Here is a 214,721-nt window from a genome sequence, read left to right on the forward strand (position 1 = left end):
AAATTTCATTTTGATTCATCTATTTTTACTACAAACAAATGAAAAGAAAATTACATCAAATTTTTAAAATGCATCTTAATAGGAGATTCCTCCCATCCATAACTTGTTCAATGCCAGACGATAATTGACAAATATATCATTGACCATTTACTCTTTAAAAATATCTTTCTTCACTAAGAGCATGTTTATGACACTGCCATCTTCAAGGTTTCTCAAAATGAAAAATATCTGAAATAAAAGAAGCAATTTAAAAGGACATATGGAGTGTCTCAAGCAGAGGAAGAAGAACCACATCTCCTATTTGGCAGATTATTACTGATTTTGAGTAGAACAGTTTGGGATGCTTCACTTGTATGTATCATTATAAACACTTGACAAAGAAAATATTTATACTTACCATAAATACTTTTTTCCCCTCCAGACTCGTTCTGCTAATAGACGGGATCAGCACAAAAGACAAGGCTGGTTTTTACTTATGTCTAAAGCACTAAGATAACAAGCAAAATAATACAGCAAATTTAGCAAAGTAGCAGAGAGAATTACTATATAAAGTTAGGGATAGTAGTTAAGAAAAATACATCACCCATTGCCTTACTTGTCATCACCGAAATCCGCAGACACAGGGGAGCCCCTGTTGCAGCAAGGATTTGGAGAACCTGTCCTGGCAATTGGAAAGTCCTATACTTTGGGTCCACTCATAGGTGAGATCTCCAAAGTTGCTGCAAGAGGGACCAGCTTTTGTATTATTGAATAAACAACGTTACAAAACTTCAGATGTGGGAATATCTGATTTCACTATCTGTTGAGATCCCACCCAAAGCCTGGCCAGGGCTCAGGGAGGAATCAAGGGATTTTCTTTTTTCGGCTTTGATCACGTACTTTCACACAAGGTCAGACACTTGGTTTCATGGCCTTAACAGCCTGCCTCTGAACGAGCAAAAGAATATGTTCTCACGGCATCTATCTTCACTAATAATTATATTCTGTCTAAGCTACATCTTTCACTAATAGTCATATATATTTCACTAATAATCAGACACTAATTTTCTATAATGTTTGGTTGGGAGGTTCATCTAGAGGTCAGCTTTAATTTGGGGCCTGTTGCTCAGGCCTCAACACTTCAAGACAATATAGGAAAAAGCTGAAAATCTTCAGTCCCTTACAGCATTTGTACTTTTGTATTTTGAATAAGAATCACACATTAAGTTTTCCAGCCACTACCAGAAGCAAAAATTATTTAAAGTAAAAAAACCCCAAACACTTTAAACTTTGGTCAAAGCTAAATATGTGTGTTAGAAAATGTGATTTGGTTTGGATTTGTCATTATTAACGTGTGCGTTTTAAAGATGTAAGTAAAATACTTACAGGTCAAGATATTTGTGCACAATGTTAAAAATAGTTTTTACATAAAAATACATGAAACTTAAAGGCTTAAGACCAGTAATAAATAAAAAAATCTCCTTTTAGCGTGCACTTGATTACATTTCTGAATAGCTTTCAACACTTGAAAATTGTTACAATAAGTGTCAGCCATTGTGTTTGATGACTTCCTTAGCTCTAATTCCACAATTAACAGAGATATTCCTGTGAATGAACAGAGATCTTTGCATATATTTGTATCCAAATATTGATAGTTTCCTTGTTATTTGTATAAATTCTGTCCTTTCTGTAGAGAGTTCATAATAACTGAAAACTTTAATTTTGCTCTGATGCATTTTAGTAAGAAATTCCTAAAAGTGACTGAGTTGTCTGATAACAGAACCAGGGAGTGATGTTGATAAATGCAGCTTAAACTACAATACTGAGGATAGCTGTTGACAAATAATTAGTAGAGATGATTTCCCTAGAGGGAAATACTAGCATTTACTTGTTTTCTGTATTTTTAATCCAGATCCTAAACCCTTACTCCTGATCTTGTTGAGCAAGCTGTTTGCTGAGTTCATTGGAAACGATATCCAAGTACATTCAGACTCATGGGAAATAATGACTACCTGATGTAAATTCCTTCCACTAATTGTATTTCTTCTGCTTGTTTCTGTTTGTGCTCTGGGATGTCTTTAAAAGTATCTCTTAGTAAAAAAAGCTTTGGATTTTCTTCAGTGCTTGGTTCTGCCATTCATTTTCTGCATGACCTCTATGAAAGTACTTAATCACTCTTAATAGCGTGAGTCGAACAAGAATGCATTCATTAATATTTGTGAGGGTGCCAGATAGTGTGCTGTTGCAAGCATTTACAGTACCTTAAAAAAATTATAATTGCACTATCCAGCTGGTTAATGTTTATCCAGTTGCTGAACAGCTAAACAAAAAGCAGAGAGGCAGGACTACTGTTTGCTCTCCATCGGTATTGAATTTGAAAGGAATTTTTTCATGTTCAAGCTGTAGAATTAGGAAATAGATGAAATACCATTAGCAGGCCTCTGTAGAGAATAATGAGCTGAAAGCATGCCCAGTGCTAGTCTGCAATTAGGGTGAAAAGTGAAATACAGCAAGAATCAGAAATCCATTTTGGAATCTCACTTTTCAGTGTAACCTTTTCATCCCCACCATGGGGGGTGTACTCGAGGATAATAATTAGTAGGCACAAATAGTGCATTTGAAGGGATAGTTTCTTTTGCCACTTTCTTGAAATAGAAAGAGACTTTGTGATCTCTGCAAGCAATTTTCCCCCTCAAGCTCCTTTTTGGTTCAATTATTGCATTTTGGCCAAAAAAAAGCAGAATGAGTGTTTTTCTATATCCTTTGAGAACAATTTGAATACTTCTTTTTTTAAACATTGATGTTAGGTACAAGATTTAGCTCAGAATGTGGTTCAAACAGGACACTAACAGCAAACTAAAGTCTCTTACATTGTGATGTCCACAGTTACGAACATTGCACATGCAGCTTAGTTATTCACATAGTCAAAGTGAGGTGTGGGTCTATAGCTGTTTGTCTTGAGTACAAGTGCCCAGATAGCCCCTACTGCTCTTGATGGGAACTCAGGCATAACTGATTATTCAGTGAGGGTGAGGGAGCACTGGAATGGGCTGCCCAGATGAGTTGTTGAGTCTCCTTCTCTGGTGATGTTCAAAGTCCACCTGGATGAGTTCCTGTGTGACCTACTCTAGGTGGTCCTGCTCTGGCAGGGGGATTGGAGTAGATGATCTTTCAAGGTCTCTTCCAACCCTTAAGATTCTCTGATTCTGTGGTTCTCAGCAAATTATTGTACTTCCCTTTTACTCTGCCTCTGGACTGCTCCTCTTCTCTGTCTATTTCACCACCAGTCAAACTTGAAATGCTGTTCAACTCTGCAGTCCTTAAAATCAAGCTCATAGAAAGGAGTCAGTCTATATTGTTGGATACAAGGAGACAGGCAGGCAGCAGGTGTTATGACTTGTTTGTAAGCAAATTTGCAGCTTTGGTATGTGGATATATTGCTGTAAATCCTTCAGATTTTCCTTGAAATACTAAATTGTCCTTTTGTATCTCAGGGAAGATAAAGCCTCGTTTGAAACCAAGGTTTAAACATGCCTATTCAGCTTTTCAGTGCTCAACAACAAAATCTGAAATACTTCTATGACCTGATGAATGAGAAAATTATTTACACACGTCCTGTTGGAACAAATGGACTCATACATATTCTTTACCTGTGGTGACATCAACATTTGAATAGATGTTTAAAGGCATTTTTCTCTTTGAAAAATAGTTAATATCTCTCCTAGCCCAGGAGAGCACTTAAGTTACTTTAGACTCACTGTAGGGATCTGAGGAAGGGAGTGCCCTCTGCTGTGCTGTATGTAGAGAGGAGCTTCAGTCAACCTGTTAGAGGGAAAAGATTACACTTGAAGGACTATGGGCACATTCACTGTCAGTTTTCTCAGCAGCAGTTACTGATGCTGTCTTGTTTATCCAAAATGACATTATTTTCAGTCATTCAACAAGATAAAATTCAATAATAATTTATTATCATGGACTGCTTCTAAGCGGAGAATTTTTTCTCAGTACATGTTAAGCAAAGGATACAGGTTATAGTGTGACATTCAGGTACTATTACTAGTCACAACAGGGCAGGGCTGAAAAACAGTCTGAAAAATGGGTAATTTGGGGAGAAATAGCTGCCAAGAGGAAAATAAGCGAGAATTATTGAGACTGGAACACACACCTTCTAAATGGAGAACTAGTAGTCACAAACCATGAGGAAGAGAACTTTATAGCTGGCACTGCCACAAAGCTATTGCCACAGGCCTGGGCAATGCCCCTGCTGAAGGGAGTGCATTGCAATGGTGAGGAGAGCTGGAGGAACAGCTCTCTTTTGCCCACTGAGCAACAGAGTGCAGAAATGCTGCTGGACCAGAATCTCAAAGGGGTAGGACATCTTTAGATATTCCTAGGAAGAATTTGAGTGGTTTCCCTTGTGTTTATGTGGTTACTGAAGGCATCAGGCAGGAGGCAGCTATCATGAAGAAGATTTTTGGGAAAGGGAGGCAATCAGATAAGCACATGGAGGAAAACAATAGCTTCTGTTTGTGATATTCCTGGCTTATTTTTTGTCTTCTGTTGTTGTATCCCTTTCAGACTGGACTTTCAAAGTACAGAGCTAGCAGAAAGCTAGAAATGAGGAAATAGAGCAAATATCTACAACCAAAAGTATTTCTCCTATACCAATCTTGAGCTAACTCACGCTGTAGAAGGCACAGGAAACAGAGAGATGAGGATAGAATAGTGTATTATTTTTTTTCCATAAAATCCTTTAAAAAATCTTCAGAAAAGGTGTTCAAGACCTCAAGTGTGTGACAGGAATAATGTTTTAATGAAATTCTTATCGCTAAATTATTGTGCAGAATAAAACTTGACAACATATTGTCACTAAGCACCAAAAGGAGAGGACTGGATTCTCTTCTTCATTCTATTTCTCCTGTGATTTTTTTTCTTTCCTTTCTCTTTTATATTTTTTTTTTCTATTTATGGCAAACTGACACGATGTTTTCTGGGAGTTGGTGGTGTTCCCATAGAAACAGCCTTGATTTGATGATATCACTGCAGGTTGCTGCTGTTATTCTGCTATGTTCTAATTAAAATAAAGTCTTCCTAGATACATTGCATTTAAATCTTCAGACATTTTTCTACGTAATTGGACTAGTATAATCTCCATTTTTCTTTGACCATGTCTGTGTGGGGGCCAAAAGACTTATGATGTTCAAGACGCCATTCTTTTCAAAGCAATCTTTTTGTCTCAGTTCTTCAGCGTTCATAAAACCCAAGTGGGCTTTTATAGCTAATAATAGTAGTTATAAGTGGTTTTAAGTGATTTATGGAGTTACATGCCACTGAAGAGCTGCTTCTTTTACTCAACGTTTAATACTTTGCAATAACAACTGGTTTTGTTTCAGAATCTCAATGAACTTTCCATTATTATGGCTTAAAGCAGTAACAAATTCTACATTAAAAGACAGATTTTTAAGTATCTGGCACAAAACTCTCCAGAGAAAGAGTTCAATTGCCTTGCAGTAACTGTCCTGGAAGCATTGTAAAAGACGTGGTGTGCCAAAACCACTCTTTTTTATCTTGTTTGCATCCACTTCCCTTATCGGGCACAGAAAAGGCTGAATTGCCAACTCATCTTTTCTAGACACTGAGATGAAAATAAAACTGGGGGGTTTGTCTAGTTGTGAAGTGAATGATGTTAAAGGATGGAAGGGCAAGAAGAATGTAGTTACTGAAGCAGCAGGATTGCTTTGAGCTTGTGTGAGTTTGAGACAGACCCACTACAGTTGTTATTGATGCAGGCAAAGATGCCTTATCTTCTTTGGCAAGTGAGAACTGCTGTGGTCAGATTTGCTACCATCCTGTTTGAGGAGACAAAACACAAAGAAAATAGCCCAGCTTTCATTCTCTGATTCTTCTACCTGCAGTCACCTAGCCCATATAACCACAAGCATTGGCTCTTCTCTGTAGAAGGAAACATGATTACCACTGCAGCTTTCATCTCTCCACGGGAGATTAATTAGGGAGATTAATCTCCCTAAGATTAACAATCTTATTTAGAATAGATAGTAATTTCTAAAAATGTAAAAGTCCCACAGCTGGAAAATCTATGAACAGAATTTAGGGCAAGATCATTTTTTTCCCTGCTTTCTCTATTGTGAACTTGCCATAGAATTCCCTTTCATTTAGTGCTATTATTGTGCCTTTTCATTTCTTTTGATCATATATTTATCAACTCACTATATTCGTCCTCAGATAAACTCTCATAAATAAAATTTATCAGAACATGAGGTAAAATGGGACAAAGCCGAACATATTTTTAGAAAATACTTGGAGGTGAAATGTATCAAGCCAGAGATCACCTTTTTATTCTGAGTCTGGAGTGTGCTGTTTATGGTAGGATCAGATGAGGCTGGCTGAGGATCCTAGATATTGCAACAGTAAAAAAATGTAAGACTACTTGTAAAAGAATATAAGAATATAAGAAAGTGTTGCAGTATCCAGAACTACCCAGTCAGCTCATCTCATAAGCATGGCATGCGCTTCAGCTCAAAAGCTAAATGAATAAGTAAACAGAACAAACTTAGATGAAACAATTTCAAATTGAGTTTCCAAGGTTAGCAAAGACACACCATGCATAGGAGCAGCTCAGCACTGTTCAGGCCAGTTATTCTGGTGTTGACCATGAGAGGGCTACAGAATGGCAGTCTTCCCCTGAAGCCACCCAGGTAGCCCATGGTTTCCCTTCCCACCTAGAAAACTCTGCAGCAGGACGGATGCCAAACTCCACCTCGTGCAGCACATTTCCCTACCTGAATTAGTCTGGATACAAAGGGCAGAATGACCCCGCAGCAAACAAGCTGCCGATGTGTTGCTAGCAATCAGCCAATACCTCTGGGTTGTACTGAGCTGCCAAACCTTCCCCAGCCAACTGGAAAGTAACTAATAAAACCTATTTTGAATGTTTCCAGGCAACGAGGTCACCATGTCTTCACTAGTTATGTCATTTACTTTTTACCCAGCAGGCATCTACTTTGTCTTACCAGCTAATTTCTGCCTTTCCTTTGCCTTCTTGTACTCTCCAGCATATCGCTCTCGTTTCCAGTTGGGACCAGTTTTGGAGTCCCCAGTAAAAAGAGGGATTCTAGTGTAGAATTTTCTGAAATTGGAGGTTTCATACCAAGTGGCTTCTACCACAGCTACTGCTTTTAATATAGTTAGTGATCTTTCACAGATCTGTTCCTCTACTGATCTTTGAGGTCGTTTATATTTCTTTCATTCTATTTATAACAGAGTGCCTTCACCTCTTTCTAAGATTTCCAAGGTTTTAGTTTGTTATTTGAACCAAAGACAGAAAAAAGTCTCTTTGGTTCAACCAGAAAACTTTAAATTTACAGTTAATAAATACCCTATGAATTAAACAAAGCCCTCTTCCTTTTTGGAGGATGCTACATTTCTTTGTGAGTTTTGATAAAAGTATACACAGTTTGGAATAAGACTAGATTTATTAGGCAAAAGCGTGCTTACACCAGATTCAGCATAAGGAATCTTAGCGGCATCAGCAAAAATGAGTTTTGCTGCCTGGAGAAGAGGTCTGGGTTCTTTCTACCCCAGGGAGGGAGGAAGGGAAAGGAGAGAGCTATGATGAAGAGAGGAGAGGACAATTTGGGAGAGGTAGACTTGCTGCTGCCAAAGGAATGGATGAGAACAACAACTGTTTATTCTTAAATGGCTCATTTCCTGTCCTAAGCAATGGCCCTGACTGTTTTCAGGTCCTGGCTTTGACAAAGTGGGAAGCAGGGCCATGGATATCTGCTGTCCATGTAGCTCTCCTTGTCTCTGTTGCTTATAGTTAACTTAGGTACATATTCAGCTTTCACTTAGGATACAGGAAGATGATGTTCAGATCCCTTCCTTGTGTGGTTTGGAGCAAGGAATTGTATTTAGGTCTGATATTGTAGGAGAGTACCTTGGTCATTGACTCATTGAGTGTTTGAACATCTGCTCTTGAAACTCCACTTTGTTTAACTCAGTCAGCAGAACTGGCCCTGGAAGACACACACAAGTGCTTTGAACAACACTGTCACTTGCGCTCTGACCCAAAGAACACTTGAAGTATATGAATGACTTCTGTGTGAAAGGCTGTGAGAAAACAGTCATGTTTCCATGGCTCTGGCACTAAACCTAGGTGTTGTTCCCAGTTCCCAAAGCATGGAATTATTCTTGATTCTCACCAAAACTTCCATTTCTTCATTCTGCTTTTCACCCACTTGAACACACAACTGAATTGTTGTTTAATTTTACATTAACTACAACATGCTTTCATATGCTCTCATCCTTATTGTGGAGGTCCCCTTCTTAGATGTCACACTACTCCAAGGTTAAAGGGTTGCAGAAATTTGAACTGAATCTCTGAAAGACATAATAAAGTGTTTTTCTCTCTGTTTCTGAAACAAATTCTGGGTTTTTTTAAAGTTCTACATGTTTTTATGAAACTCTGCCAATCTGATCTAGTGTATATTTCCTCAACCTTAAGGCTCAGACACGATTGAGGTATAAGTGCTTAAGAGGTTACTGGACATCAGCTAAGCCATGACAACTGTCCTGTGTTCAGGCTTAGCGCACAGCAAATGTGATGTAATGTAAGTTATCTTAAGCCTCTTTCATGATGGACTTATCTCTTCCCTGTACTTTCCTGGGAGGCTACTGTCTCATTATTCCAGCTTCACTGATTTGTCTATTTGTGCTCTCTATCTTCCTATCCTGTAAGTAATTAAATCACCTCCTGCTATATATTTAACCTTTAAAATCTTTCATTTTTCACTTCACTTTAGTTGGCTGTTGCTGCAGATACTTTATCATACTTGACTCTTACATGGAAGTCTGTACTACACATTGCAGGCTGGTTACAGAAAGGTTTTGATTACACAGGAAAGAGAGAACAGGAGTGGATGCAAACAAGTCTATGCTCCAAGGCAGTGAATCCCTTTCTAAATGAATGCTTGCTGTATAACAGACCTCTCATCTTACCTGACTGCTGGTACACGTGACTCCAAACGTCTGATCAAAAATGATGGATGAAGAAGAAAGTATAATGAGTGCACAGGGTTGCCTGACAGATGTGAGACTGGGGTGTGTGATACTGCTTGGGGGTGACCTTGGTATGGTCTTTTGTTGGTTCTGGGGCAACTCTTGGAGGCACTGCCAGGGCTACAAGCCATACGTCAGGTACATTTGTATTGCAAATGCTAGCAAGGCATAGGTTAATGCAATGCAAAAAGGGCGTGGAAAACAGCAAGTCTAATTATTACAGTTGTGCAACTGAAGAGGAGAGTGCGACTGCTAAGGTCTCAGATGCCAAACAAATGAACAGAATGTCTGCAGTCCATCCAGGGACTGAGAATGGTCTATGAAAGACACCTGTGCTATTGTAGACCAGGACAAGCCCAGCTTCAGCATTAAAAGAAACATGGCCTGACCTGAGTATCCATCATTGCTACGGCCTGGAGTTTGTGTGCCTCTTTAGGGGTTGAGTTAAATATGTAACCATTTAGAGAGGGCATGATAAAAGATAATATCCAACAATATGCTTCAAGGTATAAGGAACCAAATAAATGTATACAAAGGAGACTTGCAGCTTAAGGATTATGGGATTTAGGCTGCTGGACAACTGGCTGCTTGACAGCAAACTGATTGACAGTAAACGATTGCTATTCGTTATCTTGTCTTAATAAAGTAAGGCTACTGATAAATCTGGTGTCAAGTTGAGCTCTGTGGCTGAGTCAGGCTATGAGTGAATTTGGTTCCTGGAAAAAAAATAGAATTTGCAATCAATTTAGGACCAGCCAGTTGTGGCTTAACAGCTGCATGCTGGAGAGCCAGGAGCAGGAGTGGGATATACCTTGGGGGAGCAGCCAGTGAAGCAATGGGGGGCTGTGGGAAGAATTCACTTGAAAGTGCTTTATTCTCATGGCATGAAACACAAGAAGTCTGAAGCAAATGGACAGAACAGTTTTTGAACAAATATCTTCTTATCCACGTTTTCAGCTTTTGGGGCCTTGGCTTACACTGCTAACACACAGAGTTGGAACTAAAGCAATCCCAACATCCAAGCCTCACTAGAGTCCATGCTCAACCTTCTTTCCAAAAATGAGCTAAACACGGACTGAACGTGGATCAGATTTTTGCATCTCAGGGTCTTCCCTGCAGTTAATAACTCTAGGAATATTCTTCCCTCATCGTTTGTGTAATGAGATGCGGCAGTTATTTAGTAGCCTACTGTGAAATGAAGAACGAGACCACCTGTCAATGGCTGGTGGAGCTGGGTGCGGCAAAATCATCCTGCCAAGTCACCAGGAGGCTGCCACATGTTCAGAAGAGGTTAGTGCAATCATGGGACCCCTACAAAATCTGCCCAGAATGTCTGCAGTCAGGTAATTACTTTCTATAAGATTTTTCATCTCTTTTGACAGATTGTTCATTGCAGTGTTGGGTCTGTGAAGAGAAGACAGTTGGCCTACTTGTCTATTCCATTACTTTAAAATTAATGAAATTGTATAAACACATAATAATCAAGGGAGTTGCACAATCAAACATTGCCTTAGACCCATGAGCAGATCTTTATATTCTGAGATAGTTGCCAAAATTGTGGCTCTTCATCATACTCTCCTACACAGAGAAACAACCTGAGATAAACATATTATATTTTTATTAATGTGTATGAATACGTAAAAAGAAAAAGGGTTTGGTTTGACATAAATGTCAGTACTGTTGAGGAGTATACACACACTGAAATGCAGGAGGATGCTGGTAAAGAAAGCTGATCCTTGGTTTTGCTTCAGTCTCTCAACATGGCTTAAGCTGAAAAAAGAATTAATAACCTCATCACATCACAGAGGTTAGAAGTCACAAACCCACACTGCTCTTATTGCAACAATGGTAGAGATGAAAATAAAGGCAAAGAGACTAAGAGAATATGTTGATAGTGTTGATCATAGCTATTTATTCATTAAACTAGTAGAAGTTTAAATGCATAATTTCATTGTTCAGCCCCTCTGGCCAAATTTCATCTGCTTGAGACCAACTTGGTTGAACTGAAGTGCCAACTCCTTTTGGTATGTAAAACACATCCCATCTGTGCTGATTCACAGAGGTGTTTTACAGCTCACAGCTACAACACTGTTAACTCTTCAGCTCAAACTGCAGTAGCACATAGATCCTCGAAGTTTGTTTCCCCCAAGGCCTGTGGTTCATGTCTCAAAGTATCAGCCAAGGCAGCAGCCTGCACATGAGCTTCCATTGCAAGAAAGAAATTGCATATGAGATCCTGATATGATTGAAAAGATAGTATGGTAAATATGATTAGAAAATACATATCCTAGGCAGCCCACATCAGCAGCTTTTGATGTACAAGTTATCCAAGTAGTGAACTGAGGCATTAACTTTGAATGGTACCTTCACCAAGTAAAGCTTTACCCTTATCAAAGGAATTGCAATTGTGTGATCAATTTGGGGGCATAATTGTTACAAGGTACATAAATAAGGCAGTTTAGTCCAGCAATTGCTACATAAGGACAGATACACTGATATTCATCTTTATTCTCTACTGCTTCCCAGTTTACCTCTAGTTTTTTTACTGTTTAAGCTCTATCAGCTTAAAACCAATATAATCAACATACTAACCATCATCCTGACAAAATAAGGCTGATCTACACCCATGCATTCCTAATTTATTCCCAAAGAGTGTTCATTTCCACCAAAGCCAACGTCATAATCCTGTATAATCCTCACAAGTTTCTATGCACCCATGAGTGATGGAGCCTTACATCTCTCACACACTTTAGGACATCCTGCCCACCACACAACAATTTTCAACTGCACCCTATTCCTTTAAGCAGCAGGAAGCAGGAAAATACATGTCTGGCATTCCTCCCAGGTCTTAAACAAACACATACCTAGCTACATGGTTTTGTGAACCTGTTCAAATTATGAGTAACATTTGTATAACTTCATGCATGACAAAGCATTGCGTATTTCAGTTTTGTCACAATACCTTCAAGACATGAACTGCACATGCTGCAACAGTGTGGCTGTGACAGAGTAAAGCACGTCACGAGTGTAGTCGGCTCTGATACCCATGGAGGGACTGCAGCTGAAGCTTCCTTTCAGGTTTGATTTCCAATGCAACTGCGAGAAGTGTGCAGTCTGTCTTTAAGGATATTTTACAAAGCAGCAATCTTTCAGTAAAATTTCCTTTGAGTCTGCTTCACAGAGCCAGTTGGTCCTTGCTGCTCAACAGGAAGCTGTTTGGAGGATGTTCTTTGTTGAAATGCAAGCCAAGGTTCTCAAGCCAAGCTTGTCTGTGTTAAATCATTGGCTCAAAACAGTGTACAATATAGTTGCAGGAGGCTCTTTATTTCAGAACCTCTTCTCGTGTACGTGCACATTTTCCTGTCTTTGGAGCTGATTGCATTAGGTGATGTATGTGGTTGGTCACATCACAATGAATTACCAACATGAACATTTCATCATGACGATAAGGTTCATGGATCACTGGAGACATAAAAGACTTTCTTTGTTTAAGCAGCTGGAAAGAATTTGCTCTTTGGCATTTTGATTTTTTGTTGAATAAATTATGTGAAACTTGAGACTTGTCCCCCACCTCATGAGTGACATTTTAAAAAACTGGGATAAATAGGAGTGGATTAATGATTGTGTAAGCACTGCACTTCACAAAGGGCAGGATCCCAAATGCCCTTACTTTTGTTAGGTAGCAGATCACAGCCTGAAGAAGTTCTAAATGAAATTACTTCCCCTGAAGTCCAGGAACATGGGAAGGACACACCGTGGACCAGGAGCTAGCTACTTCTGGCGGTGAATTTTGTAGCTGCACCCAAACACTAATCTCTTGAAGGTTACATTTTCCATCTGTACAGTTGGCTTTTATGAACAGTAAAAAGAGTGTGACCAGAGAAGGCTTTATGATTGCAGAGCCCTCAAATGGCACCATGGAAGACAGAATCAAGTTGGTCTGAAAATACTGTTTAAAGATGACTTTGTTTAAAAAAAATTGCTCATTGTGATCCCAAGCATTTAGATAATCAAAAAGTGATGTAAAGACATGTTAGTTCTGTGGAAGATTCAATGATGCTAAATGTGTGTGTTTTTCTGACGACACAGAATACAGAAAATATTTTTGAAATGATGAGCAAATAAGAATGCATAAAGTAATTGCAAAGTCATATTCAGTAGACTAAAGACATGGACCGCTATGTAGGTGTAGCATAGGAAGGTCCTGTTCTCCCATCTTTTAGCACTTTCAGCTTGACACTTTCCTTTTGTGAATCAATAACTTATTTTCTAAGCAATAGCTCTTGGTAAGCTTGCTGTGGTAAGGGGAAACAAACCAGATGACTACTCTACTGCAGAATCCCAGAATGGTTGAGATTGGAAGGCACCATCTGGTACAACTCCCCTGCTCAATCAGGGCCATCTACAACCAGTTACCCGGGACCATGCTCAGACTGCTTTTTACTATTTCCAAGGAGGCACACTTCACAACCTCCCTGGGCACTCTGTACCAGTGCTCAGTCACCATCACAGTGATGGCTGGGCTGGATGATCTTTAAAGGTCGCTTCCAACACTAAACATTCTGTGATTCAATGAAAAGTGTTTCCCGGTGTTCAGATGGAGCCCCCTGTGTTTTGGTTTAAGCCCATTGTCCTATCACTGGAAATGACTGGAAAGAGCTGCTTCTTCTGTATACCCTCCATTCAGATATTTGTACACATTGATGAGAAATCTCCCTGAGCCTTCTCCAGGCTGAACAGTCCTAGCTCTCTCACTCTTTCCTTTATATAAGAGATGCTCTAGCCCAGGATATTATTGGACTCTTGCTGCAAAGGCACAATGCTGGCTCAGGTCCAACACATTGTCCAGGACCCCCTAAGACTAATCCCATTTCCATTGCAGTCATACAGCTTACAAGTAATATTTATTAGTCCAGAAAAATTGTAACTAAATAATAGCACGCTAATTTTTAAGAGATTTAGCTACTTGAAACCCAGCCAGCTAAAGAACTAGATGTGTTAATGCAATCATTGCTATTGAGTTTTATGAATGGTGATGTCAGATTTGTGCAGTTCAGGTGGTTCTTGTCTTCATAATAACCAATGTCAGTAGTTCAAATAACATTACCTATTTAGGGCCGTTTCTTTTACAGCAGAGCATGGTAGAGAAAGCTATGTCATCTACATTTCAAACGGTTTACCTCCTTGATTAATTCGCCCTAAAATCAAAAAAATAATTCTGTTGCATGATCCTTAGTATTTGCTTTGCATATGTTAATGCGGTGGCATTTCGCTCTGCACCGCCATTTCTAAGCATCGCTGCACACGCTGCTGCTGCCGACAGGAGCGGGCATAGTGGCATTAATTCCTTTTACCACTGGGTGGCAATCTCTTAAAAATTATGAAAGCCAAAAGTGTCTTGCTCGATTTTTTAAATTCCGGAATAGACCAAGGAAAACTCAGAAATAAGACTTTACTACTTCTGAATAGCGGTAGTAGAGAAAACAATATCCAGAAGTCTGCTTTCTAAGACATCCCAGCAGATCTGGCCACAATGAAAACAACCTTATCATTTTATAATGTCACTTGTGCCAAAGTATCCAAATGCTCCAGAGTTTATTACGGCTTCTTGGAAGAAGCAAAGGGCTTTCTACAGAGCCAGGGATAGAAATGGTTTAGGTGTAAATTCTCTCTGACCAATGTGTATTTTGAAATCAATTGTAGTTTGTTTTTAATCACTGGCTGGGATTTTGTTGATCTGGACACATTTATGCATACACAAAACTTTTCTGCCTGAATCCTGAAATGACTTTGCCATGTCAGCAGGTCCCAAATGTATAGGTATTTAGTATAAGAAGTAATAAAGATTTAGATAGACATAAATAAAATCAAGCTTTCTAGGAGTGCTCTGCCCCATTAGCTAATCTATCTTTTAATTTCTCTCTCTTTCTATAGAGTTTTACAAAATTTATAATACTGAGAGTGACTTTTCTCTCACAAAACAGTGTTGCTTCTGAAAGTCAAAGCCCTTCTGATTTTTACCGTACTTTCAGTACATGTAATGCTGCTGTGCTTATTACTTACCATCCTTCTCTACACTCAACAGTCAGAGTGGAGTAACTTCTTACAATACCTTGCTTCTCATCCTGTGATTCTTGTCCAGATTAGGAAGCAAGAGGAAGGCTTTACCTACAGCAAAGGCATACCAAGTGCAGTTCTGTAGACACACTCATTCTTTTATTGTGCTTTTAGATATGAGAGGTTTACAAGAGGGATACCTCATAGGAGCATGTGTTATTGTACTGCATGTATTTCAAAAGGTACTTGTAGTTTAAGGATCATTCTGATTAACGTTGAAATGTGACTGAAAAAGTATTTTTTATATATTTATTCTTCTGCCGAAGTTTTTAATGACTGTTTAAAAACTCCAGTGATAACAAGCTCCATGTTTGTCCTGCATGGCACTGCAGTCCTACAGAAAAAAAAAGTTAGTTTTAATATAAGGTGGCCCCTACCTTTTCCCAATCCAATCAGGGGCCACAAGGCATGCCCATTTCCTTTTGACAACAATGAAATATAGAGTTACGGTTTTCAGTGAATAAAATAAACAACTTGAGCCCAGACTCTGCCAACTGCAAACAAAAGCACATGAGCAAAGGTTGGCACCACACCTGGCTACCCTTAGCTCTTTTATTTTCATGTAGTCAGCTTAGTTACAGCTGAACAGCTTGTGATATGCTTTCTTGCAGTCACAGGATATGCAGGAGAGGCCAATAGGATCAAACGGACAAGGCTCTTCAGATCAAAACAATCTTTCACCTGTTGCTTATCCTAGTGAGATAAGACTTATCTCACTAGAATTTTTGGAGTTCATGAGACGGTGTTCAAAGTTTGAAACAATAAAAATGCAATATTATAGAAGGGAAGAAAAAGGCCTCAGCTTAGCTTCAAGACTGGAAGGGTGTGATGATTCTACTGTAGAACAGTTTCCAACATGTTTGTCCATATGTAACGTTATTATGTGTGACACTAGCCACTCTTGCCATGCATCTCACAGACTTAGGTCTTCCTTGCTGGCTTTTGCATTTCATGAGGAAATTTAACCCTCTGGATGCCACAGAAATGCGCAATCACCCTTCTGAGCAATCACTTGTCTTGTGGCCAAGGCATTCTTGCCTTCACTGAACGAAATGGAAAGGAATTATGACCACAGTAAATCATCCAGCTTACTAATTGCTGTTTAATCACTGTTCAGCCTTTCCAATGCATTAACTAGCAATGACAATGTTACATGAGCACTTGGAAGCACCCGTCAACTCTTTAGGATACAGGCAGAAGCATTCTATGTCTGAGTGTGCATGTGTGTGACTGTTCATGTGCATGTTTGGAAGTACTGGACATGAAAAGTCTTCCCTTCCCCACTCTGCACAACACATAGCCATGAAGCATATGGATATCTCCACTAAAGGAGTAGGTGCTGAGTCTAGGTGGTTCTTTCCTACAGACTTAACGTCCCCAGAGGATGTACATGCATTCCAATACGAGATGTGCAAGGACTCTCTGACAATGGGCCTCCATTTTTCAAGTGAAAAACCTGTTTTTTTGCTTTGTCCCCATCTCAACACCAGTGTTAAAATATTTTGCTTCATTAGAAATGCAGTCTGAAAGTGCAGAATGAAAAAATATAATGGAAATGAAGGCAGAGAAGAATAATTTTTTCTTCTGTAAATGGAGAGAAGAAAGAAAATGAGGAATTAATTCAGACCTAAAGAAATGAAATATTTTTAGGAATAGCTGTCAACAGAAATAATTTCCCTTCCACTCCTGAAGAATGCACAACTTGCCATGAAAAATCCTTCCCACCACTGTATTGCTCCACATGCCTGCCTTGATCAGGGCTGCTATGTGCTTGTCCATCCATATGCACAACCCAACCAGGAGCCGTTATAACTTCAGGATGGGTTAAAGACACTTACAATGGTCATGTCTTGGGAATGAAAGACATTTGCAAAGGCTGTGCCTTGGGAATGCATTGGATATGGGGGTTGGGGCCAGGCTGATTTGAGCCCTTGCTGTGTATCAAGCCCCTCTGCTCCCCTTGCATCATTGGCAATGCACAGGGGTGCAATGGCTTCCAACGAGCAAAGTGCCATTGTGGTTATAGTGAGCTGAGACATAGGCACTGGGCTGCATTTCAAATGCTTTCAGAGCAGCACAAATCCTGAGAAATTTCTCAGCTTTGTCCACATCAGGAGGGCAGACCTTCATTTCCCATGCGTCTTACTCTGTATTTCTGTATCTGGCATTGGCAGGTTAATGTCTAATTCACTTTACGTGACTCTTACTGTCCTCTGCAGGCTCAAAGAGAAAGAAGAAACGCTGATTCAGAAATCCCATCAGTACTGCCTCAACAGCAATGGTCAAGATGCCTTCCTTTTGAACTGTGTGCAAATGCTGGTATTCATCGTCTCTTTTCTTCTGAACCTTTCATCGCCACTCTGCAGCACAAGGTTTAAGCCACCAGCACATGGACACTGCAAAGATCTTAAGGACACTCACTCTGTGAGCACTTGACATCAGCAGATGTCTCAGTGAGATGTGGATGACGTTTTGGTTAAGATAACACTAAAGACTGTGGATTCAAACCAATTTTCTGCCACAAGCTTCCTGTCTGATTTTGGTCAAATTACTTAATCTGCAAAGTAAGGCATAAAATAATTTATTTTAGGACCCCTTTCTCTCTGAGATGTAGCTGTGTAGTATTGATTACAAAGAAATGCAGATTTTATTGGAATTCTCTTGACATGCTTGTAACATGTAATGAAATAAGAACGTAGTAGTTGTGGGAAATTTTCTTGGCTACCCATAGATTATCTGGCTTGAAGGATTACTTTGGTTATTAAACTTGACTTCATATATACCATGAATTAGAAGGTTTTCATGAACAATTTCTTGCTTGAACTAGAGTCTCTTTTCTATAAATTATTCTACTACTAACTTAACATTGCAACGATTTTATTTAAAAATTACATATTATTTATAATCTGGGTTTGCTGCCATCCTGTTCCAGATCTTGTTATATCTTCATCTGCTAGATCAAGGAGTCTGAGATCAAAGTTTTGTCATGCTGTGGCTCCTTTGTTAAGCTAAATAGATTGAACTCCCCTCATCTTACATTATGAGGTATATTTTCCAGTGCTTTAATCATTCTTATATGATCTTGTAGGATCAGTCTTCTCTCTAATCATTCCCAGATAAATGAACTAGATGTTCTTTTAGAAGTGGCTATGTCAGTGGAATGATGGAGGCAATATTATGCCTTCCCCACTCATTCACACTAGTTCCCTGCTCACATATCAAGGTTTATAGTAGATACTATGGGCACTGGAGACTTGTGAAGAAGGCTTGCCCTTAATGCTCTGGTTGCCCTGTGATCTCTGTAAGAACTAATTTTTGCTTGTACACATTGTTTGATGCTACCAGAAGACCCAGACTGGTCTTTATCCGTGACTTGTCTTCATGTTTCACCCACTAACTCCAGTCTTTGTTGAGTAATCATTAAGACTGGGAATTATTTTTTCTTCGTGTCACTGATAAAAAATGCTAAATAACATGAAAATAAGAGCCAATTCACGTGAGAATTTACTGGCAACACAACCATGCTAATTTCCCACTGACATTGAGATTTTGGACCTGTCAAGTTGTAATTATTAAAAATATGTAGAATATTATTTTGTATTCTTTTGACTCAATAAAAAGATAGTATATTTCCATGATTATTTCTGTGCATAAGGGTTTCTGTACCTTCTAGGCCATACTTTGTAGTCAAGGTAGTTAAGCTTTTTTTTTTTTTTTCTTTTTCTTCTGCAATTTCTCCAGCTAGTGTTTAAAACTGAAATCTAAATGCCTTTAGAGGGGGGAGCTTACTCCCAGTCTGCCATCTCCATTCTCCTGTAGAGAGGCAGGGAAGAGTGAGGCAGGGGTATGGCTCACTGAGTACCAGCACAGTGCTCAAATCCTTCTGTCTCGAAGAAAAGCTAAGCCAACAGCACATCAGCAGTAGCAAGAGCAGTTAGACAGGACACAGGTTTACTCAGACAATTTTTAACTTGCTGTCCTTTTCCCACAAAACAAGTGAGAAGCCTGTGAAACCTGTGTACAAGTAAGCAGTATGAGTCTCTCTGTATGTTGTAGTCAGGAGACCCAGATACATCAGGTGAAGAGATGAATCTCCTGTAGGGCAGAATGGATGGCCAGCAAATGCCAGTTCTTGCTCCGTGCTCTGTGACTTCTCAGCCAAAGACTTCAGCTCCTATTTAATCAGTGAATTTTTATTGCTATCTCTAATCTGCATTGGCAGATTTACTTCTCCAAGGCTCTGCTTGCTGCTAACAGATGCAAAAGTGAGTATTTGCCGTCTCCTTGGATTTGTGCAGCTCCAGGGTGGGTACCGTGTTGTCCACTGTGTAAAGGAAACATCCACAACTTTTGCAAAGGACTGAGCTGAGTATGTTGATTCATGGCTGTTTTAGGGCTCTCTAGCTGCAGACCAAACTATCCAAACGGCATTTTTGCTTGGTTGGGAAATTATTAGCTTCAGCTCAGGCTGGAAAAGTTAAATGTTTGTGGGCACACAGCAAGAAGTATTGGGAAAGTAAAGCACACATGCTAGCATGAAATTTTGAGTCCTCCCATGTTGATTTGCTCTGGACTCTGGGAACACCTGTGCTCACCAGTTCTTACGGAGTTTTTATCTACTGCTTGTTCATCAGAGCTGATTATTTCTTTTAACTTGGACTTTGTGAAGTAATTCATGGCTTCAGCTTCCCCAAGGTTAGACAGCTGCACCCAACTGAGTCATTCTGGAAAGGGCTAAGTTTTGGCATCTACAACTCCTTACAAATTTTCCTGCTGAGAAGATCCCACATCATCCCTAGTAAGAGGCTTTTTTTGGTATTACTCTACCTTCTTGTAGCACATGCCAAGTATTGTGAAGGTGGTTACAGTCTTTGCTGATGTCAAAATTATTCTAGGTTTATACAGGGATTGCAATCATGCAGTATGTTTCCTAGGACCAATCTAGTGTTTTCAGCAATATCAGCTTAGTATAAATTTCTTTCCTTGGTGGGCTGCTCCTCCCGTGTCCAGAAAACAGCCAGACATTATTTCTCCCTTTACAACCACGGCTTGAAAGGCTGGAAGGAATCCAAAGAGATCCATCTCCAGCTGCCTGCCCCAAGGCAGTGTCAGCTATATTTCAGGGAGGCCCTTATCTTAAAGCCATGTATAGTGAAAATGAGCCTTCCAAGCTTTGCTTTTTCAAATGTCAAATCTAAGCTCCCTTTCTGTAGTTGAGACCTATTACTCCTTGTGTTACCTAGCAAGGACACAGGAAGCAGCAGCTTTCTTGCAGCAATTTTATAGGTGTTTCGAGACTATGATATTTCTTGCTCTTTCTTTTCCTTTCTAGATTAAAATCCTCTAATTTCTTCAGTCTGTCCTCATATATCATGCTTTCTTGGCTTCTGCTCATGCATATTAAGTACCTCATGTAGACTCTCTTTACTTGCCCTCCCTCTTCCTTACTGCCTGAAGGATTTAAACCTGGATGCATGCTTCAATTGCAATATCATCAATGCAGAACAGACTTGAAATATTGCTTGCCAGGCCATGCTACTCTCAATCCAACATCTTTTCTGCAACAGTTTAATAGCATTGTTGGTGGGTAAAAAAATTAGAGACTATGTTTAAGGGACTTCCAAGTATTAACATGGCTTTCCCGGTCACAGGGGTCAGAATGCAACTTCAGGAAGAAGAAGATTCAGAGATCTGTACAAGTAACACATAATCCTTAATTTTCTACAAGTTTGTTGTTGTTTTGCCTTCAAAGAGACTTGCTGCTATTTCTGCAATAAACTGGAGAACAGTACATCAAATGCACTGTCAGTAAAATTATAGGGATCTTATACTCATTAAGGATATAGACACTTTGGTAAATTACTGTCATTCTTCACTTTCATTGAGTTACTCCTGTGATGCAGTTCATCAAGACTACAGCAATTCTTGCTGCTCCAGTTGTTCTGCTACTGCAGCCTGTCATTTGTATGCAGTCCTTGCATTACTTTCCTGGTAAGTTCCATGCTAAAGCAAAGTTCTTCCTAACAGGCATATTCCCATGGTTCTGAATGGTGATTTCCCTTTAAATGAATGACTATCCTTCTCTCTGTCTTCCTTCAGTTCCTTAAAATCAGCAGATTGCTTTGTCTGAGGTGAGCTGGAAGGGTTAGGAACCTAGAAAGGAAATTTCAAGGATGGCTGGAGGAATTTCACTCTCCTTTCCCCAGGCAGCAGAAGTTGTCTGTCTAAAAGCTACTATTTTTTTTTTTTAAATTCTGTAAGAATTCTATAAAACTCAATTACGAAGCACCCCTTGGCCTGGGGATTATTTTAAAGGTTTTAAGGTAATTGGTTTGTTGTTATTTACAAAAGATTCTTAATTCTACAGGATGTTGTTTGTAATTCCCTGAAAATACAGTGATTAATTTCTGAATGTTTTGCCTACTTGCATGAGTAATTCCACATTTCATCTTACAAAGAGCATGAAGCAGTCACACCATAAAAGGAAAAGGATTTTAAAGGAGACATACATTCACACTTTGTTCCATCTCACTCAGAGACAGCTTTTTTTTTTTTCCTGCACTTTTCTTCATTTAAATGTTTGTCATTTAAAACAGAAGATATTGAAACATATCTTGGTACTTTGTGGAAAATATTCCACAGAAAGCACCAAGGCATTTCAATAACTATATGAACACAAGTTGATCACTAGCTAATGCAAGAGGCAGAAATTGATGATTTTGGTACCCAACTTGAAAGTAATTTAAAGAGACTGAATTTTCAAGGAGGAGCTCAAATTGTTGTGAAATCCAAAACTGCCAACTGAGAGGCAGAATTTAGCTTTTTTTAGCCATCTCTGTGCCTGGCAATGTTAAGTTCTAGGATTGTTTTCACCTTTTAATTTTCCTTAGAAATATCCTATCCATTTATTAGGAAGCCATGTTTCCCATCCACTTTGCAAAACTCTGCACATCGCAAGTAAAGTTATATGGCTGACCAGGACTGGCCTGACCTCTGTGTTCTTCTCCAGCTTGCCCTCTTTGCCCATCCTTTACATTCACTGTTTATATTGAAAAGCCATTTCCTGGGGGCAGAGACCACTTCCACTGAAAGTTTGGTCATGGGGTTATTTTGTTTAGTTTTGTGGGTTTTTTTGTTTTGAGTGATTCATTGTCTCCAACCCCAAAGTCTGTTTGCTAAAACATCTCCGGTTACTGATCCTCTAACTGAACCACAACATTCATTTTCAGTAACTTATAGAAAGGGCAGCAGCAGACACCAGCTTTGCCAGCTTCCAGCTTCCCCTAGACACTGTACTCTCTCGCCCCTTTCAAAAAGAGAGTGTAAGTTGATCAGCAAAGCCATTGTTTTGCTATTGCAAGTATGTGAACTTAACCTATGGGGAATATTCCAGAGAAAGGAGTGATTTCTAAACCAGTGCTTATGATTTCAGAAGGTGTCTCTGCTGTGAGTCATGTGCTCATTGGGAATTCAATTGCAGAAGGGGAGGCTGCCAACACAACAGGACTGTAAGGAGTAAAGGTCGGTTGAACTCAACCACAGCTACAAAAATGTGTCTTTACTGACAAAATATGATATTCTACTGGATGATCAGGTATCCTTTTAGTATAAATTTGGCCATTTCTTAATTCAAAGTCCAATACATTAAAATAATGTGAAAATACAAGACAACAGAGACAGGGATATAAGAGAATGCCGTCTTCACAAAATTCACTTTTTGAGTGCTTCCTGTGAGAGGAAATTTCTTAAACCATGTGCATTTTCTGAGGGAAGTCTTGTTCTGAAAAAGAGGCCACTCTATTGTCTGCCTACTTCATAGCCCTTAGGTTATTCATGTTTGTTAAGCATTTTGAGTTCTCCAGATAATGAATGGTGCTACACGAATGAGAAACTGTGGTTGATCTGTTAAAGATAAACCACTGTTTAATCTGGATGTCTCTATAAGAATGAAAAGAAATCCTTTTCTCTGCCCTCTCTGGTGCAGGGGTTCAGAATATTACTTAATTCAGGTTTGCAATATTTTGTAAACTCTCAGTTCTTTGAAGTCACATTTTATTCTCAGAGGTTCATCAAAAACTGTGAATTCTTATGCATCTCAGACCCACAGTTTAGGCATATCCTAATTTTTAAGACGGTATGTTTCTTTGTTGTTAAGCCAGATCGATTGATAGCAAGACCTTGATCTCAAAGCAACCCTTTGACTTTAACAGAGAAATAGCCTTCTAAACTATCGTAAGTTCTGGCGCCGAGATTCTGCCATGCCCTGTGTTATGAAAATAACATAATCTGCTGCAATAGCACAGTACTGAGTTAGTGCCGATAGTCTGATGGAGCATAGATAACAAGCACATCATGACATTTTATAATCGCTCCCTGCAATATATTTGCAAGAGAATGATAGATTACTTGTACACTTTTTATGGGACTCATAAGATAGGACGTATCTTCCCACAGTATCTCATGTATAAACTTCATTTCACTGTATTTGCCTGTCAAACAGTCACATTTATGGTGCCAAGTGCAGTCACACTGGATGTGAGCAAAGGTTCATCCAGGCCAGTAGCGGCCTCTGCATCTGTCAGTAGCCGATGTTTAGGAAGACAGTGCAAGAATGAGTGCACAGTTATACTCCCTGTGGCCTCACAGACTCTGTCAGTCTAGCTGGGGACTACTGGAGGCAGAAATTCATTCCCTATCATTGTATTTAATAGGTTTTTATGGGGTTTTTTTCATCTGTAAATATATTCATAATACTTTTTTCAACCCGCATATACTTTTTGTCTCCACACACCCTATGGTATGGAGTTCCACAACTTAATTCATGGTCTGTGAAGAATACTTCCTCATTGCTTTAAACCAGCTTGAGAGCTTTTGTATAGAGGGAGAAAATAATGTTGTCTTGCTCAGCTTTCTTTGCTGTTCATGATTTTGTATAGCTGTGTTATATCTTTTCTCTGTCGCACTTTTTTTCCCAAGCAAATCTGTCTAATCTCATCTTGAACAAAATCCACTCCAGACCTATCTTTTCATCTTTCTTTGTACCTTTTCTAGTCCTACCATATTTTCCCTGGAATAAGTACGAGAACTGCCTTCAACAGTCAGAACATGGTCACATCATGAGCTTGCAGTTTTCAGGTTTGCTCCCTGTTCTTTTACTGATAATCTTAGCATTTTATTTCCCTTTCTGGACTGCCACAGGGTACTGAGCTGTCTTTCTTGCTGAAATAGCCAACATAACAGTTTCAAGCTCTCTTGACTGAACAGTAATAAATTCTGGAGAGTTAACCATTGCAAGGATTGTTTTCCCTGGATCCTTACCATAGTGACTTTGATTTTCATTGGACATTTTATTTGCCAAGTCTTGAGATCGCAGTTTAAACTCTGACTTTCCAGAACAAGCTACAGTCTTGCCACCTCACCCTCTGCTGCCTTTTTGCCAAGAACCACCTACTACCCTTGGAAAATTTACCATTTATTACCCACTGGATATTTTTTCTTTTAAACTATTACTGTTTCATAAGAGCACTATTTCTCTTATTCAATTTAATAATTTATTTCCCAAGTAACAAGGGATTAATTCCATTCAGATCTGGTTGCTGTAGAAGACATAATTTTTACTCCCATGCCTCTTATACATTTACAGCCCCTGTCTTCACACTCAGAATTTAAAGGAAATATCTTTATTTAAACATAACGGCTCTGGATCCTGCAACTAAATATTAATCATTTTAAAATACATACGGTAGTTGCTATATACTCAAAGCACTGGTTTGGCCATGTAGTCCTCCGGTCCAGTGATGCCATAGTCATCTTTGAAAAACACAGCAAAGCTTTCAGCATATATATCATTAATTGTTTGGTTTTCAGAAGTAGCAAGAAATATAGATTTTTCAGAACATAAAACTTGGAGAATAAAAGTAGAAAAATCTCAGAGTTGTTCTTTTGTGGCTGAGGTCAGTAGGAGCTGTTGGTATACTCCATTGAATACCAGATATCAATGGTGCAATAAGAAAGTTTTTCTGTCCTTAAGAGCTTTTCTCAGTTGGGAAACTAAATGTCCTCTCATCTACCAGCCACGGATCAGGATCAACTTCAGTACATTACTGCTTAAAATGCCAATATAGGATTTGTTAATAGGCATCGAGTCATGCTATAATGCAAATAATAAAAGACATAATGAGTGCCAACGCTGCCTCCAGTTCACTATTGGACTGTTTTCTCTGTCTGTACCAAATCAGAATGCTTGCCTATCAAAGACCATACAATGTGCATAAACATTTCCATCCATCTCTCTCACAACAGATGTCACTTCTGAGGACATACCGTTGTGCTTTGTTCTTTTGTGGCAGGTTACCCTGCTGCATCTATAACCAATACAGAGCACATTTTGTTCTCAGCTGCTGGTCTTCCTACTTCAACTTTTCAGCCCTGGCACAATTTACAGTTCAAACCCAACAGCATTTGCAGCATTCATGGCAAATGCACGAAGAACAAATTGTATTCATCCTGCTCTGGGTTGGGGAGAGAAGGACCTTTCCCTGCAGATTTCTGGTTCCCCTTTGCAAGTGCCTTTTTGGAAGATGGAGTGTATTGGTTTAATGAAGCAGGCCATTGCTTTCTATGGAGCTGGCAGTCTGTGTGAACACAGTGTGAGACACATCCATTGATCAGCTCTCCTAAGCCAGCAAATAGCAGAGCTACTTTGCATGCAAAAGATTAAATCTTCTCAAATATGAAGATGGGAAATCAAAAAGCCTTATGCAGAAAACTCAGAATTTGGAGAGAGTGAGAGCGAAGGACCTTTCACCTACAGCTTAGCAGCTACACATAGCTGAGCAGAGTACAGAAGCAACCACATGATGTGAACAAAGTTACTAGGGAAGGAGACAGGATAGAGATTAAAACTGTTTTGGTGCCCACTGAGATTGCTCCAGGCCCAAGACAAAACAAGGCTGATACATTGAACTGGGGCAAGGCCTTTGTTCTATTTATTAAAGCTCTTCTTCACTTCTTTTGGCAGAGTGAAACATTCGTCCTTTGTAATATCTCCAGCACCTAGACATACTTCTGCATGAGTGTTGAGAACATCAGATTAACTCTCCCTTCCCAAAGAATCTAATAAAATTATAGACCTGGCTTACTCCTTATTCAACTATACATGATACTGATAAATATAAGCCAAATTAAACGATTCCTATGTTGTATTATTAGTTGTAGGTAGGAGACAGTTTTAGAAAACCTGTGAAAGCTGTGTCCTTAGCTGAGTCATCAGTGTCAAGAGGAAAGCCTGCAAACACAAAAAATAGCATTTATATCTCTGTTCCTAATGAATAAAGCGTTAGGATATTTATACTTGCCATAATTAAAAGCCTGACTAAAACCTCTTGGAATTCCATGGTTGTGTTTGCCTTTGAAGTACCAGTGTGCAATTGCAGAATGCCTCTCAGGAGTAGGCAAAGGGAGGGCAAAGGGAGTGTTGAGACTGATGCATCAAAGAACAAAAACTTAAAATGTTATGGAAAGCTTAAATCCTCCAAACAGGATCACTCCTGACAAAGAATCAGAATACCAGCAGCTATTGTCAGCCTCAACAAATAAAACTTGCAAATTTCATGTTTTCAAATGGTAAGAGGGTGAGAAAAAACTTGTGTGAGCAGTAGGTTGAGCCTGGAATTCACAATTCATACAGGCTAAACTCTCAGTAGTTACTAAAAGTTGGTTGTCTGATCTCTTTGCCTGAAGCTGGCCATGCAGCTTACAATAGGCACTGCTCCAGAGGAGTCTTTAGTTCCCTTTAAAAAACCCCCAGACAGATCCTGAAGTACCTATGACAAAATAAGTATTTTTAGTGATTTTTTTTCCTGGGGTTTATTATGGTGGTGCAAAGAAACAGCCAGTGTCTATGAGACTAAGGTTGTGGCTGGAGAACATAAATTATAAGCAGCTATTATGTGCCAGCTCAGGAAATGATCAATGCTAAGCGATTTTATGTACACACAAAAGAATTTATGCAATGGTCTGCCTTACACAGATGGAGTTGTACAGGTAAAATTCTCACTCTTCTCACAGGTTAAACCTTTTCTAGATCATTTTAAAGTTCTGCCACAATGGATATAGACAATACTTCCACTGGCAGGTAAGTTTAAAATCTAGAGAGTCATTAGAAAAAGTATGAGAGTATAAAAGCTGTCATCTGCAAAAAGAAAGCTCCTGGAGTTGACAGTCTTGGGTGTCTCCTTTGGGAAGGAGGCTGAAGATGTTAGTTCCTCTTAAAGTATGTGGGTGAAAAGCTTTTCACATCAGCTCCTCCCTACAGCAGGAAGGACACTGTCTATTGCAGTGTAATTGTGAACAGTTTATTGTTTGAACATTGGACAGTTTAACTGCTATAAAACCCAGCATGTCATGTCACCTTGCATGTGGCTGGAGCTGGATTGTTTGGGGTTTTTTTTCAAATGTTGAATATGACAAGCCATTTTAAATACACTTCATGTTCTAGAACAGCCACTGGAAGCCGTGCAAGTACTCATTAACCCCCTAGAGCAGAAAGCCATCCCTTCTGCTCATGCAGCTCCCATGCACATGAATCCAAAAGCATCTACAAAATATTATCTGCCTAGAAATTAGTACATGATGTGCAAAAATATGCATTTAGATAAAATATAGCAAAGATATAGCTTGTCTTAGCAGTTGCAGAAGGTGTCTGCTAGGTCTGAACCATAGAGAAATCAGCACTGACTGAGACAGACCCTACTGTACTTGTTTGTAAAAGGTCCTTGCTCTGGCACAAATGAAATGCATGACTTCTGGCCTGCTAACAAAGCCTGGGTTCACTAAAGAGCTTTTGTTCTTGGATTCCAGTTCATGCTGGGACTCCTCAAAGCTCAGGTGCTGGGCTCAGGTGAAAGTCTTGGGGATGGGCAGGAGGTTTTTTGTGTCCTCTCTTTCTTCTGAGATGTGCCTTCATCAAGGCATGCTCCAGAGCCCAGGATCCTCTCTTGTGATCCAGTGCTAGCACCATTCCTTCCACAGAAGCACATAAGGCTTTCTTTTCTTTTTTCAAAACAACAGTGTCAGATTTTTACTGGGTTAGACTGATGTCCATCTAGTGCAGTACCTTCTGACAGTAATAACAGCAAATATTCCCTTTCCTCATCTCCTGAACAGTATGAACCGCAGATAAGTCCTCTGCTATGCTCTCCCACTTTTGACAAGAGATGGAGGCTTTTTGTTTGAGCAATTCCCATCAGGAGGTTACGACCTCATCTTTCTGTTAATAGCTGTCCACAGACTTTTCTCAATGGAATCTGACTAATAGTTTTTGAGCCCTATCAACAGCACTGAGATACCTAGCCTGACATTTAAAGCACTTACCAAGGAAGGTGGCTACCTCAATTTTGTTTCCCTCATGCCTGAGGGGACTCAAACCTACCTCTTTCAGGAGAGTTACCTGAGGCTGCAAACCTTCCCAGTCTGCTGGACTGGCAGGTTTTGCTAACTATCTGATAGAGCAAAGTATCTTCATCCTCAGGCACATTTTTAGTAGCCTTTGGGCAGATTCAGAGTGAAGATTAACAGCACAGAGTAACAGAGCAGCTGTCCAAAGCAGAGAGCAATTAACTTGCCTAATGAGCAAACACCACAAGCAAGACTCATCAAAATGGCACAGTGATGATATACTGTCATCAGTGCAAAAGCAAATTGTCAATGTGCCTTTCTTAAACTAATTATGTGAATGAAAAGTCTGCTCATTTCCCACACATTGGGATCTGATCCATTAGCAAGGATAATGAGTCTCAGGTTTAAGGCCCCTCAGAGCATGAACCACTCTTTACTGAAGTGGAGCTGCACCTAGATCAGCTGCATCCTCAGATAAGATCCTGGAACTTGTTCAAAAGGATTTCATGTGTGTTTTTATGAACAGATATGGACCTTATACAAAAGGATCCCTTCCCATAAATTTAGCTTTATTTTATCAGGTAAAAATAGCCTCTCTCCAAGTTTTTAATAAAGCCTTCAGTGAACCACATTCCTCCTCAGAACTGTCAAACATATACAAATGATATTACAGCACTATTTAAGGACAGATGGAAGCAGATGGAGAAGCTGTCACAGCAATAAGCAGCAGCAACTCCCATAAGCCAAAGCATAAGAAGTTTTGATTTGGCAAAGAAGAGTAATGAAGATGGGCTCCTCCAGGATCCCTGCGGCAGCAAATCCTCCAGTAGAAGCTTTTACTTTCTATTTTGCTGTTTGAGCAAGCCCTGTCTCCTCTCGAGAGACTCCAAGCTTTTACAGTGCCACCGAGGAGTCACATGGGGCGTGCAGGGACGCTCCAGCCCGTGCTACAATCCCCAGGAAAGACAGGAAGGGCAACATTTTCCAAATGCTTCCTGCATGTAATAGCCTATGTTGATTTGCACAGGTCCACGCCTAAATGCAAATCCTTCACACATATTGGCAGGTGGCATCTGATGTGCAGATACCAAAGGCTGGGCGTCACATACATCCTGAGAATACCCTATTTGCTAGTTAGTGCACACTGGCGTGTGTGGCGTGCATGTTACCAATCTCAAGCAGCCCAATTTGTACTGCCATTTTTGCCTCTCCTAAAAAATAGTAGACATTTCTAGAAACCATTACAGAGCATGTAAGTGTCATAAAAGACCAGTAGAGACTTGGCAAGTGATCTTTCTCCATCCTTGGGAACAAGCTGAGGGTCTTCACAGTGACGATTCAGGCCCGAAAGTGAGTTAAATTTGTATTGCTGGTGTGTGCTCTGGATCACAGGGTTTGGAAAGGTGTCATATGACTGCTATTTGACAGGGGCATTTGTTGAAGCAAACATTTTTAAAAAAGAGCTTTGAATAGCTCTTAATTAAATGGGTTTGTATTGTGCTGGATGAGGGTGTGCCCCATCCTGGTTGGCAGAGACAAAAAGGTAAAGGCCAAAGCAGTAACTAACACCGAAACACAGGGAGGGAAGGGGGCCTCTGCACACCTCAGGACTTAAAACTATCTTCAACCTTTGGTCTTGTTCTCAACACAGACAAAAAGCAGGAGAAAAGATTTAATTGAGGTTTATAAAGAAGCTGTTTAGCAGTAAAAGCTGATCTACAGGCAGAGGACAAAAGAACAATGGCTCTGACGAAATGCTACACGGGGCTGAGATGAAACCACCTCACTGAGAGGTTCTGTAAGGAATAATTTCAAGTGAAGACTGGAAAAGATCAAATAGCAGCTGGAAAGCAAGAACATACCAGGGAGGAGGGGAAAAAGGAGCTACACTCCCTCAGCACAGCTGAAAACACAGAATAAAACATGCATGTGTTATTAGGCTACTCTTTTGCATTGTTAACTCTATTTACCTTAATAAATAAACCAGAAATTTACCTTTCTGATTTAATCATCTGAGTACAATTTTCATAGTTTTGTGTAACTACTAAGAGGTTATACTGAAGCTTATATCCACAAAGGTACTGAGACACTATTGAAGCAAGTGGAATCAGACACCTCAATGCTTTTGTGCATGTGACCCTTTGACCACACTGGAAATCTGTAACTGAACAAGGGGAGACACATACTCAATAACTATACTGGTTTAAATAAAAATCTTAGGTTAAAACTACATTGTTTTTCCCATGTGTACAACTGGGATGTCAATGCCACATTACAACTACAATTTCACTTACGCCTGTCTCTGTGGCTCTCCTTTAAGGCCCAGCAACAGTTTGTAATGCCCAGCATTAGTAACTGTCCTGGAGGTATTTTGTGCAATGATTTGCAAGTTTAAGATATGTTAGTATTCCCACATATCCAGAGGCTTCCCTCAGTGATCTAAAGGTTTAGAAAGCCCATTTGAACTTCTTGACACCACTTCTTACAGGTTGGTTTTCTTATGCAGTTTCAGCATAGCCTGATTTCTGGTCTCAGACTGGATGCATCATTCCCTTCAGGTACTTACGAGCTTTACTTTAGTCCCGTATCTTGAATTTCTTTTATTTAAACTAGAGATGATAATTGCTTTTCTTTAATATGATGAAAAGATCAGTCTTCAGTGGTGAGATCACTTCTCCAGAGCTCTCCACAACTGCAAAGTATTGTTATTAGTTTGAGTTTAGGTTTAGGCTTAGGTCATTCGGAGCATCTTCAGATTTTGTGGAAACATTTTGCAGGGATCAAGCCCAGCCAAATTTCAGTTCCAGAACAAAATAGAAAAAAAACCCCCAAACTATAACACCCAACCAAAAAAACCTAGAGAGGTAATATATATTGAATAAGATTATTCATTAAAAAAGAATCTGTATGGTAAATTTTTCCAGCAGAAAAATAAAATCATATTAATTAAGGGAAAAAAGCTGTCTGTAATCAAAATAGATAATATTCTAAGTGCTTCGACTGATTATTCAAAATGAGGCCTCTGCTTTGCAAAGCTTAGGTGATTTTAGTCCTGGTCAGCAACATTGGCTGTTCTGTGATTCCTCTCTCACTGTTTCAGGTGCAATTCTGCACAGGTTCATTAACAGCTGCGATACCTAATGTTGTGGCATTCTCATAGCTACTAGTGGCATTCTCATAGCTACTGCTAGCCAGCTGAGAACTGAGCCAGGAACAAACCGTAGCTTCCCAGCCTTGCAGGAAGAATTAAAATACTTTGAAATTCCTAGTGTTACATCTAGTTGTTGGTTTGGCTCTGCCTCAAGAGACTGCCAGTGCAAAATGCTGTCCTGGTATATTCTGTATGTCTGCCTATTTAATAAATTCTACTTCTTGAGCTGCGTGGAGTCCAGCAAGAAGACTGCTCTACCTCTTGTATGCCAAGAAATGTACAAAAAAATAGAGAAGCCAGAAAATATACTTTTTCTCCTCCTCCTCCTCGCAGGATCTGAGCTACAGCATTGCTAGGAAATGCTGTTGGTATGATTTCTTGTGAAAGTCTACACCATGCTCCTGGTCCTGAACCCTGTGATGTTTAACAGGACAGGGAAAGTGACTCAGATTTTTCAAACTGTCACTGAAAATGCATGCCAAGATAAACACAACCAAGGATGTGCAGACTATGAGGCTTCTTTTTTGTCCCAGGTAGTTGTATTTCCAGAATCAAGAATAATGCTCAGTTCTGCTCCTGTTCATAAAATTGAGTGGGACTGTGTCTAGAAGCACATTCAGAATTGGATCTATTACAACTTTTCCTTTCCATTGGCCACTGAAGTGCTGCCCACTCTCCTGTCACCAGGCAGTTCCTGTGAGATCAGTGGACAGTTTATACACTCAGACTTCCACAGTCAGAGGACAAAACACAGACCTGGAAAAAAATGACCTTAAGTAGTCAGCAGTGAAAAAAACCACACAGGTGAGAGACCAAAGTTCAAGTGCACAGTACCTCTAATTTTTGATTTCAAACAAACATACATAGGTACGGTTCTTATTTTCAGTAACACAAAAAGGATCATGCTTTTACCGCAGTGTAAAAGGAACTACCATGATAAATGGTAACTTTGGATCAGAGAGAAACCTGAGAAGCATTGCAAACAGACAGGAGAAGATTCATGGCACGTAAAGGTTTGTGCCTGAGAACCAAGTCTGGTTCATACATCCCAAAACATTGGATAGCCTGGTAACTAATAATGCCCTGAAAAAAACCATTCTAACTCATTTTTACTCACATGAAACATGATGTCTAGATATGGTGAGGATAACTCACCAGGGTAAATTTTTCATTTAAAATCATGCCTTACAGCTATCACAGAAAGCTGTTTGCTATCCCCCAAACACGTATTATCTGCTGTTACATTGCTTTATCTAGATAAAATGGGCAGTAAATCAAATTCATAAGCTGCAGCTGCTATCAATATGCTTTAGTTGAAGACTACACCCAAATATTGTTTCTTAGAGCTATTTGTGAAGTTCAGATGTGTCATTAAGGATAAAACAGATAAACTACTTCACTATTTCCATTGTCTATAAAATTGAGCAACTTTTGTTTTATTCTGAAATGAAAAATCACAGCCAGCAGGCCTCACATCTTATTTACAATAAATTAGTGATGAAGAGGGAAGGTTTGTTTTTCAAAACAGTGTAATTATATGGTCTCAAATATCATTCTAGAACCAACCCTCTCTCACCCCAGCTTTTAAAACACATCTTAGAAAATGCCAGGTTTGGATTTCTTTCTTTTGCTCTACCAGAGAGGATCCTAAAAGGCAGCAAAATGAACTTCCAGTTTTTACTTGCACTTGAAACAGCTTTTCTTCCAATTAGATATTGGATGTTTGAATGAGCTAAATTAAACATGGGCTTTAATGTGAAGCATCCAGCTGCACTGGCCAGGATAAGGCTGGGAGTTATGCCCTTCAGATTTTAGCCCTCATATGAGCTTTTCTTGATAATGGACAAGAGACTTGATATTTGAAGTACAAAATTATCATTGCTTGCACTACAGTGAAAACAGAACTTAAAAAAACACCTCTCAAACCCCAAAAAACAATAAGGATCCCCCTCCTCCCCCAAGCGGTAAAGTCGTCTCTCCATTCTTTCACTTCAAGCCATATCCTGACATAATATGGTTAAAAGTCTTGAGGCTTTCAAAGCACTTATTCCAGTGTTTCCAGTTTAGGATCTTTTTCTGCAGGTGCTCCCTATAATCTTTGTTGAGGTCCAGTCTGACCAGCCTACAATAGCAGGGAATGATTCACCCGGCAGCTACTCAAGAGATTTATTTTTAGTTTTGGCAGAAGCAGGAATATGGAAGCATATACTTTGCAAGTTTATTTGAAAAGTTCACTCTGTTTCCTAAATATTTAATTTTTTGCCCCAAAACTGAAATTCATGGTAGTATCTAGAACAATATTAAGAAAATTGCACTGCAACTGACTTGGCTGTGGTTGACCCTCATCTGGTCATTTCCATTTATTTGGGTGACATGTTGCTTGCTTTAAAAAACAAACAGCAACTACTTTCTCACCCACTCTGTTTCCTAAACTTACTTTCTGATGCACAGTCTTTATAAAGGAGATGAGGAAGACACCAATATTAAGAATGCCAACAGCCTTTTAATAATTGAACGCACAGAAAGACACTATTTTTATAACTGAAGATGTATTTTTCCAGTACAAAAGTTGCAAAGCTTAAAAAAAAAATTGGATGCTCCATGTCTTTGTCTGTATCAGCTTAATTAATTTACAAGTGTATAGATTACTTAAAGCTTCATCTGATGCTCAGACTGAGAAACAAGACGGCTATTGCTGTACGAGTTGGTTACAGGCAACAAGGCTTCTCATTCCTTGCTGTGGAACACGGGTCAGCACTAAGCTGAAGACACTGCTGCATAGCCTTTGCACTGAGGGCGGGGAAAACGAGATGAGGCAGCCAGCCCGTTTTCTCATGGATCTAGTTTTTCAGTAGCTGCTATCAAATTCATTGAAGCAAGGATTTGACTGAGCAGGAAGATAGAATTACGTCTCCTTCCTACAGCTCAAGGTCAGGATAAAGATGGAGGACGGCTGCAAGCGACTCATTTTATGTGCATTTATTGACTTTGTATTCTGATCAAATTTCCCAGCTGAAAGTACCATACACAGGGATTATGACATGACTAATATTTAGTCACATATTAAACAGCACTGATATTGAATCTTAACAGCAGTCATCTGAACAGCATTATCAGACTTCTTCTCAAACAAAACCTGAATTGGTAGATATCTTGTGCCTAGGTAAAGACTTGCAACTAATAAACCTGAGACATTTCCAAAGAGCAAACAGAAGTTCACCATAGGCAGAAAGAGGTAGCTCAGAGGTACAGGAGAGGCATGTGTATTTTCAAAACAGTGTGAGGATTAAAAATGCAGAAAAGCATCTGCATGAGATGTATAAAATACTAGCATCTGATGTATAAAACACTAGTCTGCATACTTGGGCCTCTGGGTGGCTCTGAGGATCTGACCCTCGCTGAAGTTGTGCTAAACCAGATGCACAACTAAGAAACGCACCAATGCAGTATCTGCTTAGCTGTGTTTCCATTTTGGACAAATGCAGACAAAAATGGTTCTTTGGGCCCTAGAATACATAAATGTGGTTTGATTTTTTTTCCCCTGTAATAAATACAAATGTCACCTTCCAAAGGTAGTACAACAACCCTAGCAGCAAAGCCACCCCTTTCCCCCTGGCCCTGGGCTAACTGTAGCTGAGGTACAGTTCTTCTTCATCCATTTCTCCATTCCCAGCTTTTAAACTTCCCTCTTTCTTTCTCACACTCTTTCATCTGAGGCTGGGTTTGCTCCAATTGCTGCTTCTCAACAGAACGATTTCAGATTCCCCTTAACTGAAAAGGCTCTACATAATAAAAGCATCTCCAAGGAGAAAGTTTTAAGAGCTCTTTGCTTGGTAAGCATGTAGTCAAGAACATAAAACGGCAGTCCAAAAACCAGTGAGTACCTCGCAGTTTTACTAAATGAAATAAGAGAAGCATACATCTGCACATTGGGTGCAACAAGAGCTTTTATGGTCATAGATTTGATGCTACAATCCCTTTGTCCTTGGGTTTACAAGTCTGAAGGAGTAGCTGCATGAAGGACCAGTAAGTACCTAAGCCAGATAGGCTGTCTATTGCACAGAAGCTCTCAAAGTTCATTATATATCATTACAAACATTGAACCATGGGACACTTGGCCAGAATCTGCTGCATCACTTCAGTGACTATCAGTGACTGGTTTAATCGTATTTTCACCTTGAACTCATATGTCAGCTCTTTTTTCCTTTCAGGTCACTTTTTAATTCAACCATAAATGATTAGTTACAGCCAAATAAAATCATAAATGTGTAATACTTGACTGCTAAGAAATAATTTTCCGTCCCTGCCACTATGTAATATCTTATCTCACGTTCAGAAAAAGTCTAAAACCATTTTAACAATACAAAGTATATCGCAAGTGCATTTAAAATAAATAAATCAGTTGCCGCTACATCACCTACTATTAAGAAATGTGTTAATTGGTGAGTGTTTTTAGCTGAGTTTGCTCTGTAAGGCACACCACCAGTACAAATCTGGCTTACAATTCACTTTGTCCAAAAATCCAGGAGGTGTCAGAGGCAGCAGATAGCTGTCTGAGTTAAAGCACATTATCTTGCTACCAAAAGAAATCCTGGGAATCTTTAACCTTGCTTCATAAGCCTCAAACACAGTAAACAGTAAAGAATATTCCAGTGGTGCCCAAGCCCATTTCCACACTAGCACCACCTGTGCTCTCCAGGGATGGTCTGGTCTCCCAAGAGTATTTACATTTTATCACACAGTTTGTTCACCAGAGCATCATTATACCAGTTATCATCAATTATGCAAAAATCATGTGTTCTCTGGGCATGCAGGACAAATGGCTGTAGACAGCAGCCAGTCTCCCTCTGTACCAGAATTGTGGAGACTGGCCTCTGAAACATCTCCTTGTCATTGCAAAGCACAAAGAGAGAGCAAACCCGCACAGTCCTGCCTTTCGCCTATTTAAATGTGATGTGGGGCAAGGACAAAAAAGCAAGCGCCTGCCCCTCACCATACACCTTTATTTTGAGCCCCTCAGGGGAAGGAGGATAGGGGAAGGAGGATGGGTTCACGAAGTTTCTGCTAACGGTGGGACACGAGCACATACAGTGCCGCTGAAGGTCCTTGGCCCTGAAAATTAGGTAAGAGCACTTCATTCTCCCCTTCCTTTGATAAGGCAGTGTGTGAAATGAGAACAGCAAAGAGCCTCCTTGGCTAGAGAGCCGAGAGGAGCTGGGTCACAGGCCTGAGAAGTCGGCGCCTGGGTGACTTCTGAGGTAAAGAGAGACCCCAGCGTCGGCCCTGGGATAGCACCTTTGAGTCCACATGCCATAGTACAGGAAGTGGGGAGTTTATTGGTGTTGCTTTGTTAAGACAATCACATTGTCCCATGATCTCGGGGTTTGGTCTTGGCGGTGCTCGTCACCTGGTGGAGGTGCTGGGCTCCTCGCAGTGTCCGTTTGGGGCTGAGGAGGCTGCTGCCACGCACCTCCATGATGCACAAGGGGCCAGGTGAGCCTAGCCCCAGCCGTGGGGTGTCAACAAGCTCCAGCCACCTGTCCCGTTGGCGCTCCGGCCACCCGTCCAGTGGCGGCTCTTCACAGGGCCGCGGCTCCGGGGCCGAAGCCCTACTGAGCTACTCGCCCCCTTGAGCCTCACGGCCCGCGGCGCCGCCGCCGTCGAAGACCTCGGGACTGTCGGCCAGCAGCGAGGTGCGCACCTTCCGGCGCTCCTTGAAGCGGCCCGAGTGGGAGACGTGGAGGCTTCGGCGGTTGCCGCCGCCCGGCGCCGCGGCCTCGCCGCTGACGAAGGGGGGCTGCTGCTCCTCCCGGCCGCCGGACGCGGCGGTGGCGGCGGGGGTCTCGTTGGCGGCGGCGGGGGGCGACGGGGCGCCCGCCGCTTCCTTGAGCTTCTTCTTGCTGGTCAGCGACTTCCACCAGGGCCCAGTCGAGCCGCCCTTCACGCCGGCGCGGGGGGCGGCGGTGGCCGCGGTGCTGTCCGCCATCTCGGGCTCCTGCGGCGGGGGACAGAGCGAGGGCGGGTTGGCAGCCTGGCACGCCGCCACCCCGCCCGCCGGGACCGTCGCCCGGGCCTGCGCTGAAGGCGGCGGGGACCCCTCTTCCCAGCATGGGGACAGGCGGGGAGCATCCTCCCCCCCAACGCGGGCTGCGCTCTTGGGGGACCTCTGCCCTTCAGCCCGGCAGCTGCCTGGCAGGGACAGACAGCTCTCGCCCGGGCAGGCGGGTGGGCGCGGAGGGGAGGATTTTGCCCTCCGGCCCCGGCCGAGCCGCGGTGACAGGCTCTGAATCGCCACCCCGCCCTCCCGTCCGCCGCTGCCAGAGTTAAAGGTAAATAAAGTCCCGGAGCTGAGCCGCGGGCCCCGCTCTCTGCACTTGCCCCGCCTCGCTCCAGCCCCAAAAGCGGACCCCGAGGCCCGGTAGCCTGAGGCCGCTGCCCGCCCGCGGGATGGAGCCTGGACCCCTCGTACCTCCTGGGTTTTCCTGTGACGGCCCCCGCCGGCTACTGGCGCAACAGGTACGGGCGGCGACACTGACCTGCGACCGCCGCGGGATCGCTCTCCTCCTCCCACGGGGAAGAGCGGCCGCTCCGCCTTCCGCCGCGGCACGGAGGGAAAGAGGAGAGCTGCGGCAGGGAAGGAGGGAGGGCCGCGGCGGCAGGTGGCGGCGGGCGCGGCGGCTCGGCCCCGGAGGCGGGGCGGCGGCTCGGGCGGCCCCGGGGTTGGGGCCGGGGCGGGCCCCGCTCACCTGCCCGGCTCTCGCCGCGCGGGCCGGGAGCGGCCAAACCCGGCGTATGGCGCGGGGTCCTTGGGCTGGGGACGGTCGATGTTGCCCCGAAGGCACAGCCGGCGGGAAAGAGGCCGGGAGAAGTCATAGCCATAGAATGGTAGGGGTTGGAAGGGACCTCTGGGGACCGCCCAGTCCAACGCTCCTGCTAAAGCAGGTTTACCTCGATAAGGTCACACAGGAACGCGTCCAGGTGGGTTTGGAAAACCTCTATAGAGAAGCAGAGTCAGTGCCAGGTTTCCCTCACCCTCACAGCTAAGAAGTCTTACCTTGTTTTCAAGTGGAATTTCTTGTGTTCCAGCTTGTGCCTTATACCTCTTGTCCTGTCACTGGGAGCCATGGGGAAAAAAGTGTCACCCCATGCTCATGTAATTGTAACTGTTGATAACATTCCCCCTCAGTCTTCTCTTCCCTAGCCTAAACAGCCCCAGGTCTCATGTCTTTCTTTGTAAGAGAGAAGTAGCAGTCCCCTGATCATCTTGGAGGTCCTCTGCTGGACCCTCTCCAGAAGTTCTCTGTCCATCTTGAGCTGGGGAGCTCCAGATGAGGCCTCACCAGGGCAGAAGGGGAGCAGAACCTCCCTTGACTTGCTGGGCACACTCTTCATGATGCATCCCAGGATGCCATTGGCCTTCTTGGCCACGAGAACACATTGCTGGCTCGTATTTAGTTTGTTACCAACCAGAAATTAAGGTCCCTTTCTGCAGAGCTGCTCTCCAGCAGCTTCAACCCCAGCCTATATTGGTACATGGCATTGTGTAGGTACAAATATGACTTGTACTAGTCAGCTTCAATAAGGATGGTAGGGACAAGTTAATGCAGCTGGCAAGCTACTTCCAATTATCAGGAACAGGTGCTGTAAGTTAATCAATTGGGCCCTGAGTGATCCCCATGGACAGAAGCAGTATATAAGGAAGTACCTAGCAAATGAAGGGTGGCTTTGAGTTAACTGTTGGTTGCACTTTGTTGCTCATGTATGTCTCTGTATGTGCATTACCTAGCTTCTCTACATTTTTGGATGAGTATTACTTGCACCATTACAACAGGGTTGTTCCTTCCCAGGTGGAGGACTCTGTATTTGTCTGTGCTGAACCTCATGAGGTTCCTCTCTGCCCAACTCTCAAGCCAGTCAAGATCTTGCCCTTTGACAGCCCCATGAACACATAACAAATTTTTGTGTCATGATGGATTTCTGGCCATCCAAATGTCTCCTTTAAAAAAAAAAATACAGAAAGGAGAAAAAAGAGATCTACTTGTACTAGACTGTGTGTGATTTGTTCTTTGGAGAACTATGCCATGCAACACGTGTTTGATCCCAAACACCCCTCCCATCAGCTACGTAGTCAGTTGCCCAAGGATGCTTATGATCGTGGGGAGGTGTTAGTGACAGCAGTGGTATTTCAGCCTCATCTTTTGCAGATAGACTTTTGCTGCTTTCAGCTTCCCTGAGTAGCCCATAAAGATAAGATACATGGAAATTGGTGAATGCAGGTTACTGAGGGAGAAAAGCACTTATATTGCTCTGTAGATTGCTCTCTCCAAACACAAAGGCTTTTGAATACGGAAGCATGCATGCACACACCCTTAAAAGTACTCTCACCTGTCTGTCACACTAGTATCAGCAGCAAATAATTTCTCCTGTGGAATAAAACAGTAGGTTCCAGTGAGAAAGGCTTTAACATGTCCTCCTAACCAGTAAGCAACTAACATTTTAAAGATAGGTATCACCAGTCTGTCTTGGGCCAAGGATAGCAACAGACTATTGAAAGAAAATTGCAACCGATACCTGCTGGCACAAGTGGGCCTTTTAGCATTCAGCATTAAAATCAGTTCTTGAAACTCCTAGATCTTAAAGCCTAAATACCACCTTAATTTAAACTGAGGGACCTCTGTGTACAAGAAAAGACCACAGAAAGAACTGGCTTTCACATGCATCAGGCTGTTTGCTCAGAAGCCAGCAGTAACTTCAGTTCTTCTAGCTTTGGATTTCCAAGTGCTAGCAGCATCTCAAACCTTAGCCCTTACAGGAAGGACTCTGACCATTTCATAAAGAACATTTTCCATGTTGACATCAGGCTGCTGCTTAAGGCTATGGGACTGCAGCATCCACACCTAGCCTATGTCTGCCAAAGAAAATGGAGCTGGGGAGTGAGTTTGAACCCTGCACCTGATGAATTGTGAATTGGCTCTATTGTTAGAGGTGACTCCCTGGCATGATTTTGGCCTGTGTCAGGGAATACCCACTGGTCAGGCAGGGTTTTGAGGCAGTAAGAGCAAAGGATTATTCCCCTTAGGCAGAATGAATGAAACTACACTAGTTTGTTCCCCTACATAGTCCTCCAACTTTACTGCAAGTTTTGCACTGCAAAACCGTTCAGTACACAACCACTCCTCATGTAACAGTCTGGGACAAGCATTGCGCGATCTCTGTCTCAGAGTATGAAAACACCAGTTTGATGGTCTGCAACACAGCCCTTGCATTATTACAGGTGCTAAATCACAATTTTTGATTCAGTGCCTCTAGAAAAAAAAAATACTCTCAAAGGCCATAGGTGGCACCCTGAGAGCACCTCAGCCAAGTGCGATGTAAAGTGGACAGGACACGACTGCACCATTTGACATGGGACAGGTCCTTGACTCTACTCAACTGACTGACACTGATGTAGTCTTAAATTTTCTAATCTTGCCTCCAATGCTAGAGTGGACAGTACGTTGGCTTATGTGGGCCCTAGCAGTAGCTCTGAGGTAAGCTTAGTGCTAGCGTTCACCCTCATTCAATGGAAGGTTCAGCTTCAGGAGTAAATCTGTCTGAGAACAGAAGAGATTCTGAAACTTTACCTTAACAATACCCATTACCATAAGGAAGGCCGAAAACGTCATCAAAACAGACCATAAAGACAGCTCTTCAAACTTTCAGTTCTCAGCCAGCCATCAGCCCTTTCTTGTATCCCATGAATTAGTCCCCACAAGACAAGCAAACAGAAGAATGTAGGCCCCTAACACCATCCTTTTTCTTATGTTCATATATCAAGCAGCAAACTCAGCCTGATTCTTTGAATCACAAATTCTAAACCTCACCTTCTTGCTCACCCTCATTGTATCTGATGATAAAAATAGAGTCCTATTCCTGTAGCAGAATAGAAAAATTGTGACTGTTGACACTAGTACCCTCTCTAGCTCTGCAGGCCTTGCAAAAAAATCAGTTCATACATTATCCATGCTTCTAACCAGAGAATTCACACATTAAATAGGATAGAGCTGATCATTATCAATACCAGCACACTGCAATTTTTTCAAGTTCAGTAACAACTCAGTTCTTCAGGCTTTAGATTTCCAAAGTCTGTCCCTAATTCTTACTTTCATTATAAGACTCTTGTCTATGACAAAAAAAACCCACCATAAATATCTCGACATCATCCCTATTCCTAATGCTGAGGGCTGTGCAGCATGCAGTAACAATACTCATTCCTCCATATTTGGATTCTTAACGTAATTCCATTACCTTGTTTTGAATACCTGTGGACCTCAGTCTCCTCATGTTCTTGGGCAGTAGCATGAGGTAAATCATATGTATCTTCATGCACATTGATCATGCCCATACCTGCCTTATGGAGAACAGAAAATAAGGTATCTTCAAATATTGCTGGGAGCAGCATATGTTCTTTACAGTCTACAGTTCCAAACCTTACAGCTATCCCTACTTCTCATTCTAACCTCTTTCTTAGTAACAAATGGCTCATACTTTCAAGGAAAGAGAGCATACTTTGACCTCCACCTTGCCAGGCCCTGCAGTGCTCTGCAATGAAGGCAGTTTCCAGTGGTAAGCTTTGTTTCTGACAACCCCACATCTACTGTAAACTGCACCCTGACAGTTTCTCTACTTATAGCCTGTTGCTCATTTCTGTTGTAGCTTATAAAGCACTGGCTCCAGCTGACACAAACTTTCTTCCCAACAGCAGTCTTTGTGACATCCTGCAGTAAGGTCCTTCAGGCTTTGAACTCCCAGTCCTGGCTCTAACTGTGTAGCATCAACATAATTATATCCAGAATACCATGCCTTCAGAGAAAGATAATGTAAAGTACAGCCCCCGTGTAAGACCCATTGAGGTCATAAATCTGCAAGCCCTAGAGCATTCAGGCATAATCATAGTTCCCTGAGGTTTAGATTTCTGAATCTTAGCCACGATCTTTATTTTAATCAAGGAATTAATCTCTACAGCTAAAGAACAAAAAATGTATTGACACTCTTATCTCCATGAGCCCTATAGTCTAGTCATTCCCTTTAGATAGCTGTAGGGTATACAGCAATATAATTCTGCTTTGAAGATCCAGTTAGATGGCATTTTTTCTCCTTGCATATTTGTGAATTACCTTCCTACTCAGAGTTTTCATGAGTTCCTGATTTTGGCAGGGTGTCCATTGACACTTTAATCTTCTTCATTCTTCATTTTCTGCAGACCTTGACCCTTGTTGATAAAGAAAGAAGCAGCTGGCCAGACAGGCTCCTCAAGATTGTGCCATTTGAACACAGTCTGGGGCAAGTCAGCATGGAGGGAAAATGTTGTAGCCTCTTCAGCCGCTGCTCCTTTGGGGAACAACTGGAGAAGTGCCCACTTGGGGATTCTTCTGTGGGCCTCCCTCCCAGCCACATCTACTTTTCTGTCCTCTCCAGTCACTTCTCAGATGGCAAGGCAGCACCTACCCAGCCATTAGTAGGGTGAGGAGAGCAGACTGCCTTTGCCCTGCCTGTGCTCTGACTAGAGAGCCTGACACTGGCAACAGCTGAAGGCTCAGCAGGAGAGGCTGTTGGCTGTCTCCATCTCCAGGTGGGAGGGAGGAGGGGAGAGTAACCTAGCTGGGTTAGGAAAACACTCTCCCTCTGGATGTGTGAGTGCAGGCAAGACCCTGTGCAACCACAGCTAATCATCTCACAGCGTCTCATGTGTACAGATCTGCACTGTGCAGTGCTTGAGCTTATCATAAAAGACAGTTGCTCCACATGCTCTGAAAACTGCTCTCAGTACTTACCTTCACTTTCACCTCCTTGCAATGTGACTTTAAGCCTTCCTTCAGCCCAGCTGTTTATTACCCCGGGCCCTCCTAATATCCCTCTGAGGTTTTGCTAAGACCATAGTTTTGTCCAAGACTATACCTGCAATCTGTCTTCCCTCTTCTATTCTAAATTTGACAGTAATGCACAGCTCAGGTCTTTCAAGCACCTTTTGTCAGAAGAGATCCCAAATCTGATATATTCCTTCCTGGAGTCTCAGGCCAAGTGTCTCTGCAGGCCTGTGTCCTTCATTAAGCTCAAATATTGTGTGAGCTTTGAGACTGCTAAGTGTAAGAAAATGCAGTCTTACCTCTTGCTTAGAAATAAAATGAATGTGGTACCAATTCACACAGTTTTGTGCTGTTAAGACCTGTTCTGTAGCTTAAACTGACACAGATAGTCTCACAGATTGGTGAGTTGAGAGCAAAGCTCTGTCTCCTTTGTACTTTCATTTTAAAAAAAGTGTTCCCAAGGAAACAATATTTGCACTTAAGCTCTTTTTTTTTTTTTGTAGTCTTCTTCCTTGGTAACTTTTACATCCTTTGTCCAGTTCCAATGGTATTTGACAGTGACAGAGAGATAATTAAGTTTCACAGCAACTAGTCTCTGTGAAGAGTAGCCCCAGATTGGTTTTTCATTTGAGGGAACCCTTCAACAGTTCCCCATTTAGTCTTGTTTGCCAGTATCCGTGTGCTTTGGAGGCAGACACAGCGCATGCTGCCCCATGCCCAGCACAGGCCTCTCAGGAAACAATTCCTTTACTCAGCTTTCCCAGCAGTCTCAAATCATTTAAACCTGATGGCAATGAGTCTTGCAAAGACAGAGGTATAGATTTCAGCCATTCCACGGCACTTGGCAAGGTTACTGCCTTACAAACCATTAACTTCATTCAATCTTTTACTAATCGTGGCTAAGACACTTCTGCTTTATGGGAGGCAAGTCGCCTGTCTCCTGCCACAGCTCCAAGGGCAGCTGTGAGGGGCGCAGAGTGGCACCCCTCCCTCACACCAGGCAATGAGCCTGGCTGAGGGGCAGGTGGTGGGTGGATGCCTGCGGCAGGGACTGCTGCGGTACCTGCAGTGCTCCACTACAAGCCTTCTCCAGTAGCTGGAGGGGAACAAGGTTCCTGCTAGGCTTCTGGCTGCACACGGGCTCCAATGCAGGCAGACACAGGTATCTCACCTGCTTCCACAGAAACAGAGCAGCATTCTGTTAGAGGTGAAAGGACCTAGCAAGGAAGTTGTATCAGCTCAAACACAGTAGCTCCCAGAGCATTTGTCAAATTACTACTCTATGACAGTGCCTTGTGAGGTAAGTCGTGACACTCTTGCTGAATGCTTTGTTGAATGCTTTGAATTTGGTGAAATCTGGTCAGACCCATTTTTTTGTGTGTGTATACTGGAGCATAAGCTTTCATTAAAGATAAATATCTTTTTCTTCAGTTTTTGTGGCCAGTTTTGTGGAAAAGTCTGCTGTCTTTTTATTTCCTTGAATGGTGAATCTGGGACAGAGACAATAATATCTCAGAAGGGCTGCTCATTCCCAGGTGTGCAGCATGTGCAGCACAAGGTGGCACTGCTGAGGTGTTGAGGGGGACGGGATCCTGCCTCCATGCACAGTGTGCCCTTGAGGATGCTGGACATCAGTGAATCAGTTAGTCAAGACAAACATGATCAATTAATTAGATATTTGGGTTTTAAGATGCAGAATCATACTCTTCCCTCTGTCCAACAGATTGGAAACTCTCCAAAGTTTTTAGTGCTCTCCAAAGACACTAAACATGGGTATTTCTCAAGACACTGCTTTGTACTGTCATCATATCCTAAGGGTGGGATATGTGTTGAAGAGCACAGACAGTGAGACATGTGAAAGCTACCAGTATGCTCATGGTAGAGGGAAAGACAGAAACAGAAGCAGAATGGCTTGCTTTTCTTCCTATAAAAATATAAAATATGGTACTAAAATACTCTTTCTGCCTTAAAAAAACCCAACTAATAACTGAACTGACCTGAAAAGATAAAGAATATCATTGTTAGTCAAATGTCTGTTTTCAAGGCAGTGGAAGAGTGCTTCAATGGCATTGATTCTTGGATATTGATTGGATTGACAGTGCAATTCGTTACTTGCTTGAAGTTGTACAAAGAGCTTCTCAAAGATGGTAGAAAAAAATGTGTGCATAGGCTTAGCTGTGGTAGTATGGGCATCTAAGTACCAAGCTGAAACTGCTGATGTTTAATAAAACTGTTCTAAGTTACAAGAAGGAAAGTTTCCACCAATGTCAGGATGGTAGTTAGTGACTGATTTTCATTTGGCAGCTTGCCATGTGGTCAGTGACAGACACCAGAACTCTTTAACACATTTAATGGGATTTTTCCTTCCATTTACACTATCATAAATTACAAAGCATATTTCACTTCACAAAATAAAACCATTTCCAGATCATTTTATGACAGTATGATGTAGTACATAACCTACAACAAATAGTCCTGTACAAGGCAGGAGAATCTATGGAAGTATTGGGAACTCAGACTATTTAGCATTTGCTCTGCGATCTGGGTTAATCTATCTAGCCCTTAGTTATTTCTCTAGAAGACAATAACTTTACAGTCATACCCTCCACCTCCCTTCATTATCATAGTTACACATATTTTTCAATTTGAATAGAAACACATGCTCCCTGAAACAATTCAGGAAACTGCATGAATGAGTTACCAAACATATAATACAAACAGTAAAGGTGAGCAATTATTAGAATGGAGTTTTTTTTGTATTGAAAATTGAGTTTGGTAGTAAATTACGTTGATTTTCTATGCTTGCAGAAACATCTCATGCTGAGAAACAGATTTAATATTAGGAATAAGTTGCAGTTAGACTATGAACTCTGTAGGTCAATGTTTGTGAGGGGAGAAAAATATTAAAATTTGGTAATAATTAAATTTACCAGCTCCCACATTTGCTACACATTCTTTCTTTTTTTTTTTTTTCTAACAAACCATCAGGAAACACATTCAAGATAAATACCTACCTTTTTAGTAGATTTACCGTACGTTTATAAATACAGAAACATTACAAAACGTAACTCCATTTTTACAGAAAAAACAAATCCTTCATAATTAACCCAAAAAAGTGCTAACTTTTCAGCAAGGCCAGAAAATATCCAGTGTCCCAGCATCACTTAACTTACATACATATTACTGCAATCCAAGAAAAATCTGGCATGTGAAACTGATGCTGTCACCAGGACTTTTGAAAAATTCTCAATACCATACATGGGAGTTAAAAGAAAAAACAGTGTATGTTTTGGGAAATAGCAAATGACCAAAAGTGTACAATTGGAGGATGCTAGTGCCTAAATGCAAAGAAACAGAAGGAAAGCTGGAATACACACAAGAAAAGAGTTCTCCCTTAAAATGCTTGCAATGAAAGAGGTATGTCTCAAGATAATACTGCAATAGTGGTAATTGTTCTCAATACATCGTAGCAAAAATGCAGGAAAGAGTTATGTGGAAAACAATCAATGCACCGCATTGATTTATAGTTTGGCTAAAATAAAATGCCATTCTTTCAGCTAGGTAAAGTAAAAATATCTTTATAATATAGGTTCTATTTCACAATTGACATAGATAATTATGTCTCATGGAGAGGGAAATGTATAGGCGTATACGAGTAACACTGATTAAGTACCTTTTTGCTTCTCCAGCCATATTAAAATATGTTTCGTGTTTCTTAATAAGTTAACAATAAAATTGTTTGCAACTTCTCAAAACAAATATACATCCGAGGCAAGGCAAAAGATACAAGTTAGGAGGATTTTTTTCTGATCTTTTTTTCCCTTCTACAAAGAGGCATATGTCTATGAGACATAGGCTTTCCCTAAACATTTTGGCATTCATCTGCAACTTTGCAGAAACTGAAGTGCAGTCAAGGAACTTTTCCTTTATGTTTAAAAAAATTAAAGAAATGCTGTTTCTCCTTCAAACGAATTATTTTAAAACAATGGCTTTGAAGGTATCCCTCTACTTCTCTAAAAGAGGACATCTTCATTTTCTATTAAAATCTGCACAATTAACTTCTGGTACCGCATGTCATTCAGCGTAGCAAGGGTACTGTCCTCTGGAGGTCTCATTAAAGTAGGCCCAAACACTATTCCCAGGTTTTCAGCGTTCATGAAATTCTCCTTTTCATGCAAAGTAACCCTAAAATTCAAGGAAAAAAAAAAAGGTAAATTGCACTTCATCAAGCATTGGTAGATAATGACATATTCCAGTGACAATTTTTACTTTCACTCAATGTAGTAACTGTTTCCACAGCAAGTGCAACTATGTTGGGGCTGTGACTCCCATTGCCTTTCAACACGCCTCATGTGACTTGAGTGATTTTTCCATGTGGCTATCCACTAGCATGTAAGAATTGGTGGCAACTGCTTTCTGAAAAGTGTAATGGTGATTTAATTGATGAGGTATGGAGCAGACCCCTACACTATGGTAACTAAAGTTCTCTGGCGTGTTGTGCCTGGTGTGAATCACACCAGAGGTATGGGTGTGCTCCTCAAATACCAACCCAGATTTTCTTTTGATTACAAGGACTTCTGTGCTCCCAAACATGCTTCCAGCCTGCAGGAACCCAACCCTTTAGACACTTTTGACTTGCTGACTGCCTCAGGCCAGCCAACAAGTGAGTGATTCTGTTTACTTGTTATACCTTCTGAGCAGGCTGAATCCTGGAGCAGCCTGGAGAGACAGCTTGCTGAAGTCAGGCTGCTACAAATGCCATCTATCCTTCATAGAGAACAGAGGTACTTCCAGGAAGGAGCCCTTCCTGTTTTGTTTCCTGACATGGCTCATATAATATAAAGACAAGAATAGGTAGACTAGGTATGGCTGGAGCAAACAAAGACCACCAAAGACCAGCCAAGCTGCAGAGAAGTCAGCCTTAATTGGAAAATCAGTCAGGCATGCTGGAAATGCAAGGTGTGCTCAAGGTTTTCCTCCAGATTAGTAGAACTGAGTCCCATCAGTGTTGTCCCAGCAAGCATTTGAGGCTGGTCCTGAGAGTGCTCTTGCAGTGCAGCATACAGACATCCAGGATCCCTTCATGGGCTACGGCCTCTCATTAACCAGACATGATTACTAAGTATGGACGGGAGTCCTCTACTAGGGTGGAGCACATGTGGTTTCAGAGCTAGCTCTCCTGAGACAGACCCTAGCTGTGGCAATTCCCAGGCAGGAAGCAGTGGATTCACTCATGCCATTGGGGGAGCACAGAGGCCAAAACCAGAAGTAATCTGGTCTTCCCTTGTTTGCAAGGTCCTTACATGATTAGGCTTTTCTTCTACCATAGGCTCTCTGCAAAAACTGTCTCTGTCCCAGAAAAACATTATTCCCCTGCTTTCAAGATGGAAGTCCATTAGTACCCCTATTCACAGATATGTCCTCATCTTTAGCACAGATGTATTAGCTGTACTTTGCCAGGAGAAAAGACAAACCAAGACTGCCTAGCCCAAGCCACCTCGGTGCAACTGTATGTGTAACACTCTGCTTTCCATCTGCAGATGTATGCAGCAGAGATGTTGGGTTATGTTCTATCAACAGCTGTGCACTGCCACATACATCTTATTAGTACCTCTGTGCAGAAGTGTGGGGCTTGCTGCATGGCCAGGGGTGAACACAGAGAAGATTCACAGTTTCACTGCAATGTCAGCGTGGATGGAATTGTATATATTTCACCACAGGGGGGACTGCTCACACTGTCGTATTTCCTCCAATTTTGAGAAAAAAAAGTTACCAGGAAGATAACTGAAGAAAACAATTAACTAATTTTTCATTGCTGACATTGTCCCCTGCTGATTTTTCCTGTGCTTTTAACAACAACTCAGTGCATATTCTTTTCTCTTGAGGAACAGCACTAGTGTAGAGCCTGTGAGGCTGCAGTCTTTACACTGACTCCTTGACACCAGCTCATGTTTTCTCCATGCAGGAAGAGCCCTGTGGGGCCGAATTTGGGACTCCATGTTTAATCTCAGAACAGCATAGTCTGAACCTAAAGGATCCATCCCTGTTTTGCACTCAGATCTCTTGGATAGATTCTCCGTAGGAACTGACATGCACTTGATTTCCGTGCAGATGCTGAAAGCTACAATTTGAAAGAAGAGAAGTTCGTTGTGTGACTTGCAGGTATTTGAGAGAGAAAAGCTTGATCAGCTGTTTGGACTATTTTTGTCTCCTCAGTAGTTCAGTTAAACAGCTGAACCAAAGTCTGTGCTGCAGTTCATGAAAAAGAAAGAAGGCAAGTCAATACTTGTCTATTAAAATTTGCTGCTGGGACATGAAAGTACTGATTCTGTATGCAGATTTCTTGTCTACAGCCTCCACGGGCCTTCTCAAAAGCCAACATGGTTCATCCTGAGTTGTCCCTGCATATGTGCAGACAAGGGTGGATATTTGCATGTCTCATTTCTGCAGAATCTGAAGAAGCTCCTGCATGCCCAGGAAATGTCTCATTGAAAGGAAAAATTACACAGTTGTAATCACCTGAGACAATTCAAACTGAGGAAGAGTCTCTGCATAATGAGAACCCTATTGAGCATGAAATGCACTTCGCACAAGCTCTCTGGTGCAATTTTATGTGAGTTGAGGTCTTTTTACGTTGATGTTAATTGTGCAGAACAATGTAGGTCAAACCCAGAAAATACTCCAAATTTGCAACTAGTGTTGCAAATAGTGGGACAAATAAGAAGAGATCAAGGATTTGCTGTGTAAAAGGTTGGTAGTTTTATTCCTCCCTTATCTCCTTTTCTGTTGTTTCCAAGTAGCACCATGAACTTTAAATGGAGTCAAGAGACATGCTGGGCAGTATCTCCTTAAATTGAAGGCCTGCTATGAGATGACAGTGCCAGTCTTTACTCAGCTTCAGTGTTAAAAAGCTTACAAAGAAGTCTTTCTGTGGCATACCTAAAGTAGCAAAGTGGAATTAGCATGGCTTTGAAAAACAGTTTTGCTTGAAGTTAATGAAAGTGAGGCACTCTCTTAGGAGCACTTCATAATTTTCCTAAGTACCTAGCTGAAAATTTAAAAAACTCAGCAGTACACTCCCAAGTCGCTTTTAAAAATGAAATTTAGACACTTTTGAAAATTTTGTGTGTCTTAGGAAGCCTTATGTATGCCTTATGAATGCCTAAAGAAGCCTTGGAAAGCAAATGATGCAGAGTGCACTATTTAAAACTAAATGTGCATCTCTTTTTTAAAACCAAAAGAGATACAACTGGTAAGGGCTTGTACTGCTTTTACAAGTTGTATAAAAACAGGCCCTGTTTGATTCTTGGCTCAACTGTGATGTGAGCAAACAACTTGTAGGAGACAGCTCTTTCCTTTTAGGGTTATTGTTCAAGAAGACCATGAGGTAAGGGGAGGCAGAAGCAAAGTGTGATCAAGTGACTTACTGCAGCACATCTAGAGCATCTCTGAAGTACCAACCATGCCAGTTTTTGTCAGACACTATCTGCCTCAGAGAAGTGTGACAAATCTTCAAAGGTTTGCAATGATCTGCCAGCAAAAGGATCTATGTGCTATATGTGCATTGCTGGTGTGCATTTATACAAACATAACTTGTCTGCTTATTTGTTATTGTTTTAGTGGCAGTACCCTAACAGAAGCTTTGTTGGTACTTTCTGTAATATCTCTCTAAGATATCTGTAATATCTTTCTTTCTTACTAATTTCAAAGTAGAAAATTGTTAAGCTCATCAAGAATTCTCCTACATGCCAATTAACTCACTTTTTGAGATGAATCATTAGGTATCTAAGTGTTTCATAGTGAGCAGCAGGGAGTAACATCAGCACTTCATGTATTGCTTCTAGTCGTTCATCAGGATTGGAGATTTCTGTGAAACACCAAACAGGATTAATGTTAATAGGGCTTTCCATTTGTAAACAGCAATAATTCAGGAAGCTAACTTATGATTATGGAGTCATTTACAAGCCATTGACTGTGCTTAGAGTGATAAATATTAAACTCAGCAACATGGAGCTTACCAGCAACTTCTGCATCTTCAAAAAAAGTCTTTAAAAAGAAATCAGCAACAGAGACCACCCAATAATTTTCGCTGTGATCTGTAACTCTATCTACAGGCCTGTATAGGTACCGTACCAAAACCTTCATTAAGTGCATCATAATACTTTGCCCAGAGCTGACCTTTAAAATCTTACATAAGATTACTTCCATTAGCCTTCAAAACCAGCTGGGAGTGCGGAGACAATGCTTTTAGAGACTGTGCTTGAGTATGTAAGTTTAGCTAGAGATTGAAATAGCATGGTGTTATGTAATGATTTCTGCACATATTGAAATATGTAGGTATCAGTGATTGGAGAGCATTAGTGCTCACTTAAGACTGGCATTCTCTAAAAATCTGAGCAGGATTTACATGTATTTATATGAAAAGTAAAGATTCCTAAGCTGTGAACTGAGTCAGAGTTATATTTGCTGCATGATTTTTCACACAAATGACACCAGGAGTCCAACATTTTAGAAGATTCTCTATGCCCTGCCTTTAAGAGACTGGTGTATTGACATGATAGGAACTGCTTACTTTGGGCATGTTCTTTATGAGACAAGTGACAAGCAAGAATAATTTGTCTGCCAAGGAGGAAGAAGAGCGTGCAGGGGAGAGGTTGCATGGGGAGTGCAAGGTGAGGTAAGCCAGAGGGGAGGGGAATGCAACACAGTCACACAAACAGACCTGCTGTTTAGCAGTATAGAGTGCCATTTCAAAATTACTAAGGATTCTTTTTAAAGAAGAAAGCATGCTACTTCTTAGATACCCCAGGTCCTTGACATTTTTACTAATAACATTGATTTTGATGTTATCTATCTGGTGAGTTTTCATTAGGGACTATCATTATGTGGAGTGCAGAATTTGAAGCAAATCTCAGCTCTCTCTGCCAACATGACCTGCTTCAGCAGGGGGGGTTGGACCAGATGATCTCTAAAGGTCCTTTCCAACCTCTACCATTCTATGATTCTATGATGGCAATGAATGCTGCTGTCCTCATTTCTCTCTGACAGCATGTGCCCATGACCTGCCAGCTCTGGGCGAGGGGTAATTGCATGTTCCTCCCATCACAACATGGGTTAGATATTGCTGTAGGACTGAATGAGCAGTGGGTGCACCTGAACTGTGGAGTAGGTATGCTTTCTGGAGAGTCTCATTGCTGTGATCACTCACTGACTGAAGGAGGGGCTGTGCATGTATGCAGTGCAGATTTCTTACCCAAGGATATGGGAGATGGGGAAAATGGGACCCATCTTCAAGACTCCCAGTATTCACCCAGCCCTGAGGCCTCACTGATCACCCAGTCTTGCACGCCTCTGGCATGTAACTGGGGCACCAACCCTGGGATCCTCCCAGGCCCAGATGCAATCCCTGTGATGGCATTGGACATTCTGCCACTTGGCACAGAATTCAGGTCATTTACAAGTAAAGACAAAGCGATTCCATGCAAAACCCTATCCTGAGGAATGTCGTAGCTTCACTAAGTGACACTGAAACCACACTTTCTGAAACTAGTCGGTTATTTTGATATGCTACGTTTACTTTTCTCTTTTTAAACTGCATGACGTCCCATCTGATTAACAATCAGGCAGAAGTTTCATGTGAAAGGGCGAATGGTGGAGAATTAATGAACAGAACACTATCCTTGCTTCCAATTTGTTGCCTGTCTTTTCTTTTTCTTTAATGTGGACAGCTTTATGGATGGGAAATGCAATTAAAGATCAGTACAAATTACTATGCAATACTTACTTGCTGCCTCTATGAACTTGGAATAGGTGTCATAGGTGATCACAGGAATCGGTAAGTCTCTGAAGTATAGCTTCAGTGCTCCAGCAATGATGTTTATGTCTGGATAAATACTGGCAGAAATATCAGCCTTGTCACCATCTAGAAGAGGAGGAAGAAATCTTTTTGAAACAGGAGTAGTTTTGGCTGAAGCGAGGCTTGGCTTCTAATTCAGAATTATTTTGTCCAACCTGACAAGGAGAAACAACCTGAAAGCATTTGGAAGGCTTAAATGAGAATATATTGCTACCAGCTTTACAGTCTATGACTAAGGAATGGTAGCTTCTTTATCTTTTGGTAAACAATTTCTTTGCTTACATATTTTGGAAAGGATGGTGATTACATCAACAACACCTGCAGTGTACCATCTTACACATAATGTTTTAATGTTAGATGAAAAATTATGTTAATATAGTTACTGAATTTGGCCCAGTTATTCAGTGAAAAAGAGGCTATTAATAACTTGTTCTGATGCTGGATTTTGTATCTGCGGATCAATGCACAGGAGCATGAACCATTCCTTTCATTTTCACTTGGGGAAACATAGGCATAAGAGAAATAACATACATTTCCAATGACCCTCAGGAGACCAGCAGGAAAAAACAGAGTAAACATCTAAATCTCGTAAGTCCTGCAAAAATCAATCTAGACTGACTAGCTAGTAAGAAAGCCACTTGATTTTCTGCATGTCTTCCAATGTCCCAATATTTTATTTTTTAAAAGTTTATAGCAACAATTTGAATTTAAATAGACATGCTATAGCATTTAACTACAGAATTTATTCTGAAATATGGATCCCAGTTTGTCAAATGAATATGGATACTTGGATGAACAGATAAATAGATGAATTATGCAACTGAAATATGCAACATACATTTTGCTTGCAATACAACACAGTCAAAACTTCATTACAGAAGCACTTCCAATCACAAGTGGAACACCTACAAGTGTTGCTGGAAAGCCCTCGCTTGGTTTGCAACAAGTGAAATTACAAGAGCTAGCAGCGAGGTTCCTTCACTATTCTTTTTTCAAGTTCAAATGGCTACATCTGTTCTGTGCTACCTAGTACCCCCATATCCACATTTTTCTCCAGATCAAGAAATTCTGCTGTCTGCCTTTCCTTGGCAGTCTTCCAGTAGGAAGATGGGGTAGAAAACTAGTCAAGCAGGGACTGAGGCTTTCTGCATGTAACCCACAGCTTTACCTCAGGCTTCTCTGAGATTGATTACATCCCATAGTCCTTATTTCCCACCTTTCAAGTGAGGATAATAGTGCTTCCCTCACGGGAGGTGGTGAAAATTAGGGCCATACGGTGAGTGGAGTGATGTGAGGCTATGCCTGCTTGAACAACAGAGAGGAGTTTGTTTGTATCTGCCAGGAGGTACAAGCACAAGCTTGGGCTGTTACCACCAAGGTGCTGACATGCTGTAAAACCATGGCCTTCCTTGTCTAGAAATAACTACTGCTTGTAGATATGCCCTGGTACAGACAGATGAATGCGTATGCTTGATACGTGGTGTTCTAGATGGTGATAAAGCCTTTCACAGCAGAGTAAAAGAATTTATATTGATTGTAGACGTTTTATACAAACCTACAGGATTAATCTTGAAGGGATACATCCTGTCCAATGTATGCACATAATTCTCATTAAGACTAATAACACTACATGTTCTCATCAAGAGGAGATTATATGTCTGTTTAAAACAAGCAGCCTTTCTTGATGCAGCTGATCAGTCTGAATACATCCATCAGCATTTAATTTAATATAGCATCAATAAGCCCTAGGAGGATGTTTACACTGCCCCAATCTTTTGTTTAATCCACACGTTCCAGGCACAGAAGCATTAGTCTTGCAAAGCTTTGTGTGGAGAGCTCTATTTAATTGATGGACATTAAGCCCTCAAAATGCTCCACTGAAAGCAGATACCTCCAAGGAGCCAGCAGCTGCATCAGAACAGATATAGCAAAGCAAAGGGTTGCATCTGTTATCCAGGTCACCAGTACACTAAATGGAAGTGTTATTTATTTAGTACTTTTACAAAGCAGCCCAGCAACCTTTCTTAAAGAGGCACTTCAGCCAGAGGTACTGCCAACTAAAGTGTGCTTCAAACGTACCTCTTATTTACATATTTGCTTACTGTAGGGAAAATGCATTAATTCCTGAGTTAAAGAGTTTTCTCTTTGGAGGCAAGTGTACATCCACTGGAAATGCACTGAAGATTATTTTAAAGTGAGTGTAACAATTTATCAGTTATACCTAATGTTTCTGCAGTGGATATGTAGGGATTTAGATTGTCCTTTCGTTTTTTTCCTTTCAGTTTCAGCAACTGAAGGCCCGTGGCAGGCTGCACTTATTCCCATTCTCACCAAATTCTTTGATTTGTATTTTTTATTTAAACACATTTAAAATTCAAAGTACTAAGAAAGGTTAATTAATTGCCACTAAAATCATGATACATATTTCTCAGAGGATACCCTGTAGTAGCACACTGTATGAGCTATATCTAGTTTGTATAGTACCTTCTGCATTACCACAATCATTCTTTTCAGTCTTCAATATAGTAACTTTCCTCAGATTGTAATTAGCATTTTCAGTATCACTGTAGTGGCCATACGTTAACAGACTCTTATTTAAATATCAGATCACAAACACGTATTTCATTTCAGCTTTACAAACCTAATCTTACTCAAACTCCGTCATTTCTCTTTCCTTGTTACATTGACTCTCAATGTACTTTATTGCGTTATTTTGAAGTTTGAGTACCTCAAGACAAAGAAACTCCTTATTCTGTGCCTTAAAGGTTTCAGCTGAACATTTCCACTTCCACTTAGAGCATTTTCCTTAACGCTTTATTTTTATTGCCATGCTAACGTGTTTCTTTGTGATTTTTCTTGGATTTGACATTTGACAAGTTTTCAACTACACTGGCAAAAGAGTGAGCATGAGTTAGGATGCCTCTAAGTACTCATGTAATATTTAACAGCATAATATTTTTAGCAAGTGTACTGTACCAGCCAGTCGGACAAACAAGTGGGAGGATGAGAATGCACTGGTGACAATGGTCGCTCTGTGGATAAAGTGCACAACGAGGGTTTTCTGGATGCCATAACGCCACAGCTCAACAATGCTGACAGAGAGCAACTGTCATTCTACAGCACCAACATTCACCCGATTAAATAAATCCACATTATTTCCCTCCTTCTCATTACAAAAATCACTAAAATGGAACATTGTCAGTGCCTCAGTAAGCCTAACGCTAACTTACAGTAGGGGTATTTACACTGCTTTGGCTTTGGAAGGGAGTCTTAGTTTAAATCAGATGAGGACCAACTTCTCCCTGTTTTAGAATCACCTATAACACCTTCACTGGGCTCAAATAACACGATGTGGGATGCCGCTCTCTTCCTTAGATGTTAACTTTGAAGCCTGCCTTTGCTTTTCTGTTCTTGCAAGAATTCTTTGGAAGCAACAAGTGAGTGTCCCTTTGGCAAAGCAGAACTAGTCAGAGGGAGGGATGGCTTCTCTTCATTGCACCCCTCCAGCTGCACATGAAATCATCACGAGAGGTACGCTATGGCCAAGTCAGCCCCTGTGCCTCATCCCTGCATCATACTGTCTTCTTGCTCCTGTGGCTTGAGGAAGAGCTTGGGAAACCAGAAAGCTTGATGGCATGATTTGAAGGATGCGTCCTGCACATTAAAATGGGAGGACTCCTTGCTTGTTTATTTTCAAACCCATTTATTAAAAGCTGTATTTCCAGAGATGTAAAAGCGTACTGGCATTTGAGCCAGGTGCCTGGGGAACTGACTTGGAAAAGACAGGCAGGGAGGGACCTCTCTAATGCCAGAGTGTATGCAGGCACTGTGCCATATAACCCTTCTCATAAACCTCTCAACTTCCATTTGAAAACTAGTCAAGGTTTTTATCCTTGCTTTTATTAGAAGGTTGTTTCAGAGCCCTGCTTTCAGATGGTTAAAAAGTGGTCTTTAAATTGTCAAACTAAATTTATTCCTGGCCAGTGTACATCCTTTAGTACTGTGCCAAGATTATCCATTAGATTAGAGTTCCCTCCTCTGTTCTACACTCCCGCTCTCTGCTTGTCCTTTGACAGTCAACTGTCCCAAGCTTTTCAAAAACACACTTAGTTCCTGCTGTGCTCCAGAGGTGTCTGGTAGTGATGTGGCTACAGATATGGCCCCTTCTGCTGCAACACCTATCTATGAACCAGAAGCACTCAAGAATTTACCATTTCTTTATATCAGACTCAATTTTTCTTGAAAAAAAAAAACCTCTTGGAAAAAATATGTTAATTTTTTTTAGTGATTGTGAAAAAGACAGTTCAGTAAAACTCCTACAAACTTCACTTCCTGGACAGAAAAAGGAGTCTAAACAAAAACCTTCCAGGCATTGCTGGAGGTGAGATCTGCCACCTTGCTCTCGGATCCCTTCTTTCCCAGCTCTGTCATGTGGGATATTCAACATCCTTAGGATAGCTCATTTCCTTCTCCTTTGGCTTCTAGGACTAAACAGGGGTAACTGGGCAGCAGAGAAGTTATGTTCCTATCTGTGGGACTGGAATGCAAAAGAGAAGATGGGGTCCCTGTCTCTGTAAACTTGGATCTGACAGGGAAGCAAGCCCTGAGCTGTCAGATTGGAAGTGTCTTGCCAATTCAACCTTCTGCCAGCTGACAGCCATGTTCTAGCTGCACAGCACACAGATCAGAACAAAACAAAAACCCCACCTCCTCCTGCTTTTTCATCTCAGTTCAGAGAGAAAACATCTTCAAAACTGGGAAGTTTTGAAAGTGCTCAACTTCTTGGCATTACGCTGCAATTCTCATAACAAGGTTTTGTTCTGCTGCTTTTAGCATTATTCATGACAACACTCCTACTTTCCTTTCTTAGCCCTTTTCCCTCATGAGATTGTTAAAAGAAAATGAAGACACAGCTTTTTATCAATTTATGCTCAATGTTTTTCCCCACAGCCTTTGTATGCAAATTCTGTTCTTGCTTTCTGTGCTTCCATGTTTGTCCATGTTTTTTTCCAATACTGCTAGTGACCCTTCTCTTTAGGTGCTGCCTTCTTTGACAGTAAATCACACTTTCTTCCTTGCTGTGGGTCTAATTCAGCGTGTATGGCCATCAGATTATGCCAAGAGTACAGGCAATAATAAAAGATACGCTGTCTGTAAAACTGAACTGGCTCCAATGGTTCAAATCATTTGCAAAGGAACTACAGCTGCAGCAGTATTCAAGTCATGCTCAGACATAAATTTCCATCTGCTCTCTCCAAACTCTTCCTCTTCAACCTGTGCTTCACCTTCTGGGTTTTATTCAGGTTGGTAGACTTACAAGAGAATTAACACACAGAAGAAAAAGCGTTTGCTGAGCCAGATCTACCTGCAGGGAACACATTGGGACCTGTGGGGACTGTGACCCTCTGAGAGCCACTGCTTTATGTAGCATGTCTGCAACATGGATATTCCTACAATAGCAGTCATAGCACTGTGCACTTCTTTCGTCCAAATCATGGCTGACCTATGTGTGTATGTACTTTTGTTCACAACTACAACATCCAACACATTAGTACAGCATGAAATCAAACCCTTTGGGAATTACTAGTTGGACTTTCTTTGCCAGTTGATGTCTGCATGACAAACTGTCTCCAAACAAAAAAAGAACTCGGGCACAGTAAGTGTAAGACATACCACCCATAGACCTTTCTGGCCCTGCCTGGCCTCCCCTGCAGCTCTTGCACCTCCTGCCAACAGGCCCCAGAGCCCCCAGTCCCTGCCTGTACCACATCGTGGCTGTCTCCAGCTGCACCATGGCCATGCCTGTGCCTGGCTGTGCACCCTTCCCCTCAGTGCCCTGCCCTGACAGATGATTCTGACTTGACCCGGACCTGCCTTGTCGCAGTGGGCTTGTGACCACTGGGCTGTGTCTGACCTTGTTCCCTAACATGGCAGAGGTAGTACCTGAAAAAAAATAGGTAGTAAGAAACCCACTATTTATAAGAAAGAAGAAGAACATTTATTGCTCTCTGTACTTCTGCTTATATGCCAGTTTCATTACCATAGTACCTATGTAAATCCAAAAAGAATTGAAAACTCCTGGAACTGACAGCTTAGCTTAAAATAGTACAAGATTAAAATAATGTATACCTCGATCAAAGGCCATTTTCACATCTTCAATGTGCTCTGTGAAGCCTGAGACTCTATAGAGGCCCTCGGACTTTAAACCTGAAACAGAAAGTTCTTGGTTAACTTTGCTTCAGTAATCATCAAATATTCAATAAAAGAAGAACAGCTCCAGCAAGTATAGCAAAATAGTAACTGTAACGTGAAACATTTCAGGAAGGATCATGATCATTTAAAATTGTTTTCTAAAATTTGATTAAAGAATTTAAAAATGTATACTTTCTGATATTGCTAGGTACACAGTTGATTATGTTAGAGGAAAATATGGCATTTTGCTAATGGTGGGGCATGTGATGTTATCACTAGTTATTCATTTTATGTAGGAGATTTTCCTGGATTTGACTGTAACTAATGAAGCTTTAGAAGTCTCCTGTCCTTTCACAAGCTTCTTGTTCCCTGTTTTGCTGTCAGCTTTTACTTGTACACAGCTGATAGATGTGATGGATACTGTTCTTCTCCACAGCAGTACACGCTTTGTACAGTTCCTTCACCACAAGAGACCTGCTCCCTTGCACAGCTCTGCCCCCATCGCTCTGCACTAACATGAGTATCAGGGCAGCCCAGCAGAGCAGGCAGAGCTGGCCAAGCAGAGTTACACTCACATTGTTTATTTTAATCCTAGAACTCTTTATTGTGATTATCCACAGTGCTAACCTACTTACGAGATCCAATGTGCTTTGTTTTCTTAAGAATGAAATCAGTACCTTACACAGTTCTATTGCAATTAAAGAAAGAAATTTAAAGCTGTTGAAAAAGCAGAGAGAGGGCAGCAGATTTTAACCTAATCAATAAATGTACAAGTAAGTGATTGAATCTCAAATGCAACATGGCGTCCTGCTGTATCATAGAAGTAAAGCTCTTCTGTCTTAGTCCAAACTACTCTATTTGTCCCTGCAATGATGATACAATCCCCACAGAGCTTTATGGAGCAGTGCAGGGGATTTACTTGGAAATCTTTGATTCATTTCAGTAGATGATGCGTGGCTTTGAAATCCCTATGGCCAGTGTCAGTGTGTTGCCAGGCAGATTACTGGGATGCCATGAGTTCAAAATTATGAGATTCCTGTGCTGAAGCTATGACTAACATGGAAATTTGGCTTATTGGGCAGCAAGACATGCACATTTGCTATCCCAAGCAAAAATATTTGATCTTTCCTGTGCTGTGTTGGAGAAAATGTGGTATTTCTTCGATCTGGCACACGTCTGCACACCAAAAAACTGTCACAAGCTGGAGTTTTGGCTGTGACATGCTGCTTGAGCCACGGTATCCATCCGTCAAAAGCTGAGCACCATGCAGGATCCTGCACAGTTTGTGACATACCACAAAATGCCACAGCCTGTGACCCTACTCGTCTGAATCATTTCCAGTTACTTGTATTCTCTTGCCCATAATGTCCATAAAGGTTATTAATAAGGGATTTGATTTAAACTGATTACTCTGACATTGGAAGTGTCCCTAGGTATGTTAAAAGAAAATAATGAAAAAAGACACATAAACATGAACTTAAAGTTCACTGTAAAGTTCACCCCTTTCAGAAGTGTAACATAATACATGTTTTGACATGTTTTCAGAAAGCATTTCAGGAAATTGCATTATGAAATGCCATGATTTAATTTTACTAACTAATGCAAAGCAATGTATCACCTACACCAAAAAAACCCCTTCTTCCATCCTACCTTCAGCGTTGCTTGAGCACACTACCCTGTCCTGTCTCAGCACATAATTCAATCTGTCTTCATTTAAATTGTATCTGCTGCTTTCCTAAGTACACAAACCTCTTGCTTCGATCTCTCGAATACACGAATCCACAACCATGGGCCTCTGGGTATTGTGGGCTTTCACTAACGTGGTCAGATCGCAGCAGTAGACTCGCTTTATCCTCTTGAGGTCTGGCTGGCAGTCATTGGGCACATATTTGGAGCACTGTTTATGTACGTTCAACCCACAGTCTGTAAATAAAGTTAACTCAATTAAGTAATTAATACTAATGCCAATAGATCTTGGCTAACAACTTACTTTCCCAGCCAACATCAACCAAGGGGCGTAACTTGCCCACTAGTCAGCAAAGCTAGACAGAGATGAGAAAGATGAGAATGGAAATCTGTAAAAAACTCAGAGTGGGCAAAATTGTTAAAAACCTATGAAAGCTCTGGATGTCCCTCATCTCCCTCTGAGCCAGAGGTGACTGCCAGTGAAGTCTGGTCAGGTCACTGCTGCACACATAGCTCTAGGTGTTGCATGGGACTTAATTTCTGGGTATTTTAGTTGAGCCTTTCATAAAATTAGCATAGTGATGACTATCTTCTGCTGGTCATCTTGTGGCTTAGTGTTGCTAATGGGAGAAGGACCTAAGATTCACCAGAGCAGTCAGAATGGGACAGTGCTTTGAGCTGGCATGACTCCCTTGCTCTTCCACATTCCTGCAGTTACATTTTGTCTTGCTGTGCCACATCAGCAGCCTCCTCATCCTTGTCTCATCACTGGTGACTGTGTTTAGTCTGTAGGTCGGTTTAGGCATATAAAACAGTGGGAAAGAAATTATGTAAAAAAATGGTTAATTTTACAAATAATCCTTGGTGTCTTACTCAAGCAAAATGCTACTTAAATACCACTGCCTGATCTCCACAAATTGAATTTTTCTAATAGATTGAAATATTCAGTCAAATGAATTTATAAGTCTCAGTAAAGCAAACACCACCATCATGAATTACATTATCTCAACATAACTTTGATTCCTGTTTTAATGCCTCCCTAGTCATGCCCATCACTGACAGTACCCTTTAGGATAACTTAACATGTCTAATACCATCACTACCAAGTTACTTACTGTTTTTTTCATGTTCAAATAGCACTGCCTGTGCTATTAAAAATGTAAACATGACTCTAGTACTTGCAGCACATTTCAGTATTATTCTCCATAAAATATGAATCAAGCAAATTCATAGCATCACTACAAACACACCTATACATTTAATGGAATCGGGTGGGTTTTTGTGCGTTTCTCTATATGGTTATTAATGCACAATACATTATTGTTCTGTGGAGCCTAAACAAATGTGAGCAGCTGCAGTTCGGATCCTCCCTGTATTTTTTTTCAGTGCTGTTCTCCAAGCATGTGAAGTTAAATCCAAATGCATCTGTCTACTTAAAGGTTGGTAATTTAATGAGGGAGAGTATTATCTTTCATACTAAATAAATAAGCCTTTTAATAAGCTTAATATTTTATGCATGTGAACAACTACAGGGCAATGCATCAGTGAAGTCAGTTTTTGCACACTTGCACTTAAGATCAAATAGCTTGAGAAGCAAACTACTATTAATTTTCCTCTTTTTTAGTGTCCTCATATTTTTTGTGCTATCGTTATTCATCTACAGGCAGATGAGATGCAGCAGTAGCTGAGACTGCACTTATTAAAACCATGCATTTGTGAAAGGTATTTTGATCCTTCAAACTGCAGTCTAAATTTTAGCTGATGACCCCTTCCCCTACCCATAAAAGGCAGATGTCAGGGTTGGATGTGTTTGGTGCCAATCTGAGATCAGGAATGCCTGGAGATCAGGGCAGGGAAAGGTAAGACAGAAGCATATTCAGATGAGACATGGAAGGGATTGAAGGTCTTAAGAAAGAAGGTATGAAACCCCATTTGCAATGCACCAAATACTACTTCATTTGCCATAATGAAAAGCCATATTGATGTGACGATTACTGCATTTTTCCAAGACGATTATTTTTCACAGAAGAACAAACAAATTTAAAATAATTAAAGCACTACTAAAATGCTAATACAGTCGGTCCCAGAAAACTGATCCTTCTAGGAAAACGAAGGTTGTCTTTTTTTGCTTTCCCTTGAGGTGGGATACTCCAGGACTGCAGCAATGCACGGTGCTTTTATAGGAAACAGGTGACAATCTTTTTGCAGACAAGGGCAACTGGTGACAAAAAGTTGAGTTACAAAGCTTAGTTGCTGACTGGTTCTGCCAATTCCAGGGCTTGTTTCTTAAGACATATAAACTTTTAGGGACATCTGAACCATAAAGACAAATTCTTAACGTATACACCAAAGCACACACATGACCAAGGTGCTACTGAAAGGATGCAACTCTCAGTGACCAAGGGCTGGTGGCTTCATTTCTAAACCAGCTAATGCGGAACTTGCACAGGAGGATTTCTTGCATTATTCTGCAAAGTAATCCCTATTCCCTACCCTGTACAGAGAGCAGGCTGGGGGTAAGAGGAGCATTTCAAGAGAATGACAGAAAATGCTGAAGGGTTACCTGAACACCTCACTCCCTGAGCGATGAGTCCCCACATGAAGTTGGCGCAGTATTCACACCAGTGTGGACCTCGAAATGTATGGACCTGTAATAAAAATGGGGGAAAAAAACCCAGAAATGGGGTCATTTGGAGGCAGATGGCCTGACAGATGGAACAACTGAAATGGATAAACAACAGAAGACTCAGTAGGAGTAAATCTTTAGCACACAGTGCCTACATCTTTACAGAGTCCAGATAAAATAAACCATGAGGATAGAAATTTGCTTTGATCTTGAAGTTTATCTTCCAATAGGCTTAACATAACAGAGAACCAGGTTTGTATGACACCTAAACCAAATAATTTTTGCTAGCTGACATTATAGCTATTGTGGAGGGGAGGAGGTTATTGTGGAGGTTCACTGCTCAGAGGAGAAAAACGTAAAACTAATAATCCAAGGAACAGTAGTTAGTGCTTTTGCACAGAAATGTTTCTGAGGTTCAGATGAACGTTGGCAGGTAAAGTACATCCCAAAGCACTTGAAAGTAGAGGAAATGCAGTGATAGAAAGTCCCTTCAAATGCACCTCATTTTGGTTCCCCGTATCCATGTGTGTCCACAGATCTGGTGTGAGACCTGTACTCTAAAAGTACCACTCAGGTTTGGATGCACAAGGACTGTAGTGTTGCATGTGCATTTATTTCTGTGCAACAATACTGAAAAAAACTTGAGATGACTGCTGTAAATTTGTGTCAGGGACAAATGATCTGTGCAGCCACTCCAGGCAGCAGTTGGGTAATGATCTGATTTTGCACACTGGAATCCAGCAGCGATAAAAGCAAAAGACACCCTTCCCCGCTTTAGTAAGTAAACTACTCACATAGGGAAAAGACATCAACAGTCTCTTTTGCAATAGACGGAACTTCATTTTGCTACAGTCTATACGTGAGTAAATATGGAGAAAAATGAGCTGTGTGCTGACAGAGCCCACAGCTCCCCAGCCAGGTTTTGCACACCACCACTGCAAAGGCTACGGCAGAAGATCTTTTTAAGATGTATGTGCTGGTAAAGTAAGCATTTCATTTTCATTGAAAAGAAGAGTAAATAGTGAGGTGTACGCCTGTGTGAAGAGACGTGGCATGAACCTGTTCTAGCCAGAGACTTCACTGAGCTTAACAAAACATAAATCATGTATACTCCAGCTGGTAATGCTTCCTCTTCCTTCCCTCTGCTCTTGTTTACCTGTTGGGTAGATGGCTGGATTCCCTGGGATGGGAAAAGCTGCTTTTTACTTTTTATAGAGTAAAAAAAATGGTCATTGCCCTTTTCAAATAAACGTGGTGAAGTTTTAAGCCAAGCATTTGACTTGCTAACGTTTTTGCCCCACTTGTCTGTAGGGTCACACCTAAACAAGCCTGTCATTAACAGGAAACATTCATCAATGCTGAGGGCTCCATCTGAGAAGTGCTGACTGCACATCCTTCCCTTGCTCCCTTCAGCTTGGTGGCCCTCGAAGGTTTAGCTCTCTTCATTCTTTCACTTCAATTTTTCACGGATTTGCGGTTTAGCTCAAATGGCAAGTTCCCAACCGGAATGCCCTGGGAAAAGCGAGTCTTTCTGTTTTTTTGTGTCAAGCTGAATACTCCCTCTCTCTAACTGAAAAGGGAAGACCTTCAGAAGTTTCTTGATGAAGGTGCAAAATCTCTTATGATGTGGCTTTGAACTAAGACTCTTAATGGTTTGCCACTAATTAAAATTGAAAGCAATAACGAAGTTCGTTCTTAGGAACAAAACACTTGAATGCAGCCTTAAGCTTGCACACATCAGTTCTGAAATGTAAATGGGAACTTTGCCTGCAAGATTAGCCTCATCTCTATTTTAAGCAAGGAGAGGTAACAGCAGGTCTCAGGTTCCTGAGATCAGCTTTTAGATTTTGCCCCATCCTGGGTTTTGGCCCATCCTTTATATCTGCACCACTGCAAATGGAGCACGCTTAGACTTTTTGGGAACACGATCAAGATCTATTTGTTACTAGTCCCAACCTTGCAGTCTCAGGACACCTCTCTGTGTATATTCAGCACAGGCTCAGGCTACTTGGTCTACAGCTGACACATAATTCCAACTTTTAAAAACAATTTACAGGGAAGTATTTCTTCATATAAGCCAAAACCATGATGTTTCAGACTACACATTGTACTTTCCTTGTTCAGTCTTTCATCTTTCTGTAATGTCTAACTCCTAAATTTTTCACTCTGTTCTCTTTCCAGCTCTTTCACTGAAAAGCTGTTTCTTGCATTCACTCTCTTTTCTTTGCTGGACAATCTTGCCCAATACTGTGCTGCATGTCTCTTCATATTGCCTTTCTGTGCTCCCACCTTTGCCTTCAGCCCTTTTGTTCCCATGCTTCCAAACGGCAGAATTACCCCCGTGGGTACTCTCTCATGCAGTTTTACTCTGTCTGAGATATGTTCACAGAGGCAGAAACTAAGACCAAACCTAAGAAGTAAGGCAAAACAAAACAATCCCTTAAGCAGTATTGCAGAAACAAACTAAAAATTGCCTTGAATTGAAAAGCATTTTTTAAAATTGGCATTATATGGTGGTGTTTCTGAGATGATTTTGTTGTTTATCTGACTGGGTTTGAAGACTTTTCTATTTTCATCCAAAGAAAATAAAAGGCTTTTAACTTCTGCCTGCATCCACATGCATTTGTACTCTTCTGTGGACTCTTGCTGAACCTAAGCTCTTAGCAGGGAAGAAAAGCTGACTCTGCTGCTATTTTAAACACATACACATAATCTTCATGATGTCTGTAAAAAATACCTCCCTCAAACCCTTTGTCTCCCAGTTGCAGTGTTTATTTGCAGCGATTAACACAAGGGGAAATTTATCCCAAAGCCTCCTTTCTCCCAACAGATCTTCTGACTTTCCAGTAATCAGCTGTCTCTACTCCACTACCCTGCCTGCAAATGGGCTTTGCCCATGCTTTAGTGGCAAACAGGCTTACTATTGTGGTAAACCCACATTATTCGGCTGTATTTGCTCACTTCAAGAAGCACACAGGCCCCTCATGAATTCCCAGCCAGGAACAAAACGCATGGAGCATCTCCAAGGTGCTGCTCTCAGGCACGAGGTAACCTCAACACCAGCGGGGACTCCACTGGAGCTGTCAGGTAGAGCATATCCCGAAGAGCCCGCTGGATCCTAACTGTAATGAGACGCAGGAGGACGTGGTGATCCTGTTAGGCTGATGCCCTCATTGTTACAAAAATACCTGTGTTTTTCTGAACAGTGTTTCAGATATTTTTTCCCTTTCTTGAATTTTTGTACGTCTACACTGGCTTATGCAAAGTTGCCTTGCCAGACAGACGCCAGCCCCAAACCTAAATCCACCCGATTGTGTTGTGTGTTCAGGATGAATCCACCTTAACAAATCAGTTTGGATCCTAATGTTTTTTGTGTTGTTCTTTTGCCTTGATGTCTTGAAATTTGAAAGAGAGGCTGAAGGAGAAAGCACAGATGTTCAGACTGGCATAAACTGGCACCCTCGCTCTCCAAACTCCAGAGCTTCTTTCTAATCTTTCAGTGAGCTTGGAAAAGATGGAGGGAGAGTTATCCTTGCTCTGAATTTGTGCCTCCAGTCTGTTCATTCCTTTTGTTCCTTCTCTCTTCTAGTAGGTAAGATCTTTGGTGCATGACAGACACAAATCTCATCAGCTTTAATAAAAATGTGTCCTTCATTTTTAAGATTCTTCACAGCTGAAGGACAAGACCTAAAGAGTGTCTGTTTATTTATGAAGAATTGCCCATGATAAGACCATGATGGGCACTGTGACACGTGACCTTTGTTCTTATGAATGGAGATGAATGATATAATACGCATCAGTATTCACTTAAAAACAGGGAAGACAACTCTTTGAATGTCAGCAAAATTGCCTTCACCTTCAGAGAAATCCTGTACCACCATAGCTTGAGCGCTGTCAAAAGCCATTAAGAATTTTGCCCTGAGACCCATAAAGCCATTCTTTCTCTTTTAAATAATTTCTCAACCCTTTTATGTAAAGAATATGGAACATACTAAGACACTAGACTTTAATTTAGCTGTCTTTTAAACCCAAATATTCTACTCTAAGCATACTACCTACATATTTTGTTCAACTAGACATGTCTTAATATAGTCCTTTGGAAAACTAATGTATTTGCATAGTGAACATATTTGTTCATTAATTAAATGTAACGCTTTTGATTGGCATTTCTGGACAATTTATCTTTTTAAATGTTTCTTCCATAAGTTTTTATTGCTTTTACTAGGATAAAACAATAATATTTTGCTGACAAGCTTCTGAATAGATATATATTTTAGTTGTGTCACTTTCCAGTTAAACTATGACTGTTTTGAAACAGAGACTGTACAACAGCTAGATTGTGCACACGCGAAGTTAACTGGGCACATGTCCAATTATAAACCAAAGCCAAAACAAGGGGAATTTTGAAGAGGAAAGAATGCACGGGTCAAAGTGGAAAAAAGTCTCAGTCATGAGAAAATATTTTCTAGTTAAACTAAAATAGTTTTGATATTAAAATGATAATGAGAGCAAAACCCAGAAAGAATGAAAGCTGGTTTAATCAAGCGAGAAAATGCAGAGTATTTCTCCTGTTTCTTTCATTGCTCATCAGTGAGATAAATATTGACTTTTCTATAGACTGAGTCAAGGAGGGGGAATGAGAAGAGGGATGCTATTATTTGCTTTGCTCACTGGTATTAATTTATTGATTTACCAACTACAGCAGAAGCACTGCAGAGGAGAGCAGTATCTGTGTGGCAGAAGATGTAGACAAATATGAAGTGAAGCTTTTTTGCTAAACCAGGAAATCAGTGAAATCATTTTAATCAGTGTCAACTCCTTTTTTGACAGCCCTGAAATGAGTATCAGAAAATTATCTTTCTACTAATGAGTTGAACTGTTCTGACAGTGACCCAGATCAGCATCCTCAAGGAGTATTAAGTGAGGTTTCAAAGATGATATGCATTCCTTTCCTGTCTTGCTACTGCCTCTTATCCTCCCTGTATCCATCCCAATAAGCATCAAACCACAATCTGACAGCATTAGATACAGTAACTGGCTGTCATATTCTGAAACCAGTACAGTCCTTTTGGCAAAACATTTTAGTACAAGCTGCCTGGAAGGTCTGTTTCCAGAGCTGAGTCACTTCCCTGCTGCAGCATGCCAGATACAGCACTTGGGGGGAAAAACCCCAAGAATCTGATTTTGTATGTATAAAATTGCAGAGAGATGATCCATTTAAACATCCCTGTGTTTGTCCAGATATTTTAGTTTGACAAGCAAACACAAACTCAGATCCTATAGCTCAGAGGGATTCTGAGAGCATTTCCTTAGCATATGATAGTGGAATAAAAGCCAGGAGACAATACTAGTGTTGTGCTCTGCTTTTTCATTAGGGAGCTCCCTCAGCTTCTCCTGAAATGGTCCAAAATGTTTGCTAGTAAAATGCTACTGGCTTCTGGTAATAGTGAGATTTTGAAAAAAGGTCTTTTTATCATTTAAAAATGGATGTGCTTAAAGACAATCATTATGAAGTATTTTGTTACTGAACAAAAAAAGAAAACTCAACCTGGGAAAAAAGAGCTAAAATGCCAGTCAAATAGTGTAGTGAGTAGCAAAACAATTACTTGGATTAAGTACCTATGTAAAAACATATTAAGAACGCAGTCAAGGAAACATAAGAGTAGAAAGAAAAAAACTTTAACACTTTTGTCAGAGCTAGTATAGAGAGGTGCATGAAAAGCCCAAACACAGCAAAAAATAGAATGCGAGGCATCTAAACAGAACTTTTTAGCCAAAAATAATAGGAAATGCTTACCTTGAAATTGTGTGCTTTTTCATAGTTGAAGTGGTTGTCATTTTGAGTTAAGGCTGCTCTTCTGACCAAGGAGCTGATCTGTGAATAGGCAAAGAGTTTCAGAGGTTGCCACAAAAGTGCCCCCTTGACTCCCACCTTCACTCCCAGTGCCACGGCCAGGAGCTCTTGGCGCTTCCTTCCTCGCTTTGACTTGTGAACAACGGCACAGCTTTTCTCATTTTCCAGCCACAGATCCTCTGAGAACATAGTGCTGGGATCCCAAATCTTTTCCCTGTCTTCCTCGGTGCCCGGGAGCCTGACTGTAGTCAGCACGGTACAGTTTGTCCAACTGCTTCTGATGTTAGACAGCAGATTTGAAGCAGCTGCAGCCCATTCTGCTGAGACCTCTGGCATGTGACTTGAATGGGCCGTCTTGTGGGGCGGAAGGAGCTTCTGCATCTGAATAAGTAACGGCCTGTGCCGTGTGATTTCTTAAGGCAGATGTGTGCCTCGAACAATAGCTTGAATTCATACACTGAGAAACCTCCCCCCCTCGAGTGGTGGTCTCCAGTTAGGTGCTGCCAAAATACCAGCCTGAGGTGTGCGTGTGTGTGTGTCTGTGTGTTCAATGTTACAGCTTCACAACCAACAGCATTTCCAGAGACAGATTGCTTCAACTCCACAGCATGTTAAAAATGAACAAACAAATAAAAAGCCCTGGGAATGCCCAGACAACTGAATCTGATGCTGCATCCAATTACACTCAGACTCAGAGACTTATCGGCCAGCAGTTTGCATGCCAGCAGATTAAGCCCTTAAAACCATGATGATTAATCTTACAAGGCTAAAAATCTCTTGGTTTCAGCTTTTATTTTTCATATGCAGTACAAGGGGAAAGATCCAGCAGCACTCCAAGCACTTTTATGCCAAGTTTTAAACTATTTTGTCAGTGTGCACTTTAAAGCATGGAGCTAGCTCATTTTCAGGGAAAGCTGAAAGCCCAGCTGAGACAATGCAGGCTCAGAAGCCAACATGCAGCAAACACAGCAAGGGGAGCGTAACACAAATGCAAGGCACTCATGCTCACAGCCCTGTTTGCAAAACTGGGGCTGCAAGGTAGCAAGAACAGTGGTCCTTTACTCCAGTTATGTGCATCTATAGATTTGGGGAAGACACAACTGATTTCTAGTGAAAGCTCAGGGACAGGAGGGATCTGGACCTTGACCATTCTGTGCTACAGCTTACAGTGTTACTTTAGGCACCCCATTAATTTCTTCATGGGAAAGTAATTCCCAGTACCAGGACACAGAAGATGTGTGACACTGAATGCTTGGAAGAATGTTCATTGCCCCCTCCCCAGGGACTTCCCTCCCTTGCTCCCTTAGTGATCATGTCCATTCTCCATCTGTAAGAAAAGGACAGGAGTTAGCTGCTCAGCAGAGCACTGTGAGATAGAGTTCTCTAAGGTGTGTCTAATGCTTGTGATGCTGCAACAGAGCAAACTCGGGGGTTACCAGCACTACCGTGAAAACTGGCTCTTGGAACTAGAGACACATCAGCCTTTTACAGTCTGCCTCACTTCAACTTACCTGGAAAATCCATGAAATTAAAGTATTTAATTAACTTACGTTAACTTGTGAAGTTAAACTGGCCTCTATGTTCTTCAGTCTGCTTTTACCTCAGGCTGAAAAGTCAAAAGGCTCATTTAATTTATTTACTAAAACCTCCACCATATAGACTGCCTGCTCTTAGTAAAAGCAATGCTCTCCTGATTTGAAAGCTCGTGGGGACAGATGGTCAGCTACAGTAACATCAGGCCATGCAATTTCAGATAGTGCCCTACTTAGGGTTTTCAAGAAGTTGTGCAACCTGCAAAATCAGCTTCTCAGTTATTAAACAATGCACTTCTATTTATAGGATACTTAATTCCTTTCTTTACCAGGTAACTCATAGCATCTCTTTTTATGTGCTCGCATCCTCCAACGCTCCTGATCCCTCGTAGGGAGGACCTCCACACAACCCCATTGCTCCCCGAGCCCTTGCTGCCCACCCTAGGGCTCACCACTGTTATCTGATGACCGTCTGTGACATGTGTATGAACATTGCTCTGCCTGGAGGAAATCCCTGCTGCTCTTCCGTACGTCCTCCCACTAGTAAATCATGATTTCTGCTACCACAGGACCTTTATCAGCTTTCCGGCAGATGAAGACAAACTACAGCCCCCCAGCTATCACTCAGGGCATTTGAAGAGATGAGGAGCTCTGGTTTTAGGGACACCTCTGACCCCATCAGTGGCCATAACTTCTGTCTGGGCCATCACAAAGGAAACTTTGCAGCAGTTTAAAGTTCTTATGCTCCAGTTTCTGAGTCCCATTTTAAACATATTTACATTTACCTGGAACAAAACTCTCAAAGTAGCTTTGAGTTGTTAGACATCTCTGAAGCTACAGTATCTAAATCCTCATATATGCATAAGCAACTTCTCTCTGACGTCCGGCATAACAGATACAAAGTCAGACTGAGACTGCTTTCCTAATAATGCCCTAATATTGGTATTTATGACACTAGACTGATAAAAATCCCATTATATAACCAATATTTTTTACATAATATGGCAGATTTGATACTCAAGCTCCAGGCTTATGATGCTACATCTTGGAATTTATATTTATTAAACTATTTTTGGACTATCAGTGTCATCCTGGGATCAGACATACAGTACTGTATTTAATGGAAACTCTGAGTGTTCACGCAGAAGCTTTAAATTTAATAGCCTCGGAGGAGGACAGCTCAGCCAAACCAGATCATATGACTAAGGCAGATCAGTATTTACTGTTTACCACACAAAAAATTTTATTTATCCCCTAGGTTGCTTCTTCTGCCTCACTTGGGTAGAATATTTAGACAGTTGATTAGACAGTTGATTAATGGGATCTCTTGAAAACACAGGATGTGTACAAAAGGACAACAGTGAGAGCATCCTCTTAGGAAGCTTAATCATACAAAGTCCTACCAGGTTTGGTGTCTAAAATGATGCTGTAAAACTGAGATGAGCTGGATCACATATCTCTTTCCCTCTAAAAAGTAACAGCAATGAGAATTTCTCGGCAGCAGCAAATTCCAACATACAGATACTGCAGACCAGCTCCAGTGTTCTCTTTTACCCATTTTCTTTACACAAAATTTACTGCACAGGTTGTCAGCTCATTTAAAGAGCATCTCTTGATCGAGTTTGCAAGATAGCCTGCAGCTAAGGTGGAGAAAGCCAGCAGATAAAGATATTATTGCTGGTTGCTACTGAGTGTGTAAGTTACGGAAGGCCTGAAAAGCAAATATGGGCTGTCTGCCTTTTCAGATCGAAGGACTTCTGTATAACATATGATTTTAGTTTACTAGTCCCTCTGTAAAACGCATGTACTGTGTAACAAATTGGGTATTTACAGCAAAATAAATGTCACTGAGCCAGACCAATAAAACTAAAAAAGGAGGAGGGAGAGCAGACTGATCTGGTGTGCCATTTCCAGCAGCCTTTACAGAGTGAGCTGAACCATGCCATTGTCTCTCTCCTCAAACACTTGCGTCTTGTTTGCTAACAAAGACCTCAGAGGCAGAAAAAAATAAATGGTAGTATGAAAAGCTTTCAGTTTGGTATATGTGCCATGATTTCTGTTGTAGCCATGTGGGCAGTGCTGAGGACTTGACTCAGTAGAAGCAAGTGGTGGGGGAACTTTGTACGCTGCCCAGCTCCTCTGTGCCAGCTCCAGTGTGGCAGGAATTGATGCTGCAGGAGCAATGGCTTCTTCTTCCCGGCCACCACGGTGGCTGGGAGGGGGGATTGAGTGGCAGGTCCTTGGCTGTCTGTTTAGCCTGCTGAAAGGCATAACTACAGCGGGCAGAGGAGCAACATGGGCAAGTCTCCTTGGATGACACCGCAAGCGAAAGGGAGCTTGCTCTGTGATGACAAATTGTGACAAATCCATGACTGATCTTTAACTAAATACACTTAACACCGCACACAGATACAGTCACCGGTCAAGGAGAGGCCCGTTTCCTTGCAGGCACGGCATACTCGGTGATCTGCCAGACAGATTATGTTTGCTCAATTGCAAACATGCCGTGGAGATGACACATGGTGCAGGAATCTCACAGCTACTGGGTTTTTCCTGGTTTTCTCCCACAGAGCTCTTCCCACGATGTGCTCAGCAGACAGCATCAAAGAAACTGACCCTCAGCAAAACAACAGGGCACAGAGGTGAAATGTCAGCACCCGCTAGTCAGCCAAAGGCCTTCGCCATACCACAATGCCATCAGTCCATGCCTCCCACTGCCATGGCACTGGGAGCTGCCATTAAAAGACTTCTGTGCTGCTGAAACAGTGCGAGGAAACAAGCACCCAGCAGGAAATGTACTGGGCACAACAGAGAGCACAATGCCTGCAGAGTGGTGCTTGCCAATCCCATCTTGCAAAACTCACTTTCCTAAGAAACTGTCCCTCCAGTGGGAACGGTCTTGACATCAGTTGGGTCAACAGACACCACAGAGCTAAGCAAGGCCAGGAAGCTCCACCACAAAAAGCTTGGGGTTAGTAGAGGAGTCACACTGCACAGAAACCAGGGTACTGCTGCTCCCTGGTTTCCTTTTGGGGGAATACAATCTGCTTGCTTCTAGGGAATCAGAAACAGAAAAAAGTAATTGACATTAATTTTCTGCTACCTTGCCCTGTTCAATAGAGCTCCAGCTGCAATTACTGAGAGCTGCCTCCATATGAGGGTCCATCTGGGCTCCTCAAGGGTGCCGCCTTGTCCACTGAAAACCCAAGTCTCTCCTTTCCAGAAAGAAAAAAGCATTCAAGTGAGCTGGAGCTCAGTAAACCAGGCATTATTTAAAAAAAGCATTTTTTTTTTAAAGGATTAAGATCTATCTATAGTATCTCTACATTTTTTACTCCGTTTTTTAAATAATCACCAGACCCTCTGCAAACCATGAGTTTGAAGAGCTGACAATAATATATGTTTATGGCATCTACACTGGACTCCTATTCTGGAGAGCCTGAGTGCACTTCCATTACCACCAGTCCCACCTATCTTATAAGGATAACCCACTTCAGAGCAAAAGGAACCATTCATTTAGGAGGATGCCTGCAGTAAATACTCTGAAGTGAAAGTTATTAACATTTTAATCTTTATACCTCTCTTAAATTAATGTGATTGATTAGCAGCATCACAGTTACCAGTTGTCATTTATAAGCACTTCTTTCTGACACGATATTCAGTCCCCTCCCTCGCAAATGAAGGCGTAATTTACCTAGACCAAATGGAAATATAATCTCCCTTAAACTTCAGATCCCCTTCTGAATTCTCCTCAAACAAATTTTTCTGTGCTTATCAGGATTATTTTTCTCAAACAATGTAGTGAGCCAAACAATACAACAGCCAAAGGTGAAATGCTGTAGAAATGGGAAGGCACTATTTTAAAAATAATCGTTGCTATAAGCCTCTTATAGAGTATTAATATAATAAACTATTGTCTATTTTGGAACAACTGGAGGTTACATTAGGTGGTATGCAATTACACAGTCATCTACAATTAAAAAATAACGGATGGACTAAAACAGCATCAATGAGTTGGGTATTTCACATCTGCTGTTGTATTTGTCTAAAATAGTATTTTGGTTTCTTATTTTTGTAAACTATAATAAATATGCACTGTGTTACAAATACAATGTCAGTATCAAAGAAGAAATAGTCCAGAAACAAGGATCTGGGTATAAGATGAACAAATCCAGTGATTCCCTGTAACAACATGGTAACAGCAGGTCCAGGCAATTTATTGCCTTGACTTCCTTTCGTCCCACTCTCTCCTTTTATCCTTCCCAATCCATCTCCAATACTTTTCAAGGTTATTAATGATGTTTTCCTGGCCAAGTTTATGCTCCTGTCCCCTGTGCTTAACATTCATGATCCAAATAGTGGCAGAGGGATGGAAGAGTCAAGGTGTGAGGGCTAAGTGGGGATGATGAGAGCGGAGCTGGAGAATGCTGCCATTGCTGCTGCCATGGAGGAAGACAAGGAGCAGGTTTGCCATGGAGGGGCTGGCAGGAGCCACTTTATCTGCAAACAGGGGCTTTCTCAAGCAAACTGCTCTAAATTTATTTCTGAAATACTTCTTGATCTCTGTGTGGATACAACACATGCGACCAACTGAATTTGACTGACTGCAGTGTACTGAATGAGTATTGGTATCACTCCTATAAATTAAAGCATATCTGTGATTACATCTGGTCTGTAGACAAACAAAAATTCAAACATAATATAATATATTTGTAAAAAATCTTTAGTGATGCAATTATGTCATTTTTGTTGGCAACAAACCTAACAGTGTATTTTTCTAACAAATAGTTATTTAAGAATAAAATGGATGGAGGGATGGATGGCAGGTGTCTAATCTAAAGCAGTAATGTAATCTTTCTTTATAACCAAAGGAGAAATTCAGAAACCCGTGATTCATCCTCTGACATATCAGGTGTAAAATGTGTGAGCTTGAATTGCCTTCTTGCAGCTCATTATATTTCATATAATGAAATGAAGGCCAGCTAACTTTTTTTAAGATATTCAAAATCAGGTAAGGTTAATCTCTCTCTGAACTCTTTTCTATTTCAACTTTTCTATTATCTATTAAATTTTAGACTAAATTAAGGAATAATTTATGTTATGAGCCCCACACATATCTATGAGTAATTACAGAACAATAACTGTATTTGTTTTGGTTATCAATACCACCCATGTTTTAGACCTAAGACTCACGCTCTGGAAATATGCAATACCCAGTTTACTACATCATTTGTTACACAGCTGCACGTGCCTTGATAAGTTTATCTGGGCTCATTGGATGAACTTTTTAAAGAAGTATAACTATAGAGGAATAAGTCTGTAATTAATACAAATTTTTGATGCTGACTATATAAGTAGCCAGTAATTTGACAGTTCACCCACAGAGGAAATAACCTAGCAACATAATGAACTTAACATGATATACAATGGCATCTCTGAACTAAGAGGAAAGTGACTCATACTCTCTGCAAGATATGGGGCTATTAGTCAAGAGACAGAGATTAAAAAAAAATCCTAAACATTATAGTTTTTATCCAGACTCCCAGTGGATACTGGCTCGGCACCACATAAGCTCTACGTGTATAAGACTCCCTCTTCTTTTTACATTTTCTCTATGAAGCTCTTGCTTTCTGAAAACACAGCACTTTGTTTATGAAAGCCAGCCTGCCATTGATTAAAACCGTCATTGCCCTGCAAGGAGAATGCAGAGCCTGAAATAGAGCCAAACCTGCTGAGCTACCACAATGAAGCGGAGAAGTTAACACGCTCACTTCCCGGTCTGGGGAGAGAGAGGAAGGCAAGAACATCTCCCCTCAGAAAGGTGACTCCTGTGAGTGCAGTGCAGTGCCCTTGGAAGGATGAAAAAGTGGCTAAAGACACCCTAAGCGCAGCAGTCCCGCCCTTGGGGCCCTTTCGGCTTGCTCTGTACGGTTGTCATTAACCATAACTGTGCATTAAAGGAGCTGGTTGGGTGCCACGCTCAATCACAGGGTTAAATTGAGGACCATGTTTTGTGAGATTGCATTAAGTCTGTTTAATGTCAGGACATCAAATGAATGAGCTTGATAATAAATCCTAGTTCTATACAGCTGCTGGTGAGCACAAGGCCTGGATGTCCGGATGTGTAACAAGGCATACTGTCAAATACATACATAGCACTGCACACAAACATCTAGGTCAACACTTTTGGGATAATTCTTGCTTCTCTGTCTCAAACACTACTACATCCTACAGGCAGATGTTACTTCAAAGCAATGCAGTAAGAAGCTATCTGCTCTGTAAAACTTAACACAACAAAAATAAATACACTTAAAAAATAAACCGCAGAAAGTTCTTCTGTTTCTCACTTTGAGCTCTTATACTATACATTAGCGGGAGTAAACTTCACTCAGAGACCAACTCAACCTTGCAGCATATGCTATAGGCTGAATCTTATGGACCACAGTCAGAGCTTCTGTTCATATAGAGAAGAAAAAATGCACCCCTCCTGGGATTATGACAAAACGTGGAGGAAAACAGGCTTCAGGAAAGTTTCCCAGAAACCACAATGTCAGACAGCAATGGCATTTATTTTTGGAGCCACTAACAGCTCGGCAGAGCAAGCTGATTTGTGGAAGGGCTGTAAAGCTATGTCGAGAGGATTGCCAGAACGTAAAGTATGCTGTGGCAGTCTCAGGAACAAAAAGCAGGGGACTGAAAACAAGCAGCTTTCGTGTGGGTTAAGGAAGAGATTTATTTTAAGTGAAGAAGAACAAATAGTTTGTGAACTGGTGATTCACAAACTGGTGATCATCTTGTCTAAAAAACTGGCAATGCATAAAATCATTCCTGGACAGTAACAATTCAGGAGTGCATTCTCAGTGGTGTAACATTCTGTTCATTCAGTGGTCACAGTGAGATCGAGATGATAAGGAATTTGCAGGGAGGAAAGTGCCAATATCAGCATCAAGCAAAAAAAAGGACTTTTGTCTAGTTTTGTCAGTTTCTGAGTGGTGCAAAGAAACTCTAAAGCTTTGACCTCAAACAAATAAACAGCATGACTGAGTTACACTGCTGCTCAGCAGTCACACCTTCAGGTGAACTACACAATACAAGGGCCTAAAAATATAGTCATGTGTTTTCCATCATTAGTGATATTTGTGACTCCTTTCACTGCAGCATCTTGTGACTTCTTCTTGTAAAAGTGCATAAATTTGGTAAATAATCTGAAGTGAAAGGAATTACTCATGCCATTTAGGGCACAATGTAGGCAATTAGCAAATCATCTTTTCAGGTTGAAAGTACTTTTTAACGAGTATTTTTAACAAAATACTATTTAACAAAGCCTGAGCCAATCAGAGTCAAATCCTGCACTGTCATCCCAAAATAAGTGGTAAGGCTGTATGACCTTTAGTGTATCGCTGACTAATGGCTTTAAAATCTGTGTTTTCTTAAAAGCAGAGCAGGAGTCCATGTAGATAAAACTGATGTGGGGTTAAACAAAAGACATGAGGCTCTGTTGTCAGCTGTGATCACTTAACGTATTTCATGATATGCATGAACTTCACCCCATATATTATGTTCCCCTGTGGTAGATAAGAAAGTTTCCTATGGCACTGAAAGAGAATAGCTGCCAAAGAACTAGTACCACTTATTGAAAAGTAGAAAGCCACTTGCAAGAACGGGCAATTTCATCCAGTGGAGTATGTACCTTCCTCCAGCTCCTTCCAGCTATCCCTGCAGAAAAAGTAGCTCAAGGCAAAACCAACTTCTTCTCTTCCTGAATGAAGCTTCTAAGCAGCAGCCGGCCCTTGCTCAGCTTTTTCCTCACAAACAAGCAAGGGAACAACTATATGCTGCAGACTGCACATGAAAAGCATTGCTCACTGCACTTCCATAAGAGCATTTTATAGGATACACAAACCACTTCATATCACACACTTTGAACTTGTATAAAGTACCAGAATGTATGCAAATGGTTCTATTTTCCCTTGGAAAGACTTGTTTTGCGTTGTGCTTGCTTTGCCTGCTGCTTGAAGTTGGTTTTGTTACTCTACTGCTCTGTGGGTAAGTAGTGGTGTGGCTGTTCCTGAAAACACATATGCATTTCCATGGCCATTAAAGAAAAACTCAGACAAAGACTGACCCCACTTCTCAGACAGTGAATGAACACATAAAGGCCATATAATCTTAGTTTTATTGTTCTATACAGGTGTCATTTGACCCTGATTATCCTTAAAACTCCCTGTGACCTGCAGCCTGCTGCCCTCTGGTATGAAGCAGTGGCTTTTGTTCCTGATGGTACATCATGCACAGCTGCTTCCATCATTGTTTGGAGGGGGACAGATGGCTGCTCTCAGAACAAAAAGGAGATTAAAGAAGAACTGAAGGAATGACATCACTACCCAACCAGTCTAGGACTTAATTCTCAGGACCCACGAGGCTATCACAAGCATGAACTCAAACTCAGTGGACTCTGCCCGTCGAAAGGAAAAAAGTTGTATTTTGCAGAATGAAAGACGCTTCTTTTGAAATATGTAGTTGCCACCACTCCAATATTTATATTTTTACATACAGCTGTTTAGCTAATCTGAATAGATAGTGTCCTATCAGCAGCAACCCTTTTAAAGTACTGAAAAAGCAAGACCTGAACAGTACCCTGCTTCTATCCATGTCCGTAGTTCAACTGCAGTAACTTGGTTTACAGCTTATTTATTTTGTTTTTCTCGTGATGGGGGGGTTCATAGGAAATGGTTGAGGAGATATAAAACAGAATAAATGAGTTTCACCATATCCTGCTAAGATATTTTTGTAGGTAAATGATTTCATCCATATCTCATGGATGCCACTTAAGTCAATGGAATGAAAACAACAAAACCTTAGCTGCAGAAGTAGTTACCTTTGTAGTCACTTTTCTGCCTCGAATTCAGCTTCAGATCAATGAAATCACTGAATTCTCTCCTCTTTGATCACTGAACACGAAATCATGGCAGCTGTAGCAGTACTCCAGGACAGCCTCCTTGGGCAACTATGAATAGCTTCAGTGGACTGTGATCTTGTCCACTAAAGTATTTTCTGTGGTTTACCTAGCTAGCATTTATCTGTGTTTATATCTTTTCTTAAGTACATTACCTGATTATTATTTGGGAAAGAGGAATTTGCCTCTGTGCATGTGTGGTACTTGATGCCATCACATTTTTCTGCAGAGCACAGATTTTTGCTTTATGACAGATAAAGTTCCTAGCAAAACCATGCAAAAAATCATGAAACAAAAATTCCAAACCCGAAAGAAAGTGGTAATCTCCAAGCAAAAAAGTTAACAGTATAAATAAAGTGCAGTATATAAAGTGCCATGGAGATATCTTATGTTATCAACAATCAGATTTTTGAATTCCAACTGTTGTAACACCATTGGCCACATAGTCTAGAGTAAAATAATTGACCTCTCTGTGCCTCCATTTTCCAGCTGTAAAATTGACATAATACAAGCCTGTCCATGATCTTGGGGCTTCTGTAAGTTGTAATTAGTATTTACAAGCCTCTGTTAAGGTTTCGGAGGAACAGCACAACAAAAGTACAATTTTATAAGGAACAGTAATAGTTTGGTAAAATTCTGCAAACATTTTTAAAAAATATAAACCACAAACAGACATATTCTCAATCTGCTGTGTTAAGTGGCTTTTTACATTTCAGTGATGTTACTGCTTTTAGGAATGCCTCACTGAAGACACTCGTCAACGTGGCCATGTAGCTACTGCCATGCTCTTTATGTTACCATCAATAAATATTGCCAAGAGCAGCTGAAATTATTTTTTTTAACTGTTTTATTTCACCCTCTCTGTGAAACAACTGACAGGCATTAGACATGCAGGAATGCCACCATATGAAGATGAAATCATTCTGGAAAGAATAAAAGAACTCCTCAAGGGTAAAAAAGGAAGGTATTGAGCACCTCCTGTTTCCTCAGAGACAACAAGGAGTAAACACGGGCATCACTGAGATCAAGAAAGGCCCTAGCATTTTCTGTCACTGAAACAATTTCTTCTTTCCTTGAGTAAGTGGGAGCAACAGAGATGCACTCCTCCCCTCAGCCTGAGCTGAGGATGGGACCTGTCATCCAACAGTGCCCCACTACAGTTCTTGCCTCAGCCTCAGCACCCAGTTTTACTCCTAAACACAGATCAGCATCCATGGCAGACGTCACTATTTGTGGTTTTGTCTGATGAACTAAGCTGAGCCTTTTTCTTCTTGCGTCTAACCATCCCGAGTAAGGTTCAGATTATCCCTTCAGGCACAGCTGTACAAACCAGCTCTATCCGGAAGACTTCTGGAGCAAACCTGTGGCTTTCAGAAGATTTGCACAGCTGCAACCAGCAGATGGGAACGCAGAAAACCATGATGCTGATGAGACAAGAGACACCACAACTCCCATCAAAAGCACTTTGAGTTTTACTGTCTCAGCAATGCTGAGGGCAGCATCAGCATACACCACAAGGGCCCGACTCGGCGATGTGCTGCACGTCTTCCACTGCCACTAATTCAGGCATTCAGCACACCACAGTGTTAGACGAGACGTTATGATAGAAAAGGGAGAGGACTCATTTGCTTTGTAAAGTACCTAAACTTTTCACTTTGCTAATCTGAAGAGTAGAACAGCATATTAGTCAGTATGTTTGAATTTGAGGGAGATTTTTCAGGGAAACATATTTTGTCACAGCATATGTGACTTACCAGACTGGGAACTTTACATGGGGAAGTTCTGACTAAGATCCAAATTCCTTTTTTTTTTTTTTTAACTGAGGAAATATTTAAGTTTGACATATTTTTAAAAGCAATTTTATGTTTCCAGTTTGAAATGCCTTGTTAAAAACAGTTAATAAACATTAAAAATATTTGGAACAGTTTCAGTCAAACTAACTCAAATCTTCTGCCTTTTATCATGCTTCTTCAGTGCCCAGTCTTGAAAAGTTGATTTTTAAAACTTTTCTTGCAATCCAGAACAAAGTAAAAACAAAAGTGCAGAAACTTCCCACTACTATTAAAATCATGCACTACTGTGATTTGATAAATGTTAGTTTCAAAGGCAAATCTCTACTGATGACTGCCAAGTAAAGTTCTATTCCCCTGAACAAGTTTAACACAGAGACAAAGAGGCTTTGCATTTATTTTCCTTCTGTTAATGAGTTGTTCCCCCAGGGATCTTTTAATCTGCAGTGACAGCCTCAGTCCCACCAAGAATGGCTTTTCTGCTACTGAAACAAAAGACACATATCTAAATACTTTTTAATTTCAAGCAGGAAAGAATCTTCTCTTCTTGTTGAAGGAAATAACGGGAAACGACTCATGCCTTAGCAGGCTGAATCACAATCTTCTCCTTTCATTTTTGCTCTCCTGGAACTCTGAGTGAAAGACAGTCTTAATCCAGCCAGTATGGGAAGGAGCCACACCACAGCCATGGCCTTGCAAAGGCTGATAGACAAGAAGCACCCCTGAAGGAATCCTGTGGAAAGACTCTCAGCTATTTGCAAAGTATCGCGCTTCAGCCCCAGCGGAGGGGACAGCCATACTTAGACAGCATTAATGAAGGATTTACTCAGCCAGCAGCAAACAATGCCACATTTTAAACCTCAAGTTTAAACAAACTAATCAAAGACTTGCCAGTGCACAAAACAAAACCTAAACTCAGACTTTCCTGCGTTGAAAGAAAAACATGTATTTTTGGGTGCTACATTTTCACACCACACTAATTGCTTCCATTTATATTAATTTCCAAATTAGACAAAATTTGTTTTCATTGCAACATAAAAAATAACAGCTTGTTCGCTACACATTTTGAAAAATAGGCTAGCACTGTATTGCCCATTTGATAAAGTAAGGTAGCTTATCACTTAAATGCATTTTCACTTCATTTTAAAACCATCTAATTTGCTTTCAGAACTTTAACAAGTTAGTTTACCATTGCTGTAATACAGGAAGATTTCATTAAACAACCCCCCACCTTCTATCTGCATCATCATGATTACATGCTGCCCTTGTTTTATTTTAATTTATGGCAATTTTTTGCAACTTGCCAACATTGGTTCTTCGAAATTCAACAGAAATACAAGATTGACATAGAAAGCAAGCCACTTCCATTTCCCCTGTGTTCCACATTTCAGTCACACTCCAGTTTCACAGCTTTCAGTGCAGCATGGTACTTGCAAGGCACCAGATCTGGAGACTTTCCTGATCTCTAAGGTGAGGTCTTCCCAGTTGAGGGCTTTCTGCTTTTTTAGTATTCTTCATAAACTTCAGCAGTGGCAAAGGCAAAGATAAAGGTTACCTCCACAGGCAATGGTTCATAAATCCCAACAAGCTTTGTAAGTCAAACCTCAACATCCTAAATTGGTTTGCAAACTAACAAGCAAAATGTGCCTTAAAACACATGTACCTCTTGCTCCACAATGCATGAGCCACTGAAGAGGCTGCTTCTCTAACACTGGTTTCTAGCTTGGTTTTTACAAACAAGCACCAGCAATGGGACAGATTGTGGTGGCAATGAAAATTTCTAAAGGAAACCACTGCAACCCCCAAACAGATGCAGATTTTTAAAACCTTAATAGATACTACCCTCAGCTGCAGGGCCTAGTAATAGGCACCAGGCAAACATGGGTACCTGAAGGAGCAGTTGCAATTCCCAACAGACTTTCAGGTTGCTTCATCACATCACCCAGATTCAGCTCCACATCATCTAGAGCTTGGTTGTGCCACTGACTTCCACATTGCTGCCTCTATCCACACAATGCAAATGAACCAGGTGGTGTTGAGAGAAAAGCCCTACACCTCGGTACCACTGCAGCTGCACGGAATCTGCAAGGCAGAGGCAAGGAGGAGCATTGTCCCAGCGAACTCCTGGGACAAAGATCCAACACCTGAAAACAAGCAAGGGGTAGCTCTCAGCTAACAACAAAATCACAAAAAAGCAATTACAGCTGTTCCTCCAGAAGTTTACACTGACAGTCTGATGACCATCTAAGCAGTGTGAAAAGCACATACCTTTGCTAATGAGAGGAAGAGTTAGGAACCATGAAGGTACCAACTCTCTGGTTAGGTCCAAGTGCCAGGTTTTGGCACATCACTTCTTAACAACCATAGCAAGTGCTTAGCACAAATGAGATCAGAAGGGCCTCGGAGATCAATCAGGGATAAGATTAGCTTCTTGGTTTCACACAGACTAATGTCACGCGAAGCTTATGCTACAGGTGAAAAAGAACAGTGAAAATTATGGCAGATTTTTCCCCTACCAGGGGAAAAAAGCAACCAGCTGGGCAATCACATTGTTCTCCTGAAGAGTTGGAGCTGCTCTCTAAAGCACTCCTCCTCCAAAAGTAGAACATCAAAGACAACTTATGACTGCAGTACTTTTATTTCTTAGTTTTGAATGACAGAAAAGTTCCACTTGAAAGGACAAAGAATTCAGTGAATCTTCAGCCAAGGCCCTTCTGTAGTTCAGCACCAGCTGTACAGAGGGATCTCTGCCATCTCATAATGACAAACTTTTACCCTATGTATTTTTCACCTTCTGCTTCCTTCCCTTGTGTCTTCGCAGGTTAGAAGTGTGGCATCCATACCACTGAACACATTTGGGCCACTATTTTCATTGTGGTTTTATGTACATATCCATACTATCGATATTGCCACCATGTTCTGCTCATATTCAGTTGGAATGGCTCTGCTTCTACAATCATGCTAAGTATCAAATGAGAAAATGCATACTGAGCTAATTCTGCTGGTAAAATTTCATTTTAATTCTCTAAGATGTCTGGAATCACTAATACACAATAACTTATTGCCTATATGGCAATTCATGTAGTGAACTGAATGATCAGACTCTAGATTTACAGAATTACTTTCCTGTGTGCTTTAGCAATTCTGCAGTTTACAGTGATTTGTATTTACAGAAGTCTTTAAGGATTCAAGAGCTTTTTAAATGGCAGGGTCACAGAGTAAGAAGAATTTTCCTTTGTTTGGTAAATCTATATTTATTTTTAACAAGAAATGTCATCATATTTATCATCAGCAAATTTAAAGTCTGCAAAGTGTATCAACTAGCTGCATGACTAATTTATAAAACTCATTGCTATTTTAAATCGTTACTATGTGCCAAACAACACAAAATAGAGAACATTGACTTTGACAGCTAATCTCCCTCTGTTCATACTCAAGTAAGACTCCAATTGACTGAATAGATTCTTTATTGTTCAGTAGTGTTTATTATTTGCATTGAAATAATGCATAGGAGCTTGGGCCTTTGAGCAGGTCAAGGCAATGATGATGCTATACAAACAGAGTAAGAGACCATCCCCTGCCCTGAAGAGCTTACAGTCTAGAAAGCTGCCCCACCTTTGTACCAAGGACTTTTTTTTCCACACAACAACAACAACAACAACAACAACAACAACAACAACAACAAAAAAGGGAACATAACCACAACAGAAAAAGACATTATTTTTTATGCCTGTAAAGAAGAATTTGCAAGTATTGTAGGATGGACCAAACAGTAAATTACCAGAGTGTTTCAAGAGTTCGCTGTAACATCCCAAGTAGTAAAGCTCCCATCTCTTCTTTGCTTAGGTGCTGAATTCCTCATGAACATGCGAATGAAGAGGAGAGGGAAGTAGAAACCTGTTTTAATTCATAGGTTTTTCTCCTTGCTATCCCTATTTTGCTCAGAATAATCAGATGTCTTATTTATTTAAAGAATAAATTGGCACAAGTTCAAGAGAAAAATGTGTTCAGCAAAGGCCAGTTGATTTAGTCAACATAAATAAAAATCTAGAGCTGTGCTTGAATATTATCATGGATTGTAGACTATTTTACAACCCTATACTTTATTTCATAATACCTAAGAAACCCCAATCTATCTGAGAACCAGCCCTCGCTATCACAAAAGCCTGCGGTCCACAACACATACACAATTACAATATTTTTACAACATCTACTGAAAAATCACAAGTATTTTACTTCAAAATGAGCCACTCTTAGACTTTCCATTAAAACACATCTTTAAAATAACTTCCTAAGTTTATAAATAGACTGTAAACTAAAACATTTAGGAGCCAAGAAATAGCAAACCTAAGAACTATCTTAAGAATTCCAGCATTGCCCTTCTAGGCACAACATGAATCTACCTACTTACAGTCAACATATTTTGTCTAATTTTGTGTGTGTGTATATATATATATATATATATATGTATTCATAGTCTGTCATTCCACTGACTTAATAGGAAAGAGGCAAATATTGAGATAAGGTAGTGCGGATTAACGCGATGATTTACAAAGAGTGTGAGTGGACTACACTTCCCTAAGAGCATGGGGTTTGTTCTAAAATTTCTTGTCTTTTTCCCCAAATTTTAAACCCTGGGACAAATGGTAGACTTTTGGTGGAAGGAGTTTCCTGGTGAAAATGACAGTTTGCTGTGTCAGGGGATGCCAGACCGGGGACTGTGTTTCAGGTCTTTAGTTTAATGACACCACTGCCTAAAGCCGATGACACCCAAAGAAACGGTGAGGTGTGAGCACTGAGGATGGAGGTGTGATCTGTGAATACATATGGTCATTTGGACTCAGAAAAACTGGTTTGGTTTTTGTTTTGAATGAAACATTTTAGGCTCAAACATCCATTTTCTGAAAAACAAAAGGGAAAAAAAAATCTAGGTGTTGCTGGAAAACTTCCAAATCTCTCTAACCTGGACTCTTGCCCAAGGAAATACTCTGCTTACTCGAAGAGCCAGGACTAATTTAATGAACAGTGGGTCTACTTTTTCAGCAATGAAGATAAAAATAAATACTGAGCAGCTGTCTGCTTCACTATGCAGCAGCCACAGGCCTTAATCCATTTGAGAGACCATAAATCTGCATGGAAACGAAAGAACAGTGGGAGTATTTTATATTTATAAATCTAATATACTCACATGATACAACACTACACTATTTGTCTTTAGTACATCTGCATATATATATCTCTTTTGATATGCTACACACATACAATATATATGCATATAATATGCATACCAATATATTAGCATCTCTATATGCAAATTTAATTAGTTGGCCATATCTGAAAAAGATACATAGGCAGAAGAAAGGCTTGGCCAATCAACTGGAGCCACGCACAGTAAACACCACCCTCACCCACTCAAACTCTGTCTCTAAACCAGACATTATTGTGCTGAATTGTGCACAGGTAAAATACCATTATCAGGGTGTTTCATCAGAAATATGCAAATATTTAGATTTTCAGAATCACAATTTTGGATATTAGCCTCACAAACTGTATTTTGTAGTAGTGGACATACAGAGAAAAAGTACAGCAATTAGAAAGACTGAACGTATTTTTTTTCATATGGATCAAAGTTCATAGTCAAAGTAGGAAAGCTTTTATTCTGAGCAGAAAATGCCAGCTGTTCTTCTTCTACCATACCTTTCAAATGTTATGGTTGAAAAAGAGATTGTGCTAGGAAGTATACTATTAAAATAGCTTTTCTTGAGCAGCTGTGTACATTTACTGTCAGTGAGTGTGTCCTGTAAATAAGAACCTGAGCTGTCTGCTGAAGGAAGATAAATCATCTTTCTCTAAAATGACACCAGTGATTAGCAGGATTTATTTGAGCTAGTATCCCTTCTCAGCCATCAGGGAACAGTAGTGCTGTACAAAATTTACAATGCCAGTGAGGATGTGAATTTTTTTCTCTCATGTAGACTTTGCAAGTGACTTCCTGGCTTTACCACCATCAGGGTGAAGAAACTTCCACAGCCTTTGTTTAAGATCAAATCTGAAGCACCCACCAGAGGGTCTGCATGACACAGGCTGTAGCTGCCAGCCTCCTTGGCTGGGATGGGACGTACAGAGTGCCCAGTATCTGTGCCGAGTTCCCTGCAATTCACTTCTCTCCATTCTTCTCCATCAGCACTGGGAACTTGTCCCATTTCCTTCTAACATAAATTTGGCAGGCTGCAGACACCTCTATTTGGCTGCATTTTGGAGATGGCTGTATTTTGAAGGGTCAATGGGAAGAAAGGTAACCAGGCAAAATTGATCTGTGAATGTCTCTTTTTTTTCCATTTCACCTTAAAATATCATTCAAGCTGCAAGTCATGCTTGGATTCTGCTGTGCATCACGTACCGCGTTTTCAATTTTTGTAAAACAAGAGCTGTCACAGCCAGGCAGGCAAGAGAAATCGTTACAAAAAATAGATAAATAAATACAGCCCAGGGAAATTCATTTTACACTAATTCGGGCAAACCTCAATTGATTGCAAGCTTCTAGGAAAAGTAACTCACTTCCTTGTTTGTCTATAAAATGCCTAGTACACATCGGTGCTTTTATAGAAAACAGATAGTAAGAAGAACTGGCACAAGCTGCCCAGGGAGGGTGTGGAGTCTCCTTCCTAGGAGGTCTTCAAGACCTGCCTGTGCGACCTAATCTACGTGGACCTGCTTCTGCAGGGGGGTTGGACTATATGATCCCTAAAGGTTCCTTCCAACCCTACCATTCTATGATTCTATGAATAAAAGAAAATATTAATAGCAATCCTCAGGATATCTGTGAGATGAGCAGATATCTGCTTCCGGATGATGGAAAGGAAGTGACAACTGCAGGAGTGAGCATGGTCTAGGGACAAAGCCTCCAATGCATTTTCTAAAAAAGCTGTCTAATTAATTTTCCTTTCTTTTTATCACAATATTGTGACTAAAAATTTTGCTTGCAACAACTATAAAGCTAGCAGACCACTACCTTACCCTTACTGGTAAGTCATACTCTATTCAGTCACATTATGACCTCAAAAAAACACCCCAAAAACCCCAAACAAATAACAAAATCAAAGTCCCTGTGTCATTTATTTGTTTCTTCCCATGACTTTATGGAACAAACTGGTGTCTGTTTTTCCATCACACTGACTTTCACTCAGTGAACAGCTGATTACTCACTGTCAGGCATGTAAATCTTTGAAGTGCAAAGCAAAGAACGGAACATTTCTATTTACTTCTAAAGTGAAATCCCAGCATCCCGCAGGATTTAAAAACTGATTTTTCTGGGGCAGTACTTCTTTCATCCTCCTGACACTAAATATTAAGGAAGAGATCTGTCTTAATTCAAGCCGAGCTCTGACCCTTGAAGTCTAATGATTCTGTCTGTGTTTACACGAGTGCAGACTATTTTTCTCCAATCCAGTTCCCATCATGCATGTTCTTCTCAAACTTTCTTCTGAATGCTGAATGTTAATATCACTCTCTCCCTTGCCCGCTGGCTCATTGGGGAATCGAGAAGCTGTGCAATTTGGATGCTGCACAACAATTTTCATCAAAAGACTGGTATTACTCCTATTTCACTGACAAGAGGCTGACTTGTTACATTAATCTTTTTTTTTTTTTCATTTTTGTCACCAAATTGGAGTTGCAGCTTGCATTTTTTTAATAACATTTAATAGGGTATATTATTTTCTATATTCAGATAACAGATCCCATTAGTTTCACCTGCATTTACTCAATACTTAAGCAGAATCTAATTTGTGCACTCAGTAGCAGAAGTAGCCTCATTAGCCTCTGAACATGTTTGAGCTACTTGCCAACACTAAATAAGGGGTCTGGGCAGGGATGTAATCCAGCCCATTGTGCAACTTTCAAACAGTTTCATCAGTGCAGTAGACTGGTTTTTTTTTTTCCTTTTCGTCACATGCCTTTCACTTCCATAAATAGCAAAGCTGCTCACCCACAGCCATCCACTCACCCACAGGCATGACCTAACAGTCACCAAGAAGTGGAAACAGTAGAAACTGTAGTCAGCTATGGCTGTGGCATTCAGAGGAAGGCAGAATTTGGAAATTCTTTTTGTTTTTAAATCACTTGAATCCAACTTGGGCGCAGCAGCAAGGTTATCTACATAACTGTGCTCCTTTAGCTGAGGAAATGTTTTCCAGTGCACTAAGCGAGGCACATAAAAATAAGATCCTGTAGCTAAAAGCAGTACTGTCATGTAAATGTACAGCTGGGGATGTATTGATGTCCCTCTGTTTCATGTTCCCTAACAAAAAACTACTAAAATTTGTGCCTTCAAACCTCTTTTCCCTAAATTTTTTGGACTGCAGCAATGTGAACCCCTTTCCCAAACTAAAAGTATGAACCAGGGAACCCCAATGACCCCAGCGTAATTAATTACCCAGACTGGACCAAAGCTTAAAAACCTGAGGACAGCCATCTATAGTATCAGCCAGCACAGTGACTCTCAGCAAGGAGCAGGTGATGACTTTGTGGATGGATCTGTTACGGGAAGGGCATGAGACATCAATGAATTTTCATAATTTTTTGTGGACAGCAGGGCAACGATGAGACTTTGGACCCAGAATTTTTAAGCCCTATAAGGAAAAGGGTCGTGGGGTAAGAACATCACCCTGTCAGGCACCAGCCTGAGCCTGACCTCTTCTATCTCGGGATCCTTCAGGCTGTCTCCATTACAGTGAGTCATTTGTTGGAACTGACTCTCTTCCACAAAGAGCTGGTATTTTTGAACAGTAAAAATACTGTGTAGAAAACTCCCCAATGAACTCAATTAGCTGGATTCTTTAAGTGCTGTCAAAACCTTGTACTTCCTCTCAACCTCATCTGAGCAGTTTTCTGCAGTCAGAGAATATCCATCTTGTCACATGACGTTGAAACCTCTCAGCCAAATGGCTGAGAATGATCAAAAGCCTTTTTTGCGGGGCCTTTTTCAAATGGAGAAAATCAGGCATTTATCCCTCTGTGTTACCCAGAGAGTAACAGTCTCATTTAAGGAGCAATGGAAACTCAGTCTCTCTTGGGATTGGACCAGTCAGAAAAACAAAGAACAGGTTTTAGAAGTTGTCTAACTGAAGATTTAATCCAAATCAGAAGAGACTGCTCAATGCTTATTTTTCTATGAATTCTTTTTTTGGTACTGCTGAGCACACACAACTCTGAGCACGATCAAGGGAACTGGATATTGCAAATCTGTTCCAAACAGATTGTCCTGAACGACACATTGTTTACTCAGGTATAAAGACAAGACCCAGAGGCCTTTCTTGCCATTGCAGAGAGGAAGTGCCAAGGACAAGGGCGATAACCCTTGCCCACCACCCAGAGCCTCCATTTTGAGGGATGGAGGTAAAAATGGACAGTTTCTCAGGGATCTCTCCTAGAGCAGCACAAAGTAAGAGATTCCCTCCATTCTGTCCTCTCTAGGTAAAAAGAAGAGCACTTTGCCACTTCCAAAGCTGCTATTCCTGGTTGCTAAAGACAGCAGCAATTGTGCTCCTCCCTTTAGCCCACCGAAATGGACTAAATGGCTGGGAGCCATTTATAACTGAGGACCATACTGAAACCTCTTTTTTTTTTCTCCACCTCATACAAAACTACCAGCCACTTTCTAGAGAAGCAGGAGTCACTCACCTCACAGTTTTAAATGAGCAAGTCTCAGACACTGTCTGCAAGGTGCTCAGCTCACCCACAGCCACCTCTTCTCCCAGCAGCCATCAAGCATGGGAAGTGGCATTCAGCTACACGCGGGACAATCCGGGAAAGCCACAATTTGAATTATTAATTTTGTAAAAATTTTTTTAAAGCCACCTGAAGCTGATCTGTGAGGTGTGAGAAGTTGGCAAGTTACAAGGTCCTTGGTTAGCTTTTAGCTAGTAAAACACCTAGAAGCAATGGAGCCCCCGCAACCAGGTGTTTTGTGGAAGAGGTATGTTTACAAACATGGGAAGGGGAAGAAAGAGGAGAGGTGGATTTTGTCACTACATTTACACTTAGAGAGAGAGAAAAAACTTGACTGGAAACTGTACCTTATGGAGCTTGAAAAACTTATTATGAAAACCAAAGGGTAGTATCAGCCTCAAATTAGCTTGGTTACCTATAGAAATGTGACTGCAGCATATATCAATCTATTTTGCCACTTGCCCTATCTGCCTTTTGAACCATCTGACTGATTGTAGCTGAAGTCAATGGAGCAACAGATGTCTTAAGTTTCATAATATTTGGTAGCTGGTCCAAGTCGAGAGATGTAGCCTGGAATCTCAGCTCCCATGCACTCTCCTCCTGGCTGGCCTGGCAGCAACATCTTCTGCCTCCTTCAAAGGCAGTGAAAAGGAAATGTTAAGGGGACAAGAGGGTAGGAGGAGAAATGGGTACAAGGGAGGGACGTGTGAAAGGCCTGGAAGGATGGCTGGGCTTACTGAAGTGGGAGAAAGATGGAACACAAATGAATAGGGAACCAGGCATCAGCAATTCCAATGCTCACAGAAGAAAACCCCAAAACTATATAACTGTCTCCAAGTGTTTTGTGTCGACCAGAAATACCTGGAATTGCAAAGATTTATTCTTTTATATATTCATAGATTTTAGTGCTTAAATTTTCAAGGCATTGCATATCTTTGCTATGGGACTCCCTTTAACCCCTTTCTTGCTGGTCCTTCTGGCATCTTCTGTGCTGCGGCAGAACGTGACTGTTTTCTTTTGCTGTGCTGGTGCTCCATAGGTAGAAACCAGGGTATCTGTGTTGGGGTTTCTGAAGCATAAAGTGGGAAAAAGCCAAAAGAAAGACTTTTTCTTGTCCTGGGAAGGCAAGAGGGGAAATAATGAGGAAAAATAAAGGTGGTGCAGGGTGGGTTTTAGGATGACAGCTTAAATTAAAACAAAAAAATAAAAGGAAAACTTACTAGGTGAGAGGGAGAAACTTCAGTGTCTCAGATTGGAGACAAGTTTGTTGGTTTCTCAAGTGACATTTCTACTCTTTTTAAATTCTTAGAGAGTGTTAAGGCAAAATCCCTACTGGGGATGCTTTTGAGAGACAATGATTTCATTTTGTAGTTGGATTTGCAACCTTTGTACCTTTTCCCAGCCAACCAGGGCACAAGTTGCCTTCAGTGTCATTTTCTCCAAGATTTCTCAGAGCAACACCTAAGAACTTTGCAGAATCCCAACATAGGACCTTGCCTGTGAAACCTGATTGGGGTTCAGTATGTTTCGTTGCTGGCAGTGAACGGGCAAGGCTGAATAGAAACACAAAGCAACCTGTGTTCCCAGTCATGCCGATTTTTCTGGCTCCCAGAGAGGAGTTGCATGTATTTTTCTCCATGGAGCAGGTCAGAACTGTTTTTTTCCTGTGTGGATCCTTGCCATTGCCAATCTTCCTCCTATACTTTCCATGGTTCTCTTCTAAAAAAGCTACCCATAGAAGAGCACAGAGGCAGCCAGTCATGTCTCCTTGTGGGCCTCAGCTTTAGGGAAGGAGACCAAATAACTACTTCATATACCTTCACCGAGCATCGTTCTCTCCAGATTCTCAGGAGTGCCCTCATTTCTATTTTGACATCTGAAAGAAGGTAGTACTCAATAAGCTTGTAGAGACTGTTCTGATGTTGCTCTGATTAATCCTGCTATGGCCAAGACAGTGTGATGTCCACAGGTCCCTTTGCTAATATGGGAAAACCTGAGATTGCAACATGTGTAATGTAAAATACTCCTCATTGAGAGCTTTGGGCAACCAGTCTGGATGACCTTGCTGCAGAAGTTAAAGGACAGTGACAATGCTTTCTTTTCCTAACTATCTGTGTATATGAAAACACATTGAAAAAAGGGTACCTTTTCTAGAAAAAAAGGGAAACATTTTGGACAGAGAATTCCTTAAAAAAATTATTGTAATAAGAAAAAAAAAAATCACATATTTACTATGATCATAAAAATAATGCTTCCAATTCTTCAATGCTTGTTTTTGGCAGGCAGATCTTCCACCAGACTCAAGCTGATGGAAGTTGTTGGAGAACCAGATACATCAGTTTCTTGATCCAAAACTTCTTTTGCTTCACGTAATTTTCACATTCACATATTAGTGATATTCAATATTAGTATAGCAGTTATTATTTTTGGCTCCAAATGTATAACATTAGTTTTATTTTTTCATAATCTTATTGCTTTAAATATTGGTAAGTATAGCACTTTTTACCATTCTCAGTCATTTTAAAAGGACTGTTTCTGAAGGTGAAAAAATGTAGCTCAGTATTACATGTTAGCTGGATCCAACCCTTTATTATATATTATGCATATATCTGTAAGATATAGCCATTTTGTTCTCACTTTGGAAGACAACTTTCCTGACAGCTAAGAAGGAAATTTATATAAATCCTTCAATAATTCACAACTTTGATTTTTGATAGTTTGTTTAGAAATGTATCTACATTGTTTAAATGAAAAGAGAAGCTGATGGAACTAAAATCTGCCAATGGACCAATCCTTATTTAATATTTTTGGTGTTTAGTTCTTTCTATATTGCTTCTCTGGAAGTATTGTCACTTGTCAGAAGAAATTGTTAATGTTAATTGTTAATCTGTCCCTTAGCAGCAGTAGTAGGAAGCCGCATTTCTTACATTTTTCTCTTTGCAAAAGAAACTGGATAAATCGCAAGTCCCATTCTTGCCCAAACTGCTTGTCATTTCATGCCATGTGAAAGATTCATGTTGCAGAATAAGGACTGAGGCTGACCTCTGGCCCTTCAGGGTGGTATCCAAGTAGTGGGAAAGATTTGCAAATATCTGATAGGAAGAGGTACTTAATAAATTAAGAGCTGGTGCTATACCCTCTTCCTTCTCTGGATTAGGATAGACACCACAACACATCTATGACCTTTATCGTTTGGTCATCCCATGGACAAGCAGAGGATGGGACAATTGGACAAAATTTGGTGCTGCACTTTCCAAGGTCCTGGCACTTAATTTCCTCTTCTGTCAGCAATCGCATGTTGCTGGAGTTTCCCCTCTGCTGAAGTAACTCAATGTCGCTTACCCTGGGGCAAACTGGTGGTGACTCTTTATAGCAGTTAATACATAGTTCTTTCTAAATACCTCTTGGTTGCATATTGCAGCTCAGGAGTACAGACAGGCTAGTCACTGCCTCTCCCGTCCCTCTTGCCTGGTAGAAGGGGCTGAAATGCAGCTGGAAGTGACTGCAGTATTGGAAGAAAATACTTCTTTTTATTGCTGCCCCCTTTGACCAGAGCAGCAGAACCTCTGCTGAAGTGACAGCACAGCATGTGCATTTTTAGAAAGTCAGTGACACATTTAAAATAGAGATGGCATGGTCAGATTCATGTTTTGAAGTGTCTGCTTTAGAAGATGTGAAATCTAACATTAATGTTTTAAATTTTTTTAGAAGCTGTATTTTAAAATCTTTCTCCTCAGCTCCTGCTTTAGTCTCCTTTGCCAGTTCCCTGGACTCCTTATTACACCACCAAAAGTTCTCAAGCTTGATTTTGAGAGAAAAAGTAAAGTCCTGTAAAAGCAAAAAAAAAATTAGACTGAATGGAAGGGCCCAAAGCTAAGGAAGGTAAAGCTTGAAGCACCATTACCGGAGAGGCACCCATGAGGGGACAGCAAAGTCATAGGCAAGAAAGCTCCAAAGTGTTTAACTAGGACAAGGACCCCCTGCTTACTAAGTCTGTCCTAAGCACACACTGTGAAATCTTATTTGGATTGCAAAGCTGAGGTAGAGGGATCTATTGAACCAAAGGATAAATTCAGAGGCAAAAGCTGATACTTTTAAACCTGGTCTTAACCCCTATCTCACTGTCCACAGTCAATTCACTTAATGGCTCACTGTGTGCCTATGTTGCTATGTTTAGATGCAAATTGTATGCTTATCTAGTCGCCTGAGTGAAGATTCACTGAAATTAGGGGAATGTGAAAACTCAGGCTTGGGAGACTAAATCTGTTGAAATTTCTAGCATCTTTTATGTATTTATTTTAGTATTAGCTATATAGATGTATTAAAGATTATGCAATTTTCAGATCCTGTAGTCTCAACTATCAAGATATCTATAGAAGTACGATTAAAGCAAAATGTTTTGTCTTTTATACGGTGCCATGCAAGAATGTTCAAGGAAAAAGGCTGATAATTGAAAACAGCATTTAAAACAATGCTTTTTATGCCATTTTTCCTATTGTTTCTGTCTCTCACAGCTCTGTAGTTGCCTTACAGCTGCCCTTTCTGCATTTGCCACTCTGATCAATAAAGACACGTTAATTAAAGGAAACTCTGCTGGAGGTTGTACTTTTCTGTTTGAGATTTATCTCAAGCCCTGTCTGCAACACCTCTCTGGCCTTGACTACGGTGCCAAACTAGGTGTAGTCTTGTCTTGTCATAGACGTATGCTCAGGTACAACCCAGACCTTCAGTGACAGGTCTGCTTGCATAAACCTACCTCCTTAACTGCCTCCACCCTCTACAGAGCGACTTCTGAGGTCAACTACGTATACAAAATAGATTGTGCATCAATATTACTATTACAAATAAACCATCATGAGAACTTGTTTACAAAACAACCCTAATTACTGCAGCCACCCCACTGACATGTTATTCTTGAACGATTCAGATCTGATTCAGATCTCTTCTAAATTCACTGTCTGTACATCTCCACTTTCCTATGTGTGAATCAAAGGAAGAAAGTAGCTCTGAGTAAAGCCGTTTGTGCAATGGCAGCAGATCTCAGTGGAAGCCAGGGACTTCACCAACTGCTGAGATGCAAACATTAATTCAGCTGCATACAGAATCTAACCCTATAGTGGTAAAGGACAGACTGTGAAGAGTTACAGTTCTTTTGGCTAGCAAATGCCAAACACAACATGTTTTCAATACACCGGTCAACAGGACCACTGAGGCAGACAACCAGCTCAACATGGATTCAAGTTTAACAGAATATGCACTGCTAATGGAAGGAAAAATGAGAAGGGTGATGACACACTTTCTGGGAGCAAAAAAGGCATCCTCTGACACCTTGTGTGACAACTATTTTCATTAGCTTAATAAAAGCAAGCAGGCAAAAAAAAAAGGCACTCTGCTGAAAATAAAACAGACAATTCAAAGCTCATTATAGGGCTTTTTGCCTGCACCTATGTGTGGGCTGAGAGGCCTTTCTGATAAGCTTCCTGCTTTTTAAATATATCACAAACACACACAAACGAATCACGAGGCATAGACCTGTCAGGCGGCAGACTAATGTCAGCACTTCAGCCTCCTGGCTGTCAGGTCTGATTCCAAATAACCTTTTGTCTTCTTGTTCCAGCCACTAAATTACAGATCAAGTGAAAAATGTAATTATGCCCCAAAAGGCCATGGATAGCATCTTACAATACACTGAACTATGAACAGAACAACAATAATAAAAATAAAGCTAGAATTACCCATGGTGCACAGTTAATCCAAAATGTGCCATGGTCCCACATGGCTTATTATAGGATGTTTCTTACTTGCTGATTTCTGCTTTGCAGAGACAAGTACACTCTCACCCCCATTTTTAGTATAATTTTGACATTTGAAATGTCATGAAATAAATACTCTCTTATACTGTCACTTAATTCTTTTGTGTTTGTTTGTTTTTCTAAAAGTGATGCAGAACTTGAGCACTTGGTGTGTTTTAAACTAGTATGTAGACAGGAATATTGAGACTTGTTTTCTGTGCAAATTTAACTGCTAATGTTTTACAGAAAGAAGAAATATCAAAAGCCTATAGAAATACATTATTTTCTTTTATCTCTGAGTATGTTACGTTGAATTAGAAGTTCTATCAAATACTGAATTAAGTTGTATTTTCATCTGATTATTAGAATATTAAAGATTGAAAAACTTTTTCTGGATTCTTGCACATGTCTGTAAAAATACAACTATTCAAACCACTGAATTATTCTTAGCAACAGCTGGCAATATAAAAATAGAAGGCAGTGTTAGGGTGCAAATCTCTACAACTGTTAACCTGATCTACATATAATCAGAAAGGCTGACGATAGCTGAAATTTCTAATGTCCTTTTTCTTCTTAATGTCATCATTTTTACCTTTATTCAAGAATTTGAACTCATGTTTTAAAAGGAAAACAAGCAATAAAATGGGAAAGTATTAATATTTCAGTCACTATCCCTTTATTTGCAATCTTCTACTTCAATTTGCAGAAGAATCAAATTCACTGTCCCCATCTGTTTGCACCAAAGAGAGTTTTTCTGACTCCATAGATAGCTCAGACACTAGCTCCCTTCCCAAGTCTGATCCTGAATTTTGCTGCGAGATGTTCTGCTCATGTAGTAAAAAGTCTAGATACTAAATTGAACCTAAATGGATGGATTTATTCCCATTACAAAATTCTACTTTAAAGACACGGAGCAGGTAGATGTACAAACTGTATCTAAACCTCAGTGCTTTGATCTCCCCATTACTGTCATCCAGTAAGATGTATGTACTAAGATCTGTGGGCTACCTGGTCAAAGCAATAGCCCACACACTCTGTGAACTGCACTTGAACTGATGAACAAGCTGCCTGAAATGCACAAGCTGCCTAAGTTATACCTGTTCAACAGGCTGGCTCACCATAGCTACAGGGCACTGGACTCTGTGGATGTGTATCATAGATTCACAGAATGACAGGGGTTGGAAGGGACCCTTAGAGGTCATCTAGTCCAACTCCCCTAACATCACAACATACTGGCCCACATTTCTAATTCTGAGCGGCTCTAATGGGACCCATATGTGAATTGACCTGTGGCTATGCGTGCTTGCCCTCATTTCAACTGGGACAGTATCAAGCCTTTATTGTAGAGCACACACTGTGACCTACAAAGGAAGAAAATGTTACATGGACCCACCTACTTACTTTTTTTTTTTAATTTGCAACATAAAATTTAGTGAGAACTATAACAAAGGCAATTAAAGGGCTTGTATTTTGTCATGAAATTCAATGTCTACAGCTGGACAATACAAAACTTGTACACTGCTCACATGGTGAAAATGACACTTCTGCCACTGAATTGTGTGCTTCTTAAAAAAAACACACATGGAAAACTCCCTGTAAAGCACCACAGGGAAGTTATGTGAATCCTGCACTGCATACAGCATCTCCTAAGAAGCAAGTTATATCAAAAGATGACTTGACTTTATTCAATTGGGATTCTGCCAGCCCACAAAGAAACCAGAGTCCAGCCTTTCCCCTTAATTCCTAATACTTTGAGGTCTACAAGAAACCAAATGATATGAACACTGTCCTTCAAAATACATTGTCTTTAGTCCATTCTCTGTCAGTATACCTCATTTTCAACCATTCTGGAAGCGTTTTAAGCTTTGTCTGAAAATTCACTTGGCTTGACGTTTGGCAATGCAATACAGACCAGATGGATTTAAGAAACTGTGCAGATCAGATTAATCAAATTAAAGGGAGGGGAAGAAGGAAATCATAGAAATAAAAGGAAATAATTTTTCCTCTACTTCCTAAAATATATACAGAAACAGAACAAACGTATTTGAAAAAGTTGCCCAGGTGTCTCTCTGTGAACTTCTGTTGTGAAACACAGCTTTGTGAATGCCACTTAGCAGTGGCTAGGGATGCAGCCACTGTATGCTGGGTAGCACACCTCAGTTCACTGCCTGAATTACATGCTGACCTACTAGTATTTTCCTGGGAACTGGGAAAATAACAGACATTAAAAAAATCCACCTTAAAGAATATGGGCATCAAAAGCTACTACTGAAATGACAATAGGCCTAAATTTATCTCTGTAGTATGAACCTGACCAGATTCTCCTGATGCAAAAGCACAGATGCTTTGGGCACTTTTTTGATGTCCTAAGGCAAGTTGTAAGATGTTCAGCTTTTGCACGTCCCCTGGCCTCAGATAATGCAATAGCTATCTAGCCTGCTTCTTGTGTGTGAGGATACGACAGAAAAGGGAAGGGGAATGGGACTTTTCTCCCCTCGAAGAAGACAGGCCTGTCTAGGGCATAGCCAGTGTCAGGCAATAAAAGGATTTGTCCCCATAATCCTGTTCCCATAGCAAAGTTTATTTTCCACACTCCTTGGCAGTGGCATAAGCACACTCTGGTTCAGAGTCACATATTTAGTTCCCCTTTTTATAAAGTCCACTTTGTTTTTAAGAGCTATAATCAGTTCTGTCAACTCAGAGGTCCATATGTGAGTTAACAGCAGAGCAGACTGATGGATGACAGGATTCCTCTCAGAAGTGCAGCCGGTGGTGGACACGGGTCAGCAACTTACAATTCCCTTCCAGGGAGAGTTGCAACAGTCTGCGCAACCAGCACTATTTCCCAGCCTGCACTAGGGAAGTTCAACTTCATGGTATCTGCAGTCAGTTAAAAGTATCTGTCTTCTTAAAATATCCATAGGAACAATTAGGAATTTTTAGAGCAGGCATACTAAATGTGGTTATTTTTTGGTAGAAGCGAAGTGCTCTGTCCTGGTGATGGCTGTGGCACTGTGTTTTCTGAAGGATGTAGTGTGTGAAAAAAACTGATATGTGGCTGATTTAGCTGGTATAATGCAGACACTGAATAAAGGCATATTTTCTGCCCTTAAGTATTTTGCCCAAACAACTGGATTCTATTACCTTAAAATTCCAGCTCTGAAATAAAAAAATTCTGCTTTACATTCACATGAGGAGAAACATTAAGCTTCCTTCATCTGACTTTAAAATGCATTATATATTCCTACATTCAGGCTTTCAGACAAAGGGAAATAAGTAAATTATACCGTCTTTGCATGTTAACCCCTCTCACTAATTACACAATTCCTCTGAGACTGGACCTTTTGTAGGACCATTGCCATGTGCACCTATTCCTTACAGCACTGCATATAATAATCTGTGCATTAATATACAAATGACTGTAAAGGTAAAGAATAACTTTAAGGTTGAAGTAAGCAATGGTGTCATTGTGTTAAGCTTTTAGAGAACAAGATGAATGCTAGTTCTTAAAAAAAGGCATCAGGTGGTCACGTTCCCTTGAAACTACACTCATCTCAGTATGGGTGTCAGCAGCCTAAGATGCCCTAATACAGTCCCAGGGAACTCTTAAGTAAACATGCCACCTAGTGTTTAATTGAGACAATTTCATTCATAAGTCTTGCTCGATTCCTCCCAAGCTGTTCCCTGCAAGTCTACGTGGTGTAAAGTCTGGCAAAGGTATCTGGAGATGCCTTCTCTACCTTTGCCCCCTCCCTCCCCCCCAAACCCACCCTACAGCTTTCTCACTGAAGAATTATCTTCCTTGTCAGGGGCTGCTTAGCTCATGCCAAATGGCCAAGCTACACTCCCAGCCGAGGCGTCTACATCTCACACTGCCATGAGGAATCCAGAAGGCATCAAGAACTGACCTGAGGGTCATCTCTGCTGTAAACATCCCAAATTAAGCCCCGTGGACTTCAGAAAAGATGCCTTGTGCCACCAGCCAGATGGTATCTGGTCCAGCATATGGAAATAGGGCTTTCTGCATCTCCTTGCCTACAGGTGCTGGGCATGATCATTTTGAGAAGCAGCACTATTCCCAGCTTACAGCTTGCCAAAAGGAGACAATGAGTTACCACAGCAATACATATTGTTTAGATGGATGGATGAACAAAGAGAAATTCAGGGAAAGAGGCTTTCAAAGTGTAGCAACAACTATTTCTCTTGACAAGCACTTGAGACGTAATTCCTCCTGAAGTTATGGCACTGTTTTCCTTCGCCTCTAGCCCCAGCTTAACACTGGCACATATGGCTAAAATCTCACTTAACAGAAGAAGAAGTCCAGGTATGTACATGGCTTGGCCCCTTTTCATGTGCTTAAAACACACCAAATTGTCTTACATTTTCTAACTGAGGTTCTTTTGATGCTTTGTCATGGACACTCATTCTGTTTCCAGGGATTAAATTCCTATATCGAGTCACATCACAGCACAAACTATCCTGAGTTTTTGGTAATGTCTTGTTTGCACTTTTTCCAGATCAATAAAAATCTTAAATGAAACTCCTGAACCTGCAGTGCTTTATCAGCTACCTTTCCCCAGGTTATCAAGCTGCTGCCCATCTTTATTATTTGCTTGAAATTCCTCTACCTATTTTTGGTCCATGTGACTGTGTTCATGTGCCAACCAATTTGAATTAATGTCAAGAGTATTATTTCATGAGGCATTATACCACTTTGCTAAAAATCCAATTATTCTGCATCTGCTGCATTCTTTTCATTTGGTACTTTTGTAAATCTATCAAAAAGGCAATCAAGTCTAACTGGCAGTATTCATTTTGTATAACCTACGCTGACGACTGTGCACAGTCCCAATGTTCTCCAGGGCTGAGAATATATTAGAAGAGCCCGTTGTTGTGATTTGTACTTTTCACACCACAGAGTCCTTTTTTCCAAATATTAGCAGTTATTAAAAGCACTAGTTCCCGATCTTTGTAGTCAAGCATCAGCTGAGAATATTGTCAACAACATATGCTTTACCGTGGCCATTACTAGTTGTCATCCTGGCCAGGCTGCTGTCTTCTATTGCCTGGCAGATCCAGTGAGCAACACTAGCACTGTGGCTGAAGCTGCCTCTGGCTGATAGCTGCTGACCCAACTCAGAGGTGACTGAGGAGATATCCCTTGCATCTGGATTCCCAGTATCTGAGCTGCAGGGTGAGGGTGCAGGCTGCTGAGCTGGCTCTCTGTGGCAAGAGCCCAGATTAAATAGGGTTCATTTGCTTGGGCTTTGCACTTCACTTGAGTGTCCACATGCCTCAAGGGTGAGACCTCTTGCACCCTGAGTATGGAAGAAGATACTCAGTGGATACAGTACACATATTTTATGCTCAAAAAGGATAGTATCTCGAGTGTGATGGGACAAGTGTCAGTCAGCATGTAGGGACAGAGAAAGCCAGGCAAGCCATTCTCTGGTGGGTCTGCAGTAGATGTAGAAGAGGAAGAACTTGGTGCATCTTGGCTAGCATTAAGCATTTTGTGGAAGCCTTGGACAAGAGGATCAAAGAATCAAACAACTGCTCCTTACCTACATTAGTAAGATGTCTTCATCTACAGAAGATAAATCAGGCACAGAAAACCTCAGAGAAATAGGACTAGAAGGTACTTTAGGAATTTTTTCTCCTCCCTGCCTCAGCTAATGTGCCATTTCTCCCAGTTCTCTAATGTGTTTCTAGCCTTATAATGAAGGAGTTTTTTTTGTTACCCTCTCAGGCTCTCCATCCTAGTGTTTCACTGTTCTTTCACGTTTTTCTCCCTTAATAGCTAATCTGCAATGTTCATCACTGTATTTCAGGCCTATCATCTCTTAACATGTCCAGCATGAACACAGAGGATTGGTTACTTTTTTCTTTATGATTAGCCAAGCAAATGTATGACTGAGACAACCACATCACTAAAAATACTTATTTTCTAAACAGAATATAAATATTAGTCACTATTTAAACACTTTCTAACACTAACTCCAAGTCCTCCACTAATACAAATTAGTATCTCTCTTAAGAGGAAGTCAAACGCTTTTCTTCCGACGTGGTAGTTTAGAGATCCTTGTAAAAGTTTCATGCCAGTTCCTACAGAGTGTCTCAAGATTCATGTGAGATAATTAAGCATAGATTTTCACTTAAAAAATGGCTTTTCATTTTCCAGTGACGAGAAAAATTAAATGTTTATGCTGAAGGCTCCATCCCTATGGAAGTTTGTTTATACTAATCTAATACCATAAAACTATGCAAAGAATAGAAAAGCCAAAACAAAAATGCCCTCATGTAAGGCTTTTATTTTTAATACATAAACTAAGCATGTTTTTTATGTAACAAACATTTAGCTTTATTAGAATTATTAATATGCTCATAACAGGAAAATACCCAAGAGAAAAATATTAATTTATGTATTCAGCAGAGTCTAGCTGCAGAGGCAGTACTAAACTTGAAGGGCCAAGTGGCATTTGCCTTAAGACTACTATAAGCACTTCTGGTATATCTAATCACTTCCTAGTACTAATCTGACATCCCCAATGACCAAAAAAAATCAATTTACAGTTGTGGTATTTAGGTATGAAGTTTCTGCATTGCTTGCACTTGTCTGTCTTTCTAAAACATTGGATTTTGAAACACGTTGGTCAAAATGTGTGGTAACAAACTTCATATTCACCATTGCTCCATATACTTAGCAGTGCCCTGAACTGCTCCCACTGAAATTTTCAGGGGTCTTCCCATTAATTTTGGTAGCATTTGTATCAGACCGCATCCATTGTGTCATGTAATCTGTGTAAATCACTGTTGTCTCCAACTTACAAGCTCTCTTCATGCATAATCATATCACTCTGCTTAAGGCAAAAGTTATGCATCCTAAGCTGACAGTAATAACATAAACCAGGAACCTGGAGAGAGGTTAGCAGCTCATGGAAGCAATGTAAGCAAATACTTTGCAATGGAAACTCTCTTTCTCTTGATTCCCTCAAGTTCTATCACTGTTAAAATGAACCTAAATTATTCCCCTCAAAAATCCTTGTCTAACCAGGCAAAACATTACATATTAGTTACAAATGCCACAGTCAACTACAAAGCAGTGTCCCTCTTCTTGTGCACAGACAGCCAGAGGGGAGGAACTGAAAAAGATGCTTTTCATGATTCTCCTTTGGTAGCTTTCTTAGTTTATTTCTTATATATTGCCAATTTCATATTTATGACACTTTAAACAAAAAGATACTGGAAAGACACAGCTGGAAAATACAAAAGAATGCCAACATAGAAAGGCAAAAGAAAATGATCAGCGAGTTATACTTTCAGTAAGATAGTATTTGTTACTCAAATATGAAATTCCTTACCAAAATGCATATACTGATAAACCTACTGTACTCATATAAACTACTCCTCGTTGTAGTATAATATAGAATCACAGAATCTTAAGGGTTGGAAGGGACCTCTACTAATAAGTATTCTGGATAAAATCACTACTGAATTGCTAACAGTAATGTAATGAACACAGTTGGGTATGTAGTTATGTCCTTATGTCAGGTCATGCTACAATTAAGTATGTACATGTAATAACCTGCGTGTAGACTACTACAGTTGCAGGACAAGTCTGAATCACTGACAAAAGGCACTTACTCCCCAAGTAATTTTGGTCTATAAATTCGTTGCTTCTAGCAGCAAAAACGACACACCTTTTATCACTGTATGTATTTCTGAAATCTGCAGATAAAGACCATCTTCGTGTACAGGCTTTATGCTGCTATTTATCAGTGTGGTGTCTGAGAATCTTCCAGGCAAAATCTGTACTAGCAGGGAGAAGTCCCTTGTGAATTCTGTGGCTATGCATATAGGAGTGAGACTGTAACGCCTAACAAAAGAAGGCAGTGGGTGGTTAATTTCTCCGTGGAACTGACCATTTTGTTCCAACCAAGTATGTTGCAAAAACCAGGCAGTTGAAGGCAATGTAAAACACCACCTCAAATTATCAGTGCACTTCTAGCCGAGAGCCTGGAGGAACAGATGCTTCTGCTCTGTATTTTCTTAATGCTGTGATCTGCTGCTGGGACAGTGCAGTATCCTGCAGTCCTTGTGTCGATGGAAATACTCAACATCTGCACAGACATCCCAGCAGAGAATTAAACACCAGCTAGCAACCTGTAATACGATCGTTAGAGGTTTTGAGGAGGAGTAGAATGGGAAGAAAATGAATAAAGGAAAGACTGGAAAAATTTCTTAATCTTTGTCTATCAGCAGTACCTGTAGAAAACGCAATGGAAAGACAAAAAATGGAGTGGTAAGATGAGGCTAAAAGGCCTTCAGAAAGCGACATGGTGTAAATAACAATGTAGAAGTGTAAATAATACAAAAATGGAACCAAACCAGAGGTTCTCTTAAAATTGGCTGTTTCCCTGTAGTTTTGATGCAAGGAAAACTGCAATGGCCATAAAAAAAAAATTAGTTCCATAACCAGATTACATCTCCAATTAATGGATGTTAGAAACAGTCTTTCCTGGAAGTCCTGCATTTTCTTCTGCGGGAAACTATGTGAGCAGCATAACTAATGGAGATGATAATACCAATTACTACTTTTAGCAAAGTTATTCTTCCTTTCTGTCACCTTTGCCTTAATAGGAATAGCTTTCTTATGTATCTATTAGATGTGTGAGATTTTCTGCAGAGGAAATCTACAGCTTTCTAGACTCCTTAATATACTTAAAATTTCAGCTCTTTAGTTCCAGTTGCAGTATTAACTATGGGCTCTGTCATGTGCACTTAAATGCCCAGTAACGAGTTCCAGCAAAACAGATAGAGACGTTACCATGTCAAGCAGCAACACAGTTTTCTGCACTGTCCCGCCGTTAAGATTCCGCATCCAGCTCAGTCTGGGTTTAGCTCAAACTGCTACAGATCATCGTCTTTACAGATCATCATGGTTAAATACCTCTTGCTGCTCCTGGCATGTATTTGAAACCAGACAGCAGAACAAGCACCTCAGCCCAGGCTCCAAACAAACTCATATTTCATATGCAACCAGTATGTTTGCACTGACTGAGCCAGATCCTACTTGGAGGGAAGTTGATGGGAGCTTTGCCAGGATAAGAGAAAGCAGAGACCTGGCACTGACAAAACCTCCCTTAATCTTTAATGCATTTACCAACAGTTTGTCCTCAGTCAGATAGGTTAAGATCATTCTTTTTGCAAACACTTTAAGCTCAGCCACTGCCAAAGCTTTAACTCCAGTCTGCCGTTCTCATCGACTTCCTTGTGCTAACATGAACACTTGAGGAGCTATAAGGCAATCCAAACCTAGGAACTCCTGTGTAAGACCAACACAGCAAAGAAACAACGTGTGGGGCACAGCCTTTGCCTGGCACAGGGCACTGTGTCACAGCGTCCAGGCCCTACCCAAAGCATGGAGTGGCTGTTGTAGTGCATGAGACAGGTCACAGTCTCATAAATGAAACACAGAAGCAGGAAACTAGGATGGTTTATCATTGGCAACTGTAGCAGCTTTTACTTACTTGATCAGAACATTCCTAGAACTCCAGCTAGCATTTACTTCCAACATTTAAATTCTTTGAATACATTTTCCCAAATTACACTTGCTGGGGTAGGATTAGGAAGGAAGACCTTCTTCTCCTTGCCTGGCACACAAAGCCTGAAGATGCAGTAAGGGTAACAGTGGCAGGATAACATGATAAGTGATAGCAATAAATGTTTCAGAAGTACATATTTTACTGACAAACTACTGCATTTTTTTCCTCTCCTACATGTGAAGATTGATGGCTTACTGCAAGTTATGCTTCTCCTACACTGGCCAGTAATGTGAACTACTGGTGATTAATTACAGTACGGACCAGTACCAGGTACTTCTCTGCCTTACATCTTCTAGTGTATGTTCATTTGCCCCAAGTACAGCATTCCACAAGCAGAGAAAATATGAAGGAGACCATCACAACTTGCCCAAATTTAAATCAAAACCCTAAGCAGACAATATACAATCTTCAAACGTCCTTTGCACAAACAAACTATTTCTCTATCCAAAATCCTTTTTGAACCTGGATCATATTAAAATGACAACTGTCTACACTGCTAAGAAAGTATTTGCAGCATGCTGTTCTCGCACAACACGTCATTCCTAGAAATCACTGTGGCTCCTTTCAGATTAAACATCTGTTAAACTTTTAGACTAAAATTTGGAATCTGTATCTACAAATCTAGTACCTCTTTAAAATCAGACAGAAATAATTTTTGGATGAAACTTTGTCATCTTAAAGCATAAATGTTTTCTTAGGCCTATTACAAAAAAAGAAAACAAAAAAAGATGAACCAGCATGAACAACAACAACAGCTTAATCCAGCCCATATATCACACCCCCCTTCTGGAACGTGCATGGCTCCACTAATTACAGCCTCAAACAAGTTCTCATTATGGGAACAGACAGGTACCCCAGGCAGGACCAAGACATTTCATCTGAAGGCCTGCTCCTCCCGCTAGTCCATGCCTCGGTGGCCCCTTTCACTGACCTACCCCAGGGGGAGCATTGGCGCTGGAGTGACTGAGACACTGAATAATCTCAGCTGTCAGTGTGGGAGGCGACAGAGCGAGCAGACTCCCTGGACAGTGTTAACAAACTTGCTAAAGAGACAAATGCCTTCAGCTGCACTTTCACACTCTGGAATTGGTTTCAGTATAAAGCAAAATCTCACTTGTAAAAAGCCTAATTTGTAGAGAGGGGCACTGATACTTAACCTTAGAGCGCTGAATTCTCACCTTCCTCCTGAGAAATAATGGCAGTTTTCTGTCCTGCATGTATGGCTTTCCCCTCAACGTTTCTGAAACACTCAAAATACTTCAGGCAGCACTTTCAAATACACACCAGCTCAGTTATAAAAAAAGAAAATCACATTTTACCTGTTCAATTGGCCAGAGAAAAACATCTTATAACAAACTCAATGATTTTTCACACATGCAGCAAAAGAATTTAGTTTGCAGAAAAATGTCATACTGAATATTCATTCTCTTATTTCAAGGAGTCTGAAATTTATTGGAGTAATTGAAGTGGGTGAACGTTTTGATTTGTGGGCAATCCACAGTCTTTGTTTAAAATGCTGTAACAACACATGATAGCCTCAAGCAAAACATCTAATACAACTCCCACTGAACTACCACTTCCCCAGATTATTTTTGTATTTTAGAGGCCTTACTACAGTTTATATAAAACCAAAACATTAAATTCCCCTTACCCTCCTTTGTTCCTATATGCAATTACTGACAAACACTCATTACTTCAGTGGTGTATTCGAAAGCCCAGTCCATACTTTATCTGAGGACACTATGAAGAACAAATGGGAACGATGATCCTTGAGTCTTTGTCTGCTACTCAAACCTCTCCTGCGCTTCCTCCAGCAACATATGGATCAAAAGCAGTCATGGTAGGCTTCTGTGAATTTCTTTCAGTGGCTAATAATTTAGTTGACGTTATCTTTTTGGCATGGATTTGCAAGAGATGATGGAAAACTACTGGTACCAGTAAAGAAATCCATTGGGAGTCCTAATCATCAATAGTGAGGCTTCAGCTGCAATAGCAGGTCTTTAGCCTTAGAGCAGATCACCTTGCCTATTTAGTCCTGTTCTTCTTGTAGCTGTGATTGCTTTTACTCCTCTTGGCAAGAAAAATATGTTAGAAACAGCTGTTATTCCTCCTTCTGCTGCTTCCCCTCAGTGGGAGGAAGGCAGAGGGGGATGCCAATGATGTAATGGCTTAGCTGAAGACAGCTATTTTTACATGACAGCACAGCCACCCAGCCCAGTCTTGCAGGCTGCTACTGCCTGCATGTATGCAAATCCAGATGAGCATCAGTCCTCGTAGGATAAAGACACACAGTACTGCATTTCTCACTATGAACCACCTCAGAGGTTAGTAATACTCTAAACACTTTAATTTTGTTCAGCCACAATACCAAGAAGGCCTAATCCAGTCACTAATGAGGTCCAGAGGTGTATTTTCACTTTCAACAGCAAGTTTCATTGTCAAACACAGGTAACTGGAACTAAGGATGCAGTTCTCCACTCACTTCATGCCAGTATCATAATTTTCTGAGCTGTCATCAGAAAAAAAGTCTAGTCTTCTCTTTTGTGGTGCATTTGCGCTCATATGAGGTGTGTCACATAAGCAGATCTGTCTCAAAAGTCATGTGTTTTTTCTTCTGAGTTAGTTTTAACCTGGAGCCATTTTCTAGTTGTCACCTACTGTGTAACTGCATAAAACTACATGTCAGCCAAAAGGTAGTGGTGAAAGAGAGGTGAGAGTCCTTTCAGCAACAGTTTATCTTCTGTTGGTTTAAAAGAGTTTTTACAGTACATACTTAAAACTGCCCAGTCTGAAAAATGACACTCAACCCCAAGCACAACAGAAAACACAATCTGTTAGAAAACACATGGTAATAAAACAAACCCCTCTGAAGTCTTTCAGAGCACTTTGAGAGATCAAAAAACCATTGTTTCTCACCTGTAAGAAATGTAAGTAAAACGGAACCACATTTTCGAAATGGTGGGGTTTTTTTGTACACAAAAAAAATATTCTCCAGATTTCCTGGAGGATGTAGCATGATTTTCTACTGTCATGATTCCTTTATTACACTACAGTCATGTAATAATATTTACAATTATCTCAACGATGGTCCAGGATTTTCTCGATGTAAATGAAACTTTTCCAAACATCCTCTCGACCTTGTTCTTACTTACACAGAAACACTGCCACAAAAAGTTTGTTCCATTGCACTATATTTATTTCTCAGTGTGCTTCAAATAGTTGAAATTCACTTTCTTGTGCTTCTTACAGCACTAACAAACAATGAATGTCCAATCACAAGAACCAACCTAACAAGCATGAAAATCTCATTTCTATGGCATTTGTCCCTTTTGCAATATTATGCTACCATCCAAGTGAACCAAAACGACTGTAATCAGTGGATTCATTTTTAAATAAAACTTGAATGGAGGACTTGTTGCTGTGCCATTCTCCACAGGCTTTCCCTGCAGCAGTATGCTTTCCCTAAAAAAATGCCATTGCTAATGAAATTACTTTATTCACAGAATCACAGAATCTTAAGGGTTGGAAGGGACCTCAGACAGGAACTCGTCCAGGTGGGTTTTGAATGTCTCCAGAGAAGGAGACTCAACAACCCCTCTGGGCAGCCTGTTCCAGTGCTCCATCACTCTCACAGTGAAGAAATTCTTCCTTGTGTTTCTTTTGAATCTCTTGTATTCCAGTTTATACCCATTCACCTTGTCCTGTCATTGGACATCATTGAGAACAGCCTGGCTCCATCCTCCTGACAGTTGCCCTTTACATATTTGTAAACATTAATGAGATCACCCCTCAGTCTCTTCCAAGCTGAAGAGTCCCAGCTTCCTCAGCTTTTCCTCAGAAGGGAGATGCTCCACTCCATCATCTTGGTGGCCCTGTGCTAAACTCTCTCCAGCTGCTCCCTGTTCTTCTTGAACTGAGGAGCCCAGAACTGGACACAATATTCCAGATGTGGTCTCACGAGGGCAGAGTAGAAGGGGAGGACAACCTCTCAACCTACTGCCCACAGCTCTTCTAATACACCCCAGGATGCCATTGGCCTTCTTGGCCATGAGGGCATGTTGCTGGCTCATGGTCATCCTGCTGTCCACAAGGACCCCCAAGTCCCTTTCCCCTATACTACTCTCTAAGAGTTCATTCCCCAACCTGTACTGGCAGCTGGGGTCATTCTTTCCCAGTTGCAAGACTCTACACTTGCCCTTGTTGAATTTCATTACATTTCTCCTCGCCCAGCTCTCCAGCCTGTCCAGGTCTCTGATAATGAATAAGTTTATATGTCAGGTCGGTTACTCAAGTAGTTATTACTACTGAGAAATCCAAATCAGTATAAAATCAGGTGATGCAGATATGTGAAACCAACAGATAATAACTATGCCAGAAATTTCCTAGAGTGGATACACACAAAACGACGATCACTTTTCATGCTCAGCATTACCATATGACAGAAAATTCACTCCCTGTTTCCCAAATGCAAACCAGCTCTAATTCCCAGCACAATGAATGCTAAAATCATCGGTCACACTGCCCAAGCATGCTTACAAAGGTTAGTAAGTCAATTCAACACAAACACTGGACCCAAAAAAGGAGCTTTGTTTGACAGTTCTTACTGCCTAACCACCTGGGAAATGAAAATACCCACATGTCACTGCTTACAAGACTGTTTCTTGTATGGAAAAGAATTCCTAGTTTACATCTTCAGATGGCTGTCAACTGCATGAAATTCTCAATTTATCTTCATGTAAATGGGTCCTTGTATATAACATGCATCAGGATACAGGCGCATGACAGAAGGAGATCAAGGAAAGCCCACTTCAAATGAGAAGAGCAAAAAGAAAGGGAGGCAAACACACAATATCCCAATTCGAGACCCATCCACCAAAGACTTGTCAGAAAAGAAGAGCTTTGCACTGTGAATGGAAAGATAACAAACTTGAGCAGTGGTGAAGGGTCAGTGGGAACCAGTTTCATAGCCTTACTGTGGAATATGCTTGAGAACATATGGACAAAAAGCATAACTTGTGAACAATTTTATATACAGTTCCTAAGTTAGCCAGTACATATGGGTTTTTTTTTTTTCACAGTTAAAATATTTGCATTTGGTATTTACTAGAAAGCTTTCATCATAAGCACCAGTAAAATATTACTTTGGAGCCAAGATCACATTAACAGAGTATCAACTTTTAAGTGGGATGGTAATACTTAATGTAGTATAGAAAAATAGGCACAGGTGTTTAGACAAAACACTGTTTTATCTCAAATTTGGTAGAAAGACTGGTGTCAATTGCCAAGATTTTAAACTGAATACTTACCTTTTCAACTGGGGTATTTTCTTCACTTGTAACACTTGCTTTTCTTGATTCATTTTTTGTTCTGCTCAGCCTCCGGGACACTTTTTCTCTAAGCAAAGTGGCGTATCCAATGTGTTCATAGATGGGGTTTGTTGTCATTTTGGAAATATACTCAGAAGCCTTTGTTTCTATATACAATGTTATCAAGCCATCTGTAACCAGATCGTGGATTGATTCAAATCTTTTCTCCCCAACAAAGTGCTTCCCATCATAGAACAACCTGTAGTTCAGAGTCTGATTACCAAACCTGCAAATACCAGAAAAAAAAAGCAGGGACAGAAGAAAGAGAGAGAGGGAAGAGTGAGAAAGAGAGTTTATACGAGCAAAGTGTTTGGGAGGTAATTTCGCTGATGAGTCTATTTATCTGGTTTACATATGGAATATGCACATGGCTGCAACTGGATTTCTGTGGATACACCAAATCAAGTTCAAATTTAAACCCAACTGTATCACATGGACCAGGCTACAGAATCGAGGCCAATTCTCTGTAACAGGACAAAATGACCCAGACAGACACGGTTTAAATCTAAACCTTAAAGTGATTGCCACAGCAATTGGAAAGGCATGTTTGCAATGCCAAGACCTTATACTGGGATGTGTAATTGTGCTCAGGGCTTCTTCATCCTGAAATGTTTCTGGTGTGCAAAAACTGGACATTTAATCACCATGAGCATATTTACAGTGAAGAGAGATGGGCATTTCTAGCAAGTAATTCAAATCACCTTCTGGCAGGAAGCCAGGGAGGCTGAGCTTCTAATTCAGGGCCCCAATTAAACACCCAAAGCTCTGTGGGATAACTCTGGCCCTATGCAGCTATTTATGACAGATGTAATCTATGCTGTTTTATAAAGCAAACTGCTAGAGTAGCACATTCAGTTTATAATACCGACACTGGATTATCATTCTTGATTAGATTCCAAGATATAACATTGAGTTAAATCGTCCTTATATTGCATCTAATATGCATGTCTCTGCATACTTTAGTGGGCATTCAAACCAATCTCTTTAAGCCTCTTATTTTCGTTGCCCATATTTTCCTATAAATTCCCAATTTACTACCGATTTCAGTTTACAATTTAACAAATAATTAATCAGATGGAATTAGAAATCGTGTTGCTGTGTCAAAACAACAGGCACTTTGCCATATTCCTCAGCCTTCGGTAGGTTTTTTTTTTTTGTTCTCTAATTTGAAATCTCTTTCCAAAACTCTAAAAAATTACATTTGTTCTTTTTCAGCCTATGAAAGTTGCTTTTAATTTACACCACTTTTTAGTTGGCATGAGTCACCAGCTATTCTAGCTCTGCCATCTGTGTATCAATACAAATTGCGAGGATGATTTCAGCACCATATCATAGCTACTTGAGATAACTCCTAAAGGAATTTTTTTCTATTGGCTTACCAGCAGAAGGGTAAAAATGGAGACATTTATTTTGTGTATATCCCACAGAAGAAATAATGCTATAAACATTGTAAAGCATTGCCAAGGAGTTTGTCAAAACCCACTTGACTATCTTGTTTTCTTGCTGCTAATCCATAGCAACTTTAAGACTGTCAGGTGGGCAGGTTTTGAGGGGGCACAGCTAAGTCAGGAGTGGCCATAATTTCCAGGAAAGGCACCTGTGAGAGACAGCGGGGTTGTAGCTTGGGGTCCCACTGAATTTTCCAGTCAGCTGAACAGCAGACTCTTTCTTGCTTCAGCCACAACATCCCATGCTTCACACCACACACATTACAGTAAGCTCGAATTCCAGTTAGGGAAGAAATCTGAAATTCAGTATGCTTCCTTGGACAGCTGATCAGCCACTGGACTTCATTATTTTCCGGGTTTATCCAGGGTTATTATTGCTGATGGTTGACAATGTTTGTGTACAACACATCACTGAGCTCAGAGGACAACCTGGCTGTGTCCTCTGCTAGGACTGTCCTGTTTTGTACTCACTCATATCTCTTACACAATTTTGAAGAAGCTCCATCTTTGCAACATTCAACTCTAGGTAACAAATATTTGAAAATGGGCACAGTCTGCTTCTGAAAAAGGACTTCCTAGCCAAGTGCTGAAGGAGTGATTGAATTGCTGATGTACTATGAGGGTCAAATTGCTGACACAATGATTTAAAATCTCTCTGACACTGAAATGTATTAAGTAATGGTGGACAAAGACTTTACTCAAAAGGGACTGATACAATCTCCTCCATTAGACACATTTACATTTGCACTATAAGCCTCTATTAAAATAGCATTTACCTGAGAGCAAGAGTGTAGCAGCCGGGTTGCCGCTGGCTTTCTCTGAGGATATATGCTCCTTCTACGCCAGCAAGTATTTCATCTGCTTGCTCCCGAGAAATGATCCCATGAAATCTAAGGGAAGACATTTCAGTGACTTTAAGAACAATCCAACCAGAAACACCTCCTTGTCCACTCCATAAGCCAATTGAAAACCTCTGCACTGCAGAGTGTTGTGGTCTAAACCACCAGGAGAGCATCCAAGCACCCAAGAGGCAGGACAGTCATCCAGCCCGGGCAAGTCCAGCATAGAGGCAAAATAAAAGTTACACCGTATACTCAATTTCAGCCAGTTTAACACTCAGTTGCACCCAAAGGTTATTTTAAGTAAATGCCTCATCTTTTCACAGCTTTTCTCCTCCACCAGTCGATGCCACTCTTCCTTGTTTCCTTCCTAGAGGCCTTATCACAGAACTGAAAGCTAAGCATAAAGTCATTATTTTTTTAAAAACGGAAATGACTAAAAAGAAACCATTCTGACTATCAGTTTGCTTAACTTTTATATTAACATTGCTTTTGCATATCTGTAAGGGAAACAGAGAAAAAAAATAGCAACAATTATTGAAAAGTCTATTCTTCATATATTAATGTAGAAGACAACAGAGTAGCCTTGAGAAAAATACTGTTTTCCTCATTTCAGTGAGTTCCTCATTCAGAGCTGGAAAAAACCAATACTTATGATTCTTTTGTCATTGCTATTTTATGAAAGAAAGAGGCCCTATGATGCACAATTAACTTTACAATATTCAGCAGTGATCTTTCCGTAAGTACAAATAGTCTTTACAGCAGTTCGAGTCTTAACTCCTGTGCACGTTTTGCTAGCTGATAAGTCTCCGAGGGTCTTCTCATTGGTTTTGAACATTTCTATTTTTGTTGCTGTCTGAAAAAAGGCACTAAAATGTACTGGCCTTCAGCATTTTATCTTTTCTGACAATACATATGAAGTGGCAGATTTCTAATGCTGCCTCTGGCTCGGTAGTGAAAGAAATGAAAAACACTTTAGATGTAAATGCAATTGTTGTTCCATTCTCTGTACATTTTCTTTTCACAACTAATACATGCAGGAAATACTCGGTTTAGGTGATCTTTCCAGAGTGACTTTCTATCCGAAATTATGTAAATGGATTCATACTTTATGTCTATACTGGTGGGGGACACACTCATTTACTGCCACACACAACCAAATTGAAATGAGCATCCCTTAGATAGCATAATTTAAACATGTCTGTACAAGTGCACTCATGGCAATTCATAATTCTAGTTAAAACTAAAGAGCATAAGCTATTTGCCACCAGAAGCTCATTATAAAGCACAGTAGGCTTTAGGTTACCTATTAGGTAAAGAGCTCTCCTATGATCAATTTAAGAAATTATTGGGATAGGATACTTGGGACATCTGTGAAATTTCTTTAACCATGGGTGGCAAGCACTGGGCAAGGCAAGCTTTTTCATGGATATTTTTGGTACATTTTTATAAAGGCATAAAACCAGCTTGCACACAGTACCAGATGCCCTGATCTCAGACACCTGCCTCTGACACCAGATGACAAGAAATGCTTATGGAAAGAGTACAGGACACAATGACATATTTCTTTCACTTGACATCTCTGTCCATCCATCACTGGTTTAGCCAGTTCTGTCTCATCAGCTGTGACCTTACCCTTCATGAATCTCACTTGTAAACCCTTTGATAGCTTTATGCTTCTGGCCTCATCAGAATCCCGTGGCAATGAACTTCAGAGGGATACTGTGAATGTCCCTCTCTTGGACACACACTAAATAAGACCTTTTCATTTTCCTCCCTTTGCTCCGATGTCATTGCACTTTGCTGTACCTCATTTCTTCCATAACCTTTCTGAAAAAGGAGGGAGGAGGATGGGGTAGAGAGTGACCAGAACTACATGCACTGTTTAAAATGCAGCCACATCACAGATTTATATAGTAGTATAATTCCTTTTTTTTTTTCTTTTCTGTTTTTTTTTTTCCCCTAGAAATTCCCGATTCTCTTTACAAGCACTACTGAACAAATTGGTTTTAGAGTACTGTCTCAGTGGTTTTAAAATCTTCTTTCTCAATGATAACAACTAATGTGATCTTGACTGGGACAAGTCACTGAGGTGACTTCTTACAGTTCCTGCCAGCCCTGCTGCTCCCCAAACCCAGAGTATGTCAATAGGCAGGCAGGTTCCTGGATAAGAGATTGGAGTAATGGTTTCACAAGTCCTGCTGCAGGAAGTGTGGTGGGTACTGTCTTCAGCTCTGCTGTACTCTAGTGGCTAGATATGAATTCCCCATTGTCAAAGACAATATTTAAAAATGAAACTTCAGTAATTAGGGGCAAAGCTATTGGCTCTTGAGGGTTTTGATGGTAAAAAAAGATCATTAAACACAGATGATGTGTCTGGGATGGAAGAAAAAGTAGAAAATAGGATCTAGGTAACTTAGCTAATGATAAGAGAGCCTCAGTGGATTACTCTAGTAAAGGCCAAATGTAAGATCTGGGTGGTTGCTGCAGTGGCTATGTCTCTCAAATTCACCTGTCCAAATCTCCATGCCAACGCAGGACTCGGCACCTTTCAAACAATTTATGGGCAAGATGACTGCTGAGTACACAGGAATTATACTCTAAGTGGTCCTTTATTTTCCTCACAAAAAATACACATCCTCTTTGGGTATTTCAGGCCATGTAACTTTTCGAGCAAGGAGAACAGCATTTACACTGTAGCTGTATACACATATACTTCCACAACTACGTAGCATGATGAAAGTATACAAACATACACAAAAAGTCAGTGAGAGAGGCAAGCTGATTCTCTCCTCCCCAGGTCATTGCAGGACCATTAGGAGGTTTAAGCAACAACGAAAATAAAAGTAAAAAATACTCTAGACATTATTTTTCCCCCAATTGTCCCGAGAAAAGCAAAATAAATATGCAGGCTCACACAGCAGCACAGCCCACGGAGTGTAAGCAGCATGACTGCACAGCAACATAGCTAAATTATTAGGCTTTCAATATATTTAGCTCTCAGTTGAAGTGAAAGGTAAAATAAACTACTTTATTAGATCTCCATTAGGTCTTTTTTCTTTTGAGTTTCTAGACCAACTTTTGGATACACTCAACAAATAATTAAAAGAGGAAAATACTTACTCTCTTCCATAATATTTTGGTCTGTTCTCCACCTAGATTTTGAAAGACAGAAAAATATATTAAAAGCATACTCAATTTTGAATAAACTACATGAAAAGAAATGATACTTTATTATTAATGAGGACTACTGCACTCATCTCATTGATGAAATTCTGCAGATTCAAAACTGTGACTGGAACATGACTACACAGAAGAAAAGAAGAATGAAAACAGAAGAAGGGGGCTTATTGATGGATTTCTGGGAAGAATGACATGTATCAATGGTGAAAAAAAGGACTACACATAATTGTGTAAGATGTAATCAAATGGATAAAAACCAGTTTGGTGCACTTTTGCCAATCTAGTATTTCCAATCCAAAGTAAGACTATTTTTGTTATACACTCTTTAACTTCTTTAAAATATTTTTTGCCTGTATATGGTAATTGACTGAAGATAAAGAGTTTAATATTCTTGGACAAAACAAAGTTTCTGGATTTTGACTTAGTCTTAAATTCCTTTAAGTCTGAAGAACTTTTGAGCCTGATCCAAAGTACACCAACCATTACTGGACAGATTCCCTTTTATTGTAAAGCGCTTTGAACCCAGTTTTAGGAATGTCACGTTCTTATCCAGAAACTCGGGATACTTCTGACACTTTGACTCTTTTCTCAGACTGCAGTCTTTTTGTCAAGTTCTCCAAAAGCAAGGCTGTCCCTGCTTCACACTGTGGCTGCAGCAGCCTTACCTTACCCTGCACACAGACTTAGTTAAGGATTACCTATTTGACTATTACAAATTGATTTTCAGATTTTTCAGACATATTCATATACATGCATTCATTTAAATGTCTTTATAATTCTCTCCAGCTATGGCCCTTATAAATAGTGTCATTTTATCTACAACTTCAGCCAGCATTTTCATGGGTAAGCGTGACAGAACTTGATACACATAAAGTCTCCTGACTATTAAAAAAATGTATCTGAGGTACGTAGCTGAGTAAAGCTGCCCATATCAATGGCATTACTGCTGCATACATAATAATAAACACATAAAAAAAACTTGTATCGAGACAGTTTCATCCTTTGGTATAAAATCAATGAATTTTCACCATTTTATCTGATGGAAAACAAGCACTCTCATTCTTGTTTTGATTATCTCTCATTATTTCAGTTACAAAAACTAGAAATTAATGAACAGATTTTTAATTTCTGAAGAGCAATTGCATAAATATCACATTTTTGACTCAATAGTCTTCATGCCATGCAGTAAACTGAAGCAGCTGACTTTCTACTCTGCAATCACTAAGGCTACAACACAGCACAAGATGAACAAAAGTCCGTACAAGATAACGAGAATCTTCTATGGAAGTCCCGTGGGAGTTCAATCAAGTCCTTACTGCACTTCTTTCTCAGTTCAGTATTTCTTTTCTAGCACAGCACTAACAATAGCAGTATCATACCCTTGAAACTCCTGCCTAGGAATAATACATTGCTACAAACATTCTTGAGCTCTGAGGAGCAGGAACAAGAGAAAAAGCAAACGCAGAAGTGAAGAGAGCAAAATCAGAGGAATTGCCAAGTGCAGGTGCTGTGTTTCTATGTGCACATATGGCAACTCGGAGAAGAAAGCATATGAGGAGTTGTTTTTAACTTTATATTTTTGTAAGAAAAAAAAATCAAGAAAAGTCACATTATCTCCAAGAAGCAGTTGTTCATATGTTCATCTTTAGTAGCACTATACGACTTTATTATCTTGGAACTGTGCTGCCTTCCTGTCCTCCTTATAGACCTTTATGACCCCTCAAAGCATATATTTAGCTGGAAACTTAATTATAAAATGGGTATCAGAAGCCGTGTTTGACCACCATGTGCAACACTCACGGAAACAAAGGCCACTCAGTACATTGAAAATGCTGACAAGGAACAAAGAGATAAACTTGTGCTCCCACAGAAAGCCAAATAAAACCTTTGCAATAGACAACGTAAAACATGACTTTCACCTAGGATTCAGAATCTGCTTCTATTTAAAAATTTAGATTTGTCTTGATTATGTGTATACACAGAATAAACCTCAACACTTTCAATCTAACTCGGAAAGATAAAAGAATTAACAGTACTATCACTTATCCTCAAAATTACCTGTAAGCACAAGTTTCCCCACAAACCGAAATATATATATATGTTAAAATAATTACATATATAGTATAAAAACAACCTGTAAATAACTCATTTAGCAAATGAGACACATTTTGTATCCTCCTCGCACAAAATACAAATTTATCTGTGAAATTTTTTGTTGTTTCACTAGCAACTGACTGGACAGCCCTGGACATTATAGTTTCCATCTTTCCTACTGTTTATGAGCTAAAAGATTTGTTCATCTGAGAATCCACACAAAGCCCATAAAATCCCATCTTCTTTCTCCTCTTCCATAAAACAGAAATCTTCACTCCAACAACTTTTAGCATCCATATGCCTAAAATAGCCACAACTTCAGCACTTGGCTTTAGGCAAGAAAGACACTGTAATATTTCCTGAAAGGAAGCTCCAAATCTGCGAAAACGTGCAGCTGCCCTAGAATCTAAAACTCCTCTCCTGTGCTCACCACAACCTTTAGCCTGAAATAACCATTTTGCTTCTAACCAACTTCAGCACTAGGAACAAACACAAGGAACAAAGTTACAGCAAGATAAAAGATCAAAATAACATCAGAGTGTCTACATCAAAACCAGCTTGTTGGACTGAAATAAACCAAAAGCCTGCACAATTGATGGAGCAGAGGCTTGAAAGTATCAAAGAAGCCAGTAGATCTGTTTTGTGCCAACCACAGACCCTGTACAAACTTCAAGGGAAATTCTATATATCCATAAGGCAAAGGTGACTGAAATTTAGCTGGGATTAACTTTTCCTCTCCTGCTGTAAATGGGCTTGCACACACAAAGTGAGGCAGATCTGTCTAAAATAATTCTTAGAGGTGAAAAGAACAGAAAATCCACAGGTAGAAAAGTGACTGCCAGTGGCAGGAGCCCAGAATAATCAGCTTTATTTTAAGGACACATGCACTTAGTTTTCTTCCTAGATAATGACTATGAAGAACACTTTCATCCCTTTTTTTATAGCCCTCACAATTTCCTTATTGAAACAAAGGCCATCTTTCCCAAGTGACCAGGTGGTTTTATCAATCACTGGCCTTAGATGTCCCTAGATGTGAGCAAGTGGATAAATCTGAGGTTTTGAATCATTTAGGACTTTTATGCTAATAGACAAAAACAAAGTACAAAGTTGAGGAAAATAACATAAGACAAATAATAGGTCTTCACTAGTGAAGATATATTTTGCCTTCAGGAGCTCCACAGCTTGCTTTTACTACTCCCATACAGAGCATAAATTAAATGGCTCCTTTCTCTGCACTAAAAGTAAGTGGCAGCTTTCAATTCAAATATGAGACAGTAATTTTATAGCTTAGAAAAGGGTATCACTGCCAACTTGAAACAAAAAAAAACGTTGCAGAGCAGGCCTTTCTGGTCGTTGTTCCAGAAACCATGGGGAAAATGCTGAGAATTACTCCTGAAATTCATAGTTGTGTAAATTACGAATCAGCAGTGAATGCCAAAGTTGTTTAACATGAAAGTCAATTTGATCAGGAAATAAGATGTATGGTAGAACAGCCTAAATCACTACTAATCCAGTATTCTTTCAAAGCCAGCAACATTCAATGGCATCTAATCTTGAAGCATGCCCATAGAGAAATGAAATCCAGCACAGCTCTCCTGGCAGTCTCCAAAGGAAGCTCACTTTTGGGATACTCTGCATACTCCAGCCTTGACTCCCAGCCTCCCAAACCTGATTGCCTCCCTTCATCTCCCCCTAAACCACAGACTAGTATATTTAGTCTAGTTTTCCAAGGTTTTTTACTATATTCTTCAGGCCGTGGTGTTAGTTGTACTGCAGTTCGAAGTCTGCACTGAGAAGGAAATAAGTCTTCTCCAAAAAAATACACTAGCTAGCTAAGTTAATTCAGTATGTTACATTTACGTAATTTTGAAGTTTACTGAAGTCTAATGCCCTGGGATTTGTGGCATTTGATCTTTTAGTCAGGATACTGTAGCCTGGCATTACATACTCTTGCTAATGTACAGATTATTGTATTAAAATCCTACACCACACTGCAAGATAACTCATCAGAAAACTACTGGGAATCACATAGGCAGGAGGTGAGCATCCCCTGATGTGATAGATTTTCATTCCAAGCATTGACATCCACTCCACACTGAAGACTTGAAGATACCCTGAAGAATTCTTTCTGCGTAAGTACTACCACAGAAATAACCCTAATTTCAGAAAAATTTAATTTCTCTTCAGCTTCATTGCACAAGACATATTTCCTTATATAGTGGCCAAAGCTGAAATCTAGAAATGCTGGAATGAAAATATAGAAAACCCTCTAGGACAGCAATCTGTCTGTAATTCAGAAGAGCCAGTACAACACAACATTATATATTTATCTATTTCAACCATTGCCTTAATGCATCAATGAAGAGAATACCAAAAGGAAAGGGGAAAAATATGGTGGGTAGCCGCCCCTGGCTCTCTGTTCTTCTCTCCAGCACACAGAAAGAACAGAGAAACAAGATCCAAGAGTTAATCATGTTGGTGTGTTCACTCAGAGCAGGTAGTGAGGCATTTTCCCAAAGGAAGTTTAATCTGATATATTTTCTGTTTGTAGTAATACTAATTATTTTTCAGTCATTTTAGTTGACTAGATATAAATCTGTTTTTCAGTTCAGTTTGACATAAAGAGAAATAGAAGAGTTGGAAGAGAAGCTTTCAAGGCAAGCCCAGTAAAAACAGACTGTACAGAAATGTTTATTGTCTGAATCGTTCAGCTTTTGGCACAATTGTTATAAGGCAACTGTGAACGTTAGCCTTACATTCAACAATCAAAAAGGATTAAGGAAGATTGTAGGCCCCCATTACAATGAAGTCAAGTAAAATACTATGTTGTATTTCTTTACTTCTGTAATTTTTTTTTTTTTTTGCCTCCAAGTTTTTCTTAAAAGAAATTTCTGCTCAGGTCAATTATCATGTTTAACTTTCCCTATAAATAGGAAAATTATTTCACATCAATGACTCTTAAGCAATTTCAATTGTGAGAACACTCTTTTTGAAAGGAAATATTTATCTACTTTTTGCTACCTTTTTATCACTTTCTTACTACTACCTTATCAGGCTCTCTGGCGTCAGTGTTTTACCATATCATAAAGCTTATTGCTGGTTTTGTTAGGAGGAGCAGTAATGTACTCCCTGGACAAGGACAAGACAATTACAGACACTCACTATGTACATACATAATGAAAAGATAGTCTCTCCTAAGATTTTCAGTCAATGGCATTCAGCATGACTCATGGGACAGTCTTCATATGAGAAACCTATCCAGCAGATACAATTTCATGAATATGTTTTTGTACTTTGGCTGTGTGATGAGGAAGGAGCAAAGACATTCCTCAGAAACAAACTAGCAATGCATGCATCCCCAGAACATATTTCACCTGCACTGCCCATGTTTCTGAGGTGATATGAATAGTTTTGGAGACTGCATTGCCTTTTGTCATTCAGTCACAGAACTATGGGGGTGCCACAGTTAAGACCACTCAATAGATGAACATTCCTCCACGTTACAGCAAAGGACTTCAGTACCTCCAAGAAAGTAGCTGGGAGCAAGATGTCAAGATCATTCAAAATACCAGAAGGGCTATGACTAGACAGGTCTCTGCAGAAAAGGATCCTGGCATTGTTACAGATCACAAAATGAACATGAATCACTGATGCTGTCTGTTCCAAAAACTGCCAAAACCAGATTGTCATACTTGGGTATAAAAACGGGAGTGCACTCAACAAGACACCTTAGAGCAACCCTCTCCTTTCCTAACTCAGAAAGCCTCCAGCTAGACTACTGATTGTGGGCTTGGACACCACATTTCAGGAAAGACTGGAGCAAATACTGGAGTGAACACCGATTTGGCAGCTGTGGGAGACATGAAAAGAGACTGGCCTAAAGAAAAGCAGACAGATAAGGGCTGTAGCAGACAGGTAGGAAAAAGGCTGCTTTCAAGAGAAATAAAATAATTTATTCTCTGTGCACTTTCTAGATATCACAAGAGATAATAGGCTTAAACTGAAAAAAAAAAAAAGTAGAGCTTAGATCTTAGGAAAGTGTTAAAAATAATTAAACATTAAATAAATAATCAGAGAAAGTAATGAAATCTTCAACCTTGACAGGCTTTAAGATGATATGTAAACATCTCCTCTTGGTGCAGGAATGACAACCTCTTAAGTTGCTTCTGACTCCGAGATATCATGACCCAGTTTATTCCTCATCTCTGCCTAGACTGCTCTCAGGAGATAGGGATTAGCAGAGAGCAGACTGAATAGGTTGTATAAACCACATATAAAACCCTGCCTCCAATAAATTCAATAATATCATGTCTCTGCCCACTTCTGTGAGGCTCTCCGGAGAGAAGGCAGCAGGGAGAATGCAGTGCACCGAGTGAATTGTTCTAGAGGAGAAAGCCAAACCTTCAATGATAAACTAGTCACTGCTTACCTAAATGACAAAACTCAGTTTAAAATCTATCAGCATAGCAAAGCACCAAATTGTGTTTGATATCTTCTAACAAAATATTCTGTGGTAAGATTTACAGCAGTGGCAAGACAGTAGGAGTGGAGTTCTTCACTACTAGGAAGAATATAGAAAGAAAGACAATACTGAAGAACACAAAGAATGCATCACAAACAGAACACAAAGCTTCACAGCTTCTCTGCTCTCATGGCATGCTCTAACTTATGGAGAAGTTACGTAATGACCCTTTTGCAGAAGGATAATGCATCACAAAGAAACACGAAGTTCAGCAGAGCTCTAACTGCTACTGTGGCACTTCAGGCTGATTTCCATTCAATCAAGGTTATTTCTATCACTTTTTAAAGACAAAGAATTATAAAATAATTGGGTTTGTTTGTTTCTTGCTTATTTGCTTGTATCAAACTTTCAAAAGAGCTGCTTTAAGGCATCCTTTATGAGGGTATTTTAAACTCAGGTTTGTTTCCTATCTATGACCTTGAGCAAACTGTCCAGCAGCCAATAATCAATATACCAGACAAAAAAACACTTTAAACTCCAGAAGGTAACAAAAATTTCCCCCAACACATACATCTGCTATTGTTACTAAATCAGAATTTTCTGTATATATTCAGGTCTAATAGAAAAGAGAGAGACTGAACAAGAAAAAACTCCAGATATTTTCTCACCTAATAAAGAAAAGAATGTGCTCTTGAACATGAGCTAAAATAAATTGAAACAAATCTTAATCATGAAGGCTGCTGCTGAACAGTGAGGTGAGACAGGGTCAGGTTCACACAAGAAGTCATCTGTTTTGTTATACAGCTTCCATTCACACAGTAAGGGCACCATTAAATATAAGAAGGAATATCAATGTTACCTTGAATGAATGATGAAAAATTTGAATACAGAATTTAAACTGAGCTCCCTTTTTTAAAGAATGATGTATGGAGTAATTTAAATGGGAGGAAATAAATGGGAGCAGATAAATCCAGTAAGCCACAACAATGTCCTAAACGCTGCTTGCAATTCAGTAATCAGTGAGAAGCACTAAAATATTTCTGTGACACATGCCACGCCAGTCCACAGTACATCTGCACAAATCTTTTAATGTTATGTCACCTACTCTAATGTATCCCCAAAAGCCATGCTTCCTAAGCAGCTCACTGCTATTATTTGATGTAAACATGCCACCCTTCAGCAAGGTGCCTAGTGAATGTGCTTCCAACATACCAAACAAACATTTACAACCAACCTGCTGGAGTCTGGTTATACACCTGAGTGTGGGCTGGAGGTGTAGAAGGAAAATCAGCAATCAAACCCATCAGAACTGAGAGTAGATGGGACAGGCAGAAAATGAGGAGCAGCAGACCTTAGGCGAGCCCTTGCATAGCATCATGGAGTGTGAGACACCTGTGGGAGAACAACTCCTACCATTCTGTGATTCTGTGAACATCTCTGCATGGGGACAGGGGAAGGATGAAAGCAAAAATCCAAGGAGGAATAATAATATTAATTCCATTTATCTCCTGTTTATTTTATGAATACTTCTGTTCTGTATCTGGGAACCACAGATGTTTCTCTTAAGTCAGGCTACCCACAAAGTCTGAACAGGAATAAGAGAGGTTAGATAGCGCTAGCTATTTTCACAAGTCTGGAAAAGGTGGACATTCTATTAGTTTCTATGCAAAATACTAAGAGATTATTTATCCCCCCAAATGATGAACAAGATAGATGCTCTCATTTTCATAAAGCTGAATATTTTTATAACTATTTATGAGACACACAATTCCTAAAAACATCTCTATCGCACACACACTTGCCAATTTGTACAGGGCAGTTAAAGTGTATTGGTACATACTAGTTAATCATGATGATATTTCAATCAGATACACAAATATTTTGGAGGCAAAGGATAAACAGAAAAACATATTGCAAACCTGGTGAATTTCCATTCTGAATCCTGAAACTCAAGAGACTTTGCTTGAAAACCATACAAACTCCACCAGCTTCATACATACTTCTCTGGTGTTCCAAAAAGACACATGTAACAGACTGATTTGATTATCCTGTGTGTGCAACTATATATATATATATATATATACACACACACATATACAGGAAGTTTACATATTTATTCATATTAGGAAATACAAATTCATCAACTTCTCTTTACTCAACTTGAATCTTGAAAAGATATCAGACACCTCACAAAGTATCAGTCAGAGAGAAGAGACATCAAGATCCCTTTCTATATATTATTTAATCAAATACAAGGAATACTTAAAAAGATATACATATCTACTCAAGCACATAGCATTTTCACCTACATGTAGGCTTATTGATAAACTTTGTCTAGGCTGAGATGTGAAACACGCTTTCATTTATTTTGGCTTGAAAACTACTTACATTCAACATCATGTCAAAACAAAAAAAGCCAGATGAAAAGACTGATATGTAACAAGGATAAAAGGAAATAAAAAATGAGGAGAATAGCAAATTCACAGACACATACATATCAACTACTTTAAGGAAAAATGGAGAGCAGGGTGCAACTTCCCAAAGAGGCTTTCAAGCAAAGCAAGAGGGGTAATTAGAAAGTTCATCAGTTCATAAAGACAGCTACATGCAGTTTGTGCATATTAGTCAGAAGTTGCCAACTTGTCTTCCAAAAAACTGGCTTTAAATTTTCCATTTCTCAGTAATCAATAAACACACCAAATTGTTCATGCTGTATTCATCTGATGAACATCTGTCTAATTTGCAAATCATAACCTAGAACACTAGTAAGTCAAACTTGATGATATTCAAGTAGAACAGACAAACCTGGTTTTATTTACTGAAACTACTTAAATGAAATATTTACTATCGTCTCTGAAGACTAATTAGAAAGCTTTCTCTTCTGTTCAGTAGTGAACGAACTGCTAAAACAAGGATGATGCAGCTTCATCTCAGTGCTCCACCACCCTATTACTGCAACAGGGTGAGACTTCATGGGCTCTAGGAGAGATGGAATTTTCAGACAGTCCTTAAAATGTCTTTGAAAAAAAACACTGACAACTTTCTCTAGTGTGATGACCACAAGTGAGTTTGAGGCAAGCAATATTCCGGTCTCCTTCCTTTCTTCCTTCCAGTGCTGAAAATTGTGGGCATTCTGTGGGACAAAATTTGCTACAGAGATACCACAGAAAAATGACATTGAGTACAAAGCCACATTTTAAAGCTATCAGGAGAACCTGTGTGTGGCTAGTTTAGTGAGATGCTGGATACAAAACATTTCAACATTTCATGGATCCTCTGCATTAATTTAAGATCCTTCCTGCCCTTCAACTGTGTCCTGCCCCCTCCAGTGCAGCTTTCTACTTTTGGTACAGTTTTCATAGAATTGTAGAATGGTAGGGGTTGGAAGGGACCTTTAGAGATAAACCCCTTTCAGCTGAAGAACCTTCCTCCTTTTGTCAATGTGTATTCAAAAATGCTCTTCAGCTTCATTTGCAATCCACAGACTACTGCTATATCCTACTTGTTTCTTTTTGTTTCTAACACAAAGACAGGATTATAAAAACACAATTACAGCAGCAGAAATATTATAAGAATTTGAAGACACAGGTTCCATTAAGTCTTATTTGTACAAACATTTTCATTAATGAAAATAGTCTTCAGAACAATCTTGCTCACTTTCACTTAATTGCTGGCTAATGGGGGTCTCTTGGTGTGTCACTGTATGTGTTCTGAAGTTTCTTTCTATGGAAAAGATAATACAATATTCTGAATTATCTCAGATAAGCTCTCAGGACTGACAGTAAAAGACATCTTCTCAAGATAGCATCTGACTTTTTGCAGTACAGTGACTTGAACCAGTGCCATGAAAATTCCCATTTACTGCCATTATTTACCACCAATTTTATGGCCAATTTCAATGCCTATTACAGCTCTCTAGTACTTTACTACAGTACAAACTCTGTTCTTAGAAAGATGAGGGCAGAGGGAAAGAGGAAATACTCAGCTTGTAAAGGTCACTAAGTGAGCAGAATAAGGGAATTCATGGAAGACTTATTGCAATGATTAAATACCTATTATCCAGTCAGATATACTCTGCAAACATCTTACTAAGGCTTAATTTTAATTATCTTGCTCGAGCTTGTCTAATCACAGTCCTTCTCTTACATACAAATATAAACCGTTTTCTACACAGAAGAAGGAAAAACTGACAAAAGTAACCAGCATTTTTAAAGCACTTTTCTATATTGATATTATGTATGATACTCTGCTAACAACATTGTTCTTAGGTCAAATCCTGTGCTTCAGAAGAAGCTTTGAGGTTAATCAAGTAAAGAATAATTTTGCAGTCACTCAGTTTTGGAGATGTGTAGCAATCCTGTATATTCTCTGCTAATGTAAAAGATGGCAACATCATTATAAATCCGCTAGTTATACTCTTACAAAATGTCACTATCTATACACTTTTTTTGAGAAATCTGGGTAATGGATACCCAGAGGGTCAAAACAGTTCCTGACCCTCCGGATGGTTAGCGTGAAAGACCCAGCAGTACAGTCTGAATATGCCATCATTTTAGTCTCTTACAATCACTTAAGTAAAAAGAGTGGGGTTTGTTTTGTTTTGTTTTGTTTTTTTTTTCCCAGAGAAGAGTGTCCTTTTTGTAATAAAATTTGCTTTTCATAAAGAAACCACAATTTTTATGCTTTAAAGGCCTCTGCTGTTTCTGACACAACCTGTTTTGAATTCAAAATTATGAGGAAGGCAATTAATTGCCATTTTTCTACATAATAATATATGTTAGGGCTCTAAGTCTTTGCCTACACTAGGGAAATTTAGATGAGTTTCTCACTATTGCTGAGACTAACTTGGCCAGGGCAATATTTGGAATATGCAAGGTCTAATGCAGACAAACTCATCAGCCTCCAAAATTGCTGTTAGCAGTTATAGCTTTCTTGGAACAGAACAGGAATAACATTCAGAGGTATGAATATCTCTACATAAGTAATCAAAAACTCATGGGTAAGGTTCACTCCTTCTTTGAAGGACGTTTGTAACAACACTATTGTTTAACTAAAAATACTGCCAAAGATTGTGACCATCCTTCCTTAATTCTTTTACTTTGTTCAGAGAATTCTGAGAATGTCATTTTTATCTCAGCATTTCTGTAGAATAAACCCTAAAAGATGCTTTATAGGATGACTTCCTCACAATGCAAATCTGATCCTTTGGTGCCTTATCATCACACTTGCACAATATTTAAAAGCTACTTCTCCTCCTGAACGGTGCTTTTAAATGAAACTTTTTCTATTTAAAAAATAAATCATTAAAACATTGCTGGAAGGAATATGGTTACAAATGAGGATATTGGCAGAAATCCAATGTTATTGGGAAGGTAAGATATTCACACAACTCCTGCTGCCAGTGGTGATTAATTAAAAGCCGTTAGATTCCTGAAGCCCTAACATTTCATTCAATATGATTCCCATTGCAGGAATGACCTGCTTTCACTGACAAGATATTTATTCAGGAAAAAAAAAAGTAAGATCATGATAGCAAAGTTCAAAGACACAAAGATATAAATGTTCATGTTTTATTTACAGTCCCAGCTTCAGTCTGGTGGTTTGCGTATCAGGAGAGGTCATTTCTGTCTCTGCAGTATAGTTAATCAAGAAATCCACACAAATTAGATGGCAGAACTGCAAAGATCTGTGGCTAAACCCCCTGTGACTATGGACCAATACAGAGGTGATGGAAGAGCAAATGAACACAGAGAATGTAGAATGTGGCAACAGAAAAGATGGAGGAATGATGAAAATGTCAAGTGGTGAGGGCAAAAAACCACCTCTAATCCTTCACAGTTTATCTGTTGGTGTTACAGATTTTGTTTGCAGCAGATGCTTTAATTTCCTTGCAAATAGTTCAGAATTTGGCAATTATGAATGAAAGACATCCTCCCATAAGCGTGAAGCATTTAAACTTATGTGCAATTTTTACATTTGTATGAAGTAATTTGAATAGTAAATTACACAAGAGAACATGCTCAACAAAGTCCAGTTCCTATGATACGCATATAGAGAGATAAAACGTCTTTCCCACGTCAGTCACACATCCTGCTGACACCTGCTCTCCAGATGTTGGATGAGCATCACATTGCGTACTAAATAACTATCATATTGCCAATTGATGTGCTTTCACACACATAACACAAAATTAGATTTTGAGATCTTTCTATGTAATTGACAGAAATTTAGGATTAATAAGACATCATCTTTAGTGAGGCAAGCCTATATGATCATCAGATTACACTAAAGTCAAACCTGGATGAAGAAAAACAACCCCAAAGTATCCACTTTCTAGTTTGAGTGCTAAGGGAAAGCTAAAAGGTGCCATAAGAACATAGGGATAAACGTTACTTCTAAAATTATCTGCGATGCTCTATAAAACCATTATGTATTTCTACTTTATATAAAACTGATAATACGAACCACAGGGTTCTACTATCAGGACACCCCACCTGCCTCCATCTCTCCATGTCTATGTAAAAATAAAGCACATCATCAGTGCTTTACCAACTAGGTTTTTTTTCAAACAGTGTAGTGGATTTGGGCTTTTGAGTCAGAGAATCTGTGTCTCTAGCAATCAGGTTGTAAATACATACAGTTGAGCTAAACAAAGATTCAAAATCCAAATAACAAGAAGTCAACTGAAGATTACATTTATGGGAATTTGTACTGCTTTATAATCAAGCCTCTGAATAAAATATCTGATTACTAAAGACGTTTATAAAGTATCTTCAGCTGTTTAACTAAAGACACTACAAATGGTTCCTTAGTCAGAACCAAACCCAGATTATGTCAATCAGACATTTTATACTCATTTTGTTATTTACTGCTTTGACGATTATGTATTCATTTGTTTAACATAATATGATCTTAGCTTCTTTCTGCAAATCTTTGGAAGCAGCCTAAACAGGCACTAAATATGGTTGGTCTTTAAACATCAAGCAAGGGGAGTAAAGGATAACTTCAGCTGTACATAACATGTTCTTCAGTCTAAGACAGTAAGTTCAATACAGCACACTGCAAAAGATTTCACAGCTGCACATCTACTCCACTTATTGGTGTAGATAATCTTGATTTTAGAAGAAGAATACGATTGCTACTCCACTTTAAAAGCACATTTTACCTTGATTCAAGTTTCCACTCAAGCTAAAAAATGCTTTCATTTGAGTTAGCATAATAAATTTTGGATTAAGCTTATTCAGACTAAGTAACTTGTATCCCCACACAGATGAATTCAAATTGTAGACAAGGGTTCCCAATCACTCAATGCTTATTAATTGGATTTTCTCAAGACAAGTTTTTCCTCAAAGTAATTCCAGTACGAAAGTATGAAATAGGTAAATAAAATAATAGATAAACTATTATCTCACACAAAGTGAGACACTCCTCTAAGGCTGCACCAGATGTAAAGAAATTGCTTACCTGAACTATCATCAACTCTACCACTATGAGTTGAAGAGCTATTATGGGATATTCATTTAGTAAAATTCCTTAATGTCTGCTCCTTTAGAGAATATCAGCCACAGAGACCTGCCTGCCATTTGTTTTGCAAGAGAATTTTGGAGAGGAAGGTCTTGTTAAAACCCTTCAGCACACAAGCACTGAGGTCCCACAGGGCTACAGCGTGCTACTTCTCCCCAAGCCTTCTCTTTGTCAGGGAGAAATGATGACATGAAAGTTCGCTCACTCTGGCATTTTGCTTGCCCTTCTTAGCATCATGCATACATGTCTTGGGACCATCCTGAACTGACAGGCCTTGAAGATTTTCAGCCTGAGGCCAAGACCCTACTCTCCCTGCCCTGAAACAACTAGTAGATGACACTTGAGGGGAAAAATGCAATGACCTTTTAGCTGAAGCATTCGGTGGACTCAGAAAATCTGGATTCAATTCCTAGCTTAGCAATGGATCTTCTTCATGACCCTGGGCAATTACCTGTGCCTCAGTAAAAAAATTACTGCCCCATGCAAAACTGTGTTGAGATTGTATCCGTTTACATTTGACTGATGCTGTGCTGGTGCTCTACCTCAATGGGTACAGAGTGTGGGATGCAGGTCAGAGCTCAGGATGAGGGTTGAGAGTAGAGCTATGAACACACCAATGAACAGAAGATTCTGTCTTCTTTCACATCATCTGTTACACCTTGTGTATTTACTTCCTGTGTTTAATATTTCTGTTATTAGTCTTACATGTCTATTTGCACAAAATTTGCCCCTGACATTATAGAAGATAAAGCTATCACAGTTTTATTGATTAAGCAGGGACATCTATATATGTTTTCTACTACTATTATGCCATGCAAGTTGAGAACTGACATGTTTAAGTAAGTAGAAATGGAGCAGTACAGACCAAGAAAACAGGGACACAAGATGACAGCCAAATATCCTAGAATCTTTAAAGTTTCTGTGACAGAACCAAGCTCTTTGGCTATTACTTCAGTATTTTAACTTTAACACAATCCTTTTGCATTCAGCAAACTGGAGCTACATGTATCATGTTGGAACATATCACACAGATGTTAATGTACAGATGCAGGAATAAAAGATACTTTCATTTTGACAAGGATACACAAAACTTTAGGCTGCATACAGAAAAGTACTCTAAGCAATAATTAATGAACATTTGTCTAATGAAGGGGCTTCTTCGAGTGGTAGAATGAGACCTCCATGCCTAATTAGCAAATATTAATCTGCTTTAATCACCCTACAGAAAAATCATTATAGAAAATAATGGCTTAGAAAAAGTAAAGTAAATACTATCTGCAGACTATACAAAAGATTTTTTGGTAATCATATGCTGCTGACAATTCATCAAATTTAACAAGGTAGAGCGAAAGAACTGACCTCCCGAGGACAGATGATTCTCTTGGGACGCGGTGCCTCTTGTTGCAATTGATACACTGTCAAACCCAAAAATGTACAGATCATTAGAAGACAGCAACATACACAAACTTTTATTCAGATGAGTCTCTTTAGCCAGAGGCTTCAGAGAAAAATGCAAATGTAAAGAAAAGGACAGCAAATGGAGCAGGTATTACAGTGTATCTAAGCAATTTGTCTGAAAATTGGTTGTTGACCTGCAAACTAACTAAAGTGATTGTTAGTTTAACTTTCAGAAATATTATCTCTCTTTATACTTGTTATTACATTTCTATACCAGCAAAGCCTATCTAGAAAGAGTTATTAGGTGTATTTCAGGATAAAATCTCACTTTTGCACATACCATGCTGTAACAACTCAACAATAGATTGCTTACCAGTAATACCAGTGGGTTTTTTTGATAGGCTAAGAAAAAGTTCAGCATGTTTGAAAGGGTTCACCACAGTCTCATAACACACTTAGAGATTTGCTGGCAATTACTGACAAGCAAGCAAACATTCCTCTCAGTGCAATTATGCCCTATTCAAATGGTCCTGGATCAATTTTGTGAATCATTTGAGGGTTGGAAGAGAGAGACTTGAGGCTAGGGGTAGTTGCTGATGCCTGGCTCCCAGACTCTTCACTGCATGTATTTAATGAGATCCTCTCCTTCCTTTCCACTTCAGAGTTGTGAGAAGAAGCTGACATGCAATGACAGTAATCAATTCCAGTGCAGACAGACTGTCTCTCCATAACTCCAGTGAAAATCCCAGAGGTCTGGATTGCTTCCCTTGAGAAAGGTCTTCTGTATGCTGCCCTTCTTGTATTTGGAAAAATCATGTTGTGGCTATGAATTTTTTTAAAAGATCAACTGTCTAGAACAAGGCTCTTCATAAGGCTTGTAATGATCAGAATTATGCTTTGAATGATGGTAGATTATGGACGAATATAAATGCCTGTAGGTTTAATAAATACTGAAGCCCTGATGCAGAAAGTGGATTGAAATGATAGACGTTACTCTTCAGCATCTTCTCCCACTTTCTGCACTTTCTCCTTAAATGGGGCTAGGAGAAATGAAATCTGAGAAGTGGGAAGTCTTGCCCCCAGGTTTGTTGCTCAGGGGTTGCAAAAGCCTTGGGGGCTTCAGTTATTTGTTAATATCAAAGTGGAAAACCATCTGAAATCTCTTCCCAAACTAACCTTCATTCCTGGTTCCTTGGAGTGGAACAGAAAGAGAGTTTATGATTTCTTTCTTTCATTTTTAATGCAGATGGACGTGATCCGGCTCTGGATTTATAATAAGGCTTTGGATTTAACTTGCATCATTCAGCACTCGCAGATCTCCTGTTACCTTTGCACGAGATTCATAATAACTCGTAGTCTTTCTTACCTCTTGCAACTGCATGACTTAGGTTTAAATCCTTCCTTTTACTCTTTTGTGATCAAATGACTTGTGTATCCAAAAGTAAAGCATGGAAATTTTGCTTCAGAAAGCATGTATTTTTAAAAAAACCTTATTATTCTGGAGCCCAATATCATGATTTTAGAGTTCATTTCTGAATGTCTGAAACCAACACAACCACTGACTCAGAAAGTTATGGATATGTAATACTAAATATATTCAAGAGGAAAATAGTGATTTTTTTTCTTCCCCCTTACATTTCCAGTAGGAGAAGGAACGGTCAGGATTCAAAATATTGCAAGAATGCTTCACATTTAAAGTAAAGTGTCTATTTGCCCAATTTATTAACTTAGATTTTAACTGAAAAATCATACTTCATAAAAATCCTATTTTTTTGCTAATCAAACCTGTTAAATATTAACCGATGTAGTAAATGAAAGTAGTGAGTTGTTTTTATGGTAACCCTGATAGCCTGTCTTGTGATGTGATGCATTTATAAGAAATGGGAAAAGCGAAGAGCTCTGTGAAATGACCAAAAGGATCTCTGAGGCTGATAGCACTGGAGAGGCAAGGATGGGGAGAAGAGTCGGCATTTTACAAAACAAAGGAAGGAATGACTAAAAGGAGAGGGCAGATATCTAAAAGACTTGAAAGCAAACATGAAAAAAAGGAGGCTGCTAGGCTGCAGTGGGATGAATCAGTGGAGGGATTTGTGATAACACAAGGAAGACGAATCATCTTGGCAAAATAAAGGTTGCTGTCATTCTCAGAGAAACACGGGTAATTAATCTGCACAATAATCTGAACTGAGATATCTGATTTAGAAATAGATGAAAATGTAATAATTACATTATTATTAACAATAGCAATAATAATACAACAACACTGCCTTAAATGTGCAGGACTAGAAAATGACTCCAAGTAACAAGCATGATTGAGATCATGAATGGTGGTAATCACAGAAAACATCATGAATGGGAAATTATTTCCTGGGAAAGATAAAGAATTCAGATTTGGCTGTATTAGCATTAAATTGAAAGACATTAAACTGACAGCAGGACAACTCAGTGGAACTACTGGAGAGAGATGCAGAATCATTAGATAGCGGGAGAGAAGACAGATTGAGAACAGAAAGAAAAGGTTGAGAACCATGACTAGCATTGTGGTAAGGAACGTCAAGTAGTTCAATGCGAGACAAGCAACAGAGGAGAGAGAGATGGGCACACAGCTGCCAAGGATACCCAGAAAAGACACACAGCAAGCCAAAGGTGCAGGAGGTAAAACAACTGTGAAACCTTTAGGCAAAAAACTAGGAAAAGGCAGTATTTCACAGGCTAAGTGTACAGAGCAAGTGTAACCCTACCAAAAGCTGTGCTCTTCTCTAGAAATGTTCTCTCCTGTTTCTGCTTCAAATGATCGCTGTATGAAAGTCTGCTAATGGGCTATGAATACAAGTCCAATATTATGGCTAAGGTGACTTGTGAAAAATGTGCCCTGCAGCTAAGTTCCAATGAGCATAGACACCTCATTAACTGACCTCATTTTCAGAAATGTTGAACATCTTGCAGCTCTGACCGATTTCAGTACATACTTTTTCCAATGTGCTGGGTCCTCACACTCTGTCTGACATTGCTGAGACCCCAGTAGAGTCTAGGGGATCGTAAGAAGCTCAGAAAGCACATTTACTTGCTCAAATGATAAACAAGCCCTGCCTTTCTGCCTCATTTCCTCCCCTCTACCTCTGAAAATCCTAAACTAGAATAAGATGTGGTTAACTGAAGTAACAGAAAACCACACTTCATATAAAGTGGTAAACCATGGTCGACACCTGACCCAGTCTGTTCCAGCATTTAGAAGTGACAGGCAGGTTAGAGACAAACCCACTGTGATTATAAAAAAGATGACACTTGAACATAATGATGTATTGTTTTAGTCCTGAGAAAATTAACCTTACGAAAAGTGAACTGTATGTAGAAAGAAAATTTTTATTACTACTTAGAGAACAGAAGCAGCCTGGGAGTAGCTTTTTGTTCAGTGTCATACAAATGAAATGCACAGAAACAATACGCACTAAATACTAGACCAAAATACAACAGTAAAAAAATGCAGTAGCTTTTAATTAGCCCTTTGACATCTCTATCAGTTTCATAATTCAGATAGTTTTCCAGCATCCAGAGTATCATGATCACCTTGGAATGTACCAGGTCAACAAAACTTCATTATTGAATTTCTAGGGGAAGATTTCTTTGAGATAACTAGTAAAATAAATAGTTGGAATCTCTCTCTTTTGTTCCTGCTAGAGGACGAGTCTTGTCTCATGGGATGAATAAGGGAAATTGTACAATACATTTTAGAAAGAACTGTCTAATTCCAATACCTAATCTGTCTAAGAAATAAAGACATGAAATGCAAAAATCAACACTTAATACTTTTCTGCCAGGGAAGAATGACTATCACCAATTTCTTCACACTTTTTTTTCATTCTATGAGGTGTCTGAAATGCAAGCTTTCTCCTTTAACTCACCTACAACTACTGTTAAGTGATGTTCCAGTGGAGAGGAAAAATTCTTATCATCACTTTTATAAAGCAGCAAACAAACATACCACTTTCTCTCTGAGAATAGTTCAGAGTTCTGTCATTTTACCTCCTTGACCTCATCTCAGTCAGGTATTTATCAATGTGCCGAGCTTAAACACTACGAGCTATCCTATTTCTGTGGGTCTAAACACATGCCTAACTGAGAACTTAAGTGTCTGGCTGAAATAAAGCTTTAATTTCTACCAAAGTGCAGAACACAAAGAACTTTGTGAGGAGTTGAAACGTGGCATCAGCTGATGCTCAGCATCTTGCCATATTGCTTTTCACCAGTGTACTGATCTTAAATAATGCAAACAAACACTGAAGTGGTGTTGACATTAGACTTGCTTAGTACATGCCAGTCTCAATAGTGGTTAAAAGGAGCATATACATGTTGTAGCTGAAAGTGAAAAATGACTAAACTGTCTCAGCAGTCAAACAAATTGCCTACTTGTCACATGAGGCAGGTAAGATCACTTGTTCTGCTCTAAGAGGGTAGTGCAGCACTGGAGCAGGTTAGCCACAAAGGTGGCAGAGGCATCATCCCAGAAGGACTCTGCCAGATAAAGCCATGGCTGCTCTGCTCTACTCTAGACCTGACAATAGTGCATTGAGTGGGTAGATCAGCTCACCCCAACTCACTCTGCCAACCCACATGTCTGTGATTCTTACGTTCCTTTCCTATCTCATTGACTATAAAAAGGAAATATGTCATTTTGTATACTATTTCTAACATACAGCAGACTACAAAAATAAGCTGTTGGACACTTATTTGTTCATCTCTTACACGGGTATAAATGCAATCAAATTCACTGCCTCGAGACTGCCAGCTGCTAGTAACTTTCCAGACTTTGGGAAAAAGTCCCTGAGTGGTAATGCAAAGTTATTTTTGTTGCTTCTTTTATTCTGTGTCCTAGGTCTATCAGAAAAATTCTGGAAGACATTGTAATTTGTAATTTAAGAACTCTTCATAAGCAAGTGAGGATCATCTGCACTGGATGTGTCTATCTTTTTCAAATACAGCTCAAGCAAACTTGTACATTATGACAAAGAGTAAGGCTTGGATTCTGAAAGCTGTTCCACTTTAATCAGCAGTTGCAATACCTTACCTGCATAAAAACGAAAATCTGCCTTTGTTAAGAAGTTATAAGGACTGAAGCCTTGACCACTATGTCAATAAAAGGCAATATAGTGCACCTAAATGTATCTAGGTCTTATAAAAGAAATCAAAACTGTATAAAAACAATCTTAACAGTATATTAGCAAACTTTAAAAGATACTAGCTAAAATACACTTAAAATAATCACTAAATAGGCAGTAAACATAAACTGCTAGGAGTGGAATACATACACTAAGTTAAAACTGGGATGAGACAACACAGTAGACCAATGCCTCATAGATAATGCCTCATAGATAATGCTATGGTTGGACATAAACTCCACAATTAGTTTACCAGGTTTGGATTTTTCTGGAAGAATAAGGAAGCATACATTACCTAACACCACAATGAAAAATGTACGTCTGTGGCTAAGCAGTCTCAGCAGTAAATCCCTGTAACCTTAAATTATTTTCTGCGTTTTGGAGCTGTGTAGCTTTTTCCAAAGTCATTCATGCATACGCTTCAGATGCTGAGGCCATGACTTTGTCATTACCACAATATTGGCATCCTACATATATCTGAATAGGAAATTATATATTCATATTCTGTTAGATCATTCTGGGTTTGTTTTATATTTAATTAAAAAAAGAGTAAAGTTTAAAAAAAAAGTAAGTAAAGCCATGTGCTTGCTTGCTTTTTAACGAAAACTGCCTGCAAAAAAAACCCCAAAAACCATCTGTCATTTCAAATCCTGATCTCATCAGAGTTAACGGGAGCTTTTCAATGGATTTTGAGTGAGCCAGGATCCCCTAAAGAAGAAAGATCCACTCAAGTGTCCGCTTCTTTCCAAGTACAGCAAAGTACATTGAAATGATCCAACTCAAAATACACTCTTGCTGACTTGTAAGGAGGTATTTCTTATACATTCAAAATACTTCAACAACAACAACAACAAAGTCTCTAGAAAACAGTGTTCTGAGAAACAATTTTTGTAATTAAATGGCATACTCAAATTTTGATTGAAAAAATTCCAGTCCATTCTGAGGCAGAATGACATTCTCAGGCAACACAGAGGTGTGTCTTTGAAGTCAGTAAGGTAGTTTCATGTACACACAAGTGAAGTTTATTCCAGTCTTTAAAATTATACATGCACATGCATGTAACTACTGTGATCCTTGCCTTTTTGTAGTTTCATTTTAGTAATGGCGCTGTACTGAATTTGAAGTTGCCACAATAGAAGAGACAATTTTTGCTCAGGACAGTTCTGTACCTGAAAACAGCAAACCCTCCCACCCTCCACAAGCAAAAGTTCCAGTAAGGGTCTAAAATAAAAAGATCAAGTTTAAAGGCTATATTTAATAAGGGTTTTAAAAGCCACTATTTTGTCTTAGATCTGTGCTACTTTATTAGAAAATACATTTGGAACATAGTAGAAAGAGCATAAAAGAGGTACTTCTGCACTGCACTCTATGTAAATGATTTTTCTAAAGGCAGACAGGAAGGTTCAAAGAACTGATAATGGTGTCTCCAACTTTTAAACCAACACTTCAAAAATCATCTTCTACTGCTAAGAATAAAAAATGTTATTATCTTAAAGTTATTTGGTGACCCATATAAAAGGACAAGTGTGCTCAAGCCTGACCTTCGGTAAAGATGTGAAGCATTAACCTCTACTTCTGGAATTCTTCCTGAAAATCTCAGCTGAGAAACCACAAAACCTGGGATTTGCACACTTGTAAGGCAACCCAGAGAGTCTGACATGCATACCTCTGCTGAACTTGCTCCACAGAGACCCTGAAAAGTCCCATACAGTAACTTCTACAAGCACTTACATCTTTTTTTAAATTTTTTTAAATGCAAAGAAGGGGAAAAGACCTAACAGTGACACCTTGATAACGTACTAAGAAGTTTCTTGTATACTCACAGTATGATTTCCATATTGGAGGCTGGTACTCTTCAGCATCTAAAACAGAAGTAAAAAGGGAGAAAGAAATTAGTCAATGGTCACTGAGTCAAACTGTCAACATGCATTTTTCTGCTGAGAGACCTCGGTTTGTCAGCAAGATTCTCATTTCTTTCCCAAGAGAGATGGTAGCTTATTTACAGCACAGTTTCCTATGTGAGAGAAGAACATAAATTTCAACTACTTGAGGATGCGATGTGCTTTTCACAGCTTATTCAAATGTAACAGGAATTAATTTCTTAGCAATTTGCTTATAGTACCCTGTATTTAAAAAAAATACCTAGACTGGTAACTACATTATTTCTTTACTTTATTTGGCATGATAAATTAACAAATCACTACTGGTTTTCAATCAGGCTTCTAATCTCACTATCAAGACTTTAGGATGAGCATCAATGAATAACACAAGCTTTAGTTAAAAAGGTATACAGCTCACGCTGGACTCTAATACACAGACCCAATAGTTCAAAGGAGATTCAGTTACAGTTCTTAAGTCCACTAGAACATTAACTAGTATACTGTCCAGACACTATACCAGGAAAAATAATTTTAAAAAGGTCAGGAAAAGGAAAGACTGCAAAATGTGCAATTGGAATCAATTATTGCCCTTATTGACTCAAGGGGCACAAAAAGAGTTTGTATCTTCTGTTAGTGTAATAACTATACAACGAGACCGGGTAAACTTTTGGCAGAGAGGGCAGAGCTTCTGTGTTTGAAAGTGTAAGTGTGCAGAGCCTGAGCTACACATCCCCACAGCCCCACGAGCAAAAGGCTCCCCAAGCTAAGGAGCAGACAGGTCCAACTGGAAGGCACCAGGAGCGTATGGCCCCACTCCACAGGCAGTTTTCTGTCTCTCTGCAACAAAGGCTGTTGCTTCAACCTACAGAAATCTCAGCAGAGGCCAAGCTTGTGCAGGAGTTAAGTAAGCTACCATCACCAACCACAAAGGGTGAGGTGCCTGGTACCAGTTTGGCTATAAAGTGCCATGTTGCTAAACACTTTGAAAAGTCATTTACAGGAGTATGTCATTAACCTCCTAATACTCTGTAAGTTAATTAAGGTGTTTGGTATTTACTAAACTTTGACTTAAGTTATGCTAATGTAATTCAATTATAGTTGCATAGCTCGTGCTCCTTGTCTATTTATATACACACAATCACTTTAAATATATCCCTGCAAAAGTCTGTTTACTAGGAATGCTAGACATTAACTACCATCTGCCATTTTTAACGCTATTGTTTTTAAAAAGGATAAATCTATTAATGTTCACAGTTACTGCCTGGAATAATATCCTGTGACAATCTGCAGATACATTGATCAGGAAACCCATTCCATTCCAATTGTATCCACTTCACAACTTTAGCAAATTTCAAACTCCCAGATTGACAGAGTTACACAGTGCTGTGGCAATCCAAGAGTAATTACCTTGCAAGTTCATTATACAGAAGGATTATTTGAAATTATATGAAGCTATTCATGAGATCAGTGAAATTTATTCATGCAAGAGCTGACTAATTTTTTCTCTGTTCACATTATAATGGTAATATTATTTTTCCCTATGCATCTGTTGCTCCACATACAGTTTACCCTAACATCATAATACTGTGTGTTAAATTCCTCAGTCATATTTCTGAACTACTGCAAGAGAATTTCTGAATTTGCTTGTTTACTTCATATATATTTCCAATATATTCAGATAACTGAAACATTAAGATAGTGCAAATATCTGATTACCTACACTTGTAACTTCAGAAAAAGAAGTAACAGCGGGAGAAACAATGGAAAACCAATGAGCATCATTTGTTGCTTTAGTCTTACAAATTAGAAAGTGCACAGTAAATTGAACAATGAAAACTGATCTACAACTGGCCATAAAATCATTCATTAGCTCAAGACAGACCGATGGTGTGGAAACACTGCAGCCTAGGTAGCAACAATCATCCAGGAGATAGTCATAAAACAAAATTCACAATGATTACATTAGACTTGTTACAGTTATGAATCTGTCAGCCCAGGAAAGAGTAGACAGAACCATTCCTCAATAGATAAAATATCTCTTAAGGGAAGCACATTTAGATGAAAAGCATGGGCTACTAGCTCCACATTTACCCTTACAAGGCACTGCAACACTCTCTGTGATCTCTTCAGCTGATAAAACATCCCTAAAGCACAGGGAACAAAATTCCATAGAGGTGATAGTATTAATACTGTTTATTGTCAAGCCATCATGCATGACATTTGATGGCATCACTTGTAAGGAAATAAAGAACAGTGTTTAAATACAACTTGAAGACAGTGGTCATGCTTAAGGATCAAGGTGTTTAATGGAGGCCAGATATAGGCCTCTTGCTCTCTTTGTGGAAGAAGACCACTAGGCCCCTGTCTAAACATGGGTCAGCTATGGCTGAAGATGCCATTCTACAGTCTGTTGTGCAGAAACTGGCCTCAGGACAGTAACTACCGCATCTGGTTCACCAGAGAAATACATTTTAAGATACAGTCTTAGGACACCTATCCTGGATGATTCTATATTAGAGTTAACTTTGGTCCTTTTAAAGTCAGGGGTTGAACGTGACAAATCCTACCTGAGAAGACTGGATTACTACTATTTGCCTTTTTTTGACGTTTCCGGTTTCTGGTTTGGTGTTGTTTTTGGTTTTTTTTTCATTACGTCTCTTTTATTATAAGGTAGCTCTACTCATTAAATCGTACCCCACTCTTTATCACTAGACTTGATAAAGGTGGTTCCCAGACATTGGTAATAGTTTGGGTAGTCAGCTCAGTTACTGTATGATACAGCTTCTGCCTTCAATTCTACTCAGGGGAATGGTCTCTGCACGGACCACAGACTTCAGTATGGATCTTCTTAGCAAAAACCAATCAAACACCAATCAAATGATCAGACTTGGCACAAATGACAAGTGCCAAGGTTTGATCTCTCATTAAATGACATCTTTTATACAAACTGATCATAATGCCTATCAAAACTGTGACTGGCAGCAGGGCAAAAAGGGTTCACTGCAGTACTCTTAGGTGATAAGAGACAGGGTCTCTCCTATTGCTATTTTTGAAGGGTTCACACTTTTGACAGTGACTTCTTGTCTAAATTCAGAAACTGAGGCAGCTAAAGTTGAAAATAGTTGTCATGAGAAGAACCCGAGTGCACAAGATGAGTATAGATTCTGAAAAACTCATCAAAATGTTTCAAGGCCAGCTATGATACACCTTTCCAAATCTAGACAGACTCACTATACAAGAATTACAGAATGTCCAGTTTAGGTCTCTTTCATTATTTTAAGTCTTTCTGTATCAGAAATTACCTTAGCAAATCCAGAAAACCTAAGGAACATTAACTGGAAAGAACTGGCCAAAAGTATTAGAGACTTCCACAAATAATATTACAGGCAATACTGTTAACTAAAAGCTTTGAAACATACCAGTTGAGAAGCTTAATACTTATTAGACTTGAAAAAGTAACTAGAAGTTAGTTGCATGCTAAACAGGCAAAAGAAAGGATGAAGGCTGACTTTTGGGAAATATTACAGCTACCAGAAGGTTTCTCACTGCATGCATAAATGGCGTGAAAAGATGGTGGAGAAAATTGTCAAAGCAAAAATAGTATTACAGAATTGGAAAGTGGGAGTAAGGAAATGCAGGTTAGTTCTTCACTTTATTTGCTTTACTCTTCACAGAGTAGAGAAGATGAAAAGCACCTTAGGAATTAATTATTTTTATAAAGCTGCTGTTGCACTGCAAAGCTAAGTGTAGAAAGACCATGGTAGAGTACTGAAAAAGCTGGTAAAGCTTTATGCAGCCAGACAAAAAGTAAAGCTACATTTTTTTATTTTTAAAGAAACATGAAGAAAGATGACTATTTCTGTAAATAATAGGTGGTAAATAGTTAATACATAACTTATTTTTCAGCAATTCCTGACAAATGAGCTTACATCAATTATATAGCAAGTAAAGTTATCCGTGGACTTCAAACCCTGCTCTTCACAGAGCCTGGCTCTGCAACAAACATGACATCTTTCTCAATGTAGTTGTGAAAATCACTGGAATGACTGAATTTCTTTTTACTACTTACTAGTACTTTGTGACAATGATGATGTAATGCCAATGCTTGTGGTTTTCTGTTACCAGCACTGGGACCGATCTAGCTAAAGCAGGTCTAATGAGATACTGGCTCAGCTGAAACTTTGATTTTTCTGACTAACAAGACTAGTAATGCACTGGAAAGAGGAAACTGTTTTATAGGAAAGAACATAAATTGTATGACATGAATCAAATATTTCTGACTTATAAGCGGCATTTCTAGTTATACAGGGAACAGTAATAAATATCCACACTGTAGCTATACACAATGCTCAGTTTTAGATACGCTGAAAAGAATTAATGATTCTTATGCCAGTAAAGAGTTATGCAAACTAGTAGTGGGACAGCTACCAAAGGGGGACCATCATTTTTGCTAATCTCTTCACAGTCACCGTGAAAGAGAAGACTTTTTTTTTTTTGGCCTATATCCTTACTAAAGGATAGTAAAAAATATTCTTCAGATCACCTTGAAAGAACTGCCTCAGCCTGGATTATCTGCCACCATTGTCTGAAGTTCAGACTTCCTTTCCAGTAACAAATAATTTTAAAACTATGACGCATGTGTGCAAGAAAAGACACTTGTGTGTGAGGAAGAGCCAACTGGGAAGCCACTGGCTTAGTGGCAGCGTGCAGATAAATGATTCACCGGACAAACAAGTCTAGTAGCTAGTTTTTTCTCTTCTAGTGTTATATTCAGGATGAAGACAAATAATTATTAGTATTTTAATGTCTTTTAAATATTTACTTCAAAGAGATTTTTCACAGTTTTACCATATACACTTTAATATCTATAGCTTTGTTTCTAAAACATTGAGTTAGCATATATTATTAAATACTTTTTCTTACTTTTAGATATGTAAATACATTTAGAACAATAACATCTAACTGTTGAGTAAAAGGCTATGTGAAATATGATCAGTGTACTCTTTAGGCACATATATTCTTCTTATCTTTTTTCTTCATGCAGCCAGAACTATATAATACAATTGACTACAATGGAGATGGACATCATAGAGCGGATGAGGTTAGAAGGTACCTCTGGAAGTCGTCTGGTTCAACTCCCCTGCTGAAACAGGACCACCTACAGCCAGGTGCCCAGGATGATGTTCAGATTGCTTTGTGTAGAGACATCACAACCTCTTCAAGCAACCTGTGCCAGTGCTTGACCACCCTCACAGTGAAAAAGTATTTCCTAATGATCAAACAGAGCTTCGTGTTTCATTTTTGTGCTCACTGCCATTGGTCACATCACTGGGCAACATTAAAAAGAGCCCGGCTTCATCTGCTTTGCACCTTCCCTTCAGATACTTATACACTTTGCTAAGATCATCCTGAGCCTTCCCTTCTCCAGCCTGAACAGTTCCAGCTCTCTCATCCTTTCCTCATAGGAGAGATGCTCCAATCCCAGCATCACCCTGTGGGCCCTTTGTAGGACTCTCTCCAGCATGTCCATGTGTCTCCTGTACTGGGGAGCCCAGAACTGAACACACATCACTCCAGGTGTGGTCTCACTGAGTCCTGAGTGGAGAAGGATAGCTTCCCTCCTCTTGCTGGCAATACTCCTCCTAATGCAGCTCAGGATACTATCAGCCTTCTCTGAGGGAAGGGCACATTGCTGGCTCATTTTCAGCTTGGTATCCACCAGGATACCAGGTCCTTTTCCACCAAGCTGTTTTCCAGCCAAGCGATCCTCAGTATATTTTGGTGGATAGAGATTAGAGTGGTAAGGAAGTTTCTTTGATATGGTCAGTTCTTTTTTGAGCACATAAAACATCACTGCATTATTTATTTTCTACTCTGTGCTTAAAATTTCTCAATTATAGAAACTCATTTTCATCTTATCTAAACACCTAATGGCTAATCTTGTGGATGGTGAAGAGCTATTTTAATTTGTTTTGCCCCTTCACCAATTAATATATGCATACACAACTATCTCACATTGCAGTAATTTTGAAAGCTATTTTAAATGGGCACATTTGGCATATACCTTTGAGAGGTATGATTACTTCTATTACATACAACAACTCTCCATACAGGCATATCTGACTACACTCTGAGAAAGAACATTCTTATTTTTTAAGTTGCAAATAATCACACTGTCAGATGAGCACCTCTGTAAGTCCTGAGAAGTCACTGTTCCTTTGAAGAGAAAGATTAATTCTATTGCAGTTAATAATTAGTGATGTAGCAGTTCAAAATATTTCAATGTGTCAAAAGCTCTGTTTAATGTTTCATTCGGAATGCGCAGTTGCCCATGGAGGAGCCAATAGTTGCCAGTTTTATTTCTGAACTTTCTCATCGTAAGTACATGGACAGCTAAAATATGGGATGAGACTTCAGCTTTTGTTTTAATGAGACACTTTAACTTTCAGCGTAAGGCACAGAAAGAGAAATGATCAAATTGTTTATTTGCAACTCAGTTTATAATTGGTGTATTAATTCAGATGATGGGTGCCTCCCACTGCGCTGGTCTCTTTTTTAATATAAAATCAGCAATAGTATACAATCTAAAATGTCAAAAAAATGTTCACAAAAGGGGTGGAGTTTTCTCTTGCACAGCAATTAAGCTGAAACAGTAAGATTTTCAAAACTACAATATGAATTGACAGCTATTTTATGACTTTCCCTTTTGCCTACCATAAACTTGCCATTAGAAGCCACTGCTGTAAAAGTAGTTCATTTAGTTCATTATAAAAATCAGAGTCTTTCCAAATTGTTCTCTCCTGGTTTTGCTTCAGATTTCAAAATAGCATCTTTCCACTGACAGACAGGTGATCAGTCCATGGATAATGCTGTTTAATCTACATGTCTGTTTTACTAAAATGCAGATGAAAGACTGTACAAATTGGTAAATTTAATAATTTAGAATTATCAAGTATCAAATAAAATATAACTGTGAAATAAATGAATTATTAGGGGCCTACTCTAACAGATCACAGGAGATTTGAATTATCTGAATCTCCAGCTACACTTGTAGAACAAAAGCCATGTTCTGCAGTTATTGAGCGTTGATCAGCCATCTACGACCATTCAATTGGAGCAATATTCCATTTAATTAAAAAAAAATCTACCTCTTAATTTTGTGCAGATTTAAAGAGAATTAAAAACATTGAAAATGTCATTCAAAATTTGTAAATGGAGAGAAGGAATAAGCAGGGTACTCAACAGCAACAGAAGTTGCTGAGGGAGTTGTAGTGAGGTGGGAGACAATCTCTTCCCTGCAGTAATGACTGACAGGACACAAGGAATTGGGCTCAAGTTGCTCCAGGGGAAGTTTGGATTGGACATTAGGAAGAACTTTTTCACTGAGGGAGTTATGAAGCATTGGAAGGGGCTGCTCAAGGAGGTGGTGGAGTCACCATCCCTGGAGATACTTAAAAGATGCATAGATGAGGTTCTGAGGGATATGGCTTAGTTTAGTAATGGGCTTGGCAGTGTGAGGTGAGTGGTTGGGCTTGATGATCTTAAAGGTCTTTTCCAAACATAACAATTCTATGAGTCTATGACAGTGCATGGTAAGTTTAAAAGGGGTGGGTATTTGTACAATTCTCATTTTAGAAGTCTTTTTAGTAGACTAGACTTTCTTAGGGCTACTGTATAGGGCCCAAGAAATAGAATTAAACAGGCTCTTCCAGGGAGCAAATCCAGGAACCCAACATGTGTCTAAGTAAGCTGATGCAAATATTCCCAATGCTTTAAATATTTCCTGGGAAACCTGTAAAATTTAAGAATGCAGAGGTGTATTCACACTGCCTAATCTTAGGCAGGTAGGTACTTTTTAATGCTGAATCACATCGGATCTATTTGATCTTGGATGGCATTTAAGAGCCTCCACAATTTAGGTGCTCTGAAACATTTTGTTCACAGCAACAAGGAAGAATTTCCTCATGCAAGTCATGGAAGATCTGAGTCTAAGAACTAGAAAGGCAGACATTGAAAAGAATCTCAAAATATTCATGCCTAATTGCCAAAGATCTGTTTAGTTAATAGCTGCCATTAAATTTAATCTGATCACTAAAAATTACACCCCAATGTTTGTTACCGTTCTCTGTTTTAAAACTAATGCTAGTGTAATTGAAATGCAACACAATTATTTTCACATTTTCATGTTTTTAATCTATAAACTAGAGGTATCAAGACATTAAAATGGTACTATCAGGGCTTTGCCTGAGAGTTTCACATTTCTTTTGTAGGAATAAATACATGACAGAAGTTAAATCACATCACATTAGCAGACTTCCTATCTCATGCAGATATACTTTAGCATCTAATTAATGACCAGTTAGCTCCTGGCTAAAAATCAAGACCAGATAAACAGTCGGTATACATGAGACTAGCTCTGCTGAAGTAATTTTATCACTGTGCAGAACGTGGCAATGCATTTCCAGTCATTTACTTACTGCATCATAAATGAATCACCCCCCAAATCCCTAGCCAGTGATCCCTGGACTCAGCAAAGCAGTCCAGGCATTGTATGAAAAAAACACGTGACTGAAATAACTGCAGTAATGCCAAAAAAATAGCCTTAAAAGGGTCACTGTGAAGTACTTCAATTAGAGCATTTATGTTGAAGTAGTGTCAGCACATTTGCCGTTCCAGAAATGCACTCATACATTGACATGATGCCCATTTATCTGGGTTGTCAAAGGAGCCAGCACATTCCCTGAAAACTTATTAACCTTCAGCAAAATCCAAATCATTGCTTTTGGTAGCTCTGTTATTTTTGACATGTGTCATCTCTCTAAGCAAGGGTGCAAGTGTTTGCTTTTCACTATTCAAGGGTACGAGGGGGTCCTAGTCCTGCAGTTCACTGTGCAGGCTGTTTAACAGCTTTTCAGAGATCATATAAATCTTCCCTATCTAGCCTCATGTTTGATCTTCTCTGGAAATTGTAGACTCAGAGTCGAATGGAAACCCTGTCATTCATCTCACTCGGCAAAGCCATTTGATTTAGGGAATTCACATTGTTGTGTACTCATCACAGAGGCTACTCCTGTACTATGGGAATTACTGAACTCTGCAGCCTAAACACAATCTCAAACCTTGGACATCACAGATGAGAACTACTCTGCTATCCAGAGGGTGCATAATAACCTGTAGAAGAACAAAAGTTTAGCAAATAATTAGACCTCTCTTTGGCTTCCTTCACAGGTCCTGAGGTATTGCTGCAATATCTGCTTCTATACATTAAAACACGAAAAACAGGAAAAACACCACACACCTGCAAAGCATATTAATCATTCCCACAGCTCTGTGACTAAACTCTGAATAATCAGGGGTCCTAGATTTAGAGGCAACACCGTACCTGTGTGCTTTCCCTGTTACGGAACCATGACATTTTCCTTTTAATTCCATTCTTTGGTGGACAGTTTTATCTAAGTGCAGCAATTACCTTCAAGGCCAATTCAATTATTATTTTATGAGAAGTCAGTTTCTAGATCTTCTATTTATCACTTTTTAAACAAACAGTTTTAATTAATCACTGCCAGCTATTACCGAGGCACCCACATTATCTTCAAATATATTTTACAGGTGGACAAACACTTCGCGTCTTTCCTGTTTCATCGCCACTCACCATCTAACTGCTCTCCCAGTACTGCTGTTCCTGCAGTTATTAATTTGTATCTAAATAACAGAAAAAAGTTTATCTTCTTAAAATTCAGTTATATAACAATATATCTATGCTGACAAGATTCTAATGTCTTAGAAAAGTCTATGTAACTACACTTTCCTCCCTTCAAACTTAGCAATAAAATAATTGCTACCAGTATTTAAAAACCCTAGAAAATGATCATGAAGTCTTTCCCCTCAGAAGAATACAGCTTGCATATTGTTTCCTCACTTTGGAGGAATTTTAATTGCCTTATGGAAGTCTGTAATTTTTCCAAGAGCTTTTTACCACAGTCTGGCACTTTTACAGTTGATAACAAGTTCTTACCCTATCGTATATTTGCAAAATATCTTGTATGAAACAGTATAAAATTTAAAATATACTTAAGTCTTCAATAAGCTTTATCAAACTAACCACAGGGCTGTACAAAATATTGCAATGTCTGGGTATGGGTCACAATTTTGCTTTGCAACTTGAAACGTTGACTGCATTTTCCCTAGAGAAACACTGGTTAATAGCATGTCAGATGAGGCAAACCCCATATCTTTATAACATTTTCATTGCCAAATTAAAGCAAATCCAAACTACTGCTCATAGGACAGATGTATGAGTGCCTCCAGTGGCGCTGCATGGCAGGACAAGATTTAGCCACCTGTAATGTATAAAGGAAAATGAGACTGCAGCCGGGTTAATATGCTGATTTTCTACTCTGCAAATTTTGAAGATTCATAGAACACAAGAAAGGTGTATTTAAGTGTTTTAGAGTACATGAAGCTTCTTCATATGTGATAAGTAAATTGTTACTTTTACATAAGTAAATTACAAAGAAAGGAGAAAGAACAGTTTTTTTCAGTAACTTTTATAAAATTATTTTTTATCCTTGTAGAGATTACAAAGAAAATTTGTTTCTCAGCCCACTATACCCCACTTATCTTATCTTGCAGATACACTCAAAAGACAGTTAAGCCAATACCTAAATGCTCATCTATCAGATCTCTGGATGATAAAATCAGTACACCAAGAAAAAAATGTCCCCTTCCTTACACTTATCTTTGAAGACACACACAAGTGCCACCATTCTGAACAAAGCTTCTAACTCATCCCACTAAAATGCTCTGTGTAAGGTCAATTAATTCTGAATAAGTCTATGGTTTTGGCACAATAATATTTCATGTATTACACATCAGAGGCACAGGGAAAATAATATTAATCAAAAACTTTGCTATAAGCTTCCAGCAAATAAACAATAACCAATATTCAATATAATATGAGCAAACAAGTACACTTTCTACAGTGATTTTACTCCAAATGATAACGTTTAGATGTCAGATATCCTAATTTTTTTCTGTGAGCCAAAATCAGTTGTTGATCCTTATGAGTCAGCACAGCCTTCCCTTTAAACAGCAAATGAGTCAGAATTCTTTAAACGTGTGACATAATCATGGCTTTGACAGTGAAAACCAGCTAAACGCACTGCAAAATTACAGGAGAGTTTCATCCCTGTGTCTAAGCTCACAGGGCAAGTATGGAGGTACCAGTATGCTGCCAGACCAATAATTATGGACACAAAGAGGATGCTTTTCATCAATTCCTTCCTAGTAATGAAACCAAGAAGAGCTTTGTTCCTCTGATAATGTACTGATCTTCATCTAACAAGGTTCATGTTCAAGTATTCCAAAGAAGGAACATGTGTCTACACGCTCAGAGGCTCAAAACTAAGTAATATTACTCTGAAGTACAGAGAGAGGAGAACAAAACAAATTCAAGCCTTTCCGTTGGAAAGATCTGGTAAATCTCCAAAGCAATATGATGCAATTTTTTAAGCTAAGGGGAAGGGTTGGTACCAAGCAAGAACTGCAAGTCTTAGTAGCAACCACTGCTCTGCAGTTCTGCTCCTATCTTGGGAGATAGGAAAGTTGGGTAAAAGACAAGCTAATGTTCACATCTTTGACACCACTAGAACTAGGATGGACATTTCATCTAGTAAAGATATCAATTCACATGAAACATTTTTTAAAAAGATTTTCCTGCATTTCCTATATGTGTGTTATATCCTACAGGAAAGACTGTCAGAGCTTCTCAGATCCTCCTAGTAGCTAAATATCTTTTTTGAGAATCCAGAGGCTGAGGTTATTATGTGGGTTTACTGGCAACACCACAGGTTTGAAACAAAAGACTTGAGACAATGGTCTGCCCAACAAGCCACACCAAATGGAGCTGAGATTTTGCCAATTTTTTTGCTTCATTTCATCAACATTATTTGATGCTGACAGAGTGAAAGTGAGCAACTGTGTCAGTTTCATGCCCTGGGAACTATAAAAATACTCAAAAATTATAAAATATATCTTTATTTTAAACTTTTACTACTTGCTCTTGTTATTTTCAAGGATAGTTAAAGGTAAACCAGGCTGAAAGAGTAAATATGCCTGCATATGACAGCAGAAAATAGACTTGAGTATTAAAAAGAAACACATCTCAAAAAGCAAGCACAGTGAGACTTAAATCCAATTTGTAAGATAAAAGCTAACTCTACCATTTACTATTGCCATCTGATACCATTCAATATTGCTTGAAATTCATTAATATGCTAGTTAACGTAAGTACAGTGCATGTATACAAAATCTATTAATTTCTACATTAGAAAAATCCACTGAAAGAGGAGGAGAATAATTATAAGGCAGTCTTACTCAGAAAGGCACAGTAAACACAATCTAAATCTCAGGAAGAATAATTATCCCATGAGACTCCCACCTCCTGAGAGTGCCCATTGTTGTGTTAGAGTAACATAAAACTGACAGCTATTCAGAAAGACCTCCAGAGCAATTTTGCCTTAGCCTGACTCCTTGTCTTACCTTGTGATCTCTTTAGAATATCTACAAGCTTCCAGCTAACTTAACAGTATTACATTTTTGCAAGTGATCAATAAATGTTTCTTTTACAGTATACACTTTGCCTAACAGACCAAATGTTGGAAAAATGCTTATGCACCTTAAATAAAAGGCTATTCAAATTTAAATGTTTTACAGAGTAATAATATTTCATTTAGCTCTGCCTAGAAAATGCTGATTGCTTGGTCAGATTAGCTGGAAATCCAAATGAGACAGAAGCAAAGCATCTTATTATCATGAAATATTCCCATTATGGCAGCATTTGGAAGCCAAAATCAGGTTTGATGTTATGTCCAACTGCTAACAAGTACAGTTTAAAAATAAAACACAGCAGTCACTGACCTAAAAGCGCTTGTGATCATAGTCTGCAGCAAGCATTCAACAGATAAAAGAAAAAGAGGTAATATTTGTGTAAGTCATAAGTACTAGTCACAGCATTCTCCTCTAACGATTAAGACAATAGTTTCAGCTGAATGCAATGCAAAGATAGCTAAAACTCAGAAGAAAGTGGCGTTAAAACAAACAAACTTTTAAGAAGCACAGATAATCACATTAATACTCTAGAGATAACTTCAGCAGATTTATCATTATGTTTTGTTATCTTATGAAGCTTTCCTTATAAACGTTAAGAAAAATGGTGGAAATAAAGTTCCTTCTAAGAACATGAGAAAGAATATCCTCAATAAATTTACATTACACTTTTATTGAAGTGACACATAACATAAACAATAAAATTATTCTGGATCAAGGTTTTGTAGTAACTCATTTCTACTGAAGAGTGAATTATTCAAAAGCAAACTGCAGCTCATGCTGAACATATCCTTCCATGCTTAAGGTGCTGTATTTTCAAAGACATGCCTATACCCTATTGCTCTGCAGTTCTATTTCGGTGCATCGTTTTATCTGATGCCAGTCAATTTACTTACACTGTGCAAAGTGTGGTTCAGAGTCCCCAAACGGTAAACATTTTCAGTAGATAAATGCTTCTTTTCTGAAACTAATTTATTGTCTAAAAGAACCACATTTCCTCCCAGCTTCTCTCTCATTAGGGTCCAAAACTCAGTTCCCACTGGAATGAGAAGGCCAGATTTGAAATCAGTCATGTGTATCAGATGAGGTCCATGAGAAACACCATTGGTGTCATTAGCTAGTAGAATTCAGGAGAACGCCAAGTTCTGCTGCAGACAATTTACGATGACATAAGCGTTGGCTAAAAGGAGCTGTGAAATGTGAGCCTTCATCTAACGACTCAGTGGTCGCCTGCAAAAGCACTACCTAAAAATCATCGTGAGGTGATGCTCCATGATCATTAGCTGCAAATCACGCCTCCACAAGAAATGCACTGAAGGCATTTTTAGTATAGTAGGACAGTCTTGTACAAATGCTAATCTTGAAACACTCACTTGAAAATGCTCCAGTGGTTTTATAACAATTTAAGAGATGACTGATTAGATGCCAAAACGGTTTGATGCCAGCTCTGAAGAAAGTCTTTGCAGCTCTCATGATTTCTCTAAAACAGATCCATCTTTAGTTTGCAATGTCCTTCAAAGTACAGGTATCTTTCTGCACCAGTTCCAATCAGGATTTTAGAGCTGTGCCCTGACTGCTCCTGTTGCTGTAATGGAAGTGTTAGTCTAGCAGGCATAATACTTTTTGCATACCCTAGACCAGTGTACTCCATTGCTGCACCACTTATTCTGCATCTAAATTACTATTTTTACTGTTTTCCAAGCAACAGTTGACAAATACATAGTTTACTTAAAAATTGCTACAAAATATATATTAGCTTTCAATTTATCAAAAACTGCATGTGAGAATAAAGTAGCATAATCAGTACTAAAGAAACGTCTCCCAAGACTTGAAAAATGAATGTAGCTTACAACTGAAACTCCCATGATTCAATAACTCAACTGACTCATGACTCAATAATTTTTTTTATATTACAGAGTGCTAAACTTTGATTTATAAAACTTACAATTGCTCCATTGATTTCAGTAGAATGGGAGTGATTTATTTCAGCTAAAGAGCTGTTCAGAATTATATATAAGCACCATGAGTCCAGAAATCCCAGTGGCCATGGTGTTTACAGCAGATGGTTCTCATGCCCCTTTTGGTAAGCTCAATACTGGTGACTGCAGTGTGCTCCACTTCTCAATAAAGTATCAAGAACTTATGGTTAACAGTTATAATAATTTTACTCATTAAGTGTATACTTGTAGCCAGAGCCAGTCACTCTCTAAACAATCCTTTATAGTCTAGAACTCTTGTCACTGAAAGGGCACTTGATTTTTGCAACCATGTTCTCATCTACAGAACTATTCCCCCATAGCAGAATTTACATGAACTGCTAAAGTAGTAAAGATTAAAACTACATACAGAACTGCAGAACTACGCTCAATCTGTCCACTGGATGAACACAGATTCTGATCACTGAAATAAATATCTAACTTGATGAAAAAAAGAAACCTGTCTAAAGCCTCTTTAAAAGCTAAGCTAAAAAACTACTAAAAATCCCAGGCTAGATAGAGTATCAAATGTTTTTTACTCAAAGTCCAGTTTAAGTCTAATTTCTTCATTCATAGCTATTGTGAAGATAATGTCATTTCAGAACTGAAACCTGAATCCTTACCTGGAAGTAAAACACAGCAGCTCTGACCAAACACTAGTACTATCCAACTAGATTTAAAAATGGATGTGTTGCAGTGGCTATATCCTAATATAGCTGAAAAAGTTCTCCACCAAAGTCCATCTGTTTTCTGAATATGCCCATATCTGTTTGCTAGCACATATGATGTAGTTTTCTCTACCTTATACACTCATTAAGATTCAGTCTTCATTTTTATGAGTGAGATATCTGTACTCCATCTTACACAATCACTACAACTTCTTTGACCACTTCAGGTTTCTGTGAATTTTTCATAAAAGAGTATATTGAACAATCAGCAATTTTGTGGTTTTATCAATTTTCTATTCAGTTTCACAGGTCCAGCTAGACAAAAGACACATCACTCCACTGCTCAGGGACACAGCGGTAGGGAACACCCTGACATTTAGAAATGACAAAGGATGGGTTTGCGATTAAATGAGAGTACTGCAACTTTGGATATGAAGTTTAATTTCTAACTTTTCCAAAGGCTTCCTGTGTAACTCTCAATCCCTCTAAAGAGGAGAAAAACAACACTTTCTCCCAGTCTCTCTGAGCTTTCCCGGGGATGGAACCACCTTTCCCAAAGCCTTCAAAATCTCAGTTCAAATCTGGCTTTTGGACATCGTCATAAAACAAACCACAAATACTTCTGCTGCCTCAAATAGCTGAGCATGTTTCAAAAACGAGTGGCTCTTTAAACTGACACAAAGTAAAGGCAGGATAGAAAGAGGATTTGGAAGTAAACAAATCCAGTCTTCAGTGAAAAGTTCAGTGGAGTAAATATTTCTAACCCAACAAAAATACCCTTATAGTGGTGATGTGCTTTACCCAGGGCACAGAAATCAATGGTAGCTGTTGAGAGCATCGTTGGAGTACAGGGAAGAAAACTGCTTTTGCATTATGAGTTGAAATGAGTCTCAGGAGCTTTCCTTCAGAATTTCCAAATGAAAATCTCCATAGCAGGCAGCAGGAGCTGAAGCTGTAACTCCTCCATGGTAGAAGTAAGACACCGTCGGATGTGGAAGGAACTTGTGAAGGAGCTTGAGTGGCTGATCTCTCACCTGCACATCCAAAAAAGTGATGGCTCCACACCTGCCCAAAGCACAGGAGGAGGCTGAGCAGGAAAGAAAGCAAGCAGGGAAGAAAATAGCCTGCCTTGCTTCCCTGCCCTGCGAGAAGTGCCACTCGCCCTGGCAGCAGCGGCATGATACAGAACAATCTGCTGGGTCACACCTTCATCTACCAGCTACCCTCTAACCCACTGCTTTAATGTGGTTTTTATTCTCTCACACTACTTTTTTTTCCAGACAAAAAAGCCGGTCAGGTCAGACAAACCTGCTGCTGACTGTTTATCCTGGCAGCTGTTTATTTCTTTATTATTTTTAGTAGGGCAATGGTGCATCAGCAGACATCACTGCCTCTCAGACTCATCCTGTAAGTCCTTCTCCCCACCTGCTTCTGAAGGCCTTCAGTTCTGACTGCTGAGGTATTTTCAGTCTGCATCTTCACTACACCAAATGGTTATTATCACTCTGAGCACTCACTTCATTAGCCAAACATTTCTCTATACTCTTTTAAGCTGAAACCACCACTTCTACTTAATGGAATTGCAATTAACTTGAAATACTTGGCTTTTTACTGCAGTGCATCCCTCTTTCACAGTCTGATATGCTAATAAAAATTGTATGCTAACATAATGTATAAAATATCATCTCTGATTTTAAACTAAACCAAAATGTATCAGCTCCAATAGTGCAATGCTGATATACTAAATGAATATTAATGTATTAACTTAGGTAGCAGAGTCTTATGCTGTTGAGGAACTAAATCAGAGTGGAGTAGACCATATTGTGCACTGGTGAACATCTCAGGGTTTTTATTTAAAAAAAAATTAAATTTTACCCAAACCTAACTGCATCTCCAGCCTGAAAAGTAAACTTGAAATAATAAAGTTATTTTTTGCTACATGGCAGCTCTCACACTCCATAAAATATTCCTTTAATGCCCAACCTCCAGCCCCACCCCAGTAAACAAATTAATTGGCAATCTTGCAAACAGAAGTCCCAAGTTCTTTTACTTCATCTAAGGCATCATTAGCAATTACAGGATACTGACAGGACAAATTATGCTCTCTACAATCCACTTCTCTCCTGCTTATGCTCTTAATCCTTACCCACCTCCACTGAAAATGCAAATCTTTACAATTATGACTGTAGGGATAATGGTACAATATCATTGCAGAAAAAATGCTCATTTACCTCAACAGTGCTTAAACTCCAAGCTTTGCACTGGCATGGATAAACATAAATTAACTGCGATGTTTAAATGTATAAGCTGCTATTGAGCAACCATCACCCAAAACCAAGACAGCAAAGAGCACTGCTGGACTCCATAGAGAGCTACACCCATCCATTTCATCTGAAAAAGGAAGCTGATGCAATGCAAGATGACATGAGAAAGTGATGACTGATTTAGTTCCTCATAAATAACAAAGTACTCCCTAACTGCATGAAGAAGCAGATAAGTGCAGGAAGCAACTAAAGTACAGAGACAAAAGTTACTAGCAAAAAAAAGAAAAAAAAAAGAAAAATCCAAGAATAGTGGGACTGACAAAAACATCCAGGAAAAAACCCAAATCTCAAACAGCTGTACAGTTCAGATGCATCTTCTGATTTCAAGTCCTGAATGGTTTTTTTCCAATTCAAATTGAACAGGATATGTCCATCTCACTTCTAAAAGTTATTGCTATATATCCAATTCCACCTCTATTCATTATTCATTTACTGATTTGGAATTTCATCTTGCAAACAAGCGTTTATTGAAAATCTTTCAAGAGGTGTCTCTTGTGACCCTTGAGATGACTTCTGAAAAGAAACATAATTCTGAAATACAATTGTGCAGCAGACCTTGCACACTGATGTCTCACTGAGTAAACTGAATTAAGGTCAAAGTCAACTGCTCTTTGTTACTCTCTGGTGCTAGAAACTAATCCAAGAATAAGTTATTTCAGCTTGAATAAGAAGTACAATTAATGAAATGGGGGATATTTGTGCTGCCATTAATGCATGACAAAACAAAGAGGCACCAAAAGTTTGACTTGAAAAAGCTTTCACAACATTATTTATTTATCCATCCTATTGACAAATTCTAGTTACTAATAAAATGTACTAGAAAACACATTCACTTGAACTAAATATGTGTGTGAGAAAGTTAAAAGTATCAGGATGTAAAAGTCATAATAACAGAAAAGTGGCAATACCAAGGGAAGATCAAATGCCCATTTCACCCAATATGCCATTTACAACAATGGCAACAACATTGGCACAGGGGAAAGACTTTGAGAGCAGGATAATGAAGCTGCAGGAGGTTCCTTTTCACATGACACCATCAGATCTACATCACATTCACTCACTCTGCAGTTTTCTGGACATAAACAATCCCATGGTATACATCAGTATAACAGAATAACCACAGGAAAAGTTGCATGTATGAATTGCTTTTTCTTAACTTTAAATTACAGAATGTAGCCTGCTGCCATTATTTGGTCACTGAAGTAAAAAAATAAGCAAACTGAATACAGGTTCACTTCCTATATTTCAATTTTATGACACTTTAACTGCATTGAATTCAAAACCAGTAAACACTGTAGCATAATTGTAAAAGTATTATGTTGAACCAGAGCAATTCTTCTGAACAACATTGCCATTTACACCATATCCTAATATAATACATATTTATAACAGAGTGCCTGGTGAGATAAGTTAGTCATATTGTAAATAGCCATCAGGGATATGGAAAGTAATACTTTCTCATGACCTGATACATGTGTACATAAGCAAGTGACTGAAATGATGTAAAAATTAAGATAGTATCTCTAGCAGGCACTCCTTTGCCTTGGAGGGAGAGTGTTGGGTACACTGTCTGCGGATTTCCAGCTTCCCTGTGCTTTAATGAACACCCAAGCTGCAGATACACATCCTATCCAAGAAGCTGTTCTGCTGGTTAAAAAGGCAAGAGAAGTATAAACACATTGCCCAATGACTAGTTTAACATCAGGAAGGTCAAAGGCCAGCTACAGATGAATTAGTCAGCTATGCAAAGGGAAACAAGAACGGCTTCTGCAAGCAATGCCAGCACCAAAAGGAAGTTCAGGGAAGTCCAGAGATGAATGGGGTAGGCAACTCTCTAACAGGAAATATGGAAAAGTTTGCTTCCAGACCTCTGCATTTACCTCTACAGTTTGGGAAAGGAATGGACAGCGGACAGTGGGGAAGTAACTGGTTTGGGCCTCATCAGCAAAACTAGATGCATTTATTCAAACACTTGGAGCTAGATGGAATTCAAATAAGAGTGCCAAAAAACTTGGCTGATGTAATTGTGTGGCCATTATGTATGAAAAAAATGCAGATGATCGGAGTAAGTCCCTATCTGCCAGAAAAATGCTGATATTATGCTTATTTTGAGAAAGCTTATTTTTGAGAAAAGACATCAAAAGAACAACAGGCCAGTCTGCCTCACCTCTGTCCCTGGACAGGGCAGGGAACATGTTCCTTGGAGTCAGCTTCCAGACACACGAAGGACAAGAAGGTAATTAAAACCAGTCAACACAGGCAGACCATGCCTGATTGAGCTGACTGCTTTCTGTAACAAAATGACCTGCTACGTGGATGAGGAGAGAGAGGTGGATGCAATATATCTTGAATAATTAAGATTTTTGACACTATTACCCTCCCATACTCCTTTGGGAGTTGAGGAAGTAATGGCTAGAACAGATACTTAGGTCAGTTGAAAACTGGTTGGTTGGACAGCCAGTCCTGAAGGGTGATAATGGCTTTACAAATGCTTTGCAGCTGGTAATCGGTGGAGTATCCCAATATCAGTGGGTTGATATTGTTTAATATCTTCATCAACTGCCTGAGTGAAAGACAGACCTCTCAGCAACTTTGTGGACAATAATAGTAAGTTATCATCTAGCTTCATTTCTCCTTGATTCAGTTCAGAAGGACCTTGATAAATTGAGGACTGGGACAGCAGAAATTTCATCATGTTCAACAAGCAGTGTGAAGTTTGATGTCTGAGGCAAACTAACTCCATATATCACTGAAAGCAAAGGATTGACTGATATGTAGCAACTTGCTGAAGTGACCTGGGGATCATGGTGCACTCCAAACTGTGTTTTCCTGCTTTCTTCACAAATAATACAAACACTGTACAGAAGACATATCCCCCACAATGAGTGGTTAAGGGAGCTGGGCTTCGTTAGTGTGGCAAAGAGGAGGCCAAGAGGCAATCTAACAGCAGCCTACAATTGCTTAAAGAGCAGCTGAAATGGGAAGACCCAGCCTCCCCTTGGTAACGGCAGACAATCCAACAAGTGGTAAACACCACAACTACAGCTTGGATGGTTCAAACTGGACAAATATAGTTAAAATAAATTCTGGGCAGAAGAGGAACAGGCTGCTCAGAGAGATAACACAATATCTATTCTTGGAGGTTTTCAAGACTAAGCTGGATAAAGCCATGTTTCACCAGATATAGTGCTGGAAATGGTTTTGATTCAAGACTTCCAAAGGCCTCTTCCAACCAACTTTTCTATGATTCAGTTAAAATATTCTTGCCCAGCTCCTTCACACAGCCTTCCTGCCAGATGTCTCAGCTCCCAAAAGTGCAGCAGGCAGGATTAAACAACGCCACCTTCTTCAGGCTGTATAAATTAACCAAGTTTGTTTTGGATGGAACAAGGTCAGGAAACATCTTAAATAAGTGTATCAGTGGGAAGATCTGAGAAAACAGTTACTTCCAGCAAGAGAGCCATGATAAGCAATTGAGGATGGGCTGGAAAAATAGCTACAACATGTTTCACTGTTGGCAATAGCTGCTATGTAAGTAACAGCACATTTCTTACCTTCTGCCAGGATTGCTCACTATGTATATACCAAGAGCTACATAGGATCCTCACCTCCTCTTTTTATTTCCAACCAAAGAGGCAGGTCCAGCTCATTGATATACACCGAATTTCTCAAACAGTTAACAGATTTGGAGTTCAAAATTTATCATACAGATCCAAGCAGAAATGCCAACCATGCTAAACATAGTTTTAACATCTCAGCCAAAAGTCTCCAATAAAAGCAGTTTAGAAGCTGATTAACAACATCTAATTAGCTGATTAGTCAAGATCCAATGCACATATATATACAGAGTGCAAAGCTAATAAAATGGTGTCATGATAGCAGATGATGAGGTAAGAACAGCCTAAACTTTAGCTAGTGTCTTCTAATGGTGTGGAGTATTGTCAGAGATAATCCAGTGGCTGAAAGCCTGTCAAAAGCCATAAAGAATATATCAGGAATGTATTCACATCATGAGATGCAGAGCTTGGTATATTCTTTCCAAAGAAGATAAAATCAACATTAAATTCCCACGCCTGTATCTGCCAAAGAAATGATGGGTCAGACTGGTATGTAATTTATACTTATTTACAACAGATTAATCTGACTTGATCTCTACCACACTTAATACATACATGTGCATTGAGACATCTGGACACAAACTGGTTACTGTTAAGCTGCTGGGACAAACTGGTTTGGTCCCTCCATCAGGCCTTGGATTGGCCAGAGACTAAGCCTAGATGGATGGAGAATATCAAAACATTTCTGGGGATTTGTCTCAACTCAGCTATCTAGAAGCTGTACATCTAGTCTCAGCTAGTCATTTAGGCTACTTTAATTATCAGTCTAGAAAGAGGCTTTAAAGTGTGTTTGAGTCCTTTGTAAAGGTGGATGGAATTAAAACCCACTTCTGCTCCCTTCCCCTCCCACCAAGGCAGTTACGTGTCTTCACTCCCACCATAGGGAAGAAATCATTCCAGAACAGTGAGAAAAAAGGGCCATCACTGGGGAGGGTTTGAAAGGATTTTATCTGTGCTATGTGACTGTGTGCTGGAAGAGAAGATAAAAATAATGCTTAACTAAATTCTTCAAACTTTTGGAAGGGCAATTATTCTGAAGTCAAGACTTCTCATCCAAGGTTATGAAGAGGTCCTAAACACATTCATGCACAAAGGAGGGGTACAACACATACATGCATATGCACAACTTTATACAGGTCAGTGCAAGACTGCACATCCAGTTGTCTAAAACTGAATTCCTATTGTCCACATGAATTAAGAGAATGCTGATAGTGAAAAGATCTCATGGGATGATTTTCAAATCCTGGACAAATACACACAGATCAAACTTATTTCAGGGGAGTGCAAAATTTGCCCCTCCAGACTTTTCTGTGACATTACCACAGGAAAACTTAAATCCACAGTATAAAATTTTGCTACATATTTTGTTGTTGCTATGTAGTCAAAGTTCTTATTAACATTAGGACTGCTACAAAACACGCCAAAGGAATTTAATGTATCTAATGTAAAGAAAATCCTCAAAAGCCTCCTGCAACTGAGCCCTACTATCTGTGTTTTATAAATTAGATGTTGGCTGTCACATAGCTCTGCTCAAAAATTATTGGCATCTGTACTTATTTCAACTAAGAATTCTTTCAACCATTTTTAAAACAAAGGTAGGAAATGGAGACAGAATTGTAAATAATTAAAATTATTCCTTTTGACAGAGAGACAGGAAATCACTGTTTAAGTTTCTAAATCCTGAGTTTAAGAAGTTCCCCTCACGATGAACATTTACTCTTTTTTTAGTGGGCACGTGGAACAAAAGAAATTGGAAAAGGTGACAATAAATGACAATTAGCAACACCAATTTTAATATTGGAACATGTTATTTCCTCAAATGAATTGAACAGTGAAAATAATGAAGTTTTATTTTTTCCTCTCATGTGATACACATTTACTGAAGATGTTCTCCTCTCCATTCCCAAACCTGCAGAAGGTCAGGCTACCCTCACAAAGATGGCTCTAGCAAACAGGTGCTGCCACACAACCCATTAGATCCCATAACAGCATTATCAAACATTGGCCTTTGCTCAGACTGGATACTTCGGACTGAATTTGTGGCATAGCTTTAATTTTATTTTCCAATAGGAAGACTTCAGTCAAATAAAATTTATGAGCCTGTAGCTTATTCCACTCCACCAGAGAGGGAAACAAAAGCAAATGCATAACTCTCCTGAAGAGCCATTAAGTGCTCAAAGCCCCACTAATGACAAGGAAGGAAACAGAGGTTTCTTCTCATTCCTGACCCAAACTTATCTTGAAATGGTTAGGATGGCAAAAATAAGAACAATAATGTGTTGCTTCTCTTGGCACTTCACACAGTACAACATCTGGAGCAAGAAATAAATACAGAAAATAACTAGTGCGCTGTACCTGATCTTGAATCAAATCCCATGTATTACTGACAGCTCTCTTCTTTCAGACTCATCTATTATTTCTTTCTACACAATTTCTATTAAATAGAACAGTCTCTACTTTTTGTAGAAATTGGTGTGCAAGGGGTAGAGGTCAAGATGCAGAACAGATGTCATTAAAAGACTGACAAGGTACATGGACCACAACGTGCAAGACCGTGAATTACTCCTGCAAACCAAACATTTTCAGATCAGAGTACAGTTAAAATTGATGGCACTTAGCACTTACTAGAACTGAAACCATGTACAAAACCATAGAACTGCTTTTAATTACAGCACTCAGATCCTTCTGAGGAGGGTCCTAATGACCAGGTATTTTGTATGCCAGGCTATGTCCCCCTCCCAGCAGGCATCAGCAGCTGTACTCCCTCAACTGATCTTTCCTTGTAGCTCCTTTTAAAGAAAAAGGCCATGCAGCTAACAAAAAAAAAAAAAAACAAAAAACAAAACAAAAACCCAGTACAAGAACAAAAAGTTAAATTAGATTTTAAAAATCACTCTGACCTATGCACTGCTACTGAAGATGCTTTCTCACTCCTAAAAACAGAACAGTAAAATTTATAAAAACACCTCAAAGTCCTCTAATCTTTCCCAAAAGCCTCCTTCAGAAGAAAATGAACTTAGAATTATCACATTTTTAAAAGATCTTGCAGTTGCTTTAATGATCACCAGTATTAATTCTGTAATCATCTAACTCTAAAATACCTTGTGACATGCTTTCGTCTAGTGCTTTTGAAAAGCCCATCTCCCTCCTCTTCCCCTTCTCCAATCCCAAGTTACTCCTAAACCCACGAACTTTTAGAAAAATGATATCACACACTTTACTCTGCAATCACAAGGCCACTGCCATTCATTCAGTGTATGAAAAGCAAATGATTATGTGAGTTGCAAATAAAGCAGTATTTTACTCTTCCTCTCTTGGCTCTTCAGCAGCTTGCCTACCAGTGTTTTCAGTATCAGGTCTATACTAATTAGTAATGCTGCTCTACAAATAAAAGTGTTGTGAGACTATAAGAGGTTTAAAAGACAAACAGGAATTGTTACACTGAAGTAAGTCTGTGACTAATTCTCACCATGAGCTTAACCATTAAAGTACCTCTGCACTGAAGTAGGTCAGCATGTAAAACAGGCACTCTAAACTATACTTACATACAGGCTTCTTGTGGATTAACTGCTATATTAGTATCTGCAGCCAAAGCGATCTGATAATTTTATTAAGTTTCACAGGACATCAGGCCTCACACTCTATAATGTACTATATATCTCACCCTTATTTTTACTACTGTTTTATGAAAACACACCTTTTTTAAAAGCATTCAGTGTTAACTGTAAGAAATCAAGGGACAGATGCTGCATCATCTCTCTCATTCATTTGTCCTTTCTCACATTAAATTGAATACCTTATTTCTGCCTCAACTTTATCTGGTTTCCATTTCTGACTATTACTCATTTTTCACTAAATGAAAAAAAAAAATAGCACTCCCTATCTCCTCTCTGTGGAGGAATTTGTATGCCATAATCAAGCTCTCCCTCAAACTCCTTTTTGATAAAACGAGCCTGATGAGGTTTTTATGTTTATTGTATAAGATGCATTCACTACTGAGGCCCCAGTGTTGGTCTCATTTGCTGTTACCTTTTACAACTTTTTGAAGGAGATAAGGAGGACTGACTCAGTACTCTAGTACCAGTTTCACCAGTGACGTTCACACTGTAAGTCATCAGTCTGCTCCTGATGATCACTGCCCTACCTATGTGTTCTTAGAGTTCATGAGCTCATTTTGTCAAAGACTCCCTCAAGTTGCATTTTCACTATCATCTTTCACACAAAAAAAACCCCAGTAGTCACTACTTACTGGGACACTGCAACCCCATTCTGACGCAGTCAATCAGAGATCACCCTTTAAAGTAGAAACTACATTAGAGTTTTTTTTTAGACTAGCTCAGCTTGTCCAGATGAGCATACAGTTCCGTACAACTGCCTGGTCTTCCTCATGTACATCCACTAAAGACATCAGCAGCAATTTGGTGTACTTCAAGATTATTGATCAAAGTCTCATTCCTCTACAACTCAGCCATAAACCCATTTCAGTCTATTCCTTAGAGATATTTTGGGGTAAATGCTGTCTTCCTTTTCAAACCTATTCAAGTCATCACACTATATAGTCCTCACAGGTATTTTGTGGTAAATGCTGTATTACTTTTCAAACGTATTCAGATCACCAAATTACCATCTGATGCATATTGAAATTACATTGAAAAAAAAATCTACAGGAAATCATGAAAGAAGTAAAACTAGAGCCAATATCTAGTTTTGTTCTAACTCTCTGAATCACTTAGACTACTTAAAAGCTACAGAAAAAAAAAAGCAGAGCTCATTGACACTCACCAAGTAACTCAACTGTCACATATTAAAGTGAAACTGGTGTATGAGAAATGCAACTATAGTGCACTGAAACAACAGCAAATACTACCTTTCAAGACAGATTTATTGTGCAGCACTACAGCAGCTAAAAGTATATGTGGGAACTCTCCAGATTCATCTTAGTACTATGTCACCTTGCAAATGAGTACTTTGCAAATCCTCATGGTCACACCACTATGAGCGCTCTACTCATATTATCCAACCCTGTCATATTAAAAGAACTTTCCTAACCTGTTTTGTTGCAAACAAGCTACCAAATAAGTGGTAAGACTTAAATGCCGATCAATAAATATATAATTGATAAAAAGGACAACTCTTCACTTTCTTCCTAAGTTTGTGAGAGTTACTCAGGAATTAGTCAAGGGCCTCTCTGCTACTTAAGGACATTTTAAAAAGCCAAAGAGATCCCCCATTCTAACAGATATAAACCACAGCTTTAAGCTGCAAAATTTCAATCTGAATTCAGACTTTGAATATCTCTTTTTTTTCCCAACTACACAATACCTTAAGGCTACACTTATATTTTATCAGCTGCATTCTCAAGAGCGAAGGTAAAACTTGTGAGTTACCAACGTGAGAAAAGCCATAGCAAGGGCTTAAGAGTTTGGTTTGTTATACTTAAACACAGTGCATACTTTCTCCAGCCTGCCTGGTAATTCAAGGAGCATGAGGGGAAGAGGAAATATTTTTGGAGGGAGAGCAGAGGAGATTGCTTTGAAGCAAGGGAGGATTGAAGACCATAGGAACTGCAGCTGCAGGTACTGGGATGATGTACATGGTGAGGCGGTGCAGTCATGCAGCACAGTAGGTATGTTACAAACCCATAGGAAACCAGGTTGCACTGCAGCTCTCCTCACGGAACAACTTGTTCTTGCTCATGATGATTGCCCAATGGAGGAAGTATTACATTCATTCTCTCTGGTGCCAAGCCTCACTGCCATAACTGTGCATCTAACCAAAGACTTCATTCATTGTCCTTTTATTCCTGCAATTGAGAATCATCTCCGCCTTTGCATGTTCATGCCTAAGCCTGCAATTAACCTGCCAGCCATGTTACTCATGATTAGAAATTGCCAGGTTCCTTTCTTAACATCTATTTTTGTTTGGGCAATGAAGATATGGTAAATACATATACATTTAAATGGTGTTCTATATACTCTCTAGCCTACACCTGATTATTAAGAACAAGTGACTCTTACCACACTGAGATACAAAGTCAACATCCTATGACAGGATAGCGTATCTGAATCAGATAGTAAAAGACATTTAAGAATTAATTAAAACTTGGAACCAAATAAAAAGGAAAAGCAACATGCAAATCTTTCACCAAAAAGCTTTTGTTTTAAAGAATGAGTATTTACTTAACAAAATACATGTAAATAGTTGTGTTGAGGTAGCAACTATTAAAGATGAGATCTTCTCCAAGTTCTGTCATTCTATTGAATGCACAAAGCTAATTGATCCTACTTCTCAAATACTAAGGAGTCAGCACTGTAAAGTTGCGGTTAGCTAGGACTTTGGCCCTGTTTTCAAAAGATATTGAGTCATAAATTTTCAGCTTTAGAATCTTCCAGTCAGGTGCTCTCAGAGTACCAAGCTGCTCGCCTAAAATTAGGATGCACTAATGGTCCATTGCTACTGAAGTCACTGCTTTATGTAAAATTTTCTCTTTTTTTTTTTGTCAAGAGAAAATCTACATATAGATTCAATGCATAGCACAGACCTGCTTCATTGCATGCTGATGAACCTAAAAGTTTAATTGCTTAGTTACTTTAAATACCCATGCAACAGAATCAATTCAGGCTTGCCAACTGCCTTACCTTGGATGCTTCACACTATCAAAGTATACTCAATTAGTGTCTTCAAAAGGTATTCTGTATTTGACTTTGATTCTTTTCAACCTTGTACTTCAGGCATTTTGAATTACTGGGGACATGCTCCACCATTCAGGTCTCTTGAAGAGAGGTGATTTGAAAGTTACAGGTAATGTAACAAGATTCACTTACACTATCAATGAACGTTTTGTCTACAACCCTAACAACATTCTCATAAATGTGATTACTACATTGAGGTGGAAGAACTTGAATGGCTGTTATATGCAGACTAACATTATAATGTTACAGATTGAACACAAAGAAGAGCTTCAAACAATCACACTGCCAGAGGAAAAAAGGCAGAGGGAGGTTCCTCTTACACCTAAGAAGCTTTGAAGCTAGTAACATTAGAGGCAGGTCTAGACTAGCATCAAGCCCATAAAGTAAACAAAACACATGTAGGTAAAATTTGTGACTATCAGCCTTCACAGTTTCTCTTTTAAAACATTTATTTCATTGTTTATATGCTCCACTGCTTTCAGAACCATGGTTCCTAATAAAAATCCTCACATGTAGCATAAACAAAACACATAGAAAGTGTGATATAATGTAATCAACAGCTCTGGATTAATTATTTCACAACACTTTACATTTATGATCTCTCAAAATCATATAGTCATGTCTTGCTTCTTTATAGTAGTCATCAGAGGATAAATTATAGACTTAAATGTAAATAACAATTGCACAGGTACATGGAACTGTAATACAATGTATTACAAAAAGTATTCTCTTGCCTGCATTTCTTGTAGGGTAGGAAATAAAAACTTTACTCCTGCAGAAATATCATATGATGGGTTATACTAGAATTTGTGTCACTCAGTTTTGCCAAATTATTATAATATAGTTTAACCAGATTTTAAACTTTAAACTAAGAATGAAGCATTTATTTCCACTTCTCATGTTCATAAAGAAAATTGCTTAGTAGCAGCTGGGGATTTATCATGATCTTTGCACTTTGTGGAAGGGATCCATGGTACTTACACTGTTATGGCCTCACATACCCCAAAACAGTAAGCAAGTCCATCAGTAAATCATCCCTGAGCAGAGGCTGAGGCTGTGTCAAACTGTTCTGAGATGGATCATTGAAACTGGAATACTTCATTGTGCTGGGAGTGATGCTTGAGGCATCTGCCCAGACATGGGCAATCACTGATTTCTTTCTAATTTCTAAGTATAGCAATGAATATACAGTGAAGTTCTAGCAACATCTGCAGTATGATAAGTGATGCATTCTGAATTCTTAGTAAAATATGTTCTAAACCGTCACTTTAAGCTTCCATTAGCAGCCCTTTCCTGCTGAAAATTTTGTTAATATTGAAGTTGATTATATCAGCCTCATTCCTTAAAGTATTTTTCTGAACTTATGGAATAAACACATTTAACATAAAAATCACTTTCCATGGCATGCAAATACACGTTTCTGTAGAAAATATTCAGGTCTTATTTTAACACATCCAGTCTTTAACACATCCAGATTTAACATGTCCTAAAAGACAGTCTTCAGAAGGGACCTTTCTGTTTTGAAATGTAAAACTCCTTGTCTCTTAAAATCTCTCTGCTCTATATCTTTTCCTGTTTCCCAATGTCACCTACTACACTAAGTCCAAAAAGCTGGAGGCACTGCCCAATTCTTCTCCTGTACAAGTGTTGGTCATGCAGTGCTACTTTTTTACAACTTCTCTAGGATTATCTCCTTTCCAAAACAATAAAAAAATTATTCTTCCCATCCCACTAGCTCTCATTTGTACTGCTGATCTATTCAATAACTGTAGGTCCACCTAGACCATATGACAGAAGGCTGCTTTAACATAAAGTTTTCTGAAGTGCCCTTGGGTCTCCAATACTCTAATAACTTCCCTCTGGACAATTATAACAACTTATCTTGGCCTTCTGTCCTTGAATAGCATTTAAACTTGCTATTGCATAAATGTTCTCAGAAGTCACTGCTTTTTGTTTTTAATACTTGAAGCTACCTAACTACATCAGGCCCTACAACTAACATTTTTCCCAAGACTAAATTTGCCAAAAGATTATAAGGCCAAAACCTAAATATCATCCATGTGGACTTGACAGTTTGCCTAAGACATCAGATCTCCAGTCTCACTAAGGCTTTGCAAAGACTTTCAGCATTTTCTGTCAGTGCAGATTCAATTAGATGTTTTACATATTTTGTCTGCAACAAGATCTGTGCAGAATGGTTCTGATGTGTATTCCCTGCCCTCCTGAATCTTCTGCTGCTATCCACAGTCATTCCTGGAGTACAGGCAACACAGAAGTAATTTTTAAATAGCATCATAACACACATAAAAATATTATCTTTTTTTTTTTTCCATGGGGAAATAAAACATAGCTTGTGCACGAACCAAAATCTCAACACATTCTTTGGTTTCAGTCACATTCTTGAAAAACCTAAAGCATTTGGTGAATGATCTCTTTCCTCAGCAGAAGAATTATGACTGACTGAAGCCATACTGTACAGTTCCCACCCAGATGGTTTTACTGAGCAGAGAGCAAACTGAAGCAAGAAATTACATAAAAACTGTAATCTTTAGAGATGGTGCTTTAATGTTCAGAGGTCTGAAGACTACTTCTGACAATAGAAGTATTCTGTACTACACAGAATGAATAAGAATGAATAAGGCTTTCTCAGGTGGTAAATGGCAGTTTGCACAGTGATTATCTCATGAGGTTCCCAATCACATCTCAAACATTAAAGGCAGTGTCGCAATTAAACAGTACACTATAACACATGACTAGTCAAAACCTTTGCCAGTCCCAGCAGACAGCCATGCATGTTAAAATATTTTAAGCAACAGTAAAACACTACACCTTCCAAGTTCTGTTTTCCTGCAAGACATTTAATCATTACCTGTTTCAAAAACAGGATGCAAACAAAGTTTTTAAGGGGAGTGAAAGCATGCAGGGCTACACATGCTCATTTCCTGTTGGGCTTCACCAGTTACTTCTGTGACCCATAGTAAGCAAGAATCAGAAGTAGAAAATGCTAAGAAGTGTTCCACTATGAAGAATTCAAAGCAGTTTTTTAATAATAAACACCAAAACCAATGTATTTATCTTTGATTCCACCATTCTGTAAGTTGTGCTAAATATTATCAAAAAGCTGTGCTCTTCTGCTACCTGAGATTTCTATTTTGACATAATTTTTAGAAAGACTTAAGTATAGAAATAATGAATTTGGACCATTTGACTTCTCTGGAGGTTAAAAAGACTTTCAGGCTGAATAAGAGGAGGAATTTCTTTACTGGAAGGGTGTCAGGCTTTGGAACAGGCTGCCCAGGGAGGTGGTGGAGACATCGTCCCTGGAAGTGTTGAAGAGACAAGTGGATGTTGAACTTAGGGAAATGGCCTAGTGGGTGATCGAGCTGAGACAAACACTGGACTCGATCTTAAAGGTCTCTTCCAGCTGAAACAATTCTGTGATTCTGTTCTATAATTCTGATCTGATAACCAAATTTCAATAAGCCAAGTATGTTTTTGAAGATTCTTACCATTATGCTTCAAATTTGTTTTGAATTTTTTCTCTTTTTTATCAAGAGAATAGAATAGAGAAAGAACAAACATCCCAGGAACCACCAAGGTATTCTATGCAGCTTTCCCCTCCTGGGGAAGAATTGGTTGTGGGGTTTTTTTATTGTTGTTTGATTGTTTTTTTGGTCATCAACAGTTCCACAAAATAAACATAACTAATGTACCAAAAGTGTAGCTCCCCAGCCATTCCCTTCACTGCACTCAGGTGCTACCTTCAGAATCTGTCATTAAACTCTACCCATGGTGGGGTGGTCAATCCACTGAAGAAATCTAAAGTGGAGTGTCAGCTTCCAAGCACCTTCTATGACGCAGTCTGGTACCACTCTCATATTGCTACTTCAAACCCAATTGTTAGATTTGATATATATACAGTGTAATCCTGCAACAGCTGCTCACATGAACACCACTATTAGTGGGTTTGCAGATTACATACACTGATTTTCCAGAATAACTTCTCCCATCTTTCAGATAGTGAAATGTGAACTCTATTGCACGTTACAGAGTATTCACCTTCATTCATTAACTCCATTTATGAGACGGCAGGTCCACCGCAACAATCTCTCGCAGGGTGTTCCCTAAAAGTTCGTAATTGGGCACTAAGAAACACATTTTTCAGCTAAAACACGTGTAGATTTTAAAGAAAAACTAAAATGTAGAAAGCCCTCAAACAAACACAAAAAGCCAGCATGGGCTTGAGATGCTTTTTAAGTACATACCAGTTTCCTCACACTACAATTATAGTTTTTTTCTTTAATTTTATTTACTCCTTCCTGCTGCTACTCAAGAGTTCAAAATTTCCCTTCTTGCACTGGTATATTTCCTTTTTCTATACTCTTTCTATTGGCTTTTTCTTCTACAAATAGTCATAGCCATTCATAAGTAATTTTTTTCATTTTCCTAACATTCAAACTCCATGTGTTCATATTTCACTTTTCCATCCCCCTAGACCTGTACCAGCCTTTCTCTTTAAATTCTCCTTAAAGCTAATGAACATATTGTCTCAATGCTTCTGCTGGAAAAAAAAAAAAACCTTAGATAAATTAAGGAGCAAATTTACCTAATTTGTGCATTCCTAAAAATGCTGTGCTTGTTAAGATCTAAGTAATGCAAAGGTAATTGCAAAAGTCCCTTATTTACATAAACCGCAGGAAGATTGTATGAACATTAATGTGCAAAACATCTAACCATGAAGTACAATAGGTTGCAATATTGCTTATCAACTGAAATTACAATCAGAAGACTGAAAAAATATATTTAGGACACAAAGATAGACTTCAAAAATTCAGAAAATTCCACTTGGAAAGTAGGCCATAGTCCTGTAACTTTTCTGCATCCTCAGTATTTCTTCTGCTCACTTAATTACATTCCAGACTCCAAATTTTGGCAAACACATTTGCATATGCTTTGTACTTCAAAGGCTGACTTGCTTATTAGCATAACCTAGTTCCTGTTACTTGTATAAATAACTAAGAACAGAAATCACATTGATCTAGCTGTACTTGATTTCCAGCCTCTATATTGAGAATTCTGATTCAAGCTCCCATGGAAATTTTTGTTAGGTTTAGTAGAATCAATTTTTGGTTATATGCTTCTATATGAAAAAAAAAGTTTGGCATTAACAGAAGAAATTAATTTTTTTAGAGAAGTTACAAATGTTTGCAGGCTTGGTGGTAGTGATGATGATGTCAAAACAAATAAACTGAGATATAAAGTGCTAAACACAAAGTGTTAAAAATAAAGAGATGACAGAATTTGATCGAATTTTCAAATAGGTTGGAAAAAAAGACATTAAAGACATAGAATCTTATCTAAATAAAAATAGTTTGATTTTGACAAAGTTAATTTTACACAGTTGAAAAAGTCTTAGAAAGTTTACTTCATTTAGCAAGGTTTTTTTTTTTTTGCAAGTATAATGAAACTGTAAAAGTATAATCTGTGGGATACAGGTCAAGTGAAGTGCATATATACAGGCTTGCTCAGCACTAAATCATGGCAATACTCAGGGCCCTAAGGCAAAACTTAAGTAAGGATTACAGCCACTGAGAAGATGCTGCATCAGATCTGTTAAAATGTCCTTTAACGAAACACAGTGAGGATATTATCACAATTTTTCCTCCTCAATCTATTCAGTTTATAGCCACTCCTTTTCCCTTGGCAAAGAATTTTTCTCCTGAGAAATTAAAGTTATGGGGTTTTTTTCCTGAAAGGGCATATATTAAATGCTTTCTGCTCCTGCCATTGATCATAATCGCTCTTTAAAAGGGAAATTTATCACTGTCCTGCAGGATGATCAGAACACCTCCTGTTGGCAAGCAGGACAGGAAAGGAGCTAAAACATTTTCTCTTGGGGAGAGGACAGGATTGAATTAATTTTGGGGGGTTTCAGATGTTTCCCTATGACACACATTTACATATATTTCCTAAGTCCTCCCAGAACCTTTCCGAACTGTTACTTCGTCAAGGCTTACTCAGAGTCATCATTCAGTGACAGTTCATTGACACTGCCTTTAACAGGAGAGCACTAAGGATGATGGTCAGACGTGCCAGGGCCTATGCCATCAATGAGGGCCCAGTATTCCCTTCGCATCCCTTTTTTGCCTGGTCTATTCTGAACAGCTGCGGCCCCAGAAAGTCCATTTGAATGGTGCTGAGCCACCCAACAAATCAGGACATGTTCTCCTTGGTAATGCACCCAACAAAGTCTGGGCAAAGCCGGGTGTTTTGAAAAGTGTGCTTTCAACTTTCTTCTAGCTAGAAAACAATGTACAATTATTCATTAATTTTAATACCATAGAATCCCATGTCAAAACAAGAACAAAGAGGAAGTTCTAGTTTCTTCATAGTTTCTACTGAGCACGCAGTCACCACCAGCATGGTTATGGAAATGAATAACGCATCATTTTGGAAATGCATTGACAAGCATCTCTTTGAACTGAACTCCAAACTCAAGATGACTAATGGCAATATGCCCAACATGTTTGTGAGCTAAGCTAGTAAATGAGTCTGTCATCCTTGTATTTTCTTCTATGACACGGACTCTTGCACCCCAGCTTAAAAGTGATTTACTACTAATCAACTGAAAAGACACAGTAAGGAGGAAAAAAGTATAAACATAAACTTCAAGGATTCAGAAATTAGCATATACATTGCTTGAATGTCACTACCTTTTTTGTTAACCCTACTATAGGTTTTAACAGGAAAAAAAAACTTGTCTGATACGTGCTTGTTATTTAAAAAAAAAAAAAAAATCAAACCTCTTTGCTTTTTGAAGTGTAATACAACTTATTATAATTCCTTACCACTTTCGAACCCTGGTTTAATTTTCTAAGTTTTTTATCATTATATGATTTTTTCTATATAAAATATTGTTTTCAGCATATGCATGGTGTTCTAAGAGAAGAAATTATCTATATATGTAAAAAATAATACCTGAAAAACAATAAATGACTACAGACCCAAATATAAGAACTAACAGAGGTGCTTTTATGACACATCAATTACATTAAATGATATTTTTTCCAAATGTTGGGTATTTTTTCCTACAGGAAGGCAAAACTGCTTTTAGGAAACAAAAGTGTGCAGTTCTTCACTTGACATTACTGATTTTAGAAACTAGCAATAATCCAAGGGGATGGATTGCTTTCTGCTAACAGCAACTTATCCAAACAAATCACAAATTAAAACCAGTCTTAAGATACATGAATTCTTTTCATATTAACATTTCCTACATAATAACTGAGTCATCACTGCCTGTTAGCCAACTTCTAATTTATTAAGTACATGTTTACAAAAATATTCATTCCATAGCAAATTCCCATCAAAAAGTTAGTCTGTCAAAATGAGTAATGCAGAAATATCAGATATGGCTAGCACATACTCATCAGAAATATCAGGGGGAAGATTTTATTCAGCAGTACTTTGAAGAGAAATGGACTATAGATTTTACTATTACACTACCAGGTACTCAGATTTCTTTTAATGGAGTTAAGTGGAATATGTTTCTCAAAAATTAGTTTTATGCATGCTGAACCGAGCATTCCAGAAAACACTGCCTTGTCTAAAAAGTTTTTCCCCTCAAATAAGTCCTCAATAAGGCAGAAAGTTTTTTTAAAAATATATTTCATCTATAATAAACAGAACATTTGATTTGTAAACAGAGTTATTACTTCACAGGCTATGTTTCCAACCCCTTTGTATTGGGAAGTCCAATTTATATACTTGAATTAACAAAACCTAATTTTGACTTTTAATTACTCCTGCAGGTCCAACATTCATTTCCTTCCAAAAGTGATCACAATATTTATGTCCCTCAAAAATGTATTGGTCCAGCCCTCACAGCTTTTGCAGGTCAGTTAAAATGCCAAGGCTTTGATAGCCTTCATTGAAATATATGTGAAAAATAGTACTAAATAGTTTGTTTGTATTGATGTTGAAATGACACTAGGCACATAAAATTTTTGAGGACCCTGCTGTCAGCACCCAGCCTAGACAAAATGTTGGGTGCTGCCTGTTCCAGGTACTGGCTCCTCCACCACCACTGCAGCACTCCAAGATCCTGGCAATGCTTTCAGTCCCTGCTTCCCTTTGTCACAGAGGTTTTTAGCTAAATATACATGCAGATATTTATCCACCCTTCAAACACTTCCTCTTCAGATCAGTGCTTCACTGTGCACAAAGAAACGTTTCCAGTCACATCCTGGCCCCCGTGAACTTGACTAGCCTTTTCCACTTCAAGCCTTTGCCAACTTAAAAAGAAATGATAGGAGCAACTTTACTTTCTATAATTAGTAGTTTGCCTAAGATTTAAGCCATAACGTAGTTTATTTCTTTAAACTAAATGAGAAATTAGAATAAGACAGACTCAGTCTAACACTACACTTCACCTACATAACCTGAATACAATGCTTGCTTGATCTATGTTTAGGTCCACCTCTTTTTCACATTAAACACATCTTCCACCACAAGTGTGTTCTTACCAACCCTTTTCACAGAACCACAGAATCTTAAGTGTTGGAGGGGACCTTGAAAGATCATCTAGTCTAACCCCTGTGCCAGAGCAGGGGCACTTGGAGTAAGTCACACAGGAACTCATCCAGGTGGGTTTTGAATGTCTCCGAAGAAGGAGACTCTGGGCAGCCTGTTCAAGTGCCCTATCATCCTCACAGTGAATAAATTCTTCCTTGTATTTCTTTGGAACCTCTTATGTTCCAGCTTATACCCACTGGCCCTTGTCCTATCATTGGACATCACTGAGCCTGGCTCCACCCTCCTGATACCTATCCTTTACTTCTGAAGACTTCCTTTATATAATCTGTGAAGTGTGACTTTCTAACGTGTCCACTGGCTCCAGACCTGTGGATCATAGCTCATTTATCCTCAAAGCTCCTGGTCCTTGCTGTCTTCTGGGCTTCTTCCATTGGAGACTGGTAACTTTTACAGTCACCTATGAACTTTTCCTGAGGTTGTCCAAATTCCTAGCAGATGCTTGTTGTTTCTCTGAATAGCAACAAATTGCCTTCTTCATGTAGGCCTGGACCTTCTTATGCTGGATAAATCTCATATTTGTAACTTGGTATGAAGGCCTGTGCACCACAACACTACTGCACAAAGCATCAGGTCTGAATGTGGGTCCACAAGCCCAGGTGGGATCCTGTCACTCGGCAACAGGGTTACAAGGGACTCCAGCAAAACACTGCAACTTACAGTTGGATACTGCTGCAACTTACAATCGGATACTGCTGCAAGGCTATGAGACAGGAAAAAGTCCAAAGTAGGTAAGTTTGGGAACCGCTGACATAAAAGATGCATCAGTTTATCAAGTACTAATAAGAAAAGGTCATGAAAACTGCAAATATCATTGTAGCGTTTTTTAAAGGCACTCCTCCACAGTTCTGTTCTTAAGAGTGACACATTGGACATGTAAGATGCTCACATTACAGAATACATTGCATCATGATAAAATAACCCCAGTGCAGTCAGAAAATTTCTTCACGGAGAAATGATCCAATTACAAGAAAGAAATTTAAACATGAGCTTTTCCTCCTATGACACTTAGTTTGTGAGAAAAAGAGCAAATGCTGATTAATGCTTATGTATGTCAGGCAAGTTCATAGGTAAATTCAAAGACCTGTAAATTTCACACCCCAACAAACATTCAACAATTTAAATAGTATCAACAGAATGACTTTCTATTCTTGTTACTTTTAATTTTTGAATGTTAGAGTAGATTCCAAATTTGGCAGATACTGCTACATAATAGGCTTATCTACACAAAAGCGTAGTCCTCTTTACTTGAGCCCTAGCTCTTTGGTAAGATGGGATGAATAATTTAGAAATGGGACCTGGCACTCCATGGCAGTACTCTGTAACAAACGTAGGCAGAACTCGAGCACCTCTTCAATATAACTTGCTGAGATGAAACTCAGCTGAGACCAACAGTACTCCCATGCCATTCCCCATATGTAAGAAACTACACCGTTTCCAAAGAGAACTCATTCCCATCCTATATCCTGCAATAACCTCAGTGTGGGACTGGCATAGGCTGTGAGTCAAAGTGTTCAAAAAACCCTCACTTTTCAATCACCAACCACTCAATGCTATCAGCCGAGGCCTGTTAACAGCAGGTAGAAATACTTGCATAAAATTCAGCTTACACCAAATGAATCCACAGTCTACAACAACTCTGAAGGATTCGCGTCTTCCTAAGGGCAAGCTATGCTAAACTGCTTTGAAGGCATTTAGTCTTACTACTTTTAAGTCATGGAAAAACATGGCCATTAATTGTGGTTCTAAGAAAGATGAAATTGGTTTTTAATGCTAGAATAATTGCTTGGCAGTTAACAGGACATATCTCATTGCAAAACATGAAGTTTGGATAGTATTTTCTGATGTTTCTGTTCATTCCACAAGTTTAGACCTGTTAAAAGCATAGATGCTTTTGCAATTGTTGCTGTTTCCCTAAACGATTTCTCAGAGACAATGCCTCTGAGCTAGAAAATAACCAGGCTAGGATTCAGCTGTTGATAATTTCTCGAGTGGAAAAGAAAGTATTTTGGAAAAATGCAAATACTTCATCATACAAAATGCATATATTGTGTAGTGGTGTCAAGAAGTAGATTTAATCCTGAAGACTTTAAGATGCCAGAGCTTAGTGATGCTGAATGATATGGTCCCAATTAGAAAAATAATTACACACAAGCTTTCTATTAAGTATCAGTGTAATCCACTGAAGTTTATGACAAGCATGTTGCCTCAAACAAGCAAAACTTGTGCTGAATACAATAGGAGTTCTATTTGCGTAAGGTGGAGAGGAAAATCTAACTTGAACAAAAATCCAGTATGTGAGGGTAATACTGGGGCTGAATGACTAATCTCTCTTATTCACATTAACCTTATTGCCCTGCTCATAAAATTCTTCCCACTTTTTAAGGTGTTTTTAGTCCAGTGGACATAATAAAGTTAATACTTCATCCATAATATTTCAGAAGATGAGATGCAGAGCATTTAATTCTATTACAGTTTTATCAAAAGAAGCTCCTTTCATTCAGTTAAGGATCAGAAAGAAAGCATTTCTAATCCAATGACTCTTCTAATTTCAGTAATGGAGGCCTAATTTAATTTTAGACATTTGGATAAAGGATACTAAAAAATGAGACATCAATGAAGGTGTTATTGCCAGTACTGTAAACAACTTTTTTCTCTCTCTTAAAGCACTATGTGAAATGAAAATGAAACTGCTTCCGTTAAGAGCAAGCAAACCATGTAAAGGTACAATAAAGTTCATAGAGACATACTAATAATCCACACTCATGCTCATAACTTCAAAGAATGTCAGGAGCAATTACCTCATTTACATTTTATCTTTAAAAGTAATTACTTTCGAAACAAAACAAGGGGAAAACATAGTGCTGTCTTTGAGGTAAAATCTAGTGCCTATTTTCCTTTTCTACACGTCCAGCTTTCAAGAGGCCACCACTACCTGCCACTGTCATCCCAAGCTAACTGAATTTTTGATGCAAATTAACTTCCCACATGCATATACGAGAGAAAAATCTTGCCAGCAGCTTGGAAGATGCCAACAGACACAGAACAACAGCACTAGAGCTATCCATGATGGTGACCCAACATCCCAGCTCTTGCTATTCATCACACCAGGCCTGTGGGGGTTGCCGTTTGAGATGTGGAAGACCAATGTCATGACAACGCTGAAGCTGCAAGCACATTGCACTTCACTGAAGCTGTGCAATTGCTCTTCTTATCTAATGGGCAGGGCAAACAGAAGGGTTGTGGTTCAAAGAAGGTGTTCCCATCTGGGCCTGTTGCCCTATGCAAGAGCTTGTGGGTGAGGGACAGGGGGAAAGAGTACCAAGCTGCTAGTAACAACACATCACTCTGTTTGCTACAGCACTTGCATTCTTCAAACATGTAAATGCACTAAGAATGTACTAATTACCGCTTTCTCAGGATAACTTTTACTATTACTATCCTCTGTTTGCACAATGGTAACTAGTAGCAGAAACTGCAAAAAACAGCAGCAGCAAACAGCCAACACTAGTTTGCTTTTGACGTTTTAGGCTACATATGCCTGTTTCCTGCATTTATCTGCAAACTTGCACTATTTCACTGTCAAATGCTGCTTATTTGGTACATCTAAAAAAAGTAACACATAAAGTAATGAGTTTGCTCATGGAAGTAACATAGCAATATACAATCCAAGTCTGTGACACCTACTGCAGAGCCGACCCCTGCATCGGTCAAAATTGTCATTTCAAAGTGTTCAGATTCTTTTGACAATCAGTAAGAGGGAAACAAGCCACTGGTAAGACAATTAATTGTTCGTATGTCAGGCTCTATTTTTGATACTCTAAATATAAAATCTTCTACTTTCATTATTTTCAAATTTGCAGTCAAAACATGGACTTTCAGCTTCCCCTTACCTGCTGCTATTGAATGATTTTTCGGTGTTTTGCAAGCCTCCATTTACTGAAGCTTACGCCCCACAGTAAATGGTGACTAATAAGGAAAGACTAATGAGCTTAATTCTCTCTTTCTTCTATGCTTTTAAACAAACAAAAGCCCATGCTTTCTTCCTTCTTTTCAACAGCAGAAAAGGAGGGGAGCACTGGCAGCCCAGGACGAGACTAAGGACAGATGAGAGAGTGGCAGATGGAAATCTAATCCCTAGCAACCTTCTCCCACCTCAGCCCCCTTCCCCTCCCCAATTCCCCATCCCTCTCCTATTAAGACTGGATGAAGCTGACAACCTGCCTCCAACATCTCCTCCCCTCCCTCCCACAAAAGCCAGGCAAATCTGGGACTTCAAAAGAGAACACTGGGGGCAGACAGACCATGTAGTTGAACACTGTGATTTCAGAGAGATGGGACAGAGGAGAAAAGGCCTGGCAAAAGGGATAAAGTGAAATGAGGAGCAGGAACGGGAGGTGAGAATGTATGTTAATCACTTTCTGAGCAGACCAGGAGTTCTAGTGATGAGATTTCTGGCAGAATAGGTGAGTGAAAATGTACTTAACAGCAAAGGCCGTCAGATTATTTGGAGACTGGGAACAACTTGGTTAAGAATCAATGTTTCTATCTAAGTGATAAAGGGTAAATGGCAACAAAATTATCCCCACCTCTACCAACCAGATTTTTTTTATTTAAAAACACAGACTAATACCTATTATGCTTAATATCTTTTCATAATACTGTAAGAAAGTTTTCAGGATCCTGAAACATACAGACTTAGGGAGGATGGGAAATAATTTCTGAAAACTTCACCCCATGCAAACATCTCTCTAAATGGCCCTAATTTACATAGACATTTGTACATAAGGAATAATACGAGGGAATAGCCAGAAAGCAAGTCCACTCCCTCTCTGTGGGCCATGGCATCACTCAGCTTGTGTCTGTCAATACACCAGGCCTCATTTTCATCTAAAATTGGTGTCATGCTGCAAAACGTACTCATTCACTTCGAGAACTGCAATTATTGCTGTGCTCACATGCAGCAAGGCACCATCTGGTCTGTTCACAATGCAAGCACAATGCAGGAAGAGTGAGAGCTGATGTAAATGGTTTTCCAGTAATACTGAATTCCTCCATAAAAAGCAAGTACACTTGAATTTCAGTAATTACTCTCAGAATCAAGCATTCTTAGAGTTAAAGAAATACTCAAAATTTTTGAATGAACCTTACTATCAACCTCTGTTTAGTTTCAGTCAATATTTCAGGGACCCAAAGAATCACCGAACATTATATTTTTTTTATCTAGCTGGATGCATTTCGAGAATTTCTGGAGAAATATGCAATTGGTGTTTCCCTAGGCATATTTAGGTTAAAAATGTATATTCCTATTTCTCTGTCAAAGCAACCTACAGATTATTCAAACACATACGGAAACAGTACCGACCCATGTCATCCTTCCTGTGAAAAAAATTACAGCTAGTAAACACACACCATTTTTTACAACTATTAGCATTTAAATATACATGATCTAATGCTCAAGCTAGTATTTCAGCTATGCCTCCATGAACAGTGATAATAACATCTGAAATGAATAGCCCACTACAGCCACTTGAATGCATTACTAAGTATATACTGAATTAAGCTGTGTCACACAGACACAGTCCCTTCTCTGCCCTTCCCTCCCTTCCACTTTGGAAATGCATGAGAACAATAGTGATATGATAACACAGGCAAAGATACACTGAGAAGCACTAGTTTGGATACAGACTTTGGTGAGTTTTCCACTAGACTTTAGGTGTGGATCAAGCAACTGCTCTGGCAGCAAGAGCAACCCAAGGTGCTAAGGCAGTAACCCCAAAAAGTAACTGCCACTACGTTAGTGGAAATGTCACAGAATTATTTGTTCCAAAGACATCATCACCTATTGCATTGAAACCTGGTAAAAACACTGCTCTCGGCAAAGCCTGATGCCTTCTCAACCAGAACTGAGAGAAATATTTTGTAGATTTTGGATTTGTCCCAGATCAATTGCAGGAGTACTTGTGAACAAAGTTGCAGCTTGGGGTGAAAACTGATTACAATGCTTAGCAGAAAGCAAGCAGCAATTCACTTCCCAAGCTGCCACATTTTAATATTTTGTTATAAAGAATTAAACTTGCAAATCTCAGCATAACTTTACTGTATACTTGAAAAACAAAATAAAGACTATCAACTGTAGAAAGAGTGCTTTATCTAAGAAAATCTGTGTTCAAACTCAGATTCAGCTCACTTACCCCAAGCCATCTGACGCTGTTAAAAAAACATGGAACACAGCTCTTGAAGAAATGAGTGCTGTCTTTTACAAGTGGTGAACCCTCACGTCAAATACCAGAGAACATGGATGAGATCCCAGCTGTTAAAAAGCTAGTGCTGAAGGCTCAAAGGGAGAGGAGAAAGGAGTGAGGGATCCCGGGAGTTCTGGCTGTGTCTGCCTTTCTTTGTCCATAGAGAAAGCCCAGTTAATGACTATTAAATCACAATACATGCCAAGGTACTCCAAAAGATCTCATTTGATAGAGGAAAAAAGCCAGCATTACACTGAGAACAAGTACAACAAGGAATAGACTGGGGAAATGAAAAGGAAATTTAAAAAGATAGTGTATTATTTGTTTCCAGAAGCACAGCATAAGATGTTGGATACAGTAGGCATGTTCACCATTGTTCAAATGATGTCTTTGTTATGAAAGTAATTTAAGTTTTTGTGTAGAATATAATACACAACCAGGACATAGAAATGAATTTCACATCACCCAAACAAATTGTCTGCAACTGGCAGTAATATAAAAATTAAGCTCATACAGATTATTTCAAAATACTTCAGCAAATATTTACATATATTAGAATGCACCTATTAAGTTTATAAAGAGACATCAAGGGTTAGTAAAGTTACTTTAAAACCATTTAAAAATGTTAAAAAACTAGTACTTCTGGAACAATGACAACGCATCTGCTAAATGTCAGTGCATAACACTGACAGGGTAGAGTTGTTCACATTTTGCAGGAAGAAGGCAGCCAGTGCATGCAGTCTGAAGGATGATTTACAAGCATGCTCTGTTACAGCCATAAAAGGAGGAGAGGAAATCTGATGTCCAGAAATAGAATTACTGTAAAGTAACTGGGGAAAAAAAAATGCTAGAGAAGCACGAGATAAATGAAATGGTTAGTAAAGAGATGTGCAACTGAAAACAAGGCCAAAGAATAGAATATCAAATTAACATGCAGGGATACCATGCAAAATTCTCTGTCGAAGACAGTGTCAGGCACGAACTGCTTGTTGAGATCAAGGAAATCATCCTAGTGTTAACCAATTCTCTGTGAAGAAAGGACCAAGCTATTTCATCTTGCTATCTTGGCCTGCAAATTGAAGGCAATGATACCTACTCACCTCTTGGACTAGGCAACACAGAATTGATCCATGTCCTGATCAGGTGCTTCAAACACTGCCTGGGAAATCTTGGCTCTGTTCAAGCCAGTGGGACTTAAAGTGCTGCCTTTGAACAGTGTCAGGATTTTATCTACAATTTTCCATGAAAAATGTTGTCTGTTATTATTTAAAAGATTTGAAGATTTTATACTTAGTCTCACTTACTTCCCCAATCAAATCTGCTCAGTCTATGACTCAGGGAACAAGCAGAGATGTGGAAATCCTACTCTGTTCTTCCTGCCTTGTCTATTGCTGCCATGAGCAAAGAATCAGGATTTGACCTGAATTGACAGCTTTTCCTTCTGTATTAACAGAGAAGCACTCAGTTCATTGTTACACAGTTATGATGGATCTTAATGTTAGCACCAATGGAAAACATTCTCAATGAAAAATGAGCATGGAACTTGAAGGTTTTCAGACATAAAAAGTTGGCATTTCTACATTGCAACTTATCCTAGAATAGCTCTTCTTCAGTATCTGCCACAGAGAATTGATTAAAGGCACATAAAGGAATGGGAATTAAAAAAAATACAATATCATCAAGAAATATTTCAAGCTATCATCATCCCTCTTATAAGCCACTTCAAAATGCAAAATAAACTGTCAATATTAACATTATGAATCAAAAAACAAACATTCAGAAAAGCTGAAATTACAGACAAAACGCAAAGCAGTTTCCTGTATTAAACAATTCCACAAAATAATACTCTGCTGGCGCTATTACCCAGAGATAATTTCATGCCAACATCGTGGCTTCTCCATATGTCAGTTAAAAAGACAGAAGTTGTTAGTGAAAACTTCCAGAATATTTTACAGAAACCAGGGCGGCAGAGGGGGGGGAAGAAAAGGAAAAATCCTAACTAATATATGCCAAATTCTTTTCAGAATAAGTAATACCCCTTTGGTATATATCACATCATGTTTTGAGTGTATTTTCAAAGTATGAAGAGTTCAGAAATGTATGTAAAAATAGTAACTGGGAGCTTCAGTGTTCATATTTATCATCTAAACGTATGTAACAATGAAGAAGTAATAGCACAGCTTTGCTGCGGGTGGAGATGGCATCAGCCCACACGTTATCATCAGCCATCAGTGTGATTTCACACATCCCCAATACAATGAAATGGTTATGCATAGTCCTTTCCCACCATGATATCAAGATACTATCTGCCATAGTTCAATTTTTCGAAATCTATGTTCTGTTGTTTCAAGACACTGCAGCTAAAAGCACAAAAAAATGTTGCAGATTTTACCTCCACCATTTGAGTCAATGGTTCTCAAGTCTTAAAATGTAGCTAACGTGATAGACCTTGATGATAATCACAGCTGCTCATAAAACATCTGTAGTGAGAAGTGCCAAGTCAGAAGTCAGTGTCTTCAGTTTGAAGGTGACAATAATGTTGTCCTTTGGATTTGCACTGACCTGATCTCCCAGCACAGTGTGCAAAGTCCATGTGCTGCCTGCAGTGGCAGCTTTTAGAGAAAGCCATAAACCAGCATGCTGGATGGTTCATTTCATTACTCATTTTACACCAGACAGAGGTGGCAATGACTTCAGCCAAGTTCCCCTTGGGGTGCTTGCAGCCCACTCACCTACAAATTCCCTTGCAGCAGCAGATGCTTTCCAACTTTCTCCAAAAACCCAATGACATTGCTCTGTGCCGCAAGGCTGTGGCAAAAGTTAACCCCCAAATTACTCTTCTAGTGTATGTGAGGCAATGAAGTGCCTTAATTTCCTGAACAATTAAAAGCCTTCCGTGAACATAAGGTATCACCATTATCAAACCAGCTGGTAGTGCCTGATCTGGCCCCAAAACTGGCACTCTCTTGGAAAAGAATGGACAATCAAACACTTTGGCAAGTACTTCAATTTAGATCTGTCTAAAATATAGATACTTTATTATTGCTAGGGTTAGTCTTAAGATGAAAGGGAAAAATTCTGTCTTGAAGTCACAGGAAGCTGAAGTTTCTCGGTATTTTAATAACAAATTTAATAATACTGATGTTGTTTTATCCACAAACTTCTAATGCTTACAAATAACATTTTCTCCCTTTTAATTTTTTTTCATGTATGTAAGTATTCAGATTGAAAGAGATCACATTCAGTTACTCACACAGACACAATAAACCAGTTTTCACATCTCTAGAAAGTAAAGTTTCAAGTTAGTACCAGTTCCAAAGTGACAGTCCCTGCTTTTCTCACAGACAAACGAGGCTTACCATAATTTGTTGCCCAATTACTGCTCAATTAAACAGAGTTACAAAGATCTCAAAAGACATAAGTTCCTCTAGGCTTTATGAAATTCTACCCTTGGTCAGAGACTCAGCAAAAGATAAGGAGAACTCAAAAGCTTTAATACCACCCATAGTGTTAGGGGGAAGAAACCCATGCTGCAAGACAACCTCTTCTGTTCACATTTCCTCACCAGTAAGTACATGTATAGCTAGAGACTAACACAAGGATGGGGTGGGTTTTGCCCAACAAAGCCCACAAATATAGAGGGTACTGCAAGAGGAAGCTATAGATTTGTGAGAAGGTGGAAGAAAACAGGAAGGGCTCAGGGAGCTGGACAGAAGGAAAAATATGAGCACATATGAGGGCAAAGCAGACAGAGATAGCATCTGGAGTGTTACAGCTGGGATGTCACATAGGATGCGACTAGGACTTAGTGTCATGGCAGTGGGTAGTTTAGAGGACTCAGGATAAAGCGGGTTACAATGGTCAACTATTCACAAAATTCCTTATTTTGGCACTCATCCCCCAAGTTGTCCATCAGAACTTGCCCAGAAATTGCTACTAGGACAAAACGGTTTCAATCTAAATCAGAGCTTATGTCTGTGTTATCCCAGACATTAAATAAAGACTGTAAGAATAGTTGGATGAAACACATTTGAAACAGCTAATGGAAACAAAATAATCACAGGCTTTATCCTCATAATCAAGAATATCACACAACATTTAGCCAACTAATTGAGACATGCTGTCACTTCATTTTGATGATGCAATCAGCTCTATATAGTTGATCCATGTACTTAGTGGGGACCTGCTGGTAAAAGCAATGTTCTGCAAAGGCAGAAATGTCTATCCATATGGAGCTCATTGCCAGAACGAGCCTCTCTACACTCCTGGTTGGATTTCTCACTTATCCTCATTATCTGTTATTGAGCATTTGCAAAGATCTAATATTCTGAACCATGGAGCCAATTCCACTTTTACTGCTCTCCAAAGCATTTCTATTGTTCCACCAAAGAGATTCCAGAGATTTAAGTATAAGGGGCATTTACTCTCATGTTGAAAAGATTTTAAAGTTTGCTTTCCAAACTATTTTCCCCCAAAATTTAAATTAACATCTGTATCATCTCTGAAATTCCCTACTTGGCTATTTTGTGTTTAGTAAGTTTAGTCCCCCTGAATCTTAGGAAACAAGTGTTTCATGTAAATAAAGATTTTATGTTCCATATTTTACTACCATGATCATTTAAGATAATCACACATCTGAAAATTTACATCTATCAAGTTACCAACAGTTTAAAAAAAAATTGTTCATAGAATGTGTTTGAGTTAGAGGAAACTGTTTTCTAAAATGACATGACACTGATAATCTCCACGCTTTTAAAAGTTATCTTACTCTTGGTTGTAAAATATTTCATATATGAAAAGTTATTAATTCAGCATTTAAAAGCTGCAGTTTAAAAATTCTCATGGTAAAATATACAACCTTGTAGAAGTTATTTGTCTCGAATTGCTCAAGAGGATGGTTTAGGCTAAAAAAAGAAAGCAAAACAATCACAAGACTTTGAATCCAAGAATTAATAATTAACCAGTTGCTAGTAATATCTTCACTGAATTGGAAAGACAAACTGTCAGCTCTACAGATATTCACAATATTTTTATAACCCAGGTAGTATGAAATATTGAGCCTGAAAATTGGCACTATTTCTCCAGGCAGGAAAGTTTTCTTGGCACTGGCCCAAGTTAATACAATAGGTCACAGAACATTGCCATTTCCAGTCCACTGCTTCAAAGGAAGAGGGGGGGAAAAAAAAAAAATGGTAAAAAGACTGCATCCTTAGAACAAAAAATGTCTTTTCATGCAGACAGCAAAACAAGACTCTAAAATGTTTGTGTATGAGTACACTTCTCCCCCATTCCCATTTTCTTGTAGTTCTTTGGTGTTATAGGGATAGTGCCACCAGTTTAATATTCATATTTCACTTAAATAGTTTTCTAGAGTTCCAGTTCAATAAATTAATAAATAATTGATTAAACACACAATGTTTCAGAGATGTGCCAATATTGTAAGCACAAACCGTATTTTCTTTTTTGAAAAGCAATATTACATCATATTATTGACATTTTAATATTTACATCAACAGCAGCCCATGAAAATGTGCACCTAGACTCTTAACTTTGTAATTCCATGGCTTCTCAGCATTTGGCAATAGACAGCACCATTTTTGCTTTGTTTGTAATACAGATTAGTGTCTTTTTTTCTCAGAAAGTTCACAGTACAGTCAGCTGTGCTAAAATAAAAATACATATATATATATATATATATATATATATATATATCTCCAAAGATGCTCTATCAAAACCTAAGAACAGCTCAGATATTAAAGAATTAGCAAAATCTATTAATACAATTAATACTGCTTCCCACATGGAAAGAATGATACAGGCACCAAAAGATTTTACAGTCATGAATGAAGGGAGAGCAAGAGGAGAAACTGAAGAGAAGGGCAGAGGCACTTTGTAAAGCCTTTGAACAGCAAAGCTATAAGAAATCATTGACATGCCATATAACTTAAAAGAAAGAAAGATCAGATTTTGGGTAACAGATACTTGGATAAGAAGAACCTTGCTAAGCAAATGCTAGAATAAGAATTCTGCTTTCCAGTCATCTGTTTCTCAAACAGCACCAGCTGCCAGCTCGCAGAAGGATGAGACACGTGCCAGAGCCGTGCGTGGCGACAGCAAGAGCACGGACTGGGAGCAGGCAGCAGGCTGGGACACCCTCTCTCTCCAGCAGCAACAAACTGTTCAGTCTGTTCAAGCTGCCTCCTGGATCTTCACCCTGTGACTCCACTCTAATAAGTAAGGCTTAATAAACCCTCCCTTTTTTTTTCTGCACATCTTCTCTAGTGCTGGGGAGTACCATGAGTGAAGTGCAAATGGGGAGCAAGGATACCAAGGCAGAGGATAGCTGCACAAAGCAGGGCAGGTGCACTCTGGAGCAACACACTCCTCAGGCACATGCCTCAGGAAAGGAAAAGGTGAGAACACATCATCCCAGTCAGGCAAAAGCCTCTGGAGTGGAGCCTCTGCTGCTGCTTGAATAGACCTCCCTAGGCATTAACAGTAACACATTTCAGTATAAGCTTTTCCTTACCCAATTAAAAAAGAGCCATCCACCTTAAAATGGTATTAAAAAACTTAATAAGCTACAAATAGACAACCTGAAACCAAACGAGGACCTGCTCTGTAAATGTTTGTGTCATAGGCAAACTGAAATCAAGCGTGACCAGACAAGAAGAGATGCTTCTCATACAAGAGTATTTCCGTCTTACTCATACAGTTGCACTACTCTTTTGCAAGGTCTAAAAATGAATTGGCTTTCAGATAAAGCTCAATATTGTGAATTTCAAACACACGGAGGAAGGTTCAGAAAGACAGCACAGAAAAACTGTATTAGCATAAAGAAAGCTCATGTTTGAAATTTAAAGAAAAAGGTTCACAGAGCACATGCTTCTTGCCTGGAATAGGTCAGGTCAAAATAAGTGGCTGGGTAATGTGACAGCTTTTGAGTACACGTATATGTATATTGACTCTACTATAAACTTTAAACAATCTGCATCATTTTAGTTTAAAGAAAGAACATTTGCTCTCTGTTTCATCTTTTCTGAAAGTCTTTTACCTTCTTTATTATAATATTTAAAAATTACTAATCCTGCTCAGTTTTTCATCTCTTTGAGCAGCAGAGTGGTAGTGACGTCTTATTATACAGTCCAATTATTCTTCCATCTCCTGCCTCTAAAAAGCTTTTTTGTTAAAAACAAAACCACTACTAAGTGACAGGACTTTACTAAGCTTGTTTAAACCACATCAATCCACACTTATTAAGGCCCTTCATTAACACTTACTGACTCCTCAGCTGGATCTGTCACAGTCAGTTGTGACAAAGACATACAACTTTATAGAGGAGTGCTCCAGGCTCTTCCAGGAATAAAGTTTGCCTACTTAGGCTTCAAAAAATATAACTAATTGTACAAGTTGTCTTGGTAAGTCATCTTGATCCAAATCCCAAACCACAGTATCTCAAAACTGAGACCTGACTTCCTGCAGTCCTTGGGTGCAAAAAGCTGCTTGTCTGGCCCTCAAGCAGCCACAGCTGCCAAAGATAGCAGTGTTACATCTTGAAGGGACAGTTTCTTCTAGTTTAGAGCCTGCTAAAAACAAACAAACAAAAACCCCACTCCATTTTTGACTGCCTAGATGCTGCATTTAGAATTATTCTTCCTGTAAAGAACAATTATCTGTTCCCTATCTATGATGAACAGACACATGTTGCTTACACATTCACACATAGTTCATACAGTTTGGACATTTTTAATGGGTTTGTAACTGTAGGTAATGTTGATATATATACTAGGAAATTTTTGACAGGGCTGATAAAACCTTCAAAATCTGATTTTTCAGTCACTCTGGAGGATACATTAAATCTTGCTGAAAGGAAACTAAGAAGCATTAAACCTTCCCAGGCAGTATGGTAAACAGAGATACCACACTGGAGGCTGAGCACAAATACATACCACATAGCAAAACAAGATTTGAGAAAGTGGAAAATGCAGGCAGCACAGCTGAACAGCAGGGTATGAGAGGTTATCAGAAGAAAGAAAACATCCTTCTGAAAGCTGGAGTCATGTTCCAGTCAAGGAAGCAGAAAGACTCATGAGCTATTGGAAGTTAAATAAATTTAAAAAAAAAAACCAAAACAAAATGAAAGCAAGCTCAGCCAAGGCAGGCCAAAAGACCACCTAAGAAATGACTAACAGAAGACAAAAATGAACAGTAACCCCCTTTTCATGCCCAAATGTGAAGCCTGCCAGTCTGACCAATAAGTGGTCACAGCATAAAAGCAGCACTTACACAGCAGAAAATAAGTATTTTGTGCTCTGCATATAGAAAACACAGAGCTTGGAGAAGCTGCTATGTCAGAACATTTGTTTTTTGAGGGACTGGTTGGATCATCCATTCAAATGGATGTTGCAGTGGAAGGGGGCTACAGAACAAACACATGAACAATAACAATTTGTACAGGTCAGTTGATATTTATGAAAGAGTTCTTGAAAAACTTGTGGATGAAGCAGCAGTACGACTGTCTCATAAAACTGCCTCACTACTAAAGGGCTGCAAAATGGCTAACGTCATACCAATTTTATAAAGAGCCTCAAGAGAAAGCCAAAAAATTCCAAGTAGTCCGACACCTACACTGATCAAATTGGTAGAAAATATTAAAAAAAACAATACTAGCAGACATGTTCTATTGGGTAAGTCAACATAGCTCTTGTAAAAGCTTGAAAATACCATGAAAGAACAGCAAATATTAAGAGACAGAGAAAAAAACAATGAGAACACCCTAATCCCAGTGCAATAAATACAAGATGTATTCATCCCTGAAGCCTGTTTTCATATCTAGTTCATTTTTATAAGATTACATTAGGACTGGAAAAGAGTAATAGAAGACAATACGGATAACCAAAGATATGTAGGCTATTCCATACAAGGATCAGTCATGTACCCAGTGAGACTTCAGGCTAGAAAAGAGTTGACTGTGTTCACTGTGATAAATGGCTCTATGCCACTAAGATCTCCCACATGTACAATAAAATAATTGTCATTTTTTCTTCCAATAGAAGAGGTAGAGTCCATGAAATAAAAAAAAAAGCTGACAACAATTTCACAAGCAAGTGAAAAAGGTATCTTTTTGCATAGCACATTCAAACTCCAGAGCTCTTTGACACAGGGTGTTCCAAGCTTGTATAGGTCCACAGAACAACTAATTAAATTCATGAACTGAAATATAAGAATAAAGTGTATCTATTAAACTTAAGAACTCATCTCTTCATCTCAGGAAGTGCTCAAGCTACAGATTTCTGGATGCCAACAGAATACTCTGAAGAAGTTTACTCTGTGCATTCATCCTATTCATATACTCTCTCCTCAGTATTTGCTTGTGGTTGGAGGTGGGAAGAAGACAAGGGCTATAGCTGAGCCTGTTGCCAAAGCTGTACAGCTCTTTCTACGTAATCAGGCTCTAACCACCGTTCTGGGTGCCATGCTTCAGACAGCTGCCCAGCACGGGCAAATACCTTGCAAAGTGACAGAGAACAGAGAAAACAGAATGGCCACAAAGTCACTGAACAGGAATATTGGTTTTCCCTCTTGCAGCTCACCCACCTTCTGTTAACATTTATTCCACTACTCCCAAAGGCAAGGAAAGCAAGGACTAGCATGGGCAAGGCACTTTCTCAAAAGCCACGCTAAGGTTTGGAGGTAGTCTCCTCATACTTGTACAACTGTAAGGTTGACTTTTACGTTCCTCTTACTGAGGCTGTCCAAAGAAAAATTATCCCTGACAATATAAACCCAACAGTAATACTAACTACAGATACAGAAATTTAGTAGCACGTCTGTTTTCATTCTCATTTGCACTGAGAGAAATTTTAGACTATTCTGACAGGTAAACTAGTCCTAGAACTCAACTTCTCACAGAAAACATAAAGCCAGATTCTCCAATGGTGCGACCCAGGTTAATTTCCCTAAGGTTTGGCTCCTTAGGATCACAGATATATAGACTGGTGTGTTCACTAGACAGAATGGTGGAGGTTTGGGTGTTCTGGGAGAAGCAATGGTAATAAGATGAACACAGATTGGCCTAAGATTTAGTTTGGTTTCAACTCATAATATCACTACAAAACCGTTTGGGGGGTTTTTTTCCCCTCAAATTTCAGAAAGCTGGTCCAGACTTGAAGGCGAGTTTCTCATTCCTTCTTAGAGCTCTCTCAAATGAGAGCTGGCATCTCTCATTATATGGACTGCAGGCTCCAATAAATCACAGGATACAGTAAACTGAGCTGACTACGGAGTCTTACCCATAAGATCATATTTCTTTAAGTTTGTCACAACCAGGGAGGTAATCAGAATGAAAATGGGAGCCTTACATATACAAAACCCCCTCCACTTACAAGAGTCTTAAATATACAAAAAATCCTGAAGTTATTCCTTCTTGACATCACACAGTATCTGCAACCAAGATAAACAGATTCATGGTGGGAAAAAAAAATCTGTTCAAATAAAATATGCAAATGCTTTCAGGCTTGCATGTTGTTGAGACTTTGGAAAGGTTTTGTGCGCCCACAATGTTTCTCCTTTCAAGGGTAGTAAGGGACACGTCCAAATCGTTACCTCAGCAGCTGCTATTCCAAATGGTACTCAACAGCCTCAGAAATGAACAGCATCAGCCTCTTTAAGTACATATCAGTGAATAAATCTGTTCTGAAATGTTTACTAGGGAACAGTCCGATCATCAAGGATAGGGAAAATTAATATCAGACTAAGTAACTGTCAGAACATAAATCAAGGATAACACTGTTCACATCATTGACAATCTCTGCAGTTACTTAACTACTTTAAACATAATCCTAGCTAAATCCAAGTCTGAGCATAGCAAAGCCTTACATTTGCAGTGAGAGTACACATGAGAAAAGACAGAAAAAACAAAGAAATGCAGGTAAATTCTACTGAGAAAAAGCATGTCCTAAACCAATTTTATAACAAGACCTAAAAATGTGTAAGTCAAACTTGTGACACACTATCAGGTAAAACAAAAATAAGGTAAACTTTACTAAGGGGCAAAAAAAATAAAAAGTCTTAAACATATACCTTATATGGGACAAGGCTCCCCATGAGGTCCAAGGAAGACTTCAATTCATTGTCTAATGAATTAAGAATGTTTCCTGAAAAATTTTTACTCCATGTTGATTTTAATTTTAGTCCCTGGTAGTAGCTAAGTGGTTCCATTTTTCTGACCACTTTCTTCCCAGCTATGAAACAGGTGTTGTAAGGATGACTTAAGTTTACCAAAAGTAAAAAGAGATTTAAAAAAAAAAAAATCCTGCTATTATTAAGCTCTGCATTATATATTATAGTATATCCAGTACTTTTGAAGTTAACATATTTACAAACCCTAAACAGTGATGGAGTGTAGCCACTTACGTTTTCTAGACATTCTGGATGTTTTCAATCAATACACTACTGCCAAGTGACAGTGTACAGTTTTCTGAAGCAACTTAAGAGGTGAAACTGAAAGCCTTTTCCTGTAAAGTGAAAGTAAATTACACTACTCAATTACACTTACAGTCATTTTCTATTGAGTTTTTTCTTCTTTAATTTTTGAGAAGTCTGTTTTGATAAGCTCCTTAGGCATCTTTATTAGATGGATCAAATATTTTTTTTAAAAAAATCAACCTGAACCAGACTCCCCCTCATTTTCACCATTTAGGCTTCATTACTTGCCAATAACTGTGAAAGATATAAATTTTAAATTGTACTCTTCTATGAATATATTTATTACTGTCATAGCTAAGCAAGACAAAGCAATTGCAATACAAAGCAATGGCACACACTCAAAACAAAAGAGATCAAAGGATCTGAAACAAAGGCAGAAAGGGTTTTCATAAGCCGAAGCCCTCTGCAGCAATTCTTTGAAGACAATGTGTCTCTTCTTTCTTAGGTAACAAAATCAAAGCAGTAGCAGCTCATGGAGGGCAGGGGGCAAATTCCTGCTGTTTTCCTAAACATTCTCATTCCTGTTATTTTCTTAAACTTGTACACACATTTTGATATGTGGAATAGGAGGTGGGCGTCAGTCTTATCTCTCAAGTAACAAGTGATAGGACAAAAGGAAATGGCCTCAAGTTGCAACAGGGGAGGTTTGGGTTAGACTTTAGGAAAAAAATCTGCACCAAAAGGGTTGTTAAACACTGGAACAGGCTGCCCAGGGAGATGACAGAGTCATCATCTTTGGAAGTATTTAAAATACATGTAGATTAGGCACTTAGGGACATGGTTTAGTGGTGGACATGGCAATGCTAGGTTACCAGGTATATTCAATCATGACCTTGAAGGTCTTTTCCAACCTAAATGATTCTATGATTAATAACAGTGTGCCAATTCTTCACCATTTTAACTGTAGTTTATACCTGCCATCCTCCTGCTTCCTGCATTAATCAAGCTACGAGATTTTTGGGCCCCAGACTTTTATTTATTCTATATTTATACATCTACCAACTTCCCTATGGCCTTTTCATGCAATCTCTATACAAATGTATGTTGGCATAAATGAAACAACAGTACTTAAAATACCATGTTCAACAACATTCAGCAAAAGTAGACCTCCAGTCCTGACTGCACCTCTTACGAGCATGACATGAATGCTTCTAACTAATAATGGTCTGTTCTGTTCAGCAAAGTTTAACTCTGAATTGAATTCACCTTTATCTTCATGTCATTTTATCCTTTTATAATTTAATCATGTGATCAGCTCCTGGGCTAAGCAACACAAAACTAAATAAAAGAAAAAAACCCATAAAACTTTGAAAATGGCAGGTTCAGGTTTAAGTTTCAGATGTCAAGAATGCATTATGTCTCTGAAAAAAAAGGAACAACGAGCTTTCAAGAATACATTGAGCATAAAGGAAAACGAAAGAAAAGAGATGCCTAGCATTACTCGACAAATGAGTATAATTGATGCTGTATTTCTACAGCTTTCAAGTCAGTGATCTACATTACTACTACTTAACTCCTAGTGTTCAGGAATAGCTGTTCCAGAATAACTAGTACCTAATATTTCCATGCCTGAATATTTTTTCATTACAGCTCTTAAGACCTTTTATTGAAATAATTTTTATTTGCAGACACATCCATATACGATATGTAAATATCTGCAAATTTTATAGTTCTAGAAGACATGCTGTGTTGATTTCTTAAGTTGCCAGTGCTTAAAGATTTATAGTGATATTAATCATAAAAAAGAAAACACTTAATTCTTTGGTTTTGCACTTCAACTTTATTTTTTTAGGTTTATTTTTTAAATCAATGGTATAAGACAATTTAATGGATTTGGGAGGAGAAATTTTTGGTTTTTCTTTCTTGGAGCTTATTAAATGAACTAATCCATCACTTCTGAAAGGAAATAAAACAACTATTTAGCAATGAGCAATAGCACTAGGCAGCAATGCTACCCAGCAGCATGCCCAGAAAACCTCTTTAGTTTATACTCACTTTGATACTTCTTCAAATTCCAGGAGAAATCACTCAAACTGCAATACAAAGGATCACCACAGTGGTCACTCCAGGCAATGTGTCAATGGAAATGCAGCTCTTGGAGAGTTCCATAAAAAAGCCATAAACATCCTATTCTAGAAATCATAGTGTATCATGTATGTAACTAAAAGGCTACTGCAGCATAGGATGCTTCTTCAATTTGACAATCAACTGTTGGTTCACTTGGAGGGAGAAAGGTTACTAGCTAATTTTTCATGGAGGGCAACTGATGCTTTCAGCTATGCCTTAGAGCTCCCCTGCTTGCACACTTGCTCAGAAACTCCAGATAAAGCCTGAACCAAACATTCGATATTTTGTATCACTAAAAGTCTATACAGTTCTCCCTCTGTTAAGTAATATGATCCAATACAGCAGCCCACTTTGTAAAGAGTTTAGGATTCTGTATTCTTCTCCCTAAACATGTAAATAAGAACATCTATTTCTCTTGTCAACATAATGTTGTAAATTCTTATCAATCTGACATCTACTTTACCTCCATCCTCCAGTTCATCCATTTTATTTCTCAACAGTTTACCAATTTAGCACTGGTTTTAGTGACATAATGGAAGAGGAGAAAAAAGCATAGCTGTCAATCACTATTTCCATAGCTTTAATTTGTCTCCCAGTCTCAAGTGCTCTCTCAGGAGCGCTGAAGCTTCACCCATGACAACCAGTTCTACTTAAGTCATTATTTACTGTAAATCTCTAAATTTAAGCAAAATTTGCAGCATACTCTGATAGGTTAGACACAAATGAGCACAAGGAAGCTTAGGACTGAAATTTGTATTTCCATTTTTGTTAAGATATCAAAAGGTTCAATGTTCTTTCAATAAATAAGTTCCTCAACACAAAACAATCTAACTACATGCTTGAGATTGTAAAATAAAACAGAGCTATCACAGCACGATGCTAAAAGCTGTCCATCAGCTTGGTTAGTCTGGCAGGACATCAGGATTTCTGGACAGTATGCTCTCTCAAGAAGTGGGTATTTATACAAATTATGTATAATTTAAGTCTTGTATATAATCTGTGGAAATTCATCACCAATGAATTGATATGTTACATATATATATATATATATGAACTAAATGCACTGAATACTAAATATGTTATGTACCAGTACTTGAAGGAGGGAAGGTTTTTATGTAGCCCATAATAATTTGCCCCATCAGAACAGCAGGTGCTGCTCTAATGGAAAATGCATAAAAATATTCAGATAAGCAACTACCCAGTCCTGCAAGCTGATTTACTACCTCAGTGCAGTGGAAACAGAAGGTACCAAGCAGCCTGAAGGGTCAGGACTTAATACCTTGTGCTCAAAATTGTTTTTCATTTAAAAAAACAATCTTTTACAAATAATTAATTCAGCTTTATGATACTTCTGTGCACTACAGAAATTTGATTGCAACACTCAGATTTGTTGTAAAGCCCTAAATCTTGGAACTTTAAGGAACTTTATATGAAAAACTCTGCTCTGGCTCTTAATAGTTCCTCATTTGCTAGCCTTAATATTGGAATCAAGAAGAAGGAAATGTGATCAAGCTGTAGCTGGATCATAAATCCAGCTGGGTCATATGTTCATAAAGCAAAGGAGAAGGAAAAAGCTTTTCAGTCAAAGCCAGAAAGAGGGTGTGACATAAATCTAGATAATGTTCTATGCAGCTTGCTATTAATCAGGTCTCCTTGCAACATACGTGTGAGTTTGGGGTTTGTTTTTAACCTGTAACACAGAATGTCTACATCCTGTATTTCAAACTCACTCCAATTTTTTTATTTCTTTTAGGAGTTCTCAGCTGTAGAAAGCAGGACCTAGAAGTCATGGCATGCTGACTCAGCAGCAATTCTACTGTCTCTACACATAAGAACAGTAACCATGGGTCAGACTGGTAAGTCATCCCTCACAGTGACTCTCAGTGGGTACATTAAAAAGTTTAAAAGGATATAGTAGGCATATAGCGTATATATTTCAACAGTTTCCAAGCCTACATACAGGGACTTTAGATAGAAGTAATACTATTGTGTTTAATAGCAGGGGATGGATCTTTCTCCTATAGAGTTATCTAAATGTACTAACAGCCCACATAAGCCACTAGCATCCCTATTTTTCCATGACGAAGAGGTTCACAGCTTATGTATGTCTCCCTGCTAGGAAGTAACTAACCCTGAATTCCTAACCAGGATAGTATATATTAAGCTACATATACACACATGCTATGTAACTGCTTCGAAACAGGAGATAAAAGGGCTTGCACTGTCTACGGGGTCTGTAGAGCACTGTATAATATGCAGAAATGGAATGGTGCTACATGCACACAAATGTAAGATTTAGTCACACACAAAAAATGCCTTGGAAAAGCTAAAAATGGAGGATCTCTCTGGATCTCTCATATTCCTCTCGCCCTCTCCTCTTTCCTTTAGGGCATTCTGATCTAGTTTATTGGGGAATTAAGGTGGCATCAGTGCTGCTTCAGGCAATAAAAAAAATATCACAACAGATACTCCACATCTTTTCATGGCAAACTTGACACTCAAAGGGTCACCAGACTTCTCTTGCTTTTGAACATAGCAGACTCTCTGGCACACTGCATGTTGCTAGAACAGAACCACCTTCTCCCAGGAACTTCTGCCTACCTTTGCAGTGGCTGTGCCCAGTATACCTGTACGTGATGTGTGCTTGCCATTCTTCTTCCTTGCCATAACACAAAGCCAAATATTGAACCAACTGATCTATGGGGATAAGACAATTTTTAGCAATTAAACAACTACTTTTTTACAAACTGAGGTTTCCATTTCTTCTAACATTCAGTTTCCTTCTTTGATGAAATAAAATGCATAACAACAGAAATGCACTTCAAAAAACACTGGCTTTTTAAAAAAGCTACAGGCACTGCTTAAACAGCCAAGAAGGAGGTGAGAAGGAAAGAATAGCTACATGACAAGCTTGTAAGAAAAAATTGAGAAATGTAACTTGACACACAGGTCACAGCAGGTGACACATGATTTACTGATGACAAGAAAGGGCCCACCTAGTACTTTCTACACTGTCAGTAATAATACCATACTGGAGACATCTTGTCTCACGGGAATTGGATCGCTTGATAAAGATATCCTCAGAACAGATGTCTTATTTACTGAACTAATTATTTTGTGATGACCTTGATCAATAATACCAGAAGCAAAACGTGCAACACTTGCACACTGTTCTGAATTTTAAAACCCCTTTAACCTCTCCTTAGCTTATCAAACACATCAGCCTGTGCTGTCAAGTTTCAACCTATATATCAGCAAACTTTAAAGCATGTTAAAGTTACAAGTATGCTGTTGCAATGTCAGTTTCCTTCTAGAAGGATACACTCGCCCTCCAGCCCTGGGATTTGGATTATTGCTGAGTAAAATAAGGTGATGAAACTATTATTGCTGAATCGCACATGATTCATAGCTGGTAATAACAACCTCCAAATGTAAAATTCAAATTTACATTCTCATAATCAAAGGTCAGAAAAAGACAGCAAGAATGGGTCATTATTCATAGCAGTTAAAACTATATGTTTACACTAGCTACTGTATATAATTCTTAGATGAACTGTGACTACACTACAAAGAATGCGATATGTATAGAATTACAGTTTTATAGCTTCTTGTATACATCCTGCTACCTTTCCCTTCAAGAAAAGCTTTTTCATGCAATATTAATGTACCATTCTTTAACATGCAATTCTCCAAATATTTAATCTCCTAAATCTCTCTTTTTGTAGAAGAGACGAACAAGTAACAACAGACTGGCTGCCCAGCATGGGGACATCTTCTGCCAGCACTCAGTGTTGCAAGGGAGGCAAATCCAGTCACTGTTGCCCTTTAGCCAAAGGTATATATATATAAACAAAGTAACTTTAAAAAGAATAATTTCTTTGTCTACAACACCAGGCTTAAGACTCACTTATGCACCATAACAGCCAAACTGTTATTATTTTGAAACATGTCAAACATTATGGGCACAGGACTCTGTATGATACTCAGTAATGTCAAACATTCCTGCCTACAATCGCTCAGTGTTTGGCACACCTAAGCCTTCTTAGAGCCACCAAACAGACGGCAAGAACTTGTCAGTTGAACTGGTATCTAAAAAGGTCATCATCATGACAGCATGAACGACTGTTTGTGTGATCCTCCACATATGTCTTTGAGACAAGCAGATCCATGACAAGACTTTTACTTTACAGAGCACTAATTCAAGCTACCTTGTGAAGACTACATGTATTGTACCAGTTTCCAGGCTGTTTTATTCTCAGTAATCACCGCCTACACATTCAGTAACTAACTGTTGAATCAATCCCTACATTAGAATGTGGTACTTTAGCATGTTTCCCTTTTGAACCTTTGTTATTTTTAATACAAATGGGGAGTTTTTTATAATCATCAAATACAAAAGACTTCAGCTTTAATTTAGAGCAAGAACACCCTGGCCAGCAGAAGCTTGGCATGAGGAACAGAAATAAAAAGAACTCTTATTGCCCTTTTAAAAATTTAAAAGTAGCACCTTATCAGCATAGTGGCAGCATTATTTTAATAGCTTTCATGTCCCATTTTCACAACACTATTTCTATTAAATCATTGAGAATAAACATTTATTTTGATTTACTAATCTTTTTTTCCCGCAATTAGAATCTCTCTGAATTTGTGTACAATAGTAATTTCATTTCTTCTCACTTGCTAGCATCTTAATTAAAATCAGCTTATGTTGACTTTCATTTTTATAATACATCATAGCACCTTCATGACCCCTAGAGAGTAATGAGCCTTTAATATTTTATTTTGACCTTGTTAAGTTACTGGAACCATCAAAGATTTTTCTTCTCTCCTCAGTAAGCAATTTTTACTCTTCTTGAAATGCAGAGTGCGTGTGGAAACACGAAGTTGAGAATTATGCTACCTTTAAACAACATACGTCTACTCATTTATGTAAAAATAAGGATTTGTTGTCTTTTAATTTATGACAAGAATTGGTTTATGAACCATAAATCTCATTATTAATTGAGGATCATTGCTTAAGTAACACTTAAAGGCCTTTTTCCCTGAGCTTCAGGACAGAAAAACAGTTTTCCATTTTGAATTTAAAAAAAAAATCCATTGATAATTTAAATGAATTTATAGAGGTCATCTTCTACATATGTATCTGAGTTTACAAAAGCAGGAGGTGTGGGGAGAAGCAGTATCTTTTATTATAACAGTGGACACAGCTGAAAATTAAAAATACCCCAACAAGATACACAAGCTTGTCTCCATGCCTGTAGCGGAAAGCTTGCCCAACTTCATCATCTGGTCTAATAACAGGTATAACTTGAAATGCACACGGCACATGAAGAAGCATCAATTCAGATGGAAAGCAGAAAGGTACAGAGCTATCCCTTCAGCCTAATACCTGCAAATTTCTCTTTAGAGCTCACAGAAAACACAAAATACTGGGTACACTGGCACATACATTCATATGTTGGCCTTGGGTCTTCATCCAAACTCTCCTAGTGTTACCACTCTCACAGCATAGCCTTAGACCGAGACAAAGGTTTTGGTACAGAGTCCCGCTGATGGAGAAAGTCTGATTACATGCTATCATTTAGCAGATTTGTTCTGTATTTACATTCAGTGTGGACCCTTATCTGACAGATAGTCCATTCAATCTAACCTGTTTACCTATTACAGGGAGGCTATCTGGCAGAAGACTTTCCAAGAAGAGCTCTGAGCCTGAAAGGCAGCTGTGATTTGCAGCCACTTCACACTAGCTTTCAATGGCACAACTGCACAGAGGCTGAGATGTCTTCAATGAGGAATACTCAATGAGATACTGCTGCATGAAGCCTAGCTCCAAATGCATGCTGCATTTTTTTTCTCCTTAGACAAGAAGTGCAGACACAGCCACAAAGGTCTCATCACTCAGAACTGCATTTACATTCCAGCAGGCAGAGCCTTAAGCTCTTAAGTCATGTGCAAACAGTATTTGGCTACTGGGTGGAGGGAACTGGAGGCAAGTGGTGACAAAGTGGGAGAGGTAAATTGTTTGCCAGGAAAAAGCTGAAAAGTTTCAACAACAGAAGTTTTAAAAAAGAAAGATAAGAATGAGAGAGAATGAGAGAGAATAAGGGTCAATACTAAGATGAGGAGTGGCAAGGCAATGTGTCTATTTTAAGGAGAAAGCATCTTGAATGAAACTAGAAATATGTACAGTCCTCTTTAGAGGTTAGGAGAGAAAGGAAAAGATGCTGCTTGTGGTTCAATCATCACTTCATCTAGAGAGGACAAAATTTAGGGGCTTGCAAGGAATACAGCTAATAGATCACCGGGGTATGTGCTATGGAAGAGATTACAGGACAGTAAAGTGGAATCCCCAGTGGAAGTAATTAAAATTTCAGCATTTCATATGCTATGCAGATTTACCCAAGGTCCAAAAAAGAATACTGAACTGTTTATCACGTCCACCTTCTTGCCTCAGCATAGTATACCTCTTTGTCTCCCAGCCACCTTTGAACACAACTGTTGGTAGTCAGAGCAGCTTAAGTTCTGTCACGAAAAGCAGAGTGCTATACATGAAGAAATATAATACACATACCCACAGCTCTCCTGTAGATTTTGTTACCAGAGAAAGCCAGCTTATTGAATAAAATCTTTCATAGGCTTCTTTCCGATGGGGCCTGCAACAAGTGCCTAATATTATTGAGCCTGTAATTAGAAGCCAAACCATGGCTGTCGAGACAAGTACATAGACCACAGACATGAGCTCTGAAGGAATGACAGGTTCTCCAGCTGTGAAAGCAAAGGAGCAACAGACTCCTAAGTACACATACTCACTTTACCATTAGTTGATAGCTTAAGTCACAGCTCTCCATGCATGTTAGTTCCTCATTTGTACAACAGTTGCATCTAACCACCATGACATGTCACTGTGCAGGTAGTGCCTATAAATGACTGCTCCAGGATAGAACCGAATTCTATTCCTTAGTGAACACTCAAGTTCATGTGAAGACTATAAATCCCACTTGTATATTGACAGAGATGTAAGTGGGCAAGCAAAATATCTACACTGTAAAATTCTTGGGCAGTTTCCTCACATCAAATACATTTGAACATTTTTTTTCTCATTGACATGAACTGGCAGGAATTGAAACAGAAATATTACATCACAAATAGTCACTTTCAGTAACACATTCTCGGGCTTCAGCAGTCAACACTCCTCAGCAGACTTTTTCCCTCCGAGGCCTAACATGACTACTTTGTCCCTACAATGCATCTGTGCTCACCTGTAAATAAAAGACAAATACTTTATTTTAAGAAAGGTAAGGGATAGAAGAAATCATCCCTTTTAAAAAAGGAAATGAAATATCTCATCTCCCATTCAAACTCTCAGTCAATAACCCTTTTTACTCCTTGTAGGAGGGATTCTAGCTAACTGTTGCCTTTCCATATCTGCAGTAGAGGCAAAGCAAACTCTTGATGTGAACAGAAGGAACCTGGAGATGCTTTGCATCACACTGTGTTCAGATGGGCCAGAATCTGGCTGTCAACCAGTTCAATTTGTACTCATGCATATGCAGGTCAGCTATCACTCTCAGAAATTTTAAAAATAAACAAGTCAACTATAATCTCTCAAGTATCATGTCCTAGTGCTCAACGCCAACCACATATCTGGATGCTATAGACACCAATTTAAGGACGGAAACAAGTCAGATTTTCTGTTGTTAGTCAAAACAACAGCAAACTCTAACAGTGCTCTCAAACTGGAATTATTTATGTGGTCTCAAGATGAACAGTTTTATTTATTCTCAGAATGTTTACATATGAGCATATTTTAAAAAAAGCTAGATTACTTCAAGGTCTGAAAGGATTATATGAGCAATGCTTTAATTTGGTTTCAGAAGTTCCTTATGAGACAGACAAATGCTAAACTTCTCATAAAGTTGGGGAAAAGACGCAGCAACGCATTACACAGTTTGATCAAGGCCAAGTGATCACGTCAGTGGTAGAGCTAAGTCCTACAGCGTTGATATTCTGTCATCTACCACAAACTTTACTTCCTTTTTCCATTAGAAAAATGTATTCTGATTCTATAATCTTCCCTCTCCCATGGAATAGAAATAATTATACTACTTAGAAGTCTTCATATTGTTAAGTTAAACATACATACAAATTCCATCAAATTAAATTTTAAAGCAAGAGTGTTTGGTTAGATTATTTAAACAATATGCTCCAAGACTTGCTGAATTCTAAGAACTGAAACCACAGCCAGCCAAAATACAGCTGCACACAGTCAGATACAGTGTGTGCTAATATTGGAAACTTTATCACACTGCACCAAATTTAACTTCTGATTAGTATGTGCATAGAAGCAATATAGACTGAATGCACTGGAACAAAAATACAAACCACTCCAAGGTTGTAACTTATGAAAGCTAAGGGCTCTCAGTTATTTTATGCAGCACTTGACAGTATTTATTTGTTACACTACTGTGGCACCTAAGAGCACCCAAGCATGGGCCAAGGCTTAGCTGTGCCCATTCTTGCAAAAATACAAACTGAAAGATAAACCATAAGCTACCATAGCATGTGGCTGAAGGCTTCATACAAAGCAGGGTGCCAAAACTCCCCTGACTTTTAAATATGTACATCTAAAGCCCAGAGATCAGTTCCTTGGCTGGGTGTTAAGGCTGATGCCAGACACACCTGCTGAGCAGGAGGCCACCTGGAGTTAGCTGCTATCAACTGCTTGGTCCAAGGATATGCCTGAACTCCAACTCTTCCCTGCAGTTCAGGTAGCTGAACCAAGACTGCAAGGGATACAAATCTGTGAATGTGTGATATGAATCCTAGAGCCTAGATTCAGTAAAGCCAGCGGGGATCCAGAGGTATGCGCTCAGCATTGTTACTCAGAAGCTAGAACAGTAGGTAAGAAAGACCTTCAGATTCATGAAGCAATGAAGCTACATACACAGGGGACACGCTTCTGGCAGCTTTATGGTTAGAGCACCAAGGAAGAAAGTCTCAGGTTCCAGTCCAGACTTTTAGGGTTGTTTCTGGTTTTATCACATAGCTTAGATGTAAAAATATACAAATGACCCATAAAATAAAAATCACATTGCCCAAACAAGTACCTTAACTAACAAGCTATTGAGATGGGTTGACTCTTGCTTGTTTTCATTCTAGTCTTGCAACTTTTACATCACGAACAGGAACACAGGCCAGAATTTCTCGTGCCTACTTCTTTCAGGTGCTTTCTAGTTAAGGCAATGGAGGCTTGCAACATTTGTAGTTTTTATTAAAAGAAGTGGAATAAATATTTATTTTTTAGGACCTAGTTAATTCTTTGGATCTGACTGTAAGTATTGCACGCTGGAACAGACATAAAGTAAGTTGTGCAAGTCACAAATATCATCTTGAAAAAAAACCCCAACATAGCTGCTCATTGCATTTTAAATTTGCTTATATTTTCTACACTTGTACTGACAGTCAAAGGAGCTCGTCTGGTTTCCACAGCACATATTGCTGTATTTAAGAAGTGCTCTTTCAAATTCCCAATCTGGTGCCCCATATAAAACACTGAGTCACAAGTCCCTTCAACCCCAAAGTTGCTCATCCTTTTATTTACTCCTTCAGCCCACTAAAATGCTAGAATATTACTCTCTGCCAGTTTCTCATAACTTAAACATTAAAATAACTGCTCACGAGCTAAGAAGCTGGCGGTGGTACAGTTAGATCACAGCTTTCAATTGCAGGCTGCTTCGTTCAGAAACGCACCGTAACTTTTCAGTCTCCCCGCGGGTCTGCGGCGGAGCCAGCCCTCGCAGCAATCCGCACCGCACCCCCAAACCTGCAGCAAGCACAAGCTCCTCACGCCCGCGCACGGCCCCCGCGGCCGAAACCCTGGGGCAGTTTTTCACCTGGAGCCTTTTTTATGCCGATTGAGAATTTAATCACTTCTGGTATTGCAGAAGTACTCAGAACGGCCCGGATGCCACGCCGCGCAGCGAGGGGCAGGGCCGGCAGCCTCCGGCCGGCGGGGACCCGCGCAGCGCACCGCGCCGGAGGACTCCGGTCAGCAGGGCGAGGTGATCTCTGCACACTCTCGGCCACGCAGACCCTAAGACGGGGGCTCCCGGCAACGCGCCGGCCGCCGGGGCCCCGGGGGTTGCGGGGGTGGGGGTGGGCGCGTCCCTTCCCAAGCCGAGAGGGATGCTGCTCCCCGGCCGGCGAGCCGGGTGCGGGGCTCTTCTCGCCCCCGCCCCACACAAAGATACGGCGGGGCGGCGAGCCGGGACCCGCCGCGCCTCTCCTATACCAGCTCGCCGCCTTCCGAGGGACTGCTGGCCCCGGGCAGGGGCAGCGCCGTCCCTGGGGCAGAGCCTGCGCGAGGGTCAGGAGTCACAGCGGCGGCTGCCGGCGGGGCCGGTGCGCCGCAGGCGGGCGGGACAGCAGGGCGCTCCGCACACAGGTAGCTCCCTGCTAAAATGGAGGGAGGGGAGAAATGCGGCGCCCGCCAGTGAAACTTACCAGAGGAAACTGACGAGCCGGACAAACTGGAGTTACTGGATGCGGCCATGGTCCCTCTTGCTGGCCCTTTAGCTGCAAGCCCCGCTTCGGCCCCCGCTGCTGTCCGGTCGCCGCTGCCGCCAGCCCATCGCAAAGTGCCGGAGCTGCGCCGCGCCGAGCCGCCGCCGCAGCCCGCGCTCGGCTCCCCGCGCTGCCGGGGGGCAGCTGGCGGCGGTGCCCCGCCGAGACGCTGCCGGCCGCTCCCCGGGTCTGCGCTAAGCCGCTCGGCGGGTCAAGGGAAAGGCCCCGCGGCGCTTCCAGTGCCTCTCTCTGCCTGGGGAGCACGGCTTATCTTGTGACGGGGACGGCAGAGCCGCCCTGCTAGCGCCTTCCCTCGCCTCCTGCCTTCCCTCGCCTCCTCCCTTCCCTTCCCGTCCCTTCCCCGCCTCCTCGCGGGCAGCGCTGACAGCCCGCCGGGGAGACCTGCCGCCGCCCGCCGCCGCTCCCCTCACGCACACAAAGGAAGCGGCGGCGCTGCCGACCGGGCTGCCGGCCCCGGCTCAGCGGGCAGGGTGGGTCCCGCGCGGGCGAGGGCCGGCCGAGCCCCTTTCCGGGTGCCGCCGCCTGGCACGGGGCTGGCGGCGAGCGCGGCTCCTGCCATGTGCCGGCGCCCGGCCCGGCGCGGCCCGGCGGCAGCGCCTGTTGAGCGCCTCGGCCCGGCGCCCCACTCGCTGGTGCCGCAGCGGGGGCTCTGCTCCCGCCGCTCGCCCCCGCGGGCTGCCGGAACGCCTCGCTACCGCGCAGCACGGCCGAAGCGGGGCTGCGCACCTGAGGCACGGCTTCGCCCCGCGCCGCCCTTTGTCCGCCTCCTTCCTCCGCGGGTTGCCCTCCGTGCCCGCAGCTCTCCTCCTCCTGCCACCTGACACGCTCCCACCCTCACTTTTCTTCCCTTTTATTTTTGTCTTTCGTTCTTGCATACGTTTTCTTTAAAACACAGGCCACCGCCAGCGCCGGGCTCTCCTTGCCAGGTGCGCGGCGGAGGCCGCGGGCGCTGCGGGGATCCGGCCCGGCCCCGGTCGGGGCTTGTCTCTCCCCCCGCGCTCCCGGGTCCGGCGGCTCTGGAGGGGGCACGAGGAACATCACCGGGCTGGCTGCTAGCCACCCAGTGGGGGCATGGCGGGTCTCTGGCAGATCAGCCAGGGCTGCCTGCCTTCTGTCTTAATCGGCAAGTGGGAAAGAGGAAGAACCAAGAAAGCATCACTTGGAGGCTTCCTCCTGTTGATTGCGTTTCCTTTGCAGTGCTTTATCGCCAGCCAAGGCTTGCATCTCATTTTATAAAATAAGGGCTAGAAGGCTGCAGGAAAGTGGTCAGCTGCCATACAGTTGTCAAAAGCCGAGTGGCATGGTAAAGGCTTGCTGGCACGGGATCTGTAAGAAACCTACAAGCCATTTTCCTTGATGATGATTTATGAAAGCCTTCCATGTTTCATAACAGAGAGTCTGTAACACAAAGTAACTTCGAGACGAGCGAGGAAGCACATTAAAGTTTTTTTGGCAAGCTAAGCCTTACCCACCCAGCTGCACAGCGTCTCAATCGGGCGTTCAAACCGCCTGCCCTCACTGTAACCCGCACCCAGCCCCTTCCCTTTCTCCTAGAGCCAAAATACAACCCGGGCTGCCCAGACCCTGCAGTCTGGGCAGTTCCCATTTTTTCTCCTTGGGAAAACAGGTACGGACACCCCCTCTAGCGGCAGAGACACGCGTGGCAGCTATCTCCGCGGCCAGCGGGGCTGCCGGCGCCCACTCACACTCCCGCGGTTCCTGCCGCCAGCTTTCGGGGCGCTGCTGAAGCCAGCTTGCTTTTGTAGGTCTTATTTCCTAACGATAGCTTGCTCCATATGAGGCGGAACGAGCTTTAAACCAAGCTTTAGCACCAACTCTTATTAATCTGTAAATTGCCATGTGATGGCCATTAAAGCAAGACAAGCGCGTCACTGCTTTTGGCCAAGTATTTCATGTCACGCTTGTTAAAGATTGCATGCTGAGGACAAAATGAGAAAGCAAGTTCATTTATCATCTGGATTAGGTCGTAAAACCAGGCTGATACCTGGGATGGAGGAAAATACTGTAGTAATATGGTAAACGTGAAGACTGTAATAATAAATTTTCCACTTGCAGAGTACATGATGTGTCGAAGTGGTACTTGTCTTCTACATGTTTGCTTTTTCTGCTCCTCCTTCTCTATCTTTCTTTCTGGTGCTTGTCTTCTTGTAGTCTGTTATATGTCTTCATTTTTCCCTCCATAATCTAGCGCTGTCTTGCCTTTATGTCTCTCCAGCAACTGTCAGAAACTGGCAGTGTGAACAACACTGTCAGAATCTGCAGGGAAACAGGCAAACAACCTAAAAGACAGAAAAACCCTTCACTCTGCTGAAACTTTTCAGACAGAAAAGAATTTTCATAATTAATTTTCATTTGTCTTTGTAGGTATAGATCTAGATAAAGCAAGAGAGGAACTTCCTTAGAGAGTGACTACTCCAGGTATTCCAAGAATTGCAAATTAAGTTTCTGTCCAAAGTCAGTGAGTCTGAACATGTCTGGTTATGAACATACGTACCTTTGAAGGACAGGCAACTGTTGATAATCTTTGTGATAACAGCAGGTATGAGGTTGTGTAACCTCAATTTTCACAACATTGAAAAGTAAATTAAAAACTTTCTGTGTGAAATGTACTGTAGATTAAAAGAAACTCTTTCAGGTTTCAGGACAGGGTGGCCTTTTTCTTGTTAGTAGCAAAGAACATAAAAGCCATGAAATTAGAGGGGAAATGATACTAGATCAAAGGGGAAGCAAATTTAAAAGAAAGAAATGTAGTCTTGTAATGCATAAGAAGTGCAAAGTGAAGACAATGTAATCAAATCTTGGTTATATTTTATAGAAACCGAACAGATTCTGTCTAGTCTAATTTGTTCAGAGCACAGATTTATCCATTGCTAATAGTGGAAATAGATAACAAGAATAAGCTTTAAGTTGTAAACTAGAGACTCTTTGATGTAGGCTATTCCTGGGCTTTCCACAGGAGTATGCTTCATGTGAGCCTGATAAAAATCTTCCACTTTACATCACTTATTGAACTAAAGGTAGTGCCTGCTTGTCTGATATCTGCACTTTTGTGAGAAATCTCATCTTCCAAAAGTTTTGAGGAACTCAAAAAAATCTCATGTCCCCATATATGACCTTAGAAACTCCCCATGGATAAACACTACCATTGGAATTAACTGTGACTTGCAAAGGAAAAATACCAAGCGGCATGCTTTGTACTACACATGAGAAAGATCTAAAAGCTTTTCTGGTTTTCGTTGCTGCAAATGATTCATTGAAGATTTCCTTCCTTCTAGATTGATTCAATGCAATTTTTACTGTCAGAATTTCAATGTTTGGTTTTTTGGACATTGGTTGTTTGCCTTTATTTTCTTCAATTAAGAGATTAGCAAGTTTGTCAAAGAACAAAGATTTAACAAACCAATCTTCTATCTACACCTAAATTCCAAAGAACTTACTGTCTGCCTCATTCTAAAGCACAGATAACAACACAATATTTGAAATAACATTAAAGTCACTAAGGAAGAAGTTGTTGTATTCTGAAAACTAATAGATGTGGGAAGCCCAAAGTAATAGTTGGAAGATGAAAAGAACCCAAAAGCATTGCTGCTTATTTTGAAAGAAATCTATAAAAATATCTAAAAAGATCCTCCAAACTTTCAATGTAATAAGATTATTTCTATAGCCTGATTGTTCACTCTCCTACATCTGCATGGTAGGAAATACATAAAATGTGGGTGTCAGGAGAATGGAGCCAGGCTCTTCTCAATGATGTTCGATAGGACAAGGGGCAATGAGTACAAGCTGAAACATAAGAGATTCCAAAGAAATATAAAGAAGAATTTCTTCACTAGAAGGGCAATGGAGCACTGGAACAGGCTGCCCAAATGGGTTGTGGAGTCTCCTTCTTTGGAGACATTCAGAACCGAACTGGATGAGTTCCTGTGTGACCTACTCTAGGTGGTCCTGCCCTGGCAGGGGAACTGGACCAGATGGTCTTTTGATGTCCCTTCCAGCCCTTGAGATTCTGTGGTTCAAGCTAGAGCTTACACACATTGTGTTCTCCAGTAACCAAAAATGAGTAAATACCATAGAAATACAGAAAACAATAAGTCTTACTATTGCACCCAGCAGATAACTAAGTGAAATTGCATATCAAAGTAACTCTCTTTCACTGTGTAATTCTGAACCTGTTCATGTCTAGGTACACGCAAAATTTCATTGTCACATGAACTCTAGGCAAAAAACAGATTTTGGTAAAATTACAGGTATGACAGGATGAGAGCTTGCATTTGGAGAGCCGTCAGTGCAAACCACCTTGACAGTTGGGGACATGTCCGTGCTGCTTTTGTGATATGGAGTGGCCTCTCAAGTGGCATCAGTTCCCCAGCCAACTGGTATGTACTGGTTTGGGTCCCTATTTCAAAACAAATGCTCAGACAGGCCACCTGCCTATTCCACTTTAGTTAGTATCATAGCTAATGTAATGTAATGACTTTGTGAAGGCAAGGCAAATCCTAGCTGCTAAATATTTTTTTATGTTCTCATGTGATAAAAGCAAGCAGAAACTCACCCTTCCTCCAGACAGCAGGATGAAAACCTAGAAATAATAAATAAAGGAAAGCAAACAGATCTGTGCTCTTTTCCTTCAAGAAGCCAGATTTTTCCCTTTTGACCAAATTGCTCACTACATATCCAAATACTCACCCATATTTAACATCCTGGTTTCCTCTCATTCTACTTTAGACATAGTACGCACTTTCACTCTGGAGGCAAAGACCTCTGCTTAGAACTTCTTTTGCTTTCCTGACTTAGCAGAGTGCTTCCTGCTGCAGAAAAAGAGATCTTAAGTACAAGTATTGATGATTTAAAAAAAAAAAAAAAAGATAGGGCCTGTAGTGATATGAATCTCTGCATCAGCTTGGTTTACTCAGTCTGAAAGGAATTCATCTAAGGCAGACGTTTGTATCACTATCTTCCACCTGTCCAAGGCTCCGTTATACAAGAACCATTTCATAAGGGTCCTCCTAAAAGAATCTGGCCTGAAATCACCATACCTTGAGTCTCCTCACCATGCCCGAAGCCCTCCCCATCCAACACTACAGCCAAGCTTCCTGTGGATTCCAAGCAGCCAAGACTCTGCAGATGGCTGCAGCACAATCCCTAAGGCCCTTCTGGTTCTTGAGTCATGGCATCTCAGATTATGTTTATGGAGTCTGGCATAATCTGCTATTTCTGACTGCTGGGTTATTGCAGCAGAGTAGTAGTGTCTTGCTGTGCACCATAAACTCTTGTCTGGCGGGGAGGATGAGAGTTTGAAACCTAGTTAATGGATTTATTTCAGGATGAAAACTGGCAGTTATTATTTCAGCGTTAGTGTAGATAGCTTGGCAATAAAATTGGGGGTTTAATTTGTTATGCAAATTAGAGGAAAGTAAAGATGTTTGGCTCACTGCTTTGGTTATGTAATAGATATAGAAATATAAATGTTCTGCACAAGACAGCAAGACATATGACACAAAGATTTACTGTTGTCAAAGACCTAAAATGCTAATCCTGCCTTTGATGTTTATATTGCTTAGCTGGAAAGGGAGGAAATAAATTATTCATTCTTGGATGTTATGAAAGGGAAAGGCCTTTATAAGCAATATATAATCTATATTTATATACTCTCCACAGTAGTGGGAAATTATGCTTAATATAAGCACAAGCCATAGTAAGAAAAAGAAACTAAAATATCAATACTTAGCAGATGCACACTGTATTTGGGTATGAAAAAATTGTGTGAGTCGTAAGGGTTGCAACAGCAGGTGGTGGTGTAGTTCAAGACTCTCTGTGATTTCTCACTTGTTTTTTTTCTCATACTCCAAAGAGGAAGGTTTGAGATCCCTAACACCTGGTGCAATTTTTAGCTCTGCACCTTTAATTGATGAACAAACTGGAGCCATCTATTGATTTTATTAGTTCTGCAAAAAACAGCCAATAGGCTAGTTGTCACCTGTGAGTGCAAAACCTGCTGCTATGACTAGTTTTCGAACATTCATCCTGTTTATCATTTCATCTTTCTTCCTGTCTTATGAATCCTATTTTAATTAAATCTCAGATTGAGAGTTCAGGCAATTTCCTTGTTATTTTGTCTTCAAAGTTTTTTATACATTGGAGTTCTAATCTGTAATTGGAAGCTGATAAAGATTTTGAAATTACTGTAGTGAACAATTAGACTTGATTAAAAAAAAAAAGAAAGAAAAATTTCTGTTGAAATTGAAGTTTAGAGTGTTTTCTTTTCTTAATTATAAGCTGCAACTTTCAAATCCTTTGCCTTACAGTCCAAGCTACTTGAAGTGTAGTTCTCCTGTATATTGTGATCAAGCTCTTACTTTGGAACATGACACTGTTGAATTAAGTTTTTTTCCAGGATGGAACTCAAAACTAATACATATTTAAGGAGATACCATTTTTTAAAAATCTAACTCATAGTTTTGGATAGCGAAGATTTTTGTTGGTCCAGGCCACAAATATCAGTCAAGTTCTACATACGTTGGAAATGAGGAATTTTCTCCATGATTCTGTACTGCCTTTCTCTGAATAAAATGGATCACATTTCAGTGTAAAGGTCACATTTGTATGGAAGCTACTCTCAACCTCTGTTCTATAATTATTGGAAACAATATCACTACCACATAATTTGATGTAGGTTAAGAGGTGGAAAAACAAGAATAGAAACAATTTTGAAGAACTTAACAACAATCAATCTATTTTTATTATCATGTTACTATATGTTGGTAACCTCAATATGGAATATGTGCCTACTGGTACTAAACTTAGATTTTCTTATAGAACTATTCCAAGCAGATCATACTTAAAACAAAGCTCCATGACATACAATGCATAGCTTTTATTAACTTTTGGCCTTTTATCTACATTGATGTTTAAATCAATTCTTTTCCTCATGGTTCAACATCTGCTCTTTCTCCAACCTACAGCAAAATCATCATGTTGAATTCACAGCTTTTCAATTACCATGACAATGCAGTGATATCAAAACCTCACTTTCATTAAGATGGAAGAAAAAGTGCAGGGTCTCTCAGAGCAGAGCTGCTTTAACTCTTCTGTCATGTTTTTTTAGGCAAACCTACGAAGATTTAATTACTGAATTTATTTGTTATTTCTGTATCCTTACTGCAGTTCTTGGTACTGACAAATTTTGGCTAATGGATTTGTTTGACAACTGTTCAATCCAAAAATATATTCAGATACTCAAAATCACAAATAGTGATTTGATATCTAAGTCATGTTACGAGCTTTTAAAAACCAAGTTGTCAGTTA

General features: G+C 39.5%; 2 protein-coding genes across 2 annotated transcripts; both read right to left on the reverse strand.

The window, feature by feature from the left end:
- Positions 1–33,993: 33,993 nt before the first annotated feature.
- On the reverse strand, positions 33,994–38,320 carry PRR15 (proline rich 15). The gene is made up of 2 exons (XM_061996730.1): positions 38,193–38,320; positions 33,994–37,718 (listed from the first exon to the last, which is right to left on the reverse strand). The coding sequence occupies exon 2, from the start codon at positions 37,707–37,709 to the stop codon at positions 37,341–37,343; it is 369 nt and encodes a 122-aa protein (XP_061852714.1). The 5' UTR covers positions 37,710–37,718; positions 38,193–38,320; the 3' UTR covers positions 33,994–37,340.
- A 7,590-nt stretch (positions 38,321–45,910) lies between these two features.
- On the reverse strand, positions 45,911–207,488 carry CHN2 (chimerin 2). Its single transcript, XM_061996752.1, has 13 exons — positions 207,315–207,488; positions 140,481–140,519; positions 133,463–133,518; positions 117,964–117,995; positions 114,778–114,891; positions 112,494–112,779; positions 69,727–69,804; positions 63,867–63,951; positions 61,367–61,540; positions 59,555–59,632; positions 53,354–53,491; positions 51,331–51,436; positions 45,911–47,754 (listed from the first exon to the last, which is right to left on the reverse strand). The coding sequence occupies exons 1-13, from the start codon at positions 207,361–207,363 to the stop codon at positions 47,583–47,585; spliced, it is 1,407 nt and encodes a 468-aa protein (XP_061852736.1). The 5' UTR covers positions 207,364–207,488; the 3' UTR covers positions 45,911–47,582.
- Between the last annotated feature and the right edge of the window lie 7,233 nt (positions 207,489–214,721).

Source organism: Colius striatus, chromosome 5, assembly GCF_028858725.1.
Source record: "Colius striatus isolate bColStr4 chromosome 5, bColStr4.1.hap1, whole genome shotgun sequence".
In the NCBI taxonomy this organism is placed as follows: Eukaryota; Metazoa; Chordata; class Aves; order Coliiformes; family Coliidae; genus Colius; species Colius striatus.

What these genes read in the sequence shown, in the direction of transcription:
- PRR15 (XM_061996730.1), bottom strand. Translation starts at nt 37,709, where the DNA reads ATGGCGGACAGCACCGCGGCCACCGCCGCCCCCCGCGCCGGCGTGAAG.
- CHN2 (XM_061996752.1), bottom strand. Translation starts at nt 207,363, where the DNA reads ATGGCCGCATCCAGTAACTCCAGTTTGTCCGGCTCGTCAGTTTCCTCT. An exon ending in AAAATACCCCAGTTGAAAAG is followed by an intron (nt 69,805 to 112,493) that starts GTAAGTATTCAG and finishes GCCTATTCACAG; the next exon opens with ATCAGCTCCTTGGTCAGAAG. An exon ending in AAAAAGCACACAATTTCAAG is followed by an intron (nt 63,952 to 69,726) that starts GTAAGCATTTCC and finishes TTTTTATTACAG; the next exon opens with GTCCATACATTTCGAGGTCC.